The 288,358-nt window shown below is 40.5% G+C and overlaps 7 protein-coding genes across 9 annotated transcripts in view; 3 read left to right on the top strand and 4 right to left on the bottom strand.

Moving 5' to 3' along the window:
- phactr3a (phosphatase and actin regulator 3a) overlaps positions 1 to 25,977 on the top strand; it is a 50,810-nt gene extending 24,833 nt beyond the window's left edge. Inside the window, 12 exon segments of the mRNA XM_051950199.1 lie at positions 8,033 to 8,197; positions 9,638 to 9,805; positions 11,036 to 11,251; positions 12,566 to 12,797; positions 14,698 to 14,798; positions 14,801 to 14,947; positions 17,232 to 17,385; positions 23,761 to 23,816; positions 24,224 to 24,285; positions 24,383 to 24,523; positions 24,856 to 24,932; positions 25,338 to 25,977. Of these exon segments, the coding sequence (XP_051806159.1) occupies positions 8,033 to 8,197; positions 9,638 to 9,805; positions 11,036 to 11,251; positions 12,566 to 12,797; positions 14,698 to 14,798; positions 14,801 to 14,947; positions 17,232 to 17,385; positions 23,761 to 23,816; positions 24,224 to 24,285; positions 24,383 to 24,523; positions 24,856 to 24,932; positions 25,338 to 25,353 (1,535 nt within the window). The 3' untranslated portion in view covers positions 25,354 to 25,977.
- A 113-nt stretch (positions 25,978 to 26,090) lies between these two features.
- Positions 26,091 to 53,920, bottom strand: sycp2 (synaptonemal complex protein 2). Its single transcript, XM_051949759.1, has 47 exons — positions 53,172 to 53,920; positions 51,742 to 51,816; positions 51,474 to 51,614; positions 51,260 to 51,388; positions 50,121 to 50,225; positions 50,001 to 50,025; positions 49,633 to 49,718; positions 49,439 to 49,533; positions 49,314 to 49,348; positions 49,077 to 49,219; positions 48,939 to 48,991; positions 48,575 to 48,620; positions 48,225 to 48,329; positions 48,040 to 48,100; positions 46,965 to 47,113; positions 46,753 to 46,809; positions 46,399 to 46,485; positions 45,552 to 45,657; positions 44,845 to 44,969; positions 44,610 to 44,678; positions 43,313 to 43,376; positions 43,171 to 43,216; positions 42,415 to 42,485; positions 41,857 to 42,269; positions 41,628 to 41,755; positions 41,481 to 41,517; positions 41,345 to 41,373; positions 41,190 to 41,235; positions 41,044 to 41,087; positions 40,873 to 40,933; positions 40,604 to 40,769; positions 40,424 to 40,488; positions 40,129 to 40,329; positions 39,387 to 39,533; positions 38,700 to 38,858; positions 38,048 to 38,198; positions 37,176 to 37,477; positions 35,791 to 36,081; positions 35,584 to 35,632; positions 35,239 to 35,367; positions 34,317 to 34,507; positions 33,962 to 34,053; positions 33,621 to 33,720; positions 33,369 to 33,427; positions 26,926 to 27,004; positions 26,583 to 26,639; positions 26,091 to 26,363 (listed from the first exon to the last, which is right to left on the bottom strand). Exons 2-47 carry the CDS (start codon positions 51,763 to 51,765, stop codon positions 26,307 to 26,309), a joined length of 4,875 nt encoding a protein of 1,624 aa, XP_051805719.1. The 5' UTR covers positions 51,766 to 51,816; positions 53,172 to 53,920; the 3' UTR covers positions 26,091 to 26,306.
- Positions 53,921 to 54,762: 842 nt separating this feature from the next.
- Positions 54,763 to 56,573, bottom strand: ppp1r3da (protein phosphatase 1, regulatory subunit 3Da). The gene is made up of 2 exons (XM_022206540.2): positions 56,355 to 56,573; positions 54,763 to 56,067 (listed from the first exon to the last, which is right to left on the bottom strand). Exon 2 carries the CDS (start codon positions 56,043 to 56,045, stop codon positions 55,128 to 55,130), a length of 918 nt encoding a protein of 305 aa, XP_022062232.1. The 5' UTR covers positions 56,046 to 56,067; positions 56,355 to 56,573; the 3' UTR covers positions 54,763 to 55,127.
- A 247-nt stretch (positions 56,574 to 56,820) lies between these two features.
- Positions 56,821 to 60,662, top strand: fam217ba (family with sequence similarity 217 member Ba). Its single transcript, XM_022206515.2, has 4 exons — positions 56,821 to 57,371; positions 57,481 to 57,574; positions 57,708 to 57,772; positions 57,882 to 60,662. The coding sequence occupies exons 1-4, from the start codon at positions 57,265 to 57,267 to the stop codon at positions 59,314 to 59,316; spliced, it is 1,701 nt and encodes a 566-aa protein (XP_022062207.2). The 5' UTR covers positions 56,821 to 57,264; the 3' UTR covers positions 59,317 to 60,662.
- Positions 60,663 to 60,811: 149 nt separating this feature from the next.
- Positions 60,812 to 64,963, bottom strand: ttll9 (tubulin tyrosine ligase-like family, member 9). Of its 2 annotated transcripts, none has more exons than XM_022206526.2 (14): positions 64,801 to 64,963; positions 64,330 to 64,376; positions 64,153 to 64,245; positions 63,860 to 63,971; positions 63,580 to 63,765; positions 63,382 to 63,450; positions 63,192 to 63,282; positions 62,995 to 63,035; positions 62,807 to 62,894; positions 62,468 to 62,526; positions 62,168 to 62,364; positions 61,649 to 61,762; positions 61,221 to 61,345; positions 60,812 to 61,080 (listed from the first exon to the last, which is right to left on the bottom strand). In XM_022206526.2, exons 1-14 carry the CDS (start codon positions 64,828 to 64,830, stop codon positions 61,010 to 61,012), a joined length of 1,323 nt encoding a protein of 440 aa, XP_022062218.1. In that variant the 5' UTR covers positions 64,831 to 64,963; the 3' UTR covers positions 60,812 to 61,009. The 2 variants fall into 2 exon arrangements, with proteins under 2 accessions (XP_022062218.1, XP_051806161.1); XM_051950201.1 differs by having other exon boundaries at positions 64,049 to 64,245; positions 64,858 to 64,950.
- A 74,136-nt stretch (positions 64,964 to 139,099) lies between these two features.
- Positions 139,100 to 176,276, top strand: si:dkey-178k16.1 (band 4.1-like protein 1). The gene is given in 24 exon segments (XM_022206552.2): positions 139,100 to 139,174; positions 139,503 to 139,652; positions 151,368 to 151,472; positions 152,442 to 152,484; positions 152,616 to 152,691; positions 157,516 to 157,734; positions 157,845 to 157,932; positions 158,034 to 158,186; positions 159,328 to 159,425; positions 160,986 to 161,161; positions 161,385 to 161,620; positions 162,133 to 162,171; positions 163,239 to 163,268; positions 163,897 to 164,052; positions 164,354 to 165,427; positions 166,618 to 166,668; positions 167,114 to 167,515; positions 169,535 to 169,544; positions 169,547 to 169,755; positions 170,813 to 170,872; positions 171,361 to 171,450; positions 171,635 to 171,715; positions 173,233 to 173,349; positions 173,468 to 176,276. Coding segments are annotated over 24 exon segments (3,741 nt in total). The 5' UTR covers positions 139,100 to 139,102; the 3' UTR covers positions 173,474 to 176,276.
- A 1,344-nt stretch (positions 176,277 to 177,620) lies between these two features.
- On the bottom strand, positions 177,621 to 277,527 carry cntn3a.1 (contactin 3a, tandem duplicate 1). Of its 2 annotated transcripts, none has more exons than XM_022206595.2 (23): positions 276,933 to 277,527; positions 266,600 to 266,740; positions 258,150 to 258,282; positions 254,661 to 254,836; positions 244,496 to 244,591; positions 229,279 to 229,482; positions 228,632 to 228,734; positions 228,121 to 228,305; positions 224,301 to 224,440; positions 215,143 to 215,272; positions 211,803 to 211,953; positions 204,706 to 204,833; positions 199,042 to 199,217; positions 195,768 to 195,885; positions 193,032 to 193,190; positions 192,671 to 192,820; positions 191,142 to 191,212; positions 190,391 to 190,625; positions 188,178 to 188,293; positions 187,731 to 187,917; positions 182,922 to 183,034; positions 180,517 to 180,685; positions 177,621 to 179,129 (listed from the first exon to the last, which is right to left on the bottom strand). In XM_022206595.2, the coding sequence occupies exons 2-23, from the start codon at positions 266,652 to 266,654 to the stop codon at positions 179,038 to 179,040; spliced, it is 3,087 nt and encodes a 1,028-aa protein (XP_022062287.1). In that variant the 5' UTR covers positions 266,655 to 266,740; positions 276,933 to 277,527; the 3' UTR covers positions 177,621 to 179,037. The 2 variants fall into 2 exon arrangements, with proteins under 2 accessions (XP_022062287.1, XP_022062279.1); XM_022206587.2 differs by having other exon boundaries at positions 215,143 to 215,275; positions 276,933 to 277,525.
- Positions 277,528 to 288,358: the final 10,831 nt, after the last annotated feature.

Genomic DNA, 288,358 nt, shown 5'->3' with positions numbered 1-288,358 from the left:
TTTCACTTTAAATCAAATGAAGATATATATTTTGTTGCTGTTGTTGTTTTAAAGCGATGATACAGTGATGCAGTGCTGCCTGAAAGTTAGTCATGTGACTGATGGTGCAAGTAAACCATCACTTATTCTTACATTTTTACAGACTGTAGTGCAATTTTATGGAGTATTTTTATTTGTTTTACATCAATATAACCCTTAAATCCCAAGTTTTAATAATATGTATTGACTTATGTCTTAACTACTACAATAAACTGCTTAAAAGTGCATTAAACATAAAAAAAAAGAAAATCGGTTTTGGTTTTTCACATATATTTCAAAATACAGAAATTGCACAGCTGTATCCCTCAAATTGGTGAAAAGTTACACAATATCCAGTGGTGTGGTTTATTATTATTATTTTGTATTTTTACAAACCCATCACTGCAAAAAAAAAAAAAAAAAAAGGCGCTCTTAGACCTGGTGAATGTGTGAAATGTGATTTTTTTATTCAAAACTTTTAATAACAACCATCTTCTAATTAGCCCAATAAAATGATCTTATTCAGAAATAGTTTTGATTGTCTTCTTTTTATCAAGTTGAGATAATCATGACATACATTTCATTTTTTGGCAATATATCAAATTCTATATGGGAAATAACTAATTGTATCTGTATCTAAGAAATCACTTTCCACTAAGTTCCCCGTTAGAAAAATACCTCTGAAGGAAGTGTGTTAATTCCAGATCACATGACCTGCTCATTTTGTTTCTCTGTGCTCATTTTCAGTCTGTTTTGTGGCCATATTAGGTCTTTTTTGTGATCATTTTGTGTATTTTTTTGGCCATTTTCAGTCTGTTTGTGATCATTTTAGGTGTCTCTGTGGTCATTTTGCAATTTTCTGCAGTTATTTTGTGCGTCTCTCGTTATTTTAAGTCTTTATATGATAATATCTGTCTCACAGAGTCATTTTGTGTTTTCTTGTGGTCCTTTTGTGCATTTTTGTGGTTGTTTTGTGTGTCTTTGTGCTCATTTTCTTTCTTTTTTTGGTCATTTTCAGACAGATTTGTGGCCATTTTAGGTCTTTTTGTGTATTTTTGTGTCCATTTTCAGTCTGTTTGTGGTCACTTTAGGTGTTTGGGGTCATTTTCTGTGTCTCTGTGGTCATTTTGCAACTTTTTGTAGTACTATGTGTGTCTTTTGTCACTTTGTATCTTTATATGATAATCATGTGTCTCACTGAGTCATTTTTCTGTTTTTTCTTTGTGATCATTTTGTCTTTTTGAGCCTTTTTTGGTCATTTTGTGTTTCTTTGTCAGTTTGTGTGTCTGTGTGGTCATTTTATCTCTTTTATGATAGCTCTGTGTCTCGTTTTTTGTGGTCATCTGTGTTATTTTATAAAATTTTATACCTGTCAGCTATGTTACAAAAAGTCCCGCAACTACATTTTGACTCTGGTAAGAACTTGCCCAGACATTTGACCTCATGAAAATCTAAACAAGGGATCAACCTTTTATCAGAAACTAAACTAAGTCCCTGGTTGTCCTCATTGTTGCCGTGGCGATGGCTTCCAAGCAAAGCCTCCCACTAGTCCTCATTCTCATCACCAACATATGGTAATAAACAAGGACCTCAGGCGTTTCCTATTGGCTGCCGGCCTCGCTGACATCATTCCACTCGCTCGCTGCCAGTAGCCCACACGCTGCTGGTTCACACTTTGGCTCTAACCACTTTGATGATCTGGAGGCTTGACCTTTGCAGACTCATGTCAGACTTACACCACGATACCCAGCCTTCTCAGAAATCACGCTCGCTGCCAAACAAGTTCCAGTAAGCAGCGCACATTACACTGAGTCATTAAAGAGTATATGTGTGAATAAAGTGATTCTGTTTGTTTCTGTTCTATTCTAAAGCATTGTTTTTGGTTTGTGTTTGCCAAGGAAGTATTAAATTGGGTTAATATGGATCCATTAGTAGAGTTTGCCGTGTTTTTTTTTGTCTTTGGTTTTCAGGGTAGGTTGTAAAATGAGACTGCTGTACTCTGCGCTGTTCTTTCATCTGCAGAAAAGAGCATTCATTCCTGTCCTAATGAAGCACATTGTTGTATGAAACATGAAAAATGAAAAAGGAAAAAAAAAGGGGAAAGAAAATCAAGGACATGACCTGTGTGTCCTCAGCGGTGCTCATTGTCCTCTGTCTGATTAATTTACGGCTGGAGAATTGTCTGAGTGCATTTTGTAAAGAAACTATCCTGAGGAGAGAAGCCATTTTTTGCTCATTAGAAACTGCACTATTTATATTTTGTTTAAGTTCAGTGGATATCTGTATGCAAATCTGTGCGTAGTGTCGGCTTCTTTGCTTCGTGAGGTGAAGTGTTTGAGATATTGCCATGTGGAGCGAGCCTGAAAGGAGCCATTTGGTGCAGATGTTCATTATTATTTTTGAATAAATCACTCTGCAGATGACCACACCATTCTTGAACTCTTCCTCTCATTCACGCTCCTGTCATCCTACGTTGCTTCAGCCCTTCTGCTCCTCGCCGTCTCCCTGCGAGTTGTTAACTGTGTGCCCTGACTGTGGCCGGGCCCCCGAGGCAGCGGGGCTACAGACAGATGGTAGCACAGTTGCAAAGCCAGGGGGGTAAAAGCGAGGAGGTTAGCCGGCGTGGCAGCGGGTAAGGAGGTGCTCCGTTCAAGGGCACGTTGTCGGCCGCCTGGGTGGAAGGAGCGAGGGAGCCGGGGCGAGAAGCCGAGGTTTGGCGGGGTCTGAAGGGATGATAGAAGTCAAGTGTAGGTCTGATGTTATTTATAGCTGTTGTAGGAGCAGTGAAGCACGCGTTCAGGATGTGCAGGGACTCATATTTTAGTTTTTTAGACACTGGTTTGGTTTGGAGGTGCTTGGCTCTGTGGGCCTGTACTGTGATTTTCTAGTGACAACAATGGAAATTTACTGATAATGCATCAATGTATAAATGCAGGACTTTTTGTATCATAGTTGACATTTTTGCTGTTTTCAGGCCTAAAATCAACATGGCCGCCTCTAACCAAACACCACATGGGATTTTACAGAAAGATTCTTCTAAATATTATATAAACAACTGAGTAAAATTGAAATTGAAAGTTATTTCTAAAGATATTGTAGTAAACCTGTTGACTACTTTATATTAAATAAGTCAGAAAGCCTTGGAGTCTGGCCAGTCTTTTCTTCAGGAGGAAATGACATCATGTGGAGCAGGTCATGTGATCTGGAATTAACACACTTCCTGGAGAGGAGTCTTTGGAACGGGGAACTTAGTGGAAAGAGATTGCTCGGACTGACAGACACACCATTTCTTTAAATTGTCTGACAAAGCTAAGAAATCAGCTATATAAGGAGCTTTTTAGTGCAAGACTTGATCTGTTTTTATCCATACAGTAAATCGTACTGTAACTTGAAGGACAAATACTATCTTCAAGGCCTTTCCGCTTTTGCTCCAGATGTCTGATTGTGTTTGAGGTTTAAACACCGGCTTGTGAAGCAGTCAAATAATGCACAACTGTTACCGGCCTAATTTCTATCAGTGTAAACTCCTGTGTTAATGCTGGAGTGCCGCTTTATTCAGACTTGTCTTTTTTTTCTTTGAGCTTTAAAAACACACTCATTAGACGAGTCTATCGGGTGATTCGAGAAAGCAAGGCTCCGCTTCACAGAACCTCACGGCTGAAACTAAGCCGCTGATATCATCCTTCTACTCGGTGTGATTCCCTTTCATTGCAAAAAGTCTGAATAGGCCACAAACAGATGTGGGGTATTCACTGCTCTCTCAATGCTTTTGCTTTTTGTGTCAGAGCAGAACCGAGCGTTTGCCACTTCATCGTTGACGAGGCATTTATCTCTTTTAAAGTTTGCCTCTCGTTTCCCTGTGCTTTAACAGGAGGCGTGTTGCTGCTGTTGTGGGCTCGCTCTCCCTCTGTGATCTCTGGAGGGGGGGATGTGCTCGGTGTATATATGTGGGGGAGATCTCCGGTGCTCCCGAATGTGCTGACAAGCTGGTTAAGTGGGGTGTGGTCTCTGGTGGCGCCAAGTCACATTATCATATTGCCAACTTTATTCGGCTCTTAAATCACCTCTGAGCTCAAAATGTATTAATGCAGCGAGGAGTCGGGGTACAGTTGCCTGCATTCCTGAGCTCACTTATGAATTATGTTGTGTTTCCTGCTGGGGATTCAAAGCAGTGATGACTGGAATTACTGGTGTTAGGGAGGACCGCAGCAAACAGGCCGCTACATGAGCACGACACATGGGTTTAATAAATCCTATTTGCATTAGCATATTAATTAGAATGGCACATCATGGCGCGTGTCGTCCATTCATGCTTATCTGACACACATTTCGATATGTCCCCGGCGCACAGGGGCGGATAATGTAAATCTCCACTTTTTCAACTAATTCCCATCCAGACTGCTGCCCCCCCCCCCCCGCCCCCCCGAATCAGCCGCCCCTTCTATGAAAAATGAAGAGTTACTTGATATGCATTATAAATAGCCGCTCCGTGATTGGACGAGGCCAGATTCTCCTGCTAGCTCTTCCGTATAGCAACAGCCCCCTCCCACCTCCACTTCTCGCCTCTCTCTTCTCCCTGGAATACCCCTTCTCTCCTCCCTCCCTCCCTCCTTTCCGTCTTCTTCCCTCAGACGGATCTCGTCCTCCATGTGGCTTCACCGCCTACCCACAATGCATCTGGGTTTTTTTTTTTTTTTTTTGCTGCCACTGGCTCGTCTGTGCAGGGGGGCTCCTCTTCTCTTCTCTCCTCTCCCCCTTCCTCCCTCCTCTAAGCTACAGTCTGAGTCGCTCCTCCTCCTCCTCCTCCCCCCTTTTCCTGGCTCCCACTGCTGCCGCAGCATCTGGATGTGGTCGCCATGGCAACAGCAGCGGGCCTGACCCCACCTCCTCTCCTCGCTCACACACAGACACAACGCCTTCACCCGTCCTACTCCCCCCTTTTCCTTCTCTTAAGCTTTCTTCTTTTTTTTTTTTCTTACTGGGTGCGTTTCCTTCAAGCTTGACCTGAATTCTGCCACGCTGCATGTGTGACAGCGGTGATGATAACACGGTGAGACGGGCGGACGTGGTCGACTGACCCCGTTTCCGTGAACTTCTAGGGTCAAACGACAGACTAGAAATTACCCGCTTTAATGTCATAATCTCCTCTGGTTTCTGTCTGACCGTTACTTTCCATCTCCTCTCTCTGTTCCTTTCACTTTCTCTTTTGAATTTCCTCTCTTTTCTCCTCCCCGCCGATCACTCCCTACCCATGTGCTTCTGGGAAGAAGCAAAAGCTGCACACCAGCATGAAACAGAGTCAGCTGTATCCTCCCTCCTCCATCACACCCCGAGCCACTCTGCAAATCTCCCCTCTCCTTCCTCCCCGACACCCCGCATCGCAAAGCTCCCTGCCTCCTCCTCCTCAGCTGATCGTTTGAACAAAGATATCTGCCTTGCGAGGGCTTTCAGTTTTTTGTCACACTGACGTATGCAGCTCTTAAATACACGGCATTTATTGTACATTTCCACCCTTTTTTGGGCTCTCTTTGTAGCTAGATGCATGCAACCCAGCAGCGATGTGCGCACATGAATCTGGAGACCAACACTTTTCCTGATATGAGTCACAGCCATCGTTCATTCAGATGCAAGCTTCCCTTAAAGACAGAGAATTGTGCAGGGATAGTAGCCCAGTAGATGGGGGCAGCTCATCGATGACAAAAAGTGAAATAAGAACACCGGCTGTACCCTTATATCGCTGCGCATGTCCATTTGTTTTTATGTGTTTTGTATATAAAACTGAATTAGATGAATTTCACGCTACTTTTGTGTACGATCTACTCCACCCAGGTCACAATGGATTTAGGCCACGGGTGTCAAACATGCAGCCTGCGGGCCAAAACCGGCCCTTCAGAAGGTCTATTCCAGCCCGGGGGACGACTTTGTAAAGTGTAAAAATGACAGAAGACATTAACTGCAGATTGTAAATTTGTAAGACTATAAATTTAAAATAATTTCAAGACCATGAAGTAGACCATCAAGATCATAAAGTAAAATTCTAGATTGTTCATTCTGTCTCATTTTTGTCATATTTTGTGTTGTTTTTTTGTCTGACTTTTGTCGTTTGTCTCATGTTTTTGTCGTTTCGCGTTTCTGTTTTGTCTCGCTTGTGCTTTTTGTCTTATTTTCGTCATTTTCTGTTTTGCTTTATTCGTTGTTTTTGTTGTTTTGTGTTTTTTGTCTCACTTGTGTCGTTTGTCTAATTTTTTGTCACCTTGACTGTTTTGTCTAATTTTTTGTCTCTTTTTGTTTTATGTTTGTCTCATTTTTGTCATTTTGTGTCTAATTTTTGTAATATTTTGTGTCTTTTTTTTGTCTGACTTTTGTCGTTCGTCTCATGTTTTTGTCGTTTTGTGTTTCCGTTTTGTCTCGCTTGTGTTTTTGTGTATTTTTTTGTCATTTTATTTCTTTTTTTGGTCATTTTTTTGTTGACACTGAGGCATAATATTGTTTAAATTGAACTTAATTTTCTTAACAAATTTCAGTTTGTTCATAATGTTTCGTAAAAAGATAATTTCTTAAATGTGAACGTCTTCAGAATGTTCTTTTTTGCACTAAAGCAAAGGAAAAATTTGGAGTTGTGGTTATTTATAGGTTACTATGCTGTGATTTTACTGGTCCGACCCACTAGAGATCAGATTTTGCTGATCGTGGCTCCTGAACTAAAATGAGTTTGACATTCCTGATTTAGGCAATCTCACTCAACTACTCAACACATCCTCGCTCTTAGAAGAATTGTTGAGGAGGTATTAAACCACAAGAAGGAAGCAATACTGGTTTCAACTGACAGAAGCAAAATTTTCCAAATCCTACTGGCACATGGAATCTCTCCTCCTCTCGTTGAAGCAATGAAAGGGCAACACAAGAAGGCATTCAACTCAGTTGACAGAAACAAAACGTTCCAAATTCTACTGTCTCACATCCACGCTTGTCAACCATCAAGAATCCTGAGGTCAACACAGATCTCTTCTCCATAGACACCTCAGTACCCTCTAGCACCTTTGCTCTTCGTCATTTTCTTAGACCATGCATGGAGGAATGCAACCATGCCTTCCGATGGTCTGAGCCTAAAGAAAGCAGAAGACTCCCTGAAGAAGTCCTCCCAGAACTTGCATTCACAGATGACATTGTCCGTCTGGAAAACACTCTGAGCGAAGCAGAAGATATTCTGCATCGGGTAGAGCGAGAAACAAGACCGACTGGACGAAGTTCATGCACCTCAACCCAACATCTGAGGAGACATTCAGCTCTAGATGGATCAGAATCGATGATTTCCTGTATCTTGGAGGCTACACCAACACATGATATAGAAACAAAAACCGGTAAAGCTTGGGGAGCATTGCACCGAGCATGTCACTGGTGTTATATGTGTTGCATTCTGGGATATGTCGCATGGATTTCTGATACCTTCTGTGACTAAAATAATCAACTCTTTTACCAGACAGCTGAAGCTAACACTGTTCGTGATAAAACAGGAAGTCTGGTACACCTGTTGGTCTCCAGGGAATTATATTTTTTCTAGTCTTGTAATCCTGTCTGTGTGCTTTTGTACCTTAAAAATTGTGTAAGGTGATAGAAGAGCTATTTTGACTCTGACGGAGGGGATTCAGGGGGAAAATAAGGGAGTGTGCCTTAATCAGATCAGTCTTTCTAATTCAATCTGTTCACAGCACTCGGACTCCATCATGGTTTATTCAGTGAGGTGAGCGTACTAATTGGGCCCCTTGTTTCTCTCTCTCTCCCCCTTTCTGTCTCCTTTCACCAACTTTTCCACATGTCTGACTGATTTTTTTTCCTCCACCCACCCCCACACTTTCAACACACTCCCGCTCCCCTTTGCCATTTTTTCCCCCCCTCCTGTTTTTTGATCCTGTTCGTCTGCACACCCCTCACCCCATTTCATCTTCCTGTAAATCCTCCCGACCTTTCTCTCCGGGCTTCTTCTTCTCCTGCTGTCTCTCCGCTGTCGCTGCAGTAGAAGTGGTGGACCAGCAGAGGGTGCTGAGGACTGGCTGCCTGGTGTCCGGGGTGCACACTCCACCCATCCGACGCAACAGCAAGCTGGCCACCCTGGGTCGCATCTTCAAGCCCTGGAAGTGGAGGAAAAAGAAAAACGAGAAGCTCAAGCAGAGTTCCACAGGTAGGGGGCAGGCGTTTGGGTGGAGGGTGAAGGGGATGCTATAGATTCACACACACATCTCTTTAGGTTAGGAGATAATGAGAGGGTGTGGGTGAAAAGACGTGGCAAGTCGTGCTTGAAGCGTTTGAAATTGAATCATCTCGTCAATTTATAATGACGCCCAAAGAAGAATTCTATACCTTTACTTTTTAATTTTGTTCTTAGAGAAATGCATGATTTTAATAGGGCCAAGTCAGTATGACAATATCAATTAGAATATTTTATGTAGAATGAAAGTGCAATATTATAAACTTAATCACATATATTAAAACATTGAAATAACTGTGTTACATCCATCAAAGTGTGTGTCTTTCATGTATAAGTATTACATTTCTACACTATCTCAGTGCTAAGCATCACATTGTCTTTATATCTCATCAAACAAAGTCTCTTCTAACCATCTAGATAAAATGATATGACATCTGGTGTACAATAAAAAAAAGATTCTAACTCAGTTTCTTTTGTTGTAACTAAATTTCCTTTTCACCAGGCCAGAAATAACACGTTTTTTTGCTCCTTTTGTACTTTTTTTTGTTGAAAATTTAGGATATCAGTAAATAAAACCAATACAAGCAGGTATAAGTGATAAAAACAATGCTTTGTTTGTTTTACATTGTTTAATGAGCAAGGAGAGGTGTCCTAAAGATCTGAGGGACTGGAGGAGGGTTCAAAATGTACTTTTGTGAGCGTGTAGATGGAATATTGTGTTCATCAGGATATTTAGAGGAGTCTTCGAGGGTCTAAAAATACCCTCAGGACAGCAGTAAGCCTCATCAAAGATCCCACAGTGGCTCGAGAAACTTTTCAGCCACATGAGACAAAGCTGTAAAACTAAACTCCACATTTTCTACTTAGCATGAAGGCATGGATTTTGTAGAATTCCTGCACAACAACATCCGTCTGTCACGTTTCCATTCCACTTGAAGCTGATAATAATACTGATATTGATTGGTTCCAGTCACCTTGTGCTTTTAAAAGCGCCGTTATATTTGCTGAACTCACGGCTAAATGTGATGCTCTTGCTGTAATGGAGAGTGCCGTTAAATCAAGGTGACTGAAAGAGTGAATGTCATTAAGGCAAATCACAGCTGGTCACGTTAGAGGTCTGTTGTCGTGTTTCTCAGGTTATCCATCGAGTAAAAATGTAAAATCTAATGACATATTTTCTGTTTGTAATTGTAACTGACCTCAAACAGGAAAAGTTTAGTCTGACTTGATGTCAGACAGTGAGAAAAAAAAACCCCGTTATGTGTCTGAAGTCTGAACTTCTGGTTTCAACTGTATTTTCAGTTCTATGTCTTCAAGGTGAGAATGAATACACTCAGCAATAAACCAATCAAAACAGGTCTTTCTCTGGTACTACCTGATTTAACAGGAACTCTTCCTCTTCTCCATCCACAGATGTAGCATTATCCAGTGGCCTTCTATGCCACGACCCCAGCTCCCCCACCCAGGGCTGCTGCTCCGACGGTGGAGTCCTGCTGGGAGGCTTCGGGGGCCCTCTGAATCCAAACCTCACCGTCAGCAGCGTGGAATACCTCGGTCCCGAGGAGGAGCGCCCCCCTTCAGGTGCGACCGTCTCTCGCCGCACTCGGTGTCAACCGATCAATGGACGTTATGGAAGTGCAACAGCAACAGATGAGGGGAAATGGATCCGTGAAGTGGCTAGATGTCTTTAGCTCAGCTTGAAGAGATCGATGGGAGATTGTATAAGATTGCTGCAGTCGATTTGATGAGATGCTCGACACCAGTGTGGATATAAAGGGAGGGGTTTTATTCCGCTTCCTGACAACAATAGCTGACAATAACCTATCGATGCTGAGGTGTAATTAAATTAATGCTTTATGTATGCGTCATAAGTGAAGGTTTGAATTGGCTGCAAAGATTTTGTGTTTGTGCAACCCACAAAATGATAAAACTGAGGTGATTATGTGCAAACCTATTTTCTATACGTACCAATAGAGGGCAGCAGAGGCAAATGAATGTCATCGTCCAATACAGTACATGTATTTTTATAAGACAAAGACTGGTAGGATAAAAAATAGAATAAAAAATAGTTTGACGTTGTAGAAAGAGTTATAAATGGTAAAACAAATATGTGGGCCAATATATAATTGTGGGGCTTTTTGTATCATAGCTGACATTTTTGCTGATTTCCGGCCTAAAATCAACTCTAACCAAAGACCACATGGCATTTTAGAGAAATATTCTTCTAAATATTATATATACAATTGAATAAAACTGAAATTGAAAGTTATTTATTAAGATATTGTAGTAGACGTAGTATTGTAGAAGGCACAATATGACAAAAATGACACAAAATGACAAATGAAAACACAAAACGACTCAGTGAGACACAAAATTATCACAGAAAGAAACAAATGACGAGAGACAAAAAATAACGACAAAAAGATGCAAAATGTCCACAAAAACATCTAAAATTACCACAAACAGGCTGAAAAAGAGACAAAAAGAAACAAATGGAGCAGGTCATGTGCTCTGGAATTAACACACTTCCTTGAGAAGTGTTTTTGTGATGGGTAACTTAGTTAAAATTGATTTCTTGGATCCCCTTTCCAAACAAGCAGCTTCACCAAATTACATTTCATTCGTCTAATCACTCTTATTTATTGTCCAATCTTCTCTTAATTTGTTTCAGGTTTGGTTCCACCAGTCATAGTTCATGTAGTTTCCATAGTTATAAGCTCTTTCCAGCTACATTATATCTTATTTTGAGCCGTGAAACTCCTTTAAATTTACAGTTTTTCAACATGTTTTTCCTCCTTTACTGCCCTTCAGTAGCTGCCCCTCTCCAGGACTGTGACCGGGTGGAGGAGAATGTACCACTACCCGACGAGGACGGAAATGAGGAGGTGCACCCTGCTGGGGATTTACCTGAGGGGCTGCAGGATCTGGGAGAACAGATGGAAGAGCGATCGGAGGAGGAGATTCTTCCTGGAACTTCCCCACCACAAGTACCTCCAAAACTTTTGCCCCAGCTGAGCGCAGGAGACGGTGAGTGCTTGGAGGGTCGTTTTGATTAAGATGCATTATATTTACATTCACATAGTGGCTGTTTCTGCTGCAGTTTAAAATAAAGAATAAATAACTAAAGAGCACGGAGGTTTCTTTGTATCTTCCTTGAATGATGATGAAAGGATCAAAACAGTCATAAGACACAGAAAATTTGAGGGTTGGTGAAATTATGAAACAGCAAAGTTTGACTTCTTTTAGTCAGATATTTTAAAAATGTGCCTTTTTTGACCTTTGGAATAGAACAGTTACTTAACTTAGCTCTGAACTGTTAACGGGGTCAGTCCATGTCAAATCAGATCAGTGCTACTCCACCGTCTCAGAATTTTTAAAAATTGGGAAATTTTTGTAATTTCACTCTCAAAAAACCCCCAACATCTTATCTGGCAAGCCATTTTAAGGCTTCAGTATCTCCAGAAATATACCTCCCACAGAAATAACACACAAAAGTGTTTCCAGCAGAACAAAATGATTAAATGACTCTAGCCCAATGTTCCATTTTTATGTTAGTCTGACATGTCAGAAAGGCATAAAACTCAAAGATGACTGATAATACTTTGCACATGACAGATTCTCCTGATATTAGAGGCCTCAAAAGTTGGTGAAATATCATCAAAGGCTGTATTTTAATGGGAAATGTGGATACATATGGATATATATACTTAAAATAGATGTCTGGGGCTACAATAACACTTTTGTTTGAAAATGTATCATATTTATCAAATTTCAAAGGCCAATAACTAAATAATTATTCAATCATTATGATCTGCTGGAAACATACGTTAAGCACCAACAAAACCAAAAGTTATGCTTTGAGTTATACTATGCTAAGTTAAACTACTGTTTTATTCTTTAACAGGGTGTTTTCTTGTGCAAAAATATGTTTAACATGTTTTTAGATATATTATCTAAAAAATAAATGCAGTCAAGTACATTTTTTCCTTCTCACACTGTTAAAAATAAAGTGTGAAGTGGCACATAATGGAAAAACTCATGTAAAAAGACATGCTGACTTGGCTGAGACACTTTTTTAGCCATTCAATAGAAAATTAAAAAAAAACAAGGCTGTAGATTGCAAATTGGCAAGAGGTTTACTCTTTCTCTCCTGCATTTCTTTTCAGGAAAACTTGTTAATGCTTTTCCCCCAGATGTTCCGGTGAATTGTTCCACAGAGTCTAATTAGTAAAAATGTAAATGTGTTTACAAACTTCCTGCTCAGCATCCTAAGATAAACTCCATTAAATCTGAGGATAAAAAGAGATTCTGTTAACCATCCTCCTCCTCCTCTGCCGTCAGATTCAGGCCCGGTGTCTCTCCCCACTCACCTGCCCAACTCCTACCTCCCCAAGGAGCTCCCACCACCCAGGGCCACAGAGAGCCTGGCTTCGATGACCCTGCCGCTACGAGGGCCCCTGGCCAACCCCTCAGGGTCCCCGCATATAGGCAATATGATGCACCATCCGATGCCCCCTAGCTGCATCATGGAGGAGCTGCAGAGAGCCTTCGCCTCCAAGAACAGACAAGAGAGGTGAGTCTTCCAGCCAACGGCAAATGTTAGATGTCGCCTCTTACTGACACTGTGGGATGGCTGCAGGGCTCTGTTCATGGGCTGTTTTTCCCACTCAGTATTTCAGTGCATATTGTTTTGTAATTTTCTTATTTGTGGGCTCCACTCCAGCTGTCATTTTTCTTTTCTATTTATAGTTAGGCGGAGAAGTCAAATGATAGTTCACTTTTTTAGGAAAGCACCAAATTTGGTACAGACATAGTATATGACCATACAATTGATTTAAAAGGAGTACCCCAGAAATCTAAGCCCCCTGGTGGCTTTTATATATAACACTGTTATAAACGGCTTTATTGAATCCGTAGACCCTTAAACAATGGGGGTAGATCTTGAAAGTAACTTTGTATCTGCCGTATTAAGGGAGATAGCACATAAATAGGTTTAGCAAGGCGGCCATATTTGAATTCAAGATGGTGGCCACCAGGGGGCTTAGATTTTTGGGGTACTCCTCTTAAATCAATGGTATGGTCATATACTATGTCTGTACCAAATTTGGTGCTTTCCTGAAAAAGTGAACTATCGACCTCAAATTTCGGTCTTTTCCACCTTACTATTACAATTACTCAAAAACTTTGGATCTGAATTTGGCCACAAACTTTCCCACAAGATTCATATTCAACCTGACTGGACTATGCTTCTTTTATAGAATTAAAAACACTGTGCTATGTCTTTACTTGTTGTTTATCGTAGTACGTTACACACGTTTCATACTGACTGCTGTTCTCTGTATCACAAGATACAGTTATGCTCATAAGTTTGCATATCCTCACAAAATGTGTGAAATATTGTCTTTTTTTATATTGAGGGATAATTATGAGCAACACTTAACAGCTGAGCTGGTCCCTATAACATTGGGCGGAGGAAATTCATTTGTTTGACCAATTCAATCTGTGTTGCTGCAGACAACAAACAGCGCAGAAGGGCATGGTAGTCGAGTAGATGGAGTTGGGAAAGTACATTATTTGTGATTGATAAGTCCATGCAGTCATTGAGAAAGTTCATCAGATTACATGCAGTAATGGACGCCCCTTTGTTTGTTTGTCAGAGCTTTGTACATTACACATCTGTGAAGTATTTAAGAGATACAACAGGTTTAGTCCGATGGAGAAAAAAATGCACACTGGACCTGCAAAGACCTTTCAATCACTTCTCTGGAGAGTCACACCAGTGTCTCTGGGAAAAGAGCGCTATCAAAGAGCTGATTCAGGAGGAAGCTCAGCAAATACTTTGAATCATTGCTCCCACTCACAAGGTGCTTAACCTACAACAATAAGAGGAATTTCAAGTAGAAAAAAAGGTCATTTAGACGCTACTAAACATAGTAGCCGCGTCATTTTAGACCCGTAGACAACACAATGGTTAAATACTTCACTGGTAGCGATGCAACGTTGACTTTTATCATGTTTTGTGCATTAAATTTGTATTATTGTGATGTGTAAGGGTCTGCTAATGATGATGCATATGTAGATGTGTATGCACATGGACTAGCAGTTAACTAAATTTGGAGTTAACACTCAGTTATGTGTAATAACTATAAAAACTACTTCTCTGTCCAATAACAAAAATATAGCTCCATTACTGTTACAGTGTATGCACATTTCACATTTTATGCTCATACTTATTCTACAAATTTTCATATTTTAGGACATGACTTTCTACTGTTTATCTATATATTTTAAATAGGTATTTATTGTATCTATGCATACTTTGTATTTTATACTGTTCTAAGCCTTTCTGATTCGTGAGCATATCTGTACTTTATTGTGTAACATGCAACAAGCTGCTTTAAATGAATTTTCCCAAGTGGCATTAATAGTAGTTTGAATTGAGCTGAACTTTCCTCCTACCCGTGTCTCCTCAGCGTCCATGAAGGGTGTGAGCAGGGATCACCCCCTCGGCTCTGGTGTTCTGACGGACGCCTCTCTCGCTCCTGCAGCTCGGAGAACCAACACACGTCGTTCCTGGGGGCAGCTGTGTGGGAGGCGGAGGCTCCGACTGGCCCAAGAAGGAGGCCGAGGAGAACAAGGAGAACGTGCGGCTGGACCAGTGCTTCTCCAACACCTCGGGCCTCCCCACGGACCTGGACGGCTGGAACGAGTCCGTCATCTCCGGTGGGTTATAGAGCTTTAAAACGTGACATTAAGGTCCCAAAGAGTCAAAATCTAAACTAGACGACCCTCCAGCTTTACAAGCCGGTAAGAATTTTACCCATAAATTAATCAACAGTCATCGAGCTACAAAAAAGTGACATAATCCTCACTTTTTTCAAGCTGATGCTCTGCTAAAATACAGATTTTATAGCTGTGACAAACTCACCAGACGCACGAGTTAAAGACAACAGATGTGCTGAGAATTCTGCTACATTTCCATGTAAAATGATTAGAAAGTGGGAAGCAAATGAAAGTCCTGGTCTCACACACGGGCTTAGATCAAAGACTGTATATAAAGATGGACGTAGCATCTGGCTCCACAAATGAAGCCCACCGGGAAGTGTCAAAAACTTGCAATATCCCGCCCGTCCGCTCGGGTTGGCTCCAAAAAGCTTTTGCTCCATAGACCCCAATTCATCACCGGAAAAAATAAAATTTGATAGACTGATTTTCTACAGCTCAGGATTTTTTACTGCCCGGCAAAACTGCATTTGCCGGAAGGTATTGTTTTCACCTGCATGGTCTTGCTTGCTTGCTTACGTGTTTGTCTGTAACACTTTGGTTTCCGCACGATAACTCCATAGAATATTGATATAGCCTCACCATATTTGGTACACAGGTGTACCATAATAAGACACAGGTCAAGTTCGAATTTGGTGACCGTGACCTCATTTTCAAGGTCACAGGGGTCATCTTTGTCGCCGGGCGGTCCAAGTTTGGTAAAACTTCTTGTTTCTCGTTAGTTTTCATGGTCAAAATGAGAGATCAGGTGGCCGATCTAAAAATAAATCAATACTGAATTTTAAATAAATCGTTAAAGTTGGCAGAGCCAGGGGCGTGGCTATACTTGATAGACAGTCTTGTCTGGAATGACTGACAAATCCTTTAGGGCGAGGCTTTCAGCAGTCTGGCTTCAGTCTGGCCCGCCCATAGACTGGTCCTGCCCCTAGTTGCTCTCCGGTCCAGTCTGTTTGATGACGCTTTTTACGTCACTGGCTCCAAAAAATCCAAAATGGCGACCAGGAAGTAGCAAAATCCGGGCTTCATTTTCTCGGCGTTGAAACCAACGGGTGACGTCACGGTTAGTTCATGCCTGGCTTAGATTAATGTTGGCCGTCATCATGTATGCAGAGAGAGTCTTCTTCCTGAAGGGGACGTGGACAGCAGCAGTAGCTACAGACACTGAAACAAACCGTCTAGAACAGGGTTAAAACCAGGAGTTATACAGTCATGGGAAAATGAACCATATTTACAGTATTTTGAGCTGAGCTAGTAATTTGATTAATTTGCTGAAAAAGGCCATAAAATGGGACCTTGAAAACTAAGGTTCTAGCCTTTAGAATCTTTGTGCATATTAGGTCTGCATTGTACATAACACTTTTGAAATGAAATGATGACAGTTAGTTTGAAATTCGTACATTTGCTCTAATTTGAACATTGTTTCAAAGCACTATCATAGCTAGCAACCAGTATCAGTCAATATTTCTATCCTGGATACCACCTTTTCCCACGTTTACTGTTGCGTCACTTAGTTTTCACCATCAACAACTGTACAAATGATTGTTTTTTTCTATTAATAACACTCTAAGTCCATTAAGTGTGTGTAATGGAAGAGGATCTGTCCACAGGGACGTACCCACACAGACTTAACACCCAAATTTGTACTTCCCCTCAGCTCATTTTGGTGTGCTTTCTTTTAAACTTCCACTACTTTACTAATTTGGTTAATTTCCAAGCACAATAGGTCACCGCTTTCGCCAACAAGCTCTTAAAACTCTCAGCACACTGCCTGCCCACCAACCTGAAGACAAATTTAGCAACTCGCTGATGAAACAGTGGAGCATTTATCAGCTTAAGACACACTATTTCCCTCACCGAATGTTGATTTAAATACATTCATACCCTTAAAATGTAACGGCATGTTTCCAAAAGGGTCACCAAAATGCCTCTATGTCCTCATTGTTTTACTTTACTTGCTACCTGAAACAGTGAATCTGGATGCGAAGATTCTCGAAGATCTCAAAGTTTATTTTCAAGTCCAGTGTGCTACAGTACATAACTAAATGTTTTAAAAGTCTCTCAGTTCAAATACTTCTAAATGATCAGGTAGTGTTAGGCAGTTCTAAACGTTGTTGGAATGACTGATTGGAAGGCTTAATTCATGTCACAGCATGTCTTAGGATATGAAAAGCAAGAAAATCTGTACAAAAGGTCTCCTCAGTCTGGTTTCACTGGGTGGTTGCAGGCACACTTCCTCGCAGGCTAAGGAAGGAGCTGCTGGCCGTCAAACTACGGAACAGGCCCAGCAAGCAGGAACTGGAGGACAGGAATATCTTCCCAGCAAGGAGCGATCAGGAGCGCCAGGAAATCCGCCAGCAGATTGAGATGAAACTTGCCAAGTAAGGAAAAGAAATCTCGAGATCTGTGTCCCTGAAGTATTAGCGATAAATCTTAGAGTGATTGTGGGTCAATATATAATTGTGGGACTTTTTGTAACATAGTTGACATTTTTGCTGTTTTCAGGCCTAAAATCAACATGGCCACCTATAACCAAACACCACATGGTATTTTTACGGAAAGATTCTTCTACAAATTATCTATACAATTAAGTAAAACTGAAATTTAAGTTATTTATAAAGATATTGTAGTAAACCTGCTGACTACTTTATATTAAATAAGTCAGAAAGCCTTGGAGTCTGGCCAGTCTTTTCTTCAGGAAATGACATCATGAGGAGCAGGTCATGTGATCTGGAATTAACACACTTCCTGGAGAGGTGATTCTGTTAAGGGGAACTTAGTGGAAAGCGATTTCTCAGACACAGATACAATTAGTTATTTTCACAATAAAATGTGATATACTGCCAAAAAAGAAATCTCTGTCATGATTATCTCAACTTAATAAAAAGAACACAATCAAAACTCTTTCTGAATCAGCTCATTTTATTATTGTTTAGCTCATTAGAAGGTGGTTATTATTAAATTGGGACAGTTATTTAGCTGACATTTTAGTGATATCCAGTCATTTTTTTATTAATATGTGATTGTTTCCATAATAAATATTTATAGAATTTGTGAAGACATGATCATAATTAACATAAAAAAACATTATTTTTTAAATTTTGATAAAAATGTATGCAAGATTTATCCCATGGACTTCAAAAGTCCCTCAGTTATATATTGACCCTTGTAATAAATGTTGTTTGTTTTAGTAATCCAGATTGAATCATGCATTCTGTCTTCTCTTTTCTGCAATCTCGTAATATTATTCTGCACTGAGTAAACACTTTGCAGGTGCAACTATGCAGTCCCATGGGCGATGTTTCTTTGGAGAGCAAACCTATATGCCTAATTGCTACAGTTACATAAGACTTAAGGAGTAGGTGGAGGTGAGATAACAAGGCGGATCTCGTTGGATTACTTTATTGTTCTGCACAGACTTGATTCATCTTGTGCAATCTGCTCCCGCTCGGAGGAGTCTGTTCGGGTGTAACGCTTTGTACTCACGGCAAGTCCTCATTCTGGGAAGCCTCTGTATTAAATTCCACCTGAACACCTAACCGTTTTATCTAGAACTGAGCGGGGAGGAGATGGCGTATCTATTCTAACCGGCGGGCTGGCTAAATGGAGAAAAGTCACAGGAAAGTTTTTGCACAAGTTCAGTAAATTCCCGTCATTCTCACATTTTCTGGAGTTCAACAAGTGCAGAGACAGTCAGTGCTTCCAGGAAATGTGTTTGTACAAGAAGCAGCATGGATGTTCATGAGTGCATCTCTGCCAGGGTATTAATAGAATGTTTTTGTTCTAATAGGACTGTAATGTCCAAAGAATGACAGCAGTGGTCCCGAAAGTGTCACAAGACGCGAGCTTTTTAACACCGGCGTGTGAAACAGGGGCACACCAGAGCGTTACATAACCGGCTGCACAGCGACTCGCAGCCAAGCTCACAACGCCGCCCACCCTTCTCTGAAGATCTATCGTCTGTCTGTGAGACACCTAATAATACTGCCTTCTGTATTCTTAGACTAGCTGGAAGAAAACGTTCTGTTGTTGCTCGAACAAATAAAAAAAAAGGAAGAAAAAGTCTCTTCCCTCTTCCCTGAGCGAGTGGTGGAGGTAAAGGTGAGGATGGAGCATGGGTGTAGCTTGCATAAGAGCCAGCAGGGTTCTTATTTGAAGGCAGAGAGGTTCTACTTGTAGCACAGCAGTGATAGAAGCTGCTTGTTACATAAAACCCCACTGCTACACAGCACTGGCTTCAATTGATTTCCTCCTTTTGATTTATTGCTGTTTAAATTGATTTAGAAAGACAGAATAAATCCAAGCGCAGTGGTGGAGGACAATCCTGGCTATATATAGCTCATATCCCTTAAATATAGGAGGGAAAAAATCCCTCGAGGATTCACACTGAATTACAAAAACCATCCATCACAAGCGCCTCTAGATTTCCGCGTGACTCCCACCCGAGATCTGCTTTCTCCGCCTTATCTACAGCTCAAAAAAAACAAAAAAATAACACGGTTGCTTTTTGCTGCCGATCAAGCAGAAAATGCCGTCACCTTGTCTGTCCACGGTGTCAGAGATAGATGACCTTTCTATCTTTAGAGACTCCCCACCTAGCGCTTGTGCTGCAGTTGCACTCCACTGCTTCTAATCTTAGCTCCTGACACTGTTCAATAATGCATCTCCCCATGCATTGCCTTCTGTCGGGGAGTTATATCAGCGGGGTAGGAGGAGGTGGGGGCCCGGCTACTGTACTTGGAAAAAGGAAGAAGAAGAAGAAAGCCTTGAATGGCCAATTTTGTCTTCTCAGCGCAGTTGGCATGTGAAACAAAAGACCGAAAGCCTCCGCCACCCACTCGCTGGTTTCTCAGTCTTTTGTTTGTTTTTTAATTCCTCCCCTGGTTGGCGTCGTTAGATTTTCTATTCCAACTCGTTCTACTGAAGAACATCCTGAGTGTCAAATGGAGATCCTTGTGCCAAGAGGCGTTCCTGCGTCATCAGGGGTATTTAGGGGATACCTTTTCTTAAAAAAGTGAGAAGGCAGTGGGTGAAAAACTGGTGCAGTGAGTCAGTTCGGTGTCTCATGTTGTGATATTCTCAGTCTTTGCAAATGAACAGTCTTCTGCCACCTGACAGCAGCAAAGTTATGCAGTTTTATGATTCATTTGGCTGGAAATCTGACTAAAATAGTGTTCAACCCTCCTGTTGTCCTCATTTACAGGCACCAACAAATATTGTTTCCTTGTCTGAAAAAAATCCAAAAATTCAGCAAAAGAAAAAAAATCCCAAATTTCTGAAAATTTGCAAAACCTTCAGGAAGAAAATTCCAATAATTCCTTTAAAGTTTCCCTTAAAGGTATTTTTTTTAAATCCACCAAATTTGGCAAGAAAATTCTTTTAAATATTTTCAAAGAATGAGTAAAAATCATCCAAAAAAATCCCAAAAATATCTAAAGTGATTATATATATATATATATATATATATATATATATATATATATATATATATATATATATCAGTCAAACTTCTAATATTTTCTTTAAGAACATTCACCAAAAAAATCAACCAAAATCCAGCGAAATTCACTGGATTTTGGTTGATTTTTTTGTGACTGTTTTAAGAAACATTTTTAACATTTCTTTTTCCACCAAAAAATGTTCAAAGATTTCCCAAAAATGTTGAAAACGTGGACATCAGAAGTTTCATTGTGAAAAGATTTCCCCCCCCCCACATTTTCAAACTTTAAAACGGGTCAATTTTGACCTGCAGGACAACAAGAGGGTTAACATTGAAAGGGATGTCTACTTCATTGTGCTCACAAAGACAAAAAAACAAAACAAAGTGGTGTGTGCTATAAATAGATGCTGTGTAAAGCACATACAGCTCTGTGTGTAGTAGCGAGATCCCCGTTTGTGTGTTACTAGGGAGACTGGTGAGGATTTTCTGCAGGAACGCTGTCGTCTTAAAGATACAGAGCGTTGTTGCTAAGCAACTCGGCCACCAGGTCAATATTACAGCGGATGGTCGTGTTCGCCGGGGCTTCGGGAGCAATTTTCTGTTTCATCTGTTTAAAATGAAATAGAGCTGCGGGAACGCTCTGTCGCTTTTTCTGTCGTTTACTGGGGAGTCGTGAAGCAAAGGAACATCACGTCGGGCTGTTTAACACCTGGTGAGATTTTAAGAACGTGACATAAAACAGACATGAAACAGCACTGATCAAAAAGGAGAATTAATTTTCATACATATAAAAGCCTGAATAAGAAAGTGATGCAATTCTCACATACTGATTTTTTGCTAAATATTTAAATTCTTGGTTGTTTGCTCTCCATTTCTTACTGCACTTCTCAGAAGGGAATTCACTGGGGGAGTCGGGCTATTGAATTATTCCTCATGCTATTCCTGGATGTCTGGTCACACTCTTAATTAACAAAGCCTTGGCTGTGCTCATTATTTCATACAGATGAGCAGAAATGCAGGATTTGGAACAGAGCGAGAACAGCACACCTGATATTTCTGTCTGAAAACAAACCCAAGTAAATGCTAATTATGCAATGGATGCTGAGAGCTAAATTTCAGAAGATTAATGTCATTTATCTGTCTATGAAATGCCAAACACACTCCCATCCACCTGCTTGGTGTGTGTCCTGGGCTCCGTCCATGTGACCTAACTTTGATCTGTTCCAGGACAGAACTATAAAGTGTCCGATGTTAGCCGGGGTAAAGGGGGATAAAGAGAGTCTTGCTGTGTGGCGGCATTCTGCCCTCTCTGTCCTTTCCACCTCTGGAGCTACACTTTGGTGTGTCCCTCATGCTGTCTGAAGCAGAGCCCTTTGTGCCGTTCACATTTATTATTTATAGAAAGTACACAGGGATTCTGGTTAGGAGAAGAAAAAAAAGAACTTTGAGACCTTTTGGATGCTTTGATGGTGAGGAAAGTTTTAAAATAATACACCAATGGGTAGCAGATGGGTTTAAGTTCTAGCACTGAGTCAAGAATAGTCTGAGTCATTATGTAACTGAGGGACTTTTGAAGTGCTTGGGATAAATCTGGCATACAATTATATTAAAGTAAAAAAAATGTTTTTATGTTCATTATGATCATGTCTTTACAAATTCCTAAAATATTTATTATAAAAAACAATCACTCATGAATAAAAAATGACAGGACATCACTAAAATATAAACTAAATAACTGTAAAATAAATAACCACCTTCCAATTAAGGCATTTCAGGTATTTTAAGGTCATTTTGTGCCTTTTGTGGTCATTTTCAGTCTGTTATAATAATTTTAAGTGTTTTTGTAGTCATTTTGTGTCTTTGTATGATATGTACCTGTCTCACTGAGTCATTTTGCATTTTTCTGTGGTCATTTTGTGTCAAATTTTTTTTTTTTTGCATTTTTGTGGTCATGTGTCATTTTGTGGTGGTTTTGTGTGTCTTCAAGCTAATTTTATTTCTTTTTGGTCATTTTAGGTCGTTTTGTGGTCCTTTTGTGCATTTTTGTGGTCATTTTCAGTCTGTTTGCAGTAATTTTAGGTGTTTTGTGGTAATTTTGTGTGTCTCTGTGGTCATTTTGCAACTTTTTGTAATTATTTTGTATCTCTCATCACTTTGTGTCTTTATATATAATTATGCGCCTCATTGAGTCATTTTGTGGTTTACTGTAGTCATTTTGTATCTTTTTGAGCACTTTTTGGTCATTTTGTGTTTCTTTGTCAGTTTGTGTCTCTCTGTGGTCGTTTTAGGTCATTATAAGTCTGTTTGTCATCGTTTTGTCTCTTTTTATGATAATTTTGAGTCATACTGAGTCATTTTCTGATTTTCTGTGGTCATCTGTGTTATTTTACAACACAAAATAACAAATTGTATCTGTGTAAGAGAAATCACTTTAAGTTCCCCATTAGAAAAACACCTCTCACATGACCACATGATGTAATTTCCTCCTGAAGAAAAGACTGGCCAGACTCCAAGGCTTTCTGACTTATTTAATATAAAGTAGTGTGGATTTATGTCATGTCAACAGGTTTGCTACAATATCTTTAAAAATAACTTTCAATTTTACTCAATTGTACATACAATATTTAGAAGAATCTTTCTGTAAAAATGCCATGTGGTGTTTGGTTATGCTGATTTTAGGCCTGAAAACAGCACAAATATCAAGTATGACACAAAAAGTACCTCAATTATATCATGACCCCTCTGATTATTTTACCTCCTGTAAAAGAAAAAAAGCGTGACTAAAAATAAAGTGGTGCGACACAGTGGTGAGTGTGTAGTGCAGCGTAGATGAGGCTGGGGATGCCGTGAGTGGGAGCCGCTAAGCCCCGCCCCCTGCTCATTATGCATGCAGTAACCAGGGAGACTGGGGGAGTCGCGCCCCGGCAGCCCATCACGACCCACTTCAAAAGCGCCTGTGGCGAATAGTAGAGAGGAGAGCCTGCGCTGCCGAGGCGCCGAGAGGAGTAAACGCACCACGGCTGCACCTGAGATGCAGCGAACTGAAGCCGACCGATAAATCCGGCGGAGAAACAAATAAATCCTCAATCGGGAGAATATTTTTCTGCGCTTCCTCGACTGTTCCAGATGTGGGGAGCGCCTCTGCCCAAGCACCACAGCCGGGGTTTGGATGCGAGATGGAAACATAGGGGATTCCTCTCGAGAACGCGCACAGTGAAAAAACTACAGCCGGTTTAACGGAGACGGAAGAACGGAGATAGTTTGGAAGTGAAAAAAAAAAAATGGTTCAAAACGTGGTTCTGGTGTTTCTCCGCAGGAGGCTGAGCCAGAGACCGAATGTGGAGGAGCTGGAGAGTCGGAACATCCTGAAACGTGAGTTACCGGAGTCCAACCTGCTGCTTTATCAATTAAATACTAAGATCTGCAGATGAAAATGATATGTAAAAGATCTGATTTTAAAAACACACATAAAAGAGGGGAATATGGGATGTTTCATTACAATAAGACAGTCTGGAGTGGAGTACATTATTCAGCAGCAGGAGAGCGCATGAGTGCACACCACAATACCTCTCCATTTTCTTATTTATAATAAATATAGAGGACAGACTGCTAGTAAAATTATCTATAAACAAAAATCCTCTTCTATATTCATCTATATATTTACATACACAGAGAGAGAGAGCAATGGGTGTTTAAGTAGCTGGGTTAGTCTGGATTTCGCTCTGATTTGCCTGTTCTCTGACATCACTAATTTTCTATGTGTGTCTTCTTTTTTCCAGAGAGAAATGACCAGACAGAGCAGGAGGAGAGAAGGGAGATCAAACAGCGCCTAAACAGAAAGGTACACCCTCCACAGATCCATATATTTTTATACCACGGCACCATCAAGCAAATTCTCCAATTCAAATTTGACATTTTTGTTGATTTTTGTCTTCCAGCTCAACCAGCGGCCCACGGTAGACGAACTACGAGACAGAAAGATTCTGATCCGCTTCAGCGACTATGTGGAGGTGGCCAAAGCTCAGGACTACGACAGGAGAGCAGACAAGCCCTGGACTCGTCTCTCAGCGGCAGACAAGGTGTGTGTTTGTGTTTTCACATCATAATAAAGTCACACGTTGACCCTTGAACTGCCTCTAATCACTAACTTCCACTTGCCACAAAAACAAGTTGACTATTTGGGTCAGTCCGATTAAGAAAAATTCCCCAAATTCTGGTGCTCCTATTGCTCAAGACTGTCAGCATCACATGTTGCCGTTATCAGCTTATCCCATGAAATCCCCTCTACTCTTTAAATTTTTAGCTCCGATTATATCTTTCCTTCCTGCTGCTGCCACTTCGCTGCACCCCGACGGCTCAGGATGCACTTAGGGACGGTACTGATGCTGTTTTCCCCTCTCCTCCCCTACAGGCTGCCATCCGAAAAGAGCTGAACGAGTTCAAAAGCACGGAGATGGAAGTGCACGCCTCGAGCAAACACCTAACGAGGTCAGTGTTATGGAGTGTATGTCAGTGTGCTTGGAAATGCACGCCTGCTCTATTCTGGGCTGCAGGCGGCTATATTTAGCTCCCCTTGCTCATCCGGAGAGTGCCAGGCAGCTAAAGATAGATGGGAGTGCTTCTAAACTGGGGAGGGGGAAGGTTGTCCTCTGAAGAGCGAGCAGTAGCAGGGAGAGAGGAATTATGAAATGTCACGGTGTCCTTGGCTTGGCTTGTTTGGAAAGCCGGGGTCCTTGTGGGCTGTAACAGTGACCCCGAGGGAGGACAGGAGGTGCATTTAATGACACCGCTAAAAACAGCTCCACAGAATTGATTAATGGCTGTGTTAATAGCCGGGTGCAAAGACAAAGGCACCTTCCTTTACACAGTCTCTCTGTATGCATCTCTCTCCAGGTTCCACCGGCCATGAACGCGGGGAGTTTCTTCTGTGAAGAAATGCTGAGCTTAGAAATTTTTCCTGAAGCTGCTTAGAAGCTTCTCAGCGGCGGCGGTTCAAAGAGCCTGGAGCCTTTTCGTCTTCAGCGTGTCTTTAACATTCTACCAGCACCCTTGACTGTCATGTTATCAGTACGAAGGTGTGGGAGAGAAGGTGGTGGTGAGGTTTGCGGCAGCGTGTCCTGGAGACTACTGGATGCCACGTGGGAGCCGGCTGGTAGAAGAGACTTTTGGTGGAGCCTCTGACTCTCAGGACAAGAGCAGAGGGGAAAAATAAAAACAATCTCGTCATTCAGTCATTGTTGTTTTTTTTTTTTTTGTACTAATTCATGGACTCTTTTGACAAGGCGGTGTGAATCCGTGTAGTGGGAAGAAGTTGTGCATGTGACCATCTTCACCTTTTCTTAACTGATGAATTATGTGTCACTTGGACTGTGTAAAGACTGTGCAGTCTGGGGGAGGTAGTACCGGGGGTGAATTTGATATTAACTGTACATACAGTATGTCAATCGGAATGGGACCGTCAATGTCTTCACTGAAAAGAGAAATACCTTTGTAAGCACTACTTGTCTTCAAAATACAAGGTCTTTTTTAAGAATGGCTTCTCTCATTTTTTAAACAATTTTATTTTAAATTAAGACTGAAGGAACTGATACATTATAGATCTTGAATGTTTAGCTTTACCTAAATAACTTAAATGACCAACGAGAACTAACGGGGAATCCAAATATAAGAGCCAAAGCTGTTAAATACATGTAGGAACACATTACCAACACTAATACCAAAAATGACTGAACTTAAAACGTTTCTCGGATAATAAACATCAGAATTACAACATTTCCAACACATGAGAACAAAATCTAACATCTACAATAAAAGCAGAACTTGAAAAAACAAACGCCTTCGCTTAAAATCAGTAGAGCTGAACTACGGGAAAAACAAAGCATGCAGTCCTCTCTTCACACTCTGGATCTCCCCCTCAAGCTACAAACGGTACAAAAGCACAAAGAAACAGTCAGGGGAGACACTAAATTTAAAATCTTACACAACATCATCAGGAATGGATGTTATGTTGAGGCTCTAAAAGCAGCATTGTTCTGCTGACAGGGTGAAGGACGCAACATGAAAGGCAAACAGAAAGCCAGTCTGAGTGTATCGGGTCTATTCAGTGCTGAAGAGTCTCCTGTGTTTGCGTCTACTCACCATCTCACTGAGGAGTCTGTCCTGAGCTGACTTCATGCCTTTTCTTATCAGGCACATCTGTAAACAGCAGGCAGAGCAGCAGGGATTCAGGGGTGGTGACAGAATATGAGACAGCCGGAACATGCAAGCGGTAAAAACACACAAGATAAGCAAATGTGGAGAATAACTAGGCACGCAGACAGAGGTGATATGTTCTATTTATAAAAATAATACAAGAAGTGTGAATAAATGTGCGTACTTAAAGCTGAGCGCTAGATTTGCCCAGCTAATCAGTCTAACACTGGAGTGAATATGAAGCACGTTGTTAGACGTGAGCTATGAAGTTACGGTCTGAGCGTCAGACCTGGGATGTGAAGATTCTCTCCTCGTACTCCAAGCTGGGACACGTGTCGCTCTGGAGGGCTCTCTTCATGGTCTCGTTTCTGGAGGGAAGAGGACAGACAGTCACGAAGAGACAAAATGGTCGGGAGAACTTTTCCCTGGACGTCTGACGTTACGGTGAGCGTATTGCGTCATTTCCTGTTCCTGTTTCAGCACTGTGTTGTGGTGTTAGCATGGCTTCTGCTTCTTCCTCTCCCTCTCCCTCTCTCTCTTTCTCCTGCTCAGTGTGCCACATGTTTAGTTATTCCTCTGCCTCCTTTAGTGATAACGATATATGTAATAAGTGCAGCCTTTTTGTAGTTCTGGAGGCGAGGCTCTCCGAATTGGAATCGCGGCTCCGCACCATGGAAAATAACCCGCTAGCAGCTAGCCAGGCCCCCTTAGCCGGTGCGGACCGCAATAGCTTAGCTTGTGTAGCATCTGTTAGCCGTCCCTTAGCAGCGCCCGAACAGCCGGGTGGATGGGTGACAGTTCGTAGGAAAAACAGTCCTAAACTCAAGCCTGCTGTCCCGGCTCACCACAAACCGCTTCATGTTTCTAATCGTTTTTCCCCGCTCAGCGACACACCCGCTGAGAAACCAACTCTGATCATTGGCAGCTCCATAGTCAGAAACGTGAAGCTAGCGACACCAGCGACCATAGTTAAATGCCTCCCAGGGGCCAGAGCGGGCGACATAGAAGCAAATTTGAAACTGCTGGCTAAAGATAATCGTAAATATAGTAAGATTGTTATTCACGTCGGCGGTAACGACACCCGGTTACGCCAATCGGAGGTCACCAAAATTAGCGTGGCATCGGTGTGTACTTTCGCCAAAACCATGTCGGACTCCGTAGTTTTCTCTGGACCCTTGCCTGATCTGACCAGCGATGACATGTTTAGCCGCATGTCGTCGTTTCGCCGCTGGTTGTCTATGTGGTGTCCATCAAACGACGTGGGCTTTATTGATAATTGGAGCTCTTTTTGGGGAAAACCTGGTCTGATTAGGAGAGACGGCATCCATCCCACTTTGGCTGGTGCAGCTCTCATTTCTAGGAATATGGCTGATTTTATTAGTACTCCTAAAGCATGACAACCCAGAGTTAAGACCAGGATGCAGAGCTGTAGTCTTACACACCTCTCTGCAGTTTCCTCACAGCTGTCACCCTCCAGTAATTCAGTTAATTCAGTTAATTTTATTGAGACTGTGTCTGTCCCCCGACCACCAAAATTCAATAAATTAATCAAATCAAAAATATACAAAAGAAATAGTAACCACAAAAATTTAATAAAAATTAATACCTCTATTTCAACAGAGCAAAGAGACAGGAAAATTAAATGTGGTCTGTTAAATATTAGATCTCTCTTGTCTAAATCTCTGCTAGTAAATGAGTTGATAACTGATCACCAGATTGATTTGTTCTGTTTGACTGAAACCTGGTTGCAGCAGGAAGAATTTGTTAGCCTAAACGAATCAACTCCCCCTAGTCATATTAACTGTCATATTCCTCGAATCACAGGCCGAGGAGGAGGAGTAGCAGCAATCTACCATTCTAGTTTAAAATTGAACCAGAGGCCTAAACCTGATTACAGCTCATTTGAAAATCTCACTCTTAGTCTCTCTCATCCAAATTTGAAAGCTCAGAAACCAGTTTTATTTGTTGTTATATATCGTCCTCCTGCTCCTTATTCTGAGTTTTTATCTCAATTCTCAGACTTTTTATCTGAATTAGTGCTCAGTTCAGACAAAGTTATTATTGTGGGTGACTTTAACATTCATGTTGACGTAGACAGCGACAGCCTTACAACAGCTTTTAATTCATTATTAGACTCAATTGGGTTTTCTCAACATGTAAATAAACCAACTCATAGTTTTAATCACACTCTTGACCTTGTCCTGACTTATGGCTTAGAAATTGAAGAGTTAACAGTATTTCCCCAGAACCCTCTTCTTTCTGACCATTTTATGATAACATTTCAATTTAAAGTAAAGGATTGTTTAGCAGCTGAGAACAAATATCATTACAGTAGGTGTTTGTCTGACAATTCAGTATCTAAATTTAAGGAAATAATACCCTCACTGTTTACTTCAGCAACATTTACTGATAAATCAGAAGGCAAATATTATTATTTTACCCCCACAGAAGTGGATTATTATGTTAATAATGCTTCAGCCTCACTGCGTACAACTCTTGATAGTGTTGCACCTGTAAAAAAGAAAGTTATATCTCAGAGAAGACTTGCTCCTTGGTATAATTCCCAGCTGCGGACTTTAAAGCAGGCATCCCGAAAGCTGGAAAGAAAGTGGTATTCCACTAATTCAGAGGTAGTGTATGTGGCTTGGAAAAATAGTCTAGTAATCTATAAAAAAGCTCTTCATAATGCCAGGACAACTTATTATTCATCTTTAATAGATGAGAACAAGAACAACCCTAGGTTTCTCTTTAGCACTGTAGCCAGGCTGACAAAGAGTCAGAGCTCTGTTGAACCTTGTATTCCTTTAGCTTTAACCAGTAACGACTTCATGAGCTTCTTTACACAGAAAATAGTTATGATTAGAGATAAAATTAATCTGGCCCTTCCTACAAATGTCACAGATGCTTTTGAATTGGCTGTTAGACCTGATGAATCTTTAGAATTCTTCACTCCTATATGTCTCTCTGAACTAATTTCAACAGTTTCTACATCCAAACCATCAACATGTCTTTTAGATCCTATCCCAACTAGACTCTTCAAGGAGATTTTACCTTTAATTAATTCTTCAATGTTAGATCTGATTAATCTCTCTCTAGTAACAGGCTATGTACCACAGGCTTTTAAGGTTGCTGTCATCAAACCTTTGCTTAAAAAGCCCACTTTAGATCCAGATGTGTTAGCTAACTATAGACCGATATCCAACCTACCATTTCTCTCTAAAATTCTGGAAAGAACAGTTGCAAATCAATTGTGTGAACACCTACAAAGGAATAATTTGTTTGAAATGTTTCAGTCAGGCTTCAGAGTGCATCATAGCACAGAAACAGCTCTAGTGAAAGTTACTAATGACCTTCTCATAGCATCAGATAATGGACTAGTCTCTATACTTGTTTTGTTAGATCTTAGTGCAGCGTTTGACACAATCGACCACAAAATTTTATTACAGCGTCTAGAATATTCAATTGGCATTAAAGGGACAGCACTGGATTGGTTTAAATCCTACTTATTAGATAGGTTCCAGTTTGTGCATGTCAACAATAACTCTTCTGAGCAGACTAAAGTTAATCACGGAGTTCCTCAGGGTTCTGTCTTAGGACCGATACTTTTCACATTATACATGCTTCCTTTAGGCAATATTATTAGGAAGCATTGTATTAACTTCCATTGTTATGCAGATGACACACAATTGTATTTATCTATGAAGCCAGATGAAACTGATCAGTTAGCTAGACTGCAAGATTGTCTTAAGGACATTAAAACCTGGATGACTTTTAACTTCCTACTGCTAAATTCAGACAAAACTGAAGTCATTGTATTTGGCCCCAAACATCTTAGAAACTCGCTTTCAAAGCAAATAGTTACTCTGGATGGCATCACATTGGCCTCCAGTACTACTGTGAGGAATCTTGGAGTTATTTTTGACCAGGACATGTCCTTTAACTCACACATAAAGCAAGTCTGTAGGACTTCCTTTTTTCACCTGCGTAATATTGTAAAAATCAGGAACATTCTGTCTCAGAGTGATGCAGAAAAATTAGTTCATGCTTTTGTTACTTCCAGGCTTGACTATTGCAATTCCTTATTATCGGGTTGTCCAAATAGCTCTCTCAAACATCTACAGTTGATCCAAAACGCTGCTGCGAGAGTACTGACAGGAGTTAGCAAAAGAGATCATATTTCCCCTATACTTGCTTCTCTTCACTGGCTTCCTGTTAAATCCAGAATAGAATTTAAAATCCTTCTTCTGACATATAAAGCTCTTAATAACCAATCTCCATCATATCTTAAAGATCTGATAGTACCTTATTATCCTAGTAGAACTCTTCGCTCTCAAACTGCAGGCTTACTTGTTGTTCCTAGAATTTCTAAAAGTAGAATGGGAGGCAGAGCCTTCAGTTATCAGGCGCCTCTCCTGTGGAACCTGCTCCCAGTTTGGGTTCGGGAGGCAGACACCCTCTCTATTTTTAAGACCAGGCTTAAAGCGTTCCTTTTTGACAAATCTTATAGTTGGGGCTGACTGGGTGACCCACAGAGGTTCGGCTTGTGTCTTCATTGTACAGCTGACTCCTTCTTGGACGTCCCTTCGTTCTGCCCCTAGTCATGCTGCTATAGGCCTAGGCTGCTGGGGGACTTTTCTTGACGCACTGAGCCCTTCTCTATCTACCTTTACATTTAATATGTATACCGTTATTGCAGTACATTCACTCTGTTTCCCCCTGTGCTATTTCTCCGAGTGTCCCTGGTCCCAGAGCTGGATGCTTCAGATCTGCGGTCGATGTTCCACCAGCTGGTCCAGTCTCCACCATGTCCACTGTGGGATGCTGCTACTGACCTTCCACCAGCCCTCTGCTTCCAATTCCCTTTTTCCACGAGTCAACTCTGCATCGCCTTCAATATACTGTTATGCTAACTTACATACTGTTTGAATTTTACTGCTAGCTATATAAGGAGTATGTTTAATGTCAGAGCCGTACATCATAAGAGTAAACTATGAGTCAGTTTTCAATGTTAGCTTATACTTTGTCTGTGTCACATATCCTGTCATGCATGTATTCAAATGTGTGTTGTGTTTTCCTTGCTTTCTCACCCCTCCCTCTTCTCCCATCCCTCCCCCTTGCCCTCTTCTGTCCTTCTCAACCCGCCCGGCCAGCAGGCAGATGGGTCCCCCCTATTTAGAGCCGGGTTCTGCTCGAGGTTTCTTCCCTGTTAAAAGGGTGTTTTTCCTTGCCACTGTCGCCTTTGGGCTTGCTCTGGGGGTCAGGCATATGGGTTCTGTAAAGCGTCTTGAGACGATTTGACTGTAATTGACGCTATATAAATAAAATTGAATTGAATTGAATTGAATTGAACGCCCAAGGTAAAGCAGAAATGCATATATTGTGTGGGTGGAAAAGGAACACAGGAAACAATAATAAAAGCACTCTGTGTGGAAAACGATTTCTGGTTTACGTGACACGACAGCAGTATTTAATGAGTTAAAAATGGTTTCTCTAAACAGCTTAATTTGAAGCTGTATTTTCTATTTTATGCGTGTTTTTACCAGTATGTAAACACTTCAGAATTCACCGTTAACCCCCTCCACTGTACGTCAGTGATGCAGAATCAAACAGATTTTTTTGAACAATGCCTGCTAAAGCAGAACGTCTACAATAAAGCATAGGTTTAAGCATTTACACTGATAAGCCACAGCATAAAAACCGGTGAGGTTCCAGAGCTCTCCTGTCCTATTCAGAGCTGTCTGACGTACACTACAACATGCAGATGGCTCTAATGTCCCTCATAAGTCCCTCAAAGTGAAACTACCTGGTAATAGCAGCAATGTACCTCAAGGTTCAAGGTTACTCTATCTATCTATCTATCTATCTATCTATCTATCTATCTATCTATCTATCTATCTATCTATCTATCTATCTATCTATCTATCTATCACAGTGATGATAAGTAAAAAGACAAAATAAAATAATAATAATGATCTCGTAATCCAAGAACTTCAGCAAAAAACAATCTGACTTCCCGTTTAGTTCCAGTTGCTTTCTAATGACGCCTCTAGGATTTCCTGGTAATATGACAAACCGCTGACAAAATACAGTAAAAGACTCAGCCGGAACAACAACAACAGTGACTTTCCTGCATCACGTGCTGTATGGCAGCGTGACTAAAATAGCCACAGTTCCATTTTTAACACCATCACTTCTCAGAATCATGGCGGCAGCAGGTAAGAATAGACTGTACGCGTTGCGTTTCAGCAGAAGGAACTGAGACTTGTGGACGGAGGGAACAAAGAATGGGATATTTTGAATTTTAAACAGCATATTTTGAGCAGAGTTAGTCATAAAACTGAAACTGATGTGGGGTACGCTTGAGCTTGTCATGTGAAGAAATGCTATTTTTATGACCGGCCACTTCTGGGACCGTATGTGCTAAGAAAAGCGCAGAGGGTGAGGCAATGAGGAATGATGGTAAATGTGTGTACTGACTAGAGAATGGTAGATGACGGCTTGCTAACAAAATATCAGTAACCCCAGCTTAGTCATACAAAGAAGCACCGTCGACGTCTTTCCGGAAAATAGCTTTAGGGAGCATGTTTAGTTGACGATGATAAGCCTGAGGAAAAATGTATTTCCTGTCACACTTTTTAATCCTTCTTTAATGTTTTACAGAGTATTTGGGTTCAAGCCTGCGGAGCTACATAATCCGGTGCTCACACAAACACACACAAGCCTAAATTTTACCTCTTGGTTTCCTGCTCCTGGTAAGAATGAAAAGCCAGAGTCTGCTTTTTCCAGTAAACCTGTAGAAAAAAAAAAAAGAAAGAGTTGAAACAGGTCAAATCAACACATCAGAATTAGTGGCAGTCTAGCGGAATAATGTATGGTGAGATATTTCGTGTTACATAATATAATTTTCCACACTTTCCCTCAAAAATATCACACAACGAGTGCGTGTCTGTGTGAGAAAACCAACTGACAGAGTGAGAAACGTACAGCCAGGTCTTTCTCCATGCTTTTGAGCAGTGTGTCTTCCTGCTCCAATTTGCGGATCTCTTCAAAGAGGACGTTCTGAAGGTGTCCAAGCCTTTCAGTTCTAGATAAAGAAAAAAGAAATAATACCTTTAAGTGACAGAGTAAACCTAACGCTGCTTTAGAAGACTGACCGACTGCTTTTACTGCTCAGTCATTTTCTCAAGCAGCCACATTAGTGACGAATTAGTCATCAAATTTGGTTATAACTTAGCGGTACCAAATGTTAAATTTGCTTATTATTTTTCATATCTATTCTTGAATAAGTGCATTAGACAGAAATGTTAGCTTTATGGCTCGCTTACCTGCGTTTGTTAACCTGCTTATTAATGGAGGAGACGTGCTGCTGAAGGGTCTTCAGGGACTGTTTGTTGTAAACCTCCACCTTGTAACGGTTCTAAAGATGAAATAGACACTGGTTCAATAAGACTATCAGTTAACAACAGTTTAGCAGTAGAGAATTATTAAAATAGAGCTAAAAAGAGGTAAGAACTGTTCAAGACAAGTCATGAGAGCAGAATAAACCCTATCAGTGCTCTCTCTAACACACACGGTCACCTCGCCTGAAACATTCTTCCCAAACAAGGCCTCGTTACAACACAGAATGCCGCATGTTCTCCTTTCCTGATGACTTTATAAACGCGTCTTTGCATGTCTAACCTGAAACTTCTTATTCAGCTCCGAGCTCAACTTCTGACACAGGTCACTTGGGTTTAAAGAGCTTTCTGGCAACTCTAAATCCTCATCCATGTCCATGTCTCTGTCCACCACTTCAGCCTCCCAGTGACTGGAGCTCATGGGGGAATAAGACATCACCTGGCTCAGCTCGTCCACACAAGACACCTCAGCGACTGTGGGCAAGAGTGACAGAACGGCAAGGAAAACTAAAAAGAAGACACTGAAAACCTCACTAGATGACTACAGTAGCTACTTCTATCATTAAAAATGTTTTTTAACTTTGTGTACGACGACAATTTTATTTTGGTACATGCTAACATTCAATTTTTTTGCAATTATTTTAGCAACTGTTCCAAAAAAGGAAGAGATTCTCATTGCAAGATCTGTTCATTGCCTAATTATCTAACACTGAATCTGATGTCTAGATTAAAAAAAAAGCAAGTAAAGGGTACCTTTGTCATGAGTTCTGTCTCTTGTGGTCTTATCCTCTCTATTTTTATACTCTTCTGACATTCTCTCCCTGATAACTTTCACAGTTCCCTTTGGCCTGTTTTTCTTGTTGTCCTCTTGCTGCTCTCCCCAGCTCTGGGCCTGACCGCGACATCTAGCTGCTGAAATAATGAGGAAATATTGTCAGAGGTGAAAGATTGACTCCTGCTTTAGTTCCTAATCTTACATTAAATGTCTTGTATATTGCATCCAAATCATCAACTGAGAAATCATGCAGCTGCCTTATGGGATAGAGCTGACTGTGATTACAGAATTTCACAGAGAAGAATAACACCAACGAAAGAGAGCCACTGATTTTTGGATGGGTGTTATTTCATCAAAAGATTTAAAGATCTTATTTCAGACACAGGATCATTTACTACAAATTTTCCAAGTACAAAAAAATATGTCTCACGGGATTTGAACAATTTTCTTGGCTTCATCCGAACAGAAGCCTGCTCTCTCATCTTGCTTTTCTTTCTTTCTTCCCTCTCACCTTCCTCAGAATCACTGGATGAGGAGATGTGGCGCTTGCGGCTCGGTCCTGTAACAAGAGTCACGCAGAATAATACCGTACCAATGATACGACGTCTTCTTAGCACAAGGATTTTCTCTAAAAAAGAGCAATGATTTGTACCCATAATGACAACTTATTATATGTAATTTTATAAGAATTGCACTCTGTAGGTGGAACTGATCGGTGGAGTTAGATTATAGGCATTAGGAAAACAGAACAAGTTGAAAACAAAAGATATTTTACCTGATATAAGCTGTGCATGCTGTAGGTCTGGGTATGAACGTGGCGTTTTCTGTCAGGGCGGACAGTAGCATTTTAGTCTCTTGTTTATTTAAAAATGCAAAAACTCTATTAGTAAACCATCTTCAGTGTTTCCATCCATCCAAACATCTGTCCAACGAGGTATAACAATACAATTATATAGAATAAATTTCAGTGAAGAGCCTTCACCTCTGTTTTTAGAGACACAGTCAGAGAACCAGTGGAGCTGTCCTTCACTCTGCTCGTCACTGCTAATGACTTAGCGGACGATCGGCTCGTTGAAGCTAGGGACGCTGAAGACACTTTACTGAAACCAGAGTGGTGACCATAGTTAACGCTCTCTTCAGGTAATGGTGACTGAGCAGGAGAGGGCACAGGTGGCTTGTCCAAGTCCAGAAGTGTGGATGTCATGAGGAACTGAGTGGACAGGGACAAAGGAGACTGAGGTGCAGAGGACAGGTGCGTCGTGACTGCACACACCTGTAAACAAAATGAAGATTGGAGGAGTACGGTGCCTGATTAGAAATTACAGGCGAGAAGAAATATGGCAACTCATCGTGCGGTTATATAATCAGCATGTCTGCCATGGATTAGTGACAGTAAATGACAAAGACATTTTCTACAGTACGTTAAGAGGCATAGATGAAGTGCTGCAGTGCTATTATCTGCTCTGCCTGGAGTTTAATCATGCTACTTAACTGTTCAGAACATCACGAGCAATTCCAACATTTTCTACATAATTATGTTATGTATTTATCAGGGAATTTCTCAAATGGCCCAACCACGAGAATGGCTTGATTTATTTTGTGTCATGTCACGTGAGCTCTTAAAAAGTGCAGGATTCAGCAGTTTAGGATTCATTATGTCTGTTTAAAAAGAGAACCCCAAACATCGAAAGATAGGGATTCAGGAAGACAAATGTTATTTCTGTTTTCTCAGCTGGTCTCTGAATTTCAGCCACCAGCGCTCAGGTTACAGACCTACTTCCTTAATCTCTAGGTTACTGGTAAGAATAAGTCACACCACCATTCATGTTACTCGAGGGGTTCTCACGTTGGTTACTGCCATGTGACGTCAGTGACATCCACGTAGAGTAAAAGTATGTGAATCACTCAAAGACGCTAAATACCATACTCAGTTGGGTTTGACCGCAAAAGCATTCTAGGCTGTGCTGACCTGATGTGCAGGGTTGTGAAGAAGCTTTAAGTACTTGAACAATGGAAAATATCATGACTTATTTAACAGTTAACTCATTGCAATCAAATCCATATTTGGTTAGTCTATCCTTTCAATCTGTTAAGAGCTGCATTTTTCTTTCTTTTCATCAGACGTACATCATACTGGAATAAATTGCTATTTGCAAAGGTAAAATCTTAAAAGTGATTTTAAAAAATTACAGCTGTTTTTAACAGTGTAATGCAGATACAAAGACACAAAACCTGACTACTTTTTGTTCTGCGACATCTAAAATACCTCAAACTTTTGCACACTACTACACTGAGTATCTGCATGTCATTCTAACCCCTGACACTGAACGAATGAGAGCAACATACAGTGTCAGTAAGGTGATGTACCTCTGCTGCACCAGGTTTACTGGGAGGACTGGGTGCAAAGGTTTGACCTCCCCGCGAAGACAGAGAGTGGACAGGCTGGATGGACAGAGTCTTGGATCTGCTGCGCTTTTTTTCTGCGCTGTAGAAAGACGAGGGCTCGCAGGCTCCTTTACTGCTGGCTGTGGAGCGAGGTTTGGGTAGCAGCGGGATCGGCGAGGGGGTGTCCTGGCAGAGAGGGTTAGGGGAGGCAGGGAGTGGGGACCCCTGTGGGCTGAGGACCGGGGAGCAGGTCAAATCCAATGTTGGGTCTGACCTGCCATGAGCTGCGAGGGTCCAAAATAAACACAGATGTTCAAACAGCTGGCTTCAGAAGTTGAACAGAGAGCAGAAGGTCAATACATACATGCTTTTCTTCATATCAATTTACAGTGAAGAGGCTGGAGAGCAATATGGCTCTTTACGTAACACTTTTTGTGTGAAGATGCATCAGTACTAAAGAGAGATTGTATCGTCTGCCAACAGGGTTAATATAAATCTCTAATAACTAGGACGGAAATGGTCAAATAAATGTATTATTTAAAATAGGTGCAATAATTTCAGTTTTGACTGAAGAATAGTCTCTACTATACAACTTCCTTTGAGGTGGGACAAATGTAAATCCTCTTTCTGGTCATGAATAAGACTGATACCTTAGTGGAACAGAAACAAAAGCAATATACTGTACGTCAGTGATGGGAATTAAGGTCTCTAAAGAAATGTGTGGCCGCTGTGAGGAAATTAACAATCCATTTGATTAACTATGAATCATTTAAGAGATATTAGCTGATGTGAGCAGTTTCTAATGGCTGTTATCTAACTCTGATGCCGGTGACTAGCTTTCCATAGACTCTTACATCTCATCTTCTCGATGAAAGGAGGAGACGGACAGAAAGAGGTCTGGCAGGAAGCCCAGGAATCCTTCAATGCACTCATCTGTTCTTGGGCAGGGATGATATTTTTCTTATTCAACTTCGAAGTTTCTTGAAGAACGTTATCAGGCCTCAGCTGCTGAACAAAAGTGTTTCTGTTATTTAAGATGGCCGGTGGATATGAAACCTCTTCAGGGGCACAATGAGCACGCATGTGTTCAAGATCGTGACTCATTCCCAGCTTCATACAGCCAGAAAGTAACAACCTGATGTTTATCTACCCTTTGATGCTAAGTTATATGCAGTACGCCGTATACAGGTATTTATATATAATTTGGAAAATGGCTTGAGAAACCTGCCAGTTATGAATGTTACAACATTTTGACCATCAATTTTTTCATCTGCTTGATTGAATGCTTCAAAGTGCACATTTTGCAATAATTCTGCGAAGCACAAATGGTGCCAATTTGCATTTATTATCCATGCTGTGTAAAAGATGTCAGCGTTTTCTAAAATTAGTGACTGTCGCTTGTTCTACAGTATATGAGAATACTTTGGTTATTTTTGATCGATTTTTCTTTGCAGGACTGAACTAGAACGTGAGCCTGAATGCCAGTGAAAAGGTCTGGGTTCTCACCTTAAGACCAGATGTTTTTTTCAGATCTGACTGCTTGTTGCTGTCTTGTCTCGTGTAGCCATCAGCGGATTGCTCAGGCAATGTGTTCTTTCTCTTCTTTACCTGTGGAACCTCTGACCACGTCTTCTCACTCTTCCCTTTCTGGCCTACAAAATATTTCTGTTGACAGACAAACCAAAGACAGCTTTGACATTACTGCAACTGTCAAATGTTACTACAACATGCATTTGTGCCGCCAACAACATAATTAGCAACCAATCAAATGTCTTACAGACTTTACACGATTCAGCAGCAAGGTCAAGAAAGACAATGTGTCAACTGTCACCACATCTTACAACCAAGAAAAGTTGACTAAATATTTCTTGATCAGACAAAATTATTTGATTTCTAGACCACTGTGATGTATTGACTGTGATATATTCAGAATTTTGATTGTTCTGGAGGACTGTTACCAAATGCATACTAGCTCACTGTATTTTTACTTCACTAACATGATGGTAACAGTATGAATTTAAGCACCACAATCCTAGAAAATAAAACTGTGTCTGTTTGGCACACTGTAGTTACAGTCCCACAACTAGGTCAGAGCGTGTTGTTTACAAAGTTGATTACAGTTTGTGCATGTGGTGACACAGATGCTGTATGTTTTCAGACATATGTAGTCAGATGTCTGGAGGATTCTGAGACCTTGGAAGGAGGTTCCTTCTCTGACACACACTCTGTCACTAGCTTCACATAGCTTTTGTTCGGTTGTTTACTGGTCGTCCTCTTCGTCTTCATTTGGGCAGCCTCGTGAGTTTCCTCATTGTTCTTCAGATGATTGGTGGAGGAGAACTATTTGGAAGGACAGAAAAAAGGTGTACTTAACTCAAGTCTGCCCACCACAAATTCTGATCTGTAATAATCGATTAAATACCTGACTCCACATAAGGAATCTTCAGATTTTTGTCTTTCAAAAAAGTAACATCTAAGAAACATGCATTTTTAAATGGTGCTTGTTGCTTAGATAATCTATTTAAACAATGTTACAACTTCCTAGGCATTTACACTGAACAGTTTATTTGGTGTTTAATTACGAGTTTAGGAAGCAAGGTGTGAAAACACCTCATTTGCACATTTAACACACTGTTTGGAGCCATGATTTTGTTTGCCTTCTGGAAGTCATGTAGGTATGTAAAACCTTTGACTGACTCTAATGATGTTGAATTGTCTGCTCCATTGTAATGGTGACTTTGACCACAGTAATTAACATCATTACTTTAATCAACAGAATCATAAATTGTAAATGGTACAGGCAGATTCACAACACTTGATCAGATACAGATATTGGGACAAAACAGTGTCCCATATAGGTATGAGCATACATAGTTGGTTAATTTTTTAGTGGTCTTCAGAAATGACACAAACAATAAATGTAAGTCTATAAAATAAAGTAGTCCTTTGCCTTGGGACTGGGAGGCTTCTCTGGTTCTGACTGGCTGTCATCTGTATCCGGCACCCTGTAGCTTTTGGTAGAGATGGCTGCAGCTCTCCTGGGCCTCTTGCCAGCCGCATGTGGTCTGCTGGGTGCTGCTGCTGCCGGCTTCACCGTCTTCTTCGGCTTATCCAGGCTCGTCTTCCAATCGGGCTTCTTTTGGTACAACAATGACACACAGTGGCTGACTGGGACAGTGCATCACAGGGTTATAACATATTATTTAGGAAAAGCAACAATTCTCCCTTACCTTACTGGGTTTGGTGTTATTGGTTACGGTTTTTGGAGACGGCTGGAATGACTTTGGAGATTCATCTACAGTGAAATAAAGCACATGGGATCAGTAAGGTCTTAAAATAACTACATTATTATCCAGTGTTGGTGCTACATTTTTTAAATTCCAAGTCTGACTGTGTCTTTGTTTGCTTACGTGATGTATGAAGTGGGACAGGTTTGGCTTTGATGGGCGCCTGCCTGGAGTATTTGGTGACTTTGGGTTTGGGCTTCCTGGATGACTCTCTCAGCCAGCTGACCTCTGTCTGGGCATAGTCCGTATCCGTGTCACTGAACAGATGCTTTTTCACATACCGCTTGTTCTGAAACATACAAAGTGGCAGACAACGGACAATTGTGTGGTTTCCTGCATGAACATCAGACATAATACTTTTAATAAAACACTACAATAAGATGAAAGCATACTTTTGCCACAGGCTGTCCTTTTTTGTTTGTGTTCAGCAGTAGTGAAGAGTTGTGGATGTCACTGCCAAACAATTAGGAAAAAATGAAATCAAGCAGATTTTAAGACAAACGTTTGAGGAAATAAATAACTGCATTCCTTCGTAAATATGTCCACAGGGCAACTTCCCCTACCTGCTTGACATGGCAGAGGTGTTAGTCTGGGTTTTGTTTTCTCCCTATAGTGCAATCAAAGAGGCTTTAAACACTGCAGTGGCGTTTTAAGCACTTAGACACGATACATCCAAATTAATAAAATAACAAATATGAGAAATATTTACCCCAATGCTCAATGATGCATCAGTACTGAATTCAAAAACTGAATTTCTGTCCAAAAGAAAAAAAACACATTAAGGTAGTAAATGTACCCTAAAATGAACTGAAAGCCAAAGATTTATCCAAATGTTCCTCAGATCTTTTAACTGGGTCATCTTACATCTTTCTGACAGCTCCAGGTGTGTCTCTCTATAGCAGATAAAGATCAGATTTCAGAAAACAAGCAAGGCAAAAGTGATTCAAGTGTAATATTATTCAAGCCAAGCCAAATCATAAATCATGTAATAATCACTTACATTAGCAGTTGGTAACCAGCTCATATTGAAGATTGGTCTGTTACAAAAAATCAACAGTCAGTAAATGGCACTTGCATGCCAGCTAGGTTTTTTTTATTTTTTTTTATTGAACAGAGTAGAAAACACGCAGTCCCTATATGTGTATACCTGCTGACGAGAGGACGGCTCCAGCTCTGACGAACTGTTTCTGCAGTGTCTTTGCCTGTGGATCGGGTTTTTCTCTCATAACGGCTGGAGATGAGTTTCACCATGCTGCCTGCAACTTCTGCATCTCTCTGAGTGGAGACAGCAGCAGTAAGAATTACATAAAACAAGAAAACAAACATTAAGAACTCTGGAATGGAATTTATGCTGCACAAATTCACAGAAGTCATACTTTGTCTTTGCTTGAAGAGGTCCTCTTCGTTTCAACTTCAAGTTTGGTCGATATTCTCTCCTTTGCTTTGACTGTGACGGCGTCTGGTTTCAGTGATGTCTGGCTTTTGCTCTTCCCTTTAGCAGAGCTATTTCTCGGGGTCTGCTGCACTTCGGGACTACACAAAGAAGAAATACGCTTGTCCCCTGAGCTTTTGTCTTTAGAGTCTCCTCTGACGTTAGATGATTTTCTCTCGAGTGCAGCTGGCTCCTGGGGTTTAGGATTTTGACTTCTCTCATCGAGAACCTGCTGCAGACGCTTGGTGAGTTCCATGTGGAGCTCCTTCTGACGGACAAGGGCTGAGTTTGAAACTGACCATCTCTGCGCTGAGGATGGACGCTGGTCCTGCTTCTCCACCACATTTGAATGAGGTTCTAGACAAAAAAATTGGATTCAAAAACAAAAGTTAAATTTAATCATTTTTAAAGTAGCGAGGTTTTCCATCTCTTACTAGCTTTTCATGTGCACAAAACACATTGACACCTTACAGACAGTGATAGTACTGGATATCTTGTTTACCAGGTTGTGGCAGAGGACTACTTTTCTTCGAGGGCATCAACAGCATTTCAGAAACTGACAATTTCTTCCAACTAGAAGAGCCGTAATTTAACACATCAGCATATTTAGACATAATAACGACAGACAGTATTTACACACAAACACATCCAACATAATGCAGAGCACTGGCTGACCGGTAAAATTACCGGGCTTTGCAAAAGTTCTGTTACACGGTTTCATGATCTTTAGAGACGTTTACACGTCGGAGTGAAAAATTCCATTAAACAAACTGATAGTTCTACCTTATAGGCAGGTGTCATTAACACAAATTTGTTCTCCGGTGAAGTTGTATCAAGATGGAAGTCAAAAGAGTTGAGATATCTGCTCTCCTTCATGCTGAACATCAGCCGGATGACCGTCCTCAGAGTCGCGGAGAGGCTCAAGAATGGTGAAGATCTTTCAGATGATCTTTCAAGAATGGTGAAGACCTGAAAGATCTTCACCATTCTTTAGCCTCGACTCTGGGGACGGTCATCCGGCTGATGTTCAGCACGAAGGAGAGCAGATATCTCAACTCTTTTGACTTCCATCTTGATACAACTTCACTGGAGAAAAAAATTGTATTAAGGACACCTGCCTATAAGGTAGAACTTTCAGTTTATTTAATGGAATTTTTCACTCCGACGTGTAAACGGCTCTAAAGATCATGAAACCGAGTGTAACAGAACTTTTGCAAAGCCCGGTACAAGCAGAGCGAAAGGTCTTTACACTGCTTACATGTTTCTCTCCTTTCTGGGCTGGGTGTCAGGCACAAAACTAGGCTCTGTAAGTAAAAAGATCAGTGATAGGTTCAGAAGCATGTTATAAATAACAGTGTAGCTTTAGTTCTTGAGTAAAAATCATCACAGCGATGGCATACCCAGACATTTATCTTCTCCTTGTTCAGATAGAACCAAATCTACTGCTTCTGCAACCGATATGTTCTGCAGGGCATGAAAAGACAACAAATACAAGTGAATGAAAACAAAAAAATATGTACAGCTACCCCCTACAGTTTAGGATTTGAGTTATCAGTTGAGAAGACGCTACTACTTTTGTTTTACCTGCTTCACCGTATTCACAACACTCGGTGTTTACACAGCAACGCAGCAGCAACAGATTGACAAGCTCTGTCTTGTCTCAAAGTAATCCAGGCGGAAACAAAGAGGTGTAATGGAAACAGAGAACAGCACAACACCAGACAGCGGAACGTATTTTGACTCATGTTAGTTGGCTGCTCTCACATTCTCAGCTGCAGGGCGGTTAATAACCAACTGCCACTAAACTAATACTGAACATGGTACAACTTGCTCTTCTGCTGTCCGCTGTTTCTGATACTTGAGCAGTCAAAAGACAAATGATAAGATAATCCTTTTATTACTCTCCGTGTACGGGGAAATTTCCCATGTTACAGCAGCACAATAAACAACAATAAACAACAATATAATTACAAGCGTAATAATATTCACAGTAAGTTCAAGAGTGTAGAAGGGAAAAGTGGCTTAAGGAGTGATGTAAAGTACAGAAACATTCAAATGGTGCAGGAACTGTGCAGATTATGTGGTGAAAGATGATGTGATAGAATCCAGTTTTATGTTAACATCAGCCAGTGATGCTGATGTTATAAAGTCTTATAGCAGCTGGAATGAACGACTTGCAATAGCGCTCCTTCTTGCAGATCAGGTGTCTCAGTCTGCTGCTGAAAAAGCTACTTAGAGACTTCATAGTGTCATGCAGTGGGTGAGAGGGGTTGTCCATGATGGATGTGAGCTTTACCAACATCCTCCTCTCACCCACCTGATGAGCACATTCTTATTTTCTCTGACCCTGTGGAAATCAGATGTTTTCGTATCGCATGTCCCTGGGCATGAACTAATGAAACGCAACAACACAGCAAATAAATATACGGACGTCAAGTTGACAGTGCCAACACACTCACACACCAGCTTTCTGAAGGCAGTGCTTCCAAGTGCAGATTCTATGCTCTATACTGATTTGAGAGGCTGGGTGAGAACTACCGGTAGTTCTTTCAAACATTCTTAGGATCTGGGGTTATCTGGTCTGCACTGTAGTTTGAATAGTAAATAGTAAAAATACTCTAACTGAATAGTTCCAAAAGACTGCAAAAGTAGCTTTAGTAATATCAGCAAAAGGACGTTATTTACATGATTATATACCTTTTTGTATTTGCCTGTCTTGTTCCTGACACCCTGTTTGGAGGCTTTGCTCTGTTGAGGTGTATCCAACTGAGACAGAAAACATGGAAGGTAACGTTATGCTAACATTTCAAAAGAAAAGCATAAAATGATGTCTTGTTTCTGAGCGACCATTAAGAACTTCTAGAAGTATTTCAAACACTGATGTCATTTGTGTCGTATGTCTAAGTGCATTGTTTTCAGTATTGTGTCATACCTTTTCTTCCACACCAACTGCATTTGCGCGGCCAAGTTTTGAGTTATGACTGCAAGTCTTAACAGCTGCTTCGCGCAATCGGCCCATCTCCTGTGATGACTTATCCTTTCTCTTGGCTGGTGTGTCTAAAATTGTGAAAAACAATATTATACTTGAAAGATGAACGCATGTGCCTCGTTTCAATTGATCTCCATGAACAAAAGAACAGTGAAAGAGAAAAGACAAAGAAGCTTCTTATCAGAAAGACAAAAATAAGAATCTTGATATATGTAAACAGACAGGTTGAATATAATCAGTTAGTCAGTAGTTTGGGAACTTATTTACAGGCAGAAACTATCTTATCTGATTCGAAAAGACGGGAAAGAAACGGTTGTAATTCCACCTCAATCTTTAAATACACTCTAAGCACTTTCCTTGAGTGTGCGTGTCTAGAAAAGTCATTCGAGAGTAAATCCTTGCTTGTGCTGTATCTACTTTCAGATGCATGTCGCTTCGGATAAAAACATCTGCTAAACGAAAACTTTGAAGTTTGGTTTCTTGAGATACAATCAGTTTATCTGTCTCACTAGGCATGCTTGTGCGTGATTCCATCGCAAATAAGCTAATTACTAACTAACTGTTTGAGCACATTTCAGACGACCAAGGATTGGTGACACCATGAAGTTAAAGCAAAAGAATAATTCTTGACACTTTGTTGTGTCACCTACTTGCTGGCCAAACAGCGACAGAACTGCTACTATGTGCACTTCCTACAGCACTGCAGCAAACTAAAGTGGCGGACTCCGAAATCCTCGACTTGGCAGGGGTCACCGTCTGAAAATAAGATCAGAATGTGTCTGTGAGTCAAACAGATGTAACATGATTTTCAAGCAATTCCATAACTGAGTGTTACAGATCTAATCCTTTCCATACACAGTTAATACAGGGTCATTCACGCAATAGAAATATAGAAATTCTGCTGTCAGGAGGCATTCATAGTCTTCAGTGTCAACGGTTCCTTCATGGTGCAAATGCTGGTCAGCAAAGGATTAAGCTTGATATGGTTGGGTTCTTCTCTACGGCTCCTTCTAAGGACTGGAAGTGTCAAGTGCTCATTTTTTACAGAAGGATGGCATCCCATAATTTAGACTTATTGGAATTCTTAAAATATACAGCTAAAATACAGAATGGTACATGATAATAGCTACAAAATGTATTTATCAGTTGCCCACTGTTGATCATCATAAATGACGTCAGTTTGTTTTCGATCTACAGCTGAGTCATCTTTTGCAGGCGTAAAATATGACATTACGTTCTGCATTGTTAAATTATTAGTCATCATGATTACATAATAGCGTAAAAAACGGTAAATTATATTGTACATAGACGTACTACGACTGTATTACAACTTGACAAAGTTTTTGCTCTGTACAAACAGAAGCCTGGTTCTGTATGTTTATGAGCTCACTGAACTGTGAAAGAACATTGTCGCTAACAGAACTACATGCTGTGTTGGAGCTTGCTACACTTAACCTCTACATTTTTGATTTAATAAACAATAGAAAACAGTTTAACCTGTACATGTGTTGCCGGGGGAGGCAGTAGGTAGGGGACCGTGCTTCTCTCGCTTTCTCCAAGGGACACCTGGCTCTCTGGAACAACCTGTAAGAATAATGGCAAAGAATGCAAACATATAATCGTTTCATAATGATGACAGTTTGCACATTTTTCAAGATGTTCTCAGCAAATCTGACACATTAAACCACATTCTTTCTCTCAAAATTCTCTCTGAACTTGAACCAATTTTATGCAAACCTGATCATGCCTCAATACTGTGAAACTGTCCCCCAGTTTTTGTCACGTTAACAGATTTTGGCATCGCCTTATAACCGTATATGGAGAGCAATATCTTTATAAACCAGTATTTACCTGTGTACTGTTCACCTCCGTTCTAGTTTTAATAGTAGTTTTTGATACAGATGTGCCCTGACAAAAGAAAAAGAAAAAGATTTCTTAATGTAAATCACCAAATTGATCATGATTTCAGGGGGTGCCAAGATTTTCTCAACAAGAAAACATAATAAATTATTATTAGAGCTGCATTAAGTGGAGATAGAGTGAGTAAGCATTGGCATCTCTACTTTGTTTGTCTTGAGTCCATAGACGTTACGAGCCGCCTGCTGGATGTCCAGGGCGGAGCTGAAATGGATGGTGAGACTGGATCCTTCCACCGAACCAACAACCACCACTTCTGACAGCTTTACTTGCAAGACTTGCCTCTTGCCCGCCACTGGAGGAAAAGAAAACTGTTTTAAAGCAAATAATTTAAACACGTGGCAAAGCAAAAACGATAATAGCTTCATAAAGTGAAATGCTCTCGATTAATCTGCTCTGCTCCATTCCAGACTAAAGCCATTAAAGATACACACATTTGTCATCTAAAAATCAAAATTCCCGAGAAATGGTATTAGATAGGAAGCTCTAAACTGATTTTTACAATTACTACGAGTAAAACAAAATGTCACAAGGTAATTTTAATTCAGTTTCTGTCATTTTCAGTGGGCTGTGAATTTGCCCCCTTCACAAGCAGCATAATTATGATGTGCTGTAGCAGACAGTTCTGTTTAACTACACTAGAAGTAATGTAGGTCTATTTTACCTGTTGTCTCAGAAATTTGTCTCATGCTCCAAAACAAATCCAGAAACAAACTGTTTCCCTAAGCCATGGTTATGACAGTATTAGTCATGCTAACACTACTGTAGCATAAAGAATATCTAACTATCAGCACTAACTTTAACAGCTAATGCCTAACAAGGAGCTTAACTTAAGTTGCAATCATCTGTAAAATACTAACGTTAAACAAGACTTTCAGAGCACTAATGCCATAACATTACCCAGCTGGAATTTATAATAACAATCACACTACTTAACGTTAGACTCCCGAGAAATGGCCTTGCTGCCTATCATTCACTGAAGCAAAACAGCTTAACTTTATCCAAACTATTAACAGTTCCAGCTTGACATATCATCATAAAAGCCAAATGAAGAAGGGATTATTACCTTAAGACCGCTGCAAGAACTTACACAAAAAACCTATTTGGGAGATGCATGTAATACCATCATACACTAAATATAACTGTGCTGACTGACTAAAATTAGCAGCAAGCGGGATGAGTGAAGTAAACACAAATACAGTGATCTTGTGCTTCGATTACCTGTGACTGTGTAGCTCTGGACTTCATTCTCATTGATGCATATTGTATCCCAGTGGCCCTCCTACATGAAGGTCAAACCACACTTTGTTAGGCTCCACTAGATGGTCCATGTTGGTTGACCTTGCACAAGAATATATTGGCATCCGCTGCACAGAAATGTTACTAACCTGGTGATCTTGAGGTACCTGCGTCTCTTCATCTGTCAAGGAGAAGTAAAAGGAGATGCTGTGGCTGCCAAGGTTGAAGTCAATCCAGAATTCCTCAAGATTCTCATCTGATGGCATCAGCAGCTGAGAAAAACAACATTTTTTTCTTTTCAAAACACCAACTAAAACTCTTAAGAGCACTATGAATTGCAGCATTCAACCATAGAAGCATCTTTAAAAGCAGTTTTAAAGCAGTGCATACATCTAAGAAGATTTTTTTGAACACAGACAGAATGAGCTGATTGTATCTGTGGACATTCACTTATGGAGTGATTCTAATTCAGTCTTTCTCTCACATTTATAACCACAGAAATCCAGTTGATACTGACCTCATGCTTGCCCAGATAAACTTCCAAACACGGGTAAGAATGCACTCTATAGAGAGGACACAGCTATTCAGTTATTGTGCATTTGGTCCCATCAAAAACACTAAAATACTGCGTGTACTCAGTGAGTTTAACAAAAGATAATGTTACAAATAAGCTGACAAAATATGCACTGTCTGTGTGTGTGACATTGCTGGTGAATGTGGCTCATCTATGACCAAAACAGTCATTGTTATTCCCTCTGTAGAGTGAAAGCAGTAGAGTTACAGATATATAGAAATATTCATCTTTTGAATCACAACTCTAAAGACTCTTCAGGTTTTTCACACCATGTCGTGGATAACAGTCAGTTATGGTATGTGTGTACCTTCTCCTGTCTCCCTGCATCCCGTTCACCATGTTCAGAAACTTGCGGCAAGCCTGAAATTACAGACAGATACACCCGATTCTACATAGCCGGGTATGAATGCATATGAGAAAAGGACCGTAAATGATCTAATTTTACCGTCTCAAACTCAGAATCATGGATCTTTGCAAAAGCGCTGGCCACATGGCCCATGCTGAACCATTGATCTGCCTGCTCTCTCCTCTGGTGAGGAGTGGCCATTCTGCACAGCGCCTCCATCAGGGAAGACTGGAAGTCATAATCTGGAGAAGAAAATAAAATAATAAAGCAGACTGTGTTGTACATTGTTGTACCTAATCATGGTTCTCTGTGAAGAGAGAAAAAAAAAAAACTTACCACCACCATCCAGTATTTGAGAAGCTAGTTTGATCCTGAAGAAAAAAACAAAGGTTCAAAGGCATGTCGATATTATAACAATGAGTCACAATAATCCTTTCTATGAGCTAACGACTGAGACGTACATGAGATCTGAGGACTCCTGTGATGTTAGGATCTTCCTGTCTTTCTTCAGCTCCACTGGGATTTTGTCGAGAATTAAGTTAAATTTCCGAATTGCCTGTTGGAACATTATTAGTAAGTTTATTTATGAGCAAAGACTTCAGTCTGTTAGACTCAAAGTTATTATCAAAAAGTAGTTATTAAAACAAACTCTAACCTCTTTTTTAATCAGGATGTATATTCTGGGGTCCACTACCAACTGACCAATGGGATACAGGAAGCACTCAGTGACTTCCCATGTTCCTGCAACAACAAAAAAAGAAAAAAATGCTGTCACAATACTTACATTGTTTTCTTAGATATTCAGATTCAAAATGAACTTGTTTTGAGAAGCTCATCTAATATGATAGATGCTCATTTTCCTCCATGTAATTTTTTCCTACAAACTAAAACGACACAAGTGCCCTTTTCTGCTTTTACAATGTTTATAAACATTTAGAAAGCAGTGTGGAATATATAGGGCTAAGTGAAGACAATGCATACTGATGATGGAAGGAAAATAAAGACAAAAATATACCAGCATACCCTCTTTACATGCTTCGTGTACCACCTGAAATAAAAAGAAGAGACACAAAACACCAGCAGATTAGGAAAACTCATGCGTTTCATCGTAGAAAGTGTGTTTATTATTAGACACCAGCTCACCGTTAAGGCGTTTAAGAAGTCCTCGGAGAGCGTGAACAAGGTTTCATCCCACTGCAGGCCACACCGGATCCACAGCTGCCTGCATTTCTCAAACCACTGCAGCATGTGCACAAAAGAGGTTCCAATAACAAGTAAGTAAATAAACTTTTAGAGCTCCTAAATACGATGTGTCTGCATGTATCAGATCAGGGGTGTCAAACACATTTCAGCTCGGGGGCCACGTTCAACGCAATTTCATCTCAAGTGGCGCACCAGTAAAATCATAACTTAATAACTGATTAATGACAACTCCACATTTTTCCTTTGTTTTAGTGGAACAAAGTACATTCTGAAAATATTCAGATTTAAGGAATTATCTTTCTTCAAAACATTAAGATCAACCTGAAATTTCTTAAGAAAAGTAAGTTCAATTTTAACAACATTATGCCTAGGTTTATCATTTACCCATTACAATGTCCAAATCACAGAGTTTCTACAAAGGAAGGAAAGAGTTAGTCACAGGTATCTGAAACTGAACAATATAGCATTTTACTTTAAAAAAAAGACAAAAACAACAAAAACACAACAAATATTTTAAAAATGAGATTCAAACGACAAAAGCGAGAAACAAAATGACAAAAAAATGAGACACAAAACAAAACAAAGAACTTAAAGTGACAAAAAATGGACAAACAAATCAAAAAAATGACAAAGCATGAAACAAAATGACAAAAAAGCGGCACAAAACAATGAATAAAGCAAAACACAAAATGACAAAAATGAGACAAAAAACAAGCGAGATAAAAAGGAAACATGAAACAACAAAACGGGAAACAAAACATCAAAAATGAGACCAACGATAAAAGTCAGACAAAAAAAACAACAAAAACAAAACAAAATGTTACAAAAACAAGACACAAAATGACAAAAAAGAGCAATGAGAAGTACAGTATTTTATTTTATGATCAAAACAACTTGTCATGGTCTAGAAATTATTTTGAATTTATAGTTTTACAAATTTACAATCTACAGTTAGTGTCTTCTGTATGCAATTTTTACACTTTACAAAGTCATTCCGCGGGCCGGATTGGACCCTCTGGCGGGTCGGTTTTGGGCTGTGGGCCGCATGTTTGACACCCCTCTATTAGATGTATACTTATCTTTTTGATCAGGCCTTGAGCTATTAGCCCAGATAGTCCTTGGTCGCCTGGTAGTTTCAAGTTTTTCCCACACTTAGAGAGGCTGGCGAGACCCAAACTGGCTGATGTGACATCTCTTTGAGCCAAACACTAAAGAATGCCAGAACAGTTGCATTAAATCCACCAAAAGCAGAGCATCAGGGTGTGGTCGTGAGTGTGCTGGACTTTATCTTACCCTGTTGACAAGCTTATCCAGTTTGGTGAGAAACTGTTGGGAGCATTTCATTGGGATCTCCTCATAAATGTCCCTTTGCAAGAATATTTGCAAGGCTTGGGCATTCCCACTCTTCAACCCCTCATCGATGGCATTCTCCAGCTACACGTAAAAGAGGTTTTATTAACGTGTACGTTTTGCCATTAGTTCAACGAGAACTATTTGAGTAATGTCTCCTTAAATTACAGTACTGTTGATCAGTCAAACTGTATAAAACTTGCATTCCCACCTGATTGCTCTGGTGTGGTATCATTGTTGCATCTGAGGAGCTTCAGTGTCCTTTGGTCTCTAATCCTTTATACGACTGAAAATGAAAAAGGCAAACATAAAATTAACAATCTTAACATTACTTGAACAGATATTTAGCCTCATGTATAGGCTAAGTCAAGTAAAATCAACACAATTTATTTCCTAACCTATTTAAGGCATCTATCAAACTTGATGTGAGGTGGGCTGGATGAGCTCAGTGACTTTTAATATGTGTTGTCTGTCAATTTGTTGCTGACAATCAAAACATTTTGGTTATCACTTAACAGCACCAACATAAGCTGTGAGCTAGGCTGTGCCAAAAAGGGATTGTCTGCTGCTGGTTAAAGTTGTATTTCCCTGTTTATATACACCCCCTGTCAAAAGTTTTGAGATGGGTTCTAATTTATTTGAATGAGAAAGTGTCTCAAAAAAATTGACAGGGGGTGCACATCTACAGCTGGATAAAACACAGTGCAAAAGAGATAAACAAACAATCTCTTTTGCAAATATCCTCATCTCTGTGTCATTGTACCTGCTCTGTGCCTCAGAATATAACAAAAAAAAGCACTGAAGGACCAGTTTAACTCACAAAATGCAGTTTTGCACTTGTCAAAACAAAACTGGAGCCCCTATTTGAACTGAAATGGTATTATAGCATCAAAATTACTTGATTTCATTCATGAGGGCTACATTTTAAAGGTTACCAACAAGAAAGATTAATTTGCAGATGGGTTTTTACATCTAAAGCCTATCTGCAAATTAAGTCATTCAGTCTAGCTTCTACATACGAACAAGATTATTACAAAAAATAAACACATAGAGCAGAAACATTGAAAACAATACTTTAATACTGCCGCTAATCTTAAATGTGATTATGATGTAAACATCAATTACACGGTTACAAGAAACTTACAGTTTTACAGACTAAATCACAATCACCGGGGACCTAATGTGTATTTGCTGGTTTTGACTGTATGCAAAAAATAAAAGCAGCTGGAGACATTTGGAGACGGGTACCGATTGGTTTTTGGTAGAATTTCAGGCACCACAACTCCGGGAAAAACGCCGGTTAGCCGTCGCTTCGGTTGGACCAGTGCCTCCGCGTCAACAAAATCCACTACGTTTTCACCGGTTCTCTCTTTGTCAACCCTCACCAAACGTAATTCCAAGACCTTCTTTACATATTATATATCATGAACGATCGTTGTACACATAAGCTTAACCATTACTCGCTAACTAACCTGACATCTCTTCTCCCCCAAAATAATGGAGCTAGCTAAACGTTGAGTACCTGCTGCTAATGCTAGGAAAGCTACCTGCTAAAAATAATTTCGGACAATAAGGCATCAGCGGGCACCAAATAACTAAAAGAGTTATATGACGTTGTACTATTCACATTGAGTTACTTACCGTGTTATTAATTTTCGCATGAAAACATAACGAAATACTTATTTTTTGACAGTTTATAAACGCAAAACCCCGCGAAGTCTTTCCGTTATTCACGGAAGCGCGTGACTTGTGTAACGTCCAATCAGAGACGTGTTTACTTAGAGCCTGCTGTCCTGGTTTATTTGTTTGTTTGTTTTAGACATGCCACAGTATCACAGTGGTAGAAAACGGAAAACAAAAACACACAAAGTGAAAATATTTGTTAACTCCTACCTGCTCCATGCCATTGCATCTCATATTTTACTCTTTTCTGTTGGCATCAAACTTCATCTTTTTGAGTCTCTTTAGCAATCCCCTAAACACCTTTACCTTTCCACATAATCAGATTTTTCAAGCAGTATTTCTTTTGTATACTTTCTATACAACATCTACTCTTCATGATGGCACAAGCAAATTAGGTTTTCAAATTGAAATTTCCTCCAAATTCATAGTTTGCAATGTGGCTTCTGAACAGTTGTTGTATGCTGATGGAATCGCCTTGGACCAATCACACTTGAAGCACTTTTTGCACTTTCTAAAGGCTATTCCTTATGTCTGAATTCTTGCTTGTGTTGTACGTCGCTTTGGACAAAAGCGTCTGCTAAATGAAACTGTAGAATTGTATCAAGGAATGACTTGTGGTTTGCTTTGAACTGTATTTGCACAATCCTGAAACTCACTAAACTTCTCTGACCTCTTTGCATACAGTCTGTGGTTCTAAACTGTTTATATATATAGTCTGGTTCTAATCTGTTTAAAAACAGTCACGAGTGGTCAAAACTTTGGGACAGGCAACAGACAAGTCCTCACTTATCACAACAATAAAACAGTTCTTATGTTAATATTCAACAAGCAGTATTTCCTTTAGTGTGCAGTCATTTATTTCAATACAGCTAGTAACACATTGGAATATTTTGCCATTAGAAAGTGCCTTGAACATCATTTTCTTTCCAGAAAGTGTCATAACTGAAAAAGAAAGAGAAAATCATATACATAAACTAGCTGAATATCGCTAGAGGATGTAGGACTTGAGCTTTCAATGCAAATATAAATAGGGCTGAACAAAATTCAAAAAAATAAAAATCAGTTTTGACAGATATTGCAGTTGTGATATGAGTCACAATTTTAGGTAAAATGGTCATTTCTTTCCCCCATGAAAAATAGATAAAAATGACTGTGATTTGTGCTGAGGTCTGCATGTCTTCAGAATATGATTTAAAGGCCAGGATATCTCTGTAGCAGCACAATATTTCATTTATATTATCTTCTTACACACTTTATCTTTATCAGAGATGCATTTCCTATAATCTGGATATTGCAAGTGACCATATTGTGATTTTGATAAATTGTTCAGTCCTAAATTATACTACAGCAAAGTGCTGTTTATAAAAATGGATTATTTAACAAAATAATATTTCATTTCTGATTTATTAAATGACATTCAAACTGTATCCATGTCGTGCTTTGGGCTTTTGGTTTGACTACATTTGGAAATGAATGGTACACCACTCCAAATCCCTGCTTTGTATAAAATGAGTTTTTGTCAAAGATCCAGCTGGAAGAAAACAGTGGACTGAAGTGTATTCATTTAATTTTCACAGAATACTTATGTAATTCTCTGTGGGTGTCACTTCTACTGAATGTGCTCATACTAAAGTGCATTTTTGAACAGCTAGGAACATTTAATTTTCAGTGCAATTTGTACAAAACAACAACATCAGAGTGACAGCAAAGCTGGCATCAGGAATAAGTGCAATAGTTAACTTCCCTCTAAGTCCATCCAGAGCTACAGTTCGCCTCAAATCTAACTTCATTCAAACTCGGTTAACACTTTGAACAGAATGAACATTATGTTACTATGCAGGTGTTTGCTACAGGTTTTAGTGCCAGCTCTCATAAAGTGCTCTCAAGAGATTTCTTCTGCCTTTAGTCTACATCCTAAATGAAGTGCACCATGCTATCCTCACATTCTTTAGGCACAGTGAGTGTGTAGTTTTGGCAAACTAACTTATAATTCTGTCCATCATTGTTGTCCCAGTATTCAGCCCCACAGACTTCGTATCGAATAGCGAACTCTAACAGTGCTCCTGGCTGCAGGAATGGAGGGACGGGCAGATGGAAACGAAATGTATCACAACTAAATTGCCCGCCTCCACCTTCCCAGGTCTTGGTGATGCTGGACACCCAAGAGGCCTTAGTTTCTGTACAGCTCTTCCACTCTGTGAACGAATACCGAGCTGTGACATCTTTCTCAAAGTCCAGGTTCACGACTTGGGTGATCCCGATGACGCCCAGTTCAAAACACGACACTCTCTCCAGGCACACTTTCTGCTCACGAAGACGATGCAAGAATCCCGGCTGGTCGCCAGGTTGTTGGGCAAAAACTGGCTTCATGTATGGCAAGGAGATCTCCAGATGCTTCTCGTCTGCTATCTCAGAACCCATCAGCAACCTGAAGGTAACATGATGTGGCACGAACGGATCGTCTCCAGATTTAAAAAGCCTGACGTCTTCCAGATCCAGTCCCAAGGAGTCAGCAAACCGTACTCCAACATTTCTGCACTGCTTCCTCTTGGCTGTAGCAGAAGGTAAAGAGTGTGACCGCTGTCGGATGATGGGTTTGGGTGTCGGTTCACAGGAAGGACTGCGGTGGAGTGTTTCCTGTTTTGGCTTGGGGACTCTGGGGCTTGGCGGGCGGATTGGAACTGGCTTCTTTTCCACATTGGGTTTGTCAGCTCGCAGCATTTCAGTTAAGTTTATAGTCATGAAAGGCCTCGAGGCAGTGCTGCTGGGAGTCTGCTGGTCAGATTTTGCAGGGGGAATCCTGTCATGTCCAATAAACCAACCTTTCTCCATAGTAAGAGGCAGTGTTGATCACCTGCAAAGAAAGTTGCAAAAACAATCTGTCATCTTTCTAAATTCACCTGTAATCAAAAGCAAAATGCATTATGCATTACCAAAAATGCAGGAGTTGTCTTGCAACTTTTCTAAAAACAACAATTTTGCTGTTATAAATTTGACAACGCAGACAGAGTGGGCGTGTGCTGTGGGAGTACGTGCCTGAACGCACAGTCTATTTCTGAACGGCCGTAGCGGCACTGAAAACACCTTTTAATGTGGATCAGCAGCAAAAAAAAAAACAAAAAAACTTTGACATCCCCTCACCATATAAAGATGTGACGCGTTCGTTACATTTAAACCTGCAGGATGTAGCTTACGCTCGATCCTCCATGATTTAAAGTAGTGTTTATTGGAAGCTGCGCGTCTCCGTGCGTCACGAAGTCTCCACGGTCGGCTCCTGTTGTGTAAACCCGATGTGGAACTAGTTTCCTCCTTCACAGCTGCTCCAACACGCATACATGTCTGTGTCGTGAAGTCGGTGGAGATCAGCTAACATGCGCGCAGTTAACAGGAAACTACATACGGAGCAGAAACCACTGACGGTGCATGGGTGATGGAGTGATTTAAGATGGATTTATATTCGTTTTTACTTCATTTTTTAGTCAAATCTCTAGGCGCATTGCTAGATGATTTTCCACTTCTGTCCTGCGTTGATAATCAACACCAAGCGGGCGCTTTTTATGCGTTTTGGGTAGTTTTAACGAGCCACTAGCGCGCATGTACTACAACTCCCATGATGCACCTCGGATTCCCACTCCGACACCAGCTGCGAGCCAGTAAGCAGCAGGTAAACAAACCTATCTGACTGGGACGGCGAGCCAAACAAAGCGTCCGCGCTTGTTGCACCGTTTTGCATTAGTAATGGCGAGAAGGATGACAGTCAAAGAGGAGACGCGTCTGCTGTGATCAGCTCGTTCACAAAATAAGAAACCATCAAGCGATTTGTTACCGAGCAGCAACGAGGGTCGACGAAGAAAACAGGCGGACGCGTTTAACCTGCAGTGGAGGGACACTGGATCTGCGCATGATGCATTGCAGCACTTTGGAGAAAATGGGTGTTTTTAGCCTCATTCTCAGAATAGAGTATCTGATCCGGGATGTCGGCTGGGTTCTTTAGCTACTGCAGGATCTGATAACTGTGCTGGACTCCGAACAACATCCCCTGTGGTGCAACATGGGGCCCATCATGCAGGAACGCACCGCATCCACGACACTCAAACGCGTCGTTTCCAAAGAGAAGATTCGGGTAAAAAATACTGAAAACAGCGGACCAGTAACCAGGTAGGCCTCTTATTTATTTTTTTATTTTTTTGGCAGTGAGACCTTAATTGAAGCTTCTCGTGTTGTGCAGCAGGAATAGGTTAGACATGCCTCTATCATGTTTCCACAGTTCAAAGAAAGGTAACAAGACGAAGAAAGCAGTGGGCCAAATGAAAAATGGTCTCCCAGGACCAGGTCAGGATAAGGACACAGCAGTGTATAGGGTACGTGGATGACCTCCTGTTGAATTAAAGAGGTCATTTTTCAGCATTGATTTTGCACTGGATCGAAGACAGTGTTGCTGCATGTGTTGTTGGCCTGAGTGACCAAACAAACTCCACAATGATTGTTTTCCAGGGTGCACAATCCAAAGGGGTCAGGGTCAAGTCTGGAGCTGCACGGAACACAAGCAAAGCCTCCAGGTAGGAGCGGGGGGGGGGGTTGCATTCCCTCTGAATGCTTTGCTTCAGGTACAGTAAATCCCTAAATCCCCCAACAGCTTTTCCTTAAACTCATCTTGTCTTTTTATAGCCCTGAAGACGAGCAGGGAGATTTGAGACCTCAACTCCGCAAACACTCCTCCGCGCACAGGAAGGAGGAGAAACGAGAAAATCTCCGAGTGCCACAGTGCAGCGGCGAGCTCCACCAAAGCCGTGGGACGGGAAAGAATCGGCGAGCCCTGTCCCTGCCTCTGTCCCCCATATCAGGACTGCGACACATGCCGGCTCACCCCCTCACACACTCCCCGGCCCTCACTCCAGATGTGCTGCAGCAGCACCACAACCACAAGGAGGAAGACACTGACAGTGCCAGCGATCTGTCTGACTCCGAGAGGCTGCCTGTGCTGCCCTCCCCCTGCACCCCCTGCACCCCTCCACACCTCAACCTCCGGGCCGAGGTCATCAACACTCTCGACTTCCCCCCGGACATCCCAGGACCCCACGGGGTGGTGGGCGATGAGGATGAGAGTGAAAAACCAATCTACAGTTATCCCGATTTCCTGCCTCCTCCCTTCAACAGCTGGAGCCTGAGGCAGCTGGCGGTGTTTCTTCACACAGAAGGTCGTGGTGCCCCCCGGCCCAAACCTGTAGGGCCCCTAGAGAAGTACCTGGAGAGGCTGCTGCAGCTGGAGTGGCTCCAGATCCAAACTGTGCAAGCAGAGAGCAGCCGTCCGCCTGGGAGCCGCCCGAGGCCACAGGGCTTCCCGTCAACCACGGCTGCCCACCCGCCCAGGCCTCACACGGCTCCATCATCCCGACTCAACTCCCCTAAAGGCCTGCGACACAGCCAGCGAGCCTTCCCGTTCGCACCCGTCAACAACCCCCCATCTCCCGCCTCGGCCCAGCACCAGATCTCCCGCTACCCGGTCTGTCCTCACTGTCACATTCGCTACCCTTTGTGCAATGGAAGCTGCTCTGCTTATGCCTACCAGCGCCACTCCCGCCTCAGCCCGCTGCTGGAGCGCAGAGCCCGACCTGGGGCGCCAGCAAAGAGGAGCAGCAGCGAGACCCGAGCAACCTCCACGGAGGGCAGGAGCCCAGGGGCACAGGGCGGAAGTGGAGGAGGAGCCCAGACCCCAGTAAGCCCCTCAGCTGGAAGGAGTCATCTCAGGCACATGCAGGCTGCAGGCAACGCCCGTAAGCAAACCCAGGAGTCTGGCACTAACCCAAACAGCAAAGGTCCGGTGAGGAAAAGCCGCGTCAGAGCCAACTCTGAGACAGATGTTAAGAAGGAGACCGGAGGCACCAAAGCAACCAGTGCAGAGAAGCGTGCTTTTGTTGCAAGCAAGAGGGACATCATCACCTCGAAGAGAGAGGAGAAGGACTGGCAGAGGACGGAGGCAGCAGGTCAGGCCTCAAAAACTGCCATGAAGAGAGCAGCTAAAGACCCGTCGTCTCTCTCCAAAGCCCCGCTTAGCAGTAAGCAGAACGGCAAAACAAAAAACGTGCACTTCGTTGCAAAGTAACTATATAGCCCTGCAATATAGTGCTTTACTTAGTGGCTATCTGGTACAGGAGCTTGAACCTATGCTTGCTTTCTGTGTTATCTGTGTAATACTAACATGTCCTAACTGTTGTACAGCAGTCTAAATCAGTCAGTGGTGTGCAGCCTTCAAAAGGTCAACTAGGAGCGATTGAGCAGCTAGAATACAGATGAAGAATAATGTTACCCTCCGTAGAACAGAACCATACTCTGCTTTTCATTCCAAATGTACAGTTGTAGTCATAATGCTGGACTGTGTTCTGACAGAAAGTACATCGTAAGCCTGTGCCCTGCTAGGAGTCTGAAAACACAGCTTTTATGTAGACTAAACTCCATTGCACTCTGCTGTCATCTCTCAGTATCCTACTAATGATAAAATAGGAATAAAATAAGCATACACTCTGCCGCTGGACAGTTCTCAGAATAAATAATCCATAGTGAAGTTTAACACCAGTCATTCCATTTTAGTCTTGAAATACAACCATAGCCGATAATTGTGCAATTTTTGATGTTGGAATGTGTTTGTTTGATTTACTTGATGTTGCTTTTTGTTTTTTCTTTGGTGCCTCATGTTTTAAACCATATGTTAAGTTAAAGGATCTTTAGCGGAGATGAAGGAGGCACAGTAACAGGTTCCAGGTATATTTGTGCTATGGTTTCACATTTTTGGTTACAAGGGCTTTTCATGTTTGAACAGCTTGAATTGTAGTCTGATAATATACTGTATTTTGCATAGAGCTGAGCTCTTCCTATCATTGAAGACGGTGTAATGTTTGCTACGAATGTAAATGCATATTTTTCCAGATTTTATATACCATAGTTATATTTATGAGAAGTGTTGTGGTTGACTTGTATTCATCATTGTCATTGTTCTGTTTACATTGTCACGCACAAAAAGAAAAAATCTGTAGAGCTGAATGTAATTATGTCTGCTGTGCTGTCATTCCCAGGGTTCAGTGGGGTTTCAACACATCATAGCTGTAACATGGTAATGTTAGACATATCACCTCCTTATTCCACTGCATACTTGACGTTTTTAGAACACTGTGTTTACATTGGAGTGTTTTCTCTGTTTCTCGTGGTCTCCCATGTGCGTCCGATTCATGGGAACACTGCATCAATGTAAATGTGATAAGTATTCTGATTGCACCTCTTCACTTAATATTATGTAAAGTATCGAAGCCATAGATAAGGGGCCAGGAGTGGCACTGTTACTATATGTGTGTACATTACATTGACATGCACGCAGAAAGATTGTGATATGTATTTTCTCAATGTTGAATGCAAGTATTTGCAAGGCATAGAAATAAATGTTTTGCACACAAGGAACACTGGTCTTTTAGTCATTCTTTGGAGCACCTGATGAAAATTACACAAAATGCAGAACTGTCTTTGTTACTGGCACACTGTTGAAATCCATATATACAAATAGAACCAGTTACCCTCATGCTTATTGCAGCATTCATGGAGAGTACATGTGATTCATATATTCAGATTTTAATAGAGGTTGGATGCTGATCAGATCATCACAGAGAACTAATTTTATATTTGTTTTTTTTCCAAGGTGTTTGAATTAACTGGAGCCAGTCTACTTTCAGAGAACCACCTGGATACCACTATGATGACAAGTTTTGCAGACCACAGTACTATGGAAACAACAGAAATTCTGCATGAGATTACACCTTCTTCTGGTATGGAAACGGTTTCAGAAGCCGGCGAAGCTGCTTCTCTCTGTCATTCACACACCCTGCAACAAAGGACAGGTTATCAGACATTACAACTGTATTCTCAGGTATACTTTTGCACCATTATCAGACTTTTTTTTAGCCCCAAAATGGGAGCTGCTGTTGCCCCAAGACATTTGCATTAACGGCACAGTTAGGTTACCTAAGTGTGTGTTGGCAGTGAAACATAAACTGCCAGATGTTTGCAGGTTTACATCCTCTCTGTAGACAGGCCCATCGTTCCACATGAGATCATAGCCCCCAACCCTTTTCTCCTTGCCAGTCAGCCTAATGAGAAAAGCAGTCTATTAGAATGCATCACCAGCGTGGAAGAAACAGATGACAGAAACTCATCATCTGTGGTGCAGAATTCTTCTTGTGATCTGACGGTTCTTAATTCTTGCAAAACACAGTTTGCTCTAAAAGGTGATTCTTTACACACGTTATTCATTTTTAAATATGTCATAATCCATCCTCAAAACATAATGCTTGCAAATTTTAATGCCTTTAATGAATTGAGAGACAGTAAGCCCTCACGCCTTGGTTCTTTGTGACAAAAGGGCAAACACATGATGAGAACGGGACCTTTACCTTCCCTCCATATCTACAACATTCAGAGTGTCTTCCAGCAGCCTGCACTTCATCTCGTAATCCTCCTGGCTGCTGGGTGTGTGTGATGGGGAGGCATTCACCTCAATTAGCCACCTGCAAGGAGACGGAGGGTGACGACATTCAGCAAACATTGGCTTAGTCTTTTGAGCCAGCATTAGCCCAATCCAAGAGCAGCAGCAAACAGCTCAATGAGGACAGCTAGTATCTGGACTGAACGGAGACACTGTCATCACTTTGTGTGTGATTATTTACAGCAGAATTATTACATACCTGTCAGTTTGTTACATCATATTCTGGGCAGATTTACGAGGTTATTCGCACTTCTGGAAACTAACGAACAGATTTACTGCCTGGTACCAAGAACATAAGTCAGAGTGGCATGTTTGCTTGTCCGTGCATGTGCTATATGTGAGCACGCAGGCCTTATTAGTGCGTATTTGCAAGTGAATATGTGTATGTGATGATGATCTGTGTGTGTGTGTGTGTCCGAGCGCTTACGGTTTGAGGTTCTGATCCAGCAGTATGTCATAACCATAGAGCTCAAAGCAGTGTTTGTCATTTATTATGACCTTCTGCACGCTCTGTAGACTGCGGACAAAGATGTTATCCATCTCTTTAAACAGGGTTTCCACCATCTCTCTGCCATGTTTTGCTGTCAAGTATCTTCGAAGCTGTTGCATCTGCCACTTACAACCCTGTTTAGAGATAGACGGAAGAATGAAAGAATTGATAAAGTTGCTTAAATTGGAGACATTTCAGATAATTAACATATTTTTGGAGGTTTTTCCATTTACACACCTTTTCGGGATCATAGTCAGGTGCTGTTTTCTGAACAGACACGTTGGTGAGGTGCATATCTGAGAAGAAGCACTAAGGAGAATTTAGAAACTCCAATGACACACTGACCTCTAGCAGGGGAATGTGGATGGAAGCAACAAAATTAGGAACAACAGCCTCAAAAATTGGGTCACACTGAGCTATTTAAAACGGATTTTACTTAAGTATTTCACTAGACAAAAGGCTGAATTTGTTAGGGGAATTACTTGTACTAAAAACTCAGAAACAGACTCTCACCTAAGTGCACCAACATCACGATGAATGGTGAAAAACATTTCATATCACCAAAGAAAAGGTTACACTTGTCATCAATACTGCTGAGGGAAAAGCGAGTGCCTGAGAAGCGGGCGAAGCCATCTCGATACAGCCAGGCCTTCAGGGGAACATACTGAAACACACGTGCAAATACACTGAGTTTCGCAAGCAGAAAAATTCACATTTTGGATAAACAAAATAAAACAATGCAATTTACGAGGCTTAATACGTACTGATGTGACCAGCACATAGACTCTCAGATCAAACTTCCTGCCTGTGGGGACAAAAAGCAAGAATAGAAAGCCTCTATTTGCTCTGATCCTCCAGTTCACAATATGTCAATTCTTAATTTTTGTTAAATGAAATCGTTTGACGAATTTTTCCAATTCAGATTTACAAACAAAATGTATTTTTTCACTCAGGTTATTACCGTTTATCAGGTAGGGCTTCTCTATATAGCGTTGTGCCACATAGTTTTCCACTTGGGCAAAATCCTTCTGTTCCTCTGAGCGTGTGCCATCCTGCGTAAGTCAAATATTAGCATCTATGCGATGTGCAGAATGTCCATTTTTATCAGTTCGATTTACAAGCAATTCCTCATTAAAATAAATGTATGTTACCTTCTTCCAATCCATAATGTCTTTCAGTTTCCTGAACAGGAAAATCCCTTTGCCTTGAGATTTTGCCACCTAAATAACCAAGCCAGTTACTTTTCATGACTTCAGAGCAGTATAATTTTTACATTCTGAGGTAATCTAAATACTGACTTAAAGATCGTTTTCATTGCTCTGTTACATGTGTGGCCTGCTTTAGTTTACCGGCTTCATGATCCAGGTGCTGCCAGGACTTCTATTGAACTCCTCAACAAACAGATGATATTCGCTGGGTAGCGCGAAGGTGCAGGGGAAAAAGTCACATCTAGAAGCCTCTACGCGGCCCATATCCCTCTCAAGGTTTTTCTGGTATCTTTTCAGATTTTTTACCATGAGATTTTTGCGAGTCAGCTGTTGCATAAAACAGAAACACAGAAAATATACGAATTATTGCTGAAATCTCCAGTTTATAGTTTTATAATGAGCTAGAATGATGCAGCTTTACCTCATAATGATTGCGAAAGTGGTTTATTCGTACATGTTCCTCCATGTATGTGTGACCAAAGTTCTCCCTGAGCCAACCCACATCACACCAGTTGAAGTCCCACTCTCCATCACTGTAAGAATTAGAAAAGATGCCATTCACAAGCCAAAAATTGAAAAAAATGAAGCTTATATAATGATAAACACACACCTCTGGTTCATCCACAGTGTAGGTTTGTTCACGAATGTTTGTGTTTGACACCTATGGGAAATCTCACACCGCACCGAACAGCTTGGTCTAGCATCTCTACTCACTCTTTGACCTCCACCCAGTTCGGTCTTTGGCGTAGAACATCTTGTATGGTGTTGAGGAGGCCACATTTGTAACGCACACAACTTCTCCCCTCCCTGAGGAGACATTGCAACACAGTCAGCATTACCAGAACTTGAGAGTAACTTAGAGTTCAGAGCCAACTCGAGAGCAACACCCACCGCTCATCACTTTTGCCATAGTCGCATGAACCTTTGTATCCAGATGTCTGTAAAGGTGAAGAAAGCAAATCCAGACTTAATCTCAGTGATGAACTTTTAATTTGTAAACACCTAACAGCTGCAAACTCATCTGGTTTCTTCATCAGCTAAGGTTATTTCAGACAACTTAACTCTAATAGAACTTGATTATGTATCTCGTGTTTAAATGCAATACAATACAAAAACTTTATTTGTCCCCTGGGGGCAATATAAGTTTTAAATTAACTTTACTTTCAAATACGGTAATATATGAGGTGCAACTATAGTTAACCTATTATTATGATTAATTATCTATGTTTATATAAGCAAATACAATATTCAGAAAGCAGAACTTTGATAATTTTGCAAACAAAACTTTGCTAGCTTCACAATATCAGATCTCATTTTGTTCAAATAAAACCGACAAGACACCCAGATGTACTTTTGGTTTACCTTGTACTTTGACATGGAGGTGGACACCATGAAATAGTCGCAGTTTATAATAGTTACCGTTAAATTCAATTCAATTCAAAGCGACGTCTTAGTAGCTTCCGAAGTTAGCTAGCAGTCTTCACTATTCCGTGTTTGACAACAGCCGTTGTCATGGCAACCGCCCAACCGACTGAGGGAAGATTGTCCAAGTGTGCTTTCCGTAGCAGTTAAAATATTCTGAAATTAAAAGTAAAGCCGTGTAAAATAACAGAATTTCACTTTAATATATCTATTGTTTGGAAGCGCCAATTCAACTGTAAGATATTACATATCGGCGGTGTTGAACTACACTGTAAATTAACTGTTATTTTTAAGAACACGTCCACTGACTGGAATAAGTGCACAGATAACAATAAAACAGAAAGCTACAAAGGACGAGTTCCAAACCTTTAAAGCCTTAAAGTCATTTTAGACGCTTTGTGAATTTATTTATTTTTCTAAGTTCTATCTTTTCCTTCGCTGATTTGCTCCTTACATTTATGAACGTTAAACTGTACTGTGACATCACCACTTGGTGGCGCCAAAATCTCAATTAAGTAGAAAAGTGGGCAAACCAGCCAGTATATTGTGAGTTCCCCCCCAAAAAAAGAACAAAAAAGAAAAGAAAAGCCATTATAAAATGCCATTGTTTTTATTTTTTATTTATTTATTATTGAACTAATCATTCTCTGCTTTATCAAGTCAATTGCCATGTAAAACTATTCACCTGTCTGTTTAAATCAACCTCTCAGGAGAGATGTAAAGAAGGTAAATAGAGGATAACTGCCACTGGTCAAACTTTTACAGATAAATAGTTACATACATGCTTGTATATTTCCTTAATTTTTGCACTACCTTTGCTGCTGTATAACTGTAACTTTCTCCACTGTGGGATAAATAAATGCTCATCTTATCTTGCCTTATCTTATCATAGATACCTAGATATATTATTAGTATGCTTCTTCAAACAACCCCAGTGGTTATGCTACCACTGCTGACAAACGATGCCCGAGGGATTGACAAATGATCTATTGACTTTACTAGGTGACAGGGAGATTATCAAAGCAAACTGTCTGGAGTGGAGAGACATACTGGCTGGTACATGAGCTTCGATCCTCTACTGCTAAGATTAAACCCCACGATGGCCCAGTTCATAAAAACATTTGCATTTATTGCTTTTAACTCCTCGTTGTGAATAATGTAAGAGGGGCTTAAATCTGACGCAGATTCCTGAGTCAAAACTTAAATAAATGGGTAAATCCCTGTTTTTACACAGACTGCTGGGCTTTTTTCTTTCCCTGCCACCCACCTCTAATCAAACAATCAGCCATACTTTGGACGCTCACTTCAATAATCACGGCAAGGATTGAGAGGGCTGTAAGTTGTATTCTGATGTATGCACGGCAGCTACCACAGCGTCCACAGCAGTTAAGAACATGGTCAAAGCATCTCACGAATGTGTAAAAGACCGAGCCAAAACCAGCCTCAAAACCTTCCTTTCGTGCAGATAAGGAATAGAATCAAATGCTTTATTTGTGTGCAATTTCATGAAAATTACAGCAATTACAAAACATGAAGTTTTATTTTTCTCCTGTGAGCTGTAATACAGAGATTTTCTGCAATATTTTTACAGCAAAGATAAAGGTCAAACAAAAAAAAGGTGTAAAATGGAGATGTCTTGTTTTATATCCCAAACCCAAAACAGACGATAGCGTCAGTTTTAAGATTTAAGACTTACATCAGCTCTAAGATAGCATCAGTTTTCTTTTATACTTCATCTATCTGGGCAAGCAAAAGACAAGGAAACATGTATATACAAGTGTTAATTTAGTTTCCAAATACCTATAAATATTGCCTTCCCCTCTTGAGCATTTCTCCATGTCATACCTAATGATAAGTAGTTGAAATAAAAAGGAATGTGATTGTAGCACAATGGCACGTAGAGGGATTTTGCAACTGACATTTTATTTAAATTGATTTGTTTTACGGATGACAAACAAAAAACTAATAAAAAGTTCTTATTTAATCCACGAAAATCTGTTACACCACAGAAGCCAATCAGAGGTCAATCTGTTTGGAAGTTTTCATTTCGAGGCAGATGTCCTGCATTTGTGTCTGCAGCAATTTTGGTTTGGCAAGGCATTCCTCCAGAGAATTATTTTTCAGTCTCTAATAGTCTGTATGCATTATGATCACAATTTCTGCTAACCACATATATTTTTGCCCTTATGAAACTAAAAAAAAACAAAAAAAAACAGCTCCATGATCACGAGTGTCTTGGAATGAAAATCGTTTCTGAGGATCATCCCATGATGTGTTTGCCTCTTTCTAACATGTAGTACATGTTTGTGTATAGGCTACTTTATTGTACAATTTAGACCATTATTTCAAAGCCACATTTTTATTTTACAGACCCTTTGTGATTGGGTTAATTTTGCATAAATTTCAGTGTCACTACTTGCAGTGCAGCATCCCACAGATCTCATCATTTCCAGTGGCTGAACATCATCATTGTCATCAGTTCTGGTAAACCATGAGCTACTCTACAACAACACCACAACGCAGAACACGAAACTGTTACTTTTTTAAACCAACAATTCAGAAAAGTTTGTTACCTTGCTGACACGTTTCAACAGGTTCTGCTGTCTTCCTCAGAGCGTCATCTGACGTTTGGTGACGTGTCCTTTTTTTATCACGTGGTCGGTTTGACAGATCTGTCAGAATCTGTCAAACCGACCACGCCTCCCGCCGTCTGGTGGTCTCCGGAGGATGGTGTCCCAGGTGTGCGAAAGGATGTAGGCCCCCTCGTCCCGGTTCATAGTGTGGCCCGCCCGCTTTCTGATCTCAATGGCTTCCTTGATCCATCGTCTCTGCTTATTAGTCTCCGAAGTTATAATCCTCCCCCTGCCCCAGTCCATAACGTGATTTTGTCTTCTGCAGTGATCTGTGATGGCTGATTTTTTATTTTCTTGTTCGGCTTGCTCTTTTTGTGCTCTTGTGAAGCGTCCAGTTGTTTCCTTTTGAACTTCTGTTTGGTGTTCCGTTCGTCTTGCTTTGAATGACCTGCCTGTTTCACCAATGTATGTTTTGTTACATGATTTGCACGGTATTTCATAGATGATGTTGCATTTATTGTCCGGGTCTATTCTGTTTTTGGGATGGACTAACAGCTGCCGGAGTTTTGCATGTGGTATTACTGCTGTGTTGATGTTATATGTCAAACCGACCACGTGATAAAAAAGGACACGTCACCAAACGTCATATGACGCTCTGAGGAAGACAGCAGAAGCTGTCGAAACATGTCAGCAAGGTAACAAACTTTTCTGAATTGTCGGTTTAAATAAGTAACAGTTTCGTATAGTATATAACGACAAAATAAACCTAATACAAATTACCACAAAGCAGAGACTCTGTGGGATCCTGGACATCAGCTGCTGCTCATCTGAGAGCAATGTTGCTGAGTTTAATGTGATAATCTTGGAAGGATGTTCTGGTGAAAAAGCTGAAAAGTTCAGCTCCGCTATATATATTTCTATCGTCTTGGTAAATCTGTCAAAACCCTTTTACAAGCAGAGGAAACACCTCAGTATGTGACTAATTCAGGTAAAGGAATGAAGACAAGTCAGGGTAAAGCTTTGAATCCTGATGTGTGTCCAAGTAGCATTTACTATATATTGTATATAATAAATAGCGTCCTCTTATCGACTACAATATGTAAATAGATCTGATAAAGAGAGAGTAAATATTGCAACAAGGGAAAAAGAAAGGCTGAAAAAGTGTAGCTGTACATCACAGCTGCACTTCCTTCCAGTGACTGTTTTTTCCCTTTTTTTCTTTACACCAATTCATCCCATTCATTTGAAGAGGCTTGCCTATCTGTGTGATCTGAGATGCTCATGGCCTCTGTTTATTGTTCCTCCGCTCCCTGCCTAGGTAGCTCTGCAGTCCTCCAGGGGGAATGACTGTGCAAATCCCCCGGCTTTGCGCACACAAAATGTTTTCTAATAACAGTCAAGGTGAGGCCAAGAATAACAGAACAACCTGGTAGCCGGAGTCCTCCTGAAACGTATTACATTCCCTTACGTCTTCCAGTCCAGGGTGGAGTGTGTATTTAAGAGAATCCCTCTGGTGAAAGAGCAGAAAGTGAACATTAAGTGCACGTGTTATGATGTGAAATTATATGTTAGACCTCAGAGTGGGGAGGACAACCGATGGAAAAATAGATTCTGCAGAATTGTCACAACAGTCATGAAATTTTATGCTGGGAAAACTTAATTTGAGATAAATTCCTAAAATCGTGTCACTAATGAACACGAGGGAAACATTTTAAGAGCTAAAATGTGTTGTGTAATGAAGTAAGAGTAGCGTGAGGGAGATTTAATTAAATGAGGCCTACTACTAGGCTACACACCCTCAATCCATTTTTATTGCCTTGATAATCTACGCCAAACCAAGGTATTCATGGAGATTCTGTGCCGTGCTTGTGTAGTTTTGATTGCCAGCTTAGTTTAAATATCAAGCAGTGATCACATGAACCCACAGAGCAGCATCAGACTCAACAGGCCAAGATGCAATTCGTCCTTCGGGAAAAACCCTCAAATGATGCCTTGAAAGCACGTACAGGGCGCACGACCACAAAACCACCCACAGTTACTTTTTTGATAACACTCTGTCTCCATAACTCTGGTCAGGAGAAAGAAAACAGAGTATGGTCTTAATTTATCTGGAATTCTCTCTGTTTCCCAGCTTGGGGATCAAGCCAGAGAACTGGGGTATGGCACAGAACCTAATCCTTAGGGAATCTGGGAATGAACCAGAGGGCAGCCATGAGTTTGACAGATTTAGGTTTTTGGCATCGCTCTGTAGGAAACACAAAACGAGCACACCTACTGTCTTGTGAACTCTGGACAACATGTCTAAATAAAAGCTTAAATCTTTCCACAAAGTATTTAATTTATGTAAGTGTGCACATTTCACTACCAGATGCAGAGGGGATTTGCATTTATCCTTCATCTATTTGTTGAAAAATAGATGAACAAACTTTACTGTTCAGTGAAGAGAATCAAAGTTTGTTCAGGATTTCTAAAGAACCCACAGGTGAAGGTCTGAGAAGAACTCAGATCAATGGTCTAAATGTGAAATCAAGACTCATGGTCACAAGTTTTAAGGCTTCTGTTAACCACAAAGTTCAATCTAACACAGTAGAACACTGAGAAACTTTTTAAATTTCAGTCCTCAGACTGTCTGAAGGTTCAAACTAACAGTGAACTACTCAGGAACTTTGAAGACATCAGTCCTTGGACTGTCTGAAAGTTAAATCTAACAGAGATCTACTGTGGGACTTGGAAAATTTCAGCCCTCAGACTGTGTAAAAGCTCAGGTCCTGAGGATTCGGGAGGTGTGGAGGCTTTGGAAAGTCTTGGAATTGAGGCTTCAACCCTCCAGCACAAAGGCTGAAGTCCAACCTCCTGAGAAAAACGGTTGAGACAAGACTCAAATTTAAAACGACAAAAAATAGATGATAAATGCACAAAAAAGAAGAACTGGTATCTGAGCAAGTAGCTCAGGGGGATAAGAGGAGAGACTACCAAGTGGAAGGTGGCAGGTTCAGGACCCACCACTGATGTTTTTATAAAATTTAAGAAGGTCTGGTCTTGAACTGGCAACCTGCAGCTCCATAGGTAAACCCTAAACTCACTGCACTACAGATCAGATGAAAAGAAATAAATTCGTCGTCCCTTTGTCATCGTAGTTTCCAAGTGACCACATGGGTAGAGCCAAAGTGGAGTAAGGGCGGAGAGTAGGCAGGGAGGTGGGTGGCGGCCTCCCCCCACTGCCCCCCTCTACTTTCCCACCTCCCACCACCACCCACCACACCTTCCCCCACCCTTCGAGTTTTTTGCGTCTCCACAAGTTCTTCAAGTCTCGACGGGTTTTCCCGAGTTTCTGGAGTTTCCATGTGATCGGAGGCAGAACAAGTTGTCACGAAGAGGTGTTGAAGTCAGCGAGGATGGAGTGATTTTTGACAGCGACTAGAAGGAAGACGACTAGAAGAGCAGGTCTTTAACCAGCATCCCTAAAATCCATGGAGTCGCTCCAGAGAAATGAAGGGAGGCCAACTTTTATCAGCCTCCATCCAGATGTTCAACTTGATATCTTTACTTTGAGATTTTTAGCTCCACAAACCTTTAGTATCACACTTTATCATTTATTAGGACTTTAATGGAATCCAGCAGCAGATTTAGTTTTTGTTGACAAACTTTATTCTTGTCATCGTGGGACTGCAGGCTTTAAAACTGTTCCTTCTATTTGACCTCATGTTTATTAGTTTTAGTGGAGAAATTTATCTTAATTGTCGATTAGTCTCTTAAAAACCAAATAATAAATTGGATTAGTCAAGAAGTTTAAATTTCTTACTTTGTCATATAATAAATACGGCAAAAAAACATAAGACAATTTGACCTGTAATTGGTGTTATATAAATAAAATTGAATTTAAATTGGATGTATCTTGTAATGTTGGAAAACACATTTTCTTTGTCCATTAATCTGTTGATTGTTTTCTCCAGTAATTCATTTCTTGTTTAGGTTTATAAAATGTCAAACCTAAATATATTCAGTTTACTGTCATAAAACCAAAAAGATTTACATTCATGATGCAGGAATCAGACAGTTTTTCCACTTATCTTAGTTTAGTCAGAAAGATAGTTGTTAATGTGTGAATTGTTGCAGCTTGTGAGCCGTAGAAGGTTTTAATCTTTAAGGCAGAGTGTCAGAAAACATTTAGAAACCAACATCAACAAAACACAAAGATTTGAACATCATTAAAGAGAAATCCAACTTTTTCATGACAATGTCTAAATAAAGGACATTTATTTCCAACATAAATGTGTGATATTCATCCTCTGGAGCTTCTCTTCTCATCGTCTTCCACCTGGACTGGTTTGGTCGGCAGCATGTGCAACAAACATGTGAAAAACTGCACTTTAACATCAATGAATGACACTGAAGTTTAATCTCTACATAAATGAGACTGAGTCTGGATGTGCTGCTCTGTCATTAACTCCTAAGTTTAGGGAAAGTTTAAACAAAAGAGGACAGTTCAGATCAAACTTGACAATGAGCTGATTCCGAACAAACATCTCAGACTTTCTAAGCTTCAGCACCTCTAGCAAGATATTTGAACAACAAGCGACTCCAGAGATCCAGAAGTTGGAGAGAGTTAGCTTTAGCTGAGCCAAAGAACATGTGCGACGCTAACCTAGCAAATATTTCAGACTTTTCTCTGTGAATTCTGAGAAATAATTTCCTATTTAATGACAGAGCTACACATCTGAACTCAGTCTCATTAAAACAGGCTCTAATTCAGTGTCATCCATCCAGATTAAAGTGCAGTTACCCAAAATGTTTGTTGATGAGCTCCAACAAAACCTGTCCAGGTAGAAGGCCACTTTGACAAACATGAAGTGGAAGATTCCAAGCAGATTTATAGAAGGGGGAACCGGACTGTACTAAGTGTGGTCCAGTATAGAGGGGTGTTTAGTGGGTTTTTTAAGGCTGATAATGATTATTAGTAAGACACTTGGAGGAGATATTCATTTGCAGTAAATGGCAGTATTTAAAATCTTGGAGTTAAACTTAGAAGAACACAAACTCTAACAGAAAATTTGTTGATACGTTTTTATTTTGTGTACAGATGTTAAGTTAAAGGAGTTTTATTCGTGACGTATAACCAATCAAATCACTCCAGAAGACAGAGCGACCACAGCTAGATAAAGGATCCAAACTAAATGCATTTATTACCGATAAGAAAATAAAAGACCAATAACACTGGTCAACAACAAATTTATTGTTAAAGTTTAAGTTTTATTGTTTAAGCTTTGCAAAACTTTAACACACTATAAAAAATTCAATATTGATTTATTTTAAGATCGGCCACCTGATCTCTCATTTTGACCATAAAAACTAACGAAAAAAATTATATACAGTCCGTGCATCGTACTCTGTTTGGCTCCACACTTGCTGATGACCACTTCCGGTCTCAGAAAATGAAAAAAAAAAGGACCTTTTTTTCATTTCTGCCTCTTACTGATTTTATTTTCTTGTTATTGTAAATATAAAATGAAAATTAAAGCATTTTTAAAGTTTCATTAGCGAGTTATGTTATACTGTGAATCACAAACTTGCAGACAACAGTGCAATAATTCTTCTTTATTCATGAGGATTAGATATCTGGGAACACTAATTTGCTTGATATTTGATATTGCAAAAAAAGGACATTGTGATGTTGTAAAGAATAGTGTTGGAGATTAACCTTTAACTGATGTTCTCATATTTGTGAAATTTAAGTTGTGATGGAACTGTTTCCTTGTATAACCTTGATAGCGTTATTAGAAAGTGCAACACCTTTTATTTTATTTTTTATTTTTAAATTTAATATTTTCATTTCTTCTTTTATTTCATTTTTAAGGTTTGGATATCCTTGAACACTTATTTGAACAGAATATAGATTCTGATATTGTTGTAAAGAATAATTTTGGAGATGTGCACTCATGTTGGAATAAATCCTCACTGTGAAGCAACCCTTACCAGCACTGAATTGGAAATATTTTAGAAAAACACACCGAACCTGCTCCCAGTTTGGGTTCGGGAGGCAGATACCCTCTCTATTTTTAGAGGTTGCAATATTTACTCTCTATTTTTTAAGACCAGGCTTAAAACGTTCCTTTTTGACAAATCTTATAGTTGGGGCTGACTGGGTGACCCACAGGGGTTCGGCTTGTGTCTTCATTTGCACAGCTGACTCCCTCTTGGACGTCCCTTCGTTCTGCCCCTAGTCATGCTGCTATAGGCCTATAGGCTGCTGGGGGACTTCTCTTGACACACTGAGCCCTTCTCTATCTACCTTTACATTTAATATGTATACCGTTATTGCAGTACATTCACTCTGTTTCCCCCTGTGCTATTTCTCCGAGTGTCCCTGGTCCCAGAGCTGGATGCTTCAGATCTGTGGTTGATGTTCCACCAGCTGGTCCAGTCTCCACCATGTCCACTGTGGGATGCTGCTGCTGACCTTCCTCCAGCCCTCTGCTTCCAGCTCCCCTTTTTCCACCAGTCAACTCTGCATCGCCTTCACTATACTGTTATGCTAACTTACATACTGTTTGAATTTTACTGCTAGCTATATATGGAGTATGTTTAATGTCAGAGCCGTACATCATCAGAGTAAACTATGAGTCAGTTTTCAATGTTAGCTTATACTTTGTCTGTGTCACATATCCTGTCATGCATGTATCCAAATGTGTGTTGTGTTTTCCTTGCTTTCCCACCCCTCCCTCTTCTCCCATCCCTCCCCCTTGCCCTCTTCTGTCCTTCTCAACCCGCCCGGCCAGCAGGCAGATGGGTCCCCCCTATACAGAGCCGGGTTCTGCTCGAGGTTTCTTCCCTGTTTAAAGGGTGTTTTTCTTGCCACTGTCGCCTTTGGGCTTGCTCTGGGGGTCAGGCATATGGGTTCTGTAAAGCGTCTTGAGACGATTTGACTGTAATTGACGCTATATAAATAAAATTGAATTGAATTGAATTGAATTACCAGACAAGGCTAGAATTACATGATTTTAATAGTAATAGGTCGTGATCTAAAGTGGGCCGGTCTGAGGCATGAAAGTCCAGGGCTGAAAATGAGTCCCACTCCCGCCCTGCCCAAGAGGCAACCCAACCTGGAAGGAAATTGGAATTGAATTCTCATTGAGGTAAGTTTGTTTTCATAACAGTGCTGTGGGCATGGTTGTAGGTGCCACCCCCATCCATCATCTCCTCTACGGTCTCCTAGCTTTGTTTGGTTTGTCTTGCCATTTCTTTCAGCGTCGATTATCCTAATGCACTTTATATCTCCCAGCACCGCATCTACCACCGACACCACTGATTCCACAGGGCTTTGTCTCATTCACCTGTTTTTGTAAATAATAAAAATAGTTTCATATAATAAAAAACCATTTAAATGTTTGATTTTCAACCTGGGGCTGCACAGTGACTCGGTGGTTAGTGATGTCGCCTTGTAACTAGAAGATCCCCACCTTCCCAGGATCTTTCTACACGGAGTTTGCATGTTCTCCGGCTTCCTCCCACAGTCCAAAAAAGCATGCTGAGGTTGATTGCTCTTTCTAAATTGTCTGTAGATGTGAATGCGAGCGTGATCATTTGTCTCTATATGTAGCCCTGTGATGGACTGCCTTTGCCCCCAGTCAGCTGGGATAGACTCCAGCCCACCTGTGACCCCAGTGAGGATTAAGCGGTGTAGATGATGGATGGAGAGACTTGCTATACTGATTATCATCTGTAGGGTCACAAGTCTATCACAGGGCAGCACAGAGAGACAAAAAACCAAACACACTCACATTCACAGACAATTTAGAGTCATCAGTTAACCTCAGAAGATTGTTGAACTGTGGCTATAAGTCGGACACAACATGTAACTTTCTAAACATAAAAGCAATATGCCACTGTTTCTACAGGTTTTTGCTTCACTGGCCTGTTTTTGTAAACAGTTTCTTATTAAAAATTATCAAATGTTTGACTTTCAACCTGGGGCTGCACAGTGCCTCGGTGGTTAGCACTGCTGCCTTGCAGCTAGAAGGTACCCGGTTCGCATCCCGGCCTGGGCCTGGGATCTTTCTGTATGTTCTCCCTGTGCATGTGTGGGTTTTCTCCAGGTACTCTCGTGTCCTTCCACAGTCCAAAAAAACATGCTTAGGTTAATTGGTGATTCTAAATTGTCCGTAGGTATGAATACGAGTGTGATGTGGTCCTGTGATAGACTGTTACCTGTCCAGAGTGTCTCCTGGCTTCACCTTAAATGGTTGTATTTATATAGCGCTTTTATCCAAAGCGCTTTACATGATGATATGTCACATTTACCCATTCACACACACATTCACACACTGATGGCGGGAGCTGCCATGCAAGGTGCTAACCACGAACCATCAGGAGCAATTAGGGGTTCGGTGTCTTGCTCAGGGACACCTCGACATGAGCACAACAGGCCGAGGATCGAACCGGCAACCTTCCCGTTACAAGACAGCCACTCTACCCACTGAGCCATGCCAGCTAGGATAGACACCAGCCCTCCATGACCCTAATGAGGACTAAGTGGTATAGATAATGGATGGATGGACTTTCAGTCTATTTTGCGCTTTTTCTTATTCCCTGTCTAAACACTGATATCGTTCACAACACCTTCAAATTACCAAAGGTGTGCTCGTCTAACTGCCATGATTACGTCATGTGGCTGACAGCTGTTGTGTTCATAAATTCCATTCAGGCTACAAAAATAGAAGTACACACCCCACGTTACATAAATAAATTGATTTATGTAACTCAGTGCCACTTAGCTCATTATTATTGTTACATATTTTATTAGCATTTTCAATTTGCAGGCCAGTCACCAAATACTTACCATGTATGTCTCTCACCCATCATTATACAAGTCTTTGGGTGAAGCTGAAGTTGACTCGGGTGATTGGATCCGTCAGCAACATTCCTGTGTAGACAGACAAAACCTTGTGATTAGTTTGTCTCTACATTTAATGCATGACCTGCTCCTCACCCATGTCTGGCAGAGAGAGGAGCTGGTAAATCTTGGGTTATTTATCCCAAATTCAAAGTTTCCACTTTCCATCAAAGCGAAACAGTTTTATCTTTGAGCTCATCCATTCATCATAGTTATTTCAAAGACTCTGCAGGTCCGAAATGGAAGCTTGTCTTTTTTCTTCAGGCTAACCAGAGTTGAATCCTGACCCTCTGGTGTTACATCAACGTGCTTTGACGCATCTCTGCTTACATTCTGACGAATCTTGACATGAAACACATGTAGGTGGCCTGGTTCTGTCATCAACTGTATTTTTTTCCACAGATTACCAAGTGCTTTTCTAACTCATCTGTAAATGACATCTGTCTAATTAGTGTCTCAGTTGTCCATCATACAGTTACATCTAAGAGGCTAGAAAGTACAATCATGTCTGTGTTTTACATGTGTATTTATAGGCTCTATCCATCCATAGCAGCCCAAACACGGCTGCAGTCCAGTGTTTTAGCAGACTACAGCTGCACACAAAAACATTTTTTATTCTTTTTACCCGGTTAAAATGTTTAGACAAGCACAGATAAAGTCATTTACAATCAAAACAAGTCCAACATGCCATGAAAATGTCTGCCATATTACCATTTTGTGTCACTGACAATCTTTTTTGCCTTACCTATTGCATTCATATACTGTCTATTCTTTTAGTAATGCAAATAATGAGCACAATTACTAACACTAAAAACAAACTGAAATCATTAAGCATGATCTGACGTAAATAAATGAAAACACAGGCTTCATTTATATTCACATCAACTCTACCATTTGACTGAGAAGCTCTTTTGTGGCACCAGCACCTTGTGTGAGACGGCCTTAGGGTGGGTTTTTCCAGATCATTGGCATTGCAAATTTCAAAAACAGTAATAAGTGATAATGATTCTGCAAAGTGTTGCATGAACTAATCCGGCGAACATTTCCTCAGGGTCATTGTGGCACTGACAGGAACGCCTCCTCTTATTTTCTTTCTCTTATATAACTCTCTATAGGTCTTTGCCTAAATGATTTGTTTAACACTTTGGAGGGTGTGTTTGATTATATTATGAGTTGCATTTATGTAGTACGTCTGCCTGGACTTTCAGCTTAGTGGTTGTGTGCCGAAACTCTGGAAACACACGCATATTAGACAGAATGTTCATTAGATTGTGCAGGATTTTAGACACTAATTAATAGAAAACTGTGCATTCTGCTTTTTGTTGCAGGATTATCTATTTCATTAGCTTTTAAATAAGACAAGTTTTATGTTTTGCATGTTGTGCATCAACCGGAGAACGCCTGGATTTCTGGATTACATGCTCACACACACACACATCGTGGTGCTGCAGCATCTGACTGAGGGGGTGTAATGGGAGGTGTGGGCGTGAACCCAAACCTAGCCCAGTCTGTTTGATTTGGGCTTCCAGAAGGGGAAGGGACTTCTGAGGGATCACTGCTTCTCTGTTTGCTCCCGGGGTCACATTTTTCTTTGCATTAAGGAGCCTAAAGTTTCCTCTGACTTAAGGATTTCTGACATGAACATGAAAGACAACGAGGGACAAATATCACCTGATCTGTTCTTTCTTGTTTGGACCATGTGAGCTGCACCAAAGTTGATGGATTTTTACCTGATGATGGTGGGAGACTGATTTGCATCCTTAACGGGCTATGATTGATTTTGGGAATATCTGACTTGGCAAAGACACTGTGCATCCTCACAGGAATCATGCTTTTCAAAATACTGACATTAATCCTCCTACAAGGTATGTCTGATGTCTAAAAACATGCATTTTCTTCATTGAGGGTATTTATTTATTCGATGATTTGTTTCTTTACTCATTTAGCTGCTTGCTGATTTAGTGTTTTTCTTGTTAAACATACTTCTAAAGGTTTCGTGATGTCCCATGCCTTGGTCAAATCTGAGATCAGTTCTGGAGATGTCACAGACTCCAAGCAGTTTGTCTCCGCGAGTTCGCAGCCGTCTGAAACCGCAAAGTCCAGACAAAAGCGCTGCACCTGTTATTCCTACAAGGATAAAGAGTGCGTGTACTACTGCCACTTGGATATCATCTGGATCAACACTCCCGAGTAAGAAAACGCTTTTAAAACACTTTTCTGTGATTGTTTGATGATACATCCTGATGCGCTGCTGCTGTTGCGTAAAGATCCGGAGACGGTTGCGCAATGTGGCGGTTTATGTGATCGGTGATCGGTATGAAGGGTCGCAATTAAGGCCATTCACAGCGCAGATTGGCGTGTGGCTGGTTTGTGCAACTCTGATAGGAATCATCGTGCACTCAGTCGAGTCACGCCCGCTAACCCGCCCTGAGGCACCAGACGGTTCAAGTGATGGCAAGCCCGGCGGAGCGCAGCGACAGAGGCACAGACAGGGCCGGAGCCATGGAGCTAATGTGACCCAACCTGCCAGGGGATCAAAATCTGAGTTTAAAAATAGTTCCTGCCTCTCTTAAAATGGGCTACTAAAAATTTTAGCTAGCTAGCTGGCTGGATGGATGGCTGGCTGGATGGATAGATGGATAGAATTTTACAATAACATTAAAGGCATTAGAGGAGATTTAATTTCCTACGACTGAGAACGTAGCATGCGCATGCGCACATACAACCTCTCCCTCACCCCCCATAACCTCTCTCCTCTTAAAATTTACGAAGAAACGCCCCCCTCCAGAAACTTGCCTAGGACTCGTGAAGTTGCCTACAGCCGCAGTATAATACAATAATACATTTTACCTGTCCAGAAGGAATGTAGCAACCGAGGCATCTCTCTTTAGGTCCATTTGTTGCTTGAGCTGACGCCATCCCCCAAATGTTTTTGCATTCTCGCGATCCAGTTGTCTTTTATTTTCTCTGACCTCAAAATATGACTTTCTTTAACGGCTGGGTCCCCCCTGGATCTGCCATTAAGTAAAAAAAGATGAGCAAAACAAGTCACCAGCTAACTACGAAGCTATACCAAAGCAACACATACAGAAAACCCGTATGTCCAAGGCGTACGTAATCTACGTAACTAGGCCTGAGCCGGAAGATTTTTGACTGACAGGAAAGGGAGCAAACCAAACGCCTCGGTCCGAGCGCGTTGATTGGCTGATGTTTTTCAGGTCCTGCCATGTCCACAGTTATTTTATTTATTTTTTATTCTTTTAGAAACCATACATACAAGTCCACTAAAGGTCAGTATATTCATTTTATGTGAATCAGACAAATTAAACAACAGAAACATCCTCCATAATGCCTTTAAGTACAACTGTCACATTAAAAGTGCAGTCTCCTATCCTTGCACAGCATTATTGCAGCCGACAGGAATGATTTGACTCCATCTTTTACAATGCAGTAACAGCCTTTTTGTACTAGCCTGCAATACTCTGTTTCTTTCTTAACTTACTTTTTTCATTGTATGTGATGGTAGAGATTGATATTCAATAATAATGTGCAGTAAGGATCATAATCATATAAACAAGGCAGACATTTCATAAATTCTGGCCATATTTCACTCGCTGGGTTTGGTTAAAGTCGTTTGTGTCTGGGTTAAAGGAGAGACAGTCAGGATAGATGCTGCGTGCTCGAGCTTTTTGGAAAAATGAATAGAAATAATTTCATGAACTTTAGGTTTATCGTTTATCGGTTTTAGGTGAATGAAGTGGCAGATTTTTTTTTTAGCCTAATAATGAACTGGACATCAACTTCTGGTCACACAGAAGCTGCAGAAGTCCCTCAGGTTTGCAGTTCATGCTGATGTAGTGTGTAAGACTGAACACTGGCTGCACATTTCAGGCAACTTTCTACTCCCGTAACTGTCCGTTTTTAAAATCCCCTTCACTTTATGAAGAAAAGCAACAATTTCTTGGCAGCAACCTACCACACACAAGGTTTGCAGTAAAGGAGCCCTGCTAAGTTTTTGATGGGAAACAAACAAGTCATATGGCACCTTTACCTCCCTGAGTGCAAATGAAGAGTTTATTTGCAAAAACAGATAACTCCGTTTTGATAAATTTTCAGACAACTTTTTCTTTTATTGTTTACTTAAGATAATATCAATCAAATTGAAGTTGAGTGGATTTGACTCAGTAGAAAAATCCATGACAAAGTAGAGAAAAAAAATTGTTGTTATTATTATTATTATCTCAAGTAAACAATAAAAAAATACGTTTTCTGAAAATTTGTAAAATGGGGTTATCTGTTTTTGCAAATAAACTCTTCATCCACAGAAACAACTCTCTGTCACTGTTTTGGGGGACACCTTTGCTGCTTCCTGGGGTCAGACCTACGATGACTACGATTTATTTAAAGAAAAACAGACAAATCAGAGTGTTTTTACGCCAAAGACGTGCAGCATGCTGGTGCAGTCATTTCCATCACAGAGCAGACACAGCCCTGATCTGCTTTTGCCTGTTTGTGTTTTTGTAAGAAAGTGTGTTCCTGCACATGCAGTCATTTTAATTTTTTGAATTTTTATGTAGAAAGAGCAGATCTTTATGCTGCCTTTAAGGTCCTTTATGGTAACATACATATCATACACCAACTTAAGCCAATGTGATGACGCCACTCTTGCAGGTTGAAACAATTTTCGCTGCTTTCGTTTAAAGAAATCCTGAACTTGAGACCAAAGCGACACCTGGACCGATGGGATCTTCAACAGATAAAGCAAAGAAAATCATTTGTACTTCACGCTGAATGGTACAAAAGGAAGGATTTGGTTTGCCAATTTTCTATACTGAACACACTGTTCTGTTTCCACGTTTCTGCAAACAAGTCTGAACTACTGCGACATATTGCAACTTGAACTACTTGCCCTGTGGCTTAGCCAAGCATAAAAAGTCAGCGGTCACATTCAGAACCTCTGAAAACATTTGGACACAACAGAATTGAACAGGTTCAGGATGAACAATGGCAGTTATTTGCATTCACAATAAAAAGCTGCGGAAACAGAGAAACCTGAAAATGTCACGTAAGTGCTGTATCTTTGCTTCCGTGGAAACAAGGAGGCAGCAAGTTCTTAGAAATGGGGAATTTCACTGAACCATAGCCAGTAAGGATGGTGAATTTGCCTCCCACTTGGCATGATCGCCAGTGTTTTCTGGCATTGCTAACAGAATTTAAAAAGACTTAATTAAAGCTGTTGCAGATGTTCAGGAGGAAGACATAAAACATGACCTGAGTGTGGTGCAGTTCATTTGGATGAAACCACTGAAACAAGGCTCATCTCTCAGACATTCTTTGCTACGTCCCTGTCACTAAGGCGGAGTTGAAGGTTTTCGGGCTTCGGTAATGTCAGTGATCACCGGAGAGGCATGTCAATTACTAACTACGCTTCAGTTTACTTAAGATTACTTGTGTTCACAAACTGGAAGCATCCACATGTTATGACACATCTGTTATGGCACCACACCTAAATGGAGTGTAGCCAGAAAAATGAGAAAAAGTCCTAGACACAGGCTGCCAAGGTGATCCCTGAGTGCAAAGTCTTTCTATAGGCTCTGGAAGACTTTTTTCAGCAAATCAACAAACTGCACCAGTCTCCTTGATGAAGTTGTCAGATGAAGTATTACATGGGCAGCAGCACACGGAACTCCAGCTCTAGGCTTGTTCAGGCCGTCCTGTTGGAGAGCTTCTCCAAGTATTCAACCCAGATGATTGGATGGAAGGCACTAACTCTGGCATCTTGATTCAACATCTGCCTTTCCAAAGTTACTATTGCTTTTCACAGCAGTAGACATGGTGTTCCATGTTCTCCAGGCCAAGGATGGGCAGGATGAACAGGATTCTGCTCTCTTTGTGTTGGTTAAACTGTGAGAAGCTTGAACTAACAGCAGTGCTGCTTGACTCCTTCTATGAATGATTTCAGGGGCGTGAACTTGGTTGACGTAAAGGAAGATGACGATATGAAGGCGTTTTTACAACTTTCTTGAGAATGTCAGTGTAAAAATAGAGGCAAAATTCAAGAACTCGGTCGTCATGACACTGTAAAAGTTTAATAAGTTACCATCCAACTTTGAGGAAAATTGCATAGCTTGGCTGAATATGGCAAGCATTCTAATTTTTCTAACTTTTTTCCCTCATGAGATTACATAATACGCATATTGCCAAGGGCAAACTGCCCAATTTCTGGCTTTCCTGAATGAACAAGGCCTTGAACAGCTTGTTTCAAAAGCAGCGAAGCCACTGGACATGGTGATGACCCTCCAGCCTCCACAGTATCAGTGGTCTCTTTCCGCCTGGAGCGAGGACGTTTGTCATCTCCGGCTCTTCTATCGATCAAGGAGATACTCGTAAAACTGAAGGCTAAGTCCAGGCAGTTTTACGATTCTGTCATCAGCATCACTAACAAGTGGGTTAGGCGCATTGACTTCATCCCTTAAATTAAGCAAGCAAGCCTAAACACACTCTCTGATTTGCGCTCAGTTTTACGCACACACAAGCTCGTACACAAGCATGCACAGACTGCCCAGACTGTCGCATGATATCTGTTATTAACCTCCTAATGATAGCTCTTGTGAGTGCGGTTTCCGTTGTTGTTGCTTCAGTCTAAGTGTTTTTATTGTTGCCGTTGCCTCGCTAATTGTTGTGTGAAATGTTGTAATCACACGTGGTCAAAGATCGCGTTCTTGTGTTGTGGGTTAAAACATACTGATTTGAAGCGCCTGTTCACAATAGCTGATGTCAGGATAACCATGTGGATGGTGTGAATTATGGGAGTAAGGTGCACATTTTGAATACGTGGACCTGTGCAGACTAGAAGCCTCTTTGTTGTGAAAGTTTTTTTCTCTCTCTGTCTTTCAACTTTTTTGCTGGAGCTGCTGCTGCTTTCTCTCTTTCTCTGTGTGTTTGTCTCGTGCACTGCAGTGTAGATTATTTTCTAGAGAGTGTACTGTGACTGTTATGGAGGAGTTGTTTAGGTTTGTAAGCGATATTCTACGCTCTTAATTGGATTTTCTTTGATTGCATTGTGCACTCACACAGATGTAATATTTGCTGGTGTGTGAATACCTACCTGAACTCTAGATCCCATAGCATTACTAGACTGGATAAATGTATGGCTAATGAAATTAACAGGAATTTTAACTATGATAGGTTCTGGTAGTGACTCTACAAATCGGCCCGTTTTCACCAAAACATCTGTTTCCACTCTGTGCAGTTGTTTTGACGATATTTCCACCTTTTTATGCACGTCTTGCCTGAAGTGTTGCGAGATGGCATATGCTGTGAATCTACACTATATACATAAATCTGAATTGAAATGAAATTAAGTTTAGGTATGATTACTATTACAAGATTATTTTGGATGCCTATCGTAGCGTAGTCCTTTTATGAATTGATATTGTCCAGTTATATCAATATACTTACAAATTATATGAAATAAAAAGTAGAGCAAATGTACTGAATGCATTCTCTACCAAAAAAAAAATCTAATCATATTTTAGCATGCTTGCAAGAGTGTAAACCGTTGCTTGTGGAAAACAGATGCAGTATGTTGCACAAATGGCTAAAACCTTTAGATGCTAAAAATAAAGTGAGGTTGGAAAATAATGCCATGAAAACTTTGTGCCGTACACTGTTCTGCAAACAAAAACATACTGAATGATATCACCCCCCTGGATTTAAAGCAACACGACCTCTCTTAGGTACAGGTGTGCACAGTTTTTCAAGGTAATTCGGTTGTTTTAATCTTCTTTAAAGTGTGCCACTGTTCCTCTGTAGAAGTCGTCTGTCTGAAAAGCTTCTGCGTCTTCATGGAATCTCATCGTGACTCAGTGAGTTCAGGGCTCTGTGGGTGCCAAACCATCTGTTCCTAAAGATAGTCCTTTACGACTCTGACTGTGTATTTGGACTCGCCATGGTGCAGAATGAATTCGGTGCCCCTCAGACGTCTGAATGATTGTCTTGCTTAAGTAATAAGAATACAAACTTCAACAGTGTCTAGAAAGCTTTCACACGGGTACTGTATCGCTCTTCTGTCACGAGCTGACAAAGTCTCAGATAACCCAAGCGGTTTAAATACCACGACTCCTCGATGAGAAGGATATGCCGCTACATGGCTGCAGATCACAGAGAAATCTGTCATTCAAAGCTTAATGTCTTCTGGGGTGAATTAAGGACGGGCTAATTCTTAATTTTCTTTAAGGTGGACTGCTTACCTGAAGCTGTTTTTATTATAGTTTAATGGTGTAAGTTAACCTTAAATTTGTTCTAGCTTTCATACAAAATGAAGTGAATTATTATAATGACAGTAAATTGCCCACAAATAAGATTCATAAAATTTTCATGGCTTATGGCTTAACTACAAACAATGAAGGAGACATTGTCATGCAGGTTTAGTTAGTTATGATGATGGATGTAGCTGTAAAACACAGTCATAATCCAACCTCTAAATCTTAGAGGCGTTGGTCCTGCAGGTGATGAAGATCTAATAAAAGCTAATATTAGAAGCTGACATCATTTCAGTAGAGAGCAGTTTTTCCTAATCTGAGTTTACACAAAGCCTTTTTCTACACGGGAAAAGTCATACCGCAGATTAGCAATACCTTAAGATATAATTTCAAACACTTTTTTTTGTTTTGAGGAGTGAAACTACCTAACCACATATTAAAATCCTTGGCAAGACAGTAGGGAAGCATTCCTTCTCTCTCTGTCTTCTCATGCCAAAACTGCTGTCGGCTGTTCCAGGTAAACAACTTACTGCCTTGCATGTTGGGACAAATTGACACAGTTTAAATGCAAAAAGGGATATGGTCGCATGCCACAACATTGACATTAAAACAGCAAGTGTGTTCTCTGACGTGTTTTCACCCATTGTGGGCAGAACTGCAATTCAGTGGATGAGTTCCTTTAAGCAGAAAATTCAGTATAGATTGAAAACAAGAAGGCGTCTCCTACCTCCTCTGGTGAAAACATCCTTCCATTTTTTCACACTTGCATGATTGTGGTTATGGGTAACTTCCAAGTTTGTCGTATATATGACCTCTCCCTGAGGCTGCAAGTGGGATTAAAATGCTTTTAGTCACTGCGGCAAAATGTTAAAAAGGCAGGTTTCGTCAAGGCGCTTCTTTCGCCACCAGATAATTGTGGTAAATTACTGAGCCATGACTTAAGACTGAATAAAGGTTAAAAGGCTGTTTACCCTGAAGTCAGTCAGATATCTAGTCAAAAACTGGCAGACCGAAGGATCCGGCTAACAAGACACAGTGGAAACATTACGCAGCTGTCAGCTTCACAGCGATTCACGCAGATTCAGGCAGCAGGTAGCCTGACAGGATTGACAACTCTTCAAGGGTAATGCATTTATATGTACTGTCAGTGGACCTTTTATATTAAAACCTGAGATATTGTGGATGATTTGAAGGATCAGGATAGTCTATTCACCTTCATTCAAAGACCTTTTTCTCATGCAAAACACCCACTAGAAATCCCAACAGCAGATTCTCCTTCTCTTTCGCCCCTTCAGATTCAATAGGTCTTACAGCCACAAACGCCGTAGATTTCAAAAACTAAATCATCCACAGATGGTTGAAAACAGATGAGTGGAAAGAGGAAGAAGCTAAGTGATGCCAGCCTGACTCTCTAAGCCTGAATGTTGGCAACCAGATGGGAGGATTACAACTAGTGTGACTGAAAATTGATCAAGAAGTTACAAGAAGTATCTTGCTGGTTATCTAGATTAAATGACCACTCTGGCTGCCTTTGTTTTTCCCATTACCAGTTCAAAGTGGTCTCTTAACTGCAGTCGAATGCTCACAGATGTTACAATTTACAAGAGGCAAAACATCTCATCTATCACAGAGCATAAAACAGTCCGTTGTTTCTGGACAATCGTACAAAAACAGATCACTAAAACTTAACTGCAAGCTAATTTTAAGAAGTCATTATCTTCTACGAAAGTTTATGCACAGATATAAAGAATTTATGACTCCACGTTCCCACTTTGGCATTCCTTCTTCGATTAAAAACTTCCTTTTATTTCCCTTTTAGGCGCACTGTTCCCTATGGCATGTCCAGCTACAGAGGGCCTCAGCGAAGCAGACGTGCCGTTGTTGGACAACCGTCTGGACGCGAGTCGGCAAAGACGCCTCGCTGCGTTTGTGCCGTGATTGGTGCAGACCCTGAATGCAACCATTTTTGCCTGTCAAGGTCAGTGATATTCTCTCTGTAACAATGACATTAAAATGATCCTTCTCAGTGTCTGTAGTTCATAGTTATGTTTGGATCAACGCATCAAGCTAATTGTGCATAAAGAGGGAAGTGAAGCAACCTAGCGCTGAAAAAACGCTTTTATTAGTCAGAAAACACCAAGCGTGGTGAATAGTGGGCATTTCATCAACACTGTGTTAAGTGTAAGTTAACTTTAGGACACTAGTGAATTGTGAATTTTAGTAAACGAATAAATATAGACACATTTTATGCTTCATATTTCATTCATTTTCTAGATATTAAGCTTCCTAGATATGTACATATGTGTTTTTCTAAATGTAATGTAAAACAAGCAATATGCAAACTACATAAAAGCAAAAATAATTAAAAAAAATAGAAAAAATATTGCTTCCTTTTTCTATCGTGTCAGGTTGAGTTCTGCACGTCATGTTATTCTGCTGATATTCACCTCTCATAGAACAAAACAAGTGTTGGACATGCAAAGTCTTAAAAATACAGTAATGTATTGCACAGGATCAGAAAATATATTGTATTTAAATAGAAAGCTTATTTTTGTTTCTAATAAATTTACAGCTAGGTGACAGATTAAAGGAAAACCCAACGTAAAGTGCTGCAGTGAAGTTTTGGGCCACTTCCTGTTGCCTTCAGACTTTTAATGTGCCTTAGTTATGGTTCTTCAAGTTTCTAGAAATCTCCTGGAGGAATGCAAAACCATTTATTCCAGAAGATACACCATCATTTGGTGTTTTGACGATGTGATGAAGACCATTTAAGGATTCAATGTGTCGTATGGATTTGGGCTTTGTCGTGAGGACAGAAATATTTTATTTGATAACTGTCATTCCTCAAAATACTTGCATGGATTTGCAGTGGCAGTCTGGTCTAACAGGGATAAGTGGACCTAAAACATTCCAGCAAAATGCCCCCTACAGGGCAACAGAGCCTCTGTTTCCCTTCACTCTACAGATCAACGGGTCAGGCGTTCCTTCAGTTTGTTACCCATCTGTTATTGATACCGGAGGGAAGACTTGTCCCTTGTCTCCAACTGAATTCTTATCCAAATACAACAAACCATTAATCTAATTAGTCAGTACCACGTGTGAAAACAGACCCAGGCAAAATCATGGCTGGATCTTGGGTAAATAAATGTGTCAGGTGTGTTTTGTTATTGTAGTTTCGGACACTTTTCTGTGAATATTTGCCATGTTTTAGCAGGATTTAATGTTGTTTTGATGCTGATCGTAAGTCTCCTCAACTTATAGAGGATTAGCCCTTTCTTATTATTAATCTAATGTGAAAATGTTCTCTCCAAAGCCCCCTGCAGGATCTGTCATTCAAGAGTCTCCACAGAAACCCCAGCCTTGGATGACAGTTTGACGCCTCTCCATCCTCTTCCCTTGTTCTTGGGTGAATGGACCCTTTCTCCTAATTGGCCCCCTTGGCCCTCCGTTTGGCATCTTGCCTCAGCAGGTATATACACTCAAAGGAAGAACTTTGGAGCAGAACGCTGCCGACATTCCTCAGCATCATAAGTCTTGGAGCAAGTTCCATCAGGCAAAGTGGTTTCAAGAGCTCCTCCGAAAATTCGATACAGATCCCTGGAGGCTATCCCCTTTTTTATTCCCTCCTGTGAGGAGCATTTGTCAAAGTTGATCAAACCATCCCTTTGTATTCTTTCCTGGTTTTGAGGACCATACTTGAATCAATCTTTCAAACCAATACGATAAGCTTGTATCAAATTACAAAGGACAACAAAGACAGAAAATGAGGGGAAGCAAAAAAAAAAAAGTGCCGGGAGGAGCACTGGAAAATGGGACCGAGGCACAATCTTGTGATATCTTGGCATTAAAAATACTGAATCCCACAAACAGCTTTTGGCCACTCATGTTATGGAGCATTTTACTGGAGCTTTGGTTGGTGCAATTATTTACAGATGCATTCAGTTTGCGTATTTTGTTCATATTAGTTCTTTTAGCAACAAACATCTTATTTGTGTAACTGAATTTTCCGTCACATTCCTTTTGCTTTTTCCTCACCACCACTGATCCTGTGTATCCTACTTTAACTGATGTAATTAATTGTTTTGAACTGTGGGTTACATAAATGTGAATGAATAAGGGCAACAACATTCTAGATTTTTACAAACACCAAAACCTAACAATAAATTGCGGTTAACTGTTTTTTTCTGTGAAGTCAAAACCGGGTTTAGCCGATTCCCTTCTCGCACAGAGCTCCGTTGTGACATTAAAATAATGATATTAGCACATTAATGAGCCACATTATTGCAGTGGGTGATATGCTCCTTCACGTTTTGATAAACACGGGCACTGTCGGTTATTTTAAGTCCAAAACCATTGTCCTACTTGCACAAACACTCAAAAGTACACAAATATAGCTATATATAGCCCAAAAATACACTTTTTTTTTTTCACCCGTTTCAGTCACGTTTGATAAAACTCCAGTGGGCTGAATACTACTGACACATTTTGTGGGTTTAGGTCTTGTAATGAGTTCAATACTAATAAAAAAACCACAAAATAACACCAGCTTTTGCCTTGAAGTGAGACTTTTCTGTGGGCAGTAGAAAAAAAACCTGACAGCACCATATTACCCAAGGGCTAAACATACTGTGATTTAACCACAGCCAATTCCATGAAGCTTTGCTACCAACAGAATAGCACAACATGCAGAGTGTTCCTTGTTTCTGGTGCCATGTGTTCTCCCACTGATCATTTCTTGAATCCATTCCTTTGACTGTTGCTTCAGTGTCGCGTTAAAACATTTGCTGTGAGTTTTCAGCAGCAGCAGAAATAGCTGTCATGTATAATTTCAACAAACCTTTGTGCTATTTTTTGGCAGCACCGTGCCACCAAACCGAACTCTTAATTTAATTATGCGGTTTACTGCAGGAAATAAAAATGGACAATGAGAGCAGTAAATGGACAGGCATTCGTTAGTGCCTGCTGGTTTGTTTGTGGTTTGAGCAGACTGACAACATTTCCACGAAAAGGGAGTTAAATATGACAAAACACTTGGCACAGCCTTCGCATTGGGCTCTCAAGCTCAAACTGGGAATTCAGATTTCTTTGCATTTATAGATTTGATAGGGAATGTGGAACATACACAGGGAGATGGGGAAAGAGCATTAAAGAATGTGTCTTAATGCAAAACCTAATTATGAATGTATCACTATCAGTGCACAAGAACCTTGTAAACTTACTAGAGGATATTTTTGTATGAGGAGCATATAAAGTTTTTGATGTGATAAATATCCCCAGTGTTTTATAGTTTTGTTTAAATCTCCAGAGTATAAACTTGCGCCCAAGAATCAGACGAAGATCATGATGATCGGACATACAGGAGAAAACTCACATGTACCCTCTCAACAAGCCGTGGCCTCCTCACTTTGTATGATATGTATAGTATGTATGTATGTATGAGTTCTGTGTACATTTATAAATCCTGTATTTCAATGTCTTAATATATCAACACGTATAACAGGGTAATGTAAAGGGAATAGATATGGAATTATATGATGAGAATGCAATCTCTTACCTGTATGGAACTGTATTGCTCAGAGTTAACTGCTGGTATTTGCGTGGGTCAACCACAGTGTTAAAACCACCTGCCTACTACTATGTAGGTCATAGCTCAGAGGTTCTGAAGGTGTCTTGTGGTGCCTGAGACTGGCACTTTGACATTTTGGGTCCTGTGGGTTGCCAGGTGGCGCCTCCACGGATCAGGCTTGTTCTGGCATATCCCGCTGATGCTCGATCGGATTGAAAAGTGTGAAATTGGGAAGCCAGGCCAACACCTTAGGCGGTTTGTCATGTTCCTCAATCTGCTCCTTAGCAATTTTTGTGGTGTTTGGTCTGGAGCAATATTTACATGAGTGGTACGTGTCCCAGCAGCAGGCACCACATGAATGCCAGGATGCTAGGCTTCCCAACAGAACATTGATCAGTGCGACACATTTCACCTTTCAGTGGTTTTAATGTTGTGGCTGATCGGTGCATATACCTCTATAGTTACTCTCCAGACAGTTACCAGCAAGTATTCTGGTTTCATTGTTGATAAAGATTCTAGTTTGAAGAGGAATTCCTTTCCTCCCTTCAACTTGCAACTTAAGATATATTGCAGGAACCTCTTTTTTCTTTCGTAGTGACTAATGTCATGTTATGTGCTTTTAATTAAACATATTGTGACTTTATTCATCGTTTACAGGCAATGTTTTGAGAAGCATGAACTATAATGGACCTTTTTTTTTTGGATCAGTTGGTTTCCCTGGGATGGAAATGACAGTGAGGGATTGTGTCAGATATGGCAGTGTTAAATTTCTACTAAATTGTCACACTTTTTTTTTTACACAGTACAAGTTTCTGTAACATTACAAATGGTCCTGGTATTTTCCCTCATGTTCTGGAGCATTCTAATACACCATAAAATAAGAACAGCTAATGCTGCGGTTCCCTACTCAGTCGCTTTTGAAGTCAGTTGCAAGTCATGGCAAAGACCAAAAAGCTTAGTGAGCTTGCTATTAGGATCCATCACTGAAAGCGAGCTGTGCATTGTGGCTGCTCACGTGACTGGAAAGACTTTAAAGGCATAACTAAGTGTTTTTAAGTGCCAGTAAAAAAATGCAAGGAAAGATCTTAAAGGGTGTGGTATCCGAAAGAAACACCTGTCCAGGCAAGAATGGTAGTACAAGAGGCCAAGAAGAATCCAAGGTTCACCAGCAAGGCCATCCGGATGAATCTGAGCAATTCTGATATCTAAAAATGTGGATATCTGACACTCTAGTGGACAAGGACACCACAGAGGTGGATCAAGCAGGACTCCTACTCCAAGACAGGCATACAGAAGCTTCCTTAGTCTTTGCAATGTTTCACCTGGACAAAGAAAATCCTTTCTGGTCAGCAATCCTGTGGTTTGATGACACTTAAACAGAGTTGTTTGGACACAAGGACTTGGCTTATGTTTGGCAAAAGAAAGGAAAAGGGTTTAACCACAAGAACACCATCCCCATGGTCAAGAATGGAATGGAATGCTTTGGGATTGTTTTTAAGCCAATGCGCTGGGAGACCATGTCAACTGCTTCATGAGAAAATGGGATGATGTTAAGATTCTGGTGGAATACAATCAGGCAGTCTGCAGAAAACCATGGCCTTGGACAGCACTGAACCCTACAACAGGACGATGGTCTGAAACATACAGCGACAGCGGTCAAGAAATGGTTTAAAAAAGTGATATCAACATTTTGGAGCCACAGTTCGGACCTGAAGGGAGCAAAAGACCAGAGTGATGGTAAGGAAGTCTTCCAACCTCAAAGACCTGGAGATTGTCACAATAGAGGAGTGGAACAAAATCCCAGTGGAGAGGGAAAAAAGCTTTTTTTAGCAGTTATAAGAACTGCTTGGTTGCTCTGGTGTCAAATAAAGTGTCTGTCATTTATTGCTAATAAGGAATCACTGTCATGTTTTACTTGTTTATGTCACTTCCAGCCAAAAGAAACCAATTGGTCAAGTAAAAAAAAGTCACTGTAAATCAAAAGTTGGACTTAACTATACATACATGTGACAAGGGATCATTCCAGATTTATGCATTTGCTCTTTTTCTTGTTGTTAAAGAAATGGCACCAAACATAATTCCAAGCATGTGTCACTGATGAGGCTACTTTTTTATTTTCCATCACTAAGTAAATGATACTTTTTATATTAATTGACTGTGTTGAATATATTTACCTGTAATTTACAAACCCGTGGTGTAAAGAAAACCAGACTGCATACAGTGAAAATATGTATCCTGTCCCAGTGGAATAAAATTCTCCATACCAATCTATCCTCCCATTGTGAGCTATGAGCTGAAACCATATCCAGTCATTAAGCTTCCCAAGGCTACCTCTGGTGTTATTACACATTTCATCTCTCTAAGGGCAATGCTCCGCTGCTCAGCATCTGTTAAAGTTTAAATGTAATTTTTCTTCTTCGTTGTATAACTAAATCAAAGCTACCTGCATATTCTGCTGACTAGAAAACTCTAACTGTGCTGCAGGTGAGGAAATAGAAAGTAAATCAGTTTTTTTTTTAAGAGCACACAAAATATATTTAGAGAACCTGAAATCATCATCACAAGTTAATTAAGTTGTTATCTTAAAATAACAATGTAGTTTTCTTGGATAATGGGTTAATTTTCTTGTAATCTGTCCAAAAGAAAATATCAATATCTTGTGATCAAGAGATAATTTTCTAATTAATTTGAAAAAATCTATATTTTTGTTTTCATGAGATAAGGAGAAAATGTCCTGTTTTTGTAAGAAAACATCTTTTGTTATCCTGAGATGGTGAGATTGTTTCTTGCAACCATGCAGATGCTTTTTGCTGGTGGTGTTTTTTTTTGTTTTTGGAGAAGTCATACATGAGTTATTTTGCTGTATTTCACTTTTTTTTTTGTTACAAACACCTTCCTGTTTATAGACAGAATGTGAGATCAGCTGAACCCTTTGAAACCCCGAATACCACCTACCATCCTGGAACGCCACACTAAGTCTACCCTAAATAAGCCTACCCTGGAGCCTCAGAGTAAACCTTCTGCAGTCAGCAAAGGCCTTATGCCCACAGTAAACCCTGGGAAATATTTTCTTGCAGACATCCTGGCCATGAGATGGCAGGTTCAGGGCCTATGCCGTGGCTTAGAGTTTGTTCTGGTTCATTAAATTAATGGATCTTTGGTGCCATAGAGCGAACCGCTGGTAGTTGCTGACAGCTGAAAGACAATAAAGCCTGCTGTGATAACACAAGCACTTTCAGATGGTTTGCATAGTTCATATTATGTTTTGGATTTGGGTTATAAAACATGCAGCATTTATGAGTATTTATTCTAAAGAACTGTACCATGCTTCATCTACAGGGTACTATAGCCATAAACTGCCAAAATCAAGCCAAAGCGTGACATGTTTCTGACAGGGTGGGTCATCGGTTCAGCTTCAGAAATGTCTTTGTTCTCAAAATGTAATGTAATGTTATTAGGATGTGAAGATATATTCAAGTCTTTTGTCTTTTTATTAGAAAATACGCAGCACCTGAGCATTTTTAATGCGATGTTCCTGTGAAAAAAAGATGTGTTTATTCATAAATGAGAGGGAGTTTGTCTGAAACCCCAAGTGGAGTCCTGTTTATCAACTTTTCCAGTGCACGTGAGGAACTACATTCTTTCCTACATTGATGTTTAATTTCTCCTTTTGCATTAAATAATTTGTGGTGATGAAGTCTTCGCTCGTCCATGCTAATGCCAACTGACATTTGTAAACACATGAAGGGAGCCACAGCCGCAAGCCAGCCACAAAACACTGCACACTTGCAACCCAGTGGTAATAAAACCTGTGATTTATGACACACTGAGCTGCTGAATAATGGTAGATATGACTGATTGAAAAGGCTTGCTGGGTTGTTTTTGAGCTAAATCTTTTGAAATGTATTTTGAGTGATTCTTACCATGGATCCCTCTGCAGGGAGTCGCAGCAGACTATTTCTGCAGAAGACTGCAATCACCGCTGTAGGCTGGTGCAAACTAACACACTGAACACCATATGGCAACATTTTTGAGCTACAGAAGAGTTTCTACAGTCTGAAAATCTGAATTTTTAGACCAGGTTGTTTTCAGATGAGCAAATCATCTGTTACCTGGCATTGTGAGAAACCCTCTTTGAGTTGTTTACAGTGGTGATTTACAGCGCAAAGTTCAAAACCTTCAACATGATATATTTATAAAGAAATGTCCAAATTCTGTGGTGTAATCATCTAAATATGCCTTCCATGTGTCTCAGCTGCAAATTTTGAGATTTTAGAAAACTTCAAAAGAGACATTTGACCACTTTATACCGGATACCAATGAGGGTGATTTTTCCTAGAAATACTTAGATCAGATAAGAATCACCTATAGTAGTAAAAGTAGTCCAACAACGCAATGCAGTTTAGGCATGAACACACTAAGTATATAATGGTTGTATGATACAATATAAATGTAAAGATAAATGTACAGGTAAGGATAAATGATTGTATGAAGAGTATTAACAGTATCAACAGTACCAGTATTCTGTCCCCATGATGCAGAATTCATTAGCTGGGGGGAAGAAGCTGTTCCTTAGCCAGCGATATGTTAGCCAGTTTTTACCCTCTGTAGTCTGAGACAACAGCTGCCGTACCAAACTGTGATGTAGTTACTCAGGATCTTCCCCGTGGTGCATCAGTAGAAGTTCACCAGGATCTTGGGAGACAATTGGATTTTCCTTAGTGTCCTCAGGAAGGAGAGATTTTGGTGAGCCTTCTGGAATTAAGACAAGTGCTGAGGAACCAAGCGAGGTCCTTGAAGATGTGGAAACCAAGAAACTTAAAGCTGGCTAAATGCCCAACCTCTGTATCATTGATATAAATGGGGTTGTATTTCTAGCCTTTCCTTCCTGATGTCCACAATGAGATCTTGGGTCTTGTTAGTGTTGTTGGCACCATGTTGCCAGGTGTTGGTTCACTTCCTTGTAAAGCGACACACTGTTGTTGATGAGGCCAACCACCGTTGTGTCGTCTGCAAACTTGATGATGGTGCTGGAACCAAACATACTGGGGTCTATTGGTTAAAAAGTCCACTACCCAGACACAGAAGAAGGTGTTGATGACAAACTCATCTTGTTAGGAGACAAAACTCAAAAAAACAAAAAAACAAAACAGCTTTCTTCTACCTGAACTCTCTCATTTGGGTCTACACTCCCTCCAGCTCTGCCAACAAAAGGCGCCTGATCCAACCACCACAACATGGCCCAAGGTCAATAGCTAGACTCTTCTCCTCTGTGGTTCCCCAGTGGTGGAACGATTTAGCAAACTCTGTTCCATCTACAGTCTCTCTCAGCCTTTAAGAAAAGACTAAACACCCAGCTCTTTAGTGAACATCTTTGCACTAACAGACTGCAAAATGCCAAAAAAAATTAAATTCCTACTACCTCCCGCATTGTTGGTAGGCAATAAGGTTTTCCAGGTTGTTTTCTCCTGACTAGATCCTTGTTTGTATTCAGGTGTGTGTCACTTTGGTCAAAAGTATCTGCTAAAGATCAAACTGTAGAATTGTAGACCAGTTTGGAAGGGATGATGTTGTTGAAACTTGATGAACAGCATTCTCACATAGGTGTTGTTGAGCAGGTGGGAGAGAGCGAAGTGAAGCAATGTGACGATGGAATCCTATGCACTTCTATTCTTTCTTGGCTGACTGTGGGAGGTACACAGGTTTTCAGATGAGCCAGTAAGCAGTAGTGGTACAGGTAGTCATTTAGGCTGACTGCAATGATGTGTTTCTAAAGGAAGTAAAGGACAGCTGCTTGGGCCAGTGACAGGCTGAAGATGTCAGCCAGAACTTCAGTCAGCTGCCTAGCGTACACATCCAGGGATGCCAGCAGGACCTTGCCTCCATTAATCACACACACAATTCTCATTGGAGAAACATGTGAGAGGCTGGTGGTCTGTAGGGAGTGCAGACTTGTAGGTTGTCTCCTGGTGCCCTTGTCAGAATGACCTTAAAAGTGTATCAGGTATCGAGGCAGCACTTGTTGGAGGGTGGTGTTGGAGAGTTTGTGGAGAGTTCCTTGCCACATACTCTCCAGTCTTTCGCTTGTTTCTGTGCTTGGCCTTCTAGATGCCCCTCTTCAGGTTGACTCTGAATGATCTATAGACTTGCACATCACTTCATCTGAAAGCAAAGTTGCATGCCTTCAGCAGTGGGTGGATCTCTGTTTTCACCCATGGCTTCTGATTTGGGAATATTGTGATCTGTCTGAGGGCAGTTACACCGCTGATGCTGGTGTTCATGTAGAATAAAGGTGGCAAAGTAGTATATGTCCATGTGAGAGTCCACAGTGCTTTGAATAACAAATACAGTGCTACTACAGTGCAGAGTCTGCTCCTTCTGGCTACATTTTAAGTGTTCTTACTGCTGATTTTACACGGTTGATGAGTGGTGAGTAATTGGGCAGTAAAAGCAATAAAAACCTGCTCCAGAGGTTTTTATCTGGTCTCGCGGAGCAGGAGACATGTCAGTAGGATTTGGAGAGTTCAGTCTTCAGGTTGGATGGGTTGCAGTCATCAGCAACAATTAGGGCTGTCTCCAGATATTTAGTCTGGAGTTCACTAATGGCTACATGCTGGTCATTCAGGGAAAGCGTAGCATTAGCATCTAGAGAGATAAGCATAGCAGTCACATGGGTAGATGGAAAGTTTAACACTTAACATGACTAGCTTATCAAGAACGGCATTGCTGAGCCATACTTCCATGAAGATCAGTCTGTAATCCACTTAAACTTCTCCATACATTTTGATAAGTTCCAATAAAAACACTGATGTAGTTTTTTCTTTCAGTATGAGTATCTTATTTCTCCCTCTGTGCTGTAGGTAGTAAAACATTCTGAGTTAAACTGTTTTTATAACAAACAAAAGCATAAGGACAAAATCGATAAAAGGTCAAAGATCATTACTATGTAGCTGTAGCTTGTCTGACTCATTCCCTCTGTTATCACAGACAACATAAAAAAAAAACAATGCCTAGGATGCCTAATATCCGTGTCTTTTCAACAAGGGTTCATTTAAGCATGAAATTATATCTCGAGGCAACATTCTGCTGCAGCAGACAATATTATGCAATTCTTTTCCAGTGTAAGCAGTGAAATCAGAAGAACCTAGCCTCTAAGAACCCATAAAAGTTCTTTCATTGTCACTCCAAGAATCCCTAAATTAGCTTCATTAATTAGGTTATGGCTACGTGGGGCCATAGGACCACCAAAGCAACCCACAGACCTTATTAAGTTGTTGTGACTAACATATTAGCAAATAGCTGTCTGTAAATGCATCCAAAATGAGTGCTTCATTTGGAGTTCAGCCTCTGGCAGAACACACCCACCAACACTAAACTACACTTATGTGAAACTTTCCTACAACCAATAATTAAGACAAGTGGCCTGTGGTCACATAAGAACAGTAACTAGGCTTCTCTGTGGGGATTTTAAGTCCATTGTTTGGTGTTATGGCTCACAGCTGGATTTGGTTCACTTCACTGCTCCACCAGCATTGTAAAAGCCACTGTTGTCAAGGAAAAAGCTCTAAACTTTCACAGTGCACTCAATGTGGTCGATGCAGACTCAGAAAGTTAGGGAGCATCTGGGTGGTGAACATAGTGGAGACATTTAGCAAAACAGTAATGATTTCTCCCTCAGGACCTGCTGGAGAGCAAAAACAGAACCTAAAAGGAGGGTAAATATTGTGCAGAGGCACAGCTCCGGATGAACGGTGAGGCTGCTCTGTGTCTGCAGTTTCTGCTGACAGGTTCACCACACCAACTTAAAAGGTGGTTTTATGTCAATATTATGTTCAGATTTTGTTTCCGTTGCCCCTAAGCAGCCAAAAAATGTGTGTGATACAGATTTAAATCCGTTCTTTGGACGATGGAGTCGTTTTTTTCCTTTCGTCTTGTCTCAGTTCATTGACTTCTCGATTTCATTCATGATTTAAAGACGGATGAGACTTTTGTCAGCACCAGCTGATTCATAGCTAATAATTATTAATAAAAAGGTGGTGTCTATAACAATAGAATTCCTGTCTCATGGTGTCTTCAAGTAAACAAATCCCACATCTTGAGTTTCCCAACAGACAATGGTGAAAATGGAGCAAAAAAGTTATTTTCCTGTGCTGTAAAAACCCAACATTGAACACATGTGAGCACTTGTACATATGTTTAGAGTGAGTTGGGTCCTGATGAAGAAAATGGGGCACCTTTTTCTACTAGTGTCACATTTCACCCCCTTTATTCTGCTTCCCACAGTTATCACTATTCACCCTTGTATTTACATATGGCCCCCTCCCTACCCTCTGACCCACTCTCTGACCATCTCTATAACTTCACAGACTCCTGCTGGTTGGTACCAGCAGGAGTCTGTGAAGTTAATCCACCGTGCACCAGAATACCAATGACCAGAGGGTAGGGCCCCCTCCCTACCCTCTGACCCACTCTCTGACCATCCCTATAACTTCACAGACTCCTGGTGGTTGGTACCAGCATGAGGCTGTGAAGTTAAGCCACCGTGCACCAGAATACCAATGACCACCCCACTACAGCAAACTTTGAAAGACTAAGAGTGAAATTTTTTCAACAATTTTTCAATTTTCAATTCAATTCATATAGCACCAATTAAAGGTCAAACTGTCTCAAGACGCTTTACAGAACCCATATGCCTGAACCCCCAGAGCAAGCCTTGAGGCGACAGTGGCAAGAAAAAATTCTCTTTTAACAAGAAGAAACCTTGTGCATGGTCAACAATCCACTCTTCTGGAGTGTAAAACGGGATGACGACCATCACACCAACAGGTGCTGACTACTTCCGTTCTGACCTCTTCTAAGAGAAGCAGCACAGATGTTGTGGTTTCAGGGGTGCTAAGTCTTCTCTCACCGCTGAGGTGGAATCATTACCAGGTACTTGAGCTATCGCACTGCATCTTCAATTCGACATGAAGGATGCAGGTGTGGTGCAAATCAATGCATATTTGAGGCAAGGTAATTAAACGCTTGCGACTGGAAGTAATTGGCCACAAACTGCCCTATTTATAACACAACACTGTTTCTACCTACTCATGCAGAATGTACATTGCAGCTACGGGGTACGTGTTCAAACCCGAGCTTCCTGACTTTCGAGGGTGAAGAAATTTGTCTCAGAGGGCTCCCAAAAAAATATACTGCCGCCCTGGGGCTTGATTCTGTAAGAATTCTTCCCCGCATTAGGTAAATCTTGCAGGTCACAGCCTTTCATAACGTTTGACTTCTTAAGCAGCCGAGAGTCAAATCTCACCTCGAGGGACAGAACAACAAGCAAACACTCGTTCATTCTAGTGCGGAATGTGGAGGCTGTTCTCATTTGAACTGTTGCTCACACTCGGAGACCTAACATCCATCTGTGTCTTTTTCAACAAGCTCGTAAACAACCTAATGAAGCATCGTGAGCTGTTTTGACAGTTTAAGTGTGCTGCACGTCCTTCCACTCACCACACATAATAAAATACATCCTAAAAGGCTGTCTAGATTTTTATTTATATACTTTTGACCTCACAAGAGAACACACTGTTGACTTCAGCTTTACCAAATCTTGAAACAAAGAGTGGCTCGATTTCATGTGAATTCAGTCTTCTGTAAAATTACTGGTTGTTTCACATCTTCGTTTATTTTCTGTTTCTGTTTCTCCTCAGTGGTTTTGGACGGGCAGGGCTCTTTCAGGGAAAGGTGGTGTCATGTGCAGTTGGCGGATCATTAATTATTTCACCATTGAAACTGATAAAATCTGACCAGTAAGCCTTCATGAAGCAGATGATGCATTTTTGGAAGCAAAATACAATAAATAAATAACTCTTAGAGCTTTTTTCTACCCATTTAGTCATGAATAGTTTAAATGCTACTTCCCTTTACGTTACATTTCAAGGAGAAGAGCTGTAGTTTGGCTTGAAGCCAGCTGTTGGATAAATGTGCTTCCATATGTTATATACATGTGTGAGACAGACATACAGTAAGTGCCTGTTACTGGAAAAAGAAGTATACTGTAAGAGACAAATGAGCCAGACAGAAGCAGCAGGAGGAATTGGTCTCTTTCCAGGTTCATTTGTTGGTTTTTTTCATGTCCATTTCCAGAAGAAACAGACACCTGACAATATACTTAAAGTGCAGAAAGAAAGAAGCCATATGTGTTAAAGTAAAAAAAGGAGTGGCTGTATCGTATGGTGAGTGAAGCATTGAAACAAAAACATGATCTAATGACCTCCTCAGTATCGTGTTCAGCTTCTGTTCCATACGTCTTCTGAGAATGACTTTGGCTGAGTCCTGTATGTGGATTATTTGCTCTTTGCTTGTTAATGAAACAACGTTGTTTTTACTGCAAAACCTCAATGTTGTCATACATCTAAATGCAGTAAAATAGCAATAAAACATCACAGCAGAGCAAAACCCATGTAATAAACTTAACACAGCTGAAGCGTCGGTAACGAAATAAGAGCGTGAAGTGAAAACATGTTTATTAACTGCAGTTTAAAAAAAAAAAAAGGTTAAATGTTTGTGCTTGTATAAATCAGGCTGGTTTGGATGGTGATTACATTCTCATTTATTGGAACACAGTTGTCTGTCATAGGATGACATGCCTACGGGGAATCGAGAATAGCGGTGTATCGGTGCATGTTGCAGCACCACACCTGCTGCACGTCGATGTAATTATGTATGAGGAGTCCTTCAAGAATTTAATAACATGAATTAATGAATTGTTGGCCTTTGGGCCCCGATAAACGTTCCGCTCTAACGTCTCTGTTTCTTCAACATGACATTTTATACTGCGAGGTTTACGCTGACGGTACGGATCAGTTTGTGCTCCATCTCTGTGAGGACTTACAGCGATCCACCATTTTCATTCCACTGTGGTAAAGTTTTTTTTTTCTTCTTTTTTAGAGAGGATTTCACAATTTTATGCAAGAATGTTAACAGTTATTGTGGTAGTGAAGGACTTGTTTTCCTCTTTTTCAACTCCCCCTGGAATGGAAGCCGAACTTGGTGAGCTGGTCGCAGGCCAACAGTTTTTTGGGACACAGTGATTATGTGGTTTTGTGCACACACCTTACAAGCAGTATACTGATGCAGTCCTCTGTGTATCTGTTGATCTGCAATTTGAATCTTTCAACTTGCATGCTTGCAGTAGTGTGTGTGGCAATAGCGTGGCTTTAATCCAAACCTTCTGCTGTGGTCCCCTACCAGCCTCATGACGGACACTTAACTACACAACTTCTATGTTTAGTTGACACTAATATAATGTGGGAAATAGGTGAAAATGGGTCAAAAATGAAACATTGCACCATTTGACAGCTTTATTTACGGTATTGGGTCATTCTGTGTGGTTTCACCAGATGGTGGTTACCGCAACATTTTCAAATTAGTCCTAAATTTGCATGCCATTAGATAGTCACAAAAGTACTTTCTATGAAAAATTGTAGGCCTGTAGCTGAAATAGTTTCTGAGTTCTGGGGGTCTGAAATTTTCAGAATTTGGGCTATACAAAGCCTCGCCAGCATTTTTTTGCATCTTTAAGTGGTTATTTGTCAGCCTCTAGACATACCAGAGAGCTGTGAGTTGGTAAACAAGGCCTCTGCATGTAGCTAGTGTCCCACAAACATCCCCAGGTGTTTCCCTACACTCTGCAGGCCATGGGGGCTTGCTAAAAATGCTAAAAAATTAAGAGACACCTACTCACGAGTGGAGTTTGGGACCTTAAAAGTACTAGAAATACTGCACAGAAGTGTTCTAACACCCCTGGGTTCCATTCTACACAAACTTGTGTGATAACTTAGCAAACTGGAGCTTTCAGGTACCTCAGTTTGGAAAATATGAGCTCACAAAGTTGGACGAGATTTTAAATTGTCTATTTTGGGGGGAAAAAATCTCAGTGTGGGACAGGTACCAGAGACCCCAAATTTTTCTGCAAGACAGTTCTATCTGTCGTCTATCACTGTGCAAAAAAGCAGCAGGGTTATATTTGTAGTTACTGAGATATTCTTACTCAAAATGGCATGGGTCATGTCAAAATCGTTTTTTGCTTTTCAGTACTTTAAATTGGGATACAAGTATTAGTAGTCATTCCAATGGTAGTATTATGTATGTTTTGTTCTTTTTGAAATGTTAGTTATCAAAGGTGACTACCTTCAAAAAGTGTAATGACATGTTGACACCCATTTGCAATGCATACATGTAATTATAACATACGCATACAAATTACATGTACTAACTTGAATTCAGGGAGCTCTGTAGTAGTTCATGGTTGATTAATTTAAAAACAACAATAATGTTGAATTTTACAGTATCAGTGCAGTGGGATTAAACATGTTGAATCTAATTGAACAATGTCATGTTACAAGCAAAAGAACCTATACCCAAGTTATAACTTAGGTATACCGAAGTTATACCACTACACTTTTTGAAGGTAGTCACCTTTAACAACTAACATTTCAAAAAGAACAAAACATACATAATACTACCATTGGAATGACTACTAATACTTGTATCCCAATTTAAAGTACTGAAAAGCAAAAAATGATTTTGACATTACCCATGCCATTTTGAGTAAGAATATCTCAGTAACTACAAATACAACCCTGCTGCTTTTTTGTACAGTGATAGACGACAGATGGAACTGTCTTGCAGAAAAATTTGGGGTCTCTGGTACCTGTCCCACACTGAGATCCCCCCCCCCCCCCCCAAAATAGCCAATTTAAAATCTCGTCCAACTTTGTGAGCTCATATTTTCCAAACTGAGGTACCTGAAAGCTCCAGTTTGCTAAGTTATCACACAAGTTTGTGTAGAATGGAACCCAGGGGTGTTAGAACACTTCTGTGCAGTATTTCTAGTACTTTTAAGGTCCCAAACCCCACTCATGAGTAGGTGTCTCTTAATTTTTTTTAGCATTTTTAGCAAGCCCCCATGGCCTGCAGAGTGTAGGGAAACACCTGGGGATGTTTGTGGGACACTAGCTACATGCAGAGGCCTTGTTTACCAACTCACAGCTCTCTGGTAAACTTAAAATGCAAAAAATGCTGGCAAGGCTTTTTATAGCCCAAATTCTGAAAATTTCAGACCCCCAGAACTCAGAAACTATTTGAGCTACAGGCCTACAATTTTTCATAGAAAGTACTTTTGTGACTATCTAATGGCATGCAAATTTAGGACTAATTTGAAGATGGTGCAGCAACACCCCCAAGGAATATCTGGTAATTTCACCTGGAATGACCCTATTCTTTATACATGACGACTTTACACACAGAAAATCTGATGTGCAGATTAAATAAGATGTACTCTTACATCGCCCAAGAGCACATAAAGCAGTCACAAGTCAACCCACCTTGCCCAGTACAGTAGTAAAACACTGACTCCATATTAATTCTTCAGTAGTAATAGTCAGATATTCTGCTGCACAGTTGTTAATCATTTTGAATGATGATTTGAACGAATGGGAGCTGCTAAGAGGCACTCCTTAAAATGCACCAAATGAGGTCTCTATGGAAAATAAACACAAAACAATGTGACACGACTGGGTGGGTATCGGCTGCATACTTGTGTTCAGGCACCACTAACGACACGAAAACACTCTAGGGTGATCAGTTTATGTGGTTATTGTAATTTATGTGTGATTTATTTTGTTTTATTGGCACCACTGAACAAGCCCCAAAGACACATTTCACTCTCAGCATTGTTGAACTCGATGGACGCTGAAGTTCACTGAATTGTAAATCAACTCTTACGTGTTGACGCCGCAATTGTTAACAGATTTAAACATGTTGTGTACGTCCCAAACAAACAAACAAAAAAATCTGTTATGCAACAGCTTTCACTTTCTTCACAGCAGTCGGGGACACGAGTGATGCCATGAATATGTAAAATGTGTGTTGGATGTGACAGCAGAAGGTTTGAAGCAGTTGTTAGATTTTTTTTGTCACTTTGAATCGAATTCTATTGAAAGGCATTATCTAGTTGGAATAAATGTTGCAGAGGGGGTGATGTGCACATGTCTGAAATCTCAATCCTGTGGATATACGTGTCAAGACAGCTGATTGGTTGATTCAGCTCCTGCCAAAACAGAAAATATGTGCTGCATAGTGAATCAAAAATCTCAGCCACCAGGTGCTTTGAGCTAAATACTAATGTCAGCGTGCTAACATGCTGATGTTTAATAAGTATCATGTGTTCTTAGTTTAGCATGTTAGCAGCTAAGGCTAATGGAAATGCCACTAGTTTCGCATTAAATCACTGGACAAAGGGCAATTCTTGAGGACAAAACAGAGGAACACCACTGAGTGTGAGCAAAATCTGAAACTATTATATAGAGTGTAGTAAGAAAAATATATTATGTCTCATTGCAGGAACAAAGTTGCATCAAATTAAAAAAAAAAATAAAGCATAATAAAAGTGCTTCAGTATCACATTGAAGTCCAGTACTCCACTAAAGTCAGTTTGTGTCACATAATTTAGAATCAAGTATTGACAAAAAGACCAATATCCAAGCTCTAGAAGTAAAACGTTGTTAACCTGGACAGCAATGCTGTTCCAGAACTACTCTTTACTTTCTTAAATCAAAAGTTTTTGGCACGACATTCATGAAAACTTCTAGTCGGGTTATAAACCTCACCATAGTACAGAGACCCCTCAAGGTTTTAGTGGTGTTCTTTTAACAGCTGTATTGGGAATTTCTGCAATTTCGGTGTTCCTTGACCTGACTGCTGCCCACTGTGGATCGTAGCATCTATAAATCACACCTTTAACAGTGTGGACACATCAAGGCACTGTCCTCAAATGGTTTGAGTCTTATCTTATCGTATCATATCTATTATTTTTCAACTACAGCCCTGCTGATTGTGTTCTGTTTTGTTAACTGGCACTTTCTGGACGATCTTGATGGTACTCTTGTCTCATCTTGTCTCTTGTCTATTTTTTGTAAAAACTTTGGAGCGATCCTTGACAGTTCCTTCGACTTGACAGATCAGCTCAGTGGTCAAAACTTGTCTTTTTCAGTTAAAACTCTTTAACAAGGGGAAGGCCTAGCTCTGTCCCAGAGACTTAGATTAGACTCGTGTCATTCTTTGGACGTGGGAGTACAGCAATCGTTTCTTCAGCACCTGCAGCTGCGAAAAAATGTGGCTGCGCATTTTTTTTTAACCAGGAAAAAGAAAGCACATAACTCCAAAAATGGTCTTCCTCCAATTGGCTTCCTATCCATGTCAAGTTTGATTTAGATTTTTATTGTTTGTTTTTAAGCTTTTTAATGGTTGGACTGCACCCTCTTTAGCAAATCTCTTACAGCTTCATACCCTGGATAGAGCACTAAAGGTTGAAACACCAGATGCTCCTGAATGTTCCAGGATTGAAAAGATCAGGCTGCTCCTAATCTCTGCAACAACTAACCTCTTGTAATTGCAGCTTTCATTTTTCATTTATTTCATTATGTTTTTATTAAGATTTGTCTTTTAACCATTATGTTTTATTGGTTGCTGTTTTAATTGCACATCTATTGTCATTTTTAAACATGTTTTATGAACAAAAAAATGGACGTGACTGAACTTGACTTGGAAAAAGCATCCCTACATCTTGGTTAACAGTGAGTCCACTGTCCAGCGCCTGAGGGGTCAGTTAACATCCATGTCATTGGAAAGCTCTGAAAATAGAGTTCAAGGGTTCGTGAAACTTTACTGGACATGTAAATACATCAATAGGGAGCAGCTGGAAGACATAAATTAAAATGCATTCATTTCAGATAACCTTTCAAGCAGCAAACATTATTTTAATGAGTTGTGTTGACATGAAAATGTTGGTAATTCCTTCAATTTAATATTGTATCTGTTTTAAACTGACATTTCTGTGTTAATTGGCTTAAAACCAAATTCAGGTTGTGTAAATTAATTAAATTGGCTTGATAACTTCCTTTTTGTGTTCATGCTGCCAGTTATCAGTTCATTGGTAATTTAAAAGAATATTGACTAATTACCTTAACTAAACGTCGTTTGTTGGGTTGAACATAAATTCATTAGAAGTTGTCACAACTCAATAAGACTAATGCAAGCTTAAATGTTTGTTATTAGAGTGTGTGCATGCTGACAGAAAAGAGGAATTCAAGTCTCATTCCTCTCACAGCTCGCTGATCAGAGAACATCGATGCCCTCTGCATCTGCACTAGAGTGTCGATGATTTGTTTACTGCTTTATACTCCCTTTATTTCTTTTCGGGCTCACAGGGAATCAGCAGAAGAGAACAGTCTGTCTACATAAAGCTGTGTGAAGACCAGGGATGTTACAAGCTGTATTTGTTTCGTCGGACGGCTGCTACCTGTAAAATCGTCGGGCTCGACTTCAGACAAGACATCTGGAGGCCCAACCTGAGTGTGAGGATGTGGCTCTTGGGGAAGAAAAATCCACTGACTTTGATGCTCATATGTTAACAGCTAATGAGATCCAGACATGAAACTTGGCTGTCTGTCATCGCCTTGGCATCATTTTTCTCTCCAACAGTTTTCTGTCTGTATTTGACTTGTATCCTATCTTGTGAAACTGAAGCGCCACGTCAGAGTTTTGTTTTTATGTTTTGTTTTTTTCTTTTTGTTTAAACATTGCATTTAGCATCTGTGTCAGCTGCTAGGAACCGTTTGATAGCATGGATTGCTTCCTAGATAAATATAATCTATGAATCTGTGGCAGCACTGAATGCGTTAGACATGTGTTTCTCTGAAGTGTGTGGCTATACCAGTTTCCCATCATTTTAATGTACTTTCCTCTGTTAAAAACGTAGATATTGTAACCATCTGTCAGTGGGAAAATTTCAGGTATTTCAGGTAACTCACACACTACATTCAAGAACAATAAGGAAAAGAAATGAACACAGGACATGAAATTCTAAACAAATTGTGCTGTTTGAAGAAATAAGATGCTACCATACATGTGCAAAATGGTTGGCATTTGCAATATAAAAAGATAATTTAAAAGTCTAACTACAGCAAATAAAGAGGGGTGCTTGGATTCTGGAGGCCCCAGGATTTTTGGTTTTATAGAGTTTTTCATTAGAAGCAGCACAAATGCCAGAATAATATTTGGCAGCAAATATAATACAGTATGTAGTAAAAAGTCCATTGCTGAGGTTCCAAAAAGAAGTGAAGGTCTTTGGACAGTGAACAAAAATCTTGACTCTCTATGTGTTCCTTTTAAACTTCAGATTCAAAAGATTCGACTTTTATTTTCATTATGATTGTGTTGATTCTGCTGTTAGAAGTAAAAGTATAGATGTTAAGGACAATGTTGGAAGGATCAAACATAATTCTTTGAAGAAGAGAGGAGCTGTAAAAAAGTTTTTGTCTATGCTAAACTTAAAACTGCTGCAGTAAATAATACATTCTGATTCCCCGACCAACAGGTAATTCACCTTTCATCAGTTTCAGTTCGTAAAAAAGCATCTGCAAGGCGTCTGCTCCCATCATATTTATTTTCATTGCATCAGTGCACATTGCTGAAATATCTTTATCTAAGTCATCGCCTCTGAGGTGGAGGACCGCCCTGAGGTTACATGATGGAATTCCTTTTTTTTTCCTATCTACTTATTTCTGAAATCCTCACTCGGGTCAGACTTGGCAATGAACAAGAGTTCAGTGAAAGTGTGAGCGTAGAGTGTGGCCTCAGTGACCTCCATGTCTGAAGTATGTTCGCACAGTTCATGCTCTAGTGACCCAAAGGGACACCTCAATGAAAGTAATAAGTCACCAGTAAATAGCTTGTAGTAAATTTAAATGATGTATTCTGTAACATCAGCGTTTCTGTTTCCATCTTTGAAGCTCACTGTTACAAGCCACATGATCTGATAAGCCACCTGCATTATAGCGTAATCTGAAAAAGCACTTACAACCACATGTTGTATCTCTAAAAGGAACATAGTATCTGATCTGAGACATCCATCCATCCTCTATACACCGCTTTATCCTCTCTAGGGTCATGGGGGGTGCTGGAGCCTATCCCAGCTGACTCGGGTGAAGGCAGGGGACACCCTGGACAGGTCACCAGTCTGTATATACAGACAAACAATCCACACTCACATTCACACCTAAGGACAATTTTGAGTAACCAATTAACCTCAGCATATTTTCGGACTGTGGGAGGAAGCCGGAGTACCCGGAGAAAACCCACGCATGTACAGGGAGAACATGCAAACTCCATGCAGAAAGATCCCAGGCCCAGGCCGGGATTTGAACCGGAGATCTTCTTGCTGCAAGGCGAAAGTGCTAACCACTACCCACTGTGCAGCCCTGATCTGAGACATGTGTTGCTTAATATATTTAGTAGAATGGCATGTGCTTCATCTGCTTTCAACTGTTTAGAATGGAATGTGCTATGTTTGCTCCTGACTGTTCAGAAGGGTCTAAGGTTGTGTCCAAATAAGGGTCAAAATCTTCAGGTGGTTGACCGATGGGGCTCTTGGGGGCCTCTGTGTCTAGGAGGATGATTGAAGGGGCCCTCTGTTTCCTATTTTAGTCTTTGAGCAGAAACTATTTGTGGTGACCTCATACTTGACCTTCTTGTCCAAAGTGTATAAAAGTGACCTCTGGTTGTTGCTCGGGGAGGCTCATTTGACTGATTCCTCCCAGACAGTCTCTGTCTGACCGCTGCTGTTCTTCCTGATCATAAAATTATGCCATGAAAAGCAACAGTGTCTCGGACGCGTTATTCAACCTGGGCACATGCAAGAGAAACCACGACAAACACAACAGGGAGCCAGATGTTAAACTCATCAGCATAACTGGCCATAGGAAGTGTCATAATGTGCTCTCTGTTTTTGCCATTCCTTAAACCGGTGGAGAGGAGATGGCAGCAGTCAGATCAAGATCGCAGACCGGTCATCTTTGAAATGAGGACATACCGCTGTGTCACATAACAGACAGCCTGTCAGATGGGTCAGAGATGGGCAGCACTTTTGGGAGAGAGAGCCTGTGTAAAGTGTATGTTCTTGTTTGTTTACTCGGGTGTAAGGTCCGGACAGGAACTGACAAGAAGTCCAGTGGCATTCATTAAGACGCCACACTGCAACTCATTCACGATCCCCACTGGACAAAGCTCAAGACCAACAGCAATCCACAAATCAAAAGGGCTCGCAGATGGAGTCAAAATGGGGTTTTAATTTCGCTCAAAACAATGACAAACAGAATTAAAAAGTAAATTCTAGGCCCACAAAACAAGTCAAACTATTAGAAAAGAACTTATCTAAGGGTGTAGCAACTAATTAACCCAGCAAACCAACTGCACTGATCCAACAAAACTCATAACTGATCTGACAAACGGTGAACAAAACTGGAGTCTAATACCGGTTGATCAGACCTAATGAACACAGACACCAACACCTACAATCAGCTACAACAGTTTGTCAATTTAATCAAAATGAATAAGGCCAAACAAACCTAAAATACATGTAAATACCCAACACAAGTCAAATTAATAATGCAATGTTTCAATCAAAAAAACCTGGCCCCCACCTTTAAGTGGCAGCCAATTGGATTGGTCTGATTGGCAGCTCTGGTTTAAAAATTTGCCACTCTCCTTGTGCCATCTTTTGCCCAAATCCTGCTAAGAAGAATTTACAAAACATCTACAACTTTGACTTATTGACTTTCCGACTTTCTCGGGTTATATGGCTGCAAGTGTGGCCATAATATCCCCCATTTTCATCAGCATCTGAGCAGTGTTTTCCTAAAGGCAAGTGAAGCGAGCATATGTTATTCTTTACCGAGTCTGGTTGAGTTTCAGTGTCCACAAGCTGTCAAACATAAAGAACCAAATGTAGTAGAGGCCTTGTCTGTTAATTTTACAGTTGTCTGATTATGTGCTGTACTTTTTAGGATTAGACAAGAGCGGATAAAAAGCGAATTAAAAGTACTGAATCACTTCCAGGGACCTAATGTGCATTTAATGATGTAAATGAGTTAAGAGCCTCCTAAACACAGCAGCATGGAAATAGTAAAGCACAATAGGTGTTTTTTCCATCGTTAAGCAATTAAAGCCTTTGAACAGTGTTCCCATTTAATTGCCTGAATCACAAAGAGATGCGTGTCTCGCCATTTTCACAGTTGTGCAATTTGTGGGACTTGTGCAACTTCTCTATTGTGATTCTTATACTTGGCTTTCACTGTGGAATTTTCTCATGAAGACTTGACATTTAAAAACTTTAATGTACCTTGGAAAATACGACGTGAAAAACAAAACCGCACTGTTGTCATTGCAATTCTTTTATGGTTCATATACAGAAAAAGAAAATCTAAAAATCATCAGACAGTAGGAGACGACTGTGAACTCCAGTTCCTCACTGGGATTTTTTTTTTTTTAAAGCGGATTCATCTTAAAAACTAAATTTATCCCAAATACCTGCAAATGTGAGCTGACTTGAAAAAGAAAACAGGTCTAGTAAAATTAATATATTAAGATCAATCAATGCCTGGTGACGCTTGCAAAACAGTAGAAGACATGCCTAGGGGCATTTTAAGTAATTCTTTGTGTCTGCTTTCACCTGTGAACAAAGATTAAAAAAAAAAGATGGATGTTGCCCCCCTGGCATCGCTCATTACTTTCCAGGTTTCTAAGTCTCAAGCTTAGCATGCTGGCCATTGACATCCTGGTTGTTTTTTTTTCCAAACTGGATGTTCAGAGTGAGGGGAATATCTGACAGAAAAGCTGAAAACACTATCCACACCCATAAGGTCGTGACCTGTCAGTCACAATGTAGCCTCAACCCTAAACACGCCCTGCTTATTGTATGTTTTACTCTAAATGCTACCAAACTTTACAAAGTGAACGTCAGACAGACCGTACTGAAGCCTGTGACTGACAACATAAACTCATTACAAAAAATGTTTAATGTGGCAATAAATCAAGTCACAACTCGAATCCTGTTCTCATTGACTTCTACACATTCTTCTTGCAACTACAGGAAAGTCTATGAGCTGTTAATCCGACTGACTCGATGTAGCCTGGGGGTATAAGTCTGCAATTGGTCATGCATTTTTCCCCCCAATTTTCTCCTTTCCTTCTACTATTTTAGGATTTTCAAAACCCTCTTTACTAAAGGACACAAAAGCAACCACTTCTGAGTTTGCAACCAAAACCGATCTGCAACAACATTATGACCACCTGCCTAATACTGCACTGGTCTCCTTTATGCTGCTAAAACTCCTCTGACCCAGTGGTGCATGGACTCAGGACCTCTGGTGATGTCCTGTGACAGTGGATTCTGTGGGTCCTGTGGGTTGCAGGGTGGGACCTATCTAGATCAGGCTTAACTTGGTGCATCCCACAGATGCTCAATAAGATTTGGATCTGGGGACTGTGGAACCTGGGTGAGCATCTTAGCTCTGTCGTGTTCGGGGTGCATTGTCCTGCTGAGGTAACTGGCATCAAGGCCTGCTGTTGCCATGGGGAGCTCGAGGGTTGGTTGACCTGCAATGCTTAGGTGGGTGGCACATGCCAAACATCCACATGAATGTCAGGACTCAAGGTTTCCCAGCAAAACGTTGCATGATAACAAGATGATCGATGTTCTTCACTTCACCTGTCAGTGGTCAGAATGTTGTTGCTGATCGGTGAATGCATATGAACTTTTATCTCTCGTTCACTCAAAGGATAGAACACCAACCCACAAGCGGATCAACGTTGTATATGCAGTCCAATGTAGCAAAGACTGTCCAAACTTGTACATAGGAGAGACTAAACAACAGCTTCACAAGTGCATGGCTCAACACTGGAGAGAATTAACTCAACAGTTCACCTGCATTAGAAGGATAAGGGACATTCCTTTGAGGACAGCAACGGACACATTTTGGACAGATGGTGTGAGATAGAAGTAAAGGAAGCCATCGATGTCAAACTGGAACAACTATGTCTAAACTGAGGAGGGGTCACCACTTATCAATCACCTATAATGCAGTGATAAAGTTTCGCCATCAAAAACATCTTTAGTCACTCCTGACATGGCACATTCACATCTTTTGTTGTGTAAACTGGCAGCTCCATCACCACGATTGATGTTGTTGTTTTTGGACCACCTGGTTTCACAACAATTCACACCCTAAGGCATGTGACTCCAGGGTCATTAATAGGCTATTAGCCATGGAGCTGGAGTGATTATAAATGATGTAACTCCCCATGGGTCAGTTAGAACTGAAGAAGACTTCAGAAACTTAGTTCTTCAAGAAACTACAAGAAAAAAAAAAAAGAAACTACAAGACAAGTCCAGTTGATTACTACTGAGGTTCCAATGATATTTATGAACTGAAAATGTCAAGTCTGGCCAAAGCTTTGTTTCATGCAATGAGGAATTAGCCCTTTTAATGACAATGCTGGCCTCCCTTTGTGCAAATGCTCCATCAAAACAAGTTCCCTGGAACTGTTTTGAGGGGACACTGTTACTGTATCCTGGGCTTAGCACGATCCAATAGAACTAGGATTGGTATGAAGAAATACAAGCTGGCCACAGCAGAATGAAAATTGGGTACAACCAGACTTGTCTTCACAGCACTGTCAGCTCTGGAGAATGGCTACACCTCGTTATCATTCTGCTGTAGGGGTTGTAATAAGATGCAGCAAGGTGTCCTTGCAAAATGGTGTTACAGGGGACTATTTAGACCCAGTGACATGAGCACAGTCATTAAGATGGTTAATTCACTGAGGGAAAGAAAAAACCCCAATCACATATGCCTTATTGCACGATCCAAATCTTCGTCAAAACTTAACAGTTGCACCTCATTATCATTCTGCTGTAGGGGTTTTAATAAGATGCAGCAAGGTGCCCTTGCAAACTTGGAGTCACAGGGGATTATTTAGAAGGAACGTTTGCATCCAGGGAGGTGGGCACTCTCATTACAATGGCTAATTCACTGAAAAAAGAAACCCTCAACCCAACATGTCTTATTGTACGATCCAAATCTTTGTCAAAACTTCACAGTTTCAAAGTGTAGGTTGTCACTTGAAGGTTGTTGTTGTTGTTTCTGCTTGCAAAAGAGATACTGAAAACAGCATACATGCAGATAGTGGAAGCAGAGAAGAAGGTTGCATAAAATAAATGACAGAGATGGCAGACTTATACCCCCCACTTTATCGTCACAATCAGACTAGTGCAAGTCAGTTTTCTGATCTTACAATTGTGCTGTTTTTATGCATATTTCCAAGATAAATGCTATATACCCCAGCTGAAACAAGCAATCATTTTGTCTGCACAAATCAATACACAAGATAAATTACTTATACAAAAATGACTTCTTTTGTGACATTATCTACTAAAATAATCCTAACTGTTTCTGGTGTGGGCTGCACAGTGTTATAGTGGTTAGCACTTTTGCCTTGCAGCAAGAAGATCCCTGTTTCGAGTCCCGGCCTGGGCCTGGGATCTTTCTGCATGGAGTTTGCATGTTCTCCCTGTGCATGCGTGGGTTTTCTCCAGGCACTCCGGCTTCCTCCCACAGTCCGAAAATATGCTGAAGTTAATTGATTACTCTAAATTGCCCCTAGGTGTGAATGTGAGTGTGATTGTGTGTCTGTATATGTAGCCCTGTGACAGACTGGTGACCCGTCCAGGGTGTCCCCTGCCTTCACCCGAGTCAGCTGGGATAGACTCCAGCACCCCCCGCGACCCTCGTGAGGGTAAAGCGGTGTATAGAGAATGGATGGATGGATGGGTGTTTCTGGTGTGTACATGATCATGTTTGACAGGAAGTAAACCCAGTCTGAATATAGAAAAGCCCTGAAAGAGGCCAGAAAAAGTAGACTCTACTCAGCAAAAAACTGTTTATCAGAGCATAATAAAAACCTGGCACCAGAATGGCGCTAAACCTCGCTCACAGGGTGCAACGTTAATCGTGTTTCTTCACAAAGTGTAATTTAACAAACTAATTCAATAAACCAATAACACCTTCAACCCTCTAGTGAAATTAATTAAGACTGCCTGCAAATGACAACCAGAAACTTTAATTTAAATGAACCTTGAATAATAAAATTGTAGATTTACAAGATGACAAAAATGCAATTTCCAATGCTGCAAATGAAATTCTTCCAACCGCTCCTGTTGTCTGGAATGGAAAATATGCTCAGCTATAGGTGTAAGCAAACAACCATGCTGCTTTTCAAATGCTGGCAAAAACACATGGATGTCGAAATGTCTCTCTACAAAACCAGCGAACATAAATCATGCCGAGGGACGTGGCGGTAACACAATTTCATCTAACGTCTCATTTGTCACCTTCTAATATCTGCAACGTTGACGGCTGAAACAGAAGAAAGTTCTCATGGAGAGATTTGTCTTGTTGCTCTAGTAACTGTATAGATGATGATACCTGATAGGAGGCAGATGCAACATAAGAGATGCACTGCTACAGAAAAGCAGGTGTGAAATAAAAATTCTTTCAGGAATCTGCTTGTTGTTAAGTGTGAAGTGAATGCATCTATAGGCTGGAAGACATTCTGCACTATCCTCTTAATTGTGATGAGCGTGAAGATGGTATATGATCGCCACCATGTGGAGAAATCTCATAACAGCTACTTGGAATGACTTGAAGCTTCTTTCGAGCACATATCCTAAATCGATTTAATATGAGGCCACTGAAGGCCACATATTCCATCATTTACTCATATGACAATAAGGCAAATCCCATAGCAGGAGTTTGTGCACCAAAAATCCCCCCAATATGCTGCTCATTCTTTTATTTGCACATCCTGTAACCAGCTGAAGGAGACCCAGCGAAGCGTGACGGGAATTGATTTTCCTGTATGCATATTTGCATTTCAACAGAACACTTGTGCATGAAAGCCACAGAGGGTGTTCAGCCCAGAAGGTTCCTATGAGTCACCAATGCAATACATCACCCACTGAGCCCTCATTCAGCAGGCTGCTCACTATGCAGGGAACACGAGGACAATTTTTTATTTAATGCTGTGAGTTAAAGATGGGTTCTCACCTGCCGCTCAATGTCAAATACGTCAGGGGTTACAGCCCGTCATGTGTGTGTGTGATTATGTTATACATCACTGAAGGGCCCTTTTCATTCTGAAACAGAATTCATTTATCACAGAAAATGCTTCCAGACGTGATCACAGGTTTATATATATGTATGTGCATGTTTGCTTGTTTATATCCAAACAGATGACACACTAAGGAAAAATCTACATAATAGGTCTAGGTAAGGTGTAGCCCCACCAGAACAGCTTCATGGAGGATTCTAGGAGGTAGTTCCCACAGTGAACAACAGGGTAAGTGCAGCCAGCATGCAAACAGCTGCCAAATGTGCACAAATGTTTCTGAGTGACAAATTCTCGATTCCTGTTGAGTTCATCTACATCTTTGGATTTCTTGACCAGTGACTGTAAAGGGCTACCTTAAAATTTAGCTTTATATAATTATTATATGATGCTAAGAGATGAAAGCAGGTTGTTTGCCTGTAGGATGCTGGCTATTAGCTTAACAGGCACTTTAATGTCTGCAACTCCACCATTTGTCGTCTCCATTTGACTCCATAGTTTGAGAGATCATCTGCCACTTGATGCACTGGATGGACATGTGATGGTTGCCTTTAAAAATGTCCACCGACTTTGTTAAGTCTTGCAGGAAAGGTAGGACAGCGTTCAAGAAGCATCACTAGCAACCTCATTAACCACATGTTGAAGTCACACATTAATGACTTCTGGTCTGTGACCCCACTCTCCATTTGGGTCAATATAGAATTGAGGGACTTTTGAAGTCCATGGGATATATCTTGCATACATTTTTATTAAAAGTTAAAAAAAGTTCATTATAATCACGTCTTTACAAATTCCATGATTATTTATTACAGAAACAATCACTTATGAATAAAAAAAATGACTGGATGTCACTAAAACGTCACTAAATAACCGTCCCAATTTATTAACAACCACTTTCTAATGAGCTAAACAATAATAAAATGAGCTGATTCAGAAATTGTTTTGATTGTGTTCTTTTTTATTAAGTTGAGATAATCATGGCAGAGATTTCTTTTTTGGCAATATATCAAAGTTTAAAATAACAAACTGTATCTGTGTCCAAGAAATCCCTTTCATTTAAGTTGTCTATTACAAAAACAAGGAAGTGTGTTAATTCCAGATCACATGACCTGCTCCACATGATGTCATTTCCTCCTGAAGAAAAGACTGGAAGACTCCAAGGCTTTCTGACTTATTTAATATAAAGTAGTCAACAGGTTTACTACAATATCTTTATAAATAACTTTCAATTTCAATTGTACTCGATTGTATCTTTAATATTTAGAAGAATCTTTCTGTAAACACACCATGTGGTGTTTGGTTATAGACGGCCATGTTGATTTCAGACCTAAAAACAGCAAAAATGTCAACTATGATACAAAAGGTCCTGTAATTATATGCTGACCGATTTACTGAACATCAGTTCTAGTATGGTGCATTTATTTGATTGTTCCATGGCATCTGTTCTCTTGCAGAGATACTGTGTGATGGAATAACAAAATACCTATTCCTTTATTCATCCTTCCATTAACTATACACCGCTTAATCCTCATTAGGGACGTGGGGGGACTGGAGTCTATCCCAGCTGACTTAGGGTGAAGGCAGGGGACACCCTAGAGGTCATCAGTCTATCATAGAAACAGACAAGCACACTCTCATTCACAGCTCAGCATGTTTTCAGACTGTGAGAGGAAGCCAGAGAACCCGCAAACTCCATGCAGAAAGATCCCAGTACCAGGCCGACTTCCTCCCACAGTCTGAAGACCTTCTGAGGTTAACTGGTGACTCTAAATTGTCTGTAGGTGTGAATGTGAGTGTGTTTGGTTGTCTGTCTCTCGGTGTTGCCCTGTGATAGACTGATGACCCGACCCTACACTACACTATACTTCTGTTCAATTCAATATCGAAGGAACACCATTCTTCCAAGAGATGTTCCTCTAGTTGGTGATTTGATGACTGGTTGTAGAGAGTGCTGTCTTACTTCTAAAATCTTCCAAATGTGTCCAAGTAGTTTGAGATCTGGTGAAAGTTTCATTAAACCATTCAGTGACCTGACATGCTCCTGTGCATGTGGACACTATAATCCTGGAATAGAACCTCCAGTACATTAATGCAAACTGCATTGATTTGTATTAAATGAATTAGCAATATCATAATGGAAGAATTAAGGATGCTGAATGCACATGGCATTGTGGCTTTTAATAAATGACAAGCACGTTTCCAGGTCCCAGGAGGATGTCCTGGGATAAAAGAAGTCTGCTTTCCATAGATATACACCCCCTGTCAAAAGTTTTAGGACACTTTCTCATTCAAATAAAGTAGAACCTGTCCTACAACTTTTGACAGGGGGTGTATCTACCAAATTTGGTACACATATGCAGCACATCAGGCTGAACAAAAAAGTCAGTGACAGCCACATTCCAAACCCAACAGGAAGTGAGCTATTTTGCGTTGAATGTCAGATTTTGCCCATTTTTCATTTTTTTCTAGAGTGAACTCCTCCTAGGGGGAAACTCCAATTCACCTCAAATTGGGCCAGTACATACAGGAGGCCTTAATGATCCAAAGTTATTAAAATCTTTTTCCAAAGTCAAAGGGCGTGTCCGTGGCGGCCTCTGGAATTTTGATCCTTCGCCATGAAATTTCAAATGCTGTGTAAATGCCCTGAACATGCTCCAATCTGCCTGAAACTTTACATGTATGATCAGAGTCCTGCCCTGATCACATCCATGTGATGAAATACACCCCCTGTCAAAAGTTGTAGGACAGGTTCTACTTTATTTGAATGAGACAGTGTCCTAAAACTTTTGACAGGGGGTGTACCTGTACCTGTATGATACAGCAAACTCTCACATGGGCTGTTCTATGATGCTTAACCTGATCCGACATTATAAGAGGGCTCATATCTCTGCCTACATCCAATTTTTGAATCTTATGACACTAACACAGAGGTTGGATATGAGCAGAAATTAAACTGGCATTCAGTTCTATGTGTCTTCCAGAAATTACAATAAGGGTCATTCTGGCTAAAGTCATCAGATGCCCCACACCTCACCATATTCAATCTGACAGATTACTTTTTTAAAAGGGGTGGATATAGGTTGAGTTGACATGTAAAGTCTCAGGTTACAGGAAAGACTCGATTCTGAGTTAAAAATTTCTAATGAAGGTGGCGTCATGTCCGGTTTTGGGCCGTTCCCTTTGTGCTAGTCTGTGGATCAAAGCTGGAAATGGTTTATCTCGAGAAATAATGTGAGTCCTGAAATTTTGCATGCTCATTGATTCATATGTACAACCCTGCTTTGAAATAAAAATACAAACTAGTTGCATGTTGGAGTAAATTAGGTGTTCTCCAATCTTCTGTCAGCAATAAAACCTTTATTTTTCACCCTGAGAGGCAGATTTTTGATTTTTTTTTGTTGTTGTTGATGTGACTGACACTAGTGTAGCTTATAAAAATGTAGAGTATGGTGCCAGCCAGAGGAATACTTCATGTGAAAAATATATATTCAAATGATGGTTTCCGCATTTAATGCCAATGTTAGGACAGTCATTGAGCAGATATGATGGGTGAAGCCAACAATATGGTTACTGGTTACTAATTTTCCAATTCATAGTGCTTCAAATAATTTAAAGGAAACTTACAATACCTGTAAACAAAAATATTACACGTTTTACTTGGTGGCATACAAATACACAGAAATCAGACAAATATGAGGTCAGGTTTGAACTTTTTTTTTTTAAATTGATGAATTGAATGGAATGAAGCTTATTTACAAGTGGGTTATTTATAAGAATCGGCGGGAAATTAAGCTACAGGATTGTGTATTTGAGCATCTTTGAGCTCCACGTTGGAAAAAAAAAAAGATGACCCGAAAAAGGAGTGCTGAGAGACGCTGCGTGCCACGAGCGGAGCGGTCCTCACATTACGCACGACGTTAGGAGTTCCCTCGCTTCCCTCCACCGTGAAAACGCCCCTCCACCGTCCTCCCGAGCCCTTCCCGACTGCTAGCCATCCCTGCCGGCTTGTGCCTGTCTTGCCGTCCCAGCCTGCAGGCTTTTCCATCTCCCCGTGGCGCACAGAGAGAGACGGCGGAGGAGAGAAAGGAGAGAAAGGCGCTCCGGGGCGGTGGCGGCGTCCGTCTTCCAGATTTCCTGCGATCTCAATGAACAGAATCTGGACTGAAGCCTGACACCGGGAAACCTGACAGGACAGGTAGGCTCCGCAGCCGGCTGTGTTTGTCTGGGAACAGGTGCATGCTGCATTTACCGGCTTGTGACATTGTGGGTGAAGGGAATGGAGCAGCGGCAGCGAGCCGGTGATGAGCGTCTTTTTTTCTCTCTCTCTCACTCCGCACAAATCGGCTGCGCGTTCTGCATGCTCCGCAAAAAAGACGCCGCTTTTGTGCCTCAAGTGTCATGGGCGGATGGAGAGGGGTGTTGCCACGGAGCTTTATCATGGCTGGTTTAATAAGCTGCACAGAAGGAGGGCATCCTTCTCTTTATTTCGCGCACATCGAGGCCCAGCAGGCAGCAGGTGCACCTTCATGGTGGATCACATAACGCCGGATCAGCTGCGTTTCTCAACACGTCCTGCCCACGTACGGATCGTTCAGACCCTATTCTTGGACGTGCCCGTGTGTTCTGTGCTCTACGTGGAGCTATAGGGGCTAACAGCTGATCCTCAAGATAATGAGCTAATTGGAGGACGGAGTGTATTGTCGCGGGTGTGGCGCAGGGGGCAGGCGTGGGCGCATCCGAAGCTCTCCACAATGTGGAAAGTGGGCCAGGAGGAGGAAACTTAACATATACCTCAATATATAAATGTAAAAAAAAAGGCATAAAGGACTGGCATTAATCCAGCTTGTCAGACTGCTTTCATTGGAATGCATTTTATAGAATATTTCTGTAGATTCTCCAGATCATGGAAGCAGGAAGAGCTTCAGGAAAAAAACAGCTGGACTTCACTTTTTGGTTCTTTGGGATATTTTTACATCACATTCAAGAAGCTTCTTCTTTTTTGAGTAACTGCAGAACCACAAAAAGAAGTCCAGCTTCTTTTTTAGTGAAGCTCATTAAAAAAAAACAAAAAAAAAAACAAAAAACAATTAGGAAACAGGTTTAAGCAGCTGGTAATGAAAATCTGTTTTTAAGAAATCCACAGTGAGTTTGGAATTTGCCTTTAAACTCTCAAAATGTTCTTAGAAAGTCCTGCACACTTCCAGTAATGTTTTCAGCTGGAAGTTTCCTTTTAGTTCCCAGAATGTTCTTCTTAAAGGCAGATTAAAGTTCTCTAAAGACTTTTTCTGACAAATGTCCTTCAACGTTTTCCAGATGATTGTACACTGAGAATATCTTTCCTTTGTTGCCGCCTAACAGTGTGGAAACGTTTTATAAAAACATTTTCAACAGCAGCATCCCTGGAACATAGTTGTCAGAAGGTCACATTTCAGGAACTTTTTATAAAATACATGTAGTCATCTGAGGTTTGAAAACATTATTTGAAAGCTCTTCTTTTGTCATCGTGTAAAATAATCTGACCGCATCCTCCAAACATCGTCTGAATGTTAAAATGTTTTGTCTTAGCCCACGTTCAACCTCAAACGCACGAAAATTTATAAATAGTTATGAAATGTTCTTTGTCCATTAAATTAACATGTTTTCTTTTAAAATATTATTAGAATTTGTAGCTAATGTTAGTCAAAGATGCTTTCTGGGAGGCAACTTGTGTCAGAAAATACCTTTTCATAAAATATTACTTATAAAAAAAATCTGCAACAAGTTTGAAATTTGCTTAATTTGACAAGTTGCAACTCTAAACTATAAACCAGAGATAAAGCAGGGACACTTCTTGTATGAGACTTTTCTCTAAAAACATTCATAAAACCTTGCAAATGTTGAAAGATGGAGCACTTAGAACATCCTTCCTTTGTTATCATGTAACATTGTGGGAACATTTTATAGAAGAGCATTCTTAACAGAAACATCCTCACGCAAAATGTTCCACCTCTTAATACACTGCACTACAAGAACACTTAAAAAAACACATTCTGACTTCTGAGGCCTCGATAAACATCTTTTGGATGTTGATTTCATGGAACATAATCTGACAACTTCCTCGAATCTTCCTCTGTAGCTTAAAACGTTCTGTTTTAGTTTCTTTTTCAACCTCATAGGAACATTACTTGAAATGATAAATATCCTTCAGACCTTTTTTGAACATTAGATTAAAACGTTTCCTTTCAAACATTGTTAGAACTAGTAAGTAATGTTAGCTAATGCTGTGCAAACACTAACTACTAGCTGGGTTAGTTTCACATGCATTTCTGTCTGCTCCATCCACCTGGTGCTTACATACTGGACAAGATGTTCCAAAGATCACTTGGATTAAAATTAGACGGTGCAGATTAGGCTCTCACACATACAGGAGTTAGCAAGGAGCGAAACTATTACAGTTTTGGTGCATTGCTTTTGTAAACAGAACAGCTACAACAGCGAAACTTTGACAAGAAATGAAACGGGGAAAAAAAAGAGTTTACTCACAAACAACATAACTGCATCATTCAGCAAGTTTTATTTCAACACCTCCAGACAAGTCTGACTGTAAAAGTTATCGTTTTCACTAATGCAGCCTTCTGTTCGCCCTCTTCCTCCTCAAACAGACTGTCAGTCCTGGTGTATCTGGCTCCCTCGCAGCCACACCACAGGCTACTCTAACTTCCAGACTCGGAATTTGCGGAGGCAGAGTCAGGGAGGGGGCAAATTAGATCTAAAACCCATCCATCTGTCCGTCCATGCCTCTGTCCCTCCATGCATCCTCCAATCTCGCTCTCCTTTCACCTGCTCCACTTTCAGCCTCCCTGGAGTTCATTATAATGGCACAACCGCAGACGGTGCGGTCGCTCCTCTGCTGTGCCCCCGTTTGCTTGTTCAGATTAAAGGGCGAAGCACCTTTGTGTGGACGCATGTTCCATTAAACTCCAACAGGAGAAATTACTGAATACCTGTTTTCTAAGATGTTGTCAAGGTGGTTCAAGGAAGTTCGCTGCAGGAAATACAGTAACGAAATTACATGCCACGTTTCCCCCCGGAGAAATTTCCATCTTATCTGTAAAAAGGTAAAATGTTGCTGCAGACGTTCAGGAGGAATCCTCACTTAAAACAGGGAGCGATTAGCAAAGTTACACAACTGATGCACACATGTAACCTGTGTAATCTGCCACCAGTCGATGCATACACCTGGCATGTTATGGATCAGCACGATCAGCACCTTTGTGTGTGTGTGTGTTGTTGTGTGCGTAAATGGTTGTTTAAGGCGGCACACTTTGATGCCGTTTTCCCCGGAGCCCTGTTTTAAGTCATCCTATGATCGATTGGTAATAGCTCATTGAAGCGGGGCCAGTGGTCCGCTCACGGCCAACCTGGAATTCTCCACAGGATAAACTCATTGTGCTTACAAGTGAGAGGAGCTTTCAAAGGCACATTAACGATAAGAGCACCTAATAAACTCCCAGTTTCACATTATCATCACAAATGATGCTGCACAGTTCAGCAAAGATGTCACATTTTCTGGCAATTCCTTCGTTCAGCAGTGCCTTAAAGTTACAACACGGGGATGTTCTTGTTGTTGTACAGCGTACTACAAATGAGAGGCAGTCATAAGAGGCGAGTTTCAATTTAAAATCTAAAAATATGACACATTTTCTGAGGGATATCGGTGCGATTGCTCATAACTAACAGATATTGCTTGAGAGGCTGTGAAGGTAACGAGTTTGCTTGAGGTAAATAAAAAAAATTGAATCCGGTGCATGATATAATGTAGTTTGAAAGCTGGAAACATGGTGACCTGAAGCAGTTGAGACTCAAAGGTTAGTGCCTTTGAATCCAATAAGAACTCTGTTCAAATAGACTCTGATTATAAAAAGTGGTGCAGTAAATAAATAGACACAAATCTAAAGGTTTCAGAAAGGGCAATAGACCGACATTTACTTTAAAGCTATGATCAAGATGAGATAAAACGTCATTCATTCCAAAGGAAATTCTGGTGCCATATATTGTTCAGAATGGAAATAAAATGATGAAACATAAGAATTGCAGTGCCTAAAAAGTAGAAATTCAATAAGATACAAGTACGGTACATTAAAATAGGTCTAGAACAGAACAGTAAAAGGGAATGCTGGCAACTATACTGAGGTATTAAGTAATGTCACACATGATACTGAAATATTGCACCTGAAAAATGGGATGAAAATGAAATATTGCACATTATATTGACTGTGAAGCACATTTACATGCACATGCAGTCAAAATGATGCGAATGAAAATGAAATGTTAGACATGAAACTGAAATATTGCACCAGAGAAATAATAAAATCTGAAAATTGCACATGGAACATTGAGAAAAGTAATCCTTCAATAATACTGATATTACTGTTCAGCTTAATGTTTTAGCTGTGGCTAGAACCGAGACTTCATATTGATAACTTACAGTGACAAAGGTCATAAGACTGACCACATAAAAGAGAATCAACCATGTCACCAATATATTTCAATGCTTATACTTTGCATATAAGCTGATTAGATTTTGAACAACAAATGATTCCTCTCAAATGATGATTTGTTGTCTTAAATGCTTACAAGCTAATCTTATGTAGTCTATAGTGGATAATCGAACATAATCTGGTCCCTTGACGTGCTGTTTCGCCCGTCTACATCCTCTTTGTCTGGCCTTTTGTGTTCGTTCCAAACATTTTGACGAAGATTAGAAGCCAACACCCTTCCAGAAAGTGCTGGTCATCCTCCTCACCCCCTCCGTCACCGCTGCCTCTCCACGGCGTCACTTCAACCTTCCCACCTCCCCATGAACTGTCACATTCTTCAGCGGCGTGTCATGCGACGCTTCACCTCTTCTTCCCTTCTCATGCATGTGTGTGTGTGTGTGTCAGGCAGCAAAATAACGGCTTCGGGCTGTTCTCTCCTTGATTTATTAATTTCTTTTTCCTGTTGTCATTTCCTTTATCTTATTTTGACGTGCTTGACAGACGATGTTAGGAGAGGGTTCCCATGGCAACTGCATTTTAAACGGGCACGCCTAATGTGCCAGTGTTAACTATTGTTCGTGGCGACCATCAAGAAAAGTGCTGTAATCTCAGCGTGGTGCCTGCCATTTTATTTTTTCTGTCACTGGGTGAGGAGTGAAACGAGGTCTTGTTTTTCCTATTTGACTTTTCAAGTTAAAAATCTCATAGAGGGATGCAGAAGATGCCGTTAGTGCAGCGGAGAAAGACGGTTTTCATTTTAACGGTCACTTGGATAAAGTGTTATTCAATCAGGGAGACATGGGGCTAATTATTTATAGATAAATTAATCTTGTTCCTTATTATTTACACTTTTTCCTACTGCGTCTAGCTGCAGTCATTACCGCTGCGCTGCTTAAATATAAAGGAGGTAAACACACTAACCGCATCGCCTATATGGTGTTATGCACTCAGTGAAATTGCTTTGGGAGAAATAATAACTCAGTGTTCTGTTTACGTCGAGGCTGTGGTAAAGAGGCGCTGATCCAACAGTGTGGTCAGTTCTGAGGGAAGTAGGTTGTGATCTTGTGTTAACCTGCACTATTTAAACACACTGTAGCAGGGGTGTCAAACATACGGCCCACGGGCCAAAACCAGCCATCCAGAGGGTCCAACGACTTTATAAAGTGTAAAAATTATAGAGAAGGCATTAACTGCAGATTTTAAATTTGTAAAATGATTGAGACCATGACAAGTTGTTTTCATCACAACAAAAAATACCAGATTGTCGTTTTGTGCCTCATTTTTGTAATATTTTGTCTTGTTTTTTGGGGGGTTTTTGTCTGACTTTTGTCATTTGTCTCATGTTTATGTTGTTTTGTGTTTCCTTTTTGCCTCGCTTGCATTTTTTGTCTTATTTTTGTCATTTTGTGTTTTGCTGTATTCATTGTTTTGTTTCTTGTTTTTGTCGTTTTGGGTTTTTTTTGTCATTTGTCTCGTTTGCGTCATTGGTGTCGTTCTTGTCTTGTTTTTGTCCATTATTTTAGTTATTTTGTAACTTTAATTTTTTTTTGTCTCCTGTTTCATTTTGTCTGTCTCATTTTTTTGTCATTTTGTTTCTCGCTTTTGGTGTTTTGTGTCTCGTTTTTGTTATATTTTGTCTTGTTTTTGATGTTTTTGTCTGACTTTTTGTTTTGATCATTAAGTAAAGTTTCGCTTGTGTTTTTTTTGTCTTATTTTTGTCATTTAGTGTTTTTCATTATTCGTTGTTTTGTGTATCATTTGTGTCGTTTTGTGTTTTTTGTCTCACTTGTGTTGTCTGCTTTTTCATCGTTTTTTCTTCTTGCTTTTGCCATTTCTGGTCTCATTTTGGTCGTTTGTCCATTTTTTTATCGCTTTGTGTCTCATTATTTGTGATACTTTGCCGTGTTTTTGTTGGGGGTTTTTTTGTCTGACATTTGTCATTTTGATCATAACGTAAAATACTGTATCATTCTGTTACCTGTGACTAAATGATTTATTCCTTTATAGACACTCTGATCTGGAAGTTGTAATGTGTAAATGATAAACTGAGGCACAACACTGCTGAAATTTAATTTATTTTTCATCAGAAATTTCAGGTTGGTTATAATGTTTTGTAAAAGGATAATTCCTTAACTGTGAACATCTTCAGAATGTACTTTTTTGGAATAAAATAAAGGGAAAATTTGGAGTTGTGGTTATTTATAGGTTATTATGCTGGGATTTTACTGGTGCGGCCCACTTGAGATCAAACTGGGCTGAACGTGAAACCTGAAATGAGGGGAGTTTGACACCCCTGCGCTATAGGATGCTGAATCTAAAAAATAAAAGTCACAGCTCCATTCTGTCTCATTGTAAATGTGAACTGCTGCGGCATGTTTGTCGGCTTGTCAGCGAAGTGCATCAGAAGTGTGTCAACATGTCTCGCTCACAAGCATCTGCTCAGTCATGCTTCTTTGAATAATGTTTTTTTTATTTTCTTTGAAAGCTAAACCTATAAAAAGGACTATTCCAGTTAGGAATTCAAATGGCTCGTGACCTTAAAAGTAATATTCTCACGCCTTGTTATGTATCCCAGCATGACCCTCTTTTACTAAACGGACGTGGAAGATGGTGTCTCCTCCGCTCGCGTAAACTGATTAATATTTAAGATATTCGTCTCATAAATCAAACGATGCATTCTGACAGCTCATTTTGAGAGATATCGCTGCTTGATTTGTTTTAATCAGTGGGGATTAACTTTACAGTGACCCGCCCCCTCCTCCACTTGCTCTGATAATTCTGATACGCACATTTGCCACCTTCTTTGACTCCACATGATAATGAAGCAGACGGAGATAAGTTTGCAATCACACAATCTGTCTTTTCACATCAGCTCAAAAAAAAGAAAAAAAAAGAAAGAAAGACAGCAGCTCAGATGTTGAAGTGTGGAAACTGTACTAATCCGCTCTGAACATTCCCACCAGACTGTACCTACACCCATGCAGCACCGCTTCCTCTTTGGGAGGATGAACTTGCAGCCTCATTGGTTCGGATGTCGTCTCATTTATCTCGCTTGCCGTGTGACATGATTTGCAGCAGACTTAACGGTCGTGCTACGCAATCTGCCTCCAAGACTGCTGAGTGCCAAAGGTTTCGGGAGAATATGTGGATGTGGTTTTCTCCTGAACAAGGACATCTCGCCACTCCCTCTTCTCCCCCCCCAATCCCCACACTACTGTCCTGTACCTGGCTTCCCAGAGCGAGGAGAGCCGTTGCCCACCGAGGATTGATGGACTGGCTGTGGATGCCATTAGAAGGGAGGCGCTGATTATAAAGCTGAGGTTGTGGAAGGAGCCGCGTGATGAAACGGCAAGGCTCGCTGAGGAGTATTCAGTGACCGGCTTATACACTGGGTGGCTTCAGTGGAGATGAAGTAATTTAAAATATGCACTGTTCAGTACTTACTTTTAGATGACAGTGAGCACCGTCTTCTTCTTGCAACAGTGCTCGAGACATGTTTGAATACACATTAATAGCAGAAAATTTGTAGGCATTCATGCTAGTAGTCAAAATCTGAGGAAACTATGTTCATTTTATTGTGCCTTTCGAGTGTTTGATTTGAAATACTCCTTATTTTAACAGTAAGAAGGTGCAATGGTTCGTATTTTCATTTCTCAAGTGTAATATTTCAGTTTCATGTGCAGTATTTCACTATCATGTGTAATCTTTCATTTTTATTCACAATATTTTGATCAAGTGCAGTATTTCAGTTTTATGTCGATGTAATGTGCAGTATTTCATTTTCATCCCATTTTTTAGGTGCAATATTTCATTTCACCTTAGTATAAGTGTTAACATGACTTTCCACAATTCTATTCCAGCCCTATTTTGCCTCACTTATTTTATTTAGTATTATATTATACTAAAATGTCATTGCTTTCTACTTTTTAGGCGCTGCATTTCCTATGTTGGGTCATTTTGTTTTTTTCTGAGCAATATCTGGCACATGACTTTCCTTCAGGATTAGTGAAGTCTTGCCTTGCTTTGCCTTATCTCGAGTCTTATCTTATCTCAAATCATATCTGTTCAAATTGGCAATTATTTTTCAACTGCAGCCCTACTCAATTCTGGGGTCCCCCAAGGCTCCATGTTGGGCCCAGTGTGGTTTTCATTGTATATGCTGCCTTTTGGATTAATAAAAAAAAATAAAAAATCGGAGCTCTTTGAATTGTTTTTCTGATCATACATGGGTCATTCTGCCTAGAATAAATCATTTTTTTAAAAAAGCTTCATGCAGGACTGCTTTAAAGATGTCAAAACCTTAATGGACTTAAACTTTCTTAATCCTAATAAAAATACGATAGATACTGTTATGTTTCGTCATCTGGCACCTTTTGCATGACCTTGATGGCACTCATGTCTCTTTGTGATATTGCAATTGATCTTTTTTTAAAGGATTGATCCTTCAATGCTATCTTTAATTGCCCCTAGGGGAAAATACAGTTGTCTAAATCTTGAGCATCATTTTAACAGTATTGCAGACATTTTCTCCATGTTTATGAATGCAGTTGTGGTTTAGCAGTAGTTTCTAGACATCCATCCATCCATCCATCCTCTATACACCGCTTTATCCTCACTAGGGTCGCGGGGGGTGCTGGAGTCTATCCCAGCTGACTCGGGCGAAGGCAGGGGACACCCTGGACAGGTCACCAGTCTGTCACAGGGCTACATATACAGACAAACAATCACACTCACATTCACACCTACGGGCAATTTAGAGTAACCAATTAACCTCAGCATATTTTTGGACTGTGGGAGGAAGCCGGAGTACCCAGAGAAAACCCACACATGCTCAGGGAGAACATGCAAACTCCATGCAGAAAGATGCCAGGCCCACCCCAGGATTTAAACTGGGGATCTTCTTGCTGCAAGGTGAAAGTGCTAACCACTACGCCCATTGTGCAGCCCGTTTCTAGACATAAATGAAACAAAAACAACCTGATTTCTTGATTTGTGTTACTTCTTACAAGCAGAACACTAACAGAGACATGATTTGACTCAAATAAGATGTCCTACAAAGCAAGTACGAGCTAGTAGAAATAATCATTTTGCTATTAGGCAAATGTGTGTTGCCATGATCGCCTCTGCACTAACATCTAAAGAAAATACGATTTCTGTGTGCCGGTCACAGGCTGGTCAAAGGCACCATGGAGAGGGGTTTACCTCTAAAAAGTGCCAAAAAATCCATTAGAGCAGCCAAACTGTCTGGTTTACTCCCCACAGACACGTTTGCAGTTGGCACAAAAATAAGAGACCTAGATTCATATTTATAGTTGATTGGAATTATCTCTAAAAACGTTCCGAAAGCAGACAGATGGCATCGTCGGAGCAAACGGTCTTTGTTTCTGAGTCAAAACAGTGTCCCTTTTAAACTGCAGATTAATAGGAGCACATTGTAGGACATGTTTTAGTAACAATGTTCTGGCAAAGGCAGAACAGTGGCTGGAGAGGGCTATTGCTGGATGATGATAATTTGAATTTATGAAAAAACCCCAGAATTTAATCAATGTCTTCATTAAAAGGTCAGTTAACCCTGTCATCCATTTGTTATCACTTACCCTTTGTTGTGCTTCTAGCCGTGCCCAGGGTTTAAGATTTAACCCTGTGAGGCGTGCAAATGGCCACCAGCACTAAAATGCTGTTCACTTCCAGCTTCTGTGCAGCCAGACACTGGAAAAAACTTTCTTTTACATTTTGGTGAACTCACTGTTTCAGGCGTCTGTGCTTATTTTTTTATTATCACAATAAAAGCACTTGAACACCAGGGGATGCCGCTGCAATCACCGGTTTTGTATGGAAACAGGTATTACATTTGCAAATAAGGCGGCCAAGTGGAGACAAGTAATAATGAAATGCAGTATGGTGGCTGAACCCCCCTTAGGGGATGTTGTGAGAAAATGCTTGAGAGGATGATGGATTTCTCTCAACAACAGCAGCGCAGGATTTGACAAAAATGAACAGGGAAAATATGCCTCTCTGCTTGTTGGAGCAGGCAGGTCTGGTCTAAATGCCGCACTTTGATCTAAAAGCTGTCAAATGCAGCAATCAGCAGCGTCCAATCAGAGGGAGATAGCTGTGATGTGCTGATGAAAGCCGTAAAAGCTGACAGAAAATGTTGAGAGGTGCTTTTAAAATCTGGAAATAGTGCAGTTTTCATACGACATATATTGCTTTAAACCACAGGAGCATCAATGTAAAACTGTTGGACAGGGCATTGTTTCCTCAGAACTTTATTTGCAAAGAAAATTCCAGACATTTCTCTTGCAAAGCTTTGATATTGTAATCAAAAGAGCTGCTGATGACACTCCGACTGCTGCTTTTGTCACCGTTTTGGTCTCGCGCTGGATACTAGACTTATTTTTTCCCCTCGAACATGCTCTGGAGGACGGCAAACACTCGACGCTGTTAGCAGATGCATAATTTCCTGACAGCATACTGTGTTTGAGGAGTGAGAGGAATCCACAAGCTGTCATTCCCGTGTTTCCCTTGCTCATCTGTGACATATTTTTGAGATGCTATATTTGACAAATTTCTTCTGCCCATCTGCCGGTGAAGGATGGGCCTGTGGGCAGCTGACTGACGACGCATCAATTCTTCGGGGGCCTTTGAATTGACAAGACTCTTTGTTTGAGAAGCGGCACAAAGACAAATGAGCCGAGGCGGGCCGACGTGAACGGTGCATCACGGACATCACTCTGCCCTAGATGATCAGCCATCATGAGTTTTACTATCTGGCAATTTATCTGAGATGTCCCGCTGGAGACAATGAGTGTTTCGGGGCGTCGCTTTGTCTGCTGCTTTTTCTTATTTGCTCTGCAGTTTGAGACTTATTTTCAGTCCAGCGAGTGCAGTTTCAAAGCTTTGCAGTTGAGCCGAACTTACATCAAGACATCAGCAATGCTGTGTAATGATTCCAGTGTATCTGCACCGAAATGTGGAGCACAGTCGAGGTCATCTGCAGAGACAGACCGACATGGCAAAGCTGAACGAGAGGCCTCAGCGATAGGGAAGCCTGTGTTTGTGTGTGACTTTGAGGGAAGTGTCTGTGGATTGAAATCCTGCTTATCTGTGCCTTGTCATAAAAGATTTTCAATAACTGTGACTGATCAGCTAAACACAGCTTATCTTATTGATACGTGCAGTGTTTTTGTAACGCACTTAAACAGGCGACGCTTCTCACAGAGACAAAGCAAAGTCATTAAATTGGAAGATAGCATCTGTTCTCTTTGACAGTCGGAGATAGCGTTAATCATCAGGCGTTAGATTTATTATCTTTCCTTTCCACCCAAAAAGACAGCAAGTATTTGAAACAACATGATTTATATAAAAAATAAACGTTTGAGATGCAGAGGCCAGTAATGGACAAATATAAGTTAACAACTGTGATGCTGTGAGGGCGTGTAAGCGACTCATGGCTTCTGCCTTTTATGAATAAATTGCAGGTACATTTGTTAAATATGCTAGTGTTTTCTACCACCAGTAGCTGTGATTATGCAATAAACAGGCATTTTTTCCTGCTATAAAATGTAAATAACCAGGGAGAGATGCAGTTGAAGCTTTTAGGAACCAATGACGGTGGAGCTACAGCCTATAATTACAGCTACAATTTAAAATGACAAATGCGCAAATACAGGAATTGCAATATAATAGTGCAATCGCTTTAGGCTAACAAAAAAAAAAAAATCAAAGAATGAAACAAAATTCTCTGTTTTCTTGCAAGATCCTTTTTTTTTGGCAATGTTCCGAAAGCTTTTAAAATGAATGCAAGGTTTCATGTAGGAAAAATATATTTACATGTACTATAAGATATATCTCCACCCCACATATCTTCACTCTCACCCAACCAGTTTAGACAGATAGCCGCCTTTCCTGACCCTGGGTAAAACCAGTAAGAAGCCTAGCTGCTGCGTTCTGGACAAGTTGGAGGCCACAGAGGAGCTTGTAAGGAATGCCTGAAGGAGGGAGTTGCAATAATCAAGCCGGGAGAAGATGAGGAAGAGGCAGCAAGACTGGATAACTTTTTTGATTTGGGCAGTGAAACTGAGGTCAGGGTCAAATAAAACGCTGAGGTTTCTGGAAACAAGCTTTTTGTTGGTGGATAAAGGACCAAGGTTATTGGCGGTGAGACTGCTGTTCAGATTTTGTGGGTTAAAAAGTAATACTTCAGATTTTGATTTGTGAGGGAACTGAAGAAGGTTCTGAGCCATCCAATAGTTAATGTCACAGACAGTTAAAAACAGCAACGGAGCCTCCTGGATTAACAGAAGGTATATCCGTGTGTCATCTCCATAAAAATGAAAGGATACGTTGTGGCATTGGATTAGAAGACCAAGGGGGAGTAAATACAATAAAATTGGGCCTAAAATCGAACCTTGTGGTACACCACAGGTAATTGGAGCTGAAGAGGAGGAATGATTAGTAATGGCGACCGAGTAAGTTCTGTCTAAAAAGATAGGAATAGAACCAGTCAAGTGCAGTGTCCCTGACACCAACCCAAGTTCTAAGACGTTTAACTGAAATCTTGTGCTCTACAAGCTGCACTCAGATCTAAAACAATTAAAATTGCACTTTCTCCTCTGTCGGCAGCCAGGAGGACGTCTTTTGTTACTTTGAGGAGGCCAGTTTCTGTACTAGTGAGAGCGCTAAAACCAGAAATTTGGAAATTGGTCTAAATTAGTCTTTGGATTGTTGGATTGTCACCTCTCTGTTTACAATTTGCAAGTCTGTAACTTACTATACTAAGTGCCGTGAGATGACATGTTGTGACTGCGCTATTTCAATAAAACTGAATGAGCAAACACCTCACTAAATGATTAAATAAAGAGTTAACTTTTTCATCTGTGGTCCACATAAGCTGGTAATGCTAACAGACAGATTGACAGACTGCAGAGCTTTTTGGTTGAACTCATTGTGTTCTTGAATTTCCTTTAACCACAGTAAAATGCAGAATATTGCTAGACTTCACATAACTAATAGTAACATCAATTTTTAGCTTCATAGATCACATGTAGTAATTAATATCTGACTTAATGGAGGGGAATTAGCTCAAATGGTAGAGCGCTGGCTAAGGTAATGGGATCAATACTTGCATTCTCCAGGAGACTTTTAGACTCACCAGTTAAGTCTACTGATCAGAAGGTCAGGGGTTCAGGTCCCAACACAACCGAGCTGCCACTGCTAGACCTTTGAGCAAACCCTTAAAGCCATTGGGGGTTTGGACTGTGGCAGACACTGTTCTGACCTCAACCCTCTGACAAGCTGGGATACACAAAAAGACACCTTCCCTTGTGGGATCAATAAAATAACTGTCAAATACAATGTAGAAGCACCAAAAATAAGACAGATGCAACTTTTGAAGCCTAAAAAAGTATTTATTACTTGATTGTTAAAGGTGATTGCATCATATTTTTTGAAAAATAAGATTTGTCCAGCACTTGCACAGTTTGAATTAAAGTGAAATTTGAGTTCTGAATGATAATAATTATTGTGACATGGGCCCACTTTTACTTGCAGCTGAAAACTTGTTATTAAAATGCTTTCTGAAGATTATTTTGTGGGCATTTTGTTTGACCGTCTATGGAGAAATGACAAGAGAAGAGAGGGATTTTCTGTAAATGCTGTTTCCCTGTGAATACAAGGCCCCCTGGCTGGGACCTTTAAATCTTAAAAGTGGCTTTAATCAATATGTTTTTATAGCTAAAGCTCAAATGACTATGTGTATTGTAAGAAAGGTCACTCATAATGACAAACCCAAAGAGAATTATCATTCGACTCTGGGAGCATCTTTCACCTCATTGTGCTTCTCTCTGATTTGCAAGTTTACTTTGTTCACTTTTACCGCTGTCAAAGTGTTCTTTTTGGCTAGAAACCCTAAAAAAAAAGGACTGAGTATTGGATTTTCCATCAGGCAGACAAAAACAAGACTCAAAAGAAAGCTAGCTTTTCTAGTGGATGTGTAAAGAGTCTGCTATTTTTCAAAAAAAGTTGTGGTTTCAACTTTAAAAAGGGTAAAATGTCAGGCTGAATGAGCAAAGAATCCCTCATATATGAGACACAACAACCGTATTGTGGGAAAATCACAACTGAAATGCATAAAGACAGAAAATTATGTGCAATAACTTCCATTGTATGGCTTTTTAAATAAATCTTTATCAGTGATGCAACTCAGCTTCATCAGTCTTGACTTCTGTCTCCTGATGTCTGACACAATTTCTCAGTAGTAGTTTGGCAATGCTGCACCCTCAGCCAGTTGTAGGTGAATTCGGTTTTGTACAGACCAGAGACACACTTACAACACACCCACTTCCATACACTAGAGTGCCCACACAATACGAGATTAATAGACAAGAGTGGACGCACAGAGTAAGCTGTCTGGGACTATTCTGATCATCTATGACTCAAACAAACCTGTAGAACAGTTATGTCTATGGGTTAGTTAGATAATCCTTCTAATATAAGCTGTTCCCCATATCTAGTCTGATGCCGTTTTAGTTTTAGTTCAAGAACTTCAGAAGTATAAATAAAAAAGCCAACTCATGCAGTGCACCTATTTTTGGAGGCTTTCAGTACCACACATTGTTTTCAGAGCCTCACCTCCCGCGATGCTGTCATACTTCATAGAGACTCTCCTTGATGCCGCCCCTTTGAAGCTCAAGAACCAAAGAGCCCCAGACGGTTTTGTGGAGAAAGACCTTTAATGGGAGTCTGTTTGAAGACGCCTGAGTTTTGAGTCTAAGCAGCTGCAGCGCCTCACCCATCACTGTCTCCGCCATCATCCCTCTCGCACAGATGATTAGGTGTGCGGAGACCAGAACTGATGTGGACCCGGTGCTGATTGAATCATAAAGTGACCCAAATGAAAGAATTGATTGGCCTGGCAATCATGGCGTGTGTGAAATGAGCGGTTGGCCCAAAGTCTCCGACGCTGATCCATTAGGATTCTTCTCCAGCTTGCTTGTGATTCACAGACACATTGTTCTGACAGCTACTTCATGGGGTTGACATTCACGCTGAGTGCTTGTATTACAGCGGACACATCTGATTGGCTTACACGAGCGAGTTTATGCGGGAGATTATATTAGAGATAGACGTCGAGGTAAAACGATGGATTTGGAATTCGAATCATCTTCACTTTGCGTCTTGGCACAAAACACTGATTGCATTTGTATGGGGAGAGTGTATTTCTCTTAAGAAATTTCAGGTGTTGTTGCGCGTCACTTTCTCTCAAAATATTTCCTCACCACCTCTTGACTGCACACATATATAGATTTTATATTATTGTCATACACCCACACTGTATATAATGCACTTTAGTGCTTCTTTTCCACTTCTGGATAGATGCTAAATTGCCTTTAGTACTTCAACTCTGTGCAATGCCATTAAAGTTTAATCTAATCTAAAGCTATTATATGCAAAATACTATAGAAAATCGTAAAAACTGACATTTAGTTTAGATTGGCACTTAATTGTTGCGGCCAGAGGTGACTGATTGGATTTTTAAAAACAATTTATGATCAATTTATTTAGCAATTAGGGCCCTTTATAGTTTAACAAGTCATGAAAAAGAATCTGTTCTACAAGAATTGTGATTATACCTATTCTTATGTCTTCCTTGTGTGTTTACTTCCTTCCTTTGTCTGCTTTTCCCTCCTCTATTGGGTTTTGTTAAGTTTCACAAAACCTAAGTTGCCAAGATGTTCCAGTATAAACCAAAGTGGTTGACTGAGTGACATTTCCAATATAGACCTATATTAGTAGAGCTAAAACATGCCAGTGCTATCAGCTGGACAAACTATGACAGGGTGAGTGTTGGAAGAGATGCCAGAAGCAGGCTGTAGAAATCAAAAGGCGAGCTTTAATCCAAAAACACTGGTTTCGCAAGGTAACAGAAGTCCAGGTGAGTCAAAAAACAGTGTACTGGCAAACATCAACCAAAAACATCTAAAAGGTAACTAAAACAAAGGAACAGACTGAAGCGAGAGATAAAATTACACATCAGGGTTCAATAAAACCAAATGCACAAATCAAAGTCAGACGAGGAACGTGAGGAAAAGCAGGCAGGTCAACACGAGGGAAACAAATCGGAGACCACACAGGATGAACTGGCAAAGACAAAAAGAAAGACGAGGTTATTTGGAAGACAAGACACTGGTGAAACTCAGCAGAGTGATCAAAAGAGGAGGGAAAAGCAAACAAAGGAAGGAAGTAAAGCTACAAGCAACACATAAGAAAAAGCAATATCAAAATAAAACAGGAAGTAAACAGAAAATAAAACAAAGAATAATATGACAAACCATGGAGTTGAGCTAGTGTTTCTAAACTATCTCAAACATGCGTCCATGTAATAATGCAGCTTTCCATGTCTGACTTCTCTGAATAAACACAGATGACACAAGACAAATTTACTTGTAAAAACCAGTTTTAAAAATGCATAAATCCCTACAAAATGTTATTAGTTCATTTAATAGACACTGCTAAGAGTAAATTTTGTAATCAATTATAATATTATTCATTAGATAAATTAATTAAACAACCCTCAGGCCCTTCAAAGTTGCAGAGAAACGCTGCACAGAGTGTGCGACATCTGCAGCCTTCCAAGGGCCAGCCTGCTCTCCTCTTTGATCCGGTTTCATTATGCAGCTTTAGAATGACCTATCATGAAAGCCGAGACACGCCGCGTTCCAACCTCCAAAATTACCAACACAGAAGTGTCCTCAGACAGTCGGTTGAGGAAAAATGAATAATCAGGGCCGCGTCTTTGAGGAAGAATACAATCCTATCTTTTCCTGGTTGGTTAACAAACACTTTGTTGGTCATTATTGGCCTAAATTATGCCTTTGTTTTCCCAAATGGCAGTTTTCCCTAGCAGCTTTTAATCGCTTCCCTTCCTCACTAATCCCTTTCTCTCATTAACCTTATTTTATGCCTTTTTTTTCCCCACACTCAGGTTTTATATTACAAACATCATCTTCATAAATGTGTGATAACGTGGATATTCAGGGAAGCATTTTGTTCCGTTCTGTTCAAATCATTTTCATAAAACGTAGTAGTGTACCGTTAATGAAAATTTGCTTTGAAGTGAAAATCACACTCTTTCCGTGGATTTATGGTCATTTTTACACTTTATAGGCAGTCATTAATAAAGTAGCTGGAGTTCTGCAGTTCTTTACCAACATTACACAACGCCTTGGGCTGACACATTTCTTTGGGTTTCTTAAGTGGAAAGTGTTATATTAAATTACAAGCAGTAAAGTCTGCTTTTCTTGCTCACAACTTTTCCCCAGAGATTGAAAAATGAGGATATTCTAAGGTAAACAATATATTCCTGGAAAGAAAGAACACATAATTCAGCAGTTACCTCCATATATTCCTGCCTGACAGGGGAAAAGGCAGAAGGTACTTTTAAACTTCTGCCTCACCGTAATCTTTTAACAGCTTAAACCAGGGGTGTCAAACTAATCTTAGTTCAGGTTCCACATTCAGCCCAATTTGATCTCAAGTGGGCCAGACCAGTAAAATTATAATAACCTATTAATAACCACAGCTCCAAATTTTTCCTTTGTTTTAGTGCAAAAAGTACATTCTGAAAATCTTCACATGTAAAGTTTTTTTTTTTTTTTTTTTTTTTCAAAACATCATGAAAAACCTGAAATTTCTTAAGAAAAATAAGTTCAACTTCAGCAATATTATGCCTCAGTTTGGAACTGAATGATATAGTATTAAGCAATTCAGACAAAAAAAGACAAAAAACTCCAGCAAAAACAAGACACAATGACGCAAAATGACAAAAAAAGAGACACAAAATGACAAAAACTGAGACAAATGACATGAAACAAAACAAAAAAAGAGACAAAACATTTCACAAAAAAGTCACAAAGAAACAAAATAGACAAACAACAAAAACAAGACAAAAAATAACACAAATGATACAAAGACTAGAAATGACAAAAGTGAGAAACAAAACAACAAAAATGTAGACTAACACAAGCAAGTAAAAAAAAAAACCCACATAAAACGAAAAAATAAGACAAAAAACACAAACCAGACAAAAAGCAAACACAAAACGACAAAAATGAGAAATAAAGCGAAAAAAACAAGACGAAATGTTCCAAAAATGAGACACAAAATGACAAAAGAACAATGTGCAATCTGGTATTTTACTTTTTGATGAAAACAGCTTGTCATGGTCTAGAATTTTTAAACATTTTTACAAATTTACAAGCTGCAGTTAATGTCTTCTCTGGAATTTTTACGCTTTGCAAAAGCGTCCAAAACCGGCCCTCCAGAGGGTCCGATCCAGCCCGCGGGCTGCATGTTTGACACCCCTGGTTTAAACTGCCTTTAATTATTAAGAAATATTCCCTTTTTTTTTTTTTTTTTTTTAAAAATCAGAAAATTTCAGCTGACACATAAAGCCGACATCAACCTGCAACCCCGTGCTCACCTCTCACGGTAAAGCTACAGATTCACTCGGCGCTTTATCTCAGATAATTCATTCCACCTCATCTGAATATCAGCTATTTTACTGTGTGTCACCTGGAGACAGAGCGAGAGTTCAGGCAGCAGTGGTCACCTTCAAATGACAAGCTTTCTCGCCAGAATATCGCAGCAGCAGCATTGTTGCATGCCTCGCGCTCCAAATCCTGTCTTTTCCCCCTGCATCCGGTGTCTCTCTCCTCGTAACCTTTGCCTGTGATTCTGTGCTCCTCTTTCCTTCCTCCCGTCACATCCTCAGACTCTTGTCATGTTCTCGTTGCCCTCTCCTCCTTGTCGTCTCCTTCTCTCCCCCTCATTCCCTATCTCTGCTGTCTTGTGTGGTGCTGCAGGGCTCTCTGGCTGATGTAATTTATGCTATCTATTTTGCTAGTGTGAGAAGAGAGCGTCCTGAAGCCAGTGCTCTTCATGCAGAGTGCTCCTGTGGGAGGCTGTGAGCCAGCGCCGGCTGAGCTACCGCCATTCTCTTCCCTTTCACCGTCCGTCTATGCAATGACCGTACGTGTGGAAAAAAAAGATGCTCAATCTGCATGGCGGTATAAGATAATTAAAAACACCACATTGTAGCTGTCGGCTACGAAGGAAAATTGGACGCGTTGTCACCACAGGTATTGCTTGTGTAGCCATTCGTCACAGCGAATGTCAGCTTAAGTGAAGATTCTGTATGTGACGCGCAGACGGGAAAGTGTTTGCTTAGATCTCATAAGTCAAATCCATCAGGAGTCCGTAGACAGATTGGACTTTCAGCAGCAGTAAACACTTCACACTGGGTTTTTGGAGCAGGAAAAGATTTGATGTTGACTAAATGTTTATGTGTGGTTGCAGGACCGTAATCCATTTCTATGACAACAGAGAAGGGCTTGGCTGGGGAAATGAAGACCGCAATGGAGGGAGATGCCAGGAGAACCAATCAGGTGGGAGCACTGTGGAACTCGAAGCAGCTGTAGATCATTTTACCCAGGCCTCTCAATCACTCAGGGGCCTTCCGGCTTTCTGTTTGATATGCAAGGCAGCCAGCGCGTCCTGCTTGTGCCAGCAACTTAACATCTTAGATCAGCAGCTCGCACTACATCATGCATCTGATGATCGCCTCCTGTGATCAAACATTTTGGATTTAAATCATTTTACAAAACAAGTACATAATTCCTCTTCAGACTCCGAATTCAAGTGCTTTGAATGAAAGACAAAGTACAAGGATTTCCCGCTCACCCACTTAGAGGAAGGGTTTTATTCTCTCTCCAGGCTCCAGAGGACCATGGGGATATGGATGATAGCTCAGAGAAGACCCCCAGCAAAGCCTCCAAATCCCCCCAGAAAAGCACCAAGCGGCCCAAAACCGTCCCTGTCAAAGTCACTCTACTGGATGGCTCCGACTATGAGACGGCAGTCGAGGTATGCTACTCAGTGGTTTGGTGGTGTGATTTGGGAGGAAAAGGAAAACTGAGCTGGTCAGTCCCTGCGGAAGACTTCAATTATGAATATGTGTTTAAAAAATGATTCCATTCTGACTATTTTCATAGTTTTGCACATCCAGAAAGTGGCATAATTGTGGACGAACATTATTTTTCTAATGCAGTAAGGGATTATTTCTGACATTTAATGTGCATAATAATTCTGCCCTAGAGAAAACCTGAATGGATCCAGGAATTTTTATTTCAAATATTTCTACTTGCCTTGGCTTTGTGTCTCAAAAAAAAGTCTCTCTCTGGTCAGTGATTTAACTCCTGAAAGCTCACTCTTTTTCTGCTCCTCTACCTCATTGTCTTCTTTGTGGTAATATTTTGTCTTGTTTGTGCTGGTTTTCTTCTTTTCTTGTCTGACTTTTGTCATTTGTCTCATGTTTTTGTTGTTTTGTTTCACGTTTTTGTTGTTTTCCAACTTTTTGTCTAATCTTTTCTTTCTTGTCCAATTTCTGTCATTTTGTGTCTCATTTATCATTTTGTGTCTTGCTTTTGTCATTTTTTGTGTCATTTGTCCATTTTTTTGTCGATTTGTAACCTTTTGTCTAAATTTTTGTCTTTTTTCTCGCTTTTGTTTTGTGTCTTGTTTTTGTAATATTTTGTAGTTTTTTTGTCAGACTTGTGTCATTTTGTTTCTAGTTTTTGTCCTTTTGTGTTTCCTTTTTGTCTCGTTTGTGTTTTTTTTGCAGCTCAGTGTTGTCTCTGCCCGTCTCCCCACGCCCGCCAGCTTTAGCTTACTAGCTAACTGTGACTATCCTCAAATAGGAATACTGCAGAAGTACTTACAGTGTGCTTACAGTGGCTAATATTGGAGTAATTCAGTTACACATTTTCAAACCAGAAACCAATTCTGCAGAAGATTAATGTTATGGGAAGCTCCACCCCACATGAAACCCTCTAAAGTCCGACTCTGTGCGTTTGAGGCTTTCACTGCTGTTTTAAGGTGGAAATGCTCAGCCATGATGTTGACTTCTTACTTAACTCATGACAGTTTTCTATTAAATCAAACAAACAAAAAAAGCAGTGCATGGACGTGTTCACAAAGTGAAAACCTTGACTTTACTGGAGAGCGTCCTCAATAATGAAAGCACACACAGTATAAAAGTCATGTTGTACACAAAGCATCTGACTCACATCACTCGAGCTTCCCTTTACTGAAGAGATAAAACAGATGAAAGAAAACCTCAGATCTGTGAGCTGCCATGAGTAGATTGTAAATTCTGTGATCTTATCGGCCCTTCTTCTTCTGTATGGGTTGTAATGGCATCAGACTGGACATTTAGAGTCCAACTCATATTTAACTATGTGCTTTTTAAAAACAGCAGTTGATAAACACACACATGAAGTTGCTTTTCTGCAGATCTTCTGGAGATCTGGTGAAGATTTGCTTCATATACAGTGTATAGAACTAGTTGACTACTGCCTTCAAATAAAATGGATTGTGTATTTTAGCTAAACTGTTGGTATCACTTAGTCACAACAAGGCCTGATCCAGGACTAAATTGTATACTGTATCAAACTGTTTCCTGCTACTTGGACATTTCCATCATGGATCAGCTAATAAAATGTGCTAGAGGAAAAAATTTGAAAATAGAAATGACAAAAAAATCAATAGACAAAGTAATAACAAAAATAACGAACTGATTTTGCATAGCTTGTATCAAGTTAAACAGAAACAATCTTGCTTCACTCTAATACATCATATTTTTGTTACTTCCTACCTAGCTGAAATGGTTTTCTCCTAATCTATAGTCACCAGTGAAAGTTTGTTCTCGCCTCCATCAGGACTAGATCCTGTCTGACAGTAGACATATCGCCGTTGTCATGGTGATTATTTGATGGGAACAAAATTATCATAACCGATACAAATGATAGCCAAAGCTACAAAAACAAAATCTGTCCTTTAAAGCTGTTTTCAGCTCCACAGCCAGACACGCGCCTCCCTTTCATAGCTATCCTTATGTAATAGCTTCAGCATCAGCAATTCTGCGATCATGCAGAAACATAATTACAAAAAAAAAAATGAATTCAAGAGGTTGTTTTGCAATTCTGTTAACGTACAGTTTGACTTTTTCCCTCAGCTCTAAAACCCACACGTGCTTCAAATTTCTATTTTGCTTTGCAGGTAATTTTTTTTTTAAAGCATTTTAAGAAGCTGTTGTGCATCTCCCCCATTTGAACAGAGCCCTTGACTCAGCAAGCACACCACAGTGCACCTCTGTGGGATTTAGTCTCCCTTGGTAATACATACCACTGAGTCAGGAAATGCAGCTCGGTTGCTATTCTTACCGAGAGGAGGAAGTGGCAGGTGGAGAGAGGTGAAACGAGCTCTGCACCGTGGCGGAAGGGAAGGAAACCCTCCATAAGATCGTGACTCTTTCGCGTTATGCGTTTGCAAACAGACGGCTGTGGCTCCCCGTTGCTCTTTGTTTATTGGAATTTCGCATTAGCCCACACGCTCGTCAGGAGCAAGTACTGCAGAAAATTAATCTGCTCCTTGAAATGACTCCTGAGTGGTGTCAGGGAGGCTGTTCGGATTCAGGGTACAGAGCTGCATCGATTCTCGTCGTAACCAGCCCTGCAGCCTGATTGGCCGCCGCTGCCGCTGATGGAGTGTGATGCAGCTGGGAATGAGCTCGTTGGCCCCTCAGCCTCATTCATGTCAACTATATTCCTTTTATGGCTTACTGCCTCCCACATGACCTCACATATTTTACCTACAAGAGCCGGCCAGTGGAGAAATATGTCACTCGTCACGCACACACGCATGCATCTTTCCTTAGTTACATGCATGCATACACACACATTTCTTCAGGTCATCTGGGCAGTGACACTGGAGGTAGTGGGCTTTGACAGGAAATCCATGCGGTTGACAGATGAGCGCTCTTACGTTTGACCGGGGAGAAAATAGAATTGGAGGAGGAAAAGATGAAGAGTGGGGTGGGGTAGAGAGAGAGATGGAGAGGAGGAGAGGATGCTGGGATTGCTTGTTTGTGTACTTGTAGTATGAATGGGAGTGTGTATATCAGCGTGTTTGCAAAGGATAAAAGGCAAGCAGGGACAGGATGATGAATGCAGTAACCTCATTTGTTTCATTACAGTCACGATGTCCAGCGAGCACACGGGCCCAGATGATGAAGTAAAGGGAAGCAGCCTGAACCTCCTATTGACGTTTTCCTTCCAACATTATAGATATTGACCGAGCTCAGTGCATTTACGTTGTCCATTCCGTTACCTAGAGCCATACTGTTAAGGGAACAGCTACAACACCTGCTCTGTAGCACAGCTCTGCTTTCAACCTCACAAGAAAAACTGGAAAAAACTAATCTTAAATGAAACATCTGGCTTTTTAAATACAATCCCGAGGAGACCGTTATAACCCGATTTAAGTACTTCAACTTTGGCTGAACGGGATTTTCTCTGCAGGTCCAACCCATGAAATGGTAATGTTCATTTTCACGGTTCATGTGTTTTTACTGGTTAACCGCATGGGCTTGGGAGTTTCCACTTTTATTAGAGAGGCAGAGCTGTTTGTGCATTGCGTTGCGGTAGTCAATGCTTTCTGTGCTACTGATGGCTCAGGGCTCAGCTGCTGACGCCAACCAGATGCGCTATTTAAAAGGTGCCTTATTCGGAATTAGAAATAAAAATGCTTTTGCGCCCTCATCCCCATCCATCCTGTAGTGCCATTATTGAAATGTGTTTCTTTGTAGTCACACTAAACTGTGATCCAAACCAAATCAGCTCTTTAACTTCCTCCACAAAGAGCATCACTTTTGCTGGGAAATGGATGCAGCAGTAGTTAGTAAAAAACTAGGCCAAGAGATACATCTATGACTGTGCAGGATAAAAGCATTAAAGTCCAGACTGACTAACATACATTCCAAGTGTCTTTTTGGAGGAAAGAAAAAACACAGTTCCCCAAAATATGAGGTTCATGTGCTCGTGTGGTTTAGTTGTTAAAAGCAAATGAAAGATTCATAACACTCGGAGCAATCTGTTCCTCTTTTGAAAAGGCAGAAAATGGAATAAAATCAGTTTATCTACAGTGTATTCTGCATCATTTCTTTCCATTACAACCGCACTCATCATAAAATGCGTCCCTGCATAACCTCTCATGCTTGCTTTCCTCTGGGGAGGTTGGAGTCTGCAGAGCCTGTGAAGACTCAAATGCGCTCAATGTTTTTGCTCAAGGCAACTTAAAAATGTACATTTCCGAATATTTGAGGTCAGTCTGCCGGACAGAGGGGCAGTTTTTACAACGAAGAGGAAATAAGAATATTGAGAAGGCTAAATGAAATGAATCATTAAACAACAAAGAAATAAACATTAAGTTTGTCTTTTTTCTGGAATCTATATAATTAGAAAGCAAACAAAAGGAAGAAATGCCGAAATTTCTTTGGTAAGGCATTTCTTTTAATACGGTAAAGCAAATGAAGTGTGTGTCCACACTGGTACATTTTCATTATTACTTTGCTGTGGTGACGCTGCAAATCCGCACTACTTTTCATCCAGAAATTTTAAAACAAGGACATTTTGGAAACACGACTGACCTCATTTTAGTTTTAAAACTGCAGATCAAAGTTGTTGTCTGGAAGGGCACAATCAGAGACTTTTGGGAGAAATAACCCAGACACTGGCATTTGCATTCTAATAGGGTCTTATCAGTCACTCTGTGTTCTCGACTGATTTGTCTAGATGTCAGCCAGAGGGACGTTTCACTGTGATTTGTGGCTGGGCTTTGGGGACGTTGGTCAAACAAGAGAACGTTTTTGCGACCACTGAATGAAAACCAGCGGTCAATTCAGCACGGATAATGACTTACCTTGTCTGAACTAGCAGTTGTTGTGCACTTAAGGAGATCTCTGTTCTTACTTTTTGCGCCTTTGCTGCCTCTCTGTAGTTTTTTTTTTTCTACAAGTAAGCAACCAATCCTCTCCTTCATGCTTTCTCTACCATGCACTGGATGAATATATGTGAATGTTCATGTGACATTTGTGAAAAGAATCAGAAATGCTGTCTGGCTGCTAGTTTTTTTTCTTGTTTATTGTTCTCTTATGCCTTATTTGTTTGTCTAGCCTTCATCTGCTATCCTCTCTGCTCCTTTAACCTCACCCTAACCAGTCGAGGCAGATGACTGCTCTCCCTGATCCTGGCTCTGCTGGAGGTTTATTTTGTCTTTGTGGTAAAAGGAAGATCTTCACTTTACTATGTGAAGTGCCTTGTGATGACATATGTTGTGAATTGCAGCTTTATAAATACAACTAAATTGAAAAGGAGGTTTTAAAACGAAAACACATTAGTGTCAACACAGCTGTAAATGTCAATGTTGAGAAGTCAATTAGCAGAGCAAGCAATTAAAAAAAAGCAAACAAGCAAAAACAAACAGGAACAAAAACATGTTTACATGTTAAATATAGTGATTCATACATTATAATACCAACAGCATGATAATTAAGGTCGTGTCTCACGTGGGGTTATGGGAACTGGGTTCAAACCCAGCGTGTTTGTCCAAACAGGGTTGTGTTGCGTGCATGCGTGTAATTTTCTGCAAAATTAGGTAGTTGGTGGTTTGGTTGTAGGTCAATACAGAAGAGTGTAGCAGCCCAGCACCCATAATTTAAGGCTACAATAACTTTTGAGGAGTAGTGGTAATTTAGGATACTGGGATGTTTGGGTTCGTACTACAAAGGTAGTAACCCTAAGGTTTACCTGACGTAGATTAGACTTACCTTGTTAAGAAAACGTCAAATCTATCCACACTTAAAATGTGTTAATTTGAATAACTGACCCTCAACAACTTGGTTGTAGGTAAATAAAATAAAAGCACTTTAATTAAATGTTCTGAGATGGCAAAAAAAAATATTCCTTTCAATTTCATAGTTTTTTAAATGCAAACAACTCAATCTCGTACCTTTTAAATTGGATAATGTCCCTTCCCTTGAAATTCAACTAATGACTAACACAAAACATCATCAATTCACTTGCCTGCTACTTATTTTGTTTACACAGTTTGGAATCCGTACATAACGAAACCGCTTCTTAGATAAAAACTTCCTGTGCCATGGGAATGGTGCCAAAAATAAAAGCCCGCAACATTAAAATATATTCTTTCAAAATAAAAGCATGAAGTGAACGGTTATTTTAACACTAACAACACAAAGCCTTGCAAAAAGTGGTGAAATGATCAACAGACCTTTCTGAGAGTAATCTACACATATGTAGGTCACGTGATTCAGTATCTGTACATGATGTACACATGCATAACACACGCCTGTGCTCAGGGCAAGGTCATTTTATTCGTGGGTATATCTATATTAAATGGCCACACTCTTTCGTGCCGTGATTTCTGATCATCATCATCAGTAAAAATAATAATAATAATAATAATAATAATAAAATGCTGTATTTCTACAAAAATATGCTGCGTGAAATGCAGCATATTCCATGCCATTCCATGCCATATGAAGGAATGAACAGCCTTGGCAGAGTACTGCGCTCTGAGTGCTGTTCTTGTCTGTTATGTTAACACAAAGTAAACAACCTCCCACTAAATAACGGTATTATTCAGTAATTTGTGGGCGCACACATACATATACTCACACACCAACCCCAAAACATCGCAGTTGATCTCCAGCTGGTCGCCGTCATCCCGGTGCAGAGCAAAAAAACCCCACGGTGATTTACAGACATTAGTCCACGGAATCCTCTCAGCGGTCAGCAAACTCACAGTTAGCAGCTAGCAAAATCCATGTAGTTTCAGTAGCCAGCCGATGAACAATCCAATGTCCCAGAAACGCAGGTTAGAGGTGCGGCAGGTAAACTCCTGGTCCAGAACCACCTCAGTCTGTCCGGTTCAAAGTCCACTCATGACGCTCACCTTGCCGTAGCTTTAGCCGTTAGCTTTAGCGGTTAGCTTGAACCCGCTCACACGGAATCTCCGGACAACTACACACAGCTCGCAAGGCAAATATAAGATTTAATAAGCAAATCTAACTAACAGTAACTTGGACAACTTGTTTGACATCCAAAATACCCTTCCATTCACCTGGCTTGTTTCTTCGCTTCCCAACTTTTATTTCGCCCCCGAACATTCTCTTCCTCATCCCCAGTCAATCACCACACAGAAAAACTACTTGACCTTCCACCCTTGACCAACAAACGGCTAACCAAAATAAAAGGAGTAATCTGCGTTGTTTCATTTTCTCATCCTCTAAATGTAGTTATTTAGATCACCTTCCCACACACACTCAAACTCATTGTAGTTCAGAAGCCACATTCAGCCCAATTTGATCTTCAGTGGGCCGGAACAGTAAAACCAGAGCATAATAATCTAGAAATAACTCCAAATTCTAATCACAGATATCTGGAAGTGAATGATAAAGTGTTTTACTTTATGATCAAAACAACAAAAATCAGACAAAAAAAGAAAAAAAAACAGGAGAAAATATTACAAAAATGAGACATAAAAACGTAAAGTATGGAATGCAATTTTAGAGAGATTATAATGAACGCTGACCTGTGTGGAGATCTTAGAAGCCAGAAGAAAGTGTGTGAGTGATCTTTTCCCTGAAATGCTGCATGGAGGGGCACAACCAGAAGGCATGGACGTGATTATCAATGTGCATAGTGCGGTGTGAGCAATGTGTGGGCTCCTGAATCCCATATTGAACAGTTTTTGCTCATGCCTGGCAGGAGCAAAAGAAAGGTCAGTGTCACACATGCGGGGTATGGTAATAGCCTTGCTTGAACTTGGAAGTCTTGTAGGGATTAAATACTTTTTCCTCCGATAGGTTATGATTTTGCACTCTCGCACCAGATAGTGTCAGTTTTCTGTTTTTATGTTGTTGGCTTTTTTTTTTTTTTTAGCTCATATCCTCAGGTCTCTGGCAGCAAAACATACTACATGAGCCCTCAAACCTCATGCAGGTTAAACAAGACAATTTTCAGGCTGACTGACTCTAAAGACTGACTGTAAACATAGTCTGACTCACTGGATGTAGGATGTGGGTTTAAGCCTTCTATTGGCTGCTCCTGTCAGTTATTTTGGGCACCACTGATCTCAGAAGTACAAATTTCATTGATGAATAGCTGCAAAAATTTCTGCCACAGAAAATAAACGCTGAAATTTTCAGGAGGAGAAATTAACTAGTAAGCATTGGTAAATTTAGAACTGTGCAAACAACAAGTTACTTCCTGATAACATACAACAACTGTTCAGAAGCAACATTAGAACCTATGAATTATGTAGATTTAAATTTTAACTCTTTGTACCACCATGAAGACTAGGTGCCTATTAATTTATGGGGTAAGATTACCGAAAATCGTCAAAACCATAAAATAATTTTTATAAAAAGAATACAAAAAAAGATCTCTTGAAAACTGTAATAATATGAAATGGTAAATGTGTTCTTAGAGTTTCTAAAGAGGTGTACATGTATAAGGTTTGACGCAAAAAGGAAACAGGAAGTAACTAGAAAAGCACTCGGAGAGCGCATACCTCCGCCATGCCGTTTGTCTGTCCGTCTGCGTGTGTGTGTGTGTGTGTGTGTGTGTGTGTGTGTGTGTGTGTGTGTGTGTGTGTGTGTGTGTGTGTGTGTGTGTGTGTGTGTGTGTGTGTGTGTCTGTTTGTCTGTTAACAGCATAACTCAAAAAGTCATGGACGGATTTTCACCAAATTTTTTACAGGATGTCCGGAAGAGCAAGAGTAAGAATCGATTAGATTTTGGAGGTGATCCGAATCACCGTCTGGATCCAGGAATTTTTTGAAGCTCTCTGTCTCAATTGTCCTTCGACCTTCAAAAAATTCCTGGATCCAGACGGTGATTCGGATCACCTCCAAAATCTAATCGATTCTTACTTTTGCTCTTCCGGACATCCTGTAAAAATCCGTCCATGAATTTTTGAGTTATGCTGTTAACAGACAAACATACAGACAGACACACACATACACACACACACACACACAGACGGACAGACAAACAAACTCCGGTGATTACATAACCTCCTGGCGGAGGTAATGAGTTAAACTTCGTTCTACTCGTTTTTAGACATTATTACCTCCGCCAAGGAGGTTATGTGACACCCGGCATTTGTGTGTCCGTCTGTCTGTCTGTCTGTCTGTCTGTCTGTTAGCACGATAACCCAAAAACGCCTGGGCAGAGTCACATGAAATTTTGAGGGGATGTAGACTATGGTAAGAGGAAGAGCTGATTTAATTTTGGTGGAAATCCGGAAAGGATCCTGGATTCTGGATCACTTTGAATTTTTTAGTATGTTTCAGTATGTGGTCCAAAATACGACCAAAAACATCATAGGTTAGTATGTTGTCCAACAAATTGGAGCGAGGTGTCCAGATAGCTCAACTGGTTAAGAAGGTGATTTGTAAACAAAATCGTGTCAGATTCGATTCCAGCTCATGATCCTTTACTGCATAGGTTTCCTGTTTTCCTTTCTATCCTTGGCGGAGGTCTGCACTCTCTGATTGCTTTTCCTAGTTTTAAGTTTGGTTTGGTTTTATTCAACCCTGGGGTGGGAAAAAGGCTCCATGTGATGAATGTTGGTGTAATTGTGATGCTGGTTTTTAGTTTTATACTTTTCCAAATGCTGCTAATGACCAGCTCATGCTCCATAACAACAGAGTCAGAGGATCACAGAGGTTGCAGTATTTAGAACTCTGCACCATGTCGAAATATTCAACAAAACACAAACACACAGTTGACACAGTGAAACCTGGTGACTACAACTTAAATCTGTAGTTGTTACAAAAAGAGAAAACAGCCTCCTCACTTCACATGTAACTCCTACGTTACAATCCTAATTTACATAAAGAAATACAACAAATGGGCCCTAATTATATTCCTCAGATGAGTCACCAGCTGTAGTCAGTCATAATGAATCATGGGAAGTTCAGAGGCCATGACACTAACAAAATTTAAATAACACAACTTTCTACATCACCAAAACTTATAGTGTAACTTGCTGTGTGTTTATTTTGCATCTAGCAGATTTTTCCATATTTCCAGAAGACCTGTAATAAATCTATGAAAGAGCTAAAATGCATGATTTTTTTGTGACAAAGACTCATGTGTTTTCCATTATTGGAAATTCAGAGTTATAGTAATCACTGGAAGCTCAAGACAGCTATGATATATACTGTATATATACTTTATTTTACAAGTGTATGGAAACTTTTGTTCACGAATATAGTCATATATTAGACCCACTATTACCACATTTTTCCAGTCGTCCTCCAGTCATTTGATTCCTTCCAGTGCATTAGTTAAAATGGCAGATTTACTTTCTCCACGGCCGGCCATTAACCCGTTCACCCAGCATTGTCTCGCCTCCTCTTGTTTGCATGTGCGAGACGATCGGCGAAATGGATTTCTAGGATTACGCCAAATGGCTGCTAATACAATCAGGCCGCAGAACTAGTTACAGAAATGCGATTGAATCCAATTGGAGCGACAACAAAATCTCATCAGCGGCTCCTGAATCGGTTGCTATGCTTGGGGAACCACCAGAGATGTGACTTGCAATTTCATTTTGTTGAAAAATCGAACATATGTGCCACTCCCCCTAAACAAAAAAAAATCTCAGACTGCAGCCTCTGCCTGTTAATCAGCATTATTCTCTCACTGCTTCATCCTTGACAGCCTCAGTGCAGCAGGGTCTAAATGATTATGTATTTGACTGAGGGAGGGACTTGGTGATGCTTAATTAATCGGCCGTCCTAAATTTTTAAAAGTTGAGCCGACTGTACCGCCAGCTTCTCTCGCAGGAGCCGAACAAAGGCTTGCGGTGGCCTTGTAGTATCCAGAGATAGAGAAAGTGAGAGGGCACGCACACATACAGAAGGGACCTATTACTTCTGTTTCCATGGTAACAGCTGCTTGGTTGCCTTGTCGCCATAGGAGCCAGGTTTCCCTAGGAGATGGAACTGGTGTGTGTGTGTGTGTGTGTGTGTGTGTGTGTAAGTAGCATCTTGCCAAGGCCATCCCACAGAGGCCTGGATTTCAGCCCTCAAGGGTTGGATAGAAAATAGGTGTGGTCTGCTGAAACGCCACTGATGCGAAAAGCTATTCCTCCCCTTATGCAGGCATAAAGAAGCAGAACTCCTCCTACTCAGCGGGGAGGACGACAGACCGGGAGCATCTCTCGGAGCTCAGTTGTTGTGGATTTATATGCGGCTGGCATATCTGTGACTCCTGTGTGTTATGAAACAAGAATGCATTAGTATCTGTTATCATTACATTTGCCAATAAATGCCTTACATCTTTAGAATCACTGACATTCCATTACTATTTAACAAATCGAGTTCATGCTTTGTGCATTTATGCCACCTCATACTGTATGATGGTGTTGATACTGACAAGAAATAGAAGGAGGAGAAAGTAGGGTAAGACATGCAACAAAGGCTATCTGCAGGAATCAAATGTAGAATTGGGATGTGATGTTAATACGAGCCTGCAAATTCCCACAAAAGTCTACATCTTTATTAAACTGCATTGTTGCAATCAATCCTTTCAATTGCAGCATTTGAATTACATACAAACTGAACCTACACCTTTTTGTCTCCCCACTTGCTGAGTGTTCTATATGGTTTTTTTTTTGTTTTTTTCCTCTATGCATGTGTGTATGGCAGAAATTTGCCAAGGGCCAGACCCTGCTGGACATGGTGTGTGGCCATCTGAACCTGCTGGAGAGGGACTACTTTGGCCTGACTTTCCAGGACACGGATACCGCCAAGGTCAGACACACAAAAACGCACACATGCACCCACATTAGGCTAGCTTACTTGGGGACATTTATTTATGCACTTTTATTTATTCTAAGGTCTGCAACTGAAGCTGTAGCTGTTGCCAAGTGTAGCTGAAATTAAACCAAACATAGGACACCAATATGGTGCAGAAATAGAAGTCAGCTGGTATGACTTATCTCCAAATGTGGCCTGTGAGAGACTTTACACATAATATCTACAACACACATATGTTTATTACACTGAGTGGAAGTATCATTAGGTTTTAACTACATTCCTCTTCAGTCTATTATCTTCCCAAGCTGACATATAGAGCTTTAAACAAAATGTCAGGAGCATTTCATTTCATTTTTATTACCACAGTGACTATTATTACTATGTAGGAGTACTTTAGTTTATTTTTGTGAATAGCTGTGCAGCATTCAAGGCCAAATTTGTGTTGACAAGGATTTTTCTGGCTGCTTTCATCAGATTTTGGTCGGATTTTGTCACAGTTTTCAGAGCAGCTCTCAAGCAGCCCATTTAACCGGATTGTTTCCTCAGGTGTTATAAAACAGCGAGACCCTGTTTGCCCTTTTAACTTCCCTTAACCACTTATTCTCTGAGAGTGGCATACATGGCCTTTAACATTTTAAAATGTGACCAGACGGTATGGCCTTTTAAAAACGGGTGCATGGGGTCTACGGTGCACCATCATCGCTCTAGTGACATTAAGCAGACAGAGCTCTATTCAGCTGGCATTTATACCCCCAATATTGATGCTTTCAGTGTTTATAGAAGACCTCATCAAGTTCCTGGTAGTATGAATATATTAGGCTCAACTAGGGAGTAGATTTAAAAAGGGAAGAGCAGCCGAGAGGTACAGTAGGCTACTTAAAAGGGCTCTTAAAAATGTGAATATGGATGATTTTGCTGAGGTTGAATTTCTCAAAGGGGATTGTCTCTTTCTTTTCTTATCAGAACTGGTTGGATCCCTCCAAAGAGATTAAGAAGCAAATTCGTGGTAAGTGCAGTACACACAGAGAGAGATACTGCACGCATATGCACACACACAGTCTGGCAAATCCATGCACATGCGGTATTTTAGTGAACTGACATCCTTCAAAAACAACCTTGCCGGTGCTTTGTCCACAGTTGGCTCCTGGATATTGGGTTTTTCTGTCAAGTTCTACCCTCCAGATCCGTCTGTGCTCATTGAAGACATCACCAGGTAGGTCTGAACAGTTTCTTAACTCAGTGTTTGACATAAAAGATGTGTGGTTTTGGTTGTCTGGTTGGATTTTAGGTCAACTTGTCCTAAGAATAAAGAGTTTTAGGAAGGACATAGCAGCTTAGAGAGAATATCCTAATGAGCAAATTAGACACTCCTTCAATAATGGCAATGAATGGCTTTAGAAATCTTTGGAACTGTCATAACAGAAAAGCTTCATCTATATTAAATGACAGTCTGTTATGATACAATCTCTAGGGTCAGCTGGATGCAACAAAAATCACCAGATGTTATTGGTTTGGTAGAGAAATTTATTGCTCAACCAAACTCAAAAGAACAGTGATAATGCAAAGAAAAGAGGGCTGCTGGATGCTGCTAAATCAAAGAACCAAACAAAACCAATCGAGGGCTAGCAGAGTATCTAACCTAGCTGAACACAAACAAAACAACTATACTCCCTAGCAACTTCAACACGGTAGCAACACCCACCACAAACAACAGAAACTAATAAATGAGTGAATAGTGCACAGAACTAACTAAACAAAGCTGGTGCCTCTAAACACACACATTTAACACACAATACACGGAGACTCAAGTCACAAAATAGCTTCTCACTGAAGTTGACAGATGGCTAACAGGAGCCACAATCTCCACTAAGACTGAAGGGTCCACACCAAATTAACAGCCGCCAACAGAAGCTCTAAGTGTCCGTAGTCACTGGATGGTGACTACGGACAGACCATACCAGAATACTAACAGATCAAAGAGGTACCAGGGCGAACTGGTTATATCAAACCAGTCGCCAAGACTGAGAGTTTTGGTTGTACATGTATTCATGTGTGGTGATTGGTGGGGTCTTATGGAAGGAGGAGTTGTGGTGGCGGACCAATCTGGTGGGTCGGGAGGTCTGGAGCTCCAGGCTAATCACTCCTCATGAGTGCCAGGTGTAATCTGGAGCTCAGTCTTCGGCCAGGTACACACGTGGACAAAATTGTTGGTACCCCTCAGTTAAAGAAGGAAAAACCCACAATTCTCACTGAAATCACTTGAAACTCACAAAAGTAACAATAAATAAAAATGTATTGAAAATTAAATAATCAAAATCAGCCATCACTTTTGAATTGTTGATTAACATAATTATTTAAAAAAACAAACTAATGAAATAGGGCTGGACAAAAATGATGGTACCCATAACTTAATATTTTGTTGCACAACCTTTTGAGGCAATCACTGCAATTAAATGATTTCTGTATTTGTCAACGAGCGTTCTGCAGCTGTCAACAGGTATTTTGGCCCACTCCTCATGAGCAAACAGCTCCAGTTGTCTCAGGTTTGATGGGTGTCTTCTCCAAATGGCATGTTTCAGCTCTTTCCACATATGTTCAATGGGATTCAGATCTGGGCTCATAGAAGGCCACTTTAGAATAGTCCAACGCTTTTCTCTCAGCCATTCTTGGGTGTTTTTGGCTGTGTGTTTTGGATCGTTGTCCTGTTGGAAGACCCATGACCTGCGACTGAGACCAAGCTTTCTGACACTAGGCAGCACATTTCTCTCCAGAATGCCTTGATAGTCTTCAGATTTCATCGTACCTTGCACACTTTCAAGACACCCTGTGCCAGATGCAGCAAAGCAGCCCCAAAACATTACTGAGCCTCCTCCATGTTTCACCGTAGGGACAGTGTTCTTTTCTTCGTATGCTTGGTTTTTGAGTCTATGAACATAGAGTTGATGTGCCTTACCAAAAAGCTCCAGTTTGGTCTCATCTGTCCAAAGGACATTCTCCCAGAAGCTTTGTGGCTTGTCAACATGCATTTTTGCAAATTCCAGTCTCACTTTTTTATGAGTTTTTTTCAGCAGTGGTGTCCTCCTTGGTCGTCTCCCATGAAGTCCATTTTGGCTCTAACAACGACGAATGGTGCGATCTGACACTGATGTACCTTGGCCTTGGAGTTCACCTTTAATTTCTTTGGAGGTTGCTCTGGGCTCTTTGGATACAATTCCAACGATCCGTCTCTTCAATTTGTCATCAATTTTCCTCTTGCGGCCACGTCCAGGGAGGTTGGCTACTGTCCCGTGGGTCTTGAACTTCTGAATAATATGAGCCACTGTTGTCACAGGAACTTCAAGCTGATTAGAGATGGTCTTATAGCCTTTACCTTTAAGATGTTTGTCTATAATTTTTTTTCGGATGTCCTGGGACAATTCTCTCCTTCGCTTTCTGTTGTCCACGTTCAGTGTGGTACACACCTTTTCACCAAACAGCAGGGTGACTACTTGTCTCCCTTTAAATAGGCAGACTGACTGATTATGAGTTTGGAAACACCTGTGATGTCAATTAAATGACACACCTGAGTTAATCATGTCACTCTGGTCAAATAGTTTTCAATCTTTTATAGAGGTACCATCATTTTTGTCCAGGCCTGTTTCATTAGTTTGTTTTTTTAAATAATTATGTTAATCAACAATTCAAAAGTAATGGCTGTTTTTGATTATTTAATTTTCAATAAATTTTTATTTATTGTTACTTTTGTGAGTTTCAAGTGATTTCAGTGAGAATTGTGGGTTTTTCCTTCTTTAACTGAGGGGTACCAACAATTTTGTCCACGTGTGTATAATCGATCCCCTCTCCACAAGCCGTCTATACACAAAGGCTGTACAAAGTCCCAGCACACGGACACCATAGGCCGTAACACAGTCATATGAGTAGATGCATCTACTAACTTGAACTTGAAATCTCTGGGACAAAGTTTAGCTTGCTCTGAGGTGTGCAGGTTCTTGTCAGGTTTGTTGGGGTGCATCCATTGGGTGTTCCAGCAGATTTGGATTTGATGAATTTGGAGGCCAGGCCAATACCCTGTGCTCTTTGTCGTGTTCCTCGAGCCGTTTCTGTGCAGTTTCTGCAGTGTGAAGGTGCTGGTATAAGCCACCAGTCATTTATGACACCATTCACCCCCTTCTGCAACCTGAATATTATCATTACCACCTCAATCGTAGGAGCTTAAGTGGAAATCAACTGGACTTCTCTGGTAGCTAGAAGTCAGTTGATTTCTACTGAAGCTCCTAGGATTACCATTACCTGTATGGCAGAGAATCTACACAGATACATTACCGCCATATTACAACAACCTCAAAGCAGCAACCTACCAATCAAAAAATGTCAATTTTTGCTGAAGATTTGGATCATGGAGTAAAAGAGCCCCTCTATTTTTTTCCAGCGGAATATCAGTGATAATGACAGGGCTCTTCTTTCTGCATGCAAATTTTTTTACAAAAGCCATTCCACTTGTTAATATTTTGAGGGAACCACTCAGCTTAATGCCACCCATGGTGAGTTGAGATTGGTCTAATGAAATACAAAAAAGAGTGTTTTGTTCTCCTATAGCCCGGTGATCATTCTGCACTACAGAATGGGATAGAAAAGTAAGACTGCATGCACATGAACAAGATCCAAGGTTTCCTAGCAGGACATTGCAGTGGAACAGCATAATCAATATCGTACACTTCACCAGTCAGGTTTTTTAAAGTTGTGGCTGATCGGCGTGTACTTGACTTGACTAGGCTGCTGCTGATTGCAGATAAGATAAATTACTGCAACAAACTGGAAATCAGCAATCACAAAACAGGCATAGTAAGAACAGCACTTCAAAAAATGAATTCTAGGAGTACGTAAAATGTGGAAAATTGCTCGGTCACATCTCTTCCTCTGTTTCTTGAAAATTGTCAGCACTTAGGAAATCAGCCACTAGAATATTTAACCAAAACAGAGCAAGACTTAATTATATTTCTGTTGTGTAACTTCGTCGTTGTGCACCAGTGCATTATGAACTGTCATGTTGTTGTTTAGTATCTTTTAGTTAATCTATCAACAGAATTTCCTTTTGAAACAATGCAAACAATTTGTGTGCTATGATTGTGGCACAGGGATAAGTGCTATGTAAAATGCTTGTTAGGCGTGCTTGACTGTCAATCATACATGGAGAATTTAAAACCATTTTTGAATCTGCTCTTGTTTGTTATGGCAGCGAGTGCAAATACATCAAGGGAGGACCAAACATACATGATCTTATGAGGACTCTAGCTGCTCTGGTTTGTTCCAAATGAGTGTTGTTTTGTTTCTGTCAACTCAACTGTAGAAGTGAAACGATGAAAGTCACACAAAAACGTCCCTCTCCCCCCAGTAAAGTATTTTTGTCATTACTTGTCCTGGATGTTTGACCTTCGTTGTGTAGCATGTTGTATGTTCAGAGTTAGACTCCAAAAGTCTGTATTTTTTAATTCTGCTGATGGTGAGGTTTGTGGATTATTTTAAATAAATGTGACATATTTTTTAGGTCCCAAAACAAAAATGACACCACAGCTTTGCTGGACTGACAGTGGGATTCTCAGAGACTAATACCTGAAATCATCCATAAATAGCATTTGTAATATGAATCAATATGAGTCAACTGCCTTTTTGATGCACACTATTTGATACAAAAGGACAAGCAAGGGTGTACTTTATATAGGTGAGCTCATAGCTTTTTGAGGCTGTACTTTCACTGCAGTGCTTTAAGGTCTATGCTATCACCAGTGGGTTAACATGGTAATTCTAACATGCTGATGCTTTGCAGGTTCTGTATTTACAATGTTTGCCATCTTAGCTGAACCTTTTAACATGCCGGTAATAGCTAATTAACACTGTCATCCTTAGAGTAACTAGACACTAGCATGGTTTTAATCTTGAGTGAGAGTTCAATTCCAACAATTGCTTCGACCAGATGTTTTCTGCAACTTGAAGGCAGGTGTTAAGAGCATCTGTTTATTTGCCTCCATTGTTTCTTCAGGTACTACTTGTGCCTGCAGCTGAGGGATGACATCCTGTCCGGTCGCCTCCCATGCTCGTTTGTCACCCACGCCCTGCTGGGCTCCTACACCGTCCAGGCCGAACTGGGAGACTATGAGCCCGAAGAACACGGTCCGGACTACGTCAGCGATTTCCACTTTGCCCCAAACCAGACACGTGAGCTGGAGGAGAGAGTGATGGAGCTGCACCGTAATTACAGGTCAGAGAAAATATGACTTCACAATTAATGGGCGGGATGCCGGTGTTTTTGATCTGGGGAATGAAGAAATCATAGGAAATGAAGAATCTGTTGTGGCATTTGCACTGCAGAGGGATGACTCCAGCAGAAGCAGAGGTGAACTTTCTAGAAAATGCCAAGAAGCTTTCGATGTACGGAGTGGACCTGCATCACGCTAAGGTACACAGAAAATGCTCAGATTTTCAGATTTCTTTAAAGATTTATAAGTCTGCAAATGTATTTTTTGAGGGTCTTTGATAATCTGTGCTTGTTTTCACCAGGATTCAGAAGGAATCGACATAATGCTTGGTGTAAGTGCCAACGGTCTGCTCATCTACCGAGACCGGCTCAGGATCAATCGGTTCGCCTGGCCAAAAATCCTCAAGATCTCCTATAAAAGAAGCAACTTCTACATCAAGATCCGCCCCGGAGAGGTAAATTAAAGCTCTCATTATTTTCCCTTAAGCATTTTAGCGGGGCTCAGTAGGAGTTCACTCCGCAATTACTGCATGCACAGCCTCACCGGAGCAGCACATAGTCACTCTGGCAAAGCTGAGTCAAGTGGAATAAAGGATCATTTGGTAAAGAGCCAACTTTACATTTCTATTTCATGGTTTCACAGTTGTTAAAATTACATCATCGCCTCTCTTGACTCGTCCCAAGCAGCATAAATAGTCATTTCATGGTTTGATAAAAGTGTTACTTCTGAGATTTATCTGCTGCAAACCATGTGACAAGTGCCGAGAGTATTTTTCAGACATTATTTATAGCCCTCAGAGATACCGTTCTCAAAGATTAGGCTGATAGGTCATGTCTTTTATTCTTGTTCTCCTCCTCTGTTCCTCTATGGTGTCTTTAAAGTCTGATTAGCCAGTCGTGAGGATTTGCATTTTTATCAAGGACTTTACTTGCAAGTGTGAGAGCCACATTGTGCTCACGCTGGTTTTCAACTCGCTGAAATTATTATGATTTTGCTTCACTCTTTGGCCTTTAGGGCATCTGCAGTGTGTTTTATATCCACTGTTAAACTGACACTGACGTCTTCATAGTGAATACCAAGGCCTTTCTACGCGCATACTTTGTTCTGCACATCTATCCTCTTAAGTCAGCTGTCACTTCAAATTTGCCTGGAGGGTCATCATTGTGCTTTAAAGCCGTTTTATTCTAAACTGTCCCCAAATAATTTTTGTGTGGAACAGAAGTTTGCTTCCTCTTGCGAATGGATGACTCCTAATGTTTAAAGACCTGTTATATTGCTAATAACCTATTGATTTGAAAGCATTTTCTTTTGCTCACTCTGCTGAACATCTGATGGAGTGAGCGCACGAACAACTAATTTATAGGTCGGTTAGAGATGGAAAATCCACCTGACATGGCAACGGGAGACGCGAGAATATATTTCTGCGAGTAAACAGAAAAACATTGATTTTTCCATTGCCGCGGAGTAAACACAATTTACCCTGCCACCGTCCCTCCATCTTCCTCCGCACTTGCTTCCTTCACTCTCTTTTTCTTCTTCACCCCCTCCAACTCCTCGTCCTCCACCACCTCCACTCCCTTTTCCCCACCGCTCAGTATGAACAGTTTGAGAGCACCATAGGCTTCAAGCTGCCCAACCACAGGGCCTCGAAGCGATTGTGGAAGGTCTGCATTGAGCACCACACCTTCTTCAGGTAGGACTTGGCACTCACACGTGCACAAACTGACCCATTTTCTGTGCACTGTAGTCATTATACCCTGCATGAACGGTTACCACTTTTACTTGGACGTGTAGTGTGTTGCTCCCTTAACTTTTCAGAGTCACACTTCTGTTAAAAATTCCATAGTTCTGTATCATTTATTTGAAGACAATGATCATGAGTATAGTGATAGGTTTAAATGGACTTGTGTCAGTTTCTTCTCAGTTAGCTGCTATTAAATGACGATTCCACATATATGAAGCTACAGACAGAGAGTGGTTTGCTTAGCTTATGAGGAAAATGTGGAAAAAACAAAAATGGCTAAAAGCCAAACTGTAAAAATGACGTGCTCAATTTATTAAAATCTGATTTATTCAGCACTGATGAGCAATATTTTTCCCCTGATACCCAACAACACCAACACTGGAGGTCATCCAGGCTTTTATGTCCTTAAGACATGGTTGGAGTTTGACTAACTGAATAATTTCATCTGGCCTGATGCATGAATATAGCTGGATGTCATCTGCATAACACTGAACATTTATTCAATGCGTCGAGGTGAATAGTATCAGTTCGATCACAGAACAATGTGGAACCTGCTGAAATCCAGCAGGACCGGTTTAAAGATGAGTCCACTGTCTAAGGCTATGACAAAATCAACTGCAACTTTTACCAGTGCTGCTTCTCTAATATAACGCATTCTAAATCCTCACGGTTCAGCGTGTTGTGGTCTTGCAGGCCAGACAGCTTATTGGTTAGGAATAGAAAACTTCCTGGAGTCTCTGCTGGCTGCCAGGGAACCTCACAGTGAAGATAAAACTCAAGGAATCTTTGGAGCTACTGTTTGAGAGATGTTATTAGATTTGAACAGAACCAGGTATTTGCAGTCTTTGTATGACTGGCAGCTTGTGGTAGCTTCATATTTACTGTACAGTAAAGAAAATCATATCTATCTCGTCTAGAAAGAAAATAAGAGAATTTTCTGCAATACTGAGCTGCTCCTTTATGTCTGGAAATCAACACATGCTTATAAACTCAGCACGACTGGCCTTGTTTTCAATAGAACTGGGACCAAAGAACACAGTTCTTTCTAGTAAGGATCCTGGGAGAATATAAAGAGATGAGTGATCTTGAAAGTAAAGCCATTTGAAACACCAATGGTAGATTTACTTGCATTACCGTTTAAAAGTTACCCAGGCAATTTCATGTTTTCCATGAAAACTCTCGCTTTTATCCATGTGCTAACATAACTGCACAAGGGTTTTCTAATCATCAGTGAGCCTTTCAGCACCATTAGCTAACACAATGTAGCATTAGAACACAGGAGTGATGGTTGCTGGAAATGTTCCTCTGTACCCCTACGGAGATATTCCATTAAAAATCAGCTGTTTCCAGCTAGAATAGTCATTTACCACATTAGCAATGTCAAGACTGTATCTCTGATTAATTTAATGTTATCTTCATTGAAAAAGAAACTGCTTTTCTTTCAAAAATAAGGACATTTCTTAGTGACCCCAGCCTTTGAACAGTAGTGTAAACAGACCATTTCTACAGGTTGGTTTCTCCAGAGCCACCTCCAAAGGGCTTCCTGGTGATCGGCTCCAAGTTCAGATACAGCGGTCGGACCCAAGCCCAGACCAGGCAGGCCAGTGCTCTGATTGACAGGCCTGCCCCACAGTTTGATCGGTCCGTTAGCAAGCGGTACTTGCTACCCCGAAGCATTGATGGAGGTAAGAACCCAGACTGTATTCCACCGTCTACATGGACACCCATGTTTACTGATGTATGTTGTGTGACAATAATTCGGTAGAACATGGACTGGACAATGGATAGCAATGTGTAAATGAAAACTTATTAATGAAAGGTTAAGATTATAAATTAAGTCATGTGGCCTGACAGACACTGTACAGTAGATTATGGCATTTAAAAGCTTTTAAACTTGCATTTTACCAGCCTCAGCTCTCGGTGACAGTATGGACCAGCTGTCCCAGCGAAGCTCCAGCGAACGCACACAGTTCATGTCCAGAGAAGACCTGGACCAAGAGGGCAGCCTGGACCTGGACCACGACCACTATCACTACCAGGACCAAGACCAGGACCAGTACACAGATCAGGAGCTAGACAACGAAGATCAAAAGCAAATAATGGGAGCCAACGTCTCAACGCCTTCCAAGACTTTGGAGCTCAAGGTACAAAATGAGACACTTCAAAAGCACACGAATTTGACTCTATTTCGAGGCAGATCAGAGCTGAGCTGAGTCAAACAATCAACAGCATAAATGAAATCAAACTACATCACAGTTTTACGGAGACTGCAGTGAGTAGTTGATTTGAAAAAACACTTTCTGCACCTCAGCTCAGAAAAAATCCGCAACGAACTTACACTCCTCATCTTTCCCTCTCACATTGCTTTTTATTTAAGACTGCAATCTCCGTCTCTATTTTTCTCTCCTTGGTCTAATTTTCCCCCATTTTCTGCACCTCCTCAGACTTTTAAGACTTCTCACTGAGTCCTTTCTACTCACCAGTTTCTAAATAATTTCCCAAAATCTAACTTGACCTCTTTGCCGCAGATATTTTTCTAACCCGGCATCCTGCCTCTAACAGTCTTCTGTTCTTGCTGCTGAAATGTTAACACTCCTTGCTAACCCCTGCTCTCTTTCTCTGACATTTCTATCCTCTACTTTGTCCTCTCCTGCAGGATGAGGAGGCAGGTTCGCCTGCAGACTCAAAGCCAGAGGTATTTTGGCCTTGGACCTTTGTGTCTGTCTGTGTGGTTTGGGTTGCTGTAGGTCTTGCACTCTGTGTTTGTTAAGCACGACCAGTTGTTTCTTTACTGTTTGTCTGTTAAGGAAATTATGTTTCTTTTCATGTCATGATTTCCAGGATTCCACTTAGTATAATCCATGGAAATTGTGTGAACTGATCTTCGGAAGAACAGATTAGAAATTGTTTAATATACATTTATTCAAGCTCCTTTTCCTTTTTATCCGCTGGGAACGAGTTTCAGAGGCATTCGATCGGAATAAACATTTAGATTCTATCCAAAGTGACTTGAAACATTATAACTCTAGTGGAAAAAGCTTCTTCTTCTTCTCAAGTGACAATGCTTGTTCAACAGCATGCATTTTTAACAGTGTCCCTGTGTGATATTAGAGGGATTGATTGTTGTTAGCAGAAGAAGCAGATGGCTCTTAAGCACTGCTGATGACTCAGTGAGTCAGTGGATCCCCAGCTAATGAATCTCTGGCTCGTTCAGCTAAAATCCTCAAATATTGATTTATTTTTTCAAATTTGAAATAATTTTCAATGCAAACCGGCATTCTAGATACACAGTCTGATTTGATTTGTTCCCTGTGCAGGTCCGTGTGGTCTTGTTTTTGAGTACCGCAGGAAACATTGGCATAGCGCTAGCCACTTAATGGACTCTTCATTTGTGGTTTTGTAATGCGTTCTCATCAAACCTTTGGATGAAGAAGTATGGGAATAATCCCCCTCCAAACACTTAGGTTCAGTCAATAAATGACTGCTTTAATTATCAGTTGGCTGACACTGGAATGGATTGTCCCTGGCTTCTTGGCAGAACATTAAAAGGCTTAAACAGTCTCTGTCCAAAGCCCCTGATGATGTCGGTTGTTTCTGTTTGTCTGTCTGGCCGCCTGCCTTTTTGACTCACCTGCAGCATTTTACCTCTTTGTCTCTGCACGCATCTGTTCTCCTTCCCCCTCAAAATCCTGAACTTCCTGCTTTGCTCAAAACCCCCCAATCACTTCATCTCACTTTGCCCCACATCATCTGTTGGACAAGGATCTGGTCACCCTTCGGCCCAAACAGGAGGTACTGCTTGTCCTCTCTTTTTGGCATGTTGCTGTGTGTGACCCTCACCAGGTGTTCTGTGTTTTGTTGTTTGTAATAACTGTGCCTGACACTTAATGCTAGAACACAGTAAAGAGCTATGGAGCTTTATGTTTTTATTTTTTTGCAGTGCATGTCATCATTTAGTGAATCACTTAAATTTAGAACCGTCTAAAGACAAACATCTGCCACTTAAAGGGCTTTTTGATGTCTAGACATTCATCAGTTAATAATTACAGGCTTTAATAAATTTTTGGTTTTGTGCTCCATCTTCTAGAAGCTGCTGGATGCAAATGTTTAATTATGTACAAATACAAAGTGTTTTTGTAACGGTTTTTAAGCTTTAACTCTTCGTCTACAATACTGCAAGGTAAAATTGGACTGAATAGACTATAATGAGGTTTATATCTGTTTCTGTTCATGGTAAAGACCTCTATCATCCATCCATGTGGTGTTGCATTTAATTATAAAGGAAAGAGACAATCGTGCAGGCACATGTTCAGCCTAGTTCAGTTGTGGAAATGTCTATAACCAGGAAGTGATTTAGAAGAAGGACTTTGCCTCGTGTTAATTTGTGTTCCTGATGTTTCCTCCTTCGCTGTATGAGCAGCAGTTCTTGGATAAGCCAGAAGATGTTCTCCAGAAGCACCAGGCCAGCATCAATGAGCTGAAGAGGGCTCTGAGGCAGCCAAACAGCAAGATGGCGCAGAGAGAGAAACGCCTCTCCTCGGCTACTCCTCCTGAAAGAACTCCTGAACGGAAATCAGTAAGAATGAGATCGTATTTCCAAGTTCTAATACTTACTATGTTGCATTATTTACCTTTTATATTGCAGTTTTCTAAACATGACCTATAGATTCTAGCCCATTCTATCTATTCTTCCCCTTCACCGTCAAAATTGAAAGAAAGAACATTTCCAGCTTTACTCAGTCATAGGTCTCGCAGTTAGTCACTGTTTTCTCTACTAGTCATTTTACAGTTTTTATGTGGGTGAACCCTGATATCATAAATAGAGGAGCAGATTATCTAGTTAGGCTAATGCAACTGTCTACTCTATGTTAACTTAGGCAACCAGTGATGCCAAATTGATTGACAAGCAGGATGCTTATGAAGGAACACTGGATACTTACCCTAAAGCGGAAAAGAGTAGAGACATATTTGCAGTGGCAACTTGGACTGAAGCGAATATGAACAATTGCCAAACACCTTGGGACACCTCGAGAACTAGAACTGGAACGTCTCCAAAACAGGAAACAGACTTTGTATCAGCGGGACTGAGGGATATGAACTCTGTGGATGATACAGTAGCAACTAATAGGCAACACGATTCCGTATTAGTGAGGAATGCCATTCAAGAAAACGGATATGGCTCCCCACCCGACAAGGAGACGAGTGATGTGAACAAAAATGTGAAGCACTGTCAGTATGAGCATCGAGAGAGGCCCAAGAACTTTGAAACTCCAGTGGATTCTTTCCCAAAGGGCAACAGGGCGGCATTCGAGAGTGGCATGGGACATTGCGAGGCTCGGAAAATGAAAGACCCGAGTCCCGTGGGAGAGAAAGATAGCAACAAAACTGGGAACTCGCACTCAGAAGTCACCAAAATAGTTCCTCTCAAGCCACAGAGATCAAAGAAGTCTTTGAATAAGGAGAACAAAGATGCTGTAAACCCTCAAACTCAAAGCCGGTCTGACAGAGGCGTCTTTGGTGCGGCTGGGGATGTACAGCCGACAAAATCAAAAGACAGATCCTGCGAGTTAGGAAGGAGACTGGATGATAATACTGTACAGCAATCCGCCACAGATACTGTCAAGGAAAGTACAGCAGCCACCAGACACCACAGCGATTGTGCAGTGTTGTATCAGCAGCAACTCCAGCAACAGATTAGGAATGACTCGTTTGGACAACACGAGCTCAGAGACTGCAGAGACGCAGCAGGACAAGGCCCGGGGATTAGAGGAGGCGTTCTACACGAAGATCATTTTCAAAACATCTCAGAGTTTAACTCCAGATTTCCGACAGCTCCCCCTCGCACCCTCCCTCTGAAAACACAATGGTCGCGAGACAGACAGAGCAACATGGACAACAGTCACATCCACTACAGGACGCCCAGCCAAGAAACAGCCAAGAGGAAGCAAGCGGTAAACCACCTGCCCCTCCACCTAACCTGTTTGTCCATCATCGGAAAGTAAAGCATTGCATGAGCTTCAGGCGGTGTCGTGCAAAATCTTGTTTTTACCATCTAAAAACAAAACCAAAAATATCACGCACACATATTCTTCAGAACTCATGTGGCTGTTTATGAGAAAGCAAAAGTTCACGTTTCCTCCGCATCGCATCATTGACCGACTCAATTCACGTCCATGGCCTCGGGGAGCCTTTTGCTTTCCCCTTGTTCCCCCTTCAGCAAAAGCTTGACATCTGCTTGGCCATTTTCAGAACGCTGCGGGCCTTTAAGCAAAGTTGCCATTGCTTAAGCTTCAGGCGTCTCTTTTATCCCACCTTAACTTGTCACGTTAACACCTGGCCTCCTCCTTCCAACATCCTCACAGAGTAAAAGGTGGCTGCTGTTGCAAGGAGTGCCAGACCTTTCCACCATTTTTCTTTGAAACCTCCTTTTTCACATATTTTGAATCCTTTTCGTGAATGGCTGAGAAGGGCATTTGTACCAAATGTTCTGCCTTGGCACCTCTGTAGCAATAGCAGCAAATGAAAAAAAACAGACGATCAGATGTAATCACAGGCTGCAGAGCTGCCAAACCTCTTCAGGGCTTAGGCATTCATTCGCTGCATTTACAAATATGAATACCTCTTCCCTGAAAAGGAGTCTTGAAAAATCAAACCTTTTCAGTGCATGGCATTCCCATTGCACTTGCAGTCATTTTTGATGATGTCAACCTGTGAAATACTCCCTATGTGCATGCTTCAGACATTAGCCTTTAGCTTTGGAGTCTCACGTGTGTGGCTACGCAGGTTTAGCATGAAGTTTATGAGTGAATTAGGGGCTCTTATTTTGAAAAATCAAAACTCAGCAGTGAGCGTCACCCGCTGCCAAAGCAATTAGCTTAAAAGCACTGAGAGTAAAGAACATTGCAAACCTGGTCACTCCAAATGACTGTTAATTCTTTCATCGGCCATGTTGGGCTGCAAACAGAAATTCACACCAAAGCAGTGACAAAGAAAACCTCTTAACTTCCTGCTCTCTCCTTTTCTGATGCACATTAGCGACAGAGAGGATTTTGGATTTCTGGCTGCATTTCTATGGACTGACATGAGCTTTATTAGCTTTTCTATCAACACTTGCTTGTTGTTTGTTCTTTCTTTTCTGTAGGAGACACCTCCCACACCTGCTATTCACGAGGAGCCTCTCAACGAAGCCTCAGTGAGTCATTCCTCAGCGTTACACTTGTTTGTTATGCAGCCATACCTTTGGAAATGAGTAAACAAACTGCAATTAACTATTTAGCACATTTTCTCCAAGAGGCTCTCATTGGTATGTTTATTTGTGCAAAATGTGGCGAGAATCTTATTATATTTGCATCGTAAAAAATAGAATCTGTAAAAATCTGATCGAATCAAATAGAAGCGAAATCCAAAACAGGATACTTTAAACTGAGGAGATCTAATTTGTCTTGAGATGCTGTTAGGTTCAGTAATTATCATTAAGTGGGCTTAATTTTAAATTCTGCTCAACAAAAAGACACCTTTAAACATTTTTTGCCGATACTATACCCAAGTATATGTTTCTAATTTACACACATTGTCCTAATTTTGGATTGTGAGATCAGTCACAGTGTTTGAGTGCATATCAATCTGTCTCTCCATAGAGGGAACCATGGGAGAGACGTCTGGGCTCCGTGTCAGAGGACGACCAGGACCATGAGATCCTGTACCTGAAGGAAACCCACCTGGGCATCGAACGCAAATGTTCCAGCATCACTGTCAGCTCCACATCCAGCCTGGAGGCCGAAGTAGATTTCACCGTCCTCACCGACCTGCACACGGGGATGGAGGAGTTCTCCAGGGGAATGTCCGAGCTGGGAGAGAGGGATCTGTCACCCGATGGGGGTCTCTGCTTCGGCATCGACTTGCTCCAGCAGCAGGGTCCCTCTGAACCGCCTCCTCCCCTGGTGTCGGTCCCTCTGTCCAGAGGAGCCAGCAGCAGCCCTCCAGCCAAACACATGCAGGCTGAAGAGGTCCGACCAGAAGTCAAACGGCCAGATTCTCAGGTAGAGCAAAGTTTAAATATCAGCTCTGTTTGAATCACGTTGAGGCAGATGAGAAAAGCTGCTATTTTTGCACTGTTTTCTATTCAAACTGATCATTATGGCTGTGAATGGCATCTGATTGGACCACAAAATAGTGAGAAACTATTGATGAGGTGTTTTATTTCAATCCCTGCATGCTTTTAACGAGAAACACATGTTTCTTAAGACAGAGAAAGTGTTCTGACAAGTGTCTTGCCAAAACAACAATGAGCAGGACTGGATTTGGATCCTGTCTGCCATAATATCACCAATACCACCCTCTTTGTGCTGCCCAAGTTTCCCCCAGAGTGTGACAAAGACCACCAAAGAGGGCAGCTGATGAGTTCGCGGAAGTTAAAGTTTATAAGTTTGTGTTTTCCTGTGCAGTTGTTGGTCAGCGTCGATGTGAATGAAATGTAGAAAACTAGAGTCATGAGAACTTTTCCGCTTTGGTTCACGTGAAAAAAAACAAATCGTGATGTGATCCCACAAGAGTTAGTCACAGATTGCAATGATTGCAGCGTGTGTTTTTTTAGGAGTTTTTTTTGTGGTGGACGTTGTTAAACTGGGGTTACAGTTTATGATGTGAACTGTCAACAAGCTTTGCATTGGGTATCAGTGAAACGAGACACTCTCTGACAGTTTGTGCTCTGGAACAATTTAAGCAATCAGTGTAAATCCTCAGATCACAACCTGATATTTTTCTATAAACATTTACTACGGTATCCAGAAGACAAAATGAGGCACCATCAAATACAAAACTGTAGACTCCATCTCTGTCTCAATAATGTCTGACACTACTGGCAAAATAGGACACCTTCACATATATTTTACTTTAAAAACAGAGAAATTAAAGAACATGTCAACATTTTGATGTCTCAAGACTCATATAATGAAAATACAACAACACAATAAAAAGTGTTGAGCAGATTTGTGTTTTTAAAAGAATGGCTTCCAAAACTATTTGGGCCCTCACCATGCTCAACTTCTTCTTTCACTTATAAATATTCTAATATTTTATATTTATTTAAATTATAAATTATACATGTTAGCAGAAGAAGTAAAAATGCCTACAAATAGTGATGTGGAGCTTTAATAGGTGTGGTAAAACTGTCTAAGTAGGAGAGTTAAAACACAACTATTGTAGCTTGTCTGGATTTATTTCCAACAAGCAATCTGATGACATATGGAGGAGAAATCATATTATTTAAATTAGATACATTTAGAGTTTAGTTTTCTGTTAACAAAGCATGCACTTTGTGATCCCAGGAAACCTTCTTTTTTTCTTCTTTGCGAACAAAATGACTGGGAGCAGCGTCCCTTTCTAACAAAATGCAGTTGGCAAAATGGAATCTAATAATTTTTGCATTTGCCGAAAGGGAAAAATGAGTATAGAATTAATTCATGGTAATGTGATACATAATCACATCCTATTAGAGAGTAAAGTGGATTCAAGTGGTGATAATTTGTTTCTATATTATGGATTAAAAGCGTTCTAATGTTAAACTCAGACTGCTGGATCTGTAAATGTAGCATCAAGTCTCACTGTATGTGATGCCACTTTTATGACATTATACCATGTGAGCTTTTTTCTGCATCAGACAACTTTTCAGCAATGCATACATGTAGGTTTTGGGTTATTGTATGCATGCCTTGAAAAATAGTCACTGCAGAGCTCGTCTGAATTAAACGATAACGACCGTACAGCTAAAAAACACGAGTAGTCAAGTGATGCAGGCAGGTGAAATGTTTGAGTTTAAACTTGTTTTGAAGCCGCAAAGAAGGACTCTGATTTCTCCTTCCTGTTTTTATGTATTTCTTTAAATCTCATGCCAATGCCCATCTCCATCTTGTATCATATTCACTTCGGTTTTCATTTAATCAATCAGAATATTGATGTTGTTTTTGCAACCACGATCCTTCCGACTTCAGGTCTTTTGAAGCCCAGTGTCTGTCGGCTTGTGCGTCAAACTAAATCTTGTTTTGTTTTCTTCCCTTAAGCCCGTAGTTCCCAAAAACCAAAGAGGTCGGTGCCGGTGTCGTCGTCGGTGGACAGGGATCAGTCACACCGGGAGGCCGGTCGAGTTTCTGCTGTAGCGCCGCTGAGCAGGGAGGCCAGCGACGTCATGCCCACACCGACGGTGAGGAAGACGGACGTCAGGACGGAGACGCAGCCCAACGGCTCAGAGGTCACCACCACCATCGTGGAGTTCACAGATCAGGTTAGTTCTAGATTTTAGCACAGGGGTGTCAAATGCATCTTACTTCAGGTTCCACATTCAGCTCAATCTTATCTCCAGTGGACCGGAGCAGTAAAATCAGAGCACAGTAACCGATAAATAACCACAACTGAAATGTTTCCTTTGTTTTAGTGCAAAAAAGGTTCACATTTAAAAATTGTCTTTCTACACAACATCATGAACAACCTGAAATTATTGAAGAAAAATAAGTACATTTTCAGCAACATTATGCCTCGGTTCATCATTTACACATCACAGCTTCCAGATCACAGAGTGTCTACAAAGGAACACAACATTTAGTCACATCTGTCTGGAACTGAAAGATAGAGTATTTTACTTTATGATTAAAACGACAAAAGTCAGACAAAAAAACTATTGCAAAAATGGGATACAATATGGCAAAAACGAGACACAAAATGACAAGAAATGAGACAAATGACACTAAAGAAAACAATAAAGAGATCAAAAATTTGACAAATGAAAAGAATGAGACAAAAAATGACAAAAGCGAGAAACAAAAGCAAAAAAGTAGACGTCACAAACGATGCACAAAACAACGAATAAAGCACAAAATGACAAAAAAAACGCATGCGAGACAAACAGGAAACACAAAACTGCAAAAAACAGGAAGAAAACAACAAAAATATGAGGCAAACAACAAAAGTCAACAAAAACAACAACAACAAGAGAAAAAAATATTACAAAAATGAGACACAAAATGACAAAAGAGCAATGAGGAATCTAGTACTTTAAGATCAAAACAACTTGTCATGGTCTAGAAATTATTTTAAATTTATAAATTTAAAAAATTTATAATCTGCAGTTACTGTCTTCTCTGTAAATTTTACACTTTGAGGACCGGATTTCACCCTCTGGAGGGCCGGTTTTGGCCCGCGGGCCACATGTTTGACACCCCTGTTTTAGTTGTAAATATTGTAGGTGTATAAACCTGATTTTGATGAAAACTTCTCCAGTTACAGCTGCATGTATCCAACTGTTTTGAATAAAACTAGTGACCCACTGACCCGGTCTGTTTCAGGATCACGGGCTCACTGGCCTGAGTGAAGTTTCCTACACTACGAGACAGAGCGTTTCCCCCGTGAGTACCAGCAGGAGGACCTCTCCAATTTTATCTCAACCTGCAGCGTGCTCCGTCCTGCTCTCCAGGGTTCAAACCTACTTACAAAGACAAGAATTCATGAATGTGTGCCTGACTAGATGTTCTAAAACAGGGGTGTCACTCAATGTGGAAGTTGTAATGTATAGGTGACAAACTGAGACATAACATTGTTGAAATTTCACTTACTTTTCTTCATAAATGTCTGGTTGTTCATGTTTTGTAAAAAGATAATTCCTTAAATGTGAATATTTTCAGAATGTGCCTTTTTTGCACTAAAACAGTTATCTATAGGTTATTATGCGCTGATTTTACTGGTGTGGCTCACTGCAGATTAAACTGAGCTGAATGTGGAACCTGAACTAAAATGAGTTTGACACCCGTTCTAAACTATCAGAAAGAAATCACTGTTTTCTTTACACTCTAATAATTCATGCATGTGTGTATTTATTGTATTTCTGTTTTCTCAGGTGCACAAGGGCAGTCTGGGCAGAGAGGCATCAGGGTCGCCTATCCTTGTTACTGAAAACGTTACCTCAGCAACCACTCATGTGACAAAGGTAGAGAGGCTTAAATAAAACTAAGAAAGCACATAATTTCCTATTTTATTAAGCTGTGTTGTAGTGCGCCCCCTGGTGTGTGTGTGTGGGTTTTTTTTTTTGCAACACAAAGAGATGCAGCTCATTTTTTCTAATCGTGGGTTCTGTTGAAATCCACTAAAAGAAAAGCCATTGTGTGTTCCAGACGGTGAAAGGAGGATATTCAGAGACCAGGATCGAAAAGAGAATCATCATCACAGGAGATGATGATGTAGACCAAGAGCAGGTGAGCTGAAAAAGTCAGAACAACCCAAGATAAATGAGGAATACTGCTGCTGGTTTTTGGGTGCGGGTCTTATTGTGGACATTTGTAGATGTTGGAGCTTTCTAGCTTTCTTTTTAGATTTCTATCAATGAGACTTTTTCATTTGCTAACTATTTTTAGCTGCATTGTTACCGTTTGTTTGCTGCATTTCATTTAAACACACACGAGTAAGGGGAAGAAAATGCATGAATAAAAGAAATTTGTAAAGAAAATCTGACAAAAATAAATGAAATGCTTAAGGCTTGTCAGCTGTAAGCTGCTGACTAAATCAATAAAATGACAAATATTTTCAGCTCTATCTTTATTGTGTAACCACAGCTAGAATAGTTTTATTCTAAAAACATTCTGAGAAAGTTCTAGTAGTGTTTTCAATGTGAAGTCTTATTTTAGTTCCCAGATTGTTCCTCTTTAAGTTATTTTAACATTTTAACGTCCTTCCTCTATAAGCATTTGTGAGAACGTTATATAGGATCTGACATCGTCCTCCATGCATCCTCTGAATGTTAAAATATTCTGTGTTAGTTCATTTTTAACCTCACAGGAATGTTAACTGAAATGTTACATATCTTTAAAATGCTTATTGAACATTCCATGAGAAATGTTTCCTTTAAAACACTCTTAGAACTTGTAGGCAACGTTAGCTGATGCTGTGGAAATGTTCCCCGCTTGCTGGGAGGCAACATTTACAGAATATTAGCCGTTTGTGAAACATTGCTTTAAAAAATTCTGCAGTGAGTTTGAAATTTGCTCCATTGTACAAGCTTCAAACTGTGTTTTGTGTTGAACTGCAGATCTGTTGTAATGGTTTGAATATTAGCTTTGACTATAATTCACACAGAAAAGCATTCAATGTTTAAACTGAAGGTGTCAAACTCATCTTAGCACAAATTCCACATTCAGCCCAGTTTGAGCTCAAGTGGACCGGACCAGTAAAATCACAGCAATAAAAAATGTAAATACTGATGCTGTGCAATTACATAAAAAATCTGGTGTAAATAAATGTTCTATTTGCTGCTTTGCAATGTAATTCCCCGCTGTGGGATTAATAAAGGTTTAATCTATCTATCTATCTATCTATCTATCTATCTATCTATCTATCTATCTATCTATCTATCTATCATAAACTATAAATAACCACAACTCTAAATTTTAATCACAGGTATCTAGAACTGAACAATACAGTATTTTGCTTTATGATTAAAACGACAGTCAGACAAAAAAAGAACAATGAACAGTCTAGCATTTTTACTTTATGATCAAAACAACTTGTCAAGGTCAGGAAATTATTTTAAATTTCTAGTTTTTCTAATCTACAATCTGCAGTTAATGTCTTCTCTGTCATTTTTACATTTTGAGGGCCGGATTGGACCCTCTGGAGGACCGCTTTTGGTCCGTGGGCCTCATATTTGACACCCCTGGTTTAAACATCTGTCTCTGAAATGAAGACAAAGACACACAGTTCGCTCTTTTCCTTGCAGGCTCTGGCTATTGCAATCCAGGAAGCCAAGCAGCAGCATCCGGACATGCAGGTGACAAAGGCTGTTGTTGTCAGGGAAACAGAATCGTCCACTGAGGATCGACACGGTGCATCAGAGGTACAGCCGCCACCCTGACTCCCAGCGATGCTATCTGCTCAGGCTCTGTGCCTCCTCTGACCTCCTTTGAGGGTTCAGGGATTTAAGGTTTGTTTGTCTTTTCCTTTCTTTGCTGCAGTCCTGATTTCCTGAGACAACAGTGCCCCCCTTTGGACCAGAAGCGTCAGTGCCCGACCTGAAATTGCCGCCCACCATCCCGACTGATAAGACTACTGCCAGTGGCGCTCTGATGGAGCCTCTTGTACACTCACTAGGCTCAAACAGGACTCCTTACCAATCCTTTTGTTTTATTTTTAATCAAGCGTTGAAATCATTGATGTTGAGTGGAAAAAAACAACAACAAAAAAACAAAATGTCAAACCTCACTCATGGTCATTCACAGGTCAGTAATATTCCAACAGAACTCCAAAAACATCTGGCACAATTAAACACATAATCCAACTAAATTCCCTGCAAACCTCTCAGGGACTCAAAACACTTCCTTAAGTATTCCTAAAAGGTCACGTAGAAGGGGTTTAAGGAAATCATTCACTGTGGAACAACCCGAGGTCCTGTGCCATGTTGGTACCTCTTCCCGTTCAGAAAGGCTCATTTGGGAATATGAGAGTGTCTTATCTGTACCGGATAACAAGAAACCGCCTGATTCCTGCTGTATGTGCTGAAAAAAGAAAAAAAAACTACTGAAAAACTTACCGTGTGTGTTTACACTTTATTATCAAGAAGTCAAACTATCCATTACATGTTACTCAAGTACTGTTAAAGCAGGGGCAAAAGAAGAAGAAGTCCTCTGTTTAGTTTTCATTCCTGCATAGCCAGTCGATTGAACAAATGAGCTCTGTTCCATCCCATCGCGCTGAGCGATGAGGATGCACTGATTAGAAAGGATCACGGTCCCCCTGAGGCGTGCGTTCAAGTGTTCAGCGAGGACCAAAGTCAGCGAGTCGGATCACTATGCTTCCATCTCTCTGTCTCACCTCTAATGTTTTACTTTCACACCCTGATGTGTGGGTGGCGAGTATGCAAGGATATGCACATCTGTGTCGTCATTAGCAGCTGTTGATACACGGTGTACCTGTTGTATTTATTCAAACGGTGGCAGTGTAGTTTCTGAGCATGTTGATGTTTCAGAATGAGCCCAGTTTCTCTCCTCTTCTCCTAGCCTTTTAGATATGCTTTCAGAACCCAGCTGGATAGAATATAAGACCACATTGGCCATTTTTGTGTAGTAATTACATAGAAGTAGGCTTACACCCTTGTTCCAGTGACAGAACGGGCTGCTGCATCGGTAACAGTAGTGCTTGAGATAATGTTTGTGTGATGATTTCCTGCATTATCGGATCCTAATTGAGTACGATGGATAATAACTCATAAATAAGAGCGACGGATGGTAATATCCAGGGTCGCGGTGGAAACACAAAGACATAAAAAGGCTGAATTATTCACAATCTGAAGTCTAATGTGGAACAGAGGAAATTAAGTTTCCTGAGAGGAAATGAAGAGCATTCATCAGAAAAAGTGGGAAATATCCAGCGCACAATGCGTTCAGTTTCCTCCATCCAACACCTAATGACAGCAGGTTGGCTAAAGCTTCTTCCTTTTAACACTTTTATCTCATTTACAGCCGCTGGTGCTGCTCCATGCATCTCTACATATCAGTTTGCTTCTGATTTAATTTGCCGGTGAAGAAGCAGCCTCGTTGTGGTGACTGGTGGTTTTCTGCTGCTGTTCATTTTGCAGCAAATTTCCTTTTTTTTTTTTTCCTTTTTGGAGCCACCTTGCTGAAATGTTTTTTATGCATCAGAGCCGTTTCCGATACTCTTTTCATGTAAAGTACAGTGTTCTAAATGAATAAAATATACAGTAGGAGAAGCATCTTTGAACTTTTAGCTGTGTGTGATTTGGTACATGAATGTTAGAGGGATGCCATAGACGTGTGATGTGCCAATTAAGGTAGCAGTCCAACTGTACAAACGCTGGTTTTGTATGAAATAACTTTATATGAACAAGCTACTTTTAATTACAAAAGTGCCAGAAAGTCAAATGCATAAACTCGGCATGGCGACGTTTCCCTTTAATTATGGTCTCTTTAACGTTTTGAAGGAAGAAAACAAACAAACAAAAAAAAAAAAAAAAACAGCACAGTGTTGTTCTTAGCAAAAGTCTTATTTTGTGCATTAATTATCAATACGTGCAGCAGAAAATTCACTCTACTGATAAAAAAAACCGTCAAAAAGTGTCCCGTCCGGTTTCTAAGGGTATCGCTGAGGGATGACTTTGGCTTTCAGACACCAGAATTTGCAGTCAGTGTGTTCACATGTGTAGTGTAACTCCTGTTGTGTTTCAGATTTTGGTTCCAAATCCTTTTAAAGTGATGGTTAGTGATGGATGTCAAACTGGAAGGTGGAAAAAAAAATAACATTGATGCAGCCGTGCATACCTTGTACTGTATATTTGGTGCTGTTTGGTGGATTGTGTAAAGTAGTTAAAGAGGCCACAGGCTTGAGACACACTAAGGGGGCGTCGGTTACCTTAAAAGAAGCTTTGCAGCATCAAGCGGCTCAAGTGTTTCTCCCCAAATTATCTAAATTCTCCTCGGATCGGCCGTAAGGTCAGACTCACCTCCTTCTGTCCGGAACAGGCCTGATCGGTAATTATCAGACTGTGATTAATCGCAGATGCTTGGCTGTTGCTGAGGAACCTGGTGCCGAAGTCTGATTGGATGACCTCTGGCTCACCTTTAAACCTAAGCCCTGAGCTCTCCTCCTCCTCCTCCTCCAAAGCTTCATCTCTTCTGCTCTGCTGCTCTCCATTGCTTGATGCTGTGTCTTTTGCTGTACATTGTACTTGCATTTCCTTCGAAAAATGAATAAAGAAGAGAGGAAAAAAGAGCAAGATGAGAAGGGAATCCCTCTGTTTGATCTCCGTAACACGTCTGTGTTTGTCTTATTATGTCTGCCGTCGGTGCATATATTTGTCCTCCAAGACAGTAATTAAGCGCAGCTTCTTTATGTTTGAATCATGAAAAAATGCCGCATGCCTCACATATCAACAGTGTGTTTTTTTAACCAAACTCCTAGGGGTTGTTTATAGTTTACAGCGGTTTTCTTGCAATGATTGACAAATTAAATAGAAAGATAGCAGTTCTTATCTTTAAAGTAGTTATTCTACATTCACCTGTTGCTGTATTTAGGTTTCTAAAGAGTGGAAAAGACACAATCTGCATTCAAAATCACACAAATTATGTTGCACATTAGCATCAGAACCTCTTGAAAATGGCTTGACTTATTCAGACGTGTGTCTCCATCTCTCAAATTTCTGTTCTTTACAATCTACTTTTAAACTTCCCCACAAATCCGTCCTTTCTGAAGCATGGTCGCTTTGTGTTGCACATCACTATTGGACTGGACAATTTAAGGAAATCCAGCATTAATTCTCTCCTCTCTGTGTGCGAAAATCTTTGCAAGAGCACCAAACAAACCTGAAGGAAGTAATAAACCCGGTGCCTACAGGTATGGATTTACAGATAATGATTGTTTTTAAACGAAGATCAGGAGCATCTATAGAGGAAAATGCAGCCTTTTGTGTCTGAAACAGGAGCTGGACTTCACTAGAATTAGCAAAACCAAGTCCTGATCCTTAACTAAATGGAATTATCTGACAAGAGCGCTTCATGTAGCCGTTTCTGAACATAAATAGGTATTGTTGTGAACAAAAACAGTCTTTTTTTGCACTTCAGACACAACTACAGCATTTGTTTGGTTAAGCATAGTGTTGTGGACTTTCTGTTTTTTTTCTGCTTTAGCAAAGAAGCCATATTTTCAGCTTTTTTTTTCCAGATACAGACGATAAAATGCAGGCAATTCAGCTGTTAGGTAACGCTGTGAATGAAAGGCATCATGTTTAATTGAAGCTTCATGGTCTCATCACATAATTTTAATGACCTTAAAATCTGCAAAATTAAATAAAACCATTCAAATTTATGCACAGAAGTTCATTTGTCACCCTGGAGACGGTAGAAACTGTCCGCTTTCTACCGTTTTTCCGGCGCAAACTCCACCTTCCTCAGGAAACCATTAAGATGTGACCCGTAGGTGGAGAAAACTTTTGCTTTTTGTCACACTGAAATTTCAAAAACCTCTTGTAGCAAAGTGAAAATTACCACCCACGCCTTTGAAAAAGCTCTACTTGAAACTCCACGGCTTGGTGAAGAAGCAGCACTTAGGCGTGAAGCACACAAACTTTGGGCCTCCTTCCGACATCAAAGAAAGAAATGAGGAAAATGGCATTATGTTTATTAAAAGCAGGTTGATCCATTCAGACACCCTAAGCAAGGTACATACACCGACCGATCATCATGCCAAACAGCAGCTGACGGTAACAAACCGTCCCTACTTTGTAGTAAGCTATGTTAGAAAAGTCAGTAATCACTGCCACTTATCGTATTACAATGCTCATCAGGAAGGACAGAAGAGAAAAGGCCTGTTTTTTTCTGAGCCCAAAACGCCCAAAAAATATGATCTAAAAATGACCAAAGAGTGGAAAAAATCTCAACGTAGCACAACAGTTAGGTCAGTTATTCATAAATTATAGCATGAGTGAGCCAAAACACAATGAGGGTAAACCAAGGAGGAAAATAAATAAAAGCTCTCTGGAACAATAACAACATGGATCATAATCATAAGACTTAAGGCTCATTTGGGACCTGAGGATTTTCATACATACAGTGTACACCAGCTCACACTGCTCAGCGTGCCTTTGTTACACACCTGCCATGGATAAAGGAGGAAGGCAAGACATCGATTAATAAAACACAAGTTTGCTGTTTACAATGGGAGCCATGATGGAGGGGAAACACGCTGAATTATCTCACAATGACACCACAGGCGGAGTTGAACCTTTTTGGCCCCTTTGGTTCCAGTTCAGTTTCACGGCAACTCGGAGGTCTGGATGATGGAACGTAAAAGCGCGAAATAAAATCCAGGCAAAGTTATAAAGGTCTCAAACTGTGGCTGTCAAGAAGCGATGAGGCCTCAGGTCCCTGTTGTTGTTTTTTTTTCCCTCTTTTTTTGCTTCTTTTTTGACAGGGTTGAGTCACAGTTTGTTTTCCTTCTCAGACAGTGCAGGAGGTTTTCCCAAAGACACTCCAAAGCGTCCCCTTAATCCCCTTAAATCAAGCTCAAATATGACTTCAATCACATAAATATGCGCTTAGCAAATGGGTTTAGGTCTCCTCCGCTCCCATGTATGTTTAAATCCCATCATCCAAGAAAAGTCCAGTGGTACATACAAATCCGTTTAAGGGAACCTGCGAGGTCCCACTGAGAAAAACAGATGCACATCCTATTGTGGCCTCCGAGGCAAAGACCTTATGAGAATATCCATTGGTTAGAAAGGAGAAGAGGAAGAAACAAAAACACCTTCAAAGAGACTACAGCCGAGTCATGGTGTCCTTTCAGCTCCATAAAAGCAACTTCTGAAAGAGACAGCTCCTTTCAGAGACTACTTTAAGGAAGGTGGAGGAAAAGAGTCTTCCTCACAAAGAGATCTTTGAGGAAAGAAGAGGAAAGACACAGTAGGGTGGGGAAGGGGGAGCAGGTGGAAGCGCTGCTGTCAGCCTCCGCTTGTCTTTGACCTGCTGTTTCTCCCTCTTAAAAAGCAGCTGCAGCGCCCGGTTCCTGCAGATGTTTGTCATAGCACCGTTCTGGTTGTGAGGATTAGAGCTGCAAGGTTGACCAACGGAAACGCCAAGGACTCCGGGGCTACTCCTGTAGCTATGGCGCCTGAAACAGACGACAAAATACAGCAAGTGTTTGTACTGTCAACGCCTCATGTGGTCTGGTAATGTGTGAGGAATCTGTTTGACGTAAAGCAGGGGTGTCAAACTCATCTTAGTTCTACTTTATGATCAAAAAAGCAACAAAAACAAGACAAAATATTACACAAAATGAGCCACAAAATGAGAAAAGTGAGAAACAAAATGACTAAAGTGAGAAACAAAATGACAAAAAATGAGACAAACAACATAAGTGAGACAAAAAAACACAAAACAACAAATAAAGCAAAACACAAAATGACAAAAAAATGAGACAAACAACATAAGCGAGACAAAAAAGACACAAAACAACAAATAAAGCAAAACACAAAATGACAAAAAAAATGAGACAAACAACATAAGCGAGACAAAAACACAAAACAAAACAACAAATAAAGCAAAACACAAAATGACAAAAATAAGAAAAAAAACACAAACAAGATGAAAAAGGAAACACAAAATGACAAAAATGAAAAACAAAATCATAAAAACATGAGACAAACGACAAAAGCCAGACAAAAAAAATGACAAAGACCAACAAAAACAGTCCCAAATATTACAAAAACAAGACACAAAATCACAAAAGAACAATCTTGTATTTTACTTTATTATCTAAACAATTTTTAAATTTATAGTTTTACAAATTTACAATCTTCTCGGTAATTTTTACGCTTAACAAAGTCGTCCTGTGGGCCGGATTGAACCCTCTGGAGGGCTGGTTTTGGACCCCTGACATAAACTATCACAGTACAGAAACATAGGACTCAGTTACAAGTTGTTGCTGATGGTGTGAGTACAAACATTCATCAATAGGTGGCACTAGTGCAACACATCAGCTGAGGGGAAACCTGAATCTCACAGAGTGAGACTAGTGAGGAGGGCAAAGCTAGATTAAAAGGGAACATCCACTGTCAAACAAGCAGCTTCTGGCAATATTGGGTGCATGATTTTGTTATTTGATTATATATATTTCCCCGTCTGTGGATAAGAGACTATATTTTAAAGCCGCTGCAAAAGGAAAATAAATGTCTTATAGGAAAAAAAATACGTCATAGAGGAGTCTGAGATGACAATTTATCTGTTTAATGCAGCTGTAGAATGTGTTGTGCTTAGAGTAGCAGAGGATATTTTCACACTGACAAGTCTTGATTAAAAGCAATACTTTCACAGCCTTTCACTGAGAGTTCTGGGAAACTTAAGAAGTTAAAAGAAATCCGCTTAAAGAGGCGTCAACAAGAGAATTTAAAGGTAGAAGGGACGCAAATGAATTCCCAGCATAAGCACATGTGCAGGTGGATTAAGATCAACTGAGCCTATGTATCACTTTCACGTTCCACCCATCAGGATGGTTCTACCTGCTATCTTGGGGATGGTGATCTGGCGGCTGCTGATGCCTTCTCCTCCCTCACTGAAGGGTTTAATCTGGATCACGTAGCCCTGGTTGACCGGCAGAGACAGCTCCAAGGAGGTGTTGTTGGTCTCCACCACGTTGGGCCGGCTGTGTTTGTCCTGGCTGTACATCACCTGCAGGAAACAGAGTGCAGAAGAAGATAACGGTGCGTGGCGTGTTCTGAAGTCACTCTGAACACGATGCATCATGTGGAACACTGACAAGAGAAGCTAACTCGGCTCCATGAGACGGAATGAGTCGTCTCGGGGAGCGACAAGCATGAATCTCCAAAAATGTGGAGGAGAGGGTGCAGCGGAGATTCATCAGTCCTGACTCTTGTGCTGCAGCTTGGTCTGAGGAAGCACCTTTCCCTTTGAACAAACACTGCACTCCAATTTCAGCAGAGCCTTTCAATGTAGCGGGAATAATGTGCAGCGACTGTAGGTGACTAAGACCCAGTGTAGGAGGCTGCAAATTAATGTCCTTTTTTTTCCAGATATACAAGCCAAATGGCACTTCAGAAGGATTGATAACAAACTGAAATGCAGTCGCTAAAATAATCAGTAAAATATGTATTATGCATTTGTTGCTGCAATGGCAAGTCAAATGTCACAATCTGGGAAGATGACCATAAATCAGATGGTGCAGTGACTCCCCCTGAGCAGCAATCGGAAAAGTTTTGTTGTTTTTGTGTGGCTAAAATTTACATATTGTAAGAATCAGGGTTATGAAGGGACAGCTGCTTTAAGGAAAGAAGGCCTTTAGTCTGCTCCACATCGTAGCTCCACAATACCAGCATGATATACAGCTTTTAAGTTTATCAGCAAAATAAGCGTGTTCGTAAAAAGCAGCCCTCCACAAGGTCCAATCCGACCCACGGGACGACTTTATAAAGTGTAAAAATGACAGAGCCGACATTAACTGCAAATGGTAAATTAGTAAAACTATAAATTTAAAATAATTTCCAGACCATGAGAAGTTGTTTTGATCAAAAAGTAAAACACTAGATTGTTCATTGTTCATTTATCAGTTTGTGTCTCATTTTTGTAAAATTTTGTCTTTTTTGTGTGACTGTAGATGCTTGTCTCATGTTTTTGTCATTTTGTTTCTCGTTTTTGTTGTTTTTATTGTCTCGTTTTTGCCATTTGTCCATTTTTTGGTTACTTTGTCTCTTTTTGTTTTGTTTTGCGTCGTTTGTGTTTCCTTTTTGTCTCGCTTGTGTTTCTTGTCTTACATTTGTCATCTTGTATTTTGCTTTATTCATTGTTTTGTGTTTTGTTTTTGCCGTTTTTTGTTTTTTTTATATCTTGCCTGTGTTGTCTGTTTTGTCATTTTGATTCTAGCTTTTGTCATTTTTGTCTAATTTTTGTCATTTGTCCATTTTATGGTCATTTTCTAACTTTTTTGTCTAATTTTTTGTCTCTTTTTTGTGTTGTTTCATGTTATTTGTCTCATTTTTTGCCATTTTGTTTCTCGCTTTTGTCGTTGTGTGTCTTGTTTTTGTAATATTTGGTGTTGGTTTTTTTTGTCTGCTGGCCTTATCATTCACTTCCAGATACAGTACTTTTTTGCACTAAAACAAAGGAAAAATTTGGAGTTGCGGTTGTTTCTAGGTTATCATGCTGTGATTTCACTTGTGCAGATCAAACTGGGCTGAATGTGGAACCTGAACTAAGGCGAGTTTGACACCCCTGGCTTAGAGGTTTATTAGTGAAATCAGCTTGTTCATAAACATGACTTAATTATCTTATCATACACACATATACACAATCTGTTTTCAAAATCACACAAATACTGTTGGTCAATAGTATGTGAAGCTCCTGGAAAATGATTTATCTGAAAGGGAAGTTATTTAAATGCGAGTTTCTTTGTTCAGACGTGTGTCCCGAGTGAATTTCAGTTCTTTTTGAAGTGTTGGAGATGTACAAAATACTGTAATGGTTGCAAGACCACCAAGCAAAGTAACAGACCTGCTGCCAACACATATGGATTTACACATAATGGTTGCACTTGTGCTAAATCTGATGGTGAAATAACTGTTGTTGGGTTATCAAAGGATAGGTACCCAAAGAAAAGAAGGCTCTTTGTGTGCGACACATTACATGACCACAATGGCAGCAGGAACTACAGCTTCATGCATTAATAATACTGTGAGAAGCTTATCAGAAAAAATCAGCGCTCATAAACACGAGTGCAGTCACAACCAGCAAGAAAGAAAAAAAAGAAAAAAAACGGGGCGCTCATATGGAGTAAATGGACCAAGTGACAATCTGTCAGTCTGTGTTATGCTACAATCTATAAAAGCAGTCAGTCGTCAGGCTCGCAGTGACTCCCGTTCAGGCTCAGTCTCTAAACTTCTCCACTTCTTACCTTGTATCCCGTGACTTCGGACTCGTTCTCCAAGGCGTGCACCTGGTCCCACCTCAGGATGACCTTGGAGTTGGAAGTGTTCCACATGATTTTGACCGGGGCTTGACTAGGTGCTGAAGGACGAGAAGAGGAAGAGAAAAAAAACACAACAACAGGCCGTCCAATCAATAAACAGTCCAGACCCAACCCAGCATGAAGGAGATTTCTCATTATCAGTTCATCATCCCACTGTTAGGAGTGAGCAGTGAGTCCAGGAACACGTGTGTGGGAGGAATGAAATGACACGGAGGAATGTGCATTATAATTGAACTCTAATAGAGACATATATACTACTAGCCCGTTGAGTAGAAAATGCTACACACCTGTCTATAGGTTAAAGCTATTTACCATCATTGGCTCCATTAAGCACCGTCCTAATAAGCCCCTAATTTGTCAACCCTTTGCACATGGATGACACATTGCACATTGGTGCCAACTGCACATGGCAGTAAAATATACAAGTGGTGCATTCAAGCCATAAAAACAAGGAGAAGACAAATAGGAGAAACAAACATATAAGGCTCCTCTCATTTCTTTCTCCTGAGCCAGCTCGTCTCTTCTGGCCTGATGCCTGTGAAATCGATCTTGAAGGATGTCTCCACTCTTAAAACATATCTCGAGGACAGAGGAGGTATGAAGTACGAGCGAGGATGCATGCGTGTATCCTCTGTGGGCGTCTTTTCAGCAAACGTGACGTATAAAAGGGACAAAACACACAGCTGGAATCTACAAACACGATGGAAGAAGGACTGACAGATGTGTGTTTGAAATACACACAGATCAGCTCCTAAAACATTAAAAGCACTGACAGGCCAAGACTAAGGCACTGATCGTATTGTTACACCTCAGTGTTCTGCTGGGAAAACCTGTTTCAGAACCCCAGCTGATCAGTCTTTACATCTGATGAGCCTGGAGATGAAGACCTGCACTCCAGCCTTGTTCTGCCGCCTCCTGACTCGTCAGACTGGGCCACCACCCTGTTCCCTCCACCTTTATCCAATCAACTGCAGCCGTCATCACACCTGGAGAGTATAAATCCCCAACCTACCTCACTGTAAGGGGGATTTACTGTCAGCAGTTTGTGTGTGTATAGATCGTAACTTCAGTTAGTTGCTGTCATCCGTCTGCCTCCTCCTGTCTGGTAATTTTATTTTTGTCTGCTGCTGTGCTGTTGTTGGCCATGTTTGCACCACACCTGCGACATCTGGAGGTGTGGTGCGAACACCTCCAGACCGCTTCAATCAAGGCTCCAGCTGCTGCTAAAAGGCCGGCTGATTCCAGCATACGGTGGCAGCTCTTAGGGAAGGGAGCTGCCCATTGGGATTCTGTGGACTCTTATGTGAGGCTGGGAGCTGGTCAGGAGTGTGATTTATTAAATTAAAACCATATCTGAGACATTTGTTACTTTCAGTTAGGGGTGCTGCTGCCTTTGTATTTTTGTTTGGAGCCTTTATTTGTGTTTGATATATTTTTATTTTTCCCACAATCTGGTGGAGTCTACTTCTTAGAGAAGGTCACCTTTTGTTATATTTGTGTCTTTAGTTTCAGCAGCATTCACTTGCTTTTAGCCCCCTCACTTTAGTGTTGAATCCTACCCTTATCAAAAATAAAACAGACTGAACTCTGGAAATTCAGTGCTTGTTTTCACTTGCAACTGTTACAATTCGGCCTATCCCACCGTCTTAGTGAAGAAGTTACTTGTCTGTGTTTATTGTAGCTTCGGATGGCAGCTGTTAACTTAGTGGAGAAGTCACTCATGTACTGTCTGTTGTGTAGCCACTGAGGGGTTGCTATTGTGTTCAGGTTTGGCTAAGGTGTTAGCTGTGTTGTTATTGTTTAACCAGTTAGATAACCGGGCTGCACAGTGAAGCAGTGGTTAGCACCGTCACCTCCCAGCTAGAAGATCCCCGGTTTGTTTCATGGTGTGGGCCTGTGTGGAGTTGTGTGCCTGCATGGGTTTTCTCTGGGGACTCTGGCTTCCTCCCACAGTCCAAAAACATGCTGAGGTTAATTGGCGATTCTGAATTGTCCATAGGTGTGAATGTGATTGTTTGTCTCTATGTGTAGTCCTGCAGGGATGTCCCCTGCCTTCGCTCTACGTCATCTGGGATCATAGACTGTATATAAAGATGGACGTAGCATCTGGCTCCAAAAATGAAGCCCACCCAGAAGTGTCAAAAACTTGCAATATCACGCCGTCCGCTAGGGTTGGCTCCAAAAAGCTTTTGCTCCATAGACCCCAATTCATTTTTGGAAAAAATAAAATTTGATAGACTGATGTTCTACAGCTCAGGATTTTTTTCCCGTTAGTTTTCATGGTCAAAATGAGAGATCAGGTGGCCGATCTTAAAATAAATCAATACTGAATTTTAAATAAATCTTTAAAGTTGGCGGAGCCAGGGGGCGTGGCTATACTTGATAGACAGTCTTGTCTGGAATGATTGACTGATCCTTTAGGGCTTCAGACTGGTCCTGCCCCGAGTTACTCTCCAGTCCAGCCTGTTTGACGCTTTTTACGTCACTGGCTCCAAAAAATCCAAAACGGCGACCAGGAAGTAGCAAAATCCGGGCTTCATTTTCTCGGCGTTGAAACCAACGTGAGACATCACGGTTAGTTCACGCCTGGCTGGGATAGACTCCAGCAACCCTGTGGCCCTAATGAGGATTAAGCGGTGTATAGATAACAGATGGCTAGTTTGATTACTCCTTCATTTGGTTCTTTGATAGAACAACCTCCACCAGTCCTGGATTCCTCTCTTCCTTGGTCACTTTTCTGTGACTTTTATCACTGAGCAATAAATTGCTTTACCCATCCAATTCTAAGTTGTTTTTTTTTGCACCCAGTGGACCCTAGATATCGCTGGGTTGTACCAATAATACTCTGACATGTACCACCTATTTAAACAAAGCTGCAGACTAAACACCCCCCACATCATGGTAGCACCGCTAATCGATGTTGCAACACGGTCTTCCAAGCAGGACAATGCACCAACGGCAACCCCACAAAACTGCTCAGAAATGGCTGGAGGAACACAATAAAGAACTCAACGTGTTCACTGGGCATCAAAACTACTCAGACATTTTACCAAGCATCCCTGAGATGAAGCAGAAGAAGCGTGATCGGAGGCCCCGACCACAGAACAGAGGATCTCTTTGCCTCTATCCCGGTGCCAGACACGACAAAATACCCCCACAGGTCCTGGATCCGCCAAAGACAGAACCATGTGGCAGCATCAATCGGCCCTACACAATGTTCGTCAAGTGCTTCTAATGTTGTGGCTAATCGGTGTCACATGCAGATTAATCATAATATAAGTCACGTTCTATTTGCATATGACTCTTTAATGTGTCTGTGTAGTGTAATATTTTTTGGGTATGATGTGCTAAAAGCAAAAGATGATATAATTATGGAAAATGCTATTAGACTGAAGCCCAGAAGTAAAGCATATGTATAAAATACATAATAGTATAATATGCACGAAATTTATCACTAAATGATGAGGGTAAGATGTGGAGCAAAACAGCAGAAAATGTCTGGGCATGTTCTCTGTAAAAGATGACCTAATGATAACTTAATGCACATCTTCTGTAAAGAGAGATCTCGGGTGAAATATGAAAACCTGACGCCATGATCTGACCAATAGACTTAGAAAAGTATAATAATTTCAAAACTGCCACTCCTATTATACACCCTATAGGCGTGGGAAAATGACCAATGCTCACAGCAGAAAAGACGGCGCTCAGCTCAGTATTTTCAGTTTTTCTTGGGGTGTTACCACTGCTAACAATTACTTCTGGATTTTTTGTCGAGAACCAAATCCTGCTGCCCTCCGAATGCTGATTTTTCTTGGTGATTTTTTGAAGATCTTTAAAGAAACTTTTTAGACGTCAAGTCATAGACTCTGGCCTTGATTTGCAACTTAGTTTACATTTCATCATCTGCTGCTTTTAAACTTCAGGGTACATGTAAAAAAAAAAAAAAAAAATGTCTGTATCTTCTTGTCACATTCTACCAGATTGTGAAGTGAGTTAAAAGCAAATATATACTGTAAGTTCTCTGCTCATCCGACAGAAAACATAAAGCAGAGAGGGAGGCTGTAACAAAACAAAGGAGCAGCTGTGCTACACGTCATATTTAACTGATGCTGCTTTAAAATGACGCTCTGAAGCAAAGATTTTGTTAATGACTGTCGCTTCCTCTCTGTTCATGTTTCCTCGGTGCCTCCTCTGTTTCATCTCAAGCGGGAGGGACTCAGATGTGAGGAGAGGAGCGAAGGAAAGCAGGCTGAGAAATGAGAACAGGGGCTGGATGAGAGGTTATAATGTTATTAGGGGGATCCTTCGCCAAGGAGACCTCCATGTCAAATCAGCCAGCGTGGCGGTAAATTAAACTGGCATTTACATAAAAAATTGGCCGTGTCTATGAAATGAAATGAGCGTAATACGAGATGGCTTCATGCTGTGTACGTCGGCGACATGCCAGGAAACGAAGCAAAAAGAGGGAAGACGAAAACACACGGTGATTTCAGAATTAGACAACGGATTTGTAAAGGGACAGAAACACAATGTAAACATTCAATGTAAAAAATACACCAAAAAGCTGCACATTCTACAATTTATGCATTGAATGGTTCCTACTTTCATTACCGGTGAAATGTATATACTGATGTGCACCTGTCGCCGGAGGGAAAAAAAGCAAAAAAACAAGGACAAGAAGACACAAAAGGACACTGTCCTTCGCCCGCAGTATCTTTTAAGTGGAGTCCTTACGTGGTTTCTTGGTTGTGACGTTGACTATGCTGCTCTGTGGACCCACTCCAGCGCTGTTATAGGCCCGCAGGGACACCAGATAGGTACTGCTGCCCTCCAGATCCCTGATGAGAAGTGAAGTTTTATTCCCCACCGTCCTGATCACGCTGGCTGCAGCCTGCTTTTCCTTCTCACCCCAGTACTGCAGCTAAAACACAAAGAAACACAAGGCTACACTTTATTAGTTTGCATCTGATTTGCTGCTCCCAACTGTTTACAATTGTGTGCATAAAACCCAGAGGGGCCTTCCATACTGCAGCTTAATAACGAATAATCATATAGACTCTAATACAAGAAGGTCATCACATTTTTATCTAATGAAGGAAAAAAAAAAAAGCATATAATGCCACTAGCTTCTAGCCGCTATGTTTGTACAAGTCCTCATGTGTGGGCATGTGTTGGTTTGACCTCGTAGCCCAGGATGCGTCTGCGGTTGTTACTCCAGGCCAGCGGCTTCCAGGTGACCTCTACCTCGTATGCTGATACACTCCTCGCCCTCAGCCTCCCCGGAGCTCTGCTGGGCTCTGAAAGGCACACAGGCTGGTCAGGAGGGGGAAGAAGACATGGATTCACTACACCCACGTCTGCTGTCTGACTGTCTGAATATGCTGCAGCTCCATCCAGTCGATGCGCAGCAGAGTGAGGAGGAGTTTCAGTCGGAAATTAGGCGACTCAAAAGTGTGATATAAGAACTTAATTTGGTGGGTGATGTCTGTAGCACAAATGGATTTAACACATTTCTGCTAGCTGTTAGTACGTTAATAATGGAATTGCTCTTCTTCATTTTCTTTTAAAGGATCGCCACACACAGGAAAACACTTTCTGTTAAAGGATAACCAATCTTTACTGTCATAACTTAATCATCTTCTAGCTTTTGTGGTGCAGTTGTCCTGATTTCCACCACCACTGCCCGCTACAAGGCGCCGGTATATTGATTAAACATGATAGTACAGCCTACGAAAATTTGTGCTCAAGTCTCATATCTTTACATATTTATGATTAAATGTGCAAGAACTTGGGCTAAAGTGCACGAGAAATGCTCTTTTGCCGTTATTTATTGAGTCTTCAGGACTGTGTGGGTGTGGTTTGATCAGTGAGACCCAAAGTGAGGGTCAGGCTGAGAAGAATTCCAGAAATCAAATAAAATTTAAAAAATATTAGAAGCAGCATATTTAACCTATAATTGCTGCAAAAGACATAAAAATGTGAGTTTAATGCTCCTACACAGTATATGTTTACTCAGTACCAGAGTTTCTGCATAGGGGTAGCTTATCCTGGTGGATTCTGCTTCTAGCTCAGATTAAAATGCTATAAAATAATATTAGGGATGTCAGGCTAATGGGGTTTTTTGTGTGTTGTTTTTACATCTGTGTTCAGATCAGTCTGTTCATGCTGCACATAATGCAGCTGATATTGGTAACTCAACAGAGGAAAACAACCCAAAACTTCCACTAACCTGATGATTAAAAAATGCTTTTAAATCCTCAATTGGTATATAAAAGCCATTTTTTCCCATCTCAATCCTTCAAGCTTGTAAGAAGAGCTCAGAAATAAACACAGATACAGATGTTGCTCGTGTAAAATAACCTAAACTAGTAAGACATGACATGAGGTTTAGTTTCATGTAGAAACAGAAATCAGTCTTCCACAAATTGTTAAGTTGTGGCAATGATTTTTCATTATAATACTAATTAAAACTGGAATTAAAGGAGTTAGTTTTGGTGTTTTTGTTTAGCTAGTTTGATGATTCTGTTAGCCTTCGTTTGGTTTTATTTGATTCTTTGATTGTCATCCGGTCCTGTTTTTCTTTGTCCCATGATTACTTTTCTGTTAATTTTGTCACTGAGGAATAAACTGCGGGCTGCACAGTGGAGTAGTGATTAGCACTTTTGCCTTTCAGCAAGAAGATCCCTGGTTCAAATCCCGGGGTGGACACGGGATCTTTCTGCATGGAGTTTGCATGTTCTCCCTGTGCATGCGTGGGTTTTCTCCGGGTACTCCGGCTTCCTCCCACAGTCCAAAAATATGCTGAGGTTAACTGATCACTCTAAATTGTCCGTAGGTGTGAATGTGAGTGTGATTGTGTGTCTGTATATGTAGCCCTGTGACAGACTGGTGACCTGTCCAGGGTGTCCCCTGCCTTCACCCGAGTCAGCTGGGATAGACTCCAGCACCCCCCATGACCCTAGTGAGGATAAAGCGGTGTATAGAGAATGGATGGATGGATGGAATAAACGGCTTTATCCAACCAACAACCTCTGTTTTTTGGTTGCATCCAGCTGACCCCAGAGACAATAACAGTCAGACTTGTACCACCCACTTAAACATAGCTGCACACTGAACACACCCCATCATCATGGCAGCGCCACTAATCGATGTTAGCAGGTTTCCTAGCAGGGCATCACGCCCACCACAGCCCCCAAACACTGCTCAGGAATGGCTCGAGAAGCATAACAGAGGACAAAACATGCCCACCTGCCATCAAAACTACTCAAACTATGAATTAAAACACAAAGACATTACAGTAATGACTAACACTGATGTGATAATGCATTGCTACTCTGTAATGCAACAGCTGACAATGTGTAAGTGTTATTCCAGACATCTGCAGCATCACACACCTTCCTCTGCTGAGTAAATGGTGGTCACTGGACTGAAGGGTCCTTCCCCCTTGTTGTTGTAAACCCCGACTTTGACTTGGTAAGGGGAGAAGGGAGGGATGCTCTCATTCTTGAAGACGTATCTAGAAGCATCTGGCGACGTGACGGCAGCCTGCATCCAGCCCGGCGCCCCAAGTGGGCGGAAAGCCACCACGTACCCGAAGCCCGGACCGCTCTGCAGCTCCTCAGGAACAGGCTGAGGAGGTACGAGATGACTCAGAGGGATGACTCAAGAGAGACGAGCATGACTGATCTTACAGATATTAATACCTAAAAGAAACGCAGCTCTGCACGGATTAGGCCACTTAGACGAACAGCGCTGAGGGCGCTTTCTGTCCGCGCAAGCCTCGCATGAACTTATCGTTCTGTCTGGATAAGTGATTTTATACTGAGGAGAAATATAATAGCAATATCCACACAGCACTGCAGACTTATCCTCAACATGTTACAATGCTTTAACTATAAAACTGATGCCAGAAATCCAAACAATGTAAAAATCAATATTTCATTACGGTTGTCTTTTATATCAACTTTAATATGAACAGGACTGTTTTGTTACATTTCAGAAACACGTAACATTTGAGATTTTTAATCAAAATCGCTCTCGATTATGTGCTTCAATATAGCACATGACTAAAAACATATTCACACCAACTCTAACTGCTAAGAAGATACGCAAACAACAAAAAAAACCCCACAAACACATGCTCACCTCCCATGTGATAACCAGCTCCGAACGTCCTCCACCGCCACCGTTCACCCTCGCTGGAGTCACTCTGGGAACTAACAGGTCAAACACAGTTTCAGGTTTTAGAGGATGTTAAAGTCTGTATATTCAGATGTCTGCAATTCTTACTGAAAATATGGCGCCTTCTGTTCCTCACCATTACAACATGTCTAAAATTTACAACTTTTTAAACTTTTTGCGGCTCCCTCGAAAGCTGTAAAAGGTTTTATACAACTTTTTTATATTTGCAGTGGTGCTCCCAAAACCCATCACGTTATGGTGTTACTGGAGCTCTAAATTACAGCCCTGTACTCGTTTAAAGGGTGTTTCTGTGGGTTGGTTATAGTGAGACAGCGTAATGCAGGGGCTTAAAACTCATTTTAGTTCAGTCTTTATGATCGAAACGACAAAAAAAAAGACAAAACAACAAAAACAAGGCAAACTATTACAAAAATGAGACACAAAATGACACAAAAGCGAGAAACAAAATGACAAAAAATGAGACAAAACTACACAAAACAAAGACAAAAAAATTAGACAAAAAAGTTACAAAGCGACAAAAAAATGAACAAATGACAAAAACGAGGCCAAAAAAATTACACAACTGACAGAAACAAGACAAAAAATGACAAAAACGAGAAACAAAATGACAGCAAAAATAGCGAGACAAAAAACCCACAAAACCACAAAAACAATGCACAAAACAACGAATAAAATTGAAACACAAAATGACAAAAATAAGACAAAAAGCACAAGCTAGCAAAAAGGAAGCACAAAACAACCAAAACATGAGACAAACGACTAAAGTGACACAAAAAAACAACAAAAACAAGACAAAATATTACAAAATGAGACACAAAACGACAAAAAAACAATCAACAATCCAGTATTTTACTTTATGATCAACACAACTTGCCATGGTCTAGAAATTATTTCAAATTTATAGTTTTACTAATTTACTAAGACGTCCCGTGGGCCGGATTGGACCCTCTGGAGGACTGCTTTTGGCCCACCGGCTGCATGTTTGACACCCCTGGTGTAATGAGTTGCTTCTATTGTGTATTGTTGCATCTTGCATGTATATGTGGCTGCTCACTCATAAATGCATATATAGGTACATATGTTTGCATGTATGTATAAAAACTCTGCTCACATTAACACTCTTTGCGAGAAAACATCTGAAATGAATGAGTTATAAAGCAAAAATAACGTATCTATTATAGGTATTTCCATGCAGCGGCTGAAAGAGGATTTATTTTTCGCTCTCTACATACAAGCAGGTGAAAGTATCTCACTAAAGGTGCCTGGAATCAATAATGTTGCTGGTTCATTCATGTGCTGTGCGCCTTGAGGAAGCAGAGATTTCTCTGAAATACTGCGCTACAGTAAAGTTCTTTGAAGGAATCTAATTGCTGTCCTGAAGTCGGATCTCTCTCCCCATAATGTGCATAATTTAGAAAGCATTTGTGTCACTGTTGGCAGCGGAGGAGATGTAAGGAACTTCTGATACATACGCATTTCTTTGGTGCGGGCCTTTTTGGAGGGTTTGCTGGGCTCTCCTGTTCCTATGCTGTTGGTTGCCAAGACTCTGAACTCGTACTCCACCCAGGGACTCAAGTCAATGACAGTGGCTGACAGCTGCTTCCCCCCCAGCAGCTCAGGAACTGAGAGACATCACAGAAATAACCTTTCATCAAAGCCCTGCAAGATCTGCCACTGAAAGTTAGCCAAGCTGCTGATGTGTTATTTACTGTCACTTTATGTGTGGTGTTCAGAAACAGCATGCCAGTCGCCGCCCTCGGTCCTTTTTATCTGCTCAGTAAATTTAACATTTATGAAAACCTACACACAGACTGTCGGATGAAACCGGCCTACCAGTGGTGACGGCTTGCCACCCCAGAGAGAAGGGCGTCCTGGCCTGGATGGTGTAGCTGAGGACGGGGCTGTGGTTGTCCGAGCCCGGTCCCCAGGAAACGGAGGCCGTGGTCTCCGTCATCTCGGTCACCTGACAGTCCACGGGAGGGCCCGGAGGACCTGGAAACATAATTAGTCACAGCTCACTCACACAGAGTGATAAATAGTGCTGAGATTAATGGAGACACAGAGTGGGTGGGCCACGCTTCGAGCTGCTGTAACACACTGATCTGACAGAGAGTATGAGGAGAACAGCTGCCAATACTTACTGAAGCAATCCTCAGCTACAGCCAGTCCAACTTTACTGTTACATCAGCGGTGATTTATCAAACAAACACAAACAAAAAACAAATCTGCACTTTGTTCTAGAAAACGTGGTTCCATTCTTTTAATATTTTTTGCAATCTGATGATCAGAACCTCTGCGAGGTAAATCAGAGTGGCCACAAGATGATTAATAGGACAGCAAAAGAGATAGAAAAAAAACGCTCTACTGAATAACATTACATTCATTTTTCTCTGATACTTTTTTTTTTGTGAAGGACTCGATAGCTTTACCCCGTCTAAAGATGACTGAAGTGAAACAACCTCAGGGTATCATGAGGGAAAAGCTCCAGTTTGTCAGAAACACACACGCAGAAAAATGCACACTGCTTCAGTTTAAGAGGTGAGAATCCAAAAACCACTGAGCTACAGGGGTTTATGTGGGCTAATAATGTGGAATTATAAACCTGTGAATGGAAATTCAACAATATTTACCACGAACATTGAAACTATGTTGTGTATAATCAAACCATCCTTCTTCTTCTTAATGTCTTGTGTAACTGCGGTGACGACCATGCCTTTCCACTCTTCTTTGTCACACGTTGCATGTAGTAGAGCGTTAGCCTTCGATGTATTTGTCCAGTCCTTGATGTTGTTATCATGTCATTCTCTGGCGTCCTCTTGCTTTCTTCCCTTCTATCTTTCCTGTTATTACAAGACTCTGTATGCTATTTCTCCTCATCACACGTCCCTGGAATTTAATTTTTCTCGATTTGATGGTTGCCAGCGTTGTTCTTATCGCATTTGCTCTCTTCATTTGTTACTCTTTCTACCCACAATATCTTTAGCACTCTTCGTAGGAGCCACACTTCCGTTGCCTGGAGTCTCTTCTGCATATTGTTTGATATTGTCCAGCATCCATATAGCAAGATTGACCACATGGAGCATCTGAAGATTATTAGTTTTGTCGGTGTACTGATGTGTGTATTTATGAAGATGGCCTTTTTCTTGTTAAAAGCATCTTTGGCTATGGCAATATGTCTCTTGATCTCCTGGTCTGATCTGCCATCTGATGTTAGCTTGCTGCCGAGGTAGGTGAAGCTCTCGGTCTGTTTGATAATGTCTCCAGGAAAAAAAAAAAATCAAACCACACTATGCTATAACTGTGATGCGTGGTATTAGGAAAGATATAGTGTGTGGAAAGCAGAGCGTTTGCAGTGGAAATGCTTTTGCTAACTGTATGCTACTGTACAGGAACTGATAATTACTCTTTTTTAATGTTCTCTTTCATAACCATTAGGCGGCATCAGAAAAGTCGATGTGCATTTGTGATAACTTGCAAAAACTTTCCCATTCCTTCTGCTCCACATAAACAGTCAGTGTGCTGGTCCAGTCCCGTTACAATCCACTGCCAGTTCAGGAAAACACTCCACAAATGCCATGGAAATTATGTGGCACTTCACATGATGCATTTAGCGCTCGTTACTCATTTTAAAAAGCCGGTCTCCGACAGTCCACAGCTGCTGGTTGTGAGCCCAGCTGTAGCCGCTCTGCCTGGCTGTGACAGGTGAAGCCGGGGCTGGATGTGGTTATTGTTCAGTCTGCGGCGCTGTGGACGAGTCCAGCTGTTACTTTATGAACGTGCAGCGCTCCTCTGACAGATGTGAAGTTCAGGAATAGGGTAACTTCAATGCAACGCTTGACCAGCGAGACCATCACTGCTCAAACACCGACCGCTGCATGTCGTCAGCGTCACACCCATTAAAAATGAATGCGTGTCGGCCAGGATTCTACCGGCCAGAGCACAGAAACGGCTGACAGATGTGTCATCCCAAGGCTGCAGTCATAATCAGAGCAGCTCAGCAGTGGCTGAGTGAGTGAGAGGGCGGGTGAACCAGCTCCAGTTCTCTTTCTACATGCAGTGGTGCAGACTTGTGAAGCCACAGATGAGGAGGGTGGAGGTGCACACTCACAACCAGTGGGCTGTGGCAGGCTACTATAATACATATTACCATATCATAATACAGCCCAGACTTTCTCTGTGGGTCAGAGGGAATGCAAAAGGTGTTGGAGGTAAAGCAAAATGTAGCTCTTGAATAAAAAGTTGCCAGCTACAGTGTGGTCACAACTTCTTAAGTAGGAGTGTCTGTTTGTGGTAAAACACATCAAAAATATGTGCAGTAGTTACATCTTTATTTGGATTTATATTTTTTATTAGACTAAAAGCTGCATCACTGCCAAAATCTAATGAGGTGGTCCTTGTGTCATTTCTGAGCTTCCCTGAAAATTTCATCCAAATCCGTTATTCCATTTTTGAGTAATGTTGCGCACAGACAGACAGACAACCATGCGCTGATCGTCACATAACTCACATAAATAATTTGCAAATAAAAGTAGGGGTTTGATTGTGTTTCCAAACACGGAGCATCCTTACCTCTGACGACCACATCAGTGGCGATAGAAACACTGTCCACCTTGGTCTGAACTGCACAGGTATATTTCCCAGCATGCCTCAGCTGGATGTTCCGGATCATGATGTCACCATCCGACCGCTGTTGGTGCAGAAGTCAGGGGACGAAAAAGAAAACAAAAAGAATCCAAATAGTTTTTTAAAAAAAGAGTAAAATTTCAGGGTTTTTAGGTTACCAAACATGGTGAAAGAACTGCAAAAACAAGTGCAATGTCACAGTGATTTCTTCTTTTGGTATTCAGTTTATTACATTACAAAAGCAAAAGAAACGGCGCGAGTCCAGGGACGCGGCAAATGACTGAGTGCTGCTTTTCATGATCATTTATGAGTACAGGTCTTTGTGTAGAATTAAAAAGCTTCTTTCAGCTCCATCCCTTTTATTCTGCCTGATTCCATTTACTCTACAGACAACCAGTCAATGCCAAGCGCATTATTAGCTCTGAACTTTAAAGTTCGAACTGATGTTAAGTCGACGCCTTATCTGTGAAAGTGCGGAATTGTGGAACAGGATGAGGCTCGATAACTACTTTGATGTATAATCAGGGACATTTCATGGAGATAAAAATTCAGTTGCTCCAAGTCATTCGCCCCTCCATCATTAACATAATACAAGTGAAGACAGAATGGGTCACGGATCTCTCACTTAGGAACATTTTGTAACCTCCAAGCTTGTTTGTGAAATGAACAAAGACAGTAAGAAGTCCTGCAAGACATTATAATCATCCACTGTCTGCCTTTTAGACACAGAAGAAAAGCTAAATGTCATTTTCTGCCCTGACAATGCTGCAGCTGCCAGGGCAGCGTGGTTGCTTTATGACAGAGCTGACTACATAAAAATGTACAGGCACATTCCTTATTTGATCGTTTTCAACACCGAGATGAAAATAATGGGGTTTACCAGCGCATCCTTCAACTCTCTTTCACCTTAAGCAACATAATCCTGCTGTATATAAGACATCAGAAATTCATTCTTGCCCAACAGCTTTTATTCTGAATGCGAATTTGAGTTTTTTTTAGTTAAACATTTGCATTTGTGAGTCCTGCAATTTTATCAGCTCTTACTACAAAAACAATTAGCTCCACAAAAATGCAAAGAGTCACTATTTGCAGCTGCAGAATGCTATAAAGTTAAAAAATCATGAGTGTCGTGCTGACAGTGAGGTTGTGTACACATCGCTGCTGCTGACGAACACTTTTTCTGTTGTGCAACACATTTTAAAATACAGTTTATTTGCAACCGGCAGACATAAATAATGCTGCCGTTGACTTTAAAACTATTATCTGCTCGCAATTACAAATCCAACTGAACCTGTTTGTTCTGTCTTTTTATCCGTTTTCTCAAGGAATTTGTCGCTGCAGTTTATTCAAGATAGAATATTACAACTTCAAGGTATTAACACACACTTTTACAATAACACAGCAGCTTAAAACTAACACTGTGCTGGACTGACAAAGTGTGTTTGGTCTGTCACTGACAGTGTCAAAAGTAGAAATCAAACATTTGTATGTTTAAAGGAGCAGAACTTGGACTGTACAGCAGCGACATTGGCGACGCCTACACTTGATGTACAAACTAAGGAGTCACTGCTGATAACATGTTGAGCTTTACATTTCTTCCCAGTGGACTCCCTCGACAAGCACAAAGCAAGCAATGCCAAGAAAGAAAAAGTAGATATGTTGACAAAGCAGTGCTGCTGTCAAATAGATCAGGAAAGTCTTCATAATCAGGCTATTCACAATTAACAAACCAATAGCGTGTCATGTGAAGGAATACGTTCACACATGATTATAAAGCTCTTCATGTCAACGATCATTCCAAAAAAATGAAGAAAAAAAACAAAACAAGAGGTGATACAGAGGCCGAGACCTCATAATTGCATTTCCCAATTAAAAGATGATGATCTAATGGAACGCATGGCTGCCGCGCGCTGCATCGCCACTTCCTTGTTTCCTGCTTCTGTCAACGGAAGAGATGTTATTAAGAACAGGCAAACAGAGCATCCTCCTGTTGCACGAGGGAAATGAGATGCAAATTTGCTAAAATATGAAATGAAATTGAACTGGAGCTCAAACAGCTTCCTTACGAATCATTTTAAACAGCTATAGATATTACACACAATGTCATCCGCAACAGAAAGCAGGTAGAGAAAGATTATTACAAAGAGCAAAACTATTCACACAGCGCTTTGCTTTGAGCTCGTTTTTTACATCCTGGAAGCTTTTATCAAATCAAGAGCACCACCTTCAAATGGAAACACACAAGTTTTCAAAAGAATATTGAAATATTTCAGGGATTTTTTTTACAGTGGTTCAAATAATGTTCTGCAAAAATGACGAGTTCAAAGGTCACTTAAACAACTCATGTTTAGCTTACAGTCAGAGTTTTTGCGTGTCACGAAGGTTTCTCCCTTTTTAGCCAGCTAGGTCACCATGGTAACCGATGCTGCAGAGATAACCTGGTGGAGTTTGGGATTTAAAACGACTCTAAGAAGCAAGAAAATCATTTGGGGAATATGTTTGATCTGTGAATCTGTTGAGCTCTACGTTACTAACATCACTGAATAAAGTTGTGTAGTTACAGTATGGCACACTGTATGCATCGTGTTGCCATGGGGACCCAACATGTATTGAGTTAGTGATGCAGAAATCTCAAAAAATGCTTTTATGTCTGGTCCTGATTTCCTGCGAAATCAGTTTGCATTTTGGTAGTGCAGCTGATAGAACACACATTAGAAAATGATTATTCTATTGGCAGAGAATATTCAATTAATGGCATTTATTTCACTTGAAAAAGGCCAAAAATGAAAGTGATATCCTGCATTTGGGGGCAGTGTCAATCGGGAATGCACTTCAGCACAATATGTTTAAATAAATTAAGCCAGTGCTCATGCATCATTTGCAGTAGCAGTGATTTTTACCGTCATAAAGTTTTATTTTCTCCATAGCGCTCCATTAAAACGACCTGACTGAAGCAGGTAACACACAATTGTTTCATTTTGTGCAGAAGAAGAATTGCATGACGTGTTAAACACCTGTTTTAATGTGAATGCACACAGAGTTTGCAGCAGAATGAATGAGTTAACAAAGAAAGGTCATGACAGCTGTTAACTCTGACTGAGGCTGAGCTGACTTACACGAGTAAAGCTCGGCTACGTCAGAGTTGCTTTGTAGTACAGCCCTCTTGACCACATCTTATTTTTAAGGCACAGAGGATGCAAAGATACCAAGGTGCACTCACCCCGCCAACTTTTTCAAAATAGGCCCCGTGGCTTCCAAAGTGGATGAGCTGCTCGTTGAAGAACCAGGTGAACTTGAGGTCCAGCGTCGGGTCGTGTGACACCTGACATGGCAGCACAATGCTCTCGCCCACAGTCACGTCCAGGTGGCCGGCTGGACTGGTGATTACAGTCGCCTCTGAAAACAGAAAGCATCGGTTTACAGATCTAGATAGAGAATACTGTCACAGAGCTGAAACACATTGCTGAGCAACCTGCCCTAAAAATGAGAAAACACAAATATGTCAGAAATCTGTCAAAAACTTCTTTCGAACCAAAAATTGCTTTGCTACTTATTAGGAAAATAAACTGGAACAACAATGTACAATATTTGTATGACCCCCTTTCCCCTGACAACAGCTTGCATTCATGCTGCCGTTGTTTTTATGGACGTTTTGACAGACTCTTTTGTTAGTGAGTTCCAGACAGTTTCTAGCTGTTCCCAGAGACTTGCTTGGATGAAACTTTTGTGTGATCTATTTCTGAATTCAATAAATCTCAGATCTGTTCAATAGGATTCAAGTCCGACAGTACAGAGCACAGAGAACTGATGCAGGACTTTGTGGACTGGTGCCAGAGAAACTCAGGAAAGACCAAAGAGCTGGTGGTGGACTTCACAGGCGCAGTCATAAACCCCCAACATCGGTGAACATCCAGGACATGGACACGGGGAGAATGGAGACATACACGTACCTGGGTGTTCACCAGAACAACAAACTGGACTGGTCAACCACACTACAGGACTCTACAGGAAGAGTCAAAGCAGACTCTATCTACTAAGAAGACTGAGTTTTTTGGGGGTGCAGGGGACACTCCTGAAGACTTTATGACTCTGTGGTGTAATCAGCCATCTTTTATGAAGTAATCTGCTGGAGCAGCAGCTGAGATGCATGGAAGAAAGCTGAAAAAGAGAAGGTTGCAGCAGGAAACATCAGCTACTTGAGTCTTCTATGGTACTTCGGTTTAGTGAGAGCAGAAGAAGAGCTGCCACTTGGTTCTTCCACTGAGAAAGTTTTACACTGGGTGGTGGTCTAATAAATGTCTTAAGCTCTGTACTTTCTTCCAGACTGTCTAGTGTGCACTTGAGCTAACTTTTTCCTATTTCTTTATGTTCCAGGAACTTGGACAAATAATTGCAAAAACATGCCACAGCCAAAAACAAATCAAATCCTCTCCGAGATGCTGACCAAACAAGACAAATTACCTCTGAGTCAGACAGTGATCTCATATTGCATCTCTTTCTTTGAGGTTCATAAATAGGAGCGCGGTCTTACATATCAGGAAGTAAAATAAACAAAGAGAAAAACTCTGGTGCCATTATGGCAGGTCAGTTCCGAGTCTATAATTTGGCTCTGTTTGTGTGAGACAAAAAGCAATCCTATTTCATCCTCAGTGTGGTGCGCATCAACATAATCTTTGGTCGTCTCGGCAGGGCGTCTCATTCAACAGCGGCGCGGTGCAGGAAATTCAGCACAGGCCCCGTACGCCGGTCCACTGTGAATTATGCATGCATGTCATAGGCGTCTAATGGACAGGCAAGCCAATGCAGCATGTCAGGGGGAGTAAAGGTCTATATTCAGCTCTGTCAAAACAAGCCAGCTTGTTTATCTCGCACCCCCCGAGGAGATCCGACTGGTCATGGCAGTGCATTCCAGGTGAGTCTCAGCAAAGTTTGGCAACAGATGCAAAATGAGAGGGAGCAAAACTTTAGCTGCTTCCGATTGCAAACCTGTCACGCTCATTTCCTGTTATGACTGGAAGAAAATTCACAAATTGGCTCCCTCGTTCCCCACAGTATGCTCCGTGAATGGCAATTCTCATCCCATAACCCTATGGAAAGCTGGTATTTATATACATATATATATATATATTCAAACGACCATAAAGAGCTGATTTTATTATATAGATCTGCGGCAGTTCAGACTGGATGCTAATGCGTCTGTTTGAATTAGCATACGAATGGCTGAAATGTGTCATTATGCCTGAATATCCACATTATGAGGCGTTGAAACATGAACAGCAGACATGGGGTTCTGGTATGTCAAAGTAACCTTTCCTAGGAAGAATATGAACGTCGGACATTAATTCTTGGTGAAATCTTCGGAAGGATTTAACAACCAGAAGCTCAGTGAAATACAATTTACTACAATTAAATAGACAAGAGGACAGAAATCTCAGAATCCTGAGAACTCTGATCATCATTTACTTTCATTTTCACTTGCTTGTTTAAACACTTAGCACCAACATTATCATTCATTTAGAGCAGAGCTTGAGCCCTGATTTATTCTCTTTTAGCTCTTTTTTGGTCTCCTCAAGAATATATCTGGACCAACAACTACTAAATGCTTCACTATCTTCACAAACTGATCCCTGACTGTCTGTTTATTTGGTGCTGGGCAGGTGATGTGCAGTGATTATTAGAACGTTTTTGCCTAAACAATGAGCTAAAACTCATTATGGAGCTCCATAACGAGCTGCAGATTTGGATAAATACAAACTGTCACATTGTTTTCACATTGTCATAATACATTGTGTACTTATTCATTACAGGGTTTTTACTCAGGCAAGATTCAGCGAATTGATGTCAACTGACAGTTTCCTACTTATTAAATGCGAGGAACTGGAGCTTTTGCTTGGTTCATTACAAAGTGAATAATTTAGAGAGAGATATAAACAGCTCCTTAAAAAATATTTGAAGTTATTTTCAACATTTTCTGGGACTTTATAGACTAAATAATTAATTGGACATTAGAAAAACAACCTTTCATATTACAGAAATCATTGGCATGTATATGGATTAGTAGCAGCCCTTACCAGCAGCTTTAACTGTGAATAATGTTCTCTTTAGAGAGGTTATATGACCTATAAGCATTAGCTGGGAACATATAGCAGCAGCTAGATTTAACTCAGAATACCGAATGTGTTTGGAATATACTATACGCATGTAAAACCTTATTCTGTAAACTTCACCTTCTACTTTTCAAGATCTAAAACAGAATGTTTTTATTATCAAAGTATATAATCTTAATATAACTTTCTAAACACACATTATCAAAGCCATTCCTTCATGTAAAGAGACTATGAAAGAAAAAAAAACAAGGAGAAATTGGTCTTCCACGCGAGCCAATTTGCAATTCAAAAAACTTGTGAAGAGGAATCAACAAAAGGCATTTTAATAGAGCAGTGTTGTTGACTCTGCTCTTTAGAAAGACCCAGAAAAAAATCCTTGCACGGCAGAAATGTGTGATTTAAATGGATTGAAATCTTAAACAAACTGAGCATGGCTATGACCCACCCTGCAAAAAGAAGCATGAATTAAACATTGCGGCGCATGAAGAGAACGAGCTCCGCCTCCCCCCCGCTGGTCACTGTCTGTCAACTAATTGGACTGTATATCTGTCAGGTGAGGAGAAGCTGCTGCACTGTTTGGTCGTCACATGATGGTCAGTGTTGTTTTTAAATGCAACACTGCTCAGTTATTCCTCACAGTATTGTGCAGACTGCAAGATGTGTTAGTTTAAAGCTGCAGGACGACGCATGCACAAAAACAAACACTGACTCCATTTCAACATGGGGAAACACATCTTTACTGTTTTGCATATTAGGGATAGTTTTGATTTAATTTACGTGACCTTGTTTTAATATATGGATTATTATTGCATGATACTAGGCCTGAATGATATGCAGAACGATCACGGCTCACAGAAACACACCTGCACTATAACCTGACACCTCATTAACTGTAATTAACCAGCATTGCCTACAGTACTAGCATTTATTTTATTTTTAAGTTTAAAGCAATTATTACTACATTATCTGCCTATTTCTTTGAAAAGTAGAAAATCTGTAGTATGCAGTAACATTGTTAAATATTGCAATGACACTGCAGGATGACTGATGCAAAAAAAAACAACCACTAATTGCATTTCTACATAGGGAAAAGCAAACACATCTTTATTTTTTCACATATCAGAGATGTTTTTGATATAATTTATATGATACTGTCTAAATATATGGATTATTATTGTATGATAGTAGGAATGAACGATATGCAAAATGATCACGGCTCACAGAAGCACACCTCTACTATAACCTGACACCTCATTAACTGTAATTAACCAATATCCCCTCCAGTTCTATTATATATATATTAACATATTTGCCAGCCCATTCCTCATTTAAATAATTACTACATTTCTACTAACATATTATTTGCCAATTTATTCAAAAAGTAGAAAATCTATAGTATGTAGTAACATTGTTAAATATTGCAATGACACTGCAGGATGACTAATGCAAAAAAACAACCACTAATTGCATTTCTACATGGGGAAAAAGCAAACACATCTTTATTTTTTTCGCATATTAGAGATGTTCTTGATATAATTTATACGATACTGTCTTAATATATGGATTATTTTTGTATGACACTAAACTTGAACAACATGCAGAACAATCGCGGCTCACAGAAGCACACCTCTATTATAACCTGACACCTCATTAACTGTAATTAACCAACATTCCCTCCAGTTCTATTATATATATATTAACATATTTGCCAGCCCATTCCTCATTTAAATAATTACTACATGTCTACTGACATATTATTTGCCTCTTTCTTCAAAAAGTAACGTTGTTAAATATTGCAAAGATGTGATTTCCAGTAAATACGCAAATATTAAATAATGCATATTAGCTCTACAGTATGTCTTTCTGCTGACTTGGACCCTTATACACTGAATATGCAAAGTGAAGAAGTGCAGGTGGGATCAGAGCATCTACTAGAGGGCACTGGTACCGCTGTTCAGAAAGACACATTTTAGTCAATCTGCTCTCTCAGCTGAAGCTGTAAAAAAAGTGGAATTCAGTCCCCACAATCATTAGAGACTCAGGAAGCTTTGGCATGTTTAATAGCAGCCTCAAAGTTTGGCTAAAGTTAGCATAAAACTACCACCACCAATGATTACCTTTTAATTGATTTGACTTATTGTTTCTACTGATTTTATTCATCATCTCATACTGATGGGCTTTTAAGTATTGTACTGGTTTTATGTGCTGTATTTATTGCTTTGTGGTTGTTCTCATTTTCTCTACCTGAACAAGGACAACAGATGCAAATTAGCTGCATGTTAACTCTGGTACAATTAATTTTAATTGTGCGTTGTCCCTGCAAAATAAAGGAAATAAACAAAAAAAAAAGGAAACAAAAAACCAATACATTTTTTAAACATGCTTTTATTGAACAAATTATCCCTGCATTGTTTGAAACTCACCAAAGACAATCAAGATCTTTTGACATTTTTATTGCCTCTTTGCCTTCCTGCTCACTAACCTCTGTTACCTAATGAATGTGCAGCTAGCTGACAGCTTGCTGAGGCTTCATCTGATTGGTCAAATGGTGTGAATGTATAACCCACATATCCATCTGAGAGGAAAAAAAGTTCACAAGGTGAGTGTGAACGCACTGCGAGTGGGAATAAAATGATGGACCGTGTGGTGTAAGAGCAGTTTTTGCCGGGTAACATCTAATGAGGATGTAATACATAATAAACGAGCTATATCTGGCTGCCATTTAACCCAATAAACCAATAAGGTTAAGGTCGAGTCAAGAAAACATCATATCTTACCTTTAACCAAAAGGCTGCCAGCGCTGCTCGCTACTCCAAACTGGTTTCTGGCCACACAAGTGTAGAGTCCAGCATCCAATTTGGTGACATTGGAAATCCGTAGACTTCCATTATCCAGCACCATAACTCTGTAGGAGGTTTAAAAAGAAAAGAAAAAAAAGCTTTATGTCACTGACTTTTCAGACTACATACCCAGAGTGCAGAAAAATACCAAGTTCAGTGCAATGAAACATTTTTACTTCAGACTGGAGTCAATTTTAAGCGACTTCAACGTAACATAAGTAGGAGCTGAGCGTGAAGAGTCACAGTTTGATCTGTCACCACCGAGTAGAGAAGAGCAGCAAAAGATCACTTCATGGGAGGAAAGTATCAATTTTGAGTGAATGAGGATATTAAGGTGGAGCAACGCTGAGTTAGACTTTAAGACATGATATGATACTGAGGACGCTTCATCCTAAACACGCAGAGAATAAAGAGAGGAAATGCAGCAGAATGATGGCTGATGGAGGCGCAAGTGATCATTTAAAGGCTGGAAAAAATGTTTTGAAAAGAAAAAAAAACTACTACTACTATGATCTAACTCAGTTTGCTTTGGGATTTATTTGATCTGCGTCCTTGCATATATCAATAACATTTTACCAGCAGAGAAGCAAATAACATCCTGCTGGTTGCGTGGTGATGAAAGGATGCTGAACTTTGATGGCAGCAGAAGGTCCAAATTACCAAGACTCTCATGAAACCAGACAAGATTTCACTTTACAGGAAGAGATGATACCACACGACTCAACAACATGCAGCACTCGAGTGATCTAAACCCAAATATGAAATATCTTCATTCATTTTTCAATTACTGCTCTCATTTATAATTCGGTTTAGTTCATCTTTGAATAACGGACCTTTATGTACTACATGTATATTTGCCAATAATCTCTTTTATTGCAAATACCAACAATTTTTGCACCTTTTTTGGTAAATAGAAACATTTTTTGACATCGTGCATCTATTTCTTTGACCATCTATCTATCTATCTATCTTACCTTTGCTCTTATTTAACTGAAATAATCAGCTTTATCACTCAATTGCAACTACAAATCGTGAACCATGTTGTCGGCCATTCCAGACATATTTCCAACGTGAACAAAAACCCTCAGAAATGTTGCTGCTCACTCCAGGAGCACTGAAAAGCTTCAAAGGAGAACGAGTCCTCAAAAGCATTCCTGCGTCAACAAGGCCTTGAAAAGAGCGTGAAGAAAAGATGAGAACAAATAACTTGTAAGTAAATATGCATAATGACATTCATCTTGCCACTTTTTTTTTTTTTTTTTAGTATATTTCCATCACAGTCAAGGATGGAGGATAAAAGGAGAGAACGTTTAAGTGGGAAACTTGCTTGGTGAGATTCGAAAATGCCTGAGACAAGCACTTAATAAAAGCAAAATGAATGAGGAGGGTTGCAGGTGATTGAGGCTGCACAATGACAGAAATAAACGGTTTGATTAATTCCATTTACCTGGATGCCAGAAAAGCATTCCTTCGCCGCGAGGACAAACTTGCCACATTCTGCACTGAATGCTCGGGTTAAAAGCTAACAGGATTTATTCAGCGTGTGGACCGTGCCAAAGGACCATTCATTTCCAAGGCATTTTTCATCAAAACATGATCGAATATCACCGGTAGTAGCTTTGGCTGAATGTGTCAAAATTCTTCCAATTTAATATCTGCGGTTCAAATCTGATCCTTTGTTGTTTTTGTCTTTTCTGTTATCCAGGCATTCGCAGTGGTTTCGAAAACACATTCTTTAATCTCTGCAGTTACTGGAGGTAAGCCATCACATCCCTAAAAAGCCAGCATGACAGAAGTTTTCCCCTGTTTCACTTCATTAAAAAATGCTTTCCCGTGCGTCAGTATTTGCTGTCTTCCCCTTATTTTTTTGTCAGACGCAATAGTCTGAAATAAATACATTTTAATAAGCTCTAATTATTCATAATCTAGCTATATTTTCTCTGCTGTGTTTTGCCTGTCAACCTGAATGAGCCGCAACTTAAAGAAGAAAAGCCCAAATGCAACCAAATTACACAATAATAAGTCATGTAAAACCACGTTTTGTGGTCTTGATTCAAACTCAGTGTCCACAACTTGACAGATGTGAGTGTCAGACAACACAAAGCAGCTCTTTTTGAATAAAAAATACATAAATTACGGTAAATAATGGCCTGGAAACCCAAAGAAACAACATCAAACCAATTCAAAGTCAGTCTCCCTCACTGAATATGTGCTGTATTTCCTATGGAGAATAAAAATATCAGAGGACACACTCGGCTGTTACACTGGAGCAGATAATCCGCCCTGCTGAGATGTCCTTAAGCAACGCTGTCTCCACCAAAAATTCCCCACAGAGATCAATAAAAAAAACCCACATGGTTAAAAATGAATTCCCCTGTGCTAACAAGACAGTCGCTGCTCGTTGAACTAATAATTAATTTGGCCTGGCGTTATCAAAGTTATTACAAACACGCAAAAACCATTAAGGCCTCACGAGCGGCAATTAATATTTCACGACATGAAACCGTGGCTGGATTGTGATGCTGCGCTTTAACTGACAAAAAGGAGGACATCCACCATTACTGCCATGTGTCGGGATTACTGTATCGACGAGCAATTTGTCAAAGAAAGAAACTCTGAGGCTGAATAAATATTCAGCGCTTGTAGGAGAAATGTGTTATCGACATTTCTGATGGTTACAAAGCAGAAAACGCTGCAGTTCCGTCTCTTTTACGAAGGCAAGCTACGCTGGAAAATGTCTCTACAGTTAATTTCTTCAGTCAAAAAGGTCACGACAATTTGATCATATTATATTCCAACAATATCTGATGTTGCCTTTCAGCAATTCCCTGACCCCATTTGTATCCTTTGAAATTAATTACCCCGTCGATAAATGCCTGCAAATCCTCACCAGAAGCTCCCACCGCACCTTCTAAACTGCACATCGTAATGGGAGTAGAGCCAGTGATTCAAGCATAACTGGACTGAAAGAAGAACTTGAACACCACTCTCTAAAAGATCCCTTGAAGGCAGCGTGAACCTCCTAAAATGATCAAAAATGACCTGTATGGCTTTAAAGGCTGGGGAGAATTAAAATGCATTAGGCCCCTTTTCTCCAGTGCCCATTCCCCACAGAGTCAGGGGTATATTCTCCTAACTGAACTGAGGGCTTCCTTTGTAATGGGCTATAACAAAGAGTTATGGATATGAGATGTCACAGGGATAAGACTCGCCATTAAACTGTGCAGTAGCCTATGTCAGGCTTCCTCCTCGGCGAAAGCTGCAAAGGAACGGTGCAAGATAAAGACGTGAGGGGCACTATCTGTCTGCAACGCTTCCTCTTTGTTCCCTCTTCTTCTGAAAGGTCGCCCCGGAGCAATTAAGGTTTTGGTGGAATTTGTGGCGTACATAAAAGCTTGATAAGCGTGATGTAGTAAACAGGCACTTTACCCTGAACCTCACTGTCTGGTGGTAAAGGAAGCTGTCGGCTGTAATCTAAAAGCCGTCCTCTCCGAGGCGTAACAAAAACCAAGAGGCTGTAAATGAAAAACATTATTTTAGCCACTTAAGAATGATTGCATAATTAAGCGGGTATATTACCGGGAACTTGCAGTATTCTCAAGCACCGTCCATGCCATTGGCTGGCGGTTTTGGGATCACACCTTTTTAAAGGTCGTTCTGATTATAAACTGATTCATTTTGCACAATAAAGCGTATCGTTTAGCGCTGCAATGTTAACCACAGCGGTTCAATCTAAAGGTAATATTTCTGAGAGCTATTTCCTACATCTGTTGTGCAATTGCTGGCAGCGGTCAGCGGTGGAATTAAATTAGGGTAAGCACTTTATCGTTAACCTCATAGATGCCCGCGTAAGTGCACGGCAACCCTGTTATGAGGCCATCTTGTTCTACGTGCCTGGGATATGAGCTGATGTAGGTATCGTCCCCCTGCATGATTTCATTAACTAATCAGATCCTGCCTTGTTCTGAAGTTGATTTGTTTTCTCCTACTGCAAGATCCTTGAAAACATTATCCTTGGAAGATTAGCAGGAATTATGGGTACTTTGGTTGAGCCAGTGGGATGGATTAGTGTTGTGCCACCGCTGTAATAGCATTGGTAACAGCCCCGTTTCGGTATGGAGGGAAAGTAAATGCTAACGAGCCAGGAAGAAGGGGAACAGGCTTGCGAGAGATGTTGCAATAATGTCAAAACCTAACATCTTGCATGCGGCTCACCCACTTCAGGGCAAGGCTGTAATGTTAAGTCTCAAATGGGAAATCTCGCCTTTATAGGCACGATTGATATTGCACATTGCGGCATGGATGCATTTTTCCTTTCAATACTTAAGAGGATGATAAATCTGCAAGCCGGGCCCAACATTTAGCATGCGTCTGCAGCACATAATCTCGGTGCCGATTCTGTCGCTCGTATAAAACATCTTCCTCCCGCGGCCAAGATGTCCCGACGTTGGCATTAACAATCAGATCGCACCTTTAGTTTCCCCCCAACATGCCGTCTGTCTGGCAGGGGGGAAGGTGACTGAACCCGCAGCACCCCGGCTGTGATGAGGATGGATATCCCAGAGGTTTGGATGTGGAAAAGCTGCTGAGCCGGTTGAACAATTAATCCCATATCAAATGAGAAATGTGAACCCCCACTACATCCCCCCGTGTACCGGCAGGTGTGCTTTGCCTCCTGCTGGTTACACTCCTGCTCGAATTACAGATGAGTGATTTGTATAGACGGCAGGGTGCGATGAGAGACGATGACAGCACACCCCAAAAAAAAAAAAAACAGAAATCCCCAAAAAAAGGAGAGCAACTTGTGAAAACTTTGCAAACAGAGCAAATATCACCAAATGACGACATTTCTAAATAAGCATAGATTTTCTGCCACTGCCTATTAATGCAGATGAAGGGTATTTTAACACATTTTTACGTTTCCGTTCCAAACATCGACAATCATAAGAAGGCTTTGTATTACTTTTCACCATATTTACACATTTCTTTGTTTGCTGCAATGTTGAGAATGAATGGTTTAAGAAAAGAAGTATGAAAAGTTAAAAAACAGAGCAAATATCACTAAATGATGACATGAAGTAAATGTTTTCTGTCACTTTCTATTCATGCAGGCATATTATTGAAACATTTTTCCATTTCAGTTACAAAAACGGTCAATCATACGAAGGTCTCGTATTGCTTTGCACAACATTTGCACATTTCTTTGTTTGCTGCAATGTTGAAAATAAACAGTTTCCAAAAAAAAAAAGAAGCAGAATTTATGAAAAGTCTCAAAACGGAGCAAATATTACTGCATGATGAAATTTCTGGAGAAGTTTCGATTTTCTGTCACTGCCTATTCATGCAGCTTAGGGGGTAGTTTAGTGCATTTTTACATGTAAAATCCAAAAATGATCAATCATAGGAAGGACTTGCCCTGCTTTGTACCATATTTGTACTTTTTCCTTATTGTTGCAATGTTGAAACTGAACAGTTTCCAAAAAATGACACAAAGCAACTTGTGAAAACCGAGCAAATACCAGCAAATGATGACATTTCAGAAGAAGTAGACGTTTCCTGTCACTTTTGTTCATGGAAAAAATGCATTTAAACACATTTGTCCATTTCCTTGTATTGCTTTTCACCATATTTACACATTTCCTTGTTTGCTGCAATGTTGAAAATGAACAGTTTTCAATCTAAAAAAGGGGAGCCACTTGTGAAAACTTTAAAAACAGAGCAAATATCACCACTTGACGATATTTCTGATGAAGCATATATTTATATCACTTTCTATTCAAGCAGGCACAGGGAATTTGACTGTATTTGTTCATTTTAATTCCAAAAATGGTCAATCATTTGAAGATATTGTGCTGTTTTGCACTATATTTGCACCATATTTTGCACATTTCCCTGTTTGCCGCAATGTTAAAACTGAACGGTTTTCAAAAAAACAAGGAGCTCACCCTTTGAAAACTGTGAAAACAGAGCAAATATCACCAAATGACGACATCTCTGAAGAAGTAGATGTTTTCTGTCACTTTCTATTCATGCAGGCACTGGGTATATGAACACATTTTTACAGTTCAAATCCAAAAAGGATGCTGCTTTGTACCATATTTGCACATTTCTTTATTTGTTGCAATGTTGAAAAAGAAGAGTTTCTAAAAAAACAACATTTTTGAAGGATACATTTCCTGCCGCTGCCGTATTTTGCAGGTGAACGTTTATCTGAAAGATAAAGATTTTAATTCCAAAAATGATAAATAACACGAAGGCTTTGAGCTGCTTTGCACCATATTTGCACATTTCCCAACAGCAGAACTGCAGCTCAGCCGCTGACTATACATCCTGCTGCTACCTTGACCAACATTATGTCTTCAGGGAGGAGAACAGTTTTTTTCTTGTCTCATTAACATTTGTTTTTCCCTTTTCCATCTCCTCTCCAGCACACAGAGGTATTGCATTGATCTGTACTTAACCTGATTTCTAATAAAACAAGGTGTCTAGCTGGTTCCCCTGGTGTCACCGCCACTATCCCGAAAGAACAGCAGCCATCCATTGATCAGCCCGTTCGGGGATTTCATCTGCTTCTCCCATGTCTCAATGCTAGTCTGGATCTTCGTCTGACTTGTGCTCTAATGACCTTCCAGGCCTTACATGTTGCTAATGAGCTGATGGATCAGTGCATCGATCCGGCTGCCGCAGTCTAGGAACGCCCAATTACCTTAAGTAAACAGTGCAGAAACCGGCTCTGAGCACAGCCAGAAGAAAGCAAAGTACAATGGAGTTCAGGGAAGAAATGCGGATAGCAAAAAAGGGGGGAAAGTGGTGGAGTGCAGAACGTGTTATGCAATTCCAATTGTATTGTGTCACACTGTGATTCTGCTCTGTGCAGTTTGTCACCATGAATATCAAGTAGGGAAAAATAAAATAACAAGTCAGTAAAATACTGTTGTGCAAGAAAGGCGCACAAACTAAAGAACAAAAAGAGAAAAACAAAACATGGCTGCACACACGATGCATTTACAGCTCGACACAAAGAAACCTGCTACCTGTGGCTCTCTCTCAGGGCTTCCTTCCCCTTCCTCCATGAAATCACGCCCCGCGGAGACATCCTGGGCTTGCATTCGATTAGGACGTCGCCACCCTGTCGGGCCAAAGTTTGGGGCTTCAGCAAGTTCTGGGAGAAGTCTGGGGCGATGGCTGGAGGAGGAGGAGGGCAGAAAGAAGAAGGGTTGTGGATATCAGGAGGGAGACAAGAGAGGAAGAGAAAACAGAGGTTTCACTTACTGACAGAGAAAAGGAGACAGAGCTGCGGTGGAGGAGCTTCCTAAAACGTTCAGGTCACTCCATCCATTAGGCAGGTCAGCTCTCACATCCTTTTCCCTTCTACACACATACTGTGCACTTGTTTGCACACATGCAGAGGCAGGACTAATGCACCAATAACTGCAGACGTTTTAAGGAAGATATTTTATTTGAAAAGGGAGGTAGTCTCCCCAATTCCGTGAATTTTTCCCTCGAAGGACGCCGTGCATTAAGAATAAAGCCACGGGGCTGTGGAGCAGAAATGTAAAACGAGAGGGAGGCTTTGTTGCTGCTCCTTTAGGCCTTAATTACTAAGGCGCCGTCGTCTGGAGCTGCTTTGTATGCGCACCGACTCAGCAGAAAGCTCTTCAAAGTGAATGCACAGCCTGGCGCCAGTGACACGGCCGAGCACCTGCCAACGTATGCCGGTGCGTACACAACAACACACACGACGATACATATGTAGCCGCACACGGCAGCTCAGAATTACGACTCGACACTGTGTGTGAAACGCCGGCGTTATCTCCGACAACACAACAGGTGTTTGTCTCACTCTTCTTTCTTTAACACGAGGAGAATTTATATAAACTAAGATCTGTGCATTTCAATTAAATCTGCATCTTACAGGAATGTAGCAAGGTAACAGAACACACAAACTAAAGGAGAAATTCCTGTCATATTATTTACTTGAGATGTGGGTTTGATGAATAGACAAACCCAGTTATGCTCAGTGGCACACAGAAGGATAAAAATTAAAACATCCTTGCAATCAATACTTGAATAGTAACCAAATCCATCTACTAATGTTCATTCATCACATTTTTTTTACAAGTAATGATGAATTTGAGTTGATTAACTGGCTGCAGAAAAACATTCCAACCTTTTTCTGAGTTCCAGAAGATTTACAAGCTTAATGTCACCACAAATTGAGCTCGGCATTTTTCACAATTTTCGGACCTGTTATAGATAAAAACTATTCATTAATTTAGAATAAAAATAACAGTCTGTTTAATTTATTATGAAAATCCTGGTTACTTGCAGATTTATAAGATTTGACTAATCAAGTTTACAAGAAATGCTCTTTCCCTGCACTAATTCCAGGATTTAAATATCCACATTCTGCTATTAAGATTAGAATTTAAAATTCAGATGTTTTCATTGCAGTCATTTGAAGGCAGATCATCAGACAAATCCCATAACTTAGGGTGTCATTGGAAGCAGATGCACAAATCTTGACAAATAGTGCAGCAGTGGCCAAATGGTCATGCACCAATTCTTCACTCCTACATTATTAGGATGGTTTTCGACCTGCAAACCTACAGTGAAGTCGTTTAAAACCCTCTCAGGGCTCTGCAGGTTCAGTCTGCATACTGGCAGTTGCTTTAATTCGGGCTGCCAATCACACTTATATATGTTTCTAAACACAAAGCATTGCAAGCTGCCCCGCTATTAAGTCAAGTGGCTTTGACTGACGAATGAAACTTTGTTTCTACTAATGAAGCTGTGTCAAACTGCCACGGCAAAGTGCTTTGAGTGGTTATATGAGAAAATAAAACATTTTTTTCCTTTCTTTCAGGACATGCTTATATAAAATAACTCTAATACAGTTTAAAAGGAAAATGTTTGTCCATCATTTCTAAAGCTAAAGGCTTAATGTACTTAGCAACGTACAGAATCAGATCACAACTCTTCTTGCACTGATAGTTACAGATTAGGTTTTCGTGTTACCTGTAACTGTTTGTCTGACTGACCTGTATGCACTTTGATCTCCTGGAAATCCTTATTAAAATACCTGCTACTGTAACTCTACATGCTGCATTTTGAGTTCACCTTCTCGGGTCAGTTGTCTAAACTTCAACATGAAGCCGACCATTAAAGGCATTAGAGGAGATTTAATTTCCTACGACTTTCAACGTAGCATGCGCATGCGCACATACAACCTCTGCCTCACCCCCCTCTAACCTCCCCCCTCTTAACATTTACGAAGAAACGCCCCCCTCCAGAATCTTGCGTAGGACTCGTGAAGTTGTCTTTTACGGCTGGGTCCCCCTGGATCTTTATCTGCCATTATGTAAAAAAAGATGAGCAAAACAAGTCTCCAGCTAACTACGAAGCTATACCAAAGCAACACGTACAGAAAACACGTATGTCCAAGGCGTACGTAATCTACGTAACTAGGCCTGAGCCAGAAGATTTTTGATTGACAGGAAAGGGAGCAAAGCAAACGCCTCGGTCCGAGCGCGTTGATTGGCTGATGTTTTTCAGGTCCTGCCATGTCCACAGTTATTTTATTTTTTTATAATTCTTTTAGAGACCATACATACAAGTCCACTAAAGGTCAGTATATTCATTTTATGTGAATCAGACAAATTAAACAAAAAAAAACCATCCTCCATAATGCCTTTAATATTCAGAACGCTTCCATCTAACTAGAAGATGAAAATCATTTCCATCACAGAAGACACAGACACTTGCTGTAAAGGAACTACAGTGGAGCTTTTATGGTTTAATTCTGGACAAATGGACCACGATGACAAGTTTTAGTGAATATAAAGCAAAACTAGAAAGTATCTTAAAAATTGATGGTTAACAGAAATCAGGTAACTGACAGGTTAATTTCAGGGATTATGGCAGGAAACAATGAGTAGATGCACAAGAAAAGGTAGGATTTCATGTTAATACTGAACCAATCGCACTGCACTTATTATATTTATTTAAACAATATCAACATGTAACTCAGACGATTTTCCCCAAGAAACCCAATCACTTTAACAGAGGAATAAGCATCAAATGCAGTCAGTGGATTATGTGAGCAGAGCTAGGGCCCGCTTTGAGATTTTTTGAAATGTGGGATTTAATTGGTCTTCTCAACAAAGAGTACAGGGATCTCTGTGTAGTCATTTTGCTGTGTATTGCTAATGCAGAAGTAAAGAAAAACAGCAATGGCAGTGGAGAATTCGAGAAAAATGTTTCTGTCGATTCTTTACGGTGATCCACACCTTTAGCAAATGTTTCGCCAACATGAATGTGAGACTCAGAAATATGACCTAAAATGTGTATTTGGTGACATCAGCAAAGTCTTACCTATAACTCGCAGCTCGGCGTTGGTGAAGATCCGGCCGTGTTTGTTCTCTGCCACACACTGGTACATGCCGATGTCGGCCAGATTCAAGCTGCTGATTGTCAGAATGCCGTTGTTCAGCTGAACTCTGTCCTGCTAAAGACACACATAGATGCAGCCTTTAAAAATCACAGGGGTGTCAAACATGCGGCCCGCGGACCAAAAGCGGTCCGACAGAGGGTCCGATCCGGCCCTCAAAGTGTAAAAGTTACAGAAAAGAGATTAACTGCAGATTGTAAATTAGTAAAACTATAAAGTTAAAATAATTTCTAGACCATGGCAAGTTGTTTTTATCATAAAGTAAACTAATAGATTGCGCATTGTTCCTTTTCCATTTTGTGTTTCATTTTTGTAATATTTTGTCTGTTTTTTGTTGTTTGTCTCATATTTTTGTGTCTCGTTTTTGTCATTTTATATTTCCTTTCCGTCTCGCTTGTGTTTTTTTGTCTTATTAGTCATTTTGTGTTTTGCTATATTTATTGTTTTGCATGATGTTTGTGTTGTTTTGTGGGTTTTTTGTCTCGTTTGTGTTGTCTACTTTTTTGTCATTTGTCCCTATTGTTGTCTCTGTAAGTTTTTATCTAATTTTTTGCTTCTTTTTTGTTTTGTGTCATTTGTCTATTTTTTTGTTGTTGTTTTGTGTCTCAGTATTGTCACTTTGTGTCTCATTTTTGTCATATTTTGTCTTGTTTTTGTTGGTTTTTTTGTTGTCTGACTATTGTCATTTTGATAATAAACTAAAATCCTACATCATTCAGTTCCAGATAGCTGTGACTAAATGTTGTGTTCCTTTGTAGACATTCTGTGATCTGGAAGTTGTGATGTGTAAATGATTAACTGAGGCATAATGTTGCTGAAATAGAATTCATATTAACTAAGAAATTTCAGTTTGTTCATAATGTTTTGGTAAAAGATAATTCCTTAAATGTGAACATTTTCAGAACATGCTTTTTTGCACTAAAGGAAACATTAGGAGCTGTGGTTATTTATAGGGTATGATGCTGTGATTTAATTGGTCCGGCCCACTTGAGATCAAATTGGAGTGAATGTGGTCCCTGAACTAAAATGAATTTTTCATCCCTGCTCCAAAATGACGCTGTTGTAGTAACCTGACAACAAACATTAAACTATTTTAGAGAATCTGAAGGTGATTAAACGGTTGCATCAGTATAATCCGAGGGTTATTATCTGATCAGGACCACCTCTTTTGTGTGTTGTATGCTTCTTAGAGTATCCTGGCCTTTGGTTTATCGATATGTGATGAAAAAACTGTTAAAAACTGCATTACAGTCAGGGGCCGAGCAGCTAAACCACATACCACAAGAGCAACGATGCCCGGAGCAACAAGTCCCTGGTTTGATCTCTGACTCGGGGACCATTTGCTGCATATCATTCCCCTACATTTCCCTGCTCGTTCCACTGCTGCAATAAAAAATGGCATCTAGTAACATAACTTTAATAAAATTTTACATTACGGCCATATAAACCTGTTATTTCTGGCATGTTAGCAAACAACCTCCTACGTGTGCATCGGGGCTGAACGATGTGAGGAAAACATCTGTCCATACCAGATATTCAGTTTGGAGTTTTTTTCTACAGTCAGCTCAATATTCACTGTGTAATGTCTTTAAAACATGTGAATGAGTATTACCACATGAGACACCATTAAAAGCATGAATTTGTAAAAGCACTGACACGACACTTTGAGCCCTGGATCGCTTCAAAACATACGAGGTGTGGTTATTAAATAATGAAACTGGGCCGATATCAGCTGAACCACAGTCTGCATGCATGAACCACGCTGATCAATACACGAGCATGAACAACTGCTGAACGTTGCAATCTATTCAAATTAAATCAAACTAAACTGCGGGATAAGTCTCATTATTTAATAGCCACACCTCACGCATCCTAAATTGCAGCCTCTGCGATTTGCTAATTGCATTTTTTCAATTTGAAATCGATTAATTGTTCAGCCCCATGCAGCAAACAGCCACGTTTCCTCCCACGCAGGTCCAGTAGGCACCATCTTTTCTGAGAAAACTGCTCATGTCTATCTGTGTCTGTCTTCAGTAGCATACAGTGGTTTCATAACTACTGCTGCATGCCGTCTATTGATCCATTGTTAATATAAAACATATTGATTAGCGAAGCTACAAGCTTAGTCCGATCAGCCTCTGTTCAATATATAATTGTGGGACTTTTTGTAACATAGTTGACAGGTATCATAGTCGACAACTTTGCTGTTTTCAGGCCTAAAAATCAACATGGCCACCTTTAACCAAACACCACATGGTATTTTTTCAGAAAGATTCTTCTAAATATTATATATACAACTGAGAAAAATTGAAATTCGAAGTTATTTGTAAAGATATTGTAGTAAACCTGTTGACGTGTCATAAATCCATACTTGACTCACACACCATCCAGTCATTTTTTATTAATAAGTGATTGCTTCCATAATAAATAATGATGGAATTTGTAAAGACATGATCATAACGAACATTTAGAAAAACATGATTTATTTTACTTTTAGTAAAAATGTATGCAAGATATATCCCGCGGACTTCAAAAGTCCCTCAATTATATGTTGACCTGCACAATTTTTGAGTCATTCTGGACAATTTTCGAAACATTTTTAAACGGTTTTATGTCAGCTTGGATCGTTTCTCGTCATTTTGGATCATTTTTGTGTCTTTTGGCTAATTTTCGAGTCATTTAGAAAAAATTCATATCAATCTGGACTAATTTTCTGTAATTATTTATCATTTTCAAGTCATTCTGGATGGGTCAATCTGTGATTGTGGGATTTTTTGCGACATAGTGACATCCAGTCATTTTTTTATTAATAAGTGATTGTTTCGATAACAAATAATGATGGAATTTGTAAAGACATGATCATAATGAACAGAAAAACATTAGATTTTTACTTTTAATAAAAATATATGAAAGATATATCTCCTGGACTTCAAAAGCCCCTCAGTTATATGTTGACCCTAGGCAAAACCTTAGCGCTAAGTTACCAAACAGTCACCAGGTTACTGATTGACCTGAAACGTTCTGATCCGTATGATACTGTTTGAAAGAACTCACAGGATGATGATCCTTTTGCTAATCTGGTATTAATCCCTGTTTACATGAGGCTGTATGCAGATATATGTATAGATACACCCCCTGTCAAAAGTTTTAGGACGCTTTCTCATTCAAATAAAGTAGAACCTGTCCTACAACTTTTGACAGGGGGTGTATCTACCAAATTTGGTACACATATGCAGCACATCAGGCTGAACAAAAAAGTCAGTGACAGCCACATTCCAAACCCAACAGGAAGTGAGCTATTTTGCGTTGAATGTCAGATTTTGCCCATTTTTCACTTTTTTCTAGAGTGAACTCCTCCTAGGGGGAAACTCCAATTCACCTCAAATTGGGCCAGTACATACAGGAGGCCTTAATGATCCAAAGTTATTAAAATCTTTTTCCAAAGTCAAAGGGCGTGTCCGTGGCGGCCTCTGGAATTTTGATCCTTCTCCATGAAAAGTCAAATGCTGTGTAAATGCCCTGAACATGCTCCAATCTGCCTGAAACTTTACATGTATGATCAGAGTCCTGCCCTGATCACATCCATGTGATGAAATACACCCCCTGTCAAAAGTTGTAGGACAGGTTCTACTTTATTTGATTGAGACAGTGTCCTAAAACTTTTGGGGGTGTATATATATTCAGTAATGCTTCCCTGCAGTAGAAAACAACAACAACAGCAGCAAACCACCAAGCAAACGTACTAGTATTAATTTTTAACTTTGGGATTTTCCGTTTCTTTTCTTAGCGCACTAGAACGTCCTCAGAGTGTGTGCTTTATTACATGTTTCTCCCTTTGTTCTGTTGTTATCAATGATTCATGAATGGATTAGATACAGTCATAAAAAGAGGTCACTGTGCTATAAATATTCTATTGCCTCTCAGGTATTAACGGGGCTTTCTTTTAACTCCATGGTGCTTATGTTGGAGCAGAATTTATCTTAATTTAGACTCACTCTGGGTTTTTGTTGACCTCATACTCTGTGGATGATGTTTTGCTTTAACTGCTGATGTTTTATTTCCTCATGTAAGGCGTTTTATCAGGGAAACCTTATAAACAGTCTACATGCTACGTGAAAATATGAGAATGCAGGACGAAAACTGCTTTGCGGCGGGTAATTAGGTCTATTTATGGACGTTTTAAGTACTACGATGCCAAGTGTGTTCATTCTGATGAATGGCCTGATTTAATTCAAGCTTTAGCCACACTTTTTCTCTCCTTGGGGGGGTTGATAATTGAAACACTGTTAATTTTCTCTGGTCTTAATAGGCCCACAGTGACTCGATCTAACCCCCCTCTGCTTAACATAGCACCGAGACGTTATCAAATGACGGCTGAAATCGAATCTCTGTGGAAATAGTCAGGAACAAGCCGCGGCGTGCAGGCTGTTTGTATCGCAGAGAGCGAGGAGGCAAAATAGAGAATAAAAAATACTGGATAAATACATGCAACTTCAAAAATGTCTGCACAGATTGCAACAACAACACTTGCAAAAAAAAAGTTCCTCTCCCTTCCCGGTGCTTCTTTTTGACCTTTACAAGGTTTGGCACTGCTTTCTGCTCCCTTTTTATAGTTATGTCAATTTAAGTGTGGCAGTACTCATTGTTCTTGCCCTTGATCTTTCCATTGAGTGTAGCCGGACCTTTTAATGTCACTGACAAAGTAGTCCAGAGGGTCCTGCCGCCAGTCTGTCTGTCGTCTGGAATCATTACAGCACTGCCACTTGAAAAGACAAGGACTGTCCCTTAACATCAGTCAGTGACACTGCTGAGGACCTTCAAATAGACTTCCTTCTGAGGCACAGCCACAAGATGGACACACGGCTGACCTGGCGCTAAAGCCGACGCCAGAGGGGGTCCTGGGCGTGAACGGATTCAGCAGTTTCCAGGTGGAACACGACAAGTCTGTGGGTTTTTGGCTTTGACTGGGCGCTCACATGTGTGTTCAAGGGAAAAAGGCACGATAAAGACAGAGAGAGAGGAGCAGAAAGAGAGAGGAGCCACAGTGACTTTGAATAGATGATAGATGATCCTTTTTAGGTTACACAGTGCAAGGGCCCAGGGGGTTGAAAGAGATGAACGAGAGCTGTGTAAGTGCATGGGTTGGTGGCACACTACACTATTCTGTACCCGCTGCCCTGGTAGGCAAAAAAAAAAGACAAAAAAAAAACCCATCAGAGACTCAGCAGTGGCTCCATCACAGTCTCTTTACAACTGGAGACAAATGATGGCATTCGTCTGCTTTATCGCCACCTTTAATTATGCTTGATTCCACTCTGATACCGAATCAAGTTGAGGCGGGAAGAAGGCGGATAACGTGTAGTTATTATGTCTGTAATATGTTTGCAGTCGCCGGACCGAGGGCAGGTAGCGGACTTTGGAGGTCAAAGGTAAGAAAAACACTCTCTCACATGTGTAAGTAAAAAGGGGCAGCTGGTGGTGTAGTGGAAAAATACAAGCATGAGTGGGTCCTTGTTTCGCCGGGGTGACATTTTGAAGTGACAGCCCTCCTCTGCGCCATTTAATTCCCTTGGAGGGGGCCCAAAATGAGGCGGAGAGGGAGGGAAAAGTGGGAGGAAAAAAGACTTGAAAGAGAGCGTAAGAAAAGAGAAAGGGAGCACAAGAGATGCTGATATGCTGGAGAGAGAGAGGCAGAAGAGGACTGATCCATTCTAATGAGGAATAACAAATGGCCCCGTTGGCCTCCCTCTCCTTCTCCCTTCCCTCTCTACACTGCTGACCTTTGGGTTTGGAAATTGATTTACTGTTGCCGCGGTTGACGGTGGCATTTTGAAAATGGTAACACCCCCACCTCATTAATATAGCCACATGTACAGAGAATATGTTACCTTTGCCACCTGCCAAAGAGATTTTTTACAGTCTTATTTACAAATCAATAACGAAGACGCACAGGTGGAGTGAGGAGAGTTTCCTGTGGTTAAGGATGGGTGGCGGATAGAGGGAGTGACCTTTGTCAGGCCGCTCAAAACAAACAAAACACCAGACGGGCTGTAAATGACAAAGACATGAAATGGTCATGACAATAATGTGGATTTATGCAGATTTGAATCCGAGTAGCTGCACAGCGAGGATTACTTCTGTGTCATAATGGCAAAGCACTTAGAGCGGGGGGGGAAAAACAAGTCTGTAATCTTCTTCAGCGCATTGACATTCAGCTCTCTAATTAAAGAGCTGCAGATTTTGGGTATTATCTCTGCTCTCAATCCAAGTTCCAGACAACAAAACCCACCTGCCCCCTTTTACAGACATGTCCAACAAAGCAAGCAACAGTCCGGTTTTTGGACTCATTACCGAACCCAAACACTGACACAATCGACCGTGATTCACTGGGGCCGTTCTTTTTGGGCAGAAAGCGTGTTCACTCCAGCGACACAATGATACAAAAACAAGGGAAATTGCCTAAATGTGAAATGCACTTTGGATGATAAGGCATTTTTCACCCTCCCCAGAGAAAAAGAGACTTAATGATAAAATTGAGAGCAGCAGATAGGAGAGATTGAGCGCTAAATTGTCGACAAAGTCCCTGCTTGATGACAGGCAGAAAATGGCATCACTTTGGCTTCTTTGCAAAACACATACAAACACCCTCCCCCCAGCGCTCACACACACACACACACACACACACACACACGAACACGAACACGCACCCTTTTGATGCCAAATTTAGTCGCAAGCAAATACAGCAATTTCAAAGTGACGTCTCCTTGCCAAGTACAAGCGATGAGTTGGAAGCATTTTTGCATCTGAGCACAGTAAATCGAGCAAACACACAATGCATCCTTTAAGCAAGACGCTTCTGAATCTACTGTAATCTTATCATCCTTCATCTTACACGTTAAATTACGCTCATCTCCATTCACTGAACCGCTTAAGGGCTGCAGCAATGAAAAAGCATACAGGCACTCTGCTGACAATTACAGCAGCATTTAAATAAAAAAGACTGTAAAACTGAGCCTTTTAGCTGTTTTACTGTGCTTGTTGTTAAAACGTCTTCATGGGACTTGTTAAATAAAGACGGAGAGGACAAATTAGTAGAATATTTTTCATTATTTCTTCTTTAAAGGGTAATCAAGTACAGTTTTCATGGATCTAGATGCACAATACGCTAAAAGTGCATGCATCTGTCTGGTGACTGCCTTTAGCAATGAAACTGTAAACCAGAGATGTGCCTAAAATCAGTCCCTACACTCTATATAGTGGACTGTGTAGTGTGTTTGCAATTTTGTAGTGCTGTCAAAGTGTTAGGTGACAATTGTTACGTCCTATATAGTGCACTCAAAGTATCCCATAATGCACCACAAAAGTAGTGCACAGCTGATAGTCACTAAACATCACGCATTGTGTTAAAGGTGAACAGCAGACAGATGAAAGAGCCAATTGAGGATTGGTGGTGTTTTACCGGATTCCTGATGGTTATTCTATAGAGGTCAGACATATATTCTGTGGAATAGTTTTTATATGTGTCCATGTGACGAAACAAGCACGAGACAAATCCATTAGTTGTGGTGCAAAAACTTTAAAATAATCATTTGTATTAATTCGTTTAATGGAAGCAGAATGATGTACGATAACAAAACAAAGAAAATAAAACTTTATTTCACTTTATTTCGAAAACATGCTTAGAGTAATATGAATTTCACCTGGCATCGAACTGCTGCGTTTTATTTACCCTAACTAGTCGAGGCAGATGGCTGCCTTCCCTGACCCTGGTTCTGTCTGAGTTTTTTTGTCGCTTCCTTCCCCGTTCAAGGTTTTTTTTTTCTTTCCCACAGTGACCGACTGCTTGCTCATAGAGAATCCAAATAGAACTTTGGATAGTTGGGTTCTTCGTTCTTGGTTTAAATTTCATAAGGTCTTCATCTTACTATGTGAAGTGCTATGAGATGACATATGTTATGAATTGGCACTATATAAACAGAACTGAATCGAATTGAACCTGAGTGACTGGTGACGTAATTAATACTGCTGATGCTTAAGTAGTGTCTGACAGTGTTAATGTAGCCCAGGAGCTGCCTACATAGTAGGGCTGGCCCGAATAGTGGTTTCTGGCCTCCGGATATTCGGGCCCTATTAAAGACGAATATCCGAATATTCGTTCCGCCCCGTAACTTCCGACGGGGCGGGGCTTGTGGCGGAGATGGCCCGAATATTCGGATCCATTCGTCTGGTCTCCCGGGTCCAAATTTTGCCTTCGTTTTGTCTTCAGTTAGACTGAAGAATTCACAAACAGCGGAGGTCTTCAGCATCTTGTCTTGTGTTTATGCAACGAAGTGAAGCGTGACGTCAGAGTCAGCAGCAACCCGGTCATTCAGGTGGTGGTAAGAAACACGAATGGAGGAGCCGAAATGAGCCGAAGAACACGGTGGGATGAGCCAAAGTGGGCCGAAGGCGAAGAGACGAGCTCCGAATATTTTCGTCTGGGGGGAGGAAGGGGTGATCACATAGACATATGTGTATATGTTTATGTGATCACAGGACAGGATGAGCTGATGTATTGAATATGCGGATACCAAATTAATATCCGGATACCGCCGTAGCGAACGAATATTCAGATATTCGGGATATTCGGGTCCAGCCCTACTACATAGTTGACTGTTAGTACTTCGGGAAAGAGTGGACGATTTTGGACACAGACCATCCAACCATCCAACACTGAGGTTGTGTTTGCGAAACCAAATATTGCAGTGGAGCAGAACAGAAGTCTTGAGATGGCGTTTTGCCTGCAGATGATTTGCACAACTATAATTTAAAGCAGGTGCTTTGTTTGGAAAACCAGTCAATATTTGATTAATCTAATTATTCACTTCCAAACAATCTTGATTGGTACACTCTGAAAAGGTGGTGAACCCTCTTGACTGATTGCATTTCAGCTCTTGTGTTTGATTCTTTTTTTAACTTGCAGGTTTTTTTCCCCTCTTTGTTGTGCTTTGAGGTGCTGCAGCAGTAGAAGGAATTGCAGAAATGTGTTCATGTCTTTGTTCGTTAAAAGCAACAACAACAAAAAAAGAGTTAAATCCCGTACCTCCATGGGGTCCAGCGGCTCTCCGTTCTTCAGCCAGCGGTACGAGGGTTTGGGCTTGGCGCTGGCTTTGCATTCCCACACCAGAGTGTCATCGATAGTCTTCTGAACATCTTGAGGCTTCTCAGTCAAGTGAGGTGCAGCTGTGGGGTCACATACTGTAAATGAACACTTCAACAGCGCACAGACGCTTCAGTATTGCCAGTAAGCAGCAGTTTTAGAATGAATCAATGAACCAACCAAGCAGGCAATTAGTTCATTAAAGGGGCATTCGAAGGGCACTAATCATAAATCCACTCCTAATTAACCTGAAGCTGATCTCTGCTTGGGAAAAAAATATATAAATAAAAACAACTGTGTAAGGTTATTGCAAAGGAAAATCAATAGCGGATGGCTGAGACTGTTTACTGTAAAGCTTAAAACTAAACAATAAGCATCTAGATTTGCCACAACTTGCTTTTCTCATGCAGATGTTTCACAAAAATCAGGTTTACTGACCAAATTATGTTTGTTGTTACACTAACAATCTCAGGTTTGTAATTCCTCTTTAGCAGTGCAGTTAATAACAGAAGTTATATTCGCTTTTTGCCATTTCAGCATCAGAAATCCATTGATAAATCCCTCTGTATTTATGACGGTGGTCTTCCTGTCACATAAATGACCAGCGCCTTATCTCCGGTGACAGTGTAAGAAGATTTATGGACCTTGTGAAGCTCCTGCATAAATACACGACGCCCTGCCGGGGTCAAGGGGAAACGAAAAGGCAGAAGAGTAACTAGCTGTGTTAATTCAAAAAAGGTTAATATTTCAGTCTCCACTCATTGTCAAGGACTTTTTAGCGGGGTGAATGCTTGACTTAACCTGAGAGTTTTGTACAGTATTTCAAATATACTCTGTTTTTTAAAATTTTACATATGAAATAAAGTCTCACCAGATCATAATGCGGTTATGAGAGAATCTGTTTAAATACTGAGTTCTATGAACCTTACAGAGGGATCAAAGTTTTGATTAGGGAGGATGTTAAATGTTCTATCCTGTAGGAGAAGTTAGTATTTAGAAACAGTCAATGTGTGAGGTCGGTCATCTCAAGAGGAAAATCGAATTCTGCAGACACGCCTCTGTCAGTTCCTCTTAATGAGCTCCATGGAAACAGTGTGAAAGCAAAATCAACTGTAAGCGCTTTGGTTATCAGTTATTTATATGATAACTCACTAATTACTAGAGATGAATTGTTTACATATCTGCTAGTTTTCTGGTAAAACAAAATGCTTTTGTGTTCAGGGTTATTGGTAACATGACCGGACTCAGATATAAGGACTTCAGGCTCACTAAAGTTAAAAAAAAAAGATATTTTCTCGGACTTAAAGTTTGTAAAACGGCCAAGACGAAATGTGTAGGTTTGAACTTTAAGAATTAAAGAGCGTTTTGATGTTTTGATGTTGGAATCAAATGTTACGTTGTGATGTCTCATTCTCTTAATTGTACTAGTACGTGTTTGAATATGAATCTTGTATTGTATAGGTATTGTGTGCTCTGTGCTCTCTTAACAGTTTGTCATGTATGTGTTATTTGTTACATTAGTGCCGTATCAATGTGTCTATGTTTTATCTCTTGTAGATGTATTTTACTGCTTTTTTATATCATGGCCAGGGGACTACAGATGAAAACTAGCCTTTTGGCTAATTCTGGATTTTTTAACCATGTATGATCATGTGTTTTATGAAATTGCATTGTCCCCTTTCAAATAAACTAAACTAAACTAATTTACAAGACAAGAGGAGAGAGTTTTGTGCTCAAGATAAATACGCTGCTATTGGTGTTCTATTTGTGGAAACAGCTGATTTCATCTCTGTCCTTATTTCATTGGAATAGATTTAAACAGCAAAGCGGGTTTTTTTTGTTATTTAAACTAATAAAGAGTCATTGTTGTATTTATGTGACACCTGTTAGTTTAAAATGTGAAATCATGAGTGTTAAGCTCATTTTATTAATGTTTAGCTAATTAGAAGGTGGCTGTTATTAAATTTGGACGGTTATTTAGTGATATCCAGTAATTTTTTATTAATAAGTGATTGTTTCCATAATAAATAATTACTGAATTTGTAAAGAAATGATCACAATAAACAAAAAAACAACATTTTTAAATAAAAATGCATGCAAGATATATGCCAGGGACTTCAAAAGTCCCTAAATTATTATCTGACTCATAGTGGGTTTTTCTTCAATGAAATTGCCTCTTACTTATTGTTTCTCTTCCTAGCTTCACTGGCTGGGCTGCATGTCTTTCTTCAAGTGCATTTTACTTCCCAAGAACAAATTCTGACCCATTCAAGTGACATTACAAAAGCTTTACAGAGAAACTGACTCCAGCAGCAGCATATATAAGAGACTTGCGATAATATTTTGCTGTCAAAAAAAACAACATAACAAGCTCTCTAAATGTTCCTTCCATGAAAGGGAATACATTTGGCGTAATGAATACGTTCAGTATTAAAAATGCATTCACTGTTGAGAAACAATTACTGTATGACACCCTGTTAACGACATTACAAATGAGAGTGTCAGAGATAACATAATAGAAGGAAAGATGTCACGCAGGCGGCTCCGGCACAAAGTCAATCTGATTGTGTCGGAGCCCATTCAAATGCAGTAAACTGCCCGACCATGATCTCATTTCTTAAATCCAGTGGAACTGCGGAAGGACAATTAAGTGTGAAATCGAAAGCGAGGCCACCCCCTTATTGTTGCTGCACTCGTACTGTTTGGTTGTCGCAAACACCGCATCCCCATATTGACTCGCCTCTATTCTTCTGTAGAGTTGATGGATGTCCCACAAGCTCCCGTCTATGGCAGTTTAAAATGAGATTACAGATTTTTATCACCTGGCAGCCGGTCAGTCTGCGCGGCTTTGAGATGAGACAGGACTTAAATCTCACAAGGCGAAACACGACTTCCACACAGGCCATGTGACTCGACACAGCGACGGGCGCAAATTGCAGAAAAAATACGACCTTGTTTGTAAAATGACCACAACATCATCGCACCATTTCACCTTGTTCTAGGTTATCGACGCCCACTCCTGTGATGCCATACTGCTGGAAGAAAAGCGTGTTTAATCCTGAGTCTACCTACAGCTACTGTGAGTATTTCATCTCACCAAAAGGTGCTGCAAAAAAAACTGTATTATCATTTCAAAGGCATCCTCCTTCAGAAAAGAAAAATCTGAATTTGATGATTTCAGTCCCTATAGGGCCTTGTGGGCAGACATCATCAATGCATAAACTGCAAAATAATGGAGAGCGAAACCATAAAAAAATCCTTCATCAAGGGCCATTAAAAGCTTTCTCAGAATATGAGCCATAAGTCCAGTGTTGGTGAGGGAAAAATCACCTCTCCTTGAAAGGTGGTGTAAATCTGTGGCTCCGTCTTAGCCTCTGGCACAATAAAGAGCTTGTCAGGAATGAACTACTGGTAATAGGTTAATTTACTACCACATTCCCTCAACATGATGCAGTTATATATGGACTCTCATAAAAGCTACAGATTGCATGACAACAAATAAAACTTTTTGTTGGAGCCACAACAAAGTTACACTTTTACTCAGTCAAGCCTCAGAGTAGGGCGCCTTTGGGGGTGGGGGTTTAAATAAGGCGTTGAACTGAGGGGTAGGAGATTTGGTAAAAGTCTATAAATGTATAAAAGTGATAGGAAGAAGACTGACAGGTTGAAGGCATCAGAGACTTTTTTTTTATACCCAAGACAAGAGGCAAGAAGTGAGGCAAGGTTTAGATCAAAGTCAGGAAAAAAACAGCCTCCTACTCACCATAGAAAGACAGCTTTCCTTTAACCGAGTTTCTTCCTCTGCTGTTCTCAGCAACACATTCATATATGCCTGCATCCTCCTGCTGGAAATAAGGGATCTCCAAAACTCCGCTGGCTTTATTTATGTCCACCTTCCTGCCGAACGAGGATCCATCCACTCTCCTCCAGCTGATGGTTGGCACCGGGCTGAAGCCATGAAAACACAACACACAGCGAGGACACAAAATGAAACACAGGCCTGAAACCCGTTTCATCTGGGGGGGGTTAGCTTAGCCGGAGGAAATGTATGGGATGCAAGTGAATAATGAATAACGGTGACGAAGGATGTAAATGTTTAATTACTCTGAAACATTAACTGGTGAGTCTCTGTATGTTCGGTGAGGAAGTCATTACAATCGGAAATCTGAAAATCGCTTCCCAGGGTGCCTGCGCATTACCATGCAGCTTACACTGGTAAAGCAAACAGCTAATGTAGTTGTGAGTTTGGTATAATAATGCACAGTGGGACGTACTTTCCGAGTGCAAAACACTCCAGTTTGACAGTTGAGCTCTTAGCGACAGGGACGACTTCAGGGAACTGCACTTCGATCTTTGGCTCGTATTCACCCATCACACCTGGGGAGACAAAAAGACGGGAATTCTTTCAGCTCAAGGCCAATAAAGGTCACAATGGAACTAAACCATAACATAGTTTAGATCCCTACATGATGAAGTTACATACATTTAATGTTGGCTCAAAGAAACTCTCTGAGCTTTTCCAAGGTGTTTGGACTGTGTGCCAGTGTTTAGTGGAGAATATCAGACTGTAATTTGTCTGACCACTGCCTGATTATCATTTAAAGTTCAATTATTTTCTATAAAAGTACAGTGAACAAGCTAACCAGACAACTGCCAAAAGTTTTTTTTTTATTTTGTCAGCCAAGCTACAGACCCAAATGAGGTACAGATGATTAAAAGTGTTGGCAGCAGTTTGCAAAGTCGATGGTTGCCAGTGAAAAAAAGTCACCTTTTTAAAACTTATCCTGCAAGGAAACAGCTCGTTTAAGTGACGGCACCTGCAATTTGGAAGTTTTTCAGTCCCAAATGTTGATTTTAGCACAAAAATAACTGCTACTACTTTGTGCTGTAGGTGCATCTTAACAAACAGGTTCCTTCGTACCATCAACCCGTAGGACTAGAGGTGTCGGTGGCCCTTGAACGCTGCTTTTGGTGACCGTGTTGGTGACCACACAGGTGTAGTTGCCCACATCAGACGGCTCCACTTTTGCGATGTAGAGGTTTCCTGTCTTCTGGGACACAAAGCGCCGCGTGTCCTGGACGACAAACGATGGGTACGCATTGAAGATCCAAGTGAAGGAGAGTTCTGTGAAGGTAATCACACAGGATGGAAGTGGGCGAGACATGAAAAAGCAAACACTGTATTTGTGCATCATTTGTACCCATGTACATATACCATGTGCTTCATCAGCAGTCTCATCACTTCAGCGTGAGTGGATGCCTTCAGGGATAAAGCAATTAGTGGATTGGACTGCCTTCCATGATTAAAAAACACAATTTATAATTGAGCAGCAATTACTCTTGCTCACTGTTGGATAAATGCCCTTAATAAGGCAGAAGTTTTAGAGGTCCACTATGCTGAAGTGATGAGGCCAAAAGTAGGAATAACTGGGCTTTTTTTAAATAGAAGCAGTTATTTACACCCCCAGCAGGATCGTTGAGGTGTTTTCTGCAGTGGCCTGTTTAACTTGAAGGTAGTTGAGGAGAATGAGGAGCGAGGTGGTTGTTAAGAGGGTATTTAGACAGAAAAACAGCCCAGAATTAAGACAATGCAGAGAGCAGGTTGCCACGGACAACAGTGAAGCACGAAGTTTAAGATAAGAAATGAAGAGGTACCAAAGGTCTGAACATTGTACAACAAAGTATGATACAACCTGTGCTAAATGAATTTTCCTAGTGTAATTTAAGGTTAAAGTAAAATGTGTTATTAATGTTTTAATTATACTTGTTTATTTTAATTTCATATGCTTTATGAAAGGAAGAGAACAATTTTGGTTCATTTGGATGTTTTATTCAACAACTTTTGAGCCATTTAGGATCAATTTGGTGTCACTTCAGCAAAATTTGAAGTTAAATCAGATGTTTCTTTATTTTTTGGACTCACTTTGAACAAAGTTTGGGTAATTATGGACAATAGCTAATCAAGGACAAGTTTCTGCTCAGATTGGACACATTCTGAGACATTTCTGGATCAACTTTTAGTCATTTTTAACTTGATTTGGACCAATTTAATTCTTTCTGGACAGTCTTGAATCTGTTTGGACAGTATCTACTTCTGGACAAGTTTTTAGTAATATCTGGCACGTTCTTAAACTTTCCTTTCACCTTTGAGTCGTTTTGAACACTTTCTATCCCATTTTGGACAAATTTTGAGACTTTCTAGATAGTTTTGTGTAATTTTGGGTAAATGTGGAGACATTTATGAACTCGTTTTAGGCAAATTTCAAGTCACTTCAGACAAAATTTTGGATGTTCTGTCGAGTTTTGAGTAATTTAGGATGAGTAGCTCCGTCGTGCAGCAGCAGTGTGAAAAGTTAAATGCAGCTTCGGTCATAGAAGTAGCGCAGATTCAAACAGCTGGACGTCTCCACTGAACCAAAAAGTCTGAACGTTGACTAACATCCAGCAAAGCTTCACCATCACAACATCTCCTGAACTGTTGGGTTGAATCAGCAGGAAGTTCCACCTGCAGGTTGACAGAGCTTTTCTTTTCTGGGCCGATACAGATACCAACTGTTAGTAACTGAGGAGACTGATATTTGGAACTGATGCATATTTGCAGTGAAATTTTTAATTCCTGGTGTCAAAATTTGGAATAACACAAATTCTATAACCCCATCTTGTTGGCATTCCTTTATGTTTTACAGATGTTTAGTAAATAATAGGAAGTCTAATTTGAGTTCAAGATTTGTGAATCTGAAGGTTTGCCAGGCATCAATGTATTGCACATTAAAGTATAATAGTACTAAGTGAAGTGTCCCAGTGTAAATGAAGCAGAAAGTAAAATAAGACTGCAACCATACAATCTTTTTACTTTAATTATCCCGTTTTGTTTTTTACTGTACTGATTGTCAGTAATAAAGGGACTGATAACTGACATTTTGAGCCAATACACATTCACTGTAAAGCTGAAATTACTGGTGTCAAAATTTCGCCAACACAGAAGTTAGTTGAAATTCTTTTTTCATTGTATTTCAGTTTTGCATATGTATTTCTTATAGTTGCAGTTTCATTTAGTCTAGTTTATTTTAGAATGCAGCAGACTCCAAGTATTTCTATAATAAGATTTTTCCAATACGATGTAACTTTTTAGTTGCAATATTTATAATTCTCATTATGAATATGGTATTTAAAATATTTTTTACGGTGTTTATTACCTCCCCAGGGTTTCTGGAGTGTGATCGTTGGTGGTAGAGCCTTTCCCTATTTAGGAAGCCGTCTTTGTATGAAATCATTTGCTTGATGAAAGTCTAGCATCAACATGTAGCACTAAAAAAATAGCTTTGCAAGTGTGCAAAAATGCTACCGATAACTAGAAGATTTTTGAATATCACACCCAATAACCAGGCCAGTAATCCGTTGAGCTCTGTTGGCCATTTCACGTACTTTCTCTTTTTGGAATTTATTACCTAATAAGAATATATTTTAAACACAGTGACAAAGGTTGTGCATAAACAAACCCGAACAAAGCAAATATCTCCCTCTGCGGTTGTCATGTAGCAGCGTAGGACCCTAAATCAAACCTTAAGCTGCAGCTCCTGCATAAAAAACACATAACGCCCAATAAAACCAATGTATTACAGATCATGTTATTCAGTACGGTACCACCTCGTCTACTATTCATCATCCCTGATAACAGGCTTCTGGGAAACAGTCCCAGTACTATCAACCAAATGGAGTGCAGTCAGAGAGGCTTTGCACTAACAATCAGCAACATTATAAAAAGGAATGATGGTGTTTTGACATATTGACATAAGGATAGATTGCTCTGGACCATATTGCATCCCTGTCCCAAAAGCAATCTTGGCCGTTGGTAAAAACTTGTCTAAGCGATGACTCGGCACTACAGAACAGGGAATAATTGAGACGCGAGTCGGACACTCATCTACTGACTCAGTATTCTTCAGTTCTGCTCTTCCGGGGGGCGAGAGGAGGATGTGTGGGCTCTGACATATTACTGCAAACCTTGCAGATCACATAGAATCTCGAAGCCTTTTGTCACAGACTTGCTTGTTTGGTTTCATTCTGCCCCGGTCAGTCGTCTGCCTTCCTCGGCTTTAACTCCCAGCCACTCCCACTCGGCCTCCTTTTACCGCCGGCTGCATCACCTGATCTTCCCCACCCCTCTACTCCGCTCATTAGTCCCTCAGTATATACCACCAATTACACCCTGCCAGATGGCCACTCGCAACTTCATGCCAATACATTCCCTCTATTTTGCTCGTCGACCTGGTTCCTGTAACCTTGTAAGAGACTCTTTGTATTCAAGTAAACTTACTTTTACTTTTGTGTTTTGGGTTCTTCAAATCTGAAGCTCGACAACTTGTGCTGTGCTTGTGAGGATGTTCTTTTCTTTTTTTCTTTTTTCTTTTTTATCAGCTACTGTGCTTTTATGTGTGTGGGACTGGTAGAGGACAACCTGACCTTGTGATCATCCCAAGAACACAACATGAGAGTGAAACTTGCATCACACAGTGTAACCACACCTGTCGCTCTGTTTTGTGCCAGTGAAGTCCATAATTCCAATGTGACAGAAACACAATGTGGAATGTTTATAATGAAAAGCTGTGCATTTTCATTAAAGGATGCTTAATGTACCAACATGTCACCAGATGCTATAAAATAATACATATATATATAGAATATGAAAAGTAAGTCTAAAGCCAAAATTAGTAGAAAAATATCGTCACCCATGCATGACACCAGTTTCTTGAACACCAATTACTTGGAGTCGTGGTGGTATTAAAGGCTTTCTGCCAAATTATGTTGCAGCTCTGTGAATAAAGTTAAATGTCAACCAGCCACCAAATATTTTTACCTCCAAATAATTCTTCTGTTCTGGCTAAGTTCCCTGCTGTTATAATTTCCATTTTCCTTTTCCATTAACAAAGATATTCGTGACGCTTAAACCTCCCGCAAAACTTCACTGCAAAACTATGGTATGTCGAACGGTGTCTGGCATTAAATCAGTGGCATGAGAATAGTCCAGAAAAGCATATTTTGAAGACAAACGGCGATTAAAAACACACATTTCGTGGTGCACTTGGCTCGTGATAAATGCAGTACCCCCACTGGCACTCACCATCTTTCTCAGTTTGGCTGCTGGCCTGTTCTGCCAGTTGCCCGTATCATGACTGATGGTGTGTGCAGTGCATTACAATAAATCATGTTAAAGAGCTCACATTATGCTTTTTGGGGTTTTTCTCTTTCTTCCATTGTGTTATATATCGTAGCTTTAATGTGCATATGAAGGGTCTGCTGAGTTACAAAGTTCATGCCAAAGAAAGGTTTTCTCTCCAGCAGAAAACACCAGACTGAAACGCCAGTCTTTTCTTCCCTTACTTATCTACATCATAGCGTAACATAGCGTTAGCACAGAAGCTAGTTAGACCTCCTCAGACAAAGAATGAGCAGCTTGTTTGCAGTCCACCATAGAGCTACATCTGCTAGGGCTACATCTCTCTGTCTATAGTCAAAAATCTGAGATTATGGTGCTTTTGTCGTGCCAGCTGACCAATCAGATCAGACTGAGCTTTCTGGGAGAGGGCCCTTAAAGAGACAGGAGCTGAAATGGAAATTGTTGCTGCAGCAGTGCTAAGAGTGGGGAAAATAATTTTGAACACTAAAGCATGTAAATATAGTTTAGCAGCTCTTCAAAATAAAAGTCTAAACCTTTAAATATGTGTGGTAGGGGCACTTTAATGTAACATCTCTGTGTCAGTTTAGAAGGAACATATTTTAAGACAAAAAAAATTCTAAATACTGCTATTACTGTTGTGTGACTAATGTCTGGATGGTTATAATGAGGCTGCAATAGGAGACATTTAGCTTAGCTTAGCATAATGACTGGAAACTGCAGGAATCATTTGGTCCAGTGGTAAAAATTCTGTCTAACAACACCTCTTTATTCAATGTGTACAAAAACTGAAGTGAAAAAAACATTTTTCATCTTTTTCACTTCAGTTTTTGTACAGTTTTGAACAAGACATTAGCATTAGAAGTGCTGGTAAGTGCATGTTAAAACTTTAGACTGAGCCAGGCAAGTTGTTTCCCTATGTTCCCAGTCTTTATGCTAAGCAAAGCTGCCCATGTCCTGTATCACTTAAAGGGGAACTTTGTTTTTTTTCAACCTGGGGTCTGTTTCCATATGTCATTTCATACATGTGAGTGATGGAGTGGAGAAATGAATTTTCGACATAGCTCCAGTATTTAGCCAGGCAGGCAGCTTAGCAGCTCAGCTAGCAGCTCAGTTAGCGAAAAGTATGGGGCAACTGGCCCCCCCGCGTCAAAGTCTGCCCTAACGTGCTTTTTGCCCCACACTGACCGGCTCAGATAGTCTCAATGAGTGTCCCACAACATACTAGAGATGAGAAGTGAACGAAAACCTCCACATTACCTGGCGATCGCTCTTTGTTGTGGTCTGTATCCAAATCTCAAATCTTTTGCTAGAAAGAAAATCTCGTTCCGAAATCGCACGATAGCTCCTCTCGCGCAATTTTTGGAGCTCTCACGCGATTTCAGAACGAGATTTGCTTTCTAGCGTCCTGAGATTTGGATACAGACCACAACAAAGAGCGATCGCCAGGTAATGTGGAGGTTTTCGTTCACTTCTCATCTCTAGTATGTTGTGGGACACTCATTGAGACTATCTGAGCCGGTCAGTGTGGGGCAAAAAGCACGTTAGGGCGGACTTTGACGCGGGGGGGCGAGCTGCCCCATACTTTTCGCTAGCCGAGCTGCTAGCTGAGCTGCTAGCTGAGCTGCTAAGCTGCCTGCTTGGCTAAATACTGGAGCTATGTCGAAAATTCATTTCTCCATCACTCACATGTATGAAATGACATATGGAAACAGACCCCAGGTTGAAAAAAACGAAGTTCCCCTTTAATATTTAAAGAATTGACATGGCAGTGGTAATTCAACTCTTGGTAAGAAAAATGACATTATGAGAGACATTGGATTTCAGCGTGCCTCTTTAAACGCATGCACTCCAACTATCCACAACAACTGACGAACCATAACTTCACGGCAAAGGAAAAAGCATCTGTGCTGCTATATCCTCCTCTCCCCTAAATAATATATTCAAGCTCTCATCCACATGGTCATGTATATTTAATGTCTGTTTTTAAAACTATATCTCCCAAAGGTGCAAGGCATGACAAATTGGAGCAACAACAAATAAGAGGTTACTAATTGGTTAGTTAAAGATTCATGGTGAGAAAACAGGAAGAAGAAAATCGGAAGTGGAAAGCGCCATAGGCTGTGTGCGATGGCTGGACTTGAGAGCCTTCTGCGGATGGGCAGTAATGGAATAATGCAATCAGGAGTGACAGTGAGTGGCAGAATTTCATTGTGGTTCCATTTAGCCTCTGTATAATGAACAGGCATCATCAATTCCCCTCTTAATGATCTGAGAAGAAGGAAGAAAAATGGAACATGACAGGCCAAGGACATACTGAATCAAGGATCGGGGTTTTGCACAAGTGTGTAGTGTATCAAAGGAAAGAATATGCACAACTTGTGTCAAAGTGTGTGCTCGCAAGTCTGCTCCCGAGACGGCAACAGCCATTAACCAGGGCTTCCTATCTGTATTCATAACACACAAGTTCACTCTATGAAATGGCTTAGGTCACGCACTTGGGAAAAATCCCTGCAAGCTATGTGTGCTGTTTTAGCCAGCCAGCAGCCTCTGTTTTGGGGTAGATGCACTGGATATAGAAAACAAGTGATTTCAGCCTTGAGTAAATCTGAAAGGCCAGTTTCCATTAGCGAAAGGAGGTCAGATGCATTAGGTCCTGGACTAACAATCATTCAGACCGTCTCAAAGGGAAAAGATGACACAGACGTCTAACGCAAATGCAGCACCGCGCAGAGAAAAGAGTTCGGTCGGAGCTCCTCTTTGGATTCTTGACAATGTTTGGTCGTTCTATAAGTGCAACTTCAAACCGCCTTGCAGTTTCAGACTATCTCGCCTGCGTCAAACTACTTCCTGCTGCGGTCTTTGAGGGTTTTGAGGCATCGTTAAAATGAAATAATGGATTCTTGAATCATGCATGGGATATTGAAATCCTTTAAAGGGGGAGATGAGGCAGATCCTTGTCTAAGGCTGCATTGTGCTGATCGTGAATTATATTCTGTCACCCTTTATGAGAACATGTTTCTGACTTTTCCAACACTGTCAGAGTCCGTTTGTATGCCAGTCAGGATTTTTCTTTGTTTCAGTCACAGTGCTGCAAGTACTGTGCCATTATTTGTCTTTGCATATTCATGTATTTTCCTTCTTAATTTAATCTCTTTCCTTTTTTAATTCTCCATCCATGTCTGCCATTCTTATTAGGTAAAATGTATCTAACTTAAAATCAAGCTACATGTGTTACAATGTATCCGCAGCTTGATCCAGCACAAAGTAACCAATCCAATCAAGATAAGGAGAAGCTAAATGAGGACAAGAGCATGTTAAGTGTGTGGGTGTGAGCAGATAAGGATAAACGTGTGAGCATGTAAATAACTCCAGACGTGATATATCATTACCGTACCAGATATAACCAGTCAGGCCTTTCACATGTTAGGAAACTGGAGATGATTCATTTTACAGCACATCTCAGCATCTCCATCAGCACGGATAATCTACAGTGGCAGCTAAATCTAACAAAATGTTGTCAGAGAAATGGATCATTCCAAACACCGAGGCTAAGTCTCCAGAGAACTGTAATGATCCATCACAACAAGAAGCAAATAAAAGCAGTCTGCAGCCTACATTACTGGTAGTTGGACAAAAGCAGGCTCTGGTTCGGTTTATTTATTGTAAGGAAAAACAGCAGGGAAGCAAACTGACCCAGTTTGAATGAATTTGACCAAGAATAGCAATTATTCACCCAAATAACAACCACTGTTGACAGTTAGTCTGAGAGCTCTGATACTGAATATTGGATTTTGGAGATCTTTGTGTTACACTTCATTACAACAGATGTGCTGTTTTATATTTGATTGTGTTTATTTTTTTCTTCCTGACAGTTCTGAAAATTCATCAGAACAAGATGTATTTCTGTCTGCTAGAAATCTGCTTGAAGTCGGGGTTACTTAAATAGTACGATGAAATATTTATATTATCCGAATCTGAGGAAAATTTTGAAGAAAATCAAAGGAAGGGCTTTCATCTAAAACAGCTGGTATGTTGTGGCGCATTATTCCTGGTGTCATGTTACAAAAATAAACTTCTGCTTATGGGGTAACATGTAATATTAATAATTTAATCTTGCACGAAATCTATATGCCATTTTCCCCCAACTGAGCACAACTGAATGCATATTAAAGTGGCTGAGACGACACCATTTGTCACATATTTCTGAGTTCTCTCTTTATTCTGCAGCATTGCAAACACTACTTCACTACTGCTTATGTTAAGCATTGGATTTTATTTCACTGAATATGTCTAATTAAATCAAAGTAGAGGCAAACGTCGTGGAAGCTCAATTATTTATCTGATTTAACATGAGCTTGGGTTAAGAATAGCTTTTGTTTCTTCTCACCGTCTCATATGATTCTTGCTATACAGAACACTTTCTGCTTCCTGCTCTTGCAGGTGTTATCATCGATGTCATGGGTTAAACCAGGATAGAGGAACTGTTTTCAGCAAAGACTAAACACTGAAGGACATCTGTGAGGATGTGATGTGGATCTGAGGTGTCCTCAGCTCGCCTGTTTTCTCGACACTTTGTGACTCGTGTACTTCACATATGTCGGTGTATAAACACATTTTTTAAAGTATGATAAGTTCTCACATCCGTCTCTCAACAGGTTTCTAGACAAAACTTGCAATGGCCTTAGATAAAAAGCTTGGTTTACTGTGAGAACTGTCCTGATTAGAGAAGTCAAGTGAGGTCAAGTCATGGTTTTTTTTTTAATTGAGCAAACTTAAAACAACATGCACTGTATTAAAGTTAAAAAGATTATCTAAACATGTTGAGTCAAAGCAAACATTATTGTCAATATCTCTTCATGTGCAGTGCATGCAGAGAAAGTGTGAGAAAGTGTGTAAATTACAGATTAAGCATTAAAACCCTACAAAAGCTATACAAAATACGACAGTACTTTAGCTGACTGAATACATATTAAAGTTGAGATCACTCTGTTGTTAATTACAGACAAAAAGAGGAGTAAAGATACATCCAAAATCTAAAACTTGTTGCAAATTCACTCAATAAGTTTAGATATTAGGGTTAAGACCCTATAATGTTTTAGTGCTGTGGTTTTACATGAATAAGATACAGATTAGGAATCAAAACCCTTTAAAAATTATATAAAATACTTATTCAGCTGACTGAATGCAGATTAAGGCTGAGATCATACAATGTCATTAATTATAGAGACAAAAAGAGGAGTGAAACTAAATACTACCTTGTGCATAAAAATAAATCTAAAATTAGAACAATATTTTCAGGTAATGAGGAAGCTTTACTCCAATGACAGCAGCATTTATCAGGTGGACAGGTTCTCTGTGATGGTGCATGGCATCACTGTTCCTTCTTTAGAACAGGTAAAGACTTCATAAGGGACTGGAAGTGACAGATGTGGGCCACGTACAGTGGAGCAGTGTGGGCTACTGACAACAGCTCCTGCAGGACTCCAGTCCCAAATGATCAGTGTCATGTAGACGGAAAGTCCAACTGGGGAGTTTGGAGTTTATTTTAAAAAAAAAAAGACTTTACAGTTTCGAGAACAATTGACAGACAAGATGGACATGAATTATTGATGATGATTATTGAATAAAATCTATTTACATTTCCCTCAAGACGCCGACATCAACACCCAGATGCCCCGATGGTTTAGTCTGATTCAGACACATTGCGGCATGCGTCTCCGTAAACATCTGTAGTGTGATCAAACAAAGCAGCTGCAACAAAGTGCAACATGCGAGGCCGAGGGAATCTCCCAAATGTTATGAAAATGAGTTTACAAAGAGAGACGTTACATTTTTAATCCTAATTTAAAAGAAACGATGTCCCGGAATCCCCTCATTGCACGAGAACAGATGGAAAAGAATCCAGAAAGCCCTGCTGATTCAAACAGCTGCTAGGTGAGAGGACACAATACATCTCACCATCCATAACAAAGTAACGCAATAATAAAAAATCTAACAGAAAGAGCAACACAGCACACGTGGGAAGGAAACTAATTGAGATGATTCACAGGAGTTTCGGCACACCCACTGCAAGGTTCCTGACAGAGGTGAAGCTTCCAACGGCTGTTAATGTGGGAAAAAAAATGGATTCATCACCTGAAAATGGTTGTAAAGTTTGAAATGCAGGTGGGATGTTCACATTATGAGCCTTATGACCTCGGGACGACGTTATTCAACACTCCTGGTTCTTACTGGAGCTGAGCAGCAGCACTCTTCAATAATCCTTGAGGTTCGTGTATGTATCAAAATAGTGAAGTCAGAAACCTCTGCTGGCCTTTTTAAAAGAGAAAATGAAATACTTTTGATTCTTCTGTTATATAACACTGATGCACTTGTGCCGTACTGTGTGCGACTTTGTGTGGAAAAATGGGGATATTTGGAGTTAAAATGTATCTTCTGGGCTTCTTATACCTGCACACTTTGGTCAAATAATGTTTTAATGTATATTTTTCTGTTCTCAGTGTGCCAAAAATTCAAGATTGATTGTTCTCAGACAATAGATTAGAATGCATTAAATACATTAGAATAAATTATTTGAATTTGAATCAGAATATTACAAAAAAGAATGCATAACTGAAGTCACCAGAACAGATCAAATAAAGATAAAGATAATATAAAGGGTTAGCAACTGTGTTAGTATATGATTTACAAACACATATTCATACTCAATGAATAACTTATTAATGTGGTTACTACTCATTAGTTAAGTATATTCCGTGAGCCCATCTAAAGTGAGGACTATCTATGCTTTATAAAGTGTTTATAAATGACACAGAAGCAAAGATATACAAAGTGTCAGTTTTATTGGTCCCAAACAATACAAGCTCTTTTAAATACACACTTTAAACAAATACACTCTATAAAACAACCCTTTATAAAGTATTAACTGAGGTTATCAATGAGCAACAAAACATTTTTAACCGGATTTATTAAGCGCTTAGTAATGCATAATAAATGCCATACAGATCATGAATTCATGATTAATTAAGCACGTATAACTAATTAGTTACAAATGATGAGTTAACGATGAATTAAGCACTTTACTAATGTTTAACTAATGCTTAATAAGGTGTTAGTTGAACATTTAAAACTGTCTTCACTCATGCTTTGTAATGCATTACTAATGGTGAATTCATGATGAGTTCATGAGGATTTAAGGATTAACTAATGCTTAAATTATGCTGAACCAATGCTTAACTAATGCTTAATAGTGTATAGTTATTATAAAGTGTTACCCGAAGGTCTTATCGGGGCCGAAATTCACAATGGCGAACGTCTACGACAATGCGACCTCGCAAGACTTGATCGATATTTTTATGGATTAGGTGGTTTTTTAGGTGGGTTTTTTTTATTTAAAGGTATTTTATTAAACTTTATCAATACATAAAAACTCAGTTACCTTACTCCTCCTCACTTTTCTGACAAGTATTCACATAAAAGTGGGTCAAAGTTGATTGATTTCTGTCCCCTTCGACAGAAACATGCACAAATTCCGTCCTTTGTCAAAGCAATCACACAAAGGAAGCACTTTTCCAGGTGAAAATAGAAAAAAACAATCCATCACGCTTCTAGATGGAAACTTGACAGGATTTTGCATGGGCGACATCATCTTGACCAAAACAGTGCAGTTTTCTTGTGAATAATGAATAAAACTATTGAGTTTAAATTGTCGCCGCCAGGTTTTTCTAAATATTTTGGCCGAGTGTCGTGACAGTGCAGCTGCGGCCCAACACTCCACACAATGCTGCTGTTCAGCCGTCTGCTGGCTACAGTATGTGCTGGCATGTGGACGCCTTCCACCTGGGGACGTGTCTCTAAAAAAAAGACCCAGAAGCTATTACACTACAAGGCTGCCAAATGTAAGCATATGGCTCATTGTTCCAGCTTTTCTTGTCAACACAAGGTGAGATGTCTCATTATAACATGCACAGAACAAAGCACTACAAATGTGTGCCTTCTATTAGCTTTGCAAGTAACTGTGTGATAAAAACACCTCGTAGTTTTCTCCAGTTTCACACCGTAGCGACAAACGGATTAATGAACCAATGTTGACCTAAAAAACACCAAGCAACAATTTGTGCATGAAACAGCCAGCTGCCAAAGCTGCAGGACGGCATTCTTTCAGCTTGTTAGCTGCTACACAGTATCAAGCCTGTTTCTTATGTTTCCTTACCAACGACTTGTTGATATATTTCGCCCAGTTTAGCTGCACATTCAGAAGGGTTAGATGTGGATAATGTTGTTTGTGTAACAATTAACAGTGGAGGCTTGCAATTTTGCAATTTAAGAAAAGTAATAAATGATATAATATGTGGCCCATGTAATTTATTCTTAAGGTCTGCAGGTCAAAATAACTAGAATTTTAGATTTTTTTAATCAACCACTGGATGTTTTTGAAATTCCAGCCACAAAAAAATAGGACTTAACTCAACCTGGAAGTAAAACTTGACTTATTAGAGAATAAATTTCACTCAGGAACAGGGTCCAAAGGCAAAGATTGGGGGACCACTGATTGTAATTTTGCTTTTTGCAGCTCAAATGGTCACATCTGATGGTACTGCATGTTTCTACCACCTTCATTTCAAACATTCCTGATAAATAATAAATAGTGCGTACGCCTGGTTGAGCTCTACGTGATCTAATGTACAGAGCATATAGAGTGCGCGGTGGAATACCATGGAATAATAGATAACAGAGCCTCTGAACCAGGACCAGCATACTGACCACTTTTCAGTCTCAGGGTTGTTGACAGTTAAAGCGTGTTGTTGAAAACTCTCAGTGTCTGATCTAAGCATGGACGTGGCAGCAGCTGAACCCTGTTATTAAGCTGAATACTAAGCAACACGTCTCTGTGTGAGCATCACAGCCGGCCTTTCAGTGCTTTAAATTTCTGTCTTGATCTTCTTGATGATAAAAGGCTTTGTGCACCTTGGTTGATCTGATCTTTGTAATTCCAACAACAATGTTACCAAAGTCTGAGCCTCCTGTTGCTTTCGAACATCCCATAAATTTGCATCCTTCAGAAATGTAAAATTAAGAACAAGCCTTCGGGCCACTGGTCCCATTTAGCCCCTTCAGTCCAGCTGTGCTGCACATATATTACTGTAAAAAGCATATAAGGTTGGCGTAAAATATGAACTTAACTGCACTGGTACAACTTCAGAATTGAGAGCAGAATAGAACTTTGCCTGCTTGTAGGAAGAACTTTAAACATTTCAATTGAGAGAACAGTTTGCTGGAGGAACCTTTAATGGCTCAGAAAAGAGGTTCCTGGAACACCTAACACCTGTATTTACACTTTGCTTAATTTATTTTATTTTAAACATTTGTTTTATTGAAGAAGAAGAAGAAGAAGAAGAAGAAGAAGAAGAAGAAGATCATCCCCAGTTCGTGACCCGGCCTTCCTAGGTTTGCATGTTCTCTCTGTGCATGTGTGGGTTTTCTCTGAATACTTCGGCTTCCTCCCACAGTCCAAAAACATGCTGAGGTTAATTGGTAACTCTAAATTGTCGGTAGGTGTGAAAGTAAGTGTGACTATTTGTCTTTATATACGTAGCCCTGCGACAGACTGCCGGTGTACAGATGATGGATGGAGAATAATAATAATTGTCCATATTTAGGAACATCTACAAAATTGTCTAATCCATTTTTTTTCCTATTTTTGGGGTAAAAAATAAAAAATAAAACATCACCACCACAACAACAGCAACAGCAAGAAGAAGAAGATCGAAATGGAACGCCACAAAACAGTTCTTTGAAGAACCTGTCAGAGCGTGTACTGAATGTAGAATGTGTGTAAAGTCACATTGTTACACATTATGAGACAACTGTACTAAAACGAACTCAAAAGCAAATTTAGGTAGCAGATGTTAAGTTGTACCGACAGGCTACAGGTTCAGCTTGGCATCCTGTTATGTTCCTTTTTTCACAAGCAATGCAGTACATTGCTAATCTAATTGAGTTTTGCAAAAATTCGACATAACAAACCGGGACTGGAAAGGTGCAGAAACAGTGAAGTTTCTCAGTGAATTACTTGACACATACACATACTTTGATTCACACGTACAGCTGCCCTGCTTCCTTTTAAAAAAGAACCACTTGGTGTGATTTTGAGTTGCGAGTCGCATCTTGAAGACTTGAAGCGTGATTTGGACTCGGTTCAAAAATACTTAAGAGGAGCTCTGCCTGCTTGATTGCAATAACTAAACATGATATTAACAAATTGGCACGATCCCAACAAAAGTCATTAAAGGAACACGCACCAGACATATCAAAGGAGATTTAAGCAGGCGTATAATAGAGTGGACTTACTCCAAACCAGTCCTTTTTTTTAATAAAAACACTATCAGTGTAGACTTTACAACTAATCTTTAGATATAAAGACTGAAAACTGCACTCGCTCCCTGCTGTGTTCTGGTGTGTTACGCTGCATCCAGATTGTCTGACAGTGGAAAAATACATCCAGCTTCACTGGCAGAAAGCCCATCTGAAGAACCCTGTGTAGAAGTTAATAGCACTGGATGCTAACTCCCATTGATAATATCATGGATGCAAAGGGATGATGTGAAGCAAACAAAGCACCTTCAGAGAGAGGCTCTATTACTCAGCCTGGCAGGGCCCCAGTCACGGACAACCTCTCCAGTCTGCATGCCAAACTTTCTCCTCGCCCCCAGTGAAAATCAGACTGACAGGCCGGAGTGTCCCGAAGTAAAAATGACTCACTCCGCTGACTTCACCAACACAGAAAAACACAGCCAGGTGATTCGATCAGGAGAACACAAGCACGACTTTGTCCAGATAAAGTAGCAGATGAGGAATCAGGGATCTGATACCATGTCTTCATTTCTGCAGCACAAAGGCCAATGCAGCGAAGAGATGGAAATAAAAAAGCCTCCAAAAACTTCCAAGCAGACCATCTTACCTCCAGAGTGCGGGGGCGGGCCACATAGTAAGACCACTCCTTGACCTTCGCGAACCCTCACCGGACTTCTTCTCTGGGTCTTGAAATTCTCCAAGTCTGTTTACAGCAAGACAAAAGCAATAAAGCCAAAATAATCATTTCATTCCTCATAAAAGCCACGAGCACACAGCAACGCAAGCCCAAGCCCTGGTGTTGTTTACAGAGATAAAAAATGCATTACAAGTCATATCTGTGCTTGCGCAATAATTTCAGATCTAGTTAGAACTACAGCCACTGACCACAGTCTAATGGTGCGATACGATACACAACTTGTGCATGGTGCGTTTTGCAATGAAAAACTCAGACCTGGTGCTGTAAAGTCCTAAACACTTCTGACTGGAGCAGAAAGCAATTCTTCAAGTATAAGTCACACATGAGTGAATTTAATTGGAACAGCGTATTGTTATCACTTTCTGTGTTTCATCCACCGCACACAGACCGGCAACAATTAAATGACTAAGACTGAAACATCATTTGTATGGAGACCGATTGCTTGTTGACAACCTGCTGAGAGAAAGTAAATAGAGACGGCAATCCTCGAACACGTCGTCGCTTCTCGCCTGCCGTGGCTTTGGGAGATATCGCAGGCAGGCGCAGCTAAATATGCGGCTGCCATATAATGACATAATCAGGAGTGAATTCAAAAAACAGGGAGGAAGAAAGGCAAAACTGACACCTCCTGTATAAGAGCGCAGCAGGATGAGCCTCTGCATAATAAACACAGCACATGATCTTTGCAGACCTTGTGAGCAATGGAAAATTGCATCCAGCAGAACGGTATTAAATTATCATGAGTTCTTTTTTTCGATTTGGAGAAAAGCTCCTGTATGACTTGAGAAATTAATTAGCGGATCATTAAGTTCTTTTCATATCTGGTGCACACAGACAGATTGTGTGGGATGCTTCAGTGGCCAATTCGAAATCTATGGCTGAGCCTTGGGTAACAATCACATAAAGCCTCTCTGTGCATGAACACATTTAAATCCCCTGATAATCATGTAGCGTCGTGCTTAACTTTGTAAAACAGTATGCTTTTGATGTATTAGTGTTGTAAATCGCTGTAAAAATCCAAAACAGAGCAATTAAAGACTGCAGCTTTATTGAATCTCTTTGCTTTCACATCTAAATTTCAAACTGAACACAAATTGACGCTTTGAGACCATCACAATATCCAATATTCCTTAATAGCCTGAGCTGCAGGATATTAGTAAACCAGCAGTGGAAGTACTCAGAGAGGCTGAGAGAAAAATCATCTTTCTCTTGGCTGACACAAACATGCAAATTTCATCTTCTGTATCAGCTTTAATTTATTATTTTGAGACTTACTCTAGAATAAAAACTATGTAACTTGACAGCCTTGCTAACTCAAACCAAATATTGGGCGAACTGAAAATTAAATTATGTTCCTATATGGCAAGGGCACTGCAATATTTCAACATATACCCAACAAAATGACTTTCCTGTTTTTATTTTTATACAATAAAAGAATAACAAGGCTGAATATGTGTTGCAATGCTTCAATTTCCAATACTTGTTTTTCGTCATCAATAATTCAAAAAGACGCTAATAAATTATTGTGTTTCATATTTTTGGTATTAAATTTTGCAAATTTAATGAAAAACAAAACTAAGTGCAAGTTTGAGAGACAGTTTTTTTTTTCTCTTGGCTGATCCAATCTTGCAAATTTCTTCTTTTTAAAAAGTAAAAAATAAAAAAATAATCAGTTTATTTAATTATATTGAGACTTACTAGCAGAATAAAAACAATAAAACTTAAAAGAAAAACAAGACTGAAAGTATAAAGTCTTGCAATGCTTCATTTTCAAATATTTGTGTATCACTAATAATTAAAAAAAACACAAATAAATTTTTGAATCAAATTTTATAAATTTAATGAAATTAAAACTCTAAGTGTAAGATTGGGAGCCAAATTTCCTCTTTAAAAAACAAACAATCAGTTTACTTCATTATATTGAGACGTACCAGCAGATAAAACTGTATAACTTGACTGCCATGCTAACTCATACACCAACTTTTCACTGAATTGAATTAAATGAAAAGTTAATATAAAAAAAAGTCTAAGGTTTGAACCATGAAATTTGAACTTAAGACTCCAGCCATGCTAGCTCATAAACCAAATATTGCTCAAATTAGAATCTTGTTGATGCGACTAAATGAAAAGTTAACAGACTGTAAAAGTAATTAGGATTCGTCCTGGATAGAAAATCTAATCAGGCTTTTCCACAGCAGACATTTTGACTCCACAAAAGGTAAATCAGAGGTGATATTTTTGACAGTATTGCAGTAAATCGGAGCAGTGTGGCGGTGACCAGATCCCTGAAACTGAAGCAGCAAAATGGCTCTGCTTTTCCTCTGCTTGTCCCACTGGGACAGCTGCAGAGACATTTCACTATGAACTGAGGTCAACAGACAACTGTCATCCTCAGAACCATCACTAGAACATTTACAGTACATACGTTGGTGCTCAAATGTTGGGGTCACTTAGAAATGTCCTTATTTTTGAAAGAAGAGCAGTTTTTTTTTTTTTTAATGAAGATAGCATTAAACGAATGATAAATCCAGTGTAGACATTGTTCATGTGGTAAATGACTATTCTAGCTGGAAACGGCTGATTTTTAATGGAGTATCTACGTAGGGGTACAGAATGTAGCTGCAAGGGGACACAAGCCAGTGTCCTATTGTGCCGGTCCCAAGCCCGGATAAATACAGAGGGTTGTGTCAGGAAGGGCATCCAACGTAAAACTTTGGCCAAATCAAATATGCGAATCAAGAAGAGGATGCAGAAGACAGGGTTAGATGGAGGCAATTGATTCGCTGTGGCGACCCCTGAAGGGAAAAGCTGAAAGGAAAAGAAGAAGAAGATCTCCATAGGAGTACAGAGGAACATTTCCAGCAACCATCACTCCGGTGTTCTAATGCTACATTGTGTTAGCTAATGGCATTGAAAGGCTCATTGATGATTAGAAAACCCTTGTGTAATTAAATTAACACATGAATAAAAGTGTGAATTTTCATGGAAAACATGAAATTGTCTAGGTGGCACTATCGATGCTGTGGCAGGGTCACTACCTGCTGAGGTGAAACATCCCGCTCTGCTCCTTTCATTAAGTGTTTTCATTCACGTTTCAGATATTTCCCTTCTTGCCCTCGTCTGATTGCCTCTTCTGCCCCATTTAGCTTCCTCTGTACTCCCTGTTGTATTAGTTCCATGTGCTCTCCTCGCTCAGTGCCAGTTCGTCTTTGTACCCAGTGTCCAGTCTTCCAGCCTCATTTCCCCCCCAGTGAATAGTTTTCATGGTGTTTTTGATCTCTTCTAGTTTTTCCTGGACCTCGCCTTTGTTTTCTCTCAGCTGGATATTGTTCACCTGATCTTCCAACTGAGTGCAGCAAGTAAAGAGCTGTTTCTTATTTATCTTGAGTCTGCACAGTCGTGCTACTGAGTGTTCTTGTTGGGTGAGTCATCGACCATTACAGGGAGGTGATTCTAAATGATTTGATGTTTCGAATTGGTAGAGATATGAAATTATACACCATCTACAGTATGCTGTCTGTGTTCTGGCTGCAGGAACTGGTAGACAACCAACCATTTTGTTAGTACAGTATGAGAGTGTTGCAGTCAGACTGAACCATTTGTTCCAGAATGACATGCATGTGTTTGATTCTGCTCAAGCGATGTTCTTGAACAAGCTGAGCAAGCATGACACAGAGGCTCCCTGAGATCACAAAGATTCACAACAAGGACAAGAACTTTAACCAACTTTAAACGGGCCACATGATACAAACTCCAGTTTTTCATTGTTTTAGAACATAGTTATGGTTCATTTATGTTTCTACAACCCCACAAAATTTTAAAGACAATCATTCCCTTGTTTCTCTCCACAGATTAGAAGCTGAGTTCAGGTTTGCAGCCTGTTGCGATGTCACAGGAGGACAGTGTCTGACCCCAGCTGGCTCCTCACCCTCCTCGCCGCTGGCTAAACATAGCAGCTGCAGAGAGGTGTGACTGTGACTCTCTCCATCGACTTGTTAAGGAGTATGAGATGAAACCTTTTAAAGCAGGAGGCTGAGGAGGTGCAGGAGATGATTAGCAGATCTGTAGAGGCTGGTGGAGCAGCGATGTGGAGAGGGTCGAGAGGGTGCCTCAGTTATAAAGTGGGCAGGCTGGACAGAGAAAGTGTGACTTGCTGACTCTGTCGTTGCCTGAATAAATGGAAAGCCCTGTGTATTTCTGACTGATTCTCTGCATCATTTATATTTTCAAAGCCTGGTCAAGATCGTGCTGCCAGAACAGCTCTGACCCTTCGAATCATGCTCCTCTTGGGGACACCAGGATCATGGCAGCAGATCTTTTGGGTTTTGAGGGTTGTGGGGTGAAGGAGTTTAAGTATCTCGAGATCTTGTTCACGAGTGATGGAAAAATGGAGCGAGAGATGGACAGGCGGATTGGTGCGGCATCAGCAGTAATGCGGGCGTTGTACCGAACCGTCGTGGTGAAGAGGGAGCTGAGCCGTAAAGCGAAGCTCTCGATTTACCAGTCCATCTGCGTTCCAACCCTCACCTATGGTCATGAGCTTTGGGTGGTGACCGAAAGAACAAGATCGCGGATACAAGCGGTCAAAATGAGCTTCCTCCGTAGGGTGGCTGGACTCAGCCTTAGAGATAGGGTGAGGAGCTCAGATATCCGGAGGGAGCTCGGAGTAGAGCCGCTGCTCCTTCGCATCGAAAGGAGCCAGTTGAGGTGGTTCGGCCATCTGATTCGGATGCCTCCAGGGAGACTTCCTTTGGAGGTTTTCCGAGCTCGTCCGTCTGGGAGGAGACCCCGGGGTCGACCCAGAACTCGCTGGAGGGATTATATATCTCGTCTGGCCTGGGAACACCTCGGGATCCCCCAGGAAGAGCTGGAAAGCGTTGCTGGGAGGAGGGACGTCTGGAACGACCTGCTTCGCCTGCTGCCTCCGTGACCCGACCCTGGATAAGCGGAAGAAAATGGATGGATGGATGGACGGATGGATGGATGGATGGATGGATGGATGGATGGATGGATGGATGGATGGATGGATGGATGGATGGATGGATGGGTTGTGGGATGAGACCAGATTTGATAGAACTTGTTTGGTGAATTCTGTAGATGCTCTATCAGATTGGGTTCTTGGGAGTTTAGACACCTTACAGTCTTTGTCACAATTTGACAAAGGCAGCTGATTCTCCCAAGTAATGTCCTGCTGGGACACTTTGGGTTCTGTCAATCATGTGGAACTTGACACGTACCACCTACCTAAACACTGCTGTTGATCATGTATGCACCATAATGACCATGATGAAAGTGACCAAAACAATGTGCAAACATTGTCCAGCAATGGCTTGAGGAACATGACAAAAAGTTGGTGTTAACACACGCACAGTTCGACTGCTCAAAGTTCATCTTATGCTGTTTCAGGTATTTTATATGAACTAGTAGTCCATGTTGGAGTTAATGATACAAACACCAGTTAATGATTAAAAATAACCAACCGATCGTTTATCTATGACTGTTGATTAAATTCAGTCTGAAACGTTCAGAGAATCTGAGCTGTCAGACAGAAATTCACAGTTTCAGAGCTTCTAGAAGAGGGGAGGGAGGGTTTAGTGATTTTGGGGCTTCAGGCAAACTTTCTGTCTTGCTTTATTTTCACACTTTGGCAGAAGAAGTGCTCACACCTTTTATCTGAAACTATTAATGCTCCACGGTTTACATCCTGTCGAATCAATGTTCTGCATTCAGTTTTTTACCAACAAGTGAGAAGTGAAAGAAAGCAATTTAGAAAGAGAGAAAATCAAGCAAAATTAATCCTGCTCCTAATTTGCTACATTTTTTTCTCCTAAAACTCAACAAAAAGATCCAATTAGAGTACAAAAAAGAGCAGCAGACTGATAAAATCTTAACAATACCCATCTCTATAAGGGTCTTGGTGCCTGATACCGCAGACATTTTGGGGAGAAAAGGTTGTGCATTTCTTGAGATTGTAACAGCAGATTCATTTACTGTCAGTTCACCAGCTGCTCAAGTGAAGATTTTCTCAACTCAGGAAAAAACAACAACTCCTGAAAACACTGAAACTCTAATTAAACAGCACAATCGCCATATTCAACTCTTCTTATGGACTTTTTTCCGCAGCATGAGACATCTGGCCTAAAAAAGGTATGCAGGGAACACAAAGTTGGGTTTGAAAAACAGCACATTGAATAAGATATTTTATCATAATTACAAAATTACCATGCCCTTTCTTTCTATCGGCACCTTGAGCAACATACAGCATCAGACTGAACCAATTTCTGGGTTCACACATTTGAAAATATCAGAGCGGTTCAACTCACACTGGGAGTGAAGCCGTCCTGATCAATATTCCTTTGCTGTATAGTGGGGTGTAAATGAGCTAGACATACTAAAAGCCAGCAATGCCTGACAGGCCAAGCTGTTAGGCACCATGTGGATCATCTTATCAAGCCTATCGCAGTCCTGCACCTCCATGTGCTTCTGCGTGGCAGGGTTCAGGCTATTCTGAGTGCTTTCAGATCCATGAAATTGGATGTGAATTTGCATTTTTGGGCTAGCTCCTCCAATGTGACCGATCGTAATGAACGGGAGGCGGCTGTAGAGGAAATAAAATGAAGCTGGTCCGTTAGAATGTGAGCTAGAGGACAATGAAAACTTAACGTTTTATCCAGTAATTTAAAGGAAAAGCACAAAAATATTCAATATCTGACATAAAATAGTAATTTTTTTGGATAAATGTGAACCTACTTGTATAATCCATGCAAAAATAAAATCACAGCTGATGCTGGCAAGAGTTTTCTCAATAGTTTTCAGTTTCGCGATGAGTCAGAAAATGGCAGAGTTTCACCCAGTTTTAAAAAATAACAAAATGATGGAGGTGTGATGCAATGGCATGGAGTATTTTTGTGTTTTGCCAAATGATTGTTGGATCTCTCCTCATGTTTTCGTGTTATCTGCTTCGGAAACTAGATTTCAATCTCGTATTCTGTGTACTTGGGGAAAAAAACAAGTTAAATACTATTAATAACATTAATACTAGCAATAATAATGGACAAAACAAGCAAAATACTTGTAATAATATTAACACTAGCTATTATATTAAGAGAATATTTTGGATTTTGTTATTTTTAGAGAAAGAATGAGCACGTTTGAAAAATGTATATTGTTGAATTATGCTGACACAAAGCTGTGAGAATTTTTGTATGTGGCTATTTCTGAGAGCATTTATTTGCTTTTCAGGCCATTTTTTACGCAATAACTACCGAATTATGGAATGTACAAGCTACTGTGACTGTATTACAAAGCAATGCCGTGCAAATCTAATCTTATTGACTGCACACTGAGTACTAGAAGATGCTTTAGTGGAAATCACCAAAAAGTTATAATCAACAAGTTGCCACATGTTGTAACCATGAAGCTCCACATAAAACTGAATGATTGCGATGAACATTACGGTGAAAAGTCATCATCTTCTCACATCTCTGCCTGCATCTCGTCTTCCTCCTCTGTTCTCGGAGCAGCATCATGCAGTGAAGCGCTAACAGTGAGTGACACATGACATTTGAGGAGCGATAAACGTCAATGGGGCTGGATTCTTACTGCCGGTGTTTCCCGACGATCACAACACCGTGAAATGCCCCTTAAAGCATTAACTGAGACTCAGATTGAACACCTAGAACCACAGTGTTGACGAGAAACTCCACAGATGTTCTCCAGCTCAAAACGGGCTTGTTTTTCACCCGAGTCAAAAGAGATGAATAAGGAGCACGGCGCTGATTGAAGTGAGGGAAGCAAAGAAAACAAAAAGAATATAGAAACCTAGCAAAAGTAAATGCACAGACGAGGCAGAAAGGTCAGATGAAGCCAGTAAGAAACAAAAAGGATGTTATATGCAATTACAGGGCTGAATTTGAGAAGAAATCACGAATGCCAAGACAAGGGGAAGGCACATCCTGTATTGCTATCAAAAATACAGCAATTTCACCCTTCATTAGACACTGTGTTAGCCTGGTGGATCTATAAGCAGCACAGAACTCTAGGCTGGTGCACGTTCCTTCTTCAGGACAGGCATCTAATACAATTTGCCTCTACGGCAGGCCTCGCAATCTGTTGTATAATGTTGCATCTCAGGGAAAATCCTTTCACTTACACATAAAAAAAAAAAATCCAGAAGGGGATTAGGAAACTCAATCTGGCTCGATGACCGACTAGATTATTCCTTCCAGCACTTCCCAGCAAGCGAGCAGAACCTTTTTAAACATGTAAGTGCGTATTGTCAACGGGATCAAGAACCTTTATACTTTTAGAGGTTTAAGCTTGCACCAGATGGTAACAAACTGTTATATCATCCATGTTTTAGAGGATTAAAAATGCAGGCTCTCTTAATTCTTACACATCGCATCCATGCAATACACATTTGATGATATGGGACATCATTAGAGGAAACTTTGATCTTACTCACCATCAGCAAGGACTTCAACTGCCAATTATAGATTATGTTGTTAAGAAAGTACAAAAATGCTTTGAATAATCTCCATTCCACATTTGTTTCAGCAGTAGGGGATAAAAGCGTTGGTTTTATGTAACCAGACCTGATTAGATTTACAACTAAGTGTTATAGCGGGTCCTTATATTCACTTCATTAATGGCTTTCACCTTGGTCTTTGTCTCAAAGAGTTATTACAAGAGAGGTGCAGGCCTCTTGGTGTTTGAAAAGGCATATTTAGCTACTCTGAGTCAGAGTCTCTTACAAATGACATGATACTGACTCTCATAACAGACTGCTCCGCCGTGAATTATTCCCTTGACCCGAGACCCGCTCAATCACGCAGCACACTTAATTAAGTTAAACCAGGACCAATAAATAAGATGTATGACACATCAGCACTGATGGTTGTTCTCATCCGTTGACAAAAGCGGCAGCTCCCGGGTCAGGCCCGGGCGACGGATGAGACCAATCACAATGACGTACAGCTTAGGACAGGCCTCAAAAAAACTGATAGGAAATGTGAATATGATCAACGGCCCGTTGGCAAGTGAGGACACAGATTTGCTCTATATGTGGAAGATTTAACGCCGCTTTGTGACAAAGAAGCACCAAATAGTGGCGAGATGGATATCTCTGGCACTCTCCCGCCAAGGATCATCACTGCGTCTACTATGGCAGAGAAACAGACATCAGAATTCAATCTAGCTGCACCATCTGTTCACAGATATCAGGGCTGTCATTTGATATGGGCTGCCCATCAAGAGTGGAGGCCTCAAGTTCACCTTGCCATCAGAGATGCCTTCGACTGTGGTCTTATAAAATGTGATGGATGAAGGCTGTAAAGCATCAACTATACGGGATGTGCCAAGGCCCACCACACAATCACACCGTCTTCATCACAGAGGTGTGAGAAGTTTAGAAGCGGCAGGTAGAGTAAACACCAGCACTGCAGCTTTAATCGGGGAGGAAGAATTAAAACGGAACACAGCAGGAACATGGATGGCTCATTTGTGTTTTTTCTCTTTAATAACTTTAACAGTATCTGAAAGAAGATCAGGTCTGACAACAAACAGCTTCCAGAGAGTCTTAGTGGGTCATTATACTCTCAGTGAACCGCAGTGTCTGATGTTCAATGAAGCTTTATCTTTGTGAGTCAAACAGACTGAACCGCACTCAAAGTGTAACTGAAATGAACCTAAGTGAGGAGAAATAATAAAACTGGAAAGAACACAAACTGTTCAAGATGATAAAATGAAACCACAGAATTACCGCTACTACTTATTATCTATAAAAATGGGATTTGAAATAAAACACGTAACCTGTAGCTGTGTTTGATTCAGACATGCACTCCTACAACAGTCTATATGATCTTTTTTCATTCCATGGCAGCTTGAGACACAAAATTCTACGTAGAGATGAGGAGCAGAATGTAGAATCTAACTCCACACCCCCAGATTTTTTCATTTACTAACGTGTAGTCTTTAGATCTGAGCCATCTGGAGCCATTTGTGGCCTCAATACCTGTAAACACACGCTAATGAGCAACATTTTTGAAGTTCAGCGTTAGATATAATATCAACTTACACGCAACATGCAGACTGGCCTCTCTGCTGACGATGGTGCCAAAAGAGTTGGATGCCAGACACTGATAGATGCCAACATCCTCCTCTTTATTCAGATGGCTGATGCGTAAGTTTCCTCCCATGAGAGAGTAGCGTGACCCCGGTCTGGGCAGGATCAAAGAGTCATTTAGCTTCCACCTGCGAACGCAAGCACACGACACAACCGATAAGCTCATCAAACCTTTAACAATGGTTTCAGTGTCCGCAAAAGTGATGTTGATGCAAAAACAGCCACAGCCACGGGCATGAATTCAAATCATGTAAGGAAGAAACTACAGCAGCAGACATTCATTAGCTGGAATCCAGGGAGTAAAAGACATGTTAACTTAAAATCAAAATTTATGTGTGCTAGAAATGGTTAAAAAGGGAAAATAATCATCAGATTTTCAACTTTCTGACAGTCCTTAACCAGAAAAATCATCTAAATCCAAGCTAACCAAGTGCTGTGTGTATTGATTTCTACTTTTTTTCAGTTTTTGCAAGATAAATAATTAATAAAATTCAATGTGTGTGTCGATTCGTGGCGTTACGCCTCCATCATACGGCGCAGAATACATTTTTGAGTTCTCTCTCTCCTTCCAGCCACGGTTGTTTTGCTTCCATAGAGGTGCAGAACTTCATACTTTAGTGAAAAATGACCCTAACAATGAGTAAAAACTGCAGCGGGGGCAAAACAAAAAACGCCCAGAAACTAATTAGGGTTCAGAGGATTTCGAGAAATAATTGATGTGTGCTGCAGAAAAACCTGAAAGAACGTGAAATTAAAGGCAGTCAGCAACAGTTATTTCAACAGCTGTTCATTTCTATTTAAGCCTTCATCACAAATCCAAACTCCATACTTTTCTCTGACATTTCTTTATCCGCCTATTCGTCCATCAACCACAACCCCATCTTACAAAAACTCAAAGCTTCCCCTTTAATCACAGTGATTATGAGTCAGGGAGGCCGATTACTGCTTAAACAAAACGGCCACACAAAGCGCAGGATAACAGTGCTTTTTGATTAAACCTTTTGTTTTGACTCCAGCAAGTGTGTGTGTGTGTGTGTGTGTGTGTGTGTGTGTGTGTGTGTGTGTGTGTGTGTGTGTGTGTGTGTGTGTGTGTGTGTGTGTGTGTGTGTGTGTGTGTGTGTGTGTGTGTGTGTGTGTGTGTGTGCGTATGTGTGTGTTAAGGACGAACAGACTTGCCAGCAATCAACTTTTAACTGTAAGATCGCTTTGTGACTTGATTTGATTTCTTTTGCATAATTAAGGCTTATGTAGGAGGAAAACCTGCTGCGTTGATGATGCGGCACGCAACCATAACCTTCTAAATAATTCTGAAAACCACAAGGCTGAGTTTTCTATTAACACTTTCCTGTTAAAGTTTTTACAACAACAACAGTTGCAAAGGATTAAACTCCTCCAATTTGTTGTGCAGAAAGTTTCCTATTGTACTCGCATACATTTATTCAAGTCGGCGGGTCCTTGAAGTTGTTTGCATTGCACTTAGTTTACAAATGGCGCTTTGGTTCTCAAACCGAGTCAAATGGAGAAAATGAAAAAATCGAGGGGGCGAAAAAAAATTAAAGCGTAAACACTGCCTAACAAGAGAAAAGCTAAAAGGTGAGTGTCAGGAAGCAGCTCTTCAGTGAAATAAGACAGAATTACAGCAGGCCGAACATTAGCTCCTCTGTCTTGATTAGATTTTCACAGCCCTTGAGAAACAGAAAGGCTTGAGGTTTCTATTTCTGACTTTTCTTGCTCCTTTTTCAGCAGGGAAGGATTTAGACAAAAGAGAGTGGGAGGCAGGGTTGAAGAAGGGAGGGCATAAAGAGGGGGGGGGGGGGGGGGGGGGGACACATGCAGCAGAGCGGTGCTCAACAGCAGATCGGCTGATTGGATTGATTTAGTGATTTGGTGTTGCAGCTGGAACTGGTCCAGCAGCTCCAGATGAGACAAATCAAGAGGCCACGGCGACAACTCGGAGAGGGGGGCTCTGTGTGGCATCGTCGGGTAGTCTGAGACAGATTAATTTGTCCTTGGTGCCCCTGAAACAGACCTGCCTATATCTGCATCTGTGAAGAGCTGCTCGGCATATGGTGTCCCGCTGCAAAACGGCCCAAAACTCTTTCTAAAAAATCCATAGCTGGCATAAAAAAAAAACAACCCTGATTTAAGAACACCGCAATACGTCCATCTAACTATCAGTCCCTTTATCAAAAGTGATAAAAAGTATGATATCATAACAGCTTGTCATCAATCTGAAAATCACTTCTTAATGTGAGATATCAACTACCACAGTTGTTGGCACTTGCTGTAATTAAAGAGCTAATTAAAATTAAATTTCATTTCATATGGAGCCGGGCATTGCTCTCGGAGCTTGAACTCGGAAGGGCAGAACAATTTGCACATCTGAACCCCTAAACCGCTTTTCATTAAAAAAGTCCGACTATCCAGACAGTGAAAAAGTGACCGATTGCTTATTAAGTATTCCAGCCGATCCGAGTGATAAGATCTTGTCCATTCATTTCAATTTGTGCCCATTAGGCATAACACCAAGGATCTTCAAGCTACATTACCGGCCACATATGCTGATGTTGTGAGGGATCGTTTCAACCTATTACACATTAAATGCTCGGTTTTGCGATTTGCATTTAATTACGCTGACAGGAGTACAACAGCTACGCGGGCCCATTTGATAGATTGTAAATTAATAGCTTATGTGCTTGGTGCACTTTAAAGCAAATCATTGTTTGTCATTTGTTTTAATTTGTCATCATCTTGGCGGCAAAGGGAATGGGCGTCAATCTGTTTCTAGCACAATCGCTGGGGGACAGTTGAGACACACAGGACCGGTTTACTGAACAAGGACAACTGGCAGCCACTATTTCCCTGCACCTCAGTCCATCATCCGATTTGTGTCGTGTTCATCATGTAGCAATAACCTCCAAGTCAGATGCCCTGTAGCAATGCTGGTGCTGCCTTTAGCAGCAGACGGCCCCAAGTAAAACTTCTAAAACATCATTTCTGGCATGTGAAATACACTCCACTGGTGTTTTCCTTCATCACTCAATCTCTGTCATGAAAACGGATTGTTTTCGGTGCATGATTCTCTTGGGTCATTTGATCTTTTCGCTGCTCGGTGATACTGATGACAGGAAGCTCTGGAAGTGAATTCTGCAGATCAATGTCCGGCCACCAGTGAAAATATACAATCCGCAGACAACTGAGGCCAATTAATTAATCATTCTCGAATTAACCATGACTGACAGTGAACCTAAGCATGGCGGGCAGTAAGCAGCAGCGAGCCATAAAGGTCTGCAAATCCACAGTTTTCCCTGGGCGGTAAATCCGGTCTCACTCAGGTTTTTTTAATGCTAATGTTGCACTGTAAAGCTCTGGGGTTTTACCTGGAGGTTTAGTGTAACAAAACACTGAAATGTGTGCATAAAGCATGTCTGCAGGCGTTACCTGTAGAAGGGTGGCGGGTGTCCCTGGGCCTCGCAGCTGAACACCACCTCTCTGCGGTTCTCGCCGGGCTGAATGGGAAACACCACACTGCCTGGCTGTTTGGTGAACACAGGCCTCAGCAGGACTCCGCTTCCTGGGTGGAGAACCAACAAAACGGCATCAGCTTTGATGTTCTGGTGAGCCTGAAACCCACTTTTAACAATTTTTTTTTCCTGCTGGCAAGCAAATATTGGAGGCTTCCAGAGAAGAGAAGATACACAGCAGAAGGGTGAATCACCATATATCTCTGTTTAGCATGGATCCGTGTGGCATGTGAGCACAAGCCATGAGCGTATTTCACATTAGTCATAAAAAAACCTCACTAGATCCCCGAGGCACCGCATAATCAGCTGGTAACCTTCATAAAACTTTAATGCAAACATCTGAATGTACAGACTTGTCAATGCTGCCACCTCACTTCAGCAAAAATTTAATCTAAACCCTTCAGACTTATCACCACCTTCCCAGGGGATGTTGGCCAATAAAAAATGTGAAATAAAACGCCATAGCAAACACCGAGAGGTCTCGTTTTAAATCTGTCCCTGTCATTTGGCCCATCAAACTGTTGCCCAAATACCAAAGATGGGAGACTGGAAACACCTCAGAGAGACCGGTTTGAGTCTTTTGGTTTGTTTTTCTTGTGAGCAGATGGAAGGCAAATTGCTATCATTTCAAATTTCATACTAAATACAGCTTATTTTCTTGACATAAATGAATAAATCACAGGTACTGCTTGCAAATCAGTGTGAATTCCACTTTTACAGTATTACATATACATGCACTGTGTCTATATACCGACTTTTACTAGCATAATTATACGTATATCTATTAGCAGGTGGTTAGCACTGTCGCCTTGCAGCTAGCAGATCCCTGACTCGCCTGGGCCTGGGATCTTTCTGCGTGAAGTTTGCATGTTCTCCCTGTGCATGCGTGTGTTTTCTCTGAGTACTCCGGCTTCCTCCCACAGTCCAAAAATATGCTGAGGTTAATTGAGTACTCTAAATTGTCCGTAGGTGTGAATGTGAGTGTGATTGTGTGTCTGTATATGTAGCCCTGTGACAGACTGGTGACCTGTCCAGGGTGTCCCCTGCCCTCACCCGAGTCAGCTGGGATAGACTCCAGCACCCCCCGTGACCCTAGTGAGGATAAAGCGGTGTATAGAGGATGGATGTATGTGTATGTTGTCTCTGTAGATTCCTTGAGTAGTATTATAGATTCATTGTCTTTGAACAAAAGAAAAACAAAAAATGTGAAACCAGGAACAACAAAGCAGCACGTCTAATTTGACATTCATTTCCTGGTTAATTACAAAGTTACCATACCGAATGCATGTTGCGCAGCCACGACCGAGTAAGGACCCAAGGGATAGTCAACACTTCATTACAATAAACATGTCTTTCTGAGATGGAAGGGGGAATTCATTTGGATTTGTCAGAATGCATTTGCATTTCTGCAAAGCCACACAAGCAGGAACATTGTGCAGGTAGGGTAGCTGCTCTGTATAGGAGGCAGGTATCATTTTTGGGTTCTCTGGAGTCCAGGAGCACAGATTTATCCTCAAGACTCAAAATAACTCTCTGAAAGATTGGAGATGTTTGACAAGAGACCTTGTACACTGATTGTTCTTCTCCACAAGGATAAACCCTCTCCGAAAGCTACACGGAATAAAAGGCCGCCTAATTATAATCTCGGTTACGTGAAGCGTGTCCCTTGAAGCAGCAATGAGAGATGATTGATTACCAGAAGACTCTTCCATTACAGTCCACAATAAATACATCTTTACACTTGTTGTACACAAACCTGGGAGGATGACAAAGCCTGTGGCAAACATGAGATTAATCACTATGCCTTGTCACATATATTGTTATATTTATAGATAAAATACATACTTATACATCTATAAATACATACATTTATACTTAAAGTTCTTTGGTTCTGGTATAGTTTAACCTTCTAGATATGTTTCCCTACTAATATAAGTAATCCTGCATGCACTGCAATTCAGAGTTTGTATTTTCCTGTTATGTAGTATACAGTTCATTAATTATGCATGCGATAGATTACCACAGAGTATAATGAAGAAAAACCTGATGATGCTAAATAAAAAAAACACTTACAGTCAACAAAGCCAAGACATTCATTCATATATTTGTACTTACACTGGGCTGTGCATATGGAAACGTTAATGCACCCTGTGAGTGAGGCGATCACTGCAATAAAGGTTATTATATTACAATAAGGATCGGTTAATATAATTTTTATTGCTATTCTCATAATTAACTGCTCTGTTATTTAAGTTTGTTAAATGCAGCCCTTTCTTATAAATTAAAGACTCATATTAGGAGTGGAGAAACTGGAGTGAGGAAAAAAATAACTCCCCTAGCTTCTGCTCATCTTATTTTCATGACCTCCTGATTAAGAATGTGAACAAATTTGAGCGCAGCGAGTGATTCATGGTGCTTTTTAACGTGCCGGACCGCATATTTATCGCTTAAATAACAAACAACCACTCAACAGAAGAAGTGGAATTACCCTTACTGCAGCTACAGTGAGGTTAAAGGCTAAAAAATGTTTTTACACAAGTGTATTACACCTTTTATCAATTCCTAAGTGGACAGGAGTGCATAAATCTAACGTAACACACGTGTAATGGGAAATTAATCGACACGGATATTTGGTTGTGGTGTGCAGTCTCAGGTACGGCGGTGCTAAACTGACCTGATCTTTGCCAGTGCCATGGCAACTGTTATTATAAGGGCAAAAAAAAAAGAAAAAAAAAGAGTGTGAATAATGAGAAAGGATTGAGCTCCAGGGGCTGTGCCTGGGGGCTCGGTTCAAACTGATGCAAACTCTCTGAAACTGTTACATTGCCCTAACGGGAATGAAAGTAAGATGCAGAATAATTTTAGGTTTGCTTTCTGGTAATCAAACATTGAAATGCTACGCCCATACACCGGTTGGGAATCCACAGGCCCAAGATTTCGACAAATTTCTCTTTCCTAAGAAATTCTGGTGCCTCAAAAAGACAATGTGTGCACACTGGAGGGACATCTGGCCAATAGGGGAAGTTTGAATTTTAGCTCTGGCACTCATGAATTCTTACCGCTTTCACGATATGGAGAGGAATCAAGAATTCATGTTGCGAGCAGAGTGTCATCTGACGGCGGGTCAAGCACCGAGCGAAGTGATGAACGCTCTCTATCAGAGAAGTGCACTGATCCAGAATCCTAACAGGAAGCCGACTGCACAATGCCGCGGGCAGAGATGGAGGTCATTATGAAAGGGTGTTTAAAAAAAAAAAAACAGGCCGCCTCTCCTCATATCTGTCACCTGCTGCCAGATGGTGATATGCGCATGTTTTCTAAGGCCCCCTCCGACAGCACAATACTCAGCATCGCGGCACAAGTGGAAGGCAGAGGGAGCTGTTTTAGAGGCTGAAATAAAAACTAATCTCAAATTCAATACTAGCTGACAGCAAATGAATTCCTCCAGCTTACCTCAGCATGAATAAACAGGCACACGGGGAGTCGGCTGTGGGGGAGGTATCGGTCGTTTGTGAGGCCCCAAATCCATTCGTTTCAGCTCAGGGTTTTATGCATCAAATAAAAAAAAGCCAATCTTGCTTTTTAAAGCATCTTCCCCCTCTGTCCAGGCCGATAAGGTGCACCTTTAAGGTGTCTCATTCAGGGGGCAGCAAATGTTACTCCAGAGCAGATGGAAGATTTGGGATGTCTCGGGGCAAAGTGGAGGTGTGATCACATCTCGTCTACATGCTGCAGAAATACGTCGGATTAGATTTTTAGCGCCCTTGATAAACAGAAACACTTGACTGTAAATAATGAAACACTTGATAATCCAGAAATAGTGAAAAGACTGCAGGATTCTCTCTGAAGGGGTAGAAAGCAGCTTAAAAGAGAAATAACCAAACTAATAAAAATGCACCACACCATATTTTGCTGCTGTGACAATCAGCTAGCATCTACTGTACTGTAATACAGACTGGCTAATTAACTTGATCACATTTTCAGCTACTGAGAGGAGAAGAATGTGTCACATTCTCACCCAATATCCCACCAATGTGACACCGTTCTCCAGCTAATCACAGGTAGTGCATCTGAAATGCAATAACAGCCCTAGTATCAGGTGTATCCAACGCCATGTTCACTGGGGGAAACGCAGAATTGATTAGGTCCATATGTCAGAAAATAGCAAATTAAAGCCATTTTTTTCATTGTTGTTCTACTCTGTATTGAATGTCTACATAAATCCAGGAACATATTGCTTCTGAGAAGACCATTTATCATGTAATTGTAGTAATATCAGCACCCCTGTCTCCTCAGCATTGGCTAGAAGGCTATTTGTCACTCAGCAGATGCAATGATGTGCACTAATGGAAACATTTATCATGTTTTAAAGCTTTACTATCAGGTTTTTAATCACAGGTACTTACAGACAGGCGGATTCGACAATTACTGGTTTTTATTTTTGACAATGTATGGAGGAGAGCTGAGCAGTCACTTCAAAAAATGTTGTTTGAAATAATGGAAACTGCTAAAGTTGAAATTGAAAATATACATTATCTGGCCAGCAGTGTTGAAGCTTCATGCTGACCAACTTGTGCGACACTCAGTTTTCACCAAATCACTCAGAATAGGTGCGGATTTCTTTTCTTAGCAAATATTTCTTACTTCCTGCACCACAAATCTCATAAACAGTGCTAACAATGTGGGAAACAGAATCAAAATACTTTTCATATTCATCAGGACTTGCTAATTAAACTACTGTACGTGCGACGAGAAATTAGTGGTGGAGAGTTTCATACTTTCTGCTGATTATCAGTCTGTGCTAACTGCTACGTCTTGGCTTCTGTGTGAGACGATATAAACAAAAGGTTCCCGTTAATCAACAGTAAAGTTGAGAGGCTGGTAATTTCTACACAGCAATGGAAGCTCTAAGCGGTGCAAGTGTCCCGTCACACATATACATCGCTGTTTAATTGATGCTGATGTATTTACAAGAAATAATACACAGTTCAGATGAACTACCATCACAGCCACACTGTGAATACAAAGGCAATTAAATTGGATGATTTTTCATTCCTGCACGAAGCAAAAAATTAAAAAAAATACAGCCGCTATGGGGGGCAGATTCATGTACACAACACTTCAAAGCAACAATGAAATCCTTGCTTAAGGATTCCTAAAAGGGTTGTCCATGTTCAGATGAATCAATGAGATAAGTCGATATTTGAAACTCAACTCTGGGATACATAAACAGGCATGCAGAGCAAAGTAGGAGCAGATTATGATGCTGGCCATTTAGCATCACTGAGCCTGATTTAAGAGAACAGAGGTGTGGATGAAATTAGACGCGTTCTGCTTTATGTAGGGCAACTGCCGTCTCTGTTATAATTAAGGAAAGGTTCACATTTTTAAAGTCTGTCTCAAAACTGTACTTTCAGAAGCGATTAAAACAGTTTTTGGTCACTGTAATAATTTCTCTTGTTCATTCCGTCTGTGAAGAGATCTGCTTTAAGTGTCAAAGTAAGGGAGAAGGGATGAAATGCGCAGTACTTTTTCTTTTTATTAACTTTACTTTTACCAAAGTTAAGCAGCTAAAATTAGTCAGATCAAATAAATGTATTCCAAAGTAGACTTTTTATTACAAAATCTACTCTTTTTCACACTATATCTCCCTGCAGATCACTAAGGAAACACCATCTTTGTTAATAAAAGATGTTGGAGGATACTTCATTTGATCAAAAAAAAGACTTTTAAAGCCTTATTTCTACTTGAGCTGCATTTTCGCAGATGTCTTCAACATCAAATGAAGACATCTGCGAAAATAACAATAACTAAATAACACCTTGGATTAAGACATAAAATGGAAATCTGACCTTTAAGGCTATTGGTTACAGTCGCACAAGCCTTATTTTGATTTTCTTCCATGGTGACACAACTGCAGCAGCACACAATGAAAAACTCATTACTGCTTTGTTGAATACTTATTTTTGATCGGCCTGAAATAAACACAGTCTGAGGTAAGCGATTTCTGAGCACCAAACATCTAATCATATCACTCCAGTTTCAACACATCCTTGAGATTTTCCTCGACTTTTCATGCAAAATAAACATCAAGACCTTGCGCCTAAAATGCATCACTTCTCTGAGGCTGCAGACACCCACTTAAGGAATCACGGAAAACATTTTCCCCCCAAAGTTAATTCTTATTTATTCTGCGAGGGAACAAAAACACACACATTTGATTGCTGGTTAGAGGCTTAACAGCAGTCTTGCTGAACGTGTTTACATTCCTGCTTCCATCGCGGCTTAAATTGTAGCCCTTCAATGCCAGCTACAGATGTTTCTGGGATTCCACTCTGCCAATTATTTCTTAGGCAAACGCTTGTAAATTCACTGAGCTTGTGGTAAAGTGAATCAATATTTTGCATCTAACAATTTATGTTTTTGGCAAGTGGTTTGTGTAATAAGAGGGGATACAAACAACAAGCATCACAACTGAGTCTTTACTTCCCTTCCTGAGGCCTTTTTTTCTATTCTCCTAATGACCGCATTGCTTTATATTGCCGCTTTGATTCACTGGAATGTTGTAGAATAATGCAGTGTGTTAATTAAACAGAAACTCAGTCCTCTCTTTACAGGCCTTACGTACAGCGAGTTACTTTTACTTTCTCGGCAGCACACCTTGGTGATCTACCACCTGAACCCTCTGATGAAACCACAGTTGAAGACTGTTGATCCAGTGCTGGAAGAGGCTCGCTGTGTGAAGGTTAGCCATATCTGTGAGGGCACAACCACATCCATCCTGACCTCTCTGCTCTCCCTCTTACTTCACTCATTTTCACATATAGTCCACGCCCCTGCCTCGGGCCGCACAGACCCTCAGAGGAACGGCGAGGAGAGGTGGTTAACTTTAGATGAACTCACAGTGGGAATGACATCCCTTTGGCCCCACTGCTCTCCCACACAGCTGATGCCTACTGTGTTTTTTTTTTTTTAAAAAAACAACAACTCTTCAGAGTCTGGATAAATAAGCTACCAACAAACAACTCCTCACACTGTGCACGCTCTCTACCCAGCATGGCACGTCTGCATACTAAAACGAGCCTTTCGCAGAACGCAGAGGTCTGTAGTTCTATTGCGCCATACTCGTCTTGTAAGCAGAGCATATGTAATGTGGTCCCACACTGAATATTAATGCTCAGTTACTCTGTGGTACCAACTCTGAGTCTCAAGAGTGAGGCAAGGGCTGTGCAACACAATGCTTTTCAGAAACGATTTGCCCTCTGCTCCATTGTTAAGGACTAAATTGCTTTGAGTAGATAACTCTGAATGTGGTTTCTGCAGCTCGTGATTGTAAAGAGTAAATTCTGTGGCTGCACACACGGCAGACTTGAATTGTCTCCTTGAAGAGGTTTTGTCTGACATCAAAACTCCGTCAGGTTCGTAGCAGGATTCCCATCGAGGTCTAAAGCGTTCAGTCGTCTGTGCTTAAGAGAATATTTAAGTAGGACATAATAAGTGATCCAGAATTGTGGTGTAGATCTTAATCCCAGAGTGAGCCACAGTTCCCTGAGGAAAGCCTCATTAGACATCCGCTGATGCATATTGGATTTAGTGATAAGTAATTCTAATTGCCATGTAGGCAAATTTAGGCTCTGACGTGCTGCTGTGCTTTAAAAATATATGAAAAAAGACGCATGTCCACAAATAAATACACACAGTTCCAGTCACAAGCGCACACACCGACGCACACTAATTATTTTAGGTCCCAGCTGTGAGGAGGGGCCGCTGATTTTGAGCGAGGCAACATGAAAGATTACTCATTCCTCAAGATACTGTGCTCAAGCAACAAAGCCCTGATTCATCTCGTTCTCAGCTTCAGACTCTGACATTCTGAAGAGAACTAGCATTTGACCCTGAACATTTTGGAAGGAAAATTAGATCTCTCATTAAAAAGCGAGATCAATGACAAGACTCCTGTACTACTACCACTGCAATCTCAATTAGGCTAACAATTGAGGCGCTCTTTAGAATGAATGAGTGCACATTCAGCTGCTAGATAGGAGCTGTCGTTCAGAGATGGGAGCCTGGGCTTATTCTTTTTCCAACAATATTCACTGCCTGGGAAAAAAAGAGAAAAAAACAGAGATAGTTGCTATGCACAACTGAAGGAATGTTGATTTGCTGCCTTGAGCTGCCAATGAAAAGACAACAATGTGAAGCATTTGTGAAATTGGTTTGTGCTCTTTGGCCATAAAACCTTTTCTTTTATTTTGCCATTTGACTTTTAAGCGCCATCTGTTCCAAACACCAAGAAGAAAATCTATAAATAACAATTCACAAGCCAACATACAACAACATGAAAAAGTGAACATTTAGGAGGCTTACCTGCCAGACACTCCACCAATGACAGGAGCAGTATAAGTTTCCATAGCAACTCCATTTTAATGGTCTTGGGTCAATACGAGCTCACATCCAATCACAGGTGTGTAGAATCCTGGCTTTGTCCTCTCCAGCACTTTTACTGTTCTGTCAAATAAAAAAAAGAAAAGGATGTAGGAAGCCATTAAGCATTCAGAAAACGCCGGTCGCTGATCTCATCAGTTGGACAGGTTTCACAAGGACAATAACTGTCCACGTTTGTGAGGCAACTGCACATAAAACGCAGGAAAAGAAACGTCAATAATGTCCCGAAAACCAAAAATATCTTCGCTATTCGCATTTAATCTTTTTAAACGGGTCTAGGTGACATTTAATAGAGGCTCTATTCTGTGCTGCAGATCCCACGAGCTCAAAAAACACTTCTGCAGAGTTTGCTTAAGTGTGCTTAATATTGCATAATAGGGATCATGGCTGCAAGAGAAACATAAAGGGATTGCCTGCTTGTACTCGAACCTGCTGAGACAAAACAAAAAAAAGCAAGCTGGTTGTCAGACACATCCCTAGCATGTAATAAAGCACTGTCCTGGCTCCTTGGATTCGTCTGAGCTGGAGGGATTATGTATTTCTGACATAAAGAGCTGACTGTACGCAGCGCAAAACCATTTTCGGTCCCCTGGGAGACTCGCAATTGATTTTCTCAAGGACTAAACTGTAATTTATCTCGCCTTTGACTCAAATGAGTTCCCAAAAAAAAAAGTTGTGAAATGATGACGAGAGCTGCACCCTCCTGTCGGCCTGATAAACGCTGATGTATTTATTTGTCTAAATGCTCTTAACGCCCAGCGACGTGTCGGTAGATACATTCCCTTCTGATAAGGCTGCAGATAAATGTTTGGTTATGGAGGCTGGTTATGGTGGGAGGAAGGGACGACGGGAGGAAATTAGCCATTGTCTTTGCTCAAAATGAGTCTCCCTGGTACATTTAATTGACTGATGGTGCGGCTTCCTCCGACTACACGGCATCAGCACGCAGAAATAAATGAGGGGCAAAAATTAATCAGAACAGTACAGTCTATCAAGAGGCAAGTGGCAAGAAAACAGAGACAACTGAGAGATTACACTTTCATACTTTCTCAGTTATCTGCACGCCTCCCATCTTGGCCCGGCTGAAAGGCATGACGGAGCATACTGATGCTTATGTGAATACATCAACTGCGGCCCTGACATGTTTCCCTAAACTGCTCTTCTTTCTGCGTGTACTAAACCATTAAAGGCAACACTTCTTCCCTATAAATCTCATTATGGAGATTGGGTCTAGAGTGTCATCTTCGTTCCAACTTATCTTGCAGTTATTAGGATGCAAATGTCACAAGTAAATGTTGGCTTTTAATAATGAAACGGAGAGACTTCAAATCCCTCCGTGTTGCTCCTGGATATTTTTGGAAAGCTCCTCCTTTGAGGGAATAATTGTGAGAGATGCAGCGAATAAATTAATACACACAATGTCTTTATTAGCTAAAAGAAGTGGCTTGAAATCCTGCAAAACTTTCTTCTCCAACTCCGCACTTGTGCTGTGTTTTCGCCCATGCTTGTACGACAGCTTCCAGCTTCTGTATGCGCGCTCATTTAAGCAAACTGTCTCGTTTTTATTTGGACTAATAAAGTAAATACACCCATCACCTCAGGCTTCAGATTGAATTTTCGCTGCAATTTGACACTCACACTTGCGACAGATGCTTCACGTTTCCAAACTCCTTTCCCCAAATTGTTTTGTCAGCCATGTAAATGTTTTACAGTCTGGTCATCTAAAATTAATTTATCTCGCCTTGATAGCGACACAAGAGAACACCACCGGAATGTGTGAACTATCGAGACACCCCATTCATAAAAGTCGGTATCTGTTGGCCTCTAACAGCAATCTCTTGATCTCTATTACTCCGCGAGCCCCGGAGAGACGAGACATCAGACAACAGGGATAGTGGGGGGTTTGGTGGGAGGGTTAAAGCAAGCCTTTTGATCCCAAAGAAGCTCAGCGCTACGATGATGGCGAGTCCAAGAGTGTCCGCTGCAGATTCTGACTTCCTCATCAGTACACATTAATTACCCTTGTGACCTTAAGTGGTAGTGACAAGGCCAATGACTTAGTTTCATCGCAAATTGATTCCCTCATTTGTTTGCTGTATGAGATGAAAGTTAATGATAGGGAAGGCTTTCGAACTTCTCCTCTAAAGCTCCAACCTCTTTCATGTCTCGTAAAAAAAAAAAAAAAAAAAAAGCCAATGGTTGAAAAATGGAATATGATCAAGGCTGGAATGACAGTCCTGGCCTGAACATTTCCTCACCCAATTTGCACAGTCAGCTGCATTTAAACACAATCATTTTACACTGCAGATGACATAAACAGGGAATGAAACACACAGACTGAACACAATAAGTAACATATGTTTGGATATTTAGCTCCAGCACTGTGATGCACAACATGTTTATACGGGTCAGTATATAATTGTAGGACTTTTTGCATCATAGCTGACATTTTTGCTGTTTTTAAGCCTAAAATCAACATGGCCACCTATAACCAAACACCACATGGCATTATTACAGAATGATTCTTCTAAATATTATATATACAACCAAGTAAAATTGAAATTGAAAGTTATTTATAAAGATATTGTAGTAAACCTGCTGACATGCCATAAATCCACACTTGACTCACACACTATTTTATACTTTATATTAAATAAGTCAGATAGCCTTGGAGTCTTCCAGTCTTTTCTTCAGGAGGAAATGACATCATGTGGAGCAGGTCATGTGATCTGGAATTAACACACTTCCTGGAGAGGTGTTTTTGTAATGGGGAACTTAATGGAAAGTGATTTCTGGGACAGAGATACAATTTGTTATTTTCCATATAAACTTTGATATATTGCAAAAAAGAAACATCTGTTATGATTATCTCAACCTAATAAAAAGGACCCAATTTTTGAATCAACTCATTTTATTATTGTTTAGCTCATTAGAAGGTGGTTGTTATTAAATTGGGACGGTTATTTAGTTGACATTTTAGTGATATCCAGTCATTTTTTTTATTAAAAAGTGAGTTTCCATCATAAATAATCATGGAATTTGGAAAGACATGATCACGAACATAAAACATAAAACATACATTTTTTTACTTTTAATAAAAATGTATCCAAGAGGGACTTAAAAAGTCCCTCAATTATATATTGACCTGTACCATTCTCCTCTGCCAAACTCAAATACTTTGACATTAGTTCACTAAAAGAGCATCGGTGATTGATGTTGGTGGATCAAATCCTTTTAATTAGAAGGAAGTCATGATGATAAGAGCAGAGCTGCTAAATGTCAGGTGCAGCTCAAGGTGTCAAATAAATATTCTTTAAAAATGTGCCCAAATAATGTGATGTTATCAATATAATAATATACACTGACAGTCATTAAAAACTTTGAGACCATATTTTTCAACATAATTTTTATTTTGAAGCCCGAAACTGGATTTTCTTCATATGAATCATTTGTTTAGCATGTTGGCATACAGAAAGAAAAATCTGAAGTTTCAACAATTTTAAAATAAAGAATTTCACAAAAGAAAACAGCACCTGCCAAACACAAAGTCACAACAGTCAATCTCGAGTATGGCCTCCATTTGCTTGGATGCAGGCAGCAATCCGTCGGTGCATGCTTTGGACCAGGCTTCTGATTGTGGGTTGGGAACAGCCCATACGCCTGGCTACATCACTGTAGCTCAAAGCGGCCTCCACCATACCCAGTGCCCGGAGACGTTGTTCATGTGATAGACGCGGCATGATGCTGTTCACTGGACTAACAATGGTGGCCTTTTTTGGGCCTTTATATAGGCCTTGAAAACCCATTCTCACATTGTGCAGATACTCACTGAGTATTGCTTGGTGTGTATTTGGTTCACTTTTGCAAAGTGACCAACCCATGTGCAATGAATCGTGACACAATGACAACTCATCATTATCTCAACTACCAGGGCACTAGATCACCAGTAAATCCACAAAGAATAATTACATTTCTACCTCAAAGCTTCTATTGACTGTCAGTATATATTGTAGTATTCATATTACTGCACATTTCCTGGGGAGGTTATGTAACATTACTGCACTGGTAAATTAAAGTTATTTCACTGCTTTTCTCTGCTATATTTACTTATCCATATATAAATATGTATAGATATTGAATTTAAAACACATGAAACAAGCATTAATAACACCCACCCGCCTACTTTCTTTCCCATAACCTGCTGCCCTTGTTTGACAGCATGTGTGATGTTTATAAAAACACTTTGACAGCAGAGAAAAAGACTGAGTCCAATTCGTTGCATGTGTCCAAGCACTAGGCCAAAGAAGATGTTTCTAATTCTGATTCTGTTAAGTTTCAACAAGACTTCACCTTATGTTGTTTGCATTTCAGGAGATTGTATTCATCATCACTTTCTGACATTTTATCTGCTATTCCTTGCAGCTTTATGTCATTCTCGGGCTGAAAATATTATATTGATTTTCTGGTGATAAATTATTTAATGACTCCATTAACCTCTGAGTCGATAAAAACAGAAAACAGTCAGAAATGCTAATTAAACTTTACTAGAGCTCAAGGTGATTTCAAGCTTGTTTTGTCCAACCAACAGTTTCACTTGAAACATTAATTATGCCTATAAAAACTCATCTCTAAGAGTATCAAAGGTTACATATTTCAAAAATGTTTTTGCCATGAAAACAAGCCCTTTCTTCCTTAAAATGGCTCACATAACATATTTCTACCTTTGCCCTCTTTAGAATGTGAAACTCTGAGACATTCCGCCTCTTTCTCTATGAAACTCTCTTTGAAATACTGGAGTGATTAAGTTATTCTGGTTATGTCTTAACCAGAAACTGATTCTGAATAAGAATGGCGATACTAAAAGTTGACTCATAAGTTGATTGGTTTAGTTCCTTGAGTCTGAGTCTGTGGTCCCTCGTCTATCGCTTGGGTTACATTCCAAAACCCCCCATGACAGACGACACTCCGCGAAGTAGCGACTTTATATTTATTTTATTATTTATATATATTGTCTTCTTCTTCTTTTCCTTTCGGCTTTTCCCCTTCAGGGGTCGCCACAGTGAATCAATTGCCTCCATCTAACCCTGTCTGCTGCATCCTCTTCTCTCACACCAACTACCTCCATGTCCTCTTCAACCACATCCATAAACCTCCTACTGTGAGGCTTTATAAACCCTCCCCACACTCTTTTCTGTGATGCTAAGCATCTTTCTCTGGTGCTTGGGTTTAATGCCAGAAGCCTTAGAAGGTACAGAATGTTTGATCGACACCATAGGGCTTGAAATAAATTCAATTTTCTACTAAAATTTCACAAAAACACAACACAATACTAGTATTGTGTTAGTATTACACAATATTAGTATTGTGTATGCTTAGCCCCTGTGACAGACTGGCGACCTGTCCAGGGTGTCCCCTGCCTTCGCCCGAGTCGGCTGGGATAGGCTCCAGCCCCCCCGCGAGCCTAGTGAGGATAAAGCAGTGTATAGAGAATGGATGGATGGACAACACAATACTATGCGCAGTGATCAAACATCGATGTGAAATGGATAAGGTGAGATGCTGAACTCTGCTATAGAAGGGAGACAGAGGAGATGGTACTGTCGCTGAGCCAATCAGAGCCCAGCGCTGTATGCTACGCATTTTATTTCAATTTAATATTATTTTAATATGCCATTATCATCTTTTTAATAATGTTTCATATTGTTTTCATTTTTTAGGCTAGAAAATGCTTATTTTACCACAAAAAATTAACATAATAAATATATAAAAATACCTATACACAAAATCCCATGATATAGTGAAAAATCCAAGATACAAAATCACTTATATACAATTTAAAAATCAGCAATACAGTGAGATGGCAAAGAGTGAATCATGATATGGCGAGGGACGATTGTACTGCAGTTTTGAAACTAAAATAACAGAAGACACCTTTAAATGACTTACATGATAAAGCAAAACAGCTAAAATTCTCACTTGAGGAGCTACAACCACCAAATATAACCAAAAAAACAAATCTTCAGCAAACACTCAAATTAACTCCTCATTCATTTTCTATCTATCAGTTAATCTTCTAATCTTCTTAGACGTCACAGGGAATCCTTGACGAGCTCGGATGTAAAACGGAGCGCTTCATTGTATTTGACTTTTGAGGAAGCGCAGCTGCTTCCAGGGAAGCTTCAGATTTGTGGAGACAAAGCACTCCTCCAAAACTTTGGGCCTCGTCAAAGTGACACCTCTTGTTCTCTGACAGCACCAGCTGGAGTTGATAAACCACAGATTGTAGTTCAGTCAGCCACAGAGGCTGACAGGGACGGCAGCTGATTCGACCCCCTCCACTACATTCAATCTTTCAGCTGCCATCAATTTTTCAGGGCTCAAAAATGTATTAATAGACGGGTACTCCAGGTCTCCGTTTGGTCGGAGAGTCCAGATGAAGATAAAATTCACACTAAAAAGCATCCCACACACACTCACACCCTCCCAGCCCGGGCCTCGAGCTCTGAATCATGAATGAGGCCCAGACTCCACACACTCTGCAGGAACAAGACGAGACCAGGGAAAATAGCATACAATGCTGCATCTTTAATCACCTGAGCTGTGACTTCACTTGATCTGCAGAAACCAGCCAGATCGCTGTTTCTCCTGCACGTGCAGCTCATCTCACAGCTCTGAGTGCCTCCAGTCATTTAAAATTTATTTTACTGGTGATGCTCGTGTTGAGACTACCAGGAAATGTGAAATTTTCTTCCTAATGCTGCGTACTTTGATTCACCGCACACATGAATCAAAGATTCACTGAGCAAATCCACGGAGGAGTGGCAGCGATAATGAAGTCCTAATCGTGCCGTATGTATTTTCCAGTTATAAGCTCTTTTCCACTGAATATTCAATTATTAAGCCATGCTGTATGCACTCTATACCCTACGCTGCACTGTGCATACACGTGTTTTTGCAGGAAATTCCTTCAGTGATCAAACTAAACTGCTGTTTCTAAAGGTTTTCTGCAAGCTGACATGTATGATGTAGCTGCCATGCCCGTCTGTGTGGCCTCCTTTCCAGTTTTAAGATGAAAAATCTGGCCGCACTTTCAAAAAAATACTTTAAGGCTGCTTCCTTCTTCTTGAACTGACTGTAAACGCAACAGCAAACCAACAAATCTTAACTTCTCGTGGCCACTCTATGGGCTTATAATCAATGAGCTCCAAACTTTCTTGAGCTTAATAATTTACGCATGCCAACATGATTTTTATTTTTTATTTTAATTTTTTCCCCTCCCCTCTTCTCACAAATGGAACACCGCGGGAGCCAAGGGAAAGCCAACGTATTCCCCAGCCAAGATTCTACCTCAAATAGTGGCACAAGACAAAGAGACTAATGGTGTTTTGATCTAAGCACACAAGCCACAGGCATGACATAACACACGCCAGCTTCTTCATTTCTCCAGACCGCACCAGGAGCATTCCACCAAAGCGCTCAATCTCCCCTGTGACAAGAGCAACTGAGCACGTTGAAAGGTTCTTCCTGCTTGCATGGATGCTCCAAGCTCCAAGTTTTAACATAATGAGCCAGGATATGGTAATAATTTACACGCCATTATGGAGCTATGCATCAAATTTCAGCTCGAAAAATTTCTGCAAAACCGTTTTATTTCAGAATTACCGCCTTAGCTGGGTAAACTTCAAGCAATGTGCTCGTTGTAAATACTCTAAAAGAAGTCAGCGAGAGTGTAAATGGCTGTGGTGAGGAGACTAGTGGCCTAGATATTAATTCATCTGACTAGGCACCTGCAATACTGTCTCTTTGTCTTTTTATTACCTAAATATCTCCTCTGAAGCTCTTTGAATGACGCCCAGCAAATAAACTTGGCTCGTCCCGTCTTGCGGCTGAAGCTAGCTATGGACAAATGCTTTTTTAGGCACGAGTAGTTGACAATTCCAGTGCACCTGCCTTTATAAAAGTGCTAATTAAGGATCCCATTAGGATTTAAGAGCCTGCCGATTAATAGTTCCCTAAATACACTGATTTAGGTTTTGGTGAAACACTTTCCTCGAACTCAGCAGTTATCATGGGAGGCAATTTTAAGCCCACGAATGAGGAGAAGGCAAAGCTGTTATTACTGCGAGGAATGAAAGAACCTTTTAGACAGAAAACCTTAAGTGTCTGTAAGCAGCACGGCTTAATGCGTCTAAACTGGAAGCACACTGATAATACAAAAGGAACTGTACAGTAAGGTAAGAACAATTCAAAAGAATGGAGAATATAAAAGGTCAATGTTGACGATGCACTGTTTTGACAGTTAATACACAAAAAGTTAAAGTGTTTCCTTTTTTTTTGAGAATGCTACTTTCAATAAATGTTTTTCTCCTGTGTTTATTTACTTTTTCTTCATTTCTTGAGATGTTTCTAAAGAAATACAGCTAGTATCCGTCACCATGACATCCCACACATGACAGATTCCTATTGTGTGGCTATTTTCAAGTAAAAGATTTTATGCCTCATTTCCCCATATATACTCAATGCATGTTGGAAATGAACATGCAACACAGTTGCAAAACAAACATAGTATAACCGCCAGTATTATTTTTTACTGTTCTGTCCTATCCTTATTTTACTTATTTGTTTTATTGCAGTGATATATCGTACTTACATCCTTTTGCTTTCTGCTTTATAGCCACTGCATTTCTAACATTATGTCATTTGTTTTTTTTGTGTCCGGCATAAGAGTTTCCTTCGGGTAAATAAAGTTTTATCTTATCTTATTAAGGAAATTTAGGTTTCTGCATTCTGCATTCAAAAAGAAAATGGAACATTAGTTTACTTTAGTCCAATTCATTTATTGTAGATGTAAACAAAATCAATCTGTGGAGACGCCCGATTTATGGAGAAAGGAAGAAAAACAACATGTGGCAAAAATACTTAAGTATTTCAACGAATTGGCAATGATCTATACTGTGATTAGGACAAGTCGGCGCTATCAGTTTTAAACCTTTCAAAGCACTAGAGAAGCACGTTCTCCACATGGATTTGTTTTTGCAATGCTGTAGTTTTGCAGGTAAAACTTTTGCATTTGCTCATACAGTAGAGAAGGATGAACAGAAGAAACACAGAAATTAAACCGATTTTTAACACAACCATGTGGCAAAACTGCAAAAGCTCACAACCCCTCCCAGTTATTTCTTCCCTGCATCAACCTTCTCCCCTCAGATTTTCCCCTCCTCATGCAGACCAGGCTGCTCCAAACAGAGGGGGTACTATGAACTTCATCCTCCTCCTCTTTCTGAGCCAGTGACATCATCAGAAACGTGTCCAGCCATAAGCTCACTTCCCCAAGGAGATATGTAGTAGCTCCACTCTTCCAACCACTTGAATACAAAAAGGTAAGAGGAGGAACTGTGCAGGAGCAGAGTTTAGCTGAGGGAAATTAAACCACAGCTTTGGGCTGGAACAGTAACATGCAACTGGAACGGTGCCAACACGAAACAAAACAATGAGCTCACAACACTGAGGCAACCCTGTACATAGAAGGTTCAAAATGACAAGCAGTGGAAACATAATGCCACAGCGAGGGAGGCATCTGTAATTTACCTACTAACAGAGTCACAGTGAGCAAGGTGGCTGCCTCTCCAACATATGGACACTTGATTTCATGAGAAGTGTTTCCAACAGAGTGCCGCTTAAGGACTTGAGACATGGTGAACCAATCAAGCTCGGGGCAATCAAAGAAAAAAAGGGAAGGGATGATGAGACTGGACTGAATCCAATCCCCCTGTTGATCACTGAGGACAATGAGTTCTGCCAGAGGTTTTAAATGAGCAAGAACTGATAGGTGCAATCGCGCGGCATGCTATAAAACGGTGGTCATGGCAATTAGAGGACGCACAGAATGTTATCTCTAATGAGAAACTGTGCAACTCAGCTGAAAACAGGAAAACTAGGATTTCAAACCTGTTTTTTTTTCTAATCGGCCATAGAGGTACCAACACAAACACGCGTTACGTTCAATCCCAAGCTGGGCATATGTGTGCGTAACCTTTAGTATTACACGTGAAAGGACTGAAAATGCGCATATTCTTTTAAAAGAAAAAGCTTTTAACACTACTTTACAGCAGGCTTATTCAATTTGATCCCAGAAGTGGAAGTTGTGCAGTGATTACAGCGGCACACACCGAAAATAAGCAGGAATATATGAGGAATATTGGATATTAGAGTTTACGCATGACACAGAATAAAGCAAACGCGTGTAATTCTCTACCTGTACATCTCCTGCGGTGTTTACTGATGTTCATCCCTTCTCGTATATCCATGTTCCACCTCGCATCTCCTCACTCCTTCAGTCCGGCAGCATCGACACGACGGCGACAGTTAAGTTAGTGTCTTCAAAGTGCGGATGTCGCTCTGGTAGAAATGGCCCCAAACTCTCCTCTCGACTCAAGTGGGCTGCTCTAAACGCTTTCCATCCTCAGCATCAGGGCTTTTCAGAGTACCGGCAGTCGCTCAGAGCCCCGATCTCATCACTCGAGCCCCCGACACGCTCTCATAGGTTACCCCGTCGGTCCTGTGCGCACCGCCGGCAGCCGGATGCAGGAGCCAGACACGAAGCGGCGGCATCGAAAGAGGACGTGCCCGGTGCCGGAGTCTTTATATTTCACCGTATGAATGGATTTCATTCATTTTTAGGAGCAGAAGCTGCTCACAGTCTGGTTAGAATCGGACTTCGGTCCCAGAGTCCTGCGCGTCCACAGGAGGAGGACTGGAACTGCCCTCGCGCTCGGCAGCAGTGGCACATGGGACGCAGGAGGTGGATTCAGGGGGCTGTTATTCTGCTGCAGGTTCCACACATCGTCCTGTGATAGGAGAACTCATATGGCTGGGTCATAAATGAATTAACCCTTTTTATTGATGGCTTTGTTTCCTGGATATTAAAGACTACAATGAAATATGGCTCATTTCCGTTGACGGAATAACTGGAATATTGTCACTAAAATGCACCAATCATGCAGAATGAACTGCCTAATGTGTGGCCTTTTAATATTTTATATCACTGATGCATTAAAGAATCACCAGCCTTTTGACACTGAGGTTAGTAGGGTAACAAATTCTAACTACTAGTTGTACAAAATTACACATCATGTATGGTAAAATGAGCACATATTTTGGATATAATCTCCTAAAGTGTCGCCAAACTCATGCTCCACAAATATGTTCAACAATTTCACGTAAATATATAATATTTTCGAAGAATCTTTCTGCAAAAATGCCACGTGGTGTTTGGTTACAGGCAGCCATGTTGATTGTAGCCCTGAAAACAGCAAAAATATCAACTATGATACAAAAAGTCCCGCAGTTATATATTGACCCTTGTATGTAACATCCTAAAGTGTATATAGGGGACATACATTTCATTAATGACCTCAGTGGCTCTATTCCATCAAGTATCCCACTAAGTTATGACAGTGAGCCGGCGCTAACAACACCAGGATCCTGGAACCAGCTCACCAAATTGGAATGAAATCAGTTTTAACAAATGCAGAAGTCAACATGTGTCTTGTCAAAAATGGCACTGTACCATGGAAGTGTCCCAGTAACCCATTTAGGAGCACAGCTGACATGCACAATAGCAGTACTTGGATGCAATCACTTGTACCTGGGCAAAGTAGAATTTGCAAAGCAACTATAGCTACCAACTAAATGTAATATAATATAAAGAAGAAGAAGTGAAGTAGCGTGATGTAAATATTCAAGTAGAGTGCATCAAACTGGCAGTGCAGGGATGAATCTGGCGATTTCCGACTTGTCAGCTTCTCTTTTTGCAGTGGCTCAAACTCTTGTGACATAAATGTTAACAAACACGAATGAAATAATGCAAAATGAACTCTTCATGAAAATGTGCTAAAACTCCATTAACTGTTACTGGGTGAATATATAGTCGAACAATTTGTGAAGTCCATGGGATATATCTTGTATGTATTTTTATTAAAAGTAAAAAAAAAGAAGCATTTTTTTATGTTCATGATGATCATGTCTTTACAAATTCCATAATTATTTATTATGGAAACAGTCACTTATTAATAATAATAAAAATGACTGGATATCACTAAAATGTCAACTAAATAACCGTCCCAATTTAATAACAACCACCTTCTAATGAGCTAAACAATAATAAAATGAACTGATTCAAAAATGGTCTTAAGATAATCATGACAGATATTTTTCTGTCAATATATCAAATTTTATATGGAAAATACCAAACTGTATCTGTGTCCCAGAAATCACTTTCAACTAAGTTCCCCGTTACAAAAACACCTCTCCAGGAAGTGTGTTAATTCCAGATCACATGACCTGCTCCACATGATGTCATTTCCTCTTGAAGAAAAGACTGGCCAGACTCCAAGGCTTTCTGACTTATTTAATATAAAGTAGTCAACAGGTTTACTACAATATCTTTACAAATAACTTTCAATTTCTATTTTACTTGGTTGTATATATAATATTTAGAAGAATGTTTCTGTAATAATGCCATGTGGTGTTTGGTTATAGGCGGCCATGTTGATTTTAGGCTTAAAAACAGCAAAAATGTCAGCTCTGATACAAAAAGTCCCGCAATTATATACTGACCCTACTGAAGCAGCCCTTTATTCTGACTGCAAACATCCATGAGTCAAGTACTGTACTATACAATTTTGAGGTCCAAATATTAAATTATTTCTAATTTTATGCAGCACTTTGCTCACATGTTGGTGTATAAATAGTAAAATAGATGTAATGCCATGAAAGCCTCATGATGCCAATACTTCTGTTCTGAAGTAAAAAAAAAAACAAACAACAACAACAAACAAACCCAACAAGAAGCCGAGTTGTGTCAGGAATAAATGCATCTTTGTCAGTTGATCATGGACTTGTTTTTCATCATTACTTGCAGTACACAACACAGGACAGACTGCCAGTGCATAAAGATTAAACAGTCAGAACTTGTTATATGCACTAGGTCTCTGGCTCATAATCCACTCATAGTGTTGAGTGGGATTTAAGAGAATCTACTTCTGTTCGAGCCAATGCTAGAGCGATAATTACAGAAGAAATTAATGAATGCCCCGCTAAGCCTTTGGAAAGCCAAAAGGAAAAAAAAATGAATATTTGGATTAAACTACTGAATGAACATTTAGTATTCCTTAGTCATTCATGCACACAGCTAATAATGGCACATCAAAGCTCCAAGGAACACTTATAGCCAGCCTAAACACAAATATCTGCAGCCAGACTCGAATATTTCATAAATTCTTTAATACTCAAGACTGGGGGGATATTTTCTTATCGTTTTACTGTGATAATTTCTACCAAAAGGAAAAACTAACTGAATTTCACCTCATGCAGTTTTACTCATTTCCCTCTGCTCTCCACTGGGACAGATAGTGCTATGCAATCATCCCTATGTGACAAGGAACTTTTCATTGTTGTTTGGAGGATGTCATTTAAATACATGAATTATGTTGGTCCTGAGGCAATAAATGAGGAGCTGAAATGAGCAACGTGTCAACACTGCCAGGAGTCTGAAAGACATGCATGTTCAAGGCCATCTGTTGGAGAGCAAGAAAAAGGAAAAATTATTCTCTGTACAAGTGTCACACGGCTACATAAGTTTCTGGGCACATGCAGAAGTAATAATGTCAAATAGAGAAACATTTTTCACCAACTTGTACATGTTACACTATCATATATGTACACACGTAATGTTGCTTTTAGAGCGACTGTTGTATGGAAGTCTTCGGCACCCTGAGAGAAAACATATTTTGCAGATCTCTGGGTTGCTATTTAACACATATCGCTATAGACCCTTTAATGACCCACGTCACGAATGACGTCACAGCTTTAGCTGGAGGCAAAAGAGGAAGCCCGCGGCTGTGACCCAAAGGCGAAAGACTGAGGGACTAGGCTCTATCAACTTTTCTAAAATGTCGTCCTGCTGTGTTTTTGGATGTCACAATAGGAGGAATGACATTGGCGAACGCAAATTAAAGTTTTATAGGATTCCACCGAACACTCGTGCTCAGAGGGAACGAAGACAGTTGTGGTTAAATGCACTGAGGCGAAAAGACTGGACAGAGACGATCAGCTGCAGTCAATTCCAGCCATTTTCAGTACAAAAAAACGCTAATATTCAATTTGTAAATAAAAAATATTCAATTCAATTCAGCTTTATTCCAGACACTGGGTCCAAATACACACACTATAAGAACAAGGACACAACAAGACAGAAAAAATACAATCAAAAACAATAACCCGTTAAATATGACGAGAAATACAGAGCATATTGGACGCGCATCGCGAGGTGCATTTCCTTGAAAACGACCGATTCGTGGATTTTATACCGACTTCAAGACATGTTTTGGACAAAATAGTTTACTGGCTTGTGTCGTCTGGATGTCCAAGGTTGGATTATGGCCGTTTTTTGTGGAATATTTTCATCTGTGTGTAATAATGAACCCGGAAATGTGAGTCGCGCTGTGTGCGTTGAAGCCGTGTACAGAGAACGGATGGATGAATATTTGTTTTTGTCGGACAAATGTGTTTTTATTACCCGCTGTGGTAATCACATCTGAAAGTGGTTTATACCGGCGGATTCATGAGAATCTAAGCTTTCCATCGGCATATAGTGTTATAATCGCGTTTGCAGCCTTCGGACATTCTTTAAATTCCTATGCAAATTAGTAAGTGTACCGCCGGCGGTACACTGAAGTTTAACGGGTTAAAAATGCTCGAGTTTGCAGCACAAACTCCCAGCGCAAACTATATACTCCCAGTCCCGCTTGACTTCTCGCTCCGCTTTTGCCTCCAGCATAAGCCCCGCCCACAAAAACGTCACAATGTTTGTAAACAAATAAAGGGTCTATTACTTAATAATATTTTTGCTTTGGTGAATGAAAAGTAACATTGTATTAACCTATAAGAGCTCACTGATTTATCTGCTTGCTGGAGAGGATGCCTTTTCTTAGTAAATTAAAAAAAACTATCAAAATATGCGGTACAGCCAAAAATTTGCAGACATGTTAACTTCTCTACCTCACAGTTCAACTTAATAAAATGAATATATTATTTAGAATAATATTTTCATTGTGCATCATGGAGAAGTAGTATGGCATGAAACATATTTTGAAGCTCATTAGCAGGTTAGCTTTTTGGCTATTCACGCATTTTTTATTCCAAACTACCTTTTCATTAAATTAGACTTGAAAAAAATAATCATATTTATATTATATAACAAGACAATGTTTTTACTTTATTTTGTCACTCTGCATTTTGTGAAACTCTAGTTTATCTTCAGAGGTAATTGAGATACGCGCAGACTTTATACTGGGTCTGTACTGTCTGTGAGAGCACAGTGTCTGGGACAGATGGTAACCAGGGCGTGCATAGACTGAGTTAGGGCAGTACTCCCTGCCCTTGTCTCTGCAGGATGTCATTTGGTTTGAATCAAACGAAGGAAGCGCAGTATCTCAATCAGCAGCTCAGCAATGCAGACAACATGCCAGAGTTTATTCTCGGGACAGAAGGATGTGAGACTTGACCCGAGACATATGCCTGGTGTGTTGCTGATTCGCAAAACAAGAAGAAACGCTTGTGTGATACTGAGCTTTTCAGTTGAACATCCTGCTGGGTCTGTATGTATAGATTTTCAAGCTCATTTATTGCTGCTGCTGAGAGCAAGAGAATAGTACAGGAGAAAGGAATAATTCCAAAACTAATTTCACTAAAAGCTCTGTTTTCTGTCTCGTTTTATGGTTGACATAAAACATTTCCAAGGACAAGTGTAGGAGTAACATGTTAATCATCAAAATGTGGCAGGTGTGTCTGCAAAGTCTGAAAGTATCCTTGAGGTGTGATGAAGACGTGCCAAAATAAAGTGAGGTGGATGAGCAGGAGGATTCTTAAATGCATTAAAACAGTCAACAGGTTACTAATTGTAAAACTTCATTATAATGTTGATAAACTTTTTGTTTCAAGAAATAGTCTGCTGCAGCTTAGATGTGAAGATTGGCTTCTTTTACTGTTGTAAAGAACTATAAAATTAAGTCGAGCTCGTTTTCGGTTGATAATTGAGAACACATTGTCTATAACTGAACCATATAAGCAATGTAAAGTCACCATCTTGGACAGCTTTTACTACATTTGTGCGCCTAAAATATGACTGCTAATAGATATCCATCCATTCATACACAGCGTTTAATCCTCATTGGGGTCATGGTTGGTTGGAGCCTATCCCAGCTGATTTAGGAGCCTGGACATGTCTCTAGTCTATCACAGGGCTACACAAACAGACAAACAAGCACACTCACTTTCACACCTATGGAGAATTTAGAATCACCAGTTAACCTCAGCATGTTTTTGGACTGTGGGAGGAAGCCAGAGTACACGGAAAAAAACTCACACGTGCACATTAAGAACATGCAAACTTCACGCAGAAAGATCCCAGGCTAGGATGCGAGTCAGGGACCTGCTAGCTGCAAGGCGACAGTGGTAACCACTGATCACTGTGCAGCCCTGCTAATAGATAAACTTATAGAAAATTATTTAGCAATAGAAAATCTGTAATCTTTTGTTGCAGTATTCTCATTTCTGAGGTTTTTCATCTTCAAGTGAAACAGTGTGATGGACACATCTATGCATCCAGCCATTCATTCATTAGCTATACTCACTTTCTCCTGCAGAGGATTGTCGGGGGGGCTGGAGTACATCGCAGCTGATGCTGGGCAAATATCCACATCTTGACTTTTCAGACTTGGAGCTGAAATTCAGAAGACAAGAGTTGAATTAAGAAGCTGGATGGACAAGTCAGGACATATAAGCACCAATGTACAGTGTATTTTGCAGTGGAAGGGAAAAAATACACATGCCTGTACATCTGTGCTTTTTTTGCCCGCTGTTTGACAGGTAGCTGTCTCCGATCTGTCAGCGAGTCTGCTAACCGCCTACTCATTGCAGGAGCAATGTACAGCTGCAGCACATTGTTGTGGGGCACATCTGGGGTAACACTGTTGAAAGCACCGGTGAAATCCACAAATGAGACTCTGGAAGAGAACAAGGAGCAAAAACTATAGACTTGTATTGTTTGTGTATATTCCAGCAGGTACTGTAAGCAGGGGAGAGTTCAAATGCACAGATCTGCATCAGGCTTTGTTCTGACAGAGGTGAATGCCACCAGAAGGGAGTCACTGAGGTATTGAAAAAGTGTCCTTTGTGTCTGCAAAGTAATGCCGAGAGGGAAAATTCATTTCAAATTAATCATTTAAGAACATAAAACAGCAAATTAAAAATTGAGATGTTGTTTATGCAATCACTGAGTCTGAAGCAAACTCAGTTGCTGACTAACTTCCATTCACAGGCTGACGTTTATTCAGAATTAATAACTACTCCTTTTACATTTAGGGAGGAATTGCTAAATATTTGACAGCCCATTCCACAAACTAATTCTCTAAACCTCACACCACCTCAAACCGTTTCACACGTCTACCTTCACAGACCCCACCAGCTCTAAATCAAGTTGTCACATAACCAACCACACCCTCTGAAGTCTCCCAACCAATGCCCCACTTGTTCTGAGGATCTGCAAAGAGGATGTTTGTCAGTTCTTTCAGAGAGAGAAGATCAGGAAGGCTCCAGGCCCAGATGGTGTGTCACCGCCTTATCTGAGAGTCTGTGCTGATTTGCTGGCTCCCATTTTCACTCAGATCCCTAACAGATCCCTGGAGCTATGTGAAGTCCCTTCTTGTTTCAAACGCTCCACAATCATCCTTTTCCCTCAAGAACCAGTCCGTCACAGGGCGGAATAGCTACAGCCGCATCATACCAGCGTCTGTGCTCATGAAGTCCTCTGAGAGACTGATGTTGACCAGAAGGACATCACAGAAGAACTCCATCGTCAAGGAGATACGCCTCTCCAAACTCACCGAGCATGTCTTCACCTGTCAGTGGATCAGAAACTTTCTGAAAGACAGGAGGCAGCAGCAGGTGATGCTGGGTAAAATCACATTCAGCAGCCAGTCAGCACAGACACCCTCCAGAGAAGCGTGCTCTCCCCACTGCTCTTTCTCCCCCCACACACCAGAGACTTCACCTCAGGAGACCTGTCTGTTAAACTGCTGAAATTTGCAGAACGACGCAACAGTCATCGGATATGGTGATGAGCCTGCATAACAACAACCTGCAGCTACACACATTTAAAACAGTGGAGAGGACAATGGACTTAGGGAGGAGTCCCACAGCACAGGCCAACCCCTCAACAGCAACTGTGTCGACAGGTTTTTGGGATCTACGATCTCCCAGGAGCTGAAGTGGGGGAGCAACACTGACAACAATCATGAAGGAGCACCAGCAGAGGATGTATTTTCTGTGACAGCTCAGGAAGTTCAACCTGCCTCAGGAGCTGCTGATACAGTTTGACACTGCAGTCATCGAGTCTGTTCTCTGCACATCCATCACGGTCTGCTTCGGATCGGCCACCAAGCAGGCCGGGAACAGGCTGCAATAGACAGGCACGTCTTCTGAAAAGATTCTTGGTGCCAAAATGCCCACCATTCATGACTTGTATATGTCCAGAATCAGGAAGAAGGCAGCAATATCATGGCATCTGACACTGGACATAATCTGCTCCAACTTTTCCCCTCTTGCAGGCATGGCAAAGTAGTATACTTGAAGATACCAGACACAACGTAAATCTTTTCTCTCTCACCATGACCCTAATGATCAGCCAAACCTGTCACTGCCAAATGTACCGATTAAGTCCCTGTAAAATCCATACATCATTGTCAAATATATAATAAAGGATGCAATATATACTGTAAACAGACAAACACCTGTGTATACTGTATATCTTTGCTTCCCAGGTATACAAAGTAACTTCTTCCATAAAGATTGAATATTGATTTCATCTCACCATGCACACTTGCATCTTGGCTCTACTTGCAAAAAATCCATTGCAACCGTTTTACCTTCTACGTCATGCATCTGTTCACATGTATGTACATGAATATCTCCCAAGCATTATTGTATTGTGTCGAAATGTGTTTAAAGACACAAGACCCGGAGTCTAAATCCTTTCATATGGGAACATATTTGTCCAATAAAGACTCAGTTCAGTTCAATAATTAGGAAGTCTGGGGTCACAGGATTTTCACTTTGATGTCGCAAAACACTTTGAGTTAAGAGTGTGCTTTGAGTTGCTTAAAGGGAAGCTTCATTGATTTTACACATCAAAGTCTGTTTACAGGTTTTGAGGAAGAAAGAAGGATGCATGGAGTACAAAAGACGCTATCTCTGCTTCTGCCACATGGATTTTGATCCTTTTTTGACTATTCTTTAACGATTGTAGGAAAAACAAATTAAATATTTTGACAGTGCCCATTTTGCAGATACATGCAGTATGAACACTCGACACAACAGAAGTACATAAACTTTCCGTAAACTGCAAATGTTTCTTCACTGTGTTGGCAATCAAAAATAATCAGAGTGGCAACACATTTCGTTGGAGGTGTGATCAGAAAGTTAAGAGGTTGTTCCTGCTGCACATGAACAGCGTCAGCATTGGTATTTGTTTTAGAGGCATTTCAGCGACAGCATGCATTTGAAGCAGCATCGTATCTGCCAGAATCTCCATCAACAGGCCTAGTGTGGGTACAACTGTGTTTCCAGGTTATTAAATCAATCTCCATTAATCATTTGTTAGAAATCAGGACACCACCTGCGACTGAAGGAGAAAAAAAAAGACTGAACCAAAAGATCAGTCTTATATCACTCTCATGAAATATATTCTGATTCACATTAAATAATATCTATTACCAAATGACCATATCATTAGCTAGGTTGAAGGATTTGGCAGTTCGACATAGAGGCTGGCAGATTTCACTCTTATGCAACATTAATTAGGCCAGCAGATATACACATAACATTTATGAAAGAAAATGGAAGCAAAACATACAATATTTACAAAATAATCTGACTACATGTACTCACTAGAGGATTCAACAGTGGGAGTCCACCGAAGACAAAGTGTGTGTCTCTTTGTTCTGCCTCCAGGCATTAACACACTTGTTAGAGCAGAACAAAAGAGACTGTGGAGCGGGAGATTTGAGATTCCTCCCCACGTGTGTGTTTGTGTAGAGGTCAGTCCAAATCATGATCCTATAAAACACATCACAACACACAGTTCTATAACTTCAATAAAAACAGTATCTGAACATCAGAATTAGCCATCCTGTGCTTTGCCGTGCTTACTGGTATGCTATGATACCTGTGTATGTGAATGCCAAGTTACCACAGTTCATAAAAGGAAAAGTCCTCCTGTGTTTGTGTCCTTGTTAGTTGAAGCCTGGAAGATGCCGTGGAGGTTTTTTAATGGCGCAGGTTAGAGAAGAAAGCTAGCGCAGTTAGCGGCCAGGTGCTAATTTGCTCTGTTGATTCTGTTGCTGGTTCGGGCTAACTGAACCTAATTACACTCAGTTGGTTGTATGTACGTGCTAACATGGGATCTCCAGGCTGGCTTTCGCGTTTCTACCTTTGGAAAAGAGAGAGCTAGCGAGTGAAATAGAAGCGAGTTCGGCGTGTTTTTAAGTAACACTGTTGCTTTATGAGTGGGGCGAGTTTATATCCCGCGAGATTACACATTCGACGCGAGACGTGCGACACGGAAGTTAACGTCTACAAAAATAACCGCGGAACTTCAGAAGTACTCAGGTGTGTGTTTTGCCTTCATTCAACAAAAATAATCATCTAAATATTGACAAAGCACAACAGCTGCTATCAGTGTCAGCCGTTGAGATCAGTGCCCAACTAGCTGACTGTTTTTTTTGTCCTTATTCAGAAACTGAACCACTACTGATGTCTGCACAACGGTTTCATGGCACTTGTCCAGGTTGGTTTCTCCTCACTAGATCCTTGCTTATGTTGTATCCAGCCTCAGATGGACGTCGCTTTAGTTTAAAGCTCTGTGAAATGAAATTATAGAATTGTACATGGCACTTATCCAGGTTGTTTTTTCTTATGATGTATCTACTCTCAGATATGTTGCTTAGGATAAAATCATCTGCTAAATGAAATTGTAGAATTGTACAAATTGTCTACAAAGCTTCTCGTAGTTGTCTAGTATACTGGACAATGTTGTGTACCATATTTTTCTCAGTTGTCTAGCTAAGAACCGAGACCTTGTGTACAAGTTAGGGGGGGAAAAATCCATTCCGTTTTTACTTGAGGTTGCTTGCTATCCTCAAAATGATAAAATTGCTACTGTTCATATACCTGATATGTTCAGTTGGGGAATAAAAACCCACATTAAAAATGCATTCAGTGTCCAGTCCTGTCCTTTATGACCAGGCCACATACATTTCTGGTTGTGCTTACTTACACAGGTCTTTGGCTGCACGAACACAATCCTCCTTCCCCAGTCGGTTCCCTGCAATTTTTTCCTCTTTCCCAAGATGAAAATGAAGTTGAAGGCCCACCATTTTCGATGGTGCTTCCCACGCTTACAGAGTGGCGCTTACAGGGAGCGTTCCAACCGTGGCAGGAGCACTGGGAGCGGTGTATCGCTGCACGAGGCGGCTGCTGTGACATGCAAGTACGATGACACCTAAATTTAAATCAGGTAAGGTTTTTGTTTTTTGTAAACTATGAGCTTTTTGATTTTGCTTC

The sequence above is a fragment of the Acanthochromis polyacanthus genome, chromosome 6 (genome assembly GCF_021347895.1).
Source record: "Acanthochromis polyacanthus isolate Apoly-LR-REF ecotype Palm Island chromosome 6, KAUST_Apoly_ChrSc, whole genome shotgun sequence".
Taxonomy (NCBI): domain Eukaryota; kingdom Metazoa; phylum Chordata; class Actinopteri; family Pomacentridae; genus Acanthochromis; species Acanthochromis polyacanthus.
The sequence above is the reverse complement of the archived record's forward strand: the minus strand, read 5'-3'. Positions and strand labels throughout refer to the sequence as shown.

Bases quoted from the DNA above. Each gene is read 5' to 3' on its own strand.
- ttll9 (XM_022206526.2), bottom strand. From the start codon at position 64,830: ATGGTGTCCACCTCCATGTCAAAGTACAAG. The intron at 64,377-64,800 runs GTAAACCAAAAG...TCACCTTTACAG, and splicing joins CCTCCATGTCAAAGTACAAG to ACATCTGGATACAAAGGTTC. The intron at 64,246-64,329 runs GTGGGTGTTGCT...ATGTCTCCTCAG, and splicing joins TATGGCAAAAGTGATGAGCG to GGAGGGGAGAAGTTGTGTGC.
- fam217ba (XM_022206515.2), top strand. From the start codon at position 57,265: ATGGGGCCCATCATGCAGGAACGCACCGCATCCACGACACTCAAACGC. The intron at 57,575-57,707 runs GTACGTGGATGA...ATTGTTTTCCAG, and splicing joins AGGACACAGCAGTGTATAGG to GGTGCACAATCCAAAGGGGT. The intron at 57,773-57,881 runs GTAGGAGCGGGG...GTCTTTTTATAG, and splicing joins AACACAAGCAAAGCCTCCAG to CCCTGAAGACGAGCAGGGAG.
- ppp1r3da (XM_022206540.2), bottom strand. From the start codon at position 56,045: ATGGAGAAAGGTTGGTTTATTGGACATGACAGGATTCCCCCTGCAAAA.
- cntn3a.1 (XM_022206587.2), bottom strand. From the start codon at position 266,654: ATGGAGTTGCTATGGAAACTTATACTGCTCCTGTCATTGGTGGAGTGT. The intron at 195,886-199,041 runs GTGAGTGCACCT...CTGCACCAACAG, and splicing joins ATTTTGAAAAAGTTGGCGGG to CGGTCGGATGGTGACATCAT. The intron at 187,918-188,177 runs GTCAAACCAACA...TTTGTGTTTTAG, and splicing joins GACGCATCCTGGGCTACGAG to CTGCAGTACTGGGGTGAGAA.
- sycp2 (XM_051949759.1), bottom strand. From the start codon at position 51,765: ATGATACCACACCAGAGCAATCAG. The intron at 48,621-48,938 runs GTACACACATAC...TCCTCTCTATAG, and splicing joins ATGCAGGGAGACAGGAGAAG to AGTGCATTCTTACCCGTGTT. The intron at 48,101-48,224 runs GTACCTCAAGAT...ACCTTCATGTAG, and splicing joins TGACAGATGAAGAGACGCAG to GAGGGCCACTGGGATACAAT.